The 228,278-nt window shown below is 33.3% G+C and overlaps 11 protein-coding genes, 1 long non-coding RNA gene and 2 pseudogenes across 17 annotated transcripts; 9 read left to right on the top strand and 5 right to left on the bottom strand.

The window, feature by feature from the left end:
• Positions 1-4,312: 4,312 nt before the first annotated feature.
• LOC126735005 (poly(A) polymerase type 3) lies at positions 4,313-33,887 on the top strand. 2 transcript variants are annotated; one of them, XM_050438875.1, is made up of 11 exons: positions 4,313-4,491; positions 4,626-5,015; positions 11,205-11,327; positions 11,384-11,639; positions 11,695-11,906; positions 18,188-18,485; positions 18,543-18,802; positions 23,765-23,941; positions 24,264-24,359; positions 33,270-33,329; positions 33,379-33,887. In XM_050438875.1, exons 2-10 carry the CDS (start codon positions 4,692-4,694, stop codon positions 33,306-33,308), a joined length of 1,785 nt encoding a protein of 594 aa, XP_050294832.1. In that variant the 5' UTR covers positions 4,313-4,491; positions 4,626-4,691; the 3' UTR covers positions 33,309-33,329; positions 33,379-33,887. The 2 variants fall into 2 exon arrangements, with proteins under 2 accessions (XP_050294832.1, XP_050294839.1); XM_050438882.1 differs by lacking the exon at positions 24,264-24,359.
• Positions 33,888-34,190: 303 nt separating this feature from the next.
• Positions 34,191-34,933, bottom strand: LOC126745292 (uncharacterized). Its single transcript, XM_050453067.1, has 3 exons — positions 34,598-34,933; positions 34,446-34,556; positions 34,191-34,398 (listed from the first exon to the last, which is right to left on the bottom strand). Exons 1-3 carry the CDS (start codon positions 34,682-34,684, stop codon positions 34,273-34,275), a joined length of 324 nt encoding a protein of 107 aa, XP_050309024.1. The 5' UTR covers positions 34,685-34,933; the 3' UTR covers positions 34,191-34,272.
• A 6,669-nt stretch (positions 34,934-41,602) lies between these two features.
• Positions 41,603-71,997, top strand: LOC126736183 (coatomer subunit delta). The gene is made up of 10 exons (XM_050440425.1): positions 41,603-41,759; positions 41,841-41,880; positions 51,373-51,596; positions 51,658-51,837; positions 57,204-57,418; positions 57,483-57,632; positions 58,880-59,090; positions 59,181-59,395; positions 71,463-71,667; positions 71,727-71,997. Exons 1-10 carry the CDS (start codon positions 41,757-41,759, stop codon positions 71,814-71,816), a joined length of 1,533 nt encoding a protein of 510 aa, XP_050296382.1. The 5' UTR covers positions 41,603-41,756; the 3' UTR covers positions 71,817-71,997.
• Positions 49,306-50,590, top strand: LOC126736190 (ATP synthase subunit b, mitochondrial-like). The gene has a single exon (XM_050440437.1). It carries the CDS (start codon positions 49,378-49,380, stop codon positions 50,497-50,499), a length of 1,122 nt encoding a protein of 373 aa, XP_050296394.1. The 5' UTR covers positions 49,306-49,377; the 3' UTR covers positions 50,500-50,590.
• A 3,009-nt stretch (positions 71,998-75,006) lies between the features above and the next one.
• LOC126737107 (nurim homolog) lies at positions 75,007-76,283 on the bottom strand. Its single transcript, XM_050441836.1, has 5 exons — positions 76,069-76,283; positions 75,841-76,013; positions 75,622-75,789; positions 75,433-75,566; positions 75,007-75,380 (listed from the first exon to the last, which is right to left on the bottom strand). The coding sequence occupies exons 1-5, from the start codon at positions 76,184-76,186 to the stop codon at positions 75,239-75,241; spliced, it is 735 nt and encodes a 244-aa protein (XP_050297793.1). The 5' UTR covers positions 76,187-76,283; the 3' UTR covers positions 75,007-75,238.
• Positions 76,284-85,921: 9,638 nt separating this feature from the next.
• Positions 85,922-86,915, top strand: LOC126737111 (transcription initiation factor TFIID subunit 11). The gene is made up of 3 exons (XM_050441847.1): positions 85,922-86,395; positions 86,452-86,636; positions 86,687-86,915. Exons 1-3 carry the CDS (start codon positions 86,034-86,036, stop codon positions 86,818-86,820), a joined length of 681 nt encoding a protein of 226 aa, XP_050297804.1. The 5' UTR covers positions 85,922-86,033; the 3' UTR covers positions 86,821-86,915.
• An 11,975-nt stretch (positions 86,916-98,890) lies between these two features.
• On the top strand, positions 98,891-137,799 carry LOC126744857 (flotillin-1). 3 transcript variants are annotated; one of them, XR_007663344.1, is made up of 11 exons: positions 98,891-99,089; positions 104,887-104,962; positions 105,027-105,117; positions 105,199-105,462; positions 105,577-105,621; positions 114,459-114,755; positions 124,437-124,623; positions 124,685-124,815; positions 124,886-125,050; positions 125,132-125,227; positions 137,298-137,799. XR_007663344.1 is itself a non-coding variant. In XM_050452418.1 (10 exons), the coding sequence occupies exons 1-10, from the start codon at positions 99,038-99,040 to the stop codon at positions 137,316-137,318; spliced, it is 1,329 nt and encodes a 442-aa protein (XP_050308375.1). In that variant the 5' UTR covers positions 98,893-99,037; the 3' UTR covers positions 137,319-137,799. The 3 variants fall into 3 exon arrangements, 1 of the variants encoding a protein (XP_050308375.1); XR_007663358.1 differs by lacking the exon at positions 105,577-105,621 and having other exon boundaries at positions 98,892-99,089; XM_050452418.1 differs by lacking the exon at positions 125,132-125,227 and having other exon boundaries at positions 98,893-99,089.
• On the top strand, positions 107,632-109,946 carry LOC126744863 (histone H2B-like; annotated as a pseudogene).
• Positions 137,800-141,895: 4,096 nt separating the features above from the next.
• LOC126744843 (sulfhydryl oxidase 2) lies at positions 141,896-162,994 on the bottom strand. Its single transcript, XM_050452406.1, has 5 exons — positions 162,496-162,994; positions 161,817-162,439; positions 156,453-156,700; positions 150,934-151,332; positions 141,896-142,390 (listed from the first exon to the last, which is right to left on the bottom strand). Exons 1-5 carry the CDS (start codon positions 162,865-162,867, stop codon positions 142,122-142,124), a joined length of 1,911 nt encoding a protein of 636 aa, XP_050308363.1. The 5' UTR covers positions 162,868-162,994; the 3' UTR covers positions 141,896-142,121.
• Positions 146,897-149,435, bottom strand: LOC126744853 (uncharacterized). The gene is made up of 2 exons (XR_007663327.1): positions 147,906-149,435; positions 146,897-147,849 (listed from the first exon to the last, which is right to left on the bottom strand). It is a non-coding gene; the product is annotated as an uncharacterized LOC126744853 (long non-coding RNA).
• A 1,254-nt stretch (positions 162,995-164,248) lies between the features above and the next one.
• LOC126747874 (uncharacterized) lies at positions 164,249-199,382 on the top strand. Of its 3 annotated transcripts, XM_050456833.1 has the most exons (8): positions 164,249-164,459; positions 179,869-180,123; positions 180,184-180,420; positions 180,750-180,948; positions 181,009-181,176; positions 181,253-181,431; positions 189,905-190,418; positions 197,998-199,382. In XM_050456833.1, exons 2-7 carry the CDS (start codon positions 179,925-179,927, stop codon positions 190,381-190,383), a joined length of 1,461 nt encoding a protein of 486 aa, XP_050312790.1. In that variant the 5' UTR covers positions 164,249-164,459; positions 179,869-179,924; the 3' UTR covers positions 190,384-190,418; positions 197,998-199,382. The 3 variants fall into 3 exon arrangements, with proteins under 3 accessions (XP_050312790.1, XP_050312905.1, XP_050312844.1); XM_050456948.1 differs by having other exon boundaries at positions 180,202-180,420; positions 189,905-199,382; XM_050456887.1 differs by lacking the exon at positions 164,249-164,459 and adding an exon at positions 179,311-179,758 and having other exon boundaries at positions 189,905-199,382.
• A 9,544-nt stretch (positions 199,383-208,926) lies between these two features.
• LOC126745326 (uncharacterized) lies at positions 208,927-210,565 on the bottom strand. Its single transcript, XM_050453112.1, has 4 exons — positions 210,185-210,565; positions 209,933-210,133; positions 209,352-209,552; positions 208,927-209,265 (listed from the first exon to the last, which is right to left on the bottom strand). The coding sequence occupies exons 1-4, from the start codon at positions 210,494-210,496 to the stop codon at positions 208,969-208,971; spliced, it is 1,011 nt and encodes a 336-aa protein (XP_050309069.1). The 5' UTR covers positions 210,497-210,565; the 3' UTR covers positions 208,927-208,968.
• Positions 210,566-210,801: 236 nt separating this feature from the next.
• LOC126745329 (uncharacterized) lies at positions 210,802-219,368 on the top strand. The gene is made up of 5 exons (XM_050453122.1): positions 210,802-210,969; positions 211,024-211,239; positions 211,291-211,458; positions 218,864-219,019; positions 219,073-219,368. The coding sequence occupies exons 1-5, from the start codon at positions 210,922-210,924 to the stop codon at positions 219,328-219,330; spliced, it is 846 nt and encodes a 281-aa protein (XP_050309079.1). The 5' UTR covers positions 210,802-210,921; the 3' UTR covers positions 219,331-219,368.
• Positions 219,369-223,245: 3,877 nt separating this feature from the next.
• LOC126745285 (uncharacterized) lies at positions 223,246-224,903 on the top strand (annotated as a pseudogene).
• The last annotated feature ends 3,375 nt before the right edge of the window (positions 224,904-228,278 follow it).

Below are 228,278 nucleotides of genomic sequence, written 5' to 3'. Positions count from 1 at the left end.
GGGAGCTAAAATATCTTATCACACAGAAAAAAATTGCCCAAAAATTATACAAAGAATCTGGTTCCCTGGATAATTAGACAAAAATTAGCTCATTAAGACTGGAAGCCAATATGCTATCTAGGGATTGTTATAGCAATTATGTTAGGGCTGAAAGTGATCTAAAGGAGAAAAGTAGGTCCTTCTAGAAGTTGATAACATCTCAGTCTAATAGTGGTTCTAACATGCTCCTGGGTGACACTAAAGCTGATTCTGGGTTTTCTATAGCTAAGCTCTTTGCACAGCATTTCTCTTCTGTGTATAATATTAAGAACCAATTCCAATAATACAATATCTGAGGCTGAGATAACTCCTGCTGATGTTGAAACTGCTCTTTGAAAAGTCTGGTCCCTGAAAATTGGAACCTATCCCATGTTTGTCTTTTTAAGCAGTGTATCGAGGCTATACTGAAGAGGGTTTTTCAAGAGATTTTGATTGATTAACAACACGGCGCTCAGTCGATCCAACCTTTTCATATTTACTTACTTCATTCCATATTTAAGGATTAAATCTGAATTTAAACTTTTAAAATAAAGTTAATACAAAAAATATAATTACATAAAGAGAAAAGGGGTGTAGATTTGATTTTTTTGTAGCATAAAAGATAAATACAGGGTGATTTTCAACCTATGCGCATAAACTTGGGAAATGGTAGATGAAGATCAATATTGAGAAAAAAATGTAGTAAAATATTTTTGAATTGAAAGAACTCGTCCATTATCTCAAAGAGACCTACGTAACTAGAGAAAAAAATTAAAACTCCAAGTCTCAGTCTCAAAATGTCTTTTTAATTATTCAGGTGACATGTTTCGCTAATAAAGCATCATCAGACCTTATAGCTAGATGACCTGCTAAGTACTCCAGTACTATGCCAGTACTTAGCAGGTCATCTAGCTATAAGGTCTGATGATGCTTCATTAGCGAAACATGTCACCTGAATAATTAAAAAGACATTTTGAGACTGAGACTTGGAGTTTTCATTTTTTTTTTCTCTAAAATATTTTTGGTTTCCGAAATAAAGTTAAACAAATGTCAACAGAACGTGTATCGACGAACTTATTTTGTTTATTAATAACTGATAGTAAACAAGTCATAATGTTTGCAATCTTCAGCAGTACTTAATTTGTTGGTGGCTGGCGTTTTCGATCGTTATTTTCACACGAACAAAATAAAAGCGTCAAAGGTAATGGCGCACATTTTTACAAACCAAGAACTTGTCTACATGGTTTTGGTTTACGGAGGAACGCATCAGAATGCAGTGGCAGCAGCTGATCTGTATGCCCAAAGAGTTCCCCGAAGATATCACCTGAAACGTGGGGCTTTCTTACGTGTTATTCAGCGGGGTAGAGAAACTGGCAATTTGCGGCTGCGGCCTGGACAAGATGGAGGAGCTTTTAGACCTAGGCACATTCTAAATCTGGAGGAGGATATTTTAAAAGTTATCGAAGAACAACCTGGAATTAGCACTAGGACAATTGCAGCGCGATTTGGAATATCGCAATCTACAAGTTGGCAAATTTTAAGGCACGAGTTGCTGTACCCGTTTCATGTGCAGAGGGTACAAGCCCTACTTCCAAGAGATTTTCCGCTTCGAGTACACTTTTGTGAGTGGTTGTTACATCACCAGCAAATAAGCCCAAACTTTACCATGAACATTTTAGTTACGGATGAAGCAAATTTTACGCGCAATGGAATTTTCAACTTTCATAACACTCATTACTGGGCTTTGGAAAATCCGCATATTACACGGAGAAAATACTTTCAACAACGTTTTTCTGTAAATGTATGGGCTGGAATTCTGAACGGGATGCTCATCGGATTTTATTCTGGAAAATCGTTTGACTGGTGCTCGGTATTTAGAATTTTTGCGCAACAATTTACCAGTGCTCTTTGAAAATGTGAATCTCAACGTTAGGCAGAACATGTGGTTTCTTCATGATGGTGTAAACGAAGTTGATACTGAGCAAGAGCTACGACATCGCATAAACGCTGCCAGTGACGCAATTCGCCTGGTTTGGCCCGTGCATGTACGTCTTCATGGATTCGACGAGCTCAAGTCTGTATCGAAAATAATGGAAACAACTTCGAACAGTTGCTTTAAATTAGTTTAAATTAAACACGTTAAAAAATACACGTTTTTTATTCTAAAAAATATGGATATCTCCAAAACTAAAAATATTTTACTACATTTTTTTTTTCATTATTACTCATCAGCTATCATTTCCCAAGTTTATGCGCATAGGTTGAAAATCTCCCTGTATTTGTAAAAGAATAAATTTAAAAAATCACAGTATTGTTAAAAATGTTGTTACACCTTAAATTTCGGTCTATAAATTAAAGATTATAAAATACACCATATATGTCAGAGACACACGTTTTTTCAGGGAATGAAGGGGTGCCTTATATATGCCCAAATATCTTAAAAAATCGTAGTAATTAGTTAAAATTTTGTTACAGCTTCAAACTTGGTGTATACATAAAATATAATAAAATACAGCATATATCTCACTTTCTGAAAAAACGTAAAAAAATCTTTTATTTAAACACCAAGTTTAAAGGTGTAGCAAAATTAAAAATGTGTGTCCTTGACATATATTATTGATTATAAATATTTAAATAAATAACACCTCTTTGTCAGTAGTTACTGAAGCGAAAAATTTGGGAATATTTTTTGATGACTAAGTATTAACTATGCAATTCTCTTGTTTTATCAATTTTCGACTATGAAGATATTATTTATCACAACTCTATTGCATTAGGTAACTCTAAATCTATTCAAAAATTACAAAATACATGCATGCGTTTTTCATTTGATATAGCTTTCAGAAATCACATTACCCTACATTTGAATAATTCGATTTAGTCAATGTTTAACAAACGCAAATTCCTTATTTTTTTGTTTATAAATCAAGTAATAAAAAATGGAGATCCACCATATCTAAGGGCACTTTTTAATGCTGTGTGACCATACTTAGTTTACTAGAAATAAAGATGATTTTAATATTCGATCACATAAATCAATTTCCATAAATCTTTTAGCTATTTTGCAATACAGATGTGGAATAGTCTTCCACATGATAACGTAACAAATGTTGTCTAACCTTTACAAGGACTTTATTAAATCGCGTCTTCTGGAGATGCAAAGGAGATAATTTAAATTTATTTATCTTAAGCATGTTGATATATATTTGTATTGCAAATGCTGTAGTGGTTAAAAAAAGCTCCTCATAATTTAAATTATTTTTTCCATTATTTATTTTTTGTTGTTGTTAATATTCGCCTGCCTTGTGCATATCTTGAGTTTCTACTAACAATTGAAATTTACATTTCATTACTTTGTTTTTGCTTGGTTCTCGGTGTTCTTTTCTTCCCTTTTGCACACTTTTTTCTGTATTTCTTGCTCCGCTTTGCGCCTCTTACCTTTAGGATATATAAGTTTTCTTTCCAACTTACACTTATATGCATGTCAGAATTATATTTAAGGTTATTTTATGTGTTAACCTAGTTCTAATATTTTATATTTGAACTACAAATTAATTGTAAATTAATATAGAGGTGTAGTTTAGTTTGTAAGTATAGCATAGATATAGTTTTGAATTTGAATTGAAATTTAAGATCCCTTCTCTTGGATTAGCACTTGGATTCTCTAGGATCACATTGTTTAATAATTCGTTGCCCAAGATCATTGAATGAACCTTGTTGCGTTTTAAACATAACAGTTTTTAAGGTACCCTAGAGAAAAAAATCAAGAGGAGTTAGATCTGGTGATCTTGGCGACTCTTCTACCTCTTCTCCCAGTCCACTGATCTGGAAGCGCATTATGTAAAAATTGCCTTACAAGAAGAACATAGCGGGATGGAGCTCCATCTTGTTGAAAATGTAATAAATCTCCGTTTAAATTTCTACTCCCATGAATATCCAATTTTTTTATGCTGTTTCTTCAACAATTTTATGGTTGTGTTCCTTTTACTTGTATAACGCTTGTATCAAATTGCGCTTTTCTAACTTTTTTACTTTCAGAGATATTACATTTTGAAAGTTTTTAAATTGACACCTTGCATATGCCTTTGTATTCTGTAATTGTTGATGAAAGTAAAGAAATAAATATACAAATATATTGCGTTTGATCTGCATCAGCTCTTGGCTTTTTATGGACACTCTTTAGGTTAAATTAATATATTATATAAGTATTTTTAATTTTGTCGCCGCCAATGCTTGACTTTACAGACATAAATCTTTGACATATGACACTAATGTCAAAACTTATAGATGACAGTTCCCGTAACGTCAAAACAGATAAAATGGCCGAACTCTAACGTCGTTCTTGTATCGTATTTTATTTACCAAAACGCTTATATATTTTGTTCTTTCTAGCTTAAGTTATTATGAGACCGCCTCAAAAGTTTATACTTAACATCCCGCTTATCCTGAAGAATTTGCTTTAACCGAAACTGGGTAAGTTCAGTAACGTTTTAACGGAACAAAGATATCGATCTTGAGGTTTATGTTTTGCACATGATTTTCCTGATGTATTTTTGTTTTTACCCTTATAAAAACCCTTAAAATCAGCCTTTTATTCTTCATTTTAGCTCCCTAAGCCATTACAACACACTTTCCATAACATACACACCATCTCACTTCAACAACCATTCAAAATGTGGTCCACTAACAACACCTTGTACAACAAGGAGAACAAGTCTGATGATAGTCTCATTACTTTGGGAATGACCTCCGCTATTTCTACTGCGGCCCCCAAGGAAATCGATTTAATTCGTACCAAGGAGTTGGAAAAAGCTCTTAATTCATTTGATATATTTGAAAGCGAGAAAGAACTGAACCACAGAATGCTCATATTGGGTAAATTGTATTCTCTTGTAAAACAGTGGATCAAGGAAGTCTCAATTAAGTGCAATATGCCAGAAAGTGTAGCTGAGAATGTTGGCGGTAAAGTTTGTACTTTTGGTAGTTATAGATTAGGGGTAAGTAGAAACTAACAGTTCAGTGTGATCAGTGATAAGAGACATTATAAAATAAAAGTTAATTAGTGCATCTGATTTTATTTAATTGCACTTAAAAATTCAACATTATCCTCAATAGAAATAGTATGTAGTCACAAATTAATTATGCCAGTCTTAAGTGGGAAACCACTGCTCTAAATTGAGTGAAATGTCATTATTTTACAAACAAGAATTTAAAAAAAAAGTGTTTTCATGAATTTAAATTTAGCACTTTTTAATAATGAAATAAATATATAGAATTAATAGTATAAGTATATATATGTACATTTATATGTACAAAATAGCATGTCTGGAAATTTACTGTACATTAATACTATGATTTGGCACTATCTAACATTATAAAATTAATTAATTTATAGGAAGTATTGTACATAGAACATGTTACAAAGTAATGTGTCGTGTCCTATACTATCATCAAATTAGAACAAGTGGGTACCTATCAATTATTATCAGTACAATATATCACAGGAATAACAAAGGTCAAATTAATTAAATATTTACAAGAAAAGAACCCATTTAGCAGACAATGTTTCATTTATCAAAAGAAATCATCATAACATTTTATTTCATTATAGGCAGACACATAAATAAATAAATAATGTCTTTATTATACCAAAATGTACAAAGGTGTAGTCTAGGGCTAATCAACTTAACCTCTAATTACATGAACAAAAATATATACCATGTTACATAGATAGCAGTTATCGAAAGAAGATAATAGAAAACCTGCGAAATCCATAAAATCTATCTTGAGTTGAAAAATAAGCAATGACATAACACTAAAAAAGAAGAAAAAAAAAATTACACATCTTCTCTTTAAATTATAAGGAGATCATGTGTAATGTGAGAAAATGCGACCTTGATTTTACTTTAAAACCAGCAATGGACATGCACTTCACAGTCAATTTGGAAGTTCATTATACACCGAAACAGCATTAAAAAGAAAACATCTGTGAAATAAGGCAGAATGAAAATGAGGAGCCGATAATTTACTTATACATCTTAGATTGATGTCTGATTTGTGATTGATTGTTGTCTTCAAAAACTGCATTTTTCACGAAAGTAAGCAGGGGGAAGATGTACCAAGCAATCGAGGCCACAAAAACGGCCAACTGATGAAGATAAAGATTCTCTACATGCAACCATCCAAGAGTACACATTTTTTCTGAAACTCTGTCATATTTTCTTTAGATTTTTCTAAGTCAAAAATAAATCTACAGCACTGATGTTGAAGCTTCTGCAAACAATACAGGGTGACTTTATCTAAACAAGGAACATAAACATATACAGTAGTTCATAATAGGAAGTACTAAGGACTCGCGTAATTTCTTGTGTACTTTGTAGTTAATGGTACTTCTATTAGCGTACAATGGTTTGAGCGCAAAATAGGATTTTTTGATTACTCGAAAATTACCAAGATTCTTAATGTTATCAACTATTTTTAACTGCGTTCTCCCCACAAATAGTTGTAGATTACCAAGACAATTTTTTTCTTATTTTTTGAAGAGAAACACATTACAGAACACTTTCTAGGATTTAATTTTAAATTATTGCTCGACGAGAAAGTTGAAATTAAAAGTTGAAGTTGAACATGACAAATCTTCATTTATTCTACTACAACCCCTCATCAGCTTTAAAAGAATAATAAATTTGTGTATCATCCGCAAAGCCCTGAATACTACATATTGCTTATATTCTTTAATGCTTATTTGAGTATATGACAGAAGAGAAATATAAAAAGTTTTAAACTAAGAATACCACTAAGAATCTGAGAGTTGCATATTATGAAATCCAACAGAGAGCTGTTAAAAATTACCCATAGTCCGTAAAAACTCTTGGACTAGTTATGTTAATATTATAAATCTTATAATTGTAATGAATTAGGTTTTTCTTTAAGTTAAAAGAGATATCATTACACTTGGCTGTGTCTAGGAGCAAGATATTCTTTTTGCACCATGTCTAGATCATTTTCAGAAGTAGAATGTCAATTTTATAATAGAGTTTTGTATTGTCCACATATAATACTTTTTTTTAAGACTTTTTATGATAAGCTTATCAGATATTTTATTGATAAATGAAATAAAGGAAAGAGAACCAAAAATCAAGCCTTGTGAAGTGGCAATGATCTTTGCAGAAATCTAACCACAACATTCTATGTGTTGAGGCTGTCCAATCCAAGACAGAGACCCACTTCCCATTAGGAATGAGGCTGATATTATTGGTAATCAATTAAAAGATTAAGCAGAGCTTATTACTGAAAAGCTTAATGTGACAGTCAATGCAATAATTCAAACCAATAAAGGGTTAGTCCAGTTTACAACTGCTTTTACAGTGTTAAAAAGGATAGTATTACCAATTCCTCAATCATTCCCTCAACCGCTCCAGAATGTAATGATTTATAATCACAGTCTAGATCAAAATCCATACAGGGTGTTGCAAAGGATAAACAAAAATCAGTAAGAACTATTCCCAAGATTTCTATGCTATTCTTTAATCTGTAGAGTACCTCGCACTTTGTAAAGGGCTCTAATAAAAACTCCAGATTTCTATTTGAAATCTGAATTTACACAATTACCATTAGGATCTCTGGTAAAAATGGCACTCAAGGGGAATATGACAACTGAGCTTTTCAATGATTTCTTTAGACATTTTGCCAGGTATATGTCAGCAGGATCTAATCTGCTGGTTTTTGATGGAGCTTCCAGTCATTTGGATTATAGTATTGCAGACACAGCTGACCCTCTGCAAATTACTACCTTTTGTCTACCATCAAATACGACAGACGAGCTACAGCTTGTGGATAAAGCCATTTTCTGGTATTTTGAAGCAAATTGGAACCAGGAGTTACTGAGATATTGGGATACTCACCCTGAAAGAATATTAAACAAAGCAAGGTTTAATATAATTTTTTCACGTGTTTGTCCAAAATGTATGAGGCCAGAAAATATTATGAATGGATTTCGGGCTACAGATATGTTTCCCCTAAACCCAGAAGCAATACCCGATTCAACTTTTGCTTTATCTTTACTACCAGAAAGAGAAATGCCACTGGTACATAATCAACTCCAACAAGAAGAGACAGGAGAAATTAATCCATCTTTGGAGTCATCTGATGATGAAAATATGCCATTGGCTACTCTTAGATCTAGAATCACATTTTTGTAACACTAATGTGTTTCTATTTTTATTTTTGTGGGGCCCTTTGTTTTTCGACAATCTATGACTTCTCAACGATATTAAAAGTTTTTGAAATCAGTTGCATGAGTTTCTTTGTGACCTTCCAAGACATGATCGAGAACATGTGTGCTACCAGCAGGACGGTGCAACATGTCAGTACAATGGAAGTAAGGCAATATCTTAAGAATATCTTTAATAGAAAGTTAATTCATAGATATTCCGATATTACTTGGCCAGCTAGGTTGCCAGATTTAAGCCCATTAGATTTTTTTATGGGGTTGTTTAAAAGAACAGGTATATTAAATTAACACAGGCCGTTCACAAACGTAGAACATTTGGAAATAATTATTACGGAAACAATTTAGGTATAACTCCGAATAGAATCAGAAATGTATTGAGGGAATTTTCTTCTAGAAGGGAAACCCGTATTGTAAGAGAAGGCGGATAATTGATGTCATAGTGAATTGACAATAAACTTACACGCTTGTTAGGTAATTAACACTTCCATCGAAAATCGGAGGAACTTTTTAGCCTCCAGAAATAGCTGCAAGCGAAATGAATGCAAAGAGAGTCACAACAACAGGATCAAAAACAAACTGCTAAACTGCCCAAATGGAACAAGATCTTTCTGGTCGGTATCGAAAGCCGTTAGTCAAGGATTTGCTAAGTCGGCCTTGCCACCCCTAACAGCAGATGATGGTTCTATCGCGGTAACAGCAAAGGAAAAAGCCAACTTACTAGGTAAACTCTTCGCGTCCAATTCTACTCTGCACTCGCAAGGCAAAACACCGCCATATTTGCCAAGGGTGAATTCATCGATGGGAGAAATTTCGTTTCCCCAACGAATTATAAATAAAATTCTTAAAAGCGTAGACACCAACAAAGCTTCTGGACCCGATGGAATTCCAGCCCTAATACTAAAACGTTGTGCAGACGAATTGACTCCTCCCTTATGTAGACTGTTCACGGCATCGTATAAGCAGGGCCAATTTCCAACAAGCTGGAAAACTGCTCGAGTGCAAGCTGTACCCAAAAAGGGTAAGAAGACGATGCCCTCCAATTACCGCCCGATTGCACTAGTTCCAGTAATATCGAAGATTATGGAGAAAGCAGTCAACCAACAACTGTTAAGATATCTGGACTAATCAGCGATCATCAATACGGCTTCCGAAAGCTTAGATCCACCGGCAATATTCTGGCTTACGTCACACACTTGTGGACAGAGGCCATGGAGAAGCACGGCGAGTCTCGCTCAGTCGCTCTTGACATTTCCAAGGCATTTGACAGAGTGTGGCATGAGGGACTACTAACCAAGCTCTCCTCAATCGGCATACAAAACTCATTATTGAATTGGATCAAAAGTTTTCTTGAACAACGAACAATCCAAGTAGCCGTCGATGGATACCTTTCCGACAAATTTAACATTAACGCTGGAGTCCCTCAAGGATGCATTCTATCCCCCACCCTTTTCTTGATATATATCAACGATTTGCTAGGAACCACTGTCAATCCAATCTACAGCTTTGCGGACGATAGCACATTTATTTCCACATTTAAGTCCGCCAAACCAACGACAGCCGCAAGTTCTCAGAATCTTAGGCAGCAACAAGTAGCTTCAACCAACAACGATATTAGAGCAATCTTGGAATGGGGCGGTAACAATCTGGTCAATTTTATCGCTAAAAAAACGCAGGCTGCAGTATTTACGACGAAGACTGACCTTGGTGGCCTGGAGCTGGTTATGGCAGGGAAAACATTGCCAATGAAATCATCTTTACATCTTCTAGGAGTCGAGGTCACCAACAGTGTGCCCTGGCATGACCACGTTGCCGAGGTCGCCAGGGCGGTTTCCAAAAAACTCGGAGTGCTTTTCAAAACGAAAAAACTGTATACACCAGAACAGCTGCTGACTCTTTATAAGGCTCAAATACGCCCTTCCCTCGAGTATTGCTCGCATGTCTGGAGCTCTGCACCCAAGCATAGTTTAAACCTGCTGGATTCTATACAGAAGAGAGCTATTCGTCTTATCGACAAACCAGAACTGACAAGGAGTCTGGAACACAGGAGAAAGGTGGCTGATCTCTGTTTATTCTACCGTTATTATCACGGTAAGTGCTCCTCTGAGCTGGCAGGCCTGATTCCAGTTAGAGCTGTTCCGGCAAGAAGGACGCGTCTAGCAGTTGCGGCTCATCAACATCGAGTCCACCTGCCTACCCCAAGGACGTCGCTGTATCGGGACTCGTTCATCTGGAGAACATCTTCTTTGTGGAACGGGCTTCCACCTCACATATTTCCCGACGCATACAACCTACAGCGATTCAAGATAAATGCCCACAAATATCTTCGCGCAAGCACCACTCCAAGAGTGACATAGGACTTTCCTCTTGTGCTTGTGTTTACCATAAAAAAAAAACATTTTTAGCACTGTATACAATGGACAGTCTACCAAGATCTTCAATATGTTATTTTATTAAAGTTGGAGCCGATATTTCCAAAACGGTTTAAGTAAAAGTAGTTAAACCATATATATTTGAAATCAGAAAATTCCGCTCCTCATTTAAAGTCAAACCTCAAAAGTTTTGTCCAATTTTTTGTTTACTTTTCACTTAAACCCGGTAGAGGGGTCAGGTCAATATCTGAGGAAAGCCCTTGTACTTTCTTGAGCAAAATTCATATTTTCTGATATACCTCGTATATGACTGGAAAAAATTAATATCTGATGGTTGCATTTTAGGTTTTGGGCCAAGCAGAACTTTTTATAAAGATTTTTTTTTTAGTTAATAATAAAAAAGGTTTCCATATGGTGCGAACTTCATTGGACACACTGTATATATTTACCACGGAAACTCTACTATTTCAGATAACTAATACTATTTGAGATAGGGATACCAAAAAATAAATACTTCAGTGGTTTCTCTCTTGGCTGGCCTAAATATGTTAATAATTTTGCCATAAGAGAATAATTTATTTTAGGTTCATAGTAAAGGTGCAGATATTGATGCGTTATGTGTGGCACCCAAACATGTCTCTAGAAATGAATTTTTTGGTTCATTTTATGAATTATTAAAGGAGCAACCTGAAGTAACAGAACTAAGGGTAAAACTAGCGATAAACAATTACAGTTTTAAATCTAAATTTGAAATGACTTCCAGGCAGTAGAAGAAGCTTTTGTACCCGTCATAAAAATGAATTTTGATGGCATAGAAATAGATATGCTATTCGCCCAGTTATTGCAAAAAGAGATCCCTGACTCGATGGACCTCCGAGATGATAATTTGTTAAAAAATCTCGATCCAAAATGTGTAAGAAGTCTTAATGGCTGCAGGGTCACCGATGAAATGTTAAGATTAGTGCCGAATGTGGATAGTTTTAGGTTGACCTTAAGAGCTATCAAGCTCTGGGCAAAAAGTAAAGTCTATTTTTCTCTTCCATTTAGCTCATAATAAATTTAATACCATTACAGAACATGGAATTTATAGTAATGTCCTCGGTTACTTGGGCGGAGTATCCTGGGCCATGTTGGTAGCTAGGACTTGTCAGTTGTATCCGAATGCAGCTCCCGCCACTTTAGTTCATAAATTTTTCCTGATATTTTCCAAATGGAAATGGCCGCAACCGGTATTGCTTAAACAGCCCGTTAATGTTAGTTTGGGATTTCCCACATGGGATCCCAGGGTAAGTTCATATTTTAATTTATTTGTGTATCAATAGTAAAAATATTAAGATAGTTATGCGATCTAAAATATATGTCATTTATTTAGTCAAAAACTGATACAATTTGCCAATTACTACATCAAACAGTTAAAAATAATATGTATATACAGTTAACAAGGAAAGAAAATAAACCTTTTTACTAAAATTACATCCAAAAAGGAAGAACAAAACCAATAACTAATATACAAAACAATCATTACATTATACAAAAACATGTAAAGTTCAACCATCAACGATTGTCAGAACAAATGGTATCGTGAGAACTACTTTAAAGGAATTAATATTTTGATTTTCTTCTTTAATTTGTGTTGGCAGCATATTATACTTGCTTAACCCATTAAAAAACAAAGAATTTTAAGCACGTTTTTGGATAACTTGTGAATAAAAATCTGTTCTATGGCATGTATTATAATTGTGAATATCGGCATTGTATGAGAACTTGCCCAGCAAGTACGGGAACATTCCAAGTATTACGTAAAACACAAAGGCAGAGCGGAGTGGTCAGGCTGAACGATGAGGGTGTATTACAGGGGGAAGGAGTCCTGGAATCGAGCCCTGCATTACGTTATTCTACATCTCCTACAGATCGCTGCACGTACATTTCTCCTGTTATTTAACATACTCTATTCCAAAATATGTTATTGAAGTTATATCAATCAATTCAAGAAAAAGAAGAAAATATTATTATATATTATATTTGTCAGTGTCCAACTTCATCACATTAAACGAAAATCACTTTACGGAACAGTATAAATCTGGATTAATAAAAAAAATTATGCATTACATAATGCACCAGAGGGGGATGAGCAGGTGTTTATTAACTGCGTTACAAGAGGGGTCAGAGCGGGGTCAAAATCCCTACAGTGTTACTTGAATGCTCCCTATTGTGGCGATTGGCCAATCTTAATTTTGTGGATAAAAGAGAGCGCATCAAGTAATAAATGCTCTTTAACTGGCAACCATTTTGAATTTTGTAGCATTTCTTTTATATGCGGCAATCTTGGTTTTCCTAGTATTACTTTATTACTACTGATTTTTTAAGCCTAGACAATTAATTTTGTTTTAAAAGAAATAAATTACTTGAATAATCAAAATGTGGTAATATAAGAGCATTATATTTTGTTTTTTTGGTCCAAGAGTTTTTGGATCAGTAAAGATGAACATACAGTGTGTGTCAGCCAAATGGAATAAATTAGCTAATAAATAGATGAGAGCCTGTTGGAAAAAACGCTCGAACACGTCGATTGGTTTTTATAGTTGCGCGTTTTTTTTCATAAAAACTTTATAGAGGGTGTATCAGATAACGGTGGTCAATACCAACTTGCTTAGTTTGAACATAACACCCTGTATGTTAATGAATTTTTAGATTCCTCAGATTATTTTAGACATATTTTGTATACAATGTCCTATACCTATCTTTGACTGTTTCGGAAATATTAAGAAAAATTAAAAAAATAACATTTAGGTGATAATTTTTTATTGTGTTGTATGTGTTAATTTTCCGACTTTTCTGCAGTTTAATATTGGTTTTAAGATTGTTATTTTAGATGTTATATATCAGCTTTTTTTGTACTAATATATCTAACTCATTTATTTTCAAAAATGGAACCTTCTTATATATGTTCTGTCTAAAAATGTAGTAGTTTTAAACATTTTTTAATTGCTGTACTTTGAAGTCTTTGAAGCCCTTTTAATTGCCCAGTACTTGGATCTTCCAGTTTGGCATTAGGTTCCCCAGCATGGCATTAGGTATCGCAGGTGTTGCTTTATGAAACCATTATATAGAACCTGTCTTGATGTCTCATTCAGTTGATGTGCACCTCTTTTTATACTAACTCCTAGCATAATTTTGTTTATAATCCCATCTAAATGTTTATCCCAGGATACTTCCCATTGATTTTGATTTGCGGATTCCATGATTTTTTTACCGTTATGCTTAATTACTATAAATACTGTTTTTTGCAAATTAGGAGACAATTTATTATTACACAACCACCCAAAGTAGAGTACCAAATTACTATTGACATACTATTTATTACATTTAATTTCACCATTAAATCTTTTCGATTCGCAGTGTCAACAGCCTTTCTAAGATCTAAAAAGATACCTTCAATAACTAGATTTTGATCAATATTTATGGACTGGAAAGTCCCCTAGTACGCCCTGCACAGCTATCTCACAGTTAAATTTTTCTCTGAAAACCGATTGAAAATCACTTGATTGAATAAACAATTTTTTCCAATATTTTGTCAATGGCACACAATACATTTATTCGTATTAGATTAAGAGCCATTGTTGAATTATTTGTTTCTGGAATGGGAATTGTTTGTGTCTATCAGAATTTTCTTTACACTCTTAGCAAAAACAAAATCTAGTTTATTAGGAAGATCATTCTCCATATTTACGAATGTTCCATTTATTTCCTGTTCATCTAGATTCAATACATGTTTATTTTTTGGTACAAATACTAGCAAGCTTTTCCATACTTCCTTTGGATCTTATTTATTTCCATATATGTTAGCTTTAGTATAAGGGTTCCCGCTCTCGATGATGATGTCATCCGTAAATCGCTGTCTCGGTAATTCATCGAAGCCAAGATTATGTTTAGGTTGCATTTAATTTTTGATTTGGTTAGAGTTTGCGATAAAAAAGCAATTTGAGGCCATTTTTTGTTGTGTTTTATTTAAAATAGAAGAATTAATTAACTTAAAATCTAAAATATATTTACGTTCAAAATACTTTTTCTTTTTCTTCCGTCCTACGTTGGCTGCAGCATTTCTATTTAATTTATATTCATTAAGATTTTATTCATACAGTTTTATTACTTTTACTTGTTTTGTAGCTGAAATTTCTTACACTGGTAGCTCTTTCAAAAGTATTGTTCAAGCACAACCTATATCTAGGAAAAATTTGATTGTTCTCAAGTGAACAACAATGTCCAAGGCATTCGGTACGATATAAATAATATAATTGTACTTATCATTAATACTAGCATGTACAGGGTGGCCAAATAAGAATGCGAGGTAATGTATCTGGGAAACTATTTATCGTAGAAGCTTGCGATAAAAAAATTTATTACTAAAATGGCCAAGGGAATGACCTGGAAAATATTTTCAAGTTTCTAAAATGACCGCTAGGGGGCGCAACTGCAATCTTGAATCTAGAAAACTGATGTTTCTGTAAATTTTGCTGAATTAACCTAACAAAAAAATAGCTTATTATTAAAGTAAAGACTAATCCGAACCTTTTTTATTTGAATAGTTTTGCTGTATCTCTAAAAATAAAGTGGTGGGGGGTGTTCAAAAGTTGGCTTAAAACACACCATGTATACTAAAAACGCCTTAGCCGATTTTATCAAACTTCGGCTAGTTGAAAAGAGCTATTATAAAGCTACGAATATTATTATATTTCATGTTTTTTTAGTTTTACATCTCGCCGCTAGAGGGCTTTTTTCGGCTTTCTGACACAAATGACTAATTTTCTCAAAAAACTTGAATGCAATGGTATAAATTTTTTTATACAAAAAAATAGCTTAATGACGCCTAAATATGCTTGCGAAAACCGCATCTTCATATCTTCATCCTAACCTAAAATTTAGGCCAAAGAAAATTTTATATGGAAATCCCTTAATATTTATAAAAACTACAAAATAATTTATTTCGAATTTTTTTTATAATGTAAGTTGTGGCCCTATAAAGGACCGATTTTAAAAAGAAAGGGTTTTAATGCCCCCGTAAATGCTCGAAATGCTGACCATCACGCTCTATGCATTGCTGAAGCCTCTCATGGGTAGATAGAACTGCAGCTTCAATTTCGGCTCTCGGTATGGTATGTATTGCATTACGAATGCGGTTTTTCATATCTTCTCTAGTCGTAGGCTGAGTCTGAAATACAATGTCCTTTAACCGCCCCCATAAATAGAAATCAAGAGAGGTTAAGTCTGGGGATCGCGGAGGCCATGGAAACAGGCTTTCTCTTCCAATCCACCGCTGTTGAAAAATGTTATTAATATGCTCTCGCACATTCCTAATAAAATGTGCTGGACAACCATCCAACTGCAAAAACAAATTTTGCCGGACTTCCAGTGGCACATCTTCCAGCAACAACGGTAATTGATTTACCAAAAAGTCGAAAAAACCATTGCCATTTAGAGATTGCTCAAAAAAATATGGTCCAATAATGTTGCCTCCAAGTATACCACACCACACATTTAAACTCCAGCGCCCTTGGTGCTGAACTTCACGCAACCAATGCGGTTTTTCTGCAGACCAATAATGCATGTTATGCAGGTTGACTCTACCGTCACTATTAAATGTGGCTTCATCGGTCCAAAGAATTTTAAATAAAAAATCTCTGTTCTCGCGTATCATGCCTAATATCCAATGGCAATAGTCCAACCTACGGTCAAAGTCTGCTTCTTCCAATGCCTGATGTAAATTAATATGATATGGGTGCATTCTATAAATATATTTAAAAAAAAACTGAACTTAAATAAATCCATATATGGCGATGGATATTAGAATTTACCTATTGTCCTTCAAAATATTTTAAATCGTTGTTCTTGATATGCCTAATTCAAGGGATAATGCTCTTGTGCTAACATGAGGATTTCCTTCAATATATCCCAGTACGCTGTTAATATTGTCCACATTTCTTCTAATTCTTGGCCGTTGAAACCTAGGCCGAAAACTAGCATTGGCTCGTAAGTTCGCCACTAATCGGGGAAAAAATCTAACATCGCAAGGACTTCGATTTGGATATCGAGCAGCATAAACTCTTTTTGCTACTGCAGCATTTTGAAGACATTCAAAATAAACCGCAAGCATATCAACAGCTTCATCGTTCGTAAAACGCATTTTGCAAAAACAAAAAATGCTCAAGTAACGAAAAACTTTTGACAACTTACTACTGACAATTTGAGGAATGTTTATAATTTGAGTAGACATTTGTTTTGTTGCATTCCATGGCCTGCTTTCTAATAATAATTTTTTTCGTATTATATCCATAGTGAATATATAACATAAAATAGGTCTGATTTTTGATGTAAGCATTATTAATACTTACCTTTTAGTGATATTAGGTAATATTTTCAAAAATGGTAAATTTTGTTTTAAAAAGTAGTGAATTTTAAAAAATTCCAAAATAATTAGTATAAAAAAAATAAAATTTAAGGGTATAAAATATTCTTTGGCCGATATTTTAGGTTAGGAACAAGATATCGAGTTGCGGTTTTTGCAAGATTATTTAGACATCATTTAGCTATTTTTCTATGAAAAAAAAATCATATCAACGCATTTAAGTTTTTTGAGAAAATTAGTCATTTGTGTCAGAAAGCCGAAAAAATCCCTCTAGTGGCGAGATGTAAAACTAAAAAAACATGAAATATAATAATATTCGTAGCTTAATAATAGCTTTTTTCAACTAGCCCAAGTTTGATAAAATCGGCTAAGGCGTTTTTAATATACAGGGTGTGTTTTAAGCCAACATTTGAACACCCCCCACCACTTTATTTTTAGAGATACAGCAAAACTATTCAAATAAAAAAGGTTCGGATTAATCTCTAATTTAATAATCAGCTATTTTTTTGTTAGGTTAATTCAGCAAAATTTACAGAAACATCAGTTTTCTAGATTCAAGATTGCAGTTGCGCCCCCTAGCGGCCATTTTAGAAACTTGAAAATATTTTTCAGATCATTCTCTTGGACATTTTAGTAATAATTTTTTTTATCGCAAGCTTCTACGATGAATAGTTTCCCAGATACAGTACCTCGCATTCTTATTTGGCCACCCTGTACATACCCAAAATATACTCCTGTAATACAATATTAAGGCCCGCAAGATCAATAGTTTCTCTCCCTTGAAGTGTTTTAGTGGTTCTTGAATTGCTAATATGCATTTTTTCTACTATGCAATGATCTGTTATTTGTTGTGTAACCAGGATCTTTCCTTTAAAACTATTCTTCTGGTTAGTTAATACAAGATCTATCCTTAACTAATCGAGTTATTACAAACAATATTAATCAGTCACATTAACCAAAATACTTCCTATATTTGCCTCATGGGTCTTTACTATACTTTTATACAAATTAAAATTCCTAATTTGTATAAAAGTATAATATAATGCAGAAATTCTTCTGCAGGAATTAAGTCAGTAAAATGTGAGTCAAAAAGGACTGAAGTATTTCTCTTAGCACATAAAACTTACAACTTAACCAACTGACTCGTAAAAATTCGTACTTCAGGTGAACATTCAAGATCGTTTTCATCACATGCCAATAATAACTCCGGCCTACCCGCAACAAAATTCAACGTTTAACGTCTCCCAGTCGACCAAAACCATCATGGTGGAAGAATTTAAAAGTGGCCTGCAAATAACTGACGAAATAATTTTGGGGAAGGCAACGTGGGACAAACTGTTTGAGCCTCCGCAATTTTTTATGAAATATCGTCATTTTATCGTGCTTATGGTAAGCGCGGCCAATTCCAAGGACCTTCTGGACTGGACCGGTCTTGTGGAGAGTAAAATTAGGTTTTTAATCGGTATATTTAAAAGCTAAATCTAAGAATTTCTCATATTGATGTCTCATACAATTCCAGGTACCCTGGAAAGGAACGAGTGCATAGTTCTCCCTCATATTAATCCGGAGGTGTACGCGATGCCCGACTCGCAAAAAGATGCGAAATCTAACAGTTTAATGTGGTTTATCGGCCTCGAGTTTAAGAAGATGGAGGGGCTGAATATCGATTTGACTTACGATATTCAACAGTTTACGGAACACGTGAACAAACACGCGGTTAATATACAGATATACAAGACTTCTATGAAGTTGGAAGCCAGATATGTGAAGAGAAAACAGGTAAGTTAACTTTGTCCTCGTAATCTTAATTTGACTACTAGCTCTTTAATAACTTTGCAACAATTTGGCCAATTTTCGAAAGTCAAAAAAACGCCTGAAAAAAAAACATTATTTCCAGACAATCGAAACACTATTAAGGAAATGAAATGGTAAGAAAAAATTGATGTTTTGTCCATTTTTTGACATGAAAATTTATCTCGGCCTCGAGTTTATTAAGTCAAATCATATTCAATCAAATATGCCTTATTGTCCAAAGTACAGTAATTTATTGACAAAACTGAAAAGAATTTTTTTGAGTACACAGTACATACCTTATCATAACTTACCTTATCCCTCAAGTCGCCAACCACAGATTTCAACTCAAAACCACTCTATTATATAAAGATATAATCGTCTTATTGACGAAGCATATAATAACAAGAAAATAAAACACTGTCAAAAAAAGTTACAAAACATGAATGAATAGTTATACCACTAAAGTGAAAAAGATAAATAAAATAAAACAGTAAAATCGAGTAGTGTCTTACATGTAGATATATAAGAAATAGATTTTATAATATTATTAACTGTGCTTATTTGTGCCTTTTCTGTGGATCAGAGAAACTGCTGATAAAAATTGAGGGTAAAGTCAATATATTATTGGCAAGAGAATGGTCTATAAAATTTCGGCCAAGTAACAAAATATTTTAGGAAACCCAAAAGATATACTGGTCACTTTGTAGTGGTAGACAACAACAAAATTTTGTTTTGAAACTTTAGCAGTAGTCAAAAATCAAAAAACCATTCCTAACTGTATCTTTAGTATACAGGGTGATTCATTAAGAATGGGCAATCTCTGAACTGGAGATACTAAACACCAAAATATGGGGATTGAGGTGAACATGTCTTATACAAATGTTGCAGGTTTACGAGATACAGAGTATTTTAAGTTGGAATTTTAATTTGAAATTTCTTAGAAATGTTGTGATTTTAAGCAGTATCGTCTTGAAAATTGGCGAGTTTATATGTTTTGGCATGAAAATTACGAATTTTGAGGTGAATTTAACATTATTTATACAGGGCGTTAGTTACACCCTGTTACTTAGGTAAATTACAACATATCTTTTTTGCCTAATCAGTTATGGCTAAAACGACTAGAAAATTTAAAAGGCAGTTCAATTTTGACTAAAAAAGGTACTCTTGTTTATTTCATGTAACTCTATCAATTTTAAAGATATTTCCATTTTAAACATTCATTGTAAAAAATCTTAAGCCACCGTTATTACATTGGCTTAATAGGAATTTATTCTTTTAAATTACTACTATGCTGGGTAACAACAGTAAAGACAACAAATAACAATCAGTAACAATATTAAAAGAAAACTTCAAAGTAAATGCTCAAAATGCCCGCCTTTCACTTTAATATACTTTGTAAGGCGTCTGCTTAAAGATCTTTGAATATTAAATAACATTTGTCGATTATTTTTGATAATATTAGCAGCTTCTTGAATTTTCTGTCGTAATTTTTCGATAGAATTAATTGTATCTTTGTAAACCATTTCCTACATGTGTGACCATATTGAGAAGTCTAGAGGGTTTAAGTCTGGACTAGGTGGCCAAACAAATTCACTGCCACGCCCAATCCACCGGTGAGAAAATGTTCATTCAGGTATCGCCGTACTGGCAGAGAAAAATGTGACAGCGCCCTGTCTTGGATATTGGTACATCTTCCAGTAGTGGGCTTAACTGTTGTTCAAGGAAGTTTAAGTAGAGGGGTCCGTTCAGATTAGGGGGAAGTTCAAAAGGACCAACAAACAAACCAGATATCAGACCACACCAAATATTTACCTTGAATTCATGCTGAAAATGACGTTCCTTTAGAGCATATGGATTTTCGGAGTTCTACAAATGATTGTTTTTCCAATTAAAAACATTTCGTCTAGTAAACGTCGCCTCATCGGTAAAAAAAGAAATTTCTGGTTTTCGGATTGTTTATCTAGCATAAATTGAGCAAACTGTAGGCGAACTGGTAAATCTTGAGATAGCAAATTTTGGACAGGAGTATAGTGATATGGACGGAGATTCTCTTTCTTTAAAATTTTGCAGATAGACGATTGGCTTATTCCTGTTGACGTACTCAACCGGCGAGTACTGAGATCTGGATTTACCGAAATACGAGCTAAAACCTCTTCATCATCGACGTTGATATTTTTTCGAGCACCATTTAAGGTTTTAGGATGAAAACACCCCGTTTCGCGGGTATAAATACGTCTGAACAGTTTGTGATTGGGTTGTCTTCGATTTGGGTATAATTCTAAATACCTTCTGGCTGCACCGAGTCCACTATAATTTGAACTGAGCAAAAACGCAAATCATATCACGCATTTCACAGTTGGAATATTCATTATGACGTGGCATTTTCTTATTTTAGAATTTTTACTACACTCTTACTTAATGACAGTAAAATTTTCATATAATTTCCTTACACGAAAAACTGATAAGTGCTGATACAAGCCTACTTGAAAAAAAATGTCATAACGGTGGCTTAGGATTCTTTACGCTGAATGTTTAAAATGCAAATAACTTAAAAACTGATAAGAGTTACATAAAATAAACAAGAGTACCTTTTTTATTCAAAATTGAACTGCCTTTTAGACTTTCTAGTCGTTTTAGCCATAACTGATTAGGCAAAAAAGGATATGTTGTAATTTACCTAAGTAACAGGGTGTAACTAACGCTCTGTATAAATAATGCTAAATTCACCACAAAATTTATAATTTTCATGTCAAAACACATAAAGCCGTCAATTTTCAAGACAATACTGCTTAAAATCACAAAATTATTAAGAATTTTCAAATTAAAATTCCAACTTTAAATACCCTGTATCTTGTAAACCTACTACAAGTAGAAAATTATGATAATTTGGCGGACCGCGCAACTCTTTAAACTTTTCAACATATTGAAAAAGCGCATATCTACACCAGTTGGAAGCTGTCAAATCTGGTAAGGGACTTTGGAAAGGTTTAGGTAACTTAAATATTAAAACAAAAACAGAATCGGAACTACCAATTGAGTGACCTAGCCCAATACAATTAATGACTATTTCATAAGCATTTTCAATAAGTCAAATGCTTGTCTTCAAAATTAACTATTACCAAAACCATAAGTTTTGCGCAGATCACACCTTTCATTTTGCCCTGGTGGACCAGATTACTGTTTCTAAGTTATTGATGATATTAAATCCAATGCAGCTGGAAATGATGGAATTTCTCTTCATATGTTGCATCTATGCTTGCCTCATCTTATTAATCATATTACTCATATTGTAAACACTTGCCTGGAAACTGGTTATTTTCCTAGACCATGGCGCGAATCTATAGTCTGCCCAGTATCCAAAGTTCCTAATCCCAAAAATGTTCAAGACCTACGGCCCATAAGTCTCTTGCCTCTTGTCTCTAAAATCTTGGAAAGAATAGTACATACTCAACTAATGGATCACCTTTGTGAGACTAATATTCTGCCAGCTCAACAATCCGGACTTAGAAAAGGTCATAGCACTACTAGTGCTCTTCTAAATATTACAGATAATATCATTACAGCCTTAGACAAAAAGTTGGCTGTGATTTTGGTGGCACTGGATTATTCAAAGGCATTTGACTTGATTGATCATGACTTGCTCGTTGCCAAGTTGTCTTATTTTGGTTGTGATGACTCCGTCTTATCGTTTTTTAAATCGTATTTATGGAGACGGTCGCAGCGAGTACGGGTACAAAATAAATATTCTGAATCAAAAATAATAGTTTCCGGGATACCGCAGGGATCTATATTGGGGCCACTTTTGTTCCTAATGTATACCTCTGATCTACCTAACGTAGCCTTAAACTCGGACGTCTACCTGTATGCGGACGATACTCAGGTTCTGCACCTATTTAATCCACATAATGTTCAGCTTGCAGCAGACTCCATTAATTTTAATTTGGAGCAGATAATGAATTTCTCCAGTGAACATAATTTGCAGATTAACCCTATTAAAACTAAAGTTCTATTGTTTGCGGGTCGCAATCAACGGCATAACATAGAAAATACATTTAATATTACGCTTAATAATACTACTCTCACTTTTTCAAATAACGTAAAAATTTTGGGTCTCATTGTTGACACATCTCTCAGATTTAGGGATCACTGCAATATGTTATTACAAAAATGTTATTTACGCTTGCGAATGCTTTATGCAAATAAAAGGATTTTAAATTACAAAACAAGAAAAAAGCTTTCTGAAACCTTGGTTATGTCTATCATTAATTATTGTATAATTGTGTATTACCCATGTCTAGATAGAATAACGCAAAATCGCTTGCAGCGTATTCAAAACACATGTTGTCGTTCTATTAATAATCTTAGGAAATACGAACATGTATCACAAGCTATACTACAACTTAAATGGCTAAAAATTGTGAATATATTTAAGCTGTATTTATTAGTATTTTTATATCGCCTATTTAAAACACGCACACCTGTGTTCTTTGTGTGAAAAGATGATTTACAGAACTGAGGTTCATAGTCGTAATATAAGGTATAATATACTTTCAATGCCACGTCATACTACATCAATGTTTGAACGTTCTTTCACCTATCAAGCTGTCATTCTATTTAATCGTTTCAGGCCAAATTTTCATTTTACCATTTATTTTTATCGAAGATTCTATAAAGATCTATTATTGGAACAGCAATGATTGGTTGTTCTCAGTTAATTTATTTAATTGTTACTTAGCTGATGGAACATATGTTTTACTTTAAAGTAGTATTAATTTTAGTTTATTTATTTTTTAAACTGGATAGGTTAAGAGATAAAGAGTAGCTTTTAACTAATCTTTGCCTGTTCAGGCAAATACTGTAATTTGCAGGGTTTGTTAAATAAAGACGATTTATTATTATTATTATTATTATTATTATTATTATATTGTATTGTAATCTTTTTTACAGTTACCACAATATTTACCACCGGGCGTTATAAAGAGAGAACGCAAATCAAGCTTAACAATTACGAACAAAAACGGTCTCTCGACCGATTCTAGAAAGCGCCAGTCCACCGACTGTACCGAGGGTGAACCCTCCGCAAAAAAAACAAGAATGTCCGGCAACGAATTAAGCTCCTCAAGTGTAAGTAACTCTATAAACAACTTATCAGACGCATATTGATTTCGGGAGTCGCATGCATCCTCACCTCTTCAGTCTGTTGTGTCGTCATTGCTATTTCTGTTTTAAGTGTTTCAAAGATTGCATTAACACAACCGATTGAAAATGTTGGGCGACAACGCCGTGAGGACGCGCCACTATCGATGCATCAATAGCGCGTAGGAATCATAATCGTATTAAAATAAAAGTTCCTTATAACATGATTAAATTGAATTAATGTTATAACGGCGGACTTTTGACGCTATAGTTTTGATTCGAACCATTTCCTCTTGCGGTTCCTTTTTAGTTCGACGAGAGTTCCAATAATTCGGTGACATCGACGAATGAGGATTCGTCCCACAGTTTCGTCGACACGAATACGAGTCCAGTGAAAATTCCTACGGTATTTTTATTTTATTTTTATTTATCGCTTTTTGTTCCTTATAAGAAAGTTGTAAGCACTTTTTTAAAGCAAAAAATAAGGGATTTTTAAATAGCCAAATCCTTTTGGGAATTATTCGAATCTTTTTACAAAATATTTTTTATATGAATATATTTTTGGCATTATTTAATATATAAAACGAGCGAGAGAAGACATGTTTCTTTGTTTGCTATATATTTTGGACTTTAGTCCTGAATGGTAGTTGAAATAATTTTCCATTTCTTGCAGACAGTTTTAGTAATTTCCTTCATTTTATTCTACAATGAAATCATATTAAATAATATGCTTTACTATTGTAAGATCAGATGGTTTCAGCAAAGCTAAAAAAAATAAACAAATAAGAAGAGATGTTAATTTCTTTGTTTTTCAAATATAAATATGTTAAATTTTAACTGTGTGTATGAAGTGCTCGGGGGAACAAGGTACATAAGCCACGTTTAGCTTTTATTGTGAAAAGTTAAAATGAAACTTTTGGTTAAATCCTGAAATCAAAGATATGTTTTCAAGCAAACGATTCTATGTGATCTTTATGGAAGATAGTTTATCGGTAGGTTATTATGGCTTGTGACCTTTATTTTATCAATAACATAATAATATGACATATTTTTGCAATAGAAATACATAGAACATCTTAACAGCAATCACATATTTTAAGTAGCCACAAATAACATCTAAATAAGATGTACGAGTTGTACACAAAAAAACGTGAACAAAAACTTTCTGATTCAAAAGATACAGAATCTTTTATTTCTAAAGGTCTTCGTCAAGATCTACATTAATGGGTTTTGCATCAACACGTCCCACGTTATTTTTTTCTGTACCTGAATCCACATTAGCAGAATTTGAAGCTCTTTTAAAAATATTCAGGTAGAAGTTTTGGTTCATGAGTTTCTTGAAATCTTCCACTTTCTTACTTTGGAGCTACAGGCTTATCATATTATTTAAGTTTTTTAAAGTTCCGTAGGATTCCGATTTCCGCGTTTTCCGATATTTACTGGTTTAAAATTACCATCGTGGCTTCCAACATACTATTGACAATAATTGCTGTCATACTCTCAAAAGCCTCGAACACCAATGTTCAAAGTTCTTCTTCGGTTTCAAGATTGTTTTTGTAAACGTAATTTTTAACATACCTCCAAAGAAAGAAATCTAAGGGAGTAGTGTCGGGGGAACGTGCTAGACATGGCGTTCTGGAATATGTGCTGATATGTCAGCTTGGAAATCTAGTTGATAGATATTCCCTAACTACTCGGGCATTATGAGCAGGTGCTCCATCTTGTTCTAACCAATGTTTTTGAATTTTTGCTAGAGGCATGATGGTAAATGCTGATGATGGTAAATGAAAGGGCCTAAAATTCTTCTTCTCACAATACCAGCCCACATATTGAATCCAAAACGCACCTGGTGTCGTACTTCTTTCCCAAACGAGGATTTTCTGTGGCCCAATAATGGTGATTTCTTCTATTGAAAATACCATTTTTCATTACCATGCTTGCTTGTTATACACTGGTTTCTTCCAGACTAGTATCATATGGCTCTTGCCGGTCTTTTGAAATGACGTACTGTCGAGATCTCTTTCATCATTACCTTTTCATCAATCTTTTTATCATTTTGGGTCGCATCTAGGTGCTTGGATTTTGACTACTCGGAACATAGGGATCGACTGAACGGGATAAGGTTTGGTTGCTTGTATTTATAAGGGCTTGGTGTGATGCTATTGGACAAGAGCCAACAGAGCAGGCGACGCCCCCTCAGCATGCAGAACTTTTGGTAGATGAGAAACGGTCGGACAAAGGTGTGAACGTAACTGGTCTTTTACGGTGTTTTAGGATTATTTGGCGTGGGATTTGTGTTTGGAGTATGTATTAAGAATTGGGACTGTGGGTTATGGGTTATTAGAAGATATTAAGAGAAAAAAAAAGGATCCTGCTAGGACTTATACCTTGACTCCCAGAAGAAACTTAATTGCCGGGTTTGAGTTTAGTTTTTCTAACTTTGCCATCAAGTTGTCTATTTTTTTTTCTAACATCCCATCAGGCAAGCTTAGCAGATTCAAGAGGGTTGTTTTCTTAATAGTCAACTCGGGACGTTTCAGATGAACTCCTGAAGTGCAGGCATAGGTTCCGCCCCCCTGGTGATAGAGCCCGTGCCGGTCATTTTTTTTAAGGTTTCTTATGTTTCGTGAGGATGGAATATATCCTGTTAGGGGACATGATCATGATCTGATGTTAGGTAGATTTAATCTGCAATCTCTGGCCATGAGGAGAACGGTTCATTTTGTAACATTCTTATGGAAGTTGGTCAATAATCAAATACATTCTCCTCCTCTCTTAAACGATATTCTATTTCATGTACCACGATTTGCTTCTAGAGCAAATATCACTTTTGCTTTAGATCGCGCCAGAACGAACATTAGGTTTCAGGATCCCGTATATCAAATATGCAGAATTTTTAATTCAGTATCAACCTGTGACATATTTGTATGCTCCATAAAGGATCTAGTTTTGTCTTTGACAAACCAACAGTTAACATAATTCCTTTTCTCTTCCTTTTTTCCCTTGTCCCATGAATCCCTTTCTTTGTTCATTCTAATGTTAATTTACTCTATCTCCTTTAATTTTGATATATATACATGATGTTACTATAGTAATTTAAGTTTTCCTTATTTTTCTTTCTTTTTGTTATTTAATTTATAGTAATTTAATACTTGTTTACACTTTCAAAACATTAATTGTAGATTTTCCTGTAACTGGGCTTTGCCTGTTGGAAATAAACTGCTAAATAAATAACTAAAATTTAAGATTTCACCATAGTAACAACTGCAGGCATTATCGAGTACTCTAACGGATAAAGGTTTGAGAATGGGATTAGAGGTGAATGAGTCAAAGATTAGAACGATGGTTTTCGATTGAAACACAATCAACGTCACCCTCCAAAATGATCACAGCTACATATAACTGGCAGGAAAAAAAAGAAAAGTAGAAATAGTCAGGGCAGGTTTTCTGAAAATGCGAAATATACTGTGTAATATCCCTAGAATGAATACTCACTCTTAGTTAACAGGATATAATGAAAATAAGAAAAACAGCGGGATAACTGGACCTAGATAACTATTAAAGTAGAATTTATTGTCACTATACAGTGTGTGTAATTAATTGTGAGTTTCAAAATAAATAACTTCAAATTATGAAAAATATGAAATGTTGTAGTGTTCGTATTTAAATAAACATACGGAAGGACGACAACCTGACAGAGCTATGTTTAGGCATCTGAAAGATAACCGTGTAGCTTACGGGAGTTTTGCTAAGGTAAAGGAAAACAAACTTCCAGACGAAAATAAAGAAAATTTGCTAATGCAAAGCGTGGTTGAGAGAGACACTCGCACGCTTTTACGTCAAATTGAATCCTATTTTAAAGCATTAAAATCCCCTATTGTGAACAGCCCTGCCGACTCCAGAATGGTGATGCCATTAAAAGAATGGCATTTTATCAGTGGTTTATTCCAAAAAATAACGAGAGACCACACTTTTCTTCAAAAGTTCTTTGATCAGATGAGAGGCAATTTACGAATTGTGGACTATTTAATAGTAAAAATACCATTTATTGGTCAGATAAAAATCCACGGGTTCAAGTTAAGCACCAAGTTATGTTCCGATTCAACGTCTGGTTAGGTATTATACTACTATTACTACTACTACTTGTCCTTTTTTTTAACGAGAACTTAAATTCCGAAAAATATTGGAATCTCTTAAAAACTATCGTAGTGAAAGCACTTCCACTAGCTACCCTGCAAAACTTGAATATCCAAGAAGATGGCGCTCCACTATATAATGGACAACATTTCTAAAGTGCGAATTTCCCAACAAGTCGATAATCAACCAGTAAGATGACCTGCGAGATTCCGTAGCATAACACCGCTTAATTTTTTGTACCTGGAGGTTTCCATAAAAATGTAGTATACTGTACTCTACGAAAAGGAGCAGACTAATCTTGGGCGAAGATCGATCCTGTCTTGACAGAAGATCGTAGAACTGCAATCTATGCATTAAGTCAACAGATTCCACAATAAAAATATGTGGTAATGTAAGAATTTTACCCTTGATATAGAATGGGCGACAGGATTGTCTGGGAGAGTATTGTAATTTTTGAATGGAGATTTGAATAAGGCTCTAGATTCTAGAACAAGACCCCCAAAAGATTAAAATATTTCATATCTGACATGTGATTCCCCAAGAGCGTAATACACATTTCTTGCCAGTGCTGTGCCAACCTCTCAAACTTTAATTAATAAAAAAACCCAAGAACTTACATTCGTTCAAGTAAGTTTCAGAATAATTATCCCATATTATTACACTTTTGACACTTCATTTAAAGTTAATATTAGTAATTAGTAATTAATTAGTAATTAGTAAGGAAATATTAGTAATCTGGGGGGTTGTGAAAGATATGGGAAGGGAACATTCCTTTTAACTCTAAATGGAAAATATCAGGAATGGGTTATTTTTTTAAAGAAAAACTAACTTACGTTGGCTATAATTTTTATTTAAAACTACCTGTCCTGCTATTAACAATTTTATTTTATTTTATTTTGAAAATTTTGTAGTACTATTGAGTGTGTTTAGGAATTTTGTTGTTTTTTTTTTACTTTTTAGATAATAGTTTCTGGATTGTTTTATTACTTTGAAGTAAAATTTAATTACTAAGCAATATTCGAATAGTTCTTTCCTTTTGATAGAAATTTTACAGTCTTAATTTTTATCTTTTAATAATAATAATAATTTTAATTTTTATGACTCATTTAATAATAATAATGTAATAAACAAAAAAAGAAGATATTAATTAAAACAAAATGATCTTTAGTTCAAGATTTTAATTTTTCTCAACCTGATTTGGCTTTTAGAATTAAGAAAATAGCTAAATAAAACATACATACACAGTTTCCCTCCCTTCAAATAAATATAATAACTAATAAGTTCGTATGCCCTACATTTTTTTGAACATAAATATGTTCATTCTCACTGGTTCAGAATTGGAGTGTATAAATGTTGTTACTCAAATAGGAGTTAAAATTGGCCTAGAAAAAACCATGGAAAATTGTTATACCTAATGTTTAGCTTCTAACAGGATCTTCACAAATAAGATGTTTATAGTGTTCTTCAAAAACTACGTTTATTTTCTTTGACTTTAATGCAAAGAAAAATTTATCACTAAGCCAAGAATTTAATTCAATTTTAACCATATACAGTGTGTTAGGGGTTCGATTGCCGATACTTTAACCACGTGTTGTGCGTCCAATTTTATCGACAAAAAACGTGTAGGGGAGAAGGGGGGTAAAATGATCCCTGCGGGTTGAAATGATCCCGCAATTTAAAAGTTCCCATTTTATGCAAAATAAAATTCTAGGCGAAGAGGTTATAAATAGACCACAATCGGAATTGCGATTCAGTTCGAATCCAACAATTGCTACGAGAACTTGTGTTTTTCACGTTTATAAGGTAAGGTATTTGTTTTGTTTTATTTATTTTTTTAACAATGTGACTGATCCAAAGTTCTTACGTTGTTTTGTTGAGGAAGGGATGCTGAGTTGATTTGTGGTTTTTGTTTTCAATTAATATATGTCAATTAATTTTCATTTAACAAATGGTACTGCATGTCACTTTGGGGTAAAACGATCCTCTAAGCGTGGGGCAAAATGATCCCGTTTTAAAAAGGGGATCATTTTACCCCCTAGTTCTTACCAAATTGTTGTAAATCCTAATTTTTATTTACAAACTCATTTTACGTCGTATTGTTACAGGATGCCACGAAGCAGAAGTTAAGCAAGGAATGCCTGTGAAAACCTCTGCCCGAATCTTTAACGTACCAAGAATGTCGCTTAAACGGCGTGTAATGGACAAAAATAAGGTAGCAAAGCTAGAGATAAAGTCACTTGGGAGCTGCCACCCTGTATTTTCGCCGGAACAAGAGCAAGAGTTAGTAACTCATATCCTAGATTTTGAAAGCAGGATGTATGGACTCACAACTCGTGATTTGCGACAACTAGCTTATCAACTTGGTGAAAAGAACAAAATTCCCCACAAGTTTTCTCATGTAGAAAAAGCTGCTGGTAAAGATTGGTTAAGCGGTTTTAGAAGAAGACATCCAGAGATTTCCTTGAGGTGTCCTGAAGCGACGTCAACTGCTAGGGCTAGAGCCTTTAATAAACCAGTTGTGACAAAGTTCTTCAATTTGTTGAAAGAGATTTACTCTAAAAATAATTATGCGCCTCACCGAATGTTTAACGTAGACGAGACTTCGATTTCTACTGTTCCTGGGCGAAGCTTAAGAATATTGGCACGAAAAGGTTCCAAACAAGTGGCAAGGGTAACATCAGCGGAGCGTGGGGTTTCAACAACAGCAGTGGTTTGTGTATCAGCTGCTGGAAGGTTGGTCCCACCGATGCTTATTTTTAGTAGAAAGCGAATAAAGGCCGAACTAACAAATGCAGCTCCTCCGGGTACCATTTTTGCGTGTAATGAAAGTGGTTGGATGCGTACCGGAGTTTTTAAGCAGTGGTTTACTCACTTCGTATCTTTCGTCAAGCCGAGTAAGGATGCGCCAGTGTTACTTATATTAGATGAACATTTATCACACACAAGAAATCTCGATGTTATTTTAAGTGCCAGAGAAAACTTTGTAACCATCTTGTGTTTACCTCCACACTGTACTCACAAGCTGCAGCCGTTGGACGTTGCTGTTATGGGTCCCCTTAGTGTTTATTTAGACCAAGCATTGGAAAAATGGTTAAACCATCATCCTGGTAAAACCGTGACGGTGTTTCAAATAATTCAAATATTTTGCGAAGGCTACTTAAAGGCTTGCATACCATCAAATGGGATAAACGGGTTTCGTAAAACTGGCATATTTCCATTTGACTCAGAGGTTTTTTCAGATATTGACTTTTTGGCCGCCGAAGTAACCGATCAAATACCTAGTGAGACTGATGAAACTGTAGAAGATGTGGCACCAGGTTCCAATCCATGTAACCCATTGACAGATATATCCAATATAGCTTCTGATAATGATGCTAGTGATTCAAACGATCCGTACTTGAATCCTGAGCCTGGGCCCAGCTCAAAACGAGATGAACAAATAAATTCATCTTTTTCAGTGACACCACAAGAATGTCAACCATTTCCAAAAATTCAAGGCAAGAGAAACACAAGAAAGAGAAAGTCTTGTGGAAGTGCAGTCTTGACCAGCACGCCATACAAAACTGCGCTTGAAGAAAGTATCAAGAAAAAGGAAGTAAAAGAAAACACAATTAAAACAAAAAAGAGAAATGACAAGAAGACACTAAAGCAGAAGACGCCGAAAAATGGAAATAAAATAAAAGAAAGCCTTTCCAACTCTTCGGATTCGGAAGACGAGACAAATCCAACTTGTCTTTACTGCTGTGAAGAATATTTTACACCAGTTGATGGTTGGATTCAATGCAAAAAGTGTTTAGAATGGGCTCACGAATTGTGTGCGGGTGTTGAAGAAGATGAGGATGAATTTATTTTCGAACATTGCTCCGATGTTCCTTTAGCACTAGCAAAAGTTCAGAGAAAGCTTAGGTTTTAAATACAGTTTATCTTGGTATTATACTGTCAGAGTATTTTTTTTTATTTTTTTGTAGAAGGGATCGTTTTACCTCCAATACGAGGGTAAAATGATCCCTTTGCGACTTTTATTATTTTGTAAAATTTTTAAAAAGTAAATATTTTTTTTTGTTAAAAGTGTGGTTTTATTAAGAGAAATTACTCTTTTATAGGCCTATTCTATCAAACTGAAGTTTAAAGAAAATATTTTCCCATTTTAAAGTATTTTTTTTCTTAGGGGGATCATTTTACCCCCTCTCCCCTAAATGAGGGTCGCAATCTTCATCCGTCGGAATGGAAGCCATATCAAAATGTTTCTATCACTTTTATGCCCTCCACATGCATAAACGTGGTAAAATCTTATTTAAAATGTGATTAAATTTACCAGCTTTTAAAATCAATTTTACTTAAAAATTCCACAAAATAATAGGTAAACGAAAAACTTGGATTTTGATGAAAAATGTGGTAAAATTGTTTGCGTTTTTTTCAGTTATTATGCTTTAGTTTAAAACCCAGGCCCTTAACATATCTTAATACTAATTATGTGCCATGCATTGGACCTAGTGGTACAGTCGCCTGGCGGCCTTGTTCTCCCGATTTAACTCCTCTGGATTTCTTTTTTTGGGAACTATGAAAAAGAAAGATTACCAGAAAGCTCCAGAAACCATGGAAAAGCTCCTTCAAGAGTATGCACGTAACCTTTCATTAGGTAATAAGGGAAAGGGGTATCTAGCCAGGCCATTTACATAAACTATTAGCGTACGTGGCGGTAACAATTTGATGTTTATTTGTTAGCATAGCTTATTGCATATAAACTAGAAGAAAAAAACGATATGTTAAGGGCCTTTAAGTTAAAACATAATAAATTAAAAAAGGCACACAATTTTTTCCACATTTCTCATCAGAATCAAAGTTTTCGTTCATTACTTTGAATAATTTTTTAGTAAAATTGGTTTTAAAATCTGGTAAATTTGACCTCCATGCCCTCCACGTGCATAAAATTTTGTTGGCTTCAATTCAGAAGACTATTCGGTGAAGAGTACGACCCCCATTTATATGGTTTTTTATAGGTAAAATAAGATGTACAAACACATTGGTAAAATGTCGGAAATCGAACCCCTAACACACTATACATATAATGTAAGCCAATGCCAACTTAAAATTTTTTAGAGAACCTCTGAGAATGAACATTATTATGTTCAAGATATGTTAAAAATAAGTAAGCTTAACATGTTTGAGTATTTTTTAGGCCCCACCTAGTGCCACACAAGAGGCAGTATGTACTTGAAAAGAAATGATAGGAAATAAGGTGGGATATCATAGCTAAAACTCAGACCTTCATAATTATAATTTTACAGGTTTGTATGTATGCTTCAAGGATCCAAAATTCAGGTAGAAAGGACATTTTACCGCACAACCACGTATGTATAAAACACATCCATTGAATAATTTTTTTTTTCTTAATGTAGAATATTATCGCAATACTTCTTCCTTGGACATACTGTTGTATATATTATCCTATTATATTCTGTACAAGTCAGAAAGATATACTTAATTTAATTTTTTTTATTGTTTATATAAATTAATTAATAGTTTTAACTTGATATATTGCGAATTGTGTTCAAATGAAGTCGGAAACTTTACCGTTAGTAGTTCTATTAACATTTCGTAAGTTGAAAATATTTAAAAAAAAAATGGAAAAAAAATCACTGCTTTTGTTGCGGTAGTATTTTACCCTACTGTACATAATTTGTCCCTTTATTTTATTCGTTAAGTCCACATTCAAAATGAATTTTAAGCAGTTCATTGGTGTTTTTTTTTCATGGATTATTTATCATTTAATTAAAAAATATATGTTTATTTTTGATACTTAGTTTTTTTTGTTGTATCTTTTACTTATATTTAAAGATGAGGTATAATTCATTTAAGATAGATATAAAAAAGATTCTTTTTACAAATAATTTCACAAAAGTGCAAAATTCTGTTATACTAAAAAATATGTGGGAATCTGTTTAAAGAATCCTGTTTAAAATCCTTTTTGAGAAATTAGATTAATTATCTCAGTTTTACCAGTTAAACTAAACTAAATTGATCACTGTATTGACATAAAACTTACCTTAAGGGTTTTTGGAATGATGTAAATTATGTAATTTATAAAGAAAAATAAAGATATTTTCCCCAAATATTGGACTTTTATTTAATTACCTTAAAACAGCTCTACATTTTTTTAAATAAACAAAATTAAGTTCCATTTACTCGTCAGGAATACTCTCTAATCCATTGTTGTTATAGGGGTCACCTGCTAGCCTGATACTTCTCATATATTGCAACCGGAGATCCTGATTTATTGTGCTTCTTCTGTACATGTTGCCTGTTACCTACGCAAACATATTAATGGAAACTATTAAACAATGTGCACACTTACTAGTATTATAAACTTTACAGGACTCTTTAGGAAAAAGGTTAGGATAGGTTGGGTTTCTTCTGTGGGTACTGAAATCACTTCGGTCAAGGATAAGGTGCTCCCGTCAGTCCACTTAAAGTTATAATTTTTGTTAGTTTTATTACATTCCTTACCAATTTGTTGATTACATAGGCGGAAGCATGTGGAACTGCCATAGCCACCATTATAATACTCAAACTTGGTAAAATTTCAAACCACATTATAACTTAATTTAAAAACAGCGAAATAGATTTTGGGGCTTATTTATGTAATACAAAAGTGACACCTAAGTGTCAACAATGACAAGTTTGAGGTTAAGTTTACTTTGGCATTCCAAATGCATCATTGCCAAATGACCATTTTTGGTTTATTTCTTATCCATGGATGTGGCAATCTATAAACGCACTAACTTTTTAAAGCCTTTCAGAAATAAAAAAAGCTTTTTCTTTGTAAGAGATAAAAGGAAGAAACAACTCCTTAAACAATGAATAACAAATTATAGGGATGTGCGATATTTGATGTTGCAGAAACCTCGATATTTTTTGGTCGATACTCGATGCTCGATATTTTGCCATCGATGGTAACATTTCAGAATATTGATGTTACCACCCAACATCGAAATAGTTTACAAAAATATCTTTTTTATTGTCAATTTGCCAACAACAAACCCATCAGTAACCCACCAATTATAAAGGAGACTAACCTCGCATCGCACCGTCATGTTATGTGATTACAGTATAATCCTAGGATCCCAGAACCAGTGTTGCTAGATGTCATAAAGAGAATAATCGTATAGCCTGTTTAAAATTATCGTACATTATCGTACTGAACGTCGATATTTATACCTTTGAAAGTTTAATTAATATTACTTTGAAGTCGAAAGTTTAAGGGAAAAAAAAATCTGAAAATATTCTTAAATGTCTTTATTTCCTAAATATTACAAAATTTGAATTAAAATATGGTTAACATTCATCAAAAATTATATCATCGTCTTCAGATTCTGCGTTAGTTTCTTTCTCTTTTGTCGCAGCTTTATTCTGATAAAGTGTGGCTGACGTCATACTTCTCAACATTTTTTCACTAGGATTAAATCTAAAACAGTTTTGTTCTAGATGAACTTTCTGGGAAGATAACATATGACCATTTAACGTATTCGTTATTATTCTATATCTTGCCTTAGTTTTTATTAAATTCACCTTTGAAAATTGCCTTTTTACAACTAGCACTTGAATGCGGTAGTGACAGCACATTTAGTGCAAACTTGGACAAATCGGGGAATATGAATTTTTTTGTAGTTGATATACTATCTACTACATAAAGTTACTATATATATACTATCTAAAGTTAAGATGGGCAACTTACTTAGCACAGGATCTTCGAAATTATACCGTTTTTTTATTTCTAGACAAGCAGTAATTAAAAAATTACGACAGCGTTGAAGAAAATCAATTTTAGCAGGTTCCTCTAAAGAATCTATATTCTGAAGAACCCCAATACCCAAATACATATTTGTTATTCGAAGGAAATGTGCATCATCAGTTGAGTCAATTTTACCAATTTCTGTTTTATTGATATAGTTTTGTTCCATAAAAGCTGATAAAAAATCTTTGTAACACATAACCATCTTACTGTGTAAATTTAAAATTACCACTTTTTCGCTCTGAAAATATTTGTTAAGGTCGACAAATTTAAGTAGAACCCATTCCAAAAAAATATAAAATATATTTATCTCGAATTTATTAAAAGCAATATTTATTTCCCCGCTGGATATAAGAAGATATTCCAGGTAATTTAAAGTGAAAAACAATTTTAAAGGTTCCCACTGTTCTTGGATCCGCTTAACCACCTACAATAATGATAACCAACGACTTTGGGCTGGTCTAAGTATCTTGTGTGGTTCAGTATTACAAAAGTCCTGAAATTCTCTAAACATTGCCTGTCGCTTAGGGCTGTTTTTAAAAAAACCGTAAATACTTCTGGCCAAGTCTTCACACATTCGGGTTAAATTTTTACACGCTTCACTTGCGCATAAGTGCAAAGAATGGCATACACATTTCTGAAGCATTAATCCCGGGATATCGTTAGCTAATTTGCTTGCCACGGAGTTTTTACTACCAAACATGGTATTACAGCTGTCCGATGCAAAACCAATCATATTTTTAATACGAATACCATTTTGCGATAGGAGTGTTATTATTTCCTCATATAGCCTCTGGCTAGTAGCACCTTGATCCGCTTTCTCAGGTTAATCCCCAGAGAAAATTTGCAAAAGTTTCCAGAAAAGAGTATCAACTTTACAGATTTTAGGATGGAAAAATCTTACGCATATACATAAAGTTTTAACTGATGAAATGTCAGTAGATTCATCAATAATCAGACTGAATTTGGAGCCCTTTAAATAAGAGATTATTTCTTGTTCGGCACAGACACCAATAACATTTTTAGAAACTTGAGTCGCTTTAAATCTTCATAGTGACATTCCCTGGGCAATTTTCGAGTCAGGAAAACAACTTTTAATTAGATTTGATAAATGATCAGCTGAATTAAATTAAAAGAGATATTGTGCTCTGTCAAAAATCCTGTTATTTTAATTTCGGCCACTTTGCTCTCAGTTTGCAAAGAACTCTCAGGTTTATTAAACAAAGAGGTTAGTTATTGTCCTCTTTGGAAAAGCTTTTACGTTCTGAACATGCTTTGATGATTTAGCATGATTTTTAATAACGGTTAGTTCTGCAGTAACCTCTAAATTACAAGGACGGCACCTAGCCTTTTCATCTGAAAGTGCAATTTAAATATATGAGATAAAGGGAAAAAACTTAATTATTGATAACAATTTACCATTACTTTTAATAAGCCAACCTTTAAACCTCAAGTCTTTTTCCCACTCCACTCGGTATTTTTGTTTTCGGTGCTTAAACTTTTGGGAACATTCGCCGCGTTTCAACTTTTTATATACAGGACTTGAACTCCTACTTTCACGTTCAGATTCGGAATCAGACATGGTTACTTCTTATTTTTTTTTAGTCTAGTTTTTACACTAGTTTTAGATAAAATCAACGACAAACACAAAATCAACACGCTCATAATTAACGCAGGTAAACTATAGGCTGTAAGTAATTTCTGACGAAAAATAAGAACGGGGACTCCCCGATACGCGATTCGATATACTCTTGTTGTGTACGGCGCCGCGCCGCCCATAGCCGTTTATATATTTCGTAATATGTGCCATCCATTAGATAGGCAACCACAAACACTTATTAATGCACAGAACACTTATAAATTCCTACTTAATGCTATAGTATGTTAGTGACTAAATAAAATATTATTGGTAACAAAATATTACTATTGTATGAAGTAGGGTTTAATTATTTTTTTGAATTAAAAAAAAAATAAAATTTAGTCAAAATTATCATACAAAGTGGCATTATCGCATAAGTACTATCGTACATCGTACAAGCGCTGGTTTTATCGTACGAAATCGATAATTATCGTACATCTAGCAACACAGCCCAGAAGAGAAGCTCGCGAATCATAAAGCAAATAAACCGGTTATTGGTCAAAAGCCGGGGAATCCCAGCCGACCCAATCTGATGTTTTACTTGTTTTAGTGAATATAAATAAATTTTTTAGTTTTTACACATTTTAGAGATTAGTTGAAGTAAAATAGGAATATTTATTCAGAATTTGGACTAAATCTGATGTGAAGTAATTGTTAAAGTGTGCCAAATACTTTTGTACCTAAGTATTTGATTGGTGCTAAATAGTTTTCGAAAAAGCGTTTAATTTCTAACATCACAGCAGCCGTGGCAATAATCTTCGAACATTGAATGCCTTGTGTACTTATAATATTCTAAGGTAATATTTGTTCTGGTGAAAAATTTTTTTTGTTATGTATTGGAAAATTGAATCCTGTTTCTAGAATTTCTAGAATTGAATCTGTTTCCTGTTTCTACACATTGCTTTATTAAAAGTGTGTGCAGATGTGACAGAAGCTATCGGACTAGCAGTAAGTTGAGTGGAGGTGGTATTCTGATATTTGTCACTGATAGTATACAATCACAGTGCATGTCTATTCAAGAGGACCGTATTGAGCAAATTCTGATTCTATGCCAGTGTAATGGGACTAAGTTTATTATTGGTGGTGTTTATATACCTCCACAATCACCTCGGGATACTTATATCTGGCATTGTCAAACCATGGAGTGTGTTACTACTCAATATGCCAACCTAAATGTATATCTGTTTGGAGATTACAACCTACCAAGGGCTGCATGGGGCAATGACGAGCATGGTCTCCTGGTTCAATGCCCAAGAGGTGACCCAGCTGTAGATGTTGCACAAAGATTTGGCTATTTAAAATTTTATCAATGTAACTTGATTCCTAATGATAGAAATGTATTTTTAGATCTGGTTTTTTCTAATGTTAAGGATTTAAATGTTCTTAAAGTTTCTGACCCTCTTTTTGTAGTTAATTTTCATCATATTGGATATGAGTGTCATTTGGATATTTCAACAGCAAATAACTCAATTTTTTCAAATCTAGCTTATGAAGAATTTTTGTATAATTTCCGAAACGGTAACTACAATGAGCTTAATATCTTTCGAGTGTTTATCTCATAGTGATCTTAACTTATCAATCAGCGTTTTTTATGAATATCTCTCTATGGGGATTGCATATTTTATTCCTTTAAAGAAATATAGAACTTCCTCATTTCCTAAGTGGTTCTCCCCTGAACTTAGAAAGTTAACTAGGAACAAAAGGAGTGCTCATTCATTATATATGAGAGATAATACAGACGAAAACTATATAAAATTTTCTCGCCTTAGGTCTGAATGCAAACGTATGTCTGATTTGTGCTTCCGACAATATATTGAAGGGATAGATTCCGGCTTACAGAATGACCCTAAATCATTTTGGAAATATATCAATGATAAGAGGTCCAATTATACCCTTCCCAATATCCTCTTTTATGGTGACAAGCAAGCGTCCAGTGGTTTGGATATTGCAAACATGTTTAAGGAATTTTTCCAAACTGTTTATTCTCCTGGCATTGATAATAATCAGCTGCAAAATGGTCCCGCTAATGGTTTAAATTTAAACATTACTAAGATTTTAACATATATATTTGAATTGAAGATATATTTGAAGGTATTAGCTCACTCCCTAACAAGATTACTGCAGGCCCAGATGGGATTCCAAATTTTCTCTTGAGGAAATGTGTATGTACTCTCGCCATTCCTTTATCTTTATTATTTAATGCTTCCTTACAAACATCCACATTTCCAATTGCCTGGAGGGAAAGTTTTATTGTGCCATTGTTTAAAGCTGGCCGTCGGGATGTCATAGATAATTATAGAAGTATTTGCATTCAATCTTCAATACCTAAACTTTTTGATAGCCTTATAGCTAATCAACTTTCTTGGTTATGCAAAGGCTTAATATCAGATTCACAGCATGGGTTTTGCAAGAATAAGTCTACTGCCACTAACTTGATCTGTTACCAATCTGATCTTATGAGTAAATTAGAGGATCATAAACAAATTGATTCTATATACACCGATTTTAGTAAGGCGTTTGATCGTATTGATCATCAAATTCTTCTGTCAAAACTGATCTCCGTAGGGTTTCATGTTGATTTTGTGAGTTGGATTAAAAATTCTTTAACTGGCCGTATTCAAAGGGTCAGGGTAGGTGGACATCTTTCTGATCCTATCAGCGTAACATCAGGTCTCCCTCAGGGAGGGCATACATCACCCTTATTATTTAATTTATTTATTAATGATATAGTTAACTGTTTCCTGTATAGTCAGTGTTTGATGTTTGCAGACGACTTAAAATTTTGGAGGGTGGTTGGTAGTATTGTGGATCAAGAATTACTACAAGCAGATATGGATCGCTTAAATAATTGGTGTGAACAAAACAATCTTTATTTAAATGTTAAGAAATGTTGTGTTATTAGTTTCACTCGCAGGATCAACCGGTTTCTATCCAATTACTTCATTAATAATGAGCCACTGAATTATGTTGCATCTATTAGGGATTTGGGAGTTATTTTTGATGAGAAACTCACATTTATTGATCATATTAATTCAATTTCTGTAAAAGCATCAAAATTGCTAGGGTTTGTTATGAGAAACTGTTCATATTTCTCAGTCTCTTCAACAAGAAGGGTTTATTGCTCCCTAGTAAGAACTATATTGGAGTACTGCTCTGTAGTTTGGTCTCCATACCACCAGATTCATATTGATGCTTTAGAAAGAGTTCAACATAAATTCCTGAGATATTGTGCTCATAGAACTTTAACTGTTATTGAGAACCATGACTATTCTTATATTGAAAGTCAATTATCTATTCCGACACTGTCATAACGCCGTAATATTTCTGGTGCTAGTTTTATATATAAGATCGTTAATAGGCTTATTGATTGCTCTGCTCTGTTGGGTCGCATACGATTTAATGTTCCTCATCACGGGTTGCGCCATAATGTAACCTTTAACATTCCATTCCACAGAACATCGTATGGAATTAATAATCCTATGGATAGGTATATGAATTTGTTAAACAATTCGAATATTGATGTGTTTAACATAAGTTCCTTAATGCATCTAAAGAGGTCACTTACTTCATAATTGTGCATAAAATTTTGTACTTACATTCTTGCATATAAATTATTAAGGTTGTTTCTAGTATATGTAGTATAGGTGTTTTTTACTTTAGTATTAATTTTTTAAGTAGGTTTAGATTATGACAGTTGTTTATGTAAATATTATTGCTTTGTAAAATTTACAGTTAATGGGGGTTTCCCGTATTATAAATAAATAAATAAAAGTGTCATTTAAAAGTCAGTTTTGGAACTGTTTTGGTATGAAAGTACCCATGCACAATGCTAACAGACCACCGAACATCGATATTTACAAACGTGGATGCTTTATTTCGATCTTATTGATGCACTCGATTGTAGGTGTCGATGTTAACACCGATATTCAATATCGATGTCGCGTTCCTAAAAAATTATGTTATAAGACTTGGCAACACAGTACTAAGATGACATAAAAAACTTCATTTGTCAACTGAATCGCCGGTTGTTCGCCGACTCTCTCTATCACATGCAAGCCTGGGCCGTCCCAGTTTCCAGAGTGACATTAACAAAGAAACGAACACAGCACCGAAATGAGGAGACGTCAAACAGCTTGAACAGCCAACGTCATCCAACTCACAAAATTTATTCATTATTAGGTGTAATGTTTTTATTAAAAAAATATTGTAAATAGGTTTTCCAGACGTGATTTAAGATGGTACGTAAAGAGGATTTTAAAGTGCACATTTTTTACAAATGTAGGAACAGTAATTTTTACTTAATGGGGCTCTGTTTTTAGGTTCTCATAGCTGCTGCTGTCTGCACCAAGGCAGGCAAAAGTAAGTAGTATTTTTTACATAATTTTCCAGTAATTAGTGGTAATAGATTAAAAGTTTCCGTAGATAATTTGTTGCCATTTCAAACTTTAACGAAAATATTTTTTTTTGGGGTACGTTTGAGGTGTTGACTTGCACTCCGCTTAGGGGTTAAACTTGTACACAGTGATACACTATGAGGTGTTACAACTCTAGTTATGAACATTTGAAAGGCTTTATAATTTTTACATAGACTGTCCAATACATTCTCAATAAAATCTGCTTAAGCAATTAGTTCTCTTTTTAACTGAATATATTAAAATGATATAATAGCAATAATGTTAAGTCAATATTTTTTATTAGATTAAAACAGGTTTGCAGGAAGTTGCTGGGGAGGTCTATACATGCTTCTTATTATCATTTTTGGGAGATAAGTACTTTGCTAATATTTCTTGAATTACCCTATAAGAAGTCTATAAAATAGAGGAAAATTTAAATAACCATAATAATACATTGTGAGGGTGGATTTATTTACATAATCTACCTGAAGGATTGCATAGTTCTTTGAGGTCATTTTACCAAACTAGTTTTTGTTTTCTCTTTTTTTCAATCCCTCCAGGATTCTAGCTGAGTTTGTTCTAGCAGGATAGAATTGCATAAATTCAGGTTTGTTAGTGTTAAGACTAACAGTCCATTTATTTGACACTATTTGGAACTATCAGTTGCACACCTAATCCATGTATAAGCTGTCACCCCTTACTCCATACCTACAGAATTTCTAAAGCAAGACTTGTAGATTGAGAAGGGAGTCGTTTTGGCTGATCCGCCGCTCAGCACTGCTACCTGTGAGATATTTTGTGCATAACTCTAATTGTCTTAGTTTGTCTCAAAAAGTCTTAGACTTCTGCCGTACAAAGCTATATTTTTGGGAGGTAGTTGTCCCACTTCTTGAGGTGTTGGTTGTACCCCTTCCAGGTACTTGAGCCTCTTGCAGAGTTGGGTCGGGCATTCACAGAGCAGGTGTTCTGCTGTTTCTGTGGCATTGCTGCAGAATCTACATTGGTCGTCCTCTGTTATACCTATTGCCTTTAGGTGATATTTCACTGGGCAATGACCGGTTAGGAGTCCGACTGCTGTTCCGATGTCTGATCTGTTCATGTCTAGGAGCTGTTCAGCTCTTTTTCTACAAGTGGTTATAAACTTTTTTGCCTGTCTTAGTCCTGGTGCTCTTCTCCAGTGCGACAGCAATTGTTCTTTTTCCCATCTGTTTAGGTCTTCGGTGATGTGGGTCTTCATTAAACCACAGTATGGCTCTGGACCATAGTATGGTGTTAAAGCAAGACTTATAAATGCCAATAGATTTTAGGTTAGAGTTACAGTTTTCCAGTGTTTTATGTTAAAAGCCAGAATAGCATCAATTGTAGATAGACCATCCCAAAAACCAAATTGTCTGAAAGTTCTTTAAGTAGAACAAACAATCATATACCAACGTAAGTTATATGTTATGCAAGTAAAATCCCTTTTAAAATATTACAAGTATTCTCAAGAATAATGAATGTTTGCTAACAGAATGTTTGCTATAAGAAAAAGCCTCAAGGAATTATTTCTTGCCACCTAAATTATGCTAAAAAATATCTGATAATGAAATTAAAACTTAAAATATACATTTAACATGATATATTGCATTGAAATGTAAATAAGTATTGTCTACCTGGTGGCATAAACAAGGCATTGACCATGTAATTATGGTAGATAACATGCAAAGTATGTTTTCAGTAAGAAAAGTATTGAATTTTTAAAGTTGTCTATCTTTTAAGGTTTTATTTAAGTAAATATTAATTTAAAGGAAATAGGAAGAGTTAAGTTAAACTTTAACAGGAAATTGCAGATTCCTAAATAACAGAATCCAACTAGAAAAAACATGAAATTCTAGGTTGTCTACTATATCAAATGTACTTCTGTGTTTTTAATACATAGTTTATACATTGGGTTAATTTGAAAACTTTCAATGCAAATATCTTTGGAAGTAAAAAAGTTAGTTTGGTAAGAATGTTATATACATAGGGGAAAGAAGAACTAGCATACGGTGATGGGGTGAGCAACCTATTGGGCTTGTGATACTTCAAATTAAAATTCTTTTTGAGTAGTATTCATTTGGGCAATTTTTTTAAAATTTGATACAGGTTCAAAAAAGTAAAATTTAAATTAAATGCTGTACATTAAATAAAAAAACATTGTTATTATTAAAAGTTATACTAAGATATTTGATGCTCAAATTGGAATTGTTTTTAGGTACAAAGAATATTTTTTGCTCCAAATACTTTAAGAATAGTGGATCAGGTTTTAGTTGTTTTAAATAAACATGACCTATTTCCGCTCGTTGGATTGTACTTCAAAAATGTTATAAATGGTTGGCCCTATGGTCAATTTAACATAATTTCAAATGAAGGTTTCAGGGAACATTTACATCACATTTATGTAGGGCAACTGATTTTAAAATTTGAAGAAACAGGCGGCAAACAAAAAAAGGGCTCAGCATAGAGAACTTGATAAGTGGCACAAATAGTAGGATTTATTGCTATAAATCCTACAATGTCTTTATTCCAAGGCTCAGCTTTAACAGGAATTTCTCATGGATCTGTTTGTAAGGTACTAAATTAAATAATTTTCATCCCTACATGTACACATACCTTTATACAATTAAGTGACAGGACAGTTGAGAATTATGTTTGAGTTGCTTAAAAGTATTTGTTTTATCAACAAATGTACTTTTTTTTAATTGGTTCTATTATTGAACATAATTGTATATACTAGTACTAGGAAAACCCGCATGTTTTTGCGGGTTTCCTACAAAAACATGCTGGAAAGGACACACACAATACCCAGAAAAATTTATGTATGGGCAGGAATATTGGGCCTTTATTTATTAGTGGGAATCTTAAAGGCGAAACTTCGAAATTTTTCACACTAATTATCTTCTTATAGTTGAATAAATAGAAAATCAATTAGATAATAATGGAAATAGGAACTTAAAAAAAAGATCTAATATATTTTCAACAAGATGGAGTGCCACCTCACTATGCTCTTCCTATGTGACATTGTTTAAATGATACATTTCCAGATCAGTGGATTGGAAGAAGAGGTAGAAGAGCCGCCAAGATCACCAGATCTAACGCCCCTTGATTTTTTTCTTGAAATTGATAGTACTTGAAAATTGTGGTGTTAAAAAAAAAGCAACCAAATTCCCTAGATGATGTTCAGCAACGAATTATAACAGAAACTAGTCCCCGAACAGTATTTGAAATTGTAGGAAATGAGTTTCAAAATACATTATATTATATGTAATGTATATATTATATGTTAACAATCTGACAAACCGTGTAGCTTTAATTGTTTCCAGCAAGGAGACTAGAGGTATGGAGACTGATCTGTATGCTAAACATGTGTACCCAAAAATGAACGAAAACAAGTTTCAGAAAGTTGGCGCTGTTGGTCAGAAGGGTACCACACTCTGATTTGCTGAACCCACCTTTTAATAGTTATTGTTTTCCAAAAATTAGATGTCTAAACGAAAAGAGTCAATAGAGGAAGTCATTTGCAATCAAAACAACCATATATATTGTTATCCAATTGTTGATGGTTTAAGTGGTTTTACCATCCTTGTGTTTTTTTTATAAAAGTATTGCAGCATGTCGGGGATTCTCATACAGTCAAATATTTATTATAGGAAAAATAAACATACTTTTTCAAATAATTTTTAAGATCGGGATACCGTTGCTTCCATCGTCCCATGGGTAGTTAGTTGCTTCGTGTTTTGTCAACAAGTCTTCTACAGTCTTCTTACAACTTCAGTCAACTTTTGTTCTATTGAACTTTCTAATGATCTGCAGAGTTTTGAAGCTCTACTCAAAACAAAATTTTGTGGAATCTTGGTTTTTTATCTTTTTTCACTCAAAAACTTAATTTTATTTATTTGTAATCTATGTCCCTCCTTGCACAACCGAGAGAGACTTTGAGACCTTGTGTGAAACAATTATGTCACTGGATCTGGTCCACACAAAACGCGTTATGATTGTTGGAGATTTTAATATTCCGTCTTATCAGACAACCGAAGCAGCAGCGTCGAGTCCAAGCTTTTGACCAACCTATGCGAGATCCTTGGTCTTAAGCAGTTTAACAATATTCCAAATGTTAATAATAGGCTTCTTGACTTGGTTTTTTCAAATTTCGACGTCAGTGTCATCAAAAGTATATCACCGCTTATTGACGAAGATTTGCATCATCCTGCTTTGACAATTTCTTTTAAATCGACTTCCCCTCATAAATATAATCCTTCTATAAGTTCAAATAATCTACAGCAGTTTAACTTTAGAAAAGCAGACTTTCCACTCATGTATAATTTGTTGCTTGATGCAGACTGGTTGTCCGTCTTGCAGTCTTCTGACGTTGACAGCGCTTGCAAGGAACTTTACAAAAGACTTGATTCAGCTTTTGCTGCTTCAGCACCTTTAAAACAACGATGACGACGGCGATTTCCAGTATGGTTTTCAAAACAAATTATTTCTAATATCTTTAAAAAGGAAAAAGCATATCGTGATTATAGATCCTCTCCAACTGAATTTAATCTTTCCAGATACAACAGGCTTCATCAGACAGTAAAATCACAAGCCCGTGAGGCCTATAACTCATTTGTGACGCAAGCCGAGGAGAACATTGTCACTGATCCCTCATCGTTTTGGCCTTTTGTTAGAGCTAAGAAAGGTCACTCTTCACTTCTGTCTATCATGTGCGATGCCAATGGTAATTCTTTTCAAGGAACAGAAAATATTGTGCCAGCTTTTGCCAAACTTTTTCAGAATACCTATAAAGATCCAATCAACCTCGGAGAAACCTATCCATTTTCTAATTCCTCAGACCTCATTGACATTCTTCCATCAATTACCACTGAGGAAATTATTGCTGCTAGTTGGAGGCTAAAAAACAAATTGACAGCCGGTCCAGATGGTGTTCCAAGTTTTGTGGCTAAAGACTGCATGTTTGTCCTTTGTCAGCCTTTATGTCATATTTTTAACCTTATTTTGAAAAGCAATTTTCCAGGCGTCTGGAAATGTGCTAAAGTAATACCAATTCACAAAAAAGACGATATAAACAGAATCGACAACTACCGACCTATCTCCATACTTTGCAATTTTTCCAAAACTTTTGAAACTATTGTTTATAACAGAATTCTTCCCCAAGTTCAATCACTACTCTCTATAGATCAGCACCGTTTTATTCCTAAAAGGTCGTGCATCACTAACCTCTGTAATGTGACTCATTTTATTTCTTCAGCCTTCGATAGAAAAAGTCAGGTTGATGTGGTGTATACTGATTTCAGTTACGCAGAAAGGCTTTCGATCAGATAAATCATAGCATTCTGCTGGAAAAATTGAACAAGCATTTCAACTTCTCAGAAAGGCTAATTTCGTTGCTTTCGTCATACCTTATTGACCGTCTACAGTTTGTTGAGGTGGAAGGTTGCAGATCTAATACCTTTGTTTCAACTTCTGGAGTCCCACAGGGATCCAATCTCGGCCCACTTCTTTTTATCTTTTATATTAATGATCTTATAGAATAGCTTATGCTGATGATCTGAAAATATTCTGGTGTATCAATAGTATCTTGGACTGCTTGTTCTTACAGAGTAACTTGTACCTAATTAGGGGGTGGTGCAGTCGAAATCAGTTATGTCTTAACATCTCGAAATGCCGTGTGATCTCCTTTCACCGAACCAAGGATCCTGTTTTGTTTTATTACAATATAGACAATCAAATCCTCTGTAGAAGTACTTCTATTAAAGATCTAGGGGTTGTATTCGACGATACACATTTGTGCCACATATTGAACAGACAGTGGCCTCCTCGTTGAAACTTCTGGGTTTTGTCATTCGAAATAGCCGACTCTTTAACAACTCAAACTCAATAAAACTATTGTACTTTTCATGTGTGGTGTCCTTTCTATGAATGCCATGTTGGCTACATCGTGTGTACTACGAGTGTTCAGAGAAGGGTTTTAAAGTTTCTTATGTTTCGTGAGGATGGAATATATCCTGTTAGGGGACATGATCATGATCTGTTGTTAGGTAGATTTAATCTGCAATCTCTGGCCATGAGGAAAACAATTCATTTTGTAACATTCTTATGGAAGTTGGTCAATAATCAACTAAATTCTCCTCCTCTCTTGAACGATATTCTATTTCATGTACCACGATTTGCTTCTAGAGCAAATATCGCTTTTGCTTTAGATCGCGCCAGAACCAACATTAGGTTTCAGGATCCCGTATATCAAATGTGCAGAATTTTTAATTCAGTATCATCAACCTGTGACATATTTGTATGCTCCATAAAGGATCTAGTTTTGTCTCTGACAAACCAACAGTTACCATAATTCCTTTTCTCTTCCTTTTTTCCCTTGTCCCATGAATCCCTTTCTTTGTTCATTCTAATGTTAATTTACATCTCCTTTAATTTTGATATATACATGATGTTACTTTAGTAATTTAAGTTTTCCTTATTTTTCTTTCTTTTTGTTATTTAATTTATAGTAATTTAATACTGTACACTTTCAAAACATTAATTGTAGATTTTCCTGTAACTGGGCTTTGCCTGTTGGAAATAAACTGCTAAATAAATAAATAAAAACTATGTTTCAGAACCCGATTCCTGTTCTATTTAACTTAGAGTGTTCATTCAAAAAGCGCCAGGTATCAAAACATTAATTTTAATGATCTACAAAATTTGAAAGCCATGGTCAAAAAAAACCCAAAATTTTGGGAATTTTGGTTTTTTTCACCCAAGAACTATATGTTTCAGGATGCAATTCCTATTCTATTCAACTAAAAGTATTCATTCAAAAAGCACCAGGTAGCAAAACATTAATTTTAATGATCTACCTTCGGTCTGGTAAGTATTTTTATCGATTACTTTACTGGACATCTTTTATGGGAAAGTGCAATTCGCATATATGAATACCTTTTTTAACGTAATCAAATACCTTTCGCTACTTTCGAAATTTATTGTCATTTTGCACAAAGGAAACATATAAATATGATGAATACAAAAAATTAATTCAAAGTTATATAATACTATGCTGGACCGGTGGAGTCCTAAACAGAGTCAAAACCCTTCTCTTCTCTTTTTCCAAAAAGAACGTGGGCCGATCGTGAAACCGCGAACGTTACAACGCTTTATCCCCATTGAAAATGAATTTAAATTTTAAAACGATTGTTAGAATTTTATCAAAAATTCTCTTTTTGAAAACGTCAAGTTGTCCGCGAGTAAAAATAAAAACAATTTTCCAACTGACCAATAAATCCAGTCTTCTTGGTTCACAGCAAAAATTTAAATTCCGTTACGGTTTACGTTAACGTTCGAACCTTACATTATCTCTATTGAGACATACATAACCTTAAACTTTTTGACATTATTGACGACGCTACTGTAAAAAAGAAAATTCGAAATTTCCCACCTTAGAACGTGAAAAATGTTTAATTTTAACAAAACTTTCCCACTAAATAAACGAATAATTCGCTTCTACTGTAAGAAAACCCCGACGAACCTAATAGAATTGAAAAAAGCCGCTTCGACGAAAGACGCGTCTACGGAATGCGCAAAATTTGAAGAGCGTTGTCTGAAACAGGTATCCCTGGAAAAGGAAGTGGACGCGAATCTTCAAAGCCGCTTGTCTAAAGAGTGTAGAATCTTATTTACCTCGCCGAGTAATAAATCGCCTTACACCAAATGCGGAGCCATCCATCTGGACAAAAGCGCTTTCCCCAAGAACTCGCAAGACTGGATCACTTATGATTTCGATCAAGCCAAAGTGTTGGATACAGGTGGCACTCTGGAGATGAAAAGCATGTCTTGCCTTCCGGAAGTTACCATTCCTGTGCCACCACAATCCGCGGTAAAAATATCTGATGTAAGCTCATCACAAGCAGCGGGAAGTGGAACTGGAAGCTACCCCAACAGACCCATACGCCAAGAACCAGGCAAAGTTCTGTTTGCTTTTATTCCCATAGAGTGGTGGCAAGCCTTCATCCCTAAAACCGGAGTAACCGGCTTCGGTATGTTCTTATTTACCTTAGGAACATTCCTGGTTAGCAAAGAAATCTATGTGTTGGAGCATTTTTTCTATCATGGCCTCAGCTCTGCTATCCTGTGGTTTCTGGGCATAAAATATATGGGGCCCCATGTCGCCCAATTCGTTGACAAAAAAATCGATGCATACGAAAAACAGTGGAACACGGGACGGGTTCAAGCAAAAGAAGTGCTTGAAGAAAACATAATGGATGAACTTCATGGGCAGTTCCAGATGGACGGACAACTGTTACTCATCGCTGCCAAGAGGGAGAATGTTCTGTTTCAGCTTGAAGAGGAGATGAGAAGCAGGCAGATGTATGCTTACAAGGAGGTGAAGAAGAGGTTAGATTATCAGGTGGCCGTGGAACTTGTGAGACAAAGAGTGCAACAGAGGAATCTTATCGAGTATGTTACCAGGGAGGTTACGAAAGCTGTTACACCAGAGATGCAAAATGAACTTATTTATTATTCAATCGATAGGATTATGCAGGATTTGGAGAAGGATAAGAAGGAAAACAAATAAATGTATATTTACAGGTTTATCATGAATTTGTGTTTCATACTTTTATTATTACTTTTAAGTTTTGTAATAAAAGTTTCATGATTTTTTATCATTTTTATTTTTCAATTCACTTGTTTGGGGATTCTTGGACTTTAGTTGCCTTTAGCTCAGAAAGATTTTGAGATATAAGAAATGCTAAGGCTTTACATAAGACTCTTCTGAAAAATCTTATTTAATAAAAATAGATCAATAAGAAAAATGAAGAATATTTGCTAAAAATAAAATTCTTGACCAAAACTACCCAAATTCTTAACCCAGAATTACATTTTTACCCCCAAATCCAACTTCCGGAATTTCTCCATAAAAGATTATGATTATGATTAAGCGGCCGAGCTATGTCCAACTATGTTCTGCTAATGAATAAAAAACTTAATGTTGTAATGTGTTTCACAGCTTCAAATTTGGTGTTTCTTGAACCTGGTTTGGCAAAATTGCCTCTTAATTGGAAAGTTTTGGAGGTACAAGAAACGTCCATATGTCAAATTATTTGGAAGAAAATCCTGTTTCCTTGACTAAAACCCTTTTAAGAATGTTCCAATGATTTGATTAAAATATTGTCAAAAATAGTAAAAATATGCTGAAACAGTTGGTAAAAAAATGTCCTAACCAAATTTGCCAACCTTTTTAACAGCCCAAATCCTTAAGGTAGAATCACGTTTTTGCCCTTAAATCCATCCTCTATACTATTGTATACCTAATAATTATAAAATATTTTGTGTGGTGTGTGGCTTCGAAGTTTTTTCTAAAAATGTATACTAAAGCATAAATGTTGCAATTGTTTTTGTTCCTCCACAAACTGGGCCCGAGTACTAAAAAAACTTTGTGTCTTTGCAGCAATCGTTTCGCGCCAATTTGTCGAAATGACTAAAGCACGAATCGAAGGCCTGTTAGCCGCTTTTCCGAAACTGATTCCAACAGGTACCCAACACACTTTCGTGGAAACCGAATCGGTTCGCTACGTTTACCAGCCGCTGGAACGTCTGTACATGCTCCTGATCACCACTAGAGCCAGTAATATTCTGGAGGACCTGGAGACTCTTCGATTGTTTGCCAGAGTGGTTAGTCTTGCATGCATTTTTGTCTTTTGAACAATGTTTAATTTATTGCGTACTGTCACAGATTCCAGAATACTGTAGGTCCTTGGAGGAGAACGAAATCGTCGATAATGCCTTCAATTTGATTTTCGCTTTCGACGAGATCGTGGCCCTAGGGTATAGGGAAAGCGTCAATTTGTCCCAGATTAGGACGTTCGTCGAAATGGACTCTCACGAAGAAAAAGTCTACCAGGCTGTCAGACAAGTAAGTATATTAAGTCATTTAATTGGATTTTACTCACTTTTATACAGTGACCGCCTAAAGTTCCGTATAAGTTCGATAAAAATTAGAGACATGATTTTTTGAGAAAACGCTCGGACCCGTCGATTTTTATTTTAAGTTGCGTCATTATTTCACATAAATTTTTGTATACAGGGTGGAACAAAAAATAAGTTATGACGGCATCGGTCATTTTTTTTAATGGAATGCTATATATTTTTTATTGAATTTATGAAATATAGGCGAAATTCCATGCAAGTTTCGTATAACACACCTTATCTCAAAACTCAACTGTTTCCGAAATATTTACATTTAAATAACAAGAAAACAAATAAGTACGTCTATTTACAAATTAAGGTAAAATCGAGGATAAAAATAATGTTATAAACACTGCCAGTTGTTTCTATTTCCATCGTTACGCTTGTAAAGAATCTCTATTTTCGAATGACATTGCACTTTTGAAAATTCTTCCAACTTTGTACCTACAAACTAAAAAAAGGCAGATTCACACTTTGTAGTAGGCGAATGTTAACTTTTAGCCTAGTCGCTATAAAATGATATAATCTCACTTTGAATTAGATATGTTTTAACTTTAACCTTTTTTATTGCAAAATGATACATTCGCACTATGGAATGGGTACATTTAAACCTAAGGCTTGCGCACTATAAAATAACAGAATCGCACTCTGGATTAGGCTGACTGGGTTACTTGCACATAATTTGTACCGTGACTTTCTCAGCCTCTCTCTACCGGTTTATTTAGTTAAAATTCTATGTAAGTCTAAGTAGATTGTTTCAAAGAGCCAATAACAATTATTTAAAAAAAAAAAAAAAATGTTTACTTGTATCTATATCGAATTTTAGCGCTTCCACATTGCCAAGAAAGTTACTTTACAAATTTTCTGCAAGCAAGTCAAGTTTCGATTGGAAATAATAATTAACAAAGTTTAATGGACGTGTATATAATATAATTTCTATATATTTTTATAAAAAAAAATAGAAGGGTACTGGCATTATTACATAACTATGTATATTATGTATGAATAAAAAAGTATCATAAAACAAATATGTGTGAAATAGGCTATAATACTACTGAATTATTAGAGCCTTTTTCGCTCTGGACGGCCTTCCTCTCTTTCTTTTTAGGCCAATTTTTCGCTTCGATTGGCACCTTTTTTCGCTTCAAAATGACTAACAAACCCAAAGAATGTTGGCATACATACTGTTTCAAAAAACTTGAGCAAGTACACCGAGATGTTACTTTGTCATTGTCAGAATAGACAGTTATTCTAACTATTTTCTGAAATTTACGAAAACTTTCAAAACATTCCCAATTCAAGTGGGTATTTTTCCACATTGTGATGTCTTCTTGGGTTAACACTTCTGCTCCATTCGTTGATTTTGTATAATAAAAAAAGTTCTTTCATCTTTTTTTTCTTCAAACATTTTCGGTTTTAATTTTACACACTGATAAACTTCTGTCCATATTTTTGTTGTTAATTTAATGGTTGCAGCAAATGGTTTGTGATTGGGGTTCGATGGGTTACGTTCATACGACCATTTTTCAACTAATGAAACTCTCAAAACTTCCAGAAACTGACCTACAGGAAGTCGTTCTCTTAGAGTCTGTTCTTTTTTTATGACGGAATTTGTTGATTCCAGTCCATTATTAGTGCTTGGAAATTGATCACTGGCACCTTCGTACCAAAATTGATTTTCTCCGAGCCACGTCTTTTCGAAATAATTTACGAAGTTCTTTATACTTGGGTTATCGTCACCCACACCATGCCATTTTTTTAGGAATAGAAGTACAGCAGCTGTAAAAGTCTCATCGTCTATACTGACTTGTAGGGCATGAATATCTCGAATAATTTCATTTTTTTCTTTTATATTTCGAATTTTTTACTCAATTTTTTTCAAAACATGAAAAAAACACTGAATTCTTCGATTTGGTATTCCGAATACTGCTTTAAATCCATTTGTGATTGCAACAGAAGCATCAGCAAGCAGCACATTTGGTTCCCAAATTGTTCCATGTAGACTTAAACACGATTTTTTTAGTGAATTAAATATAAAGGAGAAATCAGCTTCTGTTTCGCTATAACAAACTGCAACAGCAAGTGGGTGAAATACTCTGCAAACATCTGATGTTCCAACTATCGGAACAGGATAACCTTGCCAAATTAATTTGTATGTGGCATCAGTTTGGATTTTCTTGATATGCGTTAATATTTGTAGAAGTGTCTTGGTGGATAGAACAATTTTCAAATCCTGGTTTTGAGAGTCCGTGTCATCAACTTCAATTTTAAAATCTGAAGATAAAAGTATGTTAGTGTTTATATCAAAATTATATAAGAGACTTACCTAATACAAACGGTTGATCTTCATTATTTGGAATTGTGGAGTTAGTAATGCACCAGCTCTGTACTTCTCGTGCAGAAATAGTAGATGATCCAAGAGCTTTTGAGCGTAATGAAGTCAAAAATTTTTTCAACTGTGATTTTACAGGTGGTTGTTCATTCCGACTACGGAAGGCTGCAATTATGGCATTAGGTTTTTTGATGCCATCATTATAGAGCTGACGCACTAATAACTTTGCTGATAATGAAAGCCCTCTGCTGTTATCTTCGTGATTTGCATGCTCATCTTCTGTTTCAAAAAGACTCACTTTCATGCATTCAGAGTGATACAATAGATACTTTCCTGCAGGACATTCATCCTATATCTACCACCTGTACATCTGAAAGTAACCTTTAATCCTTCCATTGATTTATAAGAAGTCATTTTTTTCCACATATTTTCGCTTTAAATGAAGTTCTCAGCATCCTTTCTACTATAATAAAAGGGGAGTTACACATTAGAAATACTGTTGCCAATGGATGGAATCAGTACTTCCACTCCGTACTAGTTTTTTTGAGGGATACCTAAAGGGAGGATATCTAAAAAATTCTAAAAGACAAATTTCCCGAAAATTTTCCACTTTAATTGAAAATTATGACAGATCCTTACCCTTAAAACCCTAAAATATTAAAACGAGATATCACTGATCCCTCTTTTTACCACCTATACCAATCCCTACACCGAAACTTTGGTTTTAGGATTTATGTACATAAGTTTTGATGTAAAAATAACTAGTCTGTTGCAAAAGGGCATACAACTAGAAGAAAATTTGGAATAAGGCCAGTTTTTCACATTTACATTTTTTTTGACTCAAAAACAAATCTGTGATTCGTACGCACCAATGTAACAACATAAAAATGTTCTTGATTTCTGACTTTATCATAACACTTCCACTATCTACGGAGTGAACGTAACTCTATTTTAAACAAACAAACTATAAAATGGCACATTCGCACTTTGACTTACTTATTGAAGGTCATTTGTTGCCGCCACACTTTTTTTTTCGCTGGCTTCCGCTTTAGAGTTATTGCATTGTCGCTGTCAGATTCATCGGATTGCGGATCGACGATAAATTCTTTACACATATTATTCATTATTTTACGCACACACACTTGTTTGTTGTCGGAAACTAACCTATAAAAATGTCTAGTGTTTACACGCCCATGCAAAGGCCCGGACTGCGAGCATCTGCGATTTAGCATTTTTCGTTCACGTTCGGCCCTATTATTCAAAGTGCAATGTATCGTTTTTTCGTGTAAACCGTATTTAAAAAGTGCATTAAAAAATTTTAGAGTGAATTTATTTTTTTTAAAGTCGAAAATTATTACAATAAGTTGCTGCGATTATTTTCGTGTTGTATCAGATTTTATCTCGAGCTAATGTTATTTTCTCAAAGTGCGTTTTGTTTATGAAAAGTGGTATATATTAATTTTTGTGCATCAACTTTCATGAAAGTTTGAAATATTTTTTTGATGTGTATTCATTTCTTTTTAAAGTTATTTTACTCTTTTTGAAATTGCGCTTAATTCTAACCCATAAATTATGGCTAATTTAACGGAACCCCAACGAATTGAAATTTTGATGATGCTAGGGTACGGGGATCGAGTGCGCACGCAAAAAGATGTAAGTGAACTGTTTAATGCCAAATACCCAAACCATCCTATTTCTCAGTCAACAGTTAGTAGAATAGAGCACAAATTCATAACTTTAGGTCATGTTCGGGATTTGCCAAGATCAGGTCGTCCAAAAATTTCTAAAGAAACAAAATTAAACGTTCTGCTCTCCGTCGAAGAAAATCCAAACAATGCAACTTCACAAATTTCAGTTGATAATATTATAGCCGGAACGTCATTAAGACGCATCTTAAAAGCAAATGAATACCACCCTTATAAAATTAGACTAATACACGAATTAAATGAGGACGCTCCTGATCGAAGAAACTAATTTTGCGAGCAAATGATGAACATTTGCAATAATAACCGTCAGTTAGTGTTACGAGTTTTGTTTTCGGATGAAGCAACTTTTTGTTTAAACGGTGTCGTAAATCGGCAAAATTGTCGGTACTGGTCAGTGTCAAATCCACACTGGGCAACTGAGACTCATACACAGTACCGTAAATCTATTAATGTTCGGGCTGGTATCGTGGAAAATAAAGTAATAGGGCCATACTTTTTCGAAGAAAACTTAACAGGACAACGCTATTTGAATTTTCTTCAAGAAGATCTTATCCCTGCTTTGGCTGCCCTATACCCAGACGAAAAAGACACTGCTGTCCCCACAGAAAATTTGTGGTTTCAGCAAGACGGCGCACCGCCACATTTTTTTCGAAATGTCCGTAATTACTTGGATACAGTGTTCCCAGGAAGATGGATCGGACGAAGAGGGCCAATAGAGTCGCCGGCCAGATCACCAGAGCTAAATGCCTGCGACTATTTTCTATGAGGGTACCTGAAAAGTAAAGTTTATATTGAGAACCAAACAACGTAGAAGATTTGAAAAATAGAATTAGATATGAAATTAGACGTATATCACCCGAAATAATATATAGTGTTTTAGTTTGATCAGTTCGAACACTTGATACATTAATAAGAGTTTTCACAGTTTATAACATTTTATCCTCCATTTTATCTTAATTTGTAAATAGACGTACTTACTTGCTTTCTTGTTGGTTAAATGTAAATATTTCTGAAACAGTTGAGTTTTGAGATAAGGTGTGTTATACGAAACTTGGAATGGAATTTCGCCTATATTTCATAAATGCAATAAAAAATATAACATTCCATTTAAAAAAATGACCGATGACGTCATATCTTTTTTTTTTGTTCCACCCTGCATACAAAAATTTTCGTCAAATAATGCGCAACTTAAAATAAAAATCGACGTCACTGTATAAGGGGCACAATATATAAGAATATTTCAAATATCAAAGTTCATCGTCACCCTCATTTCAGACGCAAGAGAGAGAGGCCAAACTTAAAATGCGCGAAAAAGCAAAAGAATTACAAAGGCAAAAGATGGAACAGGCCAAAAGGGGCATCAAACCGAGCTTCGGTAGCAGCGGCGGCTTCGGCACCAATACCTCAAACAACACTTACACTCCTACAACGTCCGTCGATGTCGTTAGTGTACAAAATGACGTTAAACCACCGCAACATAACGTTTCTCAGTACGTATTTTGTAGGAAATTAATGTATTGTATTGTATCGTAATAAAATTTGGTTTTATTACAGAAAACGCGGTATGAAGTTGGGAAGTAAAGGGAAAGACGTCGAATCGTTTGTGGATCAACTGAAATCCGAGGGGGAGAAAGTTATAGCACCGACAATGAATAACGTGCAGCCAGGCACTAAGACACCCACGATTAAGTCGGATGTTGACGAGTAAGTATCTATGCACACTTAACATAAGTATGTTTAATGTTCATAACGCTTTGATTTTTGTTTCGAAAGTTTCTTTGGTATATCATTTAGCGCTCTTTAAAATTCACAATAATCCATGTGTTAGAAGCTTTTTTGTTCAAATTCATGTCCAAGAGGAAAAACAGCTTTAGGGAATTTGAGTTAACTTCACTTCTAGTCCTTATGTCGACTTGATTTTTGTTTTAAAAGTTTCTTTAGTCTTTTCTTACATGTCTTTTGCAGCTTGATTAAAAAAATCACAAAAATCCATGTATTAGAAGCTTTTTTATTTGAGTTTTTGAAGTTCAAGAGGATAAGCACTTGCTGGTAACTCTAGTTATAACTCCACTTCTAGCCCTCATAACCTAACAAAGTTTCAGGTAAATTGAGTCATAACTGCACTTCTAGCCCTCAGGCTGGCTTGATTTTAAAAGTTTCTTGACGGTGTTTTGCAGCTTTCATTAAAAAATCAAAAAAAGTTCACGAATTAAAATATTTTTATTTAAGTTTTTGACACTCATGTCTAAGAAGAAAAACAGTTTCTGGTATCTTAGGTCATAACTCCACATCTAACCCTCAGATTGGTTTTATTTTTATCTTAAAAGTTTCTTTAAGGTGTTTGGCAGCTTTCATTGAAAAAAACACAATAATCCATGCATTAGGAGCTTTTTTATTCAAGTTTTTCCAAATCATGTTCAAGAGGAAAAATAATTTGCGGTAACTAAAGTTATAACTCTACTTCTAGCCCTTAGAACTTAACAAAGTTTCAGGGAACTTGAGTCATAACTCCACTTCTAGCCCTCTAGGCCTGACTTTGAAGTTTCTTTAGAATGTTTTCCAGATTTTATTGAAAAAATCAAAAGAATCATCCATGCATTAGAAGCTTTTTTATTTAAGTTTTCGAAAATGTCGATTCAAGTCATAGCCCCACTTCTAGCGACGATATGAGGTCCTGGTTTTTATCTTAAAAGTTCTCGGGATATTCTTTAGCTTCCATTGAAAAAATGAAGCAAATCCATTGGTATACTTGGTTTTTTCATCTACATTTTAATAAGACTCAAACATAATTTACGTTTTAACCCCCGATATGCCTGGCAATTCAGATATATTTTTTAAAATCTGATGTTATAGTACAATTATACATGCCATAATTACTAATATTCTAATTTAAAATAGCTTCGATATCAGATTCGTCAAAAGCCACACGTCGTAAATTTTGTGAATTTTAGCGTCCATTTGAGGTTAGAAGAGAAGTTGATAGTGCGCATGGGCAGGGACGGAGGAGTGCAACAATTCGAAGTGCTGGGTCTGGTCACTTTGCATATTGGAAACGAAAAATGGGGCAGAATCAGGATCCAGTTAGAAAATAAAGATACTAGGGGCGTCCAGTTGCAAACCCATCCGCAAGTCGATAAGGAATTGTTTAAGTTGCGCTCGCAAGTAAGTCGTCCGTCAGTGTTTGCTTTAGGAAACTTACAATATGTTGAAACTTACAATAAGTTACGAAACTTACAACTCATGATTTTTCAGATCGGTTTAAAACAAGCGGGCAAACCTTTCCCGTTACACTCCGACGTGGGGGTGCTTAAGTGGCGTTTACAGAACACGGACGAGGCTTTCGTGCCTTTATTGATCAATTGTTGGCCATCAGAAGCGGGAGATGGCAGCTGTGACGTTAATATAGAATACGAACTGGCCCATACTAATCTCGAACTTGCCGATGTTAATATTTCAATTCCTTTGCCGTAAGTATTAGTGGTAATGGCCGTGAATTGATTCAGTATCATAAGCTTGAATCAAAAATTCAGTAAACTTATGTGGCTAAAAATGTAAATTTGTCTTTGTTGGGGGAAAATAAATTTTTATAATATAATATTTTTAAATATATTCATGGTATTCTCCAGGGAAAATGAGATTGTTTTCAAAATTGCAAAACTAAAATACTTAAATCTTGACTCTAAAATAATTTAAATGAGCCATTTTAATACATAGTTGAAAAAAGAATATAATACCAGTATAAAGGTTGTTATATAAACTGCTTGATATGTAAAATATTATTTAAAAAAAAAAACTCTATTGTACTTGGGAATATGTAACATAATGAATGTTGAAATTAGAGGCAAAATGTGTTTGTTTTAGGTCTAACCTTAGAGTTATAATGCGTTGTACAAAATTTAAAATTAATGATTACGACGCTTCTGTATAAATATATTATAAAAAAAAAACATGCTTTATTGTTATTAACCAAGAAAAATTGTTCTAAACAAAGCTACCTTAAGTTACTACCACTACACCCCATACACACTCGAGAGTTCTAAAACAAACATCAGAAAACAATACATAAGAACAGCAGAAAAAAAATACATAAAAAGTAAATTAAATTCCATAATTATCCCCTCAAGTATAAGAAAGCAAAGAATTCTAATCATACAAACAATTCAAATAAAATTCAAATACTGTAAACTTACACTTAGGGAAAATTAGAATGTGTCGGCGTAGTATTCATCTAGTGAATAGTAACATTTTTCGGTCAAAAGTATTTTCAATTTACGTTTAAAAGTGTCAATACATGTTGCCTCCCTGATTCCATCTGGTAAACGATTGAAAATTTTGATTCCCTCGTAGAAAATAGATTTTTTAGTTAATGTGGAGGAGGGGATTGGAAGATTTAGATCGTTCACTTGACGCGTTAAGTATCTTGGATTTGGGGTTATAAATTTAAAGCAATTTGCAAAAAGTGAGCAGGCCACTTCCTGAATGTAGAGGGAGAAGACAGTGTGTATGCCCAGCCTAACAAATAATGGGCGACAGGAATCTCTTGGTTTAGCCCCACAGATGTAACGTACAGCACGCTTCTGTAAAACAAGCAGCATTTGTAGAAGGTAGGCAGCTACATTACCCCAGAAGCAAATGGCATACCTAAGGTGGGATTCAATTAATGAAAAATATACAGATCTTCTAAACTCCATGCCAAGGTCCAGGGTAGCCACTCTGACTGCAAAACAACCTGCAGACACCTTTTTGCAAGTACCTAGGATATGCTCTTCAAATCTGAGTTCTCTGTCAATGAATATACCCAAAAATTTTGTATTATCAAACTGCTGAACTACTGAATTAGAAAAAGTCACGTGGTCTAGAGCACACTTAAAACACAATAATTTGGTTTTATGAGGATTTAGTGACAGCAAGTTTGATTTAAACCAGAGATTTACTGCCTGAAGATCAGTTGCTAATGTAGTTCGCAGAGTATCTGTGTCTGGGCTGTGCCAGAGAAGTGTGGTATCATCGGCAAATAGAGTAAATTTCCCCCGTACATTAAGATTGGTAAGATCATTTATGTATAGGAGAAAAAGTATAGGTCCCAAAACTGAACCCTGAGGAACTCCCAAGGTGATAGGATGGTAATCAGAGTACTTAGATCCTACAAGCACTCGTTGTTGCTGATCTTGCAGATAGGAAGCAAACCAAGAAGATGAAATTCCCCGAAATCCATAATGATGAAGCTTCCGCAGCAGAATCCTATGGCAGCCACAATCGAAAGCCTTCGACGAATCACAAAAAACTGCCGCCGAAACTCCACCATCATTTATCTGGGAGTAAAGCTCTTGAAAAAAATTAAACATGGCATCATTGGTACTGGTATTTTCACGGAAGCCAAATTGAAGTCTGGTGAGAATGTTTTTGGACTTTATTGAAAAAGGACATTATTCGATTTTTAACCACTTTTTCGATTAGCTTTGATAGCGTAGACAAGAGAGATGGGACGAAAGTTGGAAGGATTATCAAGAGCTCCACCCTTGTGAATTGGGATAACTTTAGCTGATTTTAGGCAAGATGGAAATATCCCCTTGCTCCAAGAAAGGTTAATTGAGTCAACCAGTGCCTTTAGCGCCGTTTCTGGAAGGTTGAGAAAAATCTTAGCTGAAAAGTTGTCTTCTCCAGTTGAATTGTTATTTTTTTCAGTATACGGAATATCCTTGAGTTCGTTTAGGTTTGTAGGTATAAAGAAGAAGGAATTTGGAACATGAATGGCTGGCATAAAGGAAAGAGGATCCACTGAAGGATTCAAATTTTGCTGAAGTTATAGAGCAATATTAGAAAAAACATTGTTAAAATCATTGGAAGAGACTTCAGGGCATTGTCTTGACTGCTTACCATAATTGTGACGAATATCATTAATAATTTTCCAACTCTCCTTATATTTGTTAGATGAACCACTTAAACGGTTGACGTAGTAAGGTTGCTTAGAGATTCTTATCAGACGACGATACAAGGCTCGGTAAGAATTGAAATAGTTATGAAAAACTGGAGAGTCAGTGAACTTTCTTATTGTGTGAAGAGATCTCAGATTTCTTGAAGATACTTTCAAACCCCTCGTGAACCAAGATTTTATAGGTTTGGATTTCGGTTTGATTTTAATCATTGGGAAGGAAGCATCAAAGAGCTTAACAAGTTTTGTGTGAAAGGAAGATAAATCGAAAATAGAATTCCAGGACTCAAGAGCTGAAAGTTGACGAAACTTATTAAAGTTATTAATACCAAAAATTCGACCATATCGCTGTGTAGATACACTACATTCCTTTTGTATATTTGCTATTTTACATAGTGTAAACTCATGGTCTGATAAAGCAGAATTTGCGACTGTACACTCCACGGAGTCATATGGAAAATTAGAACAAATATAATCAATAGTGGAGCTTGTTGACTGTGTTATACGAGTAGAGTCTTTTACATGCATATGTATATTAAATGGCCCCATTAGATGATCGAGGCGCAGAGTAAAGACAGAATTTTTATCATTAAAGTTGATTTTAAAGTCTCCTGTAAGAACTACGTAAGCCGCCGATGGATGGAAACAAAAGTGCCTCTAATTTTAAAAAGAATTCGCTGCAGTCACCTAGAGGAGATCTATAAATACAAATTACATATTATAAGTTTACGGATTTGGAATAAATTACAGTAAATTCAAAAGTCATTTTCTTTAGGAGATGTTTAAATTTATCTACCTGTTGAAAAGAGTTGTGTTCTAAAAAGTTTTTACATAATAATATCATACATCCACCATGAGAAGACAAAATCCGACAAAAACTAGACAAAACATAATTTGGTAGATCAATAAGCTCACCCGGTTTAGGCCAGTGCTCAGTAAGTAATAAAATACTAGGATAGTTTAGGTCATGCAAAAAAAGTGAAAGTTCACTAGTTTTATATCGCAGAGATTGAATATTTAACATTAGAGTTAGGTGGCTAGGTAAAACATTAGATTGAATGTGTTTTACATTTACATGATTGTTGCTAGCTTGTATGTCAACAGTAGAGAGTTTACTATTCCCAAATGTTACATTGGACTGAGATGTTGACAGTCTTGGTGAAAATTCAATTTAATATTATTTAATTGACAGAAATCAATGAGATAATGTACCATGCGCTCCTTATTTATGTAATCGCCAACAATGGGTACAAGCGTAGTTCCATTTAAGGATTCAATGCATTTTGAGATTTCGCGATGTTGTGACGTTATAAATGAATTAAGTATGGGCCTATTTTTAAACAGAGGTCCTATTAAATCTACGTTTGTATTATCCATGTTTCTAAGTCTTTTACGAATATCCCCAATGCTGCATCGTTTTCCGAACACTGATTCAAGTGAACCAAGAAACACAAAAACGAAGTTCGATTTAGTAAACCGTTCGGAGAATTGGAGAGTCTCTTGAAGCAGGTCTTCAGTCAGCAAATTAGATGTCTTTTGGCAGTTTAGATCATACTTGCTACCAATTGATTTTTTAAAGAGTGACAGATATCCTCTAACATCCGATCCAATGACCAAAATTTTGTTCTTCCTGGGATAGCGTCGTTCTGCTTTGGTATTGGTAAAGATATTGCTGGGTTTGGATACATTTTCTGCGGATGTAGGACAGGATTGAACTCGAGTAGCCTCATATTTTAGACTCTCAACTTCCTTACGCTGCGCCGCATTTTCCAGTTCCAGTGTACGGATCGTTGATATCATGTTCTTGCTAGTTCTTGTAAGATCCTGTAGGCGCTGATTTAGATCAGTTTCCAAGTCCTTATACCACCGTCTATAGATTACAACAAGTCAGACCACTTCCTATACCGCCCGTGTTAAATTTGACCTTGTTACCAAAATTGACCTTGAATCCCGCTGTTTGCTGCGTACCAGCGTTTACCAGGGTTTATCGTAAATATCGATAAAAGCAAATTCTGAGGCGCGCTGATTATTTTTATACGAGGAGTATTCATAAGAAGTATTTTAAGTCATAAAATAAGAACTTTTTTTATAGGACTGGAATAGAATGTGTTTATATGACATTGTTTCTTAATTATTAACGTTTTTACACATTTTTTATATTAGCTTCACTTCTTTGCCTTTATGTAGCAATGTAGCAAATTTTGTAGGTGCTTGGCTTTCGATAACAAGGACAGTTTTTAAAATGTTTTTGAGTTTCCCTTTTCTAAAATTGGTGTATCTAGAAGTTTTGATCAGTTGAATTTGAACTTTTAAATAAATTGGAAGCGTTTAATATGGCGGATTCAAAATGGCTGCCTTTTAAGTCAAATATAATATATAAAAAGTGAATTTGAAAAAAACCTTACTTGTTGAATTGTTTAAATTTGCTACATTTTTAGGAGTCAAAAAATACAAGTTTTTACTTAATATTTGTTGAAATTTTAGAGATGAATATTCAAAAAATAAATCTAAAGTTAAAATAAATAAACAATTAAAAAACACATTTAAACGCACTAAAAAATATAAAATAATTTTAATACGGTATGGGTTATTTTAATTTTTGAAATAGGTCGTTTTAAAAATACAAAAGCGCAAAAGAATAACAAACAATTATCATAATAAGCGCTAAATAAGTAGTTTTGTAAATTATATACTTATAATTGTATTTATTTGTGGATATAGTAAATATATATAAAATATGTTAAAATATCAAAATTTACCGGGTCTTAAACGCCGAAATTGGTGGCCGACAAAAAGAAGTGGAGTGTGTTTTTTTGGGATAATAGGTTGTAAAATCGGCAAAAACTATTTCAGTAACATTAGGGGAAGAAAATAAATAATAAACTATTTTTTAAGATTGTAATGCAAAAGCATTACAATGTTTTACATAAAAATGTAAAACACAAAATACAGAACAAAATATTTAACATAGGGATGAAATACATACTACTTTATTATTGGGTAATTATATTTATACAAGTAGTATGTAACCAAATTATTGTCTAAAACGCTACAAGCAAAAACTCTCTCGCGAAGCGGATGCACACAAGTTAACGTACTTGCGAAAACTAAACCTGGGTTCTACCCAGCCGATGCATGGCGAGGTGAGGAACGGGGGGTGGGGCAATCGATTTCAGGGCCGCTCGAGTGGTCTGACTTGTTGTAATCTATAGACGATGCTTATACTTTTTACAGCATCGTTGACTATAATTCTGTATAGTCAACGATGCTGTGAAATACAGGTGAAAATATGATTATACTTACTTAATCCCTATATAAATCTATAACAAAAATTTTGTATACTATATAGGCGTCTTTTATCTCGAAACCTCAAATAAAATGAGAGTAAATGTCAGCTCTATAAGTGAATAATGAGGGGACAAGAGAATCAACAAAGTATTCTCATTCTCCTAATATCAAGAGCATGGCAAGAGGAATATTGAGCAGCTTTAGGGGTAAATAACTAATATTGTAATGATATCTTCAGTTAATCTTGGCTTGTTAAATATCTTAAATATTCGTAAGGTTTTTACTCCTTATAGGAATATTTCCAAGCTGCTCTCTTGAACTTCTCTTTATATCAGTTTCTTTTATGGATTTATCTGGATCATTAAAAGCATGTTAAATCGAGCTCTTGTAGCTGAGTAATATTAATCGTTGCTCTGCTATCCGATGTCAGCACTGCACAAGTTTTCTTAATAATATATAGAGATGTAAGGGATTGCAGAGAGATTAAGAATAATTCTTCGATTTGAATTTTTTTACCAACCCTTTTTTTCGCTTCAGTAACTTAATTGCATACATTCCCAGAACAATTTTGGGTGCCAATAATCCTGGTGTTCGATATCATATTTTCATTTTCGGGCATATTAAATCATTTTCCAGGAATTAAGGGCTATTTTTTGTTTCTCAGGAATTTGAACTAATTGGTTATATTTTTCAGGCTTATGGAGCAATTTTTTGTACATTTCCGGCATTACTTTTTTTTTTTTGTTTTCCAGACTTATGGACTATGATCAAATAATGACTTGTTTTCTAAGCTATGAATTAACTTTTTACCTTCCATCGAATTGAAAACATCTTTTTTTTCTCAGGCTTATGAATTTTTGAAAAAAAAAACAAAAACACAAAGTCAAAGTACTGCTATCCGTCTTTCGCGCTCTCTGTAGAGCATCATCAGACCTTAACAAACCTGACATTTGTTTGGCCTTTGGAAGAAAATGAATGATATATTCTTAAAGGCTTATAAAGTAATTTTCTTAGTTTTCCAGGCTCATTTGTAATGTTTTCCAAACTTATGAACTTTTTACATCTCCCAGTTAATTGAAGAATTATTTATTTATTTTATTTATGAATTTAATGAGGTCCTAAACAATAACAAACAGGTTTATTATGGCAAGAAATTGTAATATTTGTTATTTTTTCTTTTTATGGTTACTATGCTGTTTGCATTGATGTTTGTTTTACGAGACTTAAATTAATTTAAGAATTTTATATTAACCAATATCTCTGACCTACTTGATTCCTTAGTTATTCATATTTGATTATCACTTTTTACACAACCTAAAAAATCCCTATAAGTATAATGTACACATAATTAAAATAATAAAATACACGCGCATGAACCTATTCTGCGCTCCTATGTGGGTAAAGAAAATGAGAATGTGAACTGGCCGAATGGCAATTTTGGCAGTGTAGCACATTAAACAGAAGCTACGTTTACAACGCGTCTACCAAATGTTTAATACTTGGATCAAATGACGTCACGAGGACTATTTTTTCGGTGTAAATTGCACCGCACCAAAATTTGGTACGCGAATTATATGATGCTTCCCAAAATATTAATTTTTTTTTTCGGTGTAAACACCTAGGACCTATTTTGAAGTACCAAAATGACAAGTTTGACATTTTATTAACTTACGAGATTTTTATTTTTGTACACAAGAATAAAAAAGAAAAGGAAGAGGACAAGCTTAAGCCTTAAAAAAATTATTAGTTTATTTTTAAACAACAATAACACTTTTAAAGATTTAGAGGTTATATCTTTTGTCCTGACAAACCCTCTCCTGCAAAAGTTTCTTCCTTTTGTTTCATATTTTGCCTTTATTTCTTTACACTTATTAAATGTGCGGAGGAGGCAAAGGTGATCAATCAGAATATAATTATATCCGGAACTGACTTCTCCTAGAATTAAATACTGTCCATTTTAAATTTCATTGAATAAAATTGGGATAAAACACACTATTACCTACCATTATGAAATGAGCTATTCCAGGCATTAAAAATCATCTTTCATAATTTTCATTTTATTCCGGGCATTTTTTTTAGTCCCCCAGGAATTTGAAATAATTGTCGATATTTTCCAGGCTTAGGGAGTCGTTTTTTTATACATTCCAGACACTAAATTTTTTTCATGTTTTCAAAACTTATGGATTGACTTTTTATATGTTCCAGTTAATTGAAATAAATTGGTTACCAAACAGTATGCAGAAGCTTTTTTACGTATTCCAGTCATTATGGACTAATTTTTTTGTCTTCCAGCGGATTGAAAACATTTTCCTATTTTCCATTATTCATTTTTGATTATCTTCCAAGTATTTTCAGATACTTTCCTTGTTTTCCAAACTTATTCTTCCAGTTAGTTGATTACCTGGATTCCATCATTCATTTTTTAAATTTATTTCAGCCATTTAAAAAATTTTATATTGGTTTCCAGTCTGCAGAAACTTTTTTCTATATTCATGGCATTATGGAGTAATTTTTGTCAAGTATTGTACGAACTTTTCTGTTAAGGTTTTAATAACCTGCAAATGGTCATTTGTTCCGTACTTGACCCGAAAACCTACCTGGTCTCTCCTACAAATTTGCATAAAAGATTTTTTCTCCATATTCCAGGCATTATGGAGTAATTTTGTATGCGTCACAGATGCAGGAACATTTTTTTTTACTTTTAATATTTAAACAAAAACATAAAGTAATTTACATCGAATTTTAACAAAATAGTAAGGCTATATAAATATTAGCACCTAGGTACGCAGTACCTGTATCTGCTTGAAAAATACAACAAATACTCTAAAAATTACAACAATTGCCTCATTTTCTAAACGCTCTAGTTACTTCTAACGCGCTTAATAAATTTATAATACACAAGATAAACTTAATTTTGATTTATGGTACATCGTTTTTAATTATTATTGAAAAATTTCTAAAAAATTTAAGATGTATTCTTTACATTTCTTCTTAAATGTACCCATGATTTATATAGTTCTTATATTGTGAGGTAACAAATTGTAAAGTTTCGGCCCTAAATAATTTACAAAATGTTGTTCCATAGTATTTTTACATAAGATAGAGTTATGTAGTTGGTTTGATTTACCTCTTGTAGGATAGTTGTGATATGATGTGATATGATGTTGCAACTAAATTTATTATTTAAATGGACATAATTACAAATTTCTATTACATATAATGTTCTTATATTAGATATTTCTTTTGAGTATAACTTGTAAGTAGGGTAGAGTTTTGGTTTTTTCAAAATGATTTTAATTATGTAATTTTGTATACCCTTAACTGTTCCATATTTATACTGTACATACCACCCCACACCAACATACCATACCTAAGCAACGGTTCAACAAGTGCCTTATACACTACAATTAAATTTTATTGTTTAAGAACTGTCTAAGCAAATAAAACTTGTAAATTAGACATCTGATTTTTTTAGTAATATATATAACATGTTGGTTCCATTTTAAATTGTTATCTAAAATAATTCCTAAGTATTTTATTTTGTTTTGCTCTTTTATTAAATTGTTATCATTTATTTTAATGTTGCTAAAATTTGGTCTATTTGCTGCTGTAAGTGAAAAGGCTACATAATATGTTTTAGAAATATTTAAACTTAGTTTGAATGTATCCAGAAAATTTTTAATTTTTTTTAAACCAACCTTAAGTTTTTCTCTCACCCCTTCCCAAGTTTTATCCGAAAAAATTATTACCGTGTCATCAGCATAAGCTATAACCTTCCCACCCACATTAAGATTACAAAGCATGTTTATGTAAAGAATAAATAAAATTGGTCCGAGAACGGTACCTTGACGCACGCCATGTTTAATTTTTTTGGGAGAGCTTAATATATTATTTATTTTGACAAATTGAGTACAATTTGTGAGATCATTCTCAAAGATGCTCAAAACCGGTCCCCGCGCACCATTTCTTTCAAGGACATTAATGAGGAGGGAATGGGATACGCTATCAAATGCTTTTTGCAAGTCCAGGAATAGAGCTATCGTTTTTTTGCCTACTTTTAAATTACCAGTAACATTTTTTACCAATTCATACATTGCATCAGTTGTCCGCTTACCTTCAAGAAATCCAAATTGATTTTCTGATATCAATGGTATTCAAAAAATCAACAAGTCGTGATTTAAGGCATTTCTCGTAAATTTTAGCAAAATTTGAAATAACGCTTATTGGCCTATAATTTCCTATATCGAGTTTATCTCCTGATTTATAAATTGATGTAACGATAGAAGCCTTAAAGTAAGATGGTACAATACTTGTTTTGAAAATTTGGTTTATTATATGTGTAATTGGATCCTTAAGTTTTAAATATAGAAGTTTTATTGTTTTAGAAGTAATTTGATCGATACCAGGGGAGCAATTATTTTTAAGGAAATTTATATGTTTTACTATTTCTGTTGAATTTGTAGGTCTTAAATACAATACATAGAGTTAGGAATTGATTCTTTTATAGGGGTTGGCGTTTCTGGGATATTAAGGGTACCAGAAATTTGAGCACCAATATTAACAAAATAATCATTAGCATAATCAGCAATTTCATTGTTTTTAGTCAGAATCATATTTTGCTTTCTAATTTGTAATATCTGTGGTTTTTTGTCATTTTGATTTGTGGTCTCATTAATTAATTTGTACAATTTTCTAATGTCATGTTCATGCTCAAAAACTTGATTTTTATAGTATTCATTTTTGGTGACCGTAATTAACCTTTTTAATTTATTTCAGTAATTAGTATATTCTAATTTATTTTCGTCAGTAGGATTTAATCTCAAATTTCTTTTCATTTTATCTCTTTTTTTAATAGAAACAATTAACCCAGTTGAAATCCATGGTTTTGCTCTTTTGTATTTTAGTTTTATTTTAGATTTTTTTATTATGTCAGTGAGGTTGTTTATTAAATATTTGCATGCTTCTTCTGGATCATTAATGGCTAAAATAGCATTCCAATCAACTAACTCAGCTTCATGTCTTAGTCGTGTGTAATCAGTTTTTGTTAGTGTATTTATGTCAGTGATGACTATATTTTCTTTGTCGTGACATGAGATATGTATCATAGGCAGGTGGTCAGTAATGTCGTGGTTAATAATAAATGTTGTGGCTTTTTTTTTACCTTGGCTTTCATTTTATTTCTCATAAATATATGGTCTATACAAGTATTACTAATTTCTCTTGTAGTTTTGTTACACATGGAAACAAATCCAATTGAATTCATTAAGGCTAGGTATTTTATAACTTTTCGATCACTACTTTTCAACAAATCTATATTTATGTCGCCCAAAAACAGATCTATGTTAGATTTTTGACAATTTTTAAAAAATAAATCAAGGTCATCCAAAAATGTAAGTACATTCGTTGACGGGGATCGGGAGGTAGAGAATATATTATAATCTAGATGATCTATGCGAATTTTCATAGTAGTGACAGTACTACTTTGCAATCAAGTAGTACTGTCACTACTATGAAAGTTTGTTATTTAAAAATGCAGGATTTAGATGATTTTTGTAGTAAATTACTACTCCATCAAATGAATTGTAATGTGCCTCATTATAATATATACTATATCCAGGAATATTGACAGCATCTGTGGTGCCTAAATTATGACATTCTGAGAGAACTATTATATCACAATAGGAAACGAGATTATATGAAGTAATAAATACTAATAAATTGTCTAAATTTGACTTTATCCCACAGATATTTAAATGCATTATATTTAACAGTTTTTTATCACAACTTATATGACCAGACAAATCACTCGGAGTCACCAGCATACATTCGGGTGTGTTTTCTTTAATATTGTCAATGTCAAAATTTCTAGGATCAAAGTTATCCATAATTTACTTTAGATTTTGCACGTGCCAAATTGTACTGGTAACTCGGACATTGTGGATCATTAGCCTCATGATTTATTTTATGTGTAGTTTTGTACGTGGTAGGTGGGAAAGTGATTTTGTGATTATTAAGTGTCCCCCTCGAAAATAAAATCGACGGGTCTGAGCGTTTTTTTAAAAAGTTAATGGACTGCCCGTAATTGGCTCTGTTTCGTTTTCGATGCGCCACCCGGTATAGTAAGTTTCATAATTCGGAGGGATTGCTAGTTTTAAATGCTCTAAGCTACAAAATGCTGCCTACAACATCCACTTTGGCATAAGTTTATGATAAATTTTTTCTGTGTAATAAAAAGCATATTTTAAAGACCTTTACTGAAGATTATAATTTGGTTAAACCCTTTTTACCAGGTAATTAAAGTTTGTTTCTTATAGTATTGGTTGTTCGCCTACCGTAGGCGAATGTGACGGCACATACACACATGAATCCAGAAAAAATCAACTAGTTTGGAGTTTACCGTTCATAGATGCCAGTAATAAGAGCGGATCATTAGAGTTTAACGCGTCCAGAGCTATACCCGGAGATTTCTTCCCTCTCACAGTGTCTTTTACTTCTAAGACCTCCTATGCTAGTATTAAGGTAATCCTTTATGATAATAATTAACGGGTTTTTAGTTTAAAATAATGCAATTTGTTTAGATAATCGATGTGCTCATGGTGGACGACGATTCTCCAGTGAAACACTCCGTGGAAGCCGTACTATATCCCGAGAAATATGAAATAGTATAAGATGAAGCCGTGTTAAAAATATAGCTATTATTATTGAAATACATTTATTAATAATTTATAGGCCACTTTGTATAAAGTTTTACTAAAAACAAGTTTTTCGTTATATATTTGAAATGTTACTTTTTGTATACAGAAATAGGTAACTTCAATTTATTTCCCTTATTAAAGTATTAAGAGATCATTCAGTGTTTTATTTTAAAAATAAAGAAATGGAGTCCTTGGTTGGAGTGCGGGATTATAGGTATGTATACAATTAAGCCTTATTTGTATTTTTTAATTTGGAGTATTTCAACCTTAGGGTCTTTAATATTTGCTAATGTATGTATTTAACGTTCTTATATGTTCTGTAGTATTTTACTTTAGCTTTTAAATATATGTATATGCAGCCTATCCGTAAAGGAGCGAATATATTCAATAAAAATGAAATGGACCGTTTCTGAAACAAATGCCCGAACCCGTCGATTTTAATATTTGGTTTAGGGTTTTTCTACGTGGAAAATAAATATACAGGGTGACTCAAAAAAAGATATGACGTCATTAATATGTTTCTTAAATGGAAATCACCATTTTTTAATGCAGAATCAGAAAGAACGCATTTTTTTACAAAGGATATGGTACATAAGCAATTTTGTCACGAAAAATTATGATTAAATGTAAAATTAAAGAAATACCTATCTAAATTAAATGTTGGATTTTTGTTTTTTAGTTGTTGTCAGTGTTCTTGTGCATGATTGGTTTCAGAGATATGTCGCGTACTCAAAAGGAGGTGGTTCAGTTGTCTAATGCAACTCATTCTGATCGGTCGCCTATTAGCCAAAACATGGGAAGCAGAGTTGAAGCAAAGTTTCGTGAATTCGGGCATGTTTGGGATACTCAAGAAGCTGGTCTGGGTTCAATAACTGAAGATAAGCTTAACGGTCCAAAATAATCCCAAAGCCATAATCACAGGCACGGCTTCTAATGTTAATTTAACGGGATCTACTGTGCATAAAGTATTGAAAAAAGCAAAGTTCCACCCTTATAAAATATTCTTACTTCAAGAGCTATCCGAAGTTGGTTTTGATCGCCGAAATGAATTTTGTGAGTAGATTCAGCAATTATGTAATGATAACAATAATTTTGTAATACAGATATTTTCTGACGAAGCAACCTTTATTCTAAAGTCTAAACGGCCATTTGAACAGACAGAATTGTCGATATTGGGCGACGACCCTCATTGGTTACAGACTACCATACACAACACCCTCAAAGTCAATTTCTGGTATAGTGGTGAGAGGTATTTGGAATGGAAAATGATCTTATCTCCGCTCTGATGATAATTTTGTATCCGGATTTGGAAGAACCCGACGTGCACCCACGTGATCTTTTTTTTCAGCAAGATGGAGCCTCGCCACACTATGCTTTAACCGTTCCATATTATTTAGATGAAGTTTTTCTAAATCGTTGGATAGGTAGGGTTTATTAAATGGCCACACAGATCTCCAGATTTAACTCCCCTCGATTACTTTTTATGGGGATACTTAAAAAGTAAAGTTTATGTCACTAAACCAACGAGTTTAGAAGATTTAAAAGAACAAATACGCCAGGAAATTAGAAATATTACTCCAGATGTCATTGACAACGTTCAAAACGAATTTTTAAATCGCCTTGGTTATTGTCAGGTTGTTAACGGTGCTCAATTCGAACATTTAATCTAGATAGGTATTTCTTTAATTTAACATTTTATCACCATTTTTCGTTCAAAATTGCTTATGTAACCACTATTGATTTGCACCATATCCTTTGTAAAAAAACGTTCTTTCTGATTCTGCATTCAAAAATGGTGGTTCCCATTAAAAAACTCTTTTTTTGAGTCACCCTGTATATTTAATTTTCACGTAGAAAAACCATAAACCAAATATTAAAATAGATGGGTTCAGGCATTTTTTTAGAAACCGTCTATTTAATTTTTATTGAATTTATCCTCTACTTTACGCATGCACTGTATATACTTCAGACATTCAAAACAATTTGAAGTTTCACTCCAAGTATTTGAAATCAATTTTTATAATTTAAAACAATTTTAATTTTTTCCAGACTTTTGAACTCATTTTAAATATTTCCAGGGCATTGGAAGCAATTTGCACTTCTCGAATCAATTCACTTATATTTAACCCTAAACTGACTAAAAGACATGTAGAGATGAACTGCCAACCTTATAAGAACTTCTTTGCGTATATAACAGCCATTGGTTCATTGTATCCCTAATTAATACTATGATAAGACACAAGTTACAAGTCTATTGGATTGGTAGTGGAAGTTTACAGGACCCACCAGTCTAGAGGATTAGAATGTTTAGTTTCATTTTATAGATTTTATATATTTTCTTAAGTCTATCAGAAATTTGAAATAATTTTTCAGTTGTTCCAATATTTTGAGGTTACTTTTTTGTGTCTCCCTATCCATCTTTTGGCAATTTAAGGTAATGTTTCAGATCTTGCAGACTTTTTGAATGATTTTTTTAATATCTCTCAAGCATTCAAAGCAATTTAGAGTTTTCTTTCAGAAATTTTATATATTCCTTTCTTCAAGGAATTTAAAAGCATTTTCATATTTTCCAGGCTTAGACTAATTTCTTATGTTGCCCAGGCAATTTTTAATTTCATTTCAGGCATTGGACCTCTATTTTTATAAAGTCCAGGGATTTCAATTAATTTTTCATGTTACAATAATTAATATAATTTTTTTATGTCTACCAGAAATTTATAATCAGGTATTGCTGTCCTTTGAGCTTATTTTCTATGCCTCTCTGTTTTTTTTTTTTTGGAAATTTTAAGTAATTTTTAAAACCTTCCAGACTCTTTGGCTGATTTTTTTATGTCTTCCTGGCATTCAAAGCTATTCTGGGCATTTCACATTTCCTTTTTGTTGTCCAGGAATTTAAAAGCATTTTTCGTGTCTCCCAGGCATCTGAAGAGCTCTTCCCTTTCTTCTAGGCATTTCCTATATTATTTCTATATCTGCACAAGCTTTTTCGCTGCATGAATTGGAAGAAATATTTCATACTATCCAGGCATTTTAAAATTCTTCCGACTGGTTTTAGTAACATTTTTATATAAATAATTTTTTGTGATACTCACTTACCTAATGGAGGAGCTGTCACTGGCTGAGTTTAATGATCCAAATTAAATTTATATAAACAAAAACAAAATTATTTCTTTCAAAATATCATCTGTTCTTTACAATTATTAAAGTTACACATAAAATTATATTAATCTTATCACAATAAAGTTATAATTGCACTGAACAACCAATAATAAGTAAGAAACTAACAAAAATATTATTAAATAATTTACTATTTGCAGGCAAAATAAACAGTCCTTGTTAAGTCAAAAATAATACTAGAAATTTGTCATTTGTACTTTAGGAGATTCATATTTATACTAGCGGGCCTTATCAAGCCTTAATAGCTCAAGATACTTCCTATCAAACATATACTTTTGATAGGTGTAATCCTCACCATCAGTATTCCATGCTATATACATATAGCAAGATAAAATGGTGGCTAGAAGCATCCGGTCCAGTCTACAAAATATTTAAATAAAACAATACAAATTCTTAAGACCATGCTACTTACGTCATAACAGGGAAGAACCAGAAAATCAACAAAAAACCTAAGAAACTTGGATGTCTCATGTGGGAAGTCAGTCTTTGCAACTGCAATGATTTTCTTTTCATTGGGTCTGGTTGATTTATTAAACTATAGTAAACCTTGAACCCCACATATGAATGAATAGAATAAAAACCATAATAAATTAGTTATTACCTGTTTTAAACCAACAAGTTCTGGAATATCTGTGCATATATTTGCAACATAAATGATCATCCAGGTGCCAGTGTGTATGGAGATATAGAGCAACCATAATGGCTTATAACTGAGGTCAAAGTTCCAAATGATCAGATTTAATGTTGGTTGCCAATTTTTTATTATAAGCTAAATATAAAAAAGCATTTAAAAAAATAATGTTTTTCCATGGTTACTTACCAAAAGGGTAGCTGCTGTAGCAGTAACATAGAAGCTTCTACTTATATCATCCACCACTCGACTCTTCACAAAGTTTTTGTACTTTTGTGAAGCCATTGCTGAATGTTGTAGGATAAATATGCTTAGCAGGACCATATTAACCAACATATTCTGTGATGTATCCACCCATGAGTCTGGAATTTAGTGTTTTAAATATTTATCTGGGGTGTAGAGTTAGTGCTGGCTTACCCGATTTTTTAATCAGCGTTTTAGGCACCGACAGAAAATAGGTTAGCTCCAAAATTGAATAGGCAGCAATAACGAAACTAGTAAGAGAAATTATGATTTTAAATAATTTAGTTAACATTTTTATTAAGTGTTTATTGGCTAATTTGAAATTATAAAAAAGGAAAATTTAATAAATTATAAAGTTTACGTCACTGTCAAAATTGGAATGTAAACAAAACAATTCTGGGTGATGTGTGTGAAGCTAGCGTCCGATCGATATCCAGCGATCAAATCGAGAACGCAGCATATGTCGGTTGCCAGCGACCCATTTATAGTCCGCGCTCCTTGTTATGTTAAATGTTAAATAATGCCCGTATCGCCTGAAATTCCCAAGGGATTTTAATAATTTTTGGTCCAGATATAAATATTGAAGACCTAAATCGACTTACGGTGGTCTTAAACCTACAAACCAAGGTTTCGTTATGAAAATTAATTAAAAAGACAAATGTTAACGAAATGAAAAAGGTTCTAACTCCCAAAATTCCCAAAGGATTCGAATGAAACTTTTTGATGTAATGGATAATAAATATTTAAACCGATTTCAGATGGTTGCAAACTGCTCTACAAATTTTCTCTACAAACGAAAGTTTTTTCGTAAAAAATTATTGAATTGTTAGATGTTAAAAAATATAAACAGCTATAACTTCGTCTTTTTCATTTCTTTAACATTTGACTTTTTAATTAAATTTCACAACGACACCTTAGTTTATACAGGTTTGAGACCACCGTAAGTCGATTTAGGTAAAACTCTCGACAAAAAATTATCAAAATCCCTGGGGAATTTTAGAACGGGCATTATTTTGATTACATAACAGGGAGCCCGGACTATAATTTGGTTGCTGGCAACCGACATTATGCTGCGTTCTCGACTTTGGTTGCTTGATATCGATCAGACGCTAGCTTCACACACATCTCTGGGTGCCCCCCCTTCATTTCAATTTGACATAACCCGTGTATTGCTACGTAGCAAAATCCATATATTAATTTTTACAAATTTTCTTATTAAAACTTATTATTTCAAATGAATGATTATTATTTTTGTATTTGGCGATATTTTTTAGTTTATGCAGCTGCACAGCACTTAAAGGCCGCTTTCAGACGGGTCGGTATGGCAGCGGTACAACAGCCGTGCGGTAGACGTTCGGTATGCAGAGCAAATGTCGCTTCTATATAACCAAATGTTTCTGATGAAATGACTTCACACGAGTCGACGCAACAAGATTTCGGCACGACATGCTTTCTACATGCTGCTTATCTGCAAGCACAGATGTAAATAGCTCCGCACTACGCTCCGCATAATAGTACACCGCATAATATACGCTCCGTATAATAGCTCCGCGTGCAGAGCTATTTACATCTGTGCTATGCTATATTTGTGTTCTGTGCATCTGTGCTGCAAGTTTTTAGGCGGTAAATGGTTTATACCGCATGTTTATACACATGTTTGATTGTTTACGTTTGTGTTTGGAAGTTGAAAATGTCGAACGAGATAAATTTAGTACAAGAAATAGAAAAATATGAGTGTCTCTATAACTACAAAATCGCAGAATATTCGCGGAAAGATATTACGGATAAAGCATGGGAAAGAGTGGCAAAAAAAACAAACCTTTTAGGTAATAAACATTTTTTATATTAGTCTTGTAAACAATAGTTATACTGCCATGGGATGCTACCATTTGGCTTGATAAAATAATTTGCTAAATAATTACGAACAATAGCTCCAGAAGATGCAGGGTTTATGCGAATATAATCTCTTCTAGCAAATTATAGTTTTGAACTGCGATATTCAGTCGATGTTTGGATGTTGGTGTCGAATACCACGTCCCGTCTTTAATTCGTATAAAATTATGTAAAACACAAACACATTTTATTATATTTATAATATTAGAGATTTTTGTACACCTTATGGGGGTTAGCAGCACTTGAAATTTTTGAGTTACCACGCCAAAACTACATTCTATGGTTTTTCGTCCCCTGCTCAACCTATAGTTATAATAATAATATCCTTTATTTGCCAACAAAATCGTATACAGGACGACAAAGCAACGTCATACAAAGGAGGATCTAGTTCCCATAGGGTACATGAATTTTTCTTATCTAGAATTCATAGAGGCAATATACTTATATAAACAAAATAACAAAATTTAAAATAAATATTCTAAATATCTAACACAAGTTAAAATTATTATCCAAAAGTAAAATTATAAAAACATTTAATCTGCAACTTAAACTGAAACGTGGTTAAAAGACGACATCTCAAGTTCTGAACTGTTTCCAACTTATTATGACGTCTATCGCGCCGACCGTAACTTCGAGTCTCATAGTGTCGCAAGGGGCGGGGGTGTACTCTTGGCCATCAAAGGGGAACTCAGGGCTGTGCCTATTGACTTTTCCCATATAAATCAACATTTTGCATTAATAGATATTGTAGGGTGTAGACTAAATATTAACTCTCATTTTCGTATTGGTGTAATTATAATTTATCTTATGCCGTCTTTATCCTATGATTATCTGGAAAATTTTATTGAGGCACTATGCCTGCATGATGCAGTTTTAAACCAGAAGTTGATTGTCTTGGGTGATTTCAACGTACCTCTCTTTGGTATTAGTGAACTTGATAATAAATGTGCACTTATTAATTATTTTCTAAATATTTTAGATCTAAAGCAATTAAACAATGTCAAAAATATTATTGACCGAACCCTGGATTTGGTAATTTCGAATGTTGACTGTACGGTCATAGAATCAGACATGCCGATTTCGAGGGTTGATCAATATCACCCCCCGCTACTCGTCTATGTTAATAACTTAAAAATCGAAAAATCACCATCATTTGAACTATGCAGAAATGCACCCAAGACGTTCAATTTTCGAAGGGCCAATTTTCCTTTGTTATACGATTCAATATTGCATGCAAATTGGGAACAATTGTTTAAGTGTTTGGGTGTCAACGAAGCCTGTGACCATTTATATAACTCTCTTAACGTTATGTTTCAGAACACTGTACCTTTGAGGAAGGATCGAAGGCGTCGGTATCCTCCCTGGTTTACCTCAGAGATCATACAGTTAATTAAAAGTAAAGAATCAGCCCACAAGAATTATAAAAGATATAATACAATCTACCATTATGATAAATTTAAAAACATACGAACTACTCTCAAAACAGTAAAAACAAACGCATATAATAACTATTTACGTAATTTAGAAACGAATATTTGCAGGGATAGTTCTGAGTTTTGGAGGTACATTCAAATGAGGAAGGGCGATTCTAGAATACCGGGTATTATAAGGGATGGTGCCGATGAGTTTTCGAATCCACAATCGATAGTTGATGCTTTCGCCAATTTTTTTCAGAGTGTTTACATTGAGTCTGACGCTAACAACTTTACTTCATCTACACTAAAACATTGTCAAAGTGATGTAACTTTAAATTATTTAAATGAGTCTGATATTATTGAAGCCTCCAAAAAACTTAAAAACAAGTCAACTTGCGGTACAGACTTTATTCCGAGCTTCATAGTGAAAGACTGTATTGCGGCATTGGCGAAACCATTGACTTACATTTTTAACCTCTGCATACGCACAGGTATATTTCCTTCTTGCTGGAAGATAGCGCGAGTCATACCAATCTTTAAAAAGGGCGATAAGTCGGAGCTTCGAAATTATAGACCTATATCTATTTTATGCAATTTTTCCAAGCTCTTTGAAATTTGTATTCATAAACAACTGTACAATCAAGTTAAATCTTTCATCTCTATCGATCAGCACGGGTTTGTGGAGCAGAGATCATGTGTCACAAACCTAAGCTGTCTTTCTGAATATGTGTGTCAGGCGCTTAATGCTAGAGGTCAGGTAGATGTCCTTTACATGGACTTTCAGAAGGCGTTTGATCAGGTAGATCTCAGAATTTTATTAAAAAAACTGGATTATCTGGGCTGTTCCACAGGTCTGTTAAGTTTTCTTTCCTCGTATCTCAATGGGCGTAGGCAGTTTGTCGAGATCGACGGCTTTCGTTCTTCTCAATATATAGTGAAATCTGGAGTTCCCCAGGGAGCAAATTTGGGTCCTTTGTTGTTTATATTGTTTATTAACGATCTCGCATCAATCATCTCTTGTTATAAATTGCTTTTTGCCGACGATCTAAAAATTTACACTAAAATTAACTGTTTAGCCGACTGCCAACATCTTCAAGAAGTATTAAATAGTATTAATAGCTGGTGTCAGAATAACAGACTTTTTCTTAATGTATCAAAATGTTTTCTTGTTTCCTATTGTAGAAATAAAAATTCTATACAATATGATTACCATATACAGAATCTTCCTTTAACAAGATGCCATGAAATCAAGGATTTGGGTGTAACGTTTGATGAAAATTTTGACTTTAAAAGCCACATTCAGAATATTGTACTATCATCATCCAGGTCTTTGGGGTTTATTATTAGAAATTGTCGTAATTTTAACGATACCAGTGTGGTACTATTATTATATCAATCTTTTGTACGCTCAAGACTCGAGTATGCGTCACTTATATGGCATCCAATATATGAAACTGAAATCAAAAACGTTGAATATATACAACGCAGGTTTATAAAGTATTTGCACTATAGGCAAGATGGCGTTTATCCAGCCAGAGGCACTTGCCAAAATGTCATGCTTGGACGGTTCAATATGAAAACCTTACTCGATCGTCGTGTGACAACGGCTATAACTTTCCTATATAAGCTAGTAAACAACAAAATAGACTGCATTTCACTCTTAAATCAGATTCGGTACATTGTCCCAAGGATAAACTCCAGAAATTCTCGCACTTTTTATTGCAACAGAGCATTAAATAATATTTTCAAGAGAGCTCCGATTTTTTACATATGTAATTTGTTTAATACGCTTTGTAACTACAACATAGATCTATTTGTTGATACGCTATCTTCTGTGCTGAGGCTACTCAATCAATAACCTAGTATTACAACCTGTAAGTACCTGTCTAATGCTGTTTGTTATTTAGAAGTGTGGCATAAAGGTTTGTTGAGTTCTTTTTTTTTAATTTTTCTTTTCTTTTTGTTTATTCTTTAAATTAGTTTTAACTGTTTTACTTTACTACTTTGTTTTTTTGCATTTAATTTTTATTCTGTTATTATTGTTTTGATTTATATTTTTTTTTCTGCATTTCCTGTAAGTGGGTGACCGTTGGAAATAAAGACTTATTTATTTATTTATTTATTTATTTATTTATCTGCAACCAGTGGTAAACAGCTTTTTTAAATTGGACTGTAGATTCAATGCTTCTAATATCAGCAGGTAGCATTCTATAAGCCCTGATGGCCATATAATGAGAACCTCTTTCATAGTAAGCTGAATTATGCAATGGAATGCGGAGATCGCTTCTATGTCGTGTAATCATAGTCACATCCTCAGCGTACATTGCCCTATTCTCAACAAACAAATGATTGTGTCTCTTCACAAAAAACACCAAGGAAGAAAAGTATAAGGAGGGAAGGGTGAGTATTTTTAGTTTGCAGAAGTAAGGTCTACAGGAAGTTCTGTAGGTCATGCCCAATAAACAACGAATGATACGCTTTTGCATTCTAAATATATCTAGAGCTCCTCTTGCAGATCCCCAGAAACAGATACCATATTGTAAGATCGATTGTACCTGTCCGAAATAAAATAGGCGAAGAGATACCTCAAACACTACATCCCTTAATCTTCTAATCAATCCGCACAAGCTAGCTAATCTGGAATAAAGGTTTTTAATATGTTTCTCCCAATTTAAATTGGGGTCAATGTGTATTCCTAAGAATTTAATACTATTGGCTACAGGGATTGACTGCCCACCAGACCACACAAGTAGAGATTCTGAGACAATATTGGCTTTCGAAAAATTAATCAACCCCGTTTTACCAGAGTTCAAAGACAGCTTACTGTCCAGACACCAGGTCCTCATGCGCTCCACTGCGGATGAGCAGCCCCGTGAAAGATCTGCCACTGTCTTTCTGGCAACTATAACTGATGTGTCGTCGGCGAATTGACAAATCATATCAGAAGGGAATAGCTCAGGCAAGCCATTGACATATAATAGGAAGAGCACAGGTCCCAGGATTGAGCCCTGAGGCACACCTCTTCCTATAATTTGGGGGCGGGAAAACGTTGGTGAGCCGGAATGTGTCACACAAACTATTTGTTCTCTTTGCTCTAGATATGAACTGAGTAATTTAGATGCTGCACCCCTGATGCCATACCGTTCCAGGATGTCCAGCAGTAAAGAATGGTTAACCGTGTCAAACGCCTTAGACAAATCGAAATACAGTCCAGCTACACTGGCCTTTCTCTCAAGATTCTCCATAATATATTGTATTGCACTATAAATGGCCATTTCCGTCGATCTTTTGGGAACGAATCCGTATTGGTGTTTATTTATTATTTGATGGTGAGTTAAATAATTGATAACTATTTTATAGATAACCCTTTCCAATACCTTCGATATGGATGGTAATACGGATACTGGCCGATAGTTGGCAATATTCGTTTTTCTCCCTTCTTAAAAACAGGCACTACTTTTGCCCGCTTAAGAGCAGAATGAAAAATTTGGGTAGAAAGACTCTCATTGATCACATTGGAAATGGGTCCGGCTAAGTGAATCCCAACAAACTTTAAGACGAATACCGGAATTTCATCCAAGCCAGAGGAAAATTTATTTGGAAGGTTCATCAATATCTTAAAGATATCCTGAGAATTAACGGGATTGAGAAATATGGTTGGATAATCATTATGCAAGTCATGTATATTGGAGTTACAGCTTTGTTGATGGTCAAGAGTAAAATGTTTAGCAAATAATTCGGTGATTAAAGCTGGGTTTTCAATGGACTGACCATCTTCCCTTAAAACAATATTGTTGTTAGTTTTATTTTTACCTGACTCAGATTTTATGATTGACCATGCTGATTTTATCTTGTTTTTTGAATTTTGGATTTTGTTATCATTTATAGACTTTTTATAAGAGGAGATGTAACGTCGATATTGTTTCCTTTCATCTTTGTATGTAACGTAGTGTTCCCTAGAATTAGTATATTTGTACCAAACATAGAGATCTTTTATGTAGTTTGAATATATTTTTATCTCTGGTGTAATCCAGGTTGGCTTCTTATTTTTCAACCTAGTCGTACATATTGGAAAAGCCAAATCAAAATAATAGAAAAGAATATGAAAGAAAGTATTATATTTTCCTTCAACTCCTTCAGCAGAATAGACCTCCTCCCATGCCTCCGACATCAGCATGTTGTAAAATCGATTCATGTTGTGTGTTGAGAATTTTCGTCGCTTCACAACCATACCACATTGGGGAACCTCCATCCGTCTCTTAAAAACAAAAATTTGAGGATAATGATCAAACAGATTAGAAACAAGGACTTCAGAAGATATGACAACACTTGAGTTCATATTTGTAAAGATGTTATCCAACTGAGAGGCACAGTGAGCAGTGATTCTAGTGTTGGAGTTAATGTAAGGTATTAGACCAAAGGTCTGCATTAGTCCAAGCAAGGCCATCACGCCATGGTCATCAGGGTTACTAAAGTTAAAGTTAAAGTCTCCTGAAATAATAAAAGAAAGTTTGTTATTATACATCTCATCAAGTAGGTTAGCAAGATTGTGGAGAAAAAATTGGCTGTTACCACTAGGTGATCTGTAGACACAAACAACTATTATGGAATTATTGCTATTAATAACAATTTTAGAAATGCAAAATTCAAAGTCTTTTTCTGTGCCAGTCTGTAGACTGTTTACTTCCTCTACTTTAACATGATCACTGAGATCATCTTTATAAAATATAGCAGTGCCACCTCCTTTTGAACAAGAGCGACCATAGTAACTTGAGAGGTTATACCCATGTATCTTTACAAGTGTTATGTCCTGGTTTTTTTGCCAATGTTCAGTAATTGTGAGAATGTCAGGAGATAGTGTAGCCAGCAGAACCTCGAGCTCCAGAACTTTATTGTTTAAGCTTTGCACATTGTTAAATATACGTTTCTTATTATCCAGTGTTTGTATAGGGAATGGTCTCATTAAATATCGTTTTAAGGGAAACGCGTTATTTCCTACGAAGAAATATGGTACTTTTTCCTGGCTCTCATCATGTGGCAAACAAGCACTAGCGGGTACATTTAGACCATTTCTTTCCAACCACTGACCTAAATTTGATGCACGAAAAATTTCTCCATCATTATTTCTGCCTGCATAGCCGGTTTCTATCATTGTGAATCACAAACCGCAAGTAAAACAATTGAATGGTAGTGTTTGTAGTTGTAATTTGTCGATCCAGAGTTGAGAATTTTTTGTATTCTAACGTGCTTGCCATCAATTGCTCCTAAGCAGTTAGGAAAGTTCCATAATTCGTAAACGCAATTTGCTATTTCCTTCCACTTTTCGTTAGAGGGAATTTTCATATAAACATTGTGAAGAGTGTTCAAATAGCTAATGTTGTTTCATTTACTATATACGATACTGTCGTAACTCCTCTTGCAAAATATAAGGCTAGAGCAGAATAAGTGCATCCCGTGGCAAGATACCTAGAATTAATAAGAAATAATCAAACATATAACTTTTGTATTTCTACAAATTGATTTGTTTTTATTTTATTTCAGTTCAAGAGTGTAAGAAAAAATGGCCCAACATCAGATCTTCATTTCTTCGAAGTATGAAGACCCCTCCAAGTAGTTCTAAACCAAAAAAACCAGATTACCTCAAGAATTATTTGCAATTTATACTGCCTTATGTAAAAGCAGTAAATAATTCCGAAAATAATGGCAATGTCCCAGAACCTATTCCTGATGAAGACCGTAGTTGTGAAAATCTAGCAACAGAAGACTCACCTTCAAATGAAAATTCTCTTTTAAAAAAAAACATTTATCAGCGACGCCAGCATCTTCCTCAATGAGTACCTACCATTCGATGTCGTAAACGTTACAATACAGAAGGTGAGCAAACATTTGTCAACTACTTAAAAGCAAAAACAAGAAAGGTTCAAGATGTGGAGAACTCTGAAAATAAAGAAAAATCAGTCACATGCATCACTTCTTACTAAGCATGCTACCTGACCTGGAAAGTATGACAAAAGAACAACAAAGGAAATTTAAAATCAAACTGATGATCCTTGTTGATGAAATAAAATCGCAAAATCTGTGTCTCCTGATTGACCGATTCACTCTCCAGAAGAAACTTATTACAATGAAATTCCGACAGCGCAATAAGGGTCAGCCGTAGCACCAAATGTTTACTCTGTTTTCTCGAATTGTTTCTCATATGTAGTGTGTTTTGTTTTATTCATAGTACTTACCGCAAAGCTATTAAAATCCTTTCTTCAGCACTTACACATTCTCTCATGTTCCTATTTTGTCTACGAATAATTGGACTAATAAGCTGTTCAAGTTCTTGGAATGAAGCTTTTCTCAATCTATACATTGACTGAAATTTTCCATCATTTAAAGTTAATTCTTGAGCGGCAACAAATAACCTACAGTTAATGTTTCTTTCAATGTATGGATGCACCCAATATTTTCTTTTTTTTTCTCTGTTGTAATCTCTTAAAATACATATATAACACAATGTCCTCTTCATCACTCCACGACGACATGTTCACTACACTGCTGTGGAATATGTTGCCTCATGTAAATAGATAATGCGGCAGAGCATCGTTACGGTAATTGCTGCGCCGCTGCTACACCGACCCGTGTGAAAGCGGCCTAAGATAACCATCTGTCTACTAGTTACTTCTTCTTCTCTTGATTATTGATGGCTTTGCTGCAAGGCAAGGCAATTGCCGGTACTCCTTATTTAACCCTACTTGTCTAAATTTCAACCTAACCCAACTTTTATGCTTATTTACAAATGTTATAAATAAATCACTTTAAATAATTTCCTATTTATCGAGAACAATGGACGATATTCTAGATAAAGAAATAGACCACAACAATATCCGCGCCTTGGACAACCTTAAATACAATAATTTTGAAAATACCCATTCTGATGATGAGGATGACTTTGAAGACGTCTCCTTCTCTAGGGACAACATAAGTATAAAGTCCGAAATTGATTTTGATATGCCCACTGGAAATTTAACTCACCTAAAGTCAGAAATTAAGGAGGAAGTTCTAGATTTGGGTGTAGATATCATAATGCCCGAAGCTCCCAATCCGAACTCTATAACTTCTAACATGTCACAACCCCCTGCTAAAAAACCTAAAAAAGATCAAAAATCTAAGAAAGAACTTGAGGAGGAGGAACGTGAAAAAATGCAGTAAGTAACATTTACAGAGCATCAACTAATTCATATCTTCATTTTCTCTTCATTAGAGTACTTGTGTCAAATTTCACAGAAGAACAACTGGACCGTTACGAAATGTACAGAAGATCAGCCTTCCCAAAGGCAGCCATTAAGAGACTTATGCAAACTATCACTGGGTGTTCAGTGTCACAAAACGTAGTTATTGCAATGGCTGGTATTGCCAAAGTGTTTGTTGGAGAAGTAGTGGAAGAAGGTAAATTAACATTATTTTAATTATCACTATGGTTATATTTGATTTGGTAGGTTTGGATGTCATGGAGGAATTTGGGGAGTCTGGTCCTCTACAGCCTAAACATTTAAGAGAGGCAGTGAGGAGGTTGAGAAGAGCTGGTGGTATACCAGGAGGCAGGGATTGTAGAGCACATTTTAAACTTTAAGGAGTGTGTTTTTGTATTTAGATATATAGTTTTAAATGTTAGGTATTATTTCTATTTTATAAAAACTTTCTTAATTAAAAAAAAATGTCATGGCATGTTACTGTTTTTTTTTTTATTTTCAATATAAATGATTACCTCTTCTACATAGCCGAAGCTAACTCATTAGTTTACATAATTTTATTTATAAAATATTCAAGTTTATTTGGTATTATTTCAATTCAAAACTTTTCCAGTAGTCCCCGTATTCTGTACCCCCACTACCAAAAAATCAATAATACATCTCATGAAGTGTCTAAGGCCACGCCTTTGCCAGTGGCGGGTACTGTAACCATTAATTATTTGAAATAGGTCAACTTGTCACCTGAAACCCTATAATATAAATTAAAATAGTTTTATTATTAATTCACACCGTTTCCTTTTGCCCTAAAATATTTATTCAATGCTATTCCACAGCTAGATGTTGTTTGATGCAAAATTAGTGTAGCCTCTAAGTTTATTTTTATATTTGCTATTTATGTACTCTCCAATTGAAGATTACAGGTTCTTGTTTGAGTATCTCTTTGCTCTTAACTGGATAGAAAACCACAAAGTTTTAATTCATAGGTGATTTTAAATAGCAATAGTCAGATTCTTAAATCCAACTATTATTACGAAAGTGGCATTACTGCATAACTTTTCGTCGTTTTCTGATCTGTGTCGATTTAATAATATTCGTAATGTACAAGGTAATATCCTTTGATCTGATGCTTGCCAATTTATCATAAATTGTTGATGGTGTTTCACTTGTCCCAGAGGATGCCTACTGTCTATTCTGCCCTGCTTAACGAAAACGCCGTATCTACGAAAATGGCGTTTCGAGAAAAACGACATTTTATGTTTTGCTTTTTGCCATTCACATTTATAAAACTTTTTAACTAATTCTTTTAAAAAAGTTTATTAAATAGAAAAAAATATGTTACTCTTTGAGTAAAATATATTTTTTCGTTTATCAAAATGTAAACATGTACTTACGGTATTTTAGTTTAAAAATTAAGTCACCTATATTAGCTTCATATGCCGTATATGCTGTTACGGCAGTTTCTTTTATAATATGTTATTTATTAAACAAAATTATAAATGCCGTATTATATTAAGAAAGTAAGCATAAAGAAAAAACTACCTTGAAGAAAACCTTTTATTAAATTAAATATAACGTATTATTAGAGTAGTAATACATGAACATTAAAATAACAATGAACTCACTCATCATCGGAATCACACATATCCACATTTTCGGAAACTGGTAGCTCTTTCCAAAACTGCAATCCGTTTGTGGGAATAATTGCAGAAAGCTTACTCAAAAGATTTTCCTTTCTCTCTTTGGAAATACCGCTCGGTGTTTGTATAGGTTTGGGAGGTGGGATTCCAGTTTTAGAAAATTTGGCTGTTAATACATTTAATGTAAGGAATTCAGAATCAAAAGTATTTTTATACTCCAGGGTGTATTTACCCCTTTCAAATCTGACATGAACTATTGACTGCAAATATGGACGAGGAGATGTTTTACTCATTTTGTACTGTGATGTATAATCACCCCATTGAAAAAAGTTTTGGGTATCCATAACACAGCGGTGACTAGAGACCTCTCCGATCTGGCCTTTTGAACACAATCCACAAAATCCTAGAAATCATACACCTTCCCTTTTTTCTTTAATGAATGCTCGACTTGGTGGTGGAATGAATCCGCGCTCATGAAAGTATGACCGGGTTCGAAGTATTTCACATCAATTTGTTGTGCTGAGATGTCATCAGAGTTTACCATATATATAAAAAAACAAAACAGTCCCCAATGTTTGTTTTGTGCGCTACAATTGTCTAGCCAAAACGTAATCTCTTTTGCGTCTCTATTGATGACAAGGAATCGATGATATGCACATGTAATGTCAGATTTCGATCTCCCAGCGGTTGCTTCATGCCAGAGGACAGCACAGGCTTAATTTTGTTTATTTTCACCGACGGGAACAAAACTCATTGAAGACGATGATCCTTTGGGTGAAGATTACTTCTTTAAACTTTTGAAGATCAGCAGATACTACCAAACTACTTGAATCGCCCTTTGAATCACCGTCTCTTTGGTAAGCTTCTCTTGAAAGTTTTACCTTTTGTTTATGGGAAGCCCATTTTTGACATACATCACATTCATCACTTATCCTTTCTTTATCATGTCCCACTTGCCTACAGTGTAGTTCAAAAACTTCACAGGACCAACATTCCTCATTTCCTAGTTTTACAAAGGACATTTTTGCCCTGCTACTACTTCACGGTAAATTTGATATGAGACAGGTATGTTAAGATATTTCTGTTTGAAATGTTTATGCATAGCCATAATATTAATATCTGACGGAAGGTAATGTCTATTTGGGGCATGTGCTCTCCGATAATGTGAGATAGTTGGCCCAAATGAATTTATGTGTTCTACAATAACCGTACGATCAATTTTTTGGTTTGGAGTTACGTTTGTTCGACGAGTAGGTTTGTAAATAGCAGTATCTGTATTTGCAACATTTGATCATCATGTGGGTAATACCCCAATGTACTTAAGAAAAAAACTTTGCAGATTCGTTGGAGATCACCTGATTCGTCTTTCAAAAAATAATGAAAACTCGTAGATTTTCTTAAAGGCTCTGCCGCAACAACAACTGTTCTTCTTTTTATAGGAACTCTTTTAACATGGCTAATTAAAAAATTTTGTTGGACATCTTTTGAGGATTCCCAATAATGCTGGTTAATCGACATTTTTCGTTCAGGACTAAATTTCGTATTGCACTGAAGCAAACAATGGTCGGAACAAGATGGTTTCACTGCATATTTTAATATCTTCTTTTGGCGTTTTGCAACTATGCGCTCAGATAGGGAAGTATCAAAGATTTTCCGTTTTCTTAACGTTCCGCTTTTGGTATATTTTTTTGAGGTTTCGGATATTACTAAATCTAATAGATTTTTTATTATTGGTAAAATAATATCACGAGCATTATCTTGTAATGAAAATATTATAATGAAAATATTATAATAAGCAGAAACTTAAACAAAACCTTACCTGCACTTAATGCCCTTCACTTCTCAATAATAATTAAATGTAAGTTTAAAATTTATTAATCACGTTACTGTTTTACCGGACTGTTTATTTTTTGCACCTGCGATCATTACAAAACACATGTTTTTAAAAACAAAAACCTAACCTCCAAATCAGATACGGCGTCGTCTTAGGCAGATCGCTGTCGAAGATGCTGAAAATGTTTGGGTTGATTTGCCGTATATGCACGCACACATGCAGATACGGCAATTTCTTTTAAAAATTGTGGTTTACGGCAAATTCATTAACGGAAACTAAAATTTGTGCATATACGGCAAATAAGATTACGATATTATTCTACTTTAATGTTCAGATACGGCTTTTTGGCCAACGCCAAAAGTTGCAGAAGGGATAGGAAAAATAGGAAAGGGAAGATAAATGTCGAAAGTGCCGTAAACGAAAAATCGAAAAAATGTTGGTTACGGCGTTTTCATTAAGCAAGGCAGTATTGTTATATTATATTTAGACCAGAAACCAAATTTACACAACAAGAAAGAAACACATCTAAAATCCCTAATATTTTGAAATACAATAGCAATTGTTTGACTATTCCGCGGCAAACTGAATGTTTCTGCAAATTTCTTAGTAGCTCCTTTTTATCTACCGATTTGAGTCATGTGAGATTTGCTTCTCAAAAAATTTATATGTAGGAATTAATTTATCATGTATTATCATTCTTCATAAGATAAGAGGGTACGCAATACAGGCACCGTCTGACAGGAAAACGTGAGAGGGAAGGAGAGAACTTATTACTATTAGAATCGTATAAAATTAGAGTTAGTAATGGACATAAGGTTTTTTTCAATTGGTAGATTTATTAGTTAGTTTGTATATTTTACAACTACACCATCAAACAAAAAATAAATCACCAAATAGATTGTTACTGCAACAACATTATTTTAATATGTTTCTACAATACGAATGCTCTTTGACAGATTCTTTATTTCACATTAGTGCATCAACAAAATTACACGAACAATATGTTGAAAAGTATTAAAGATCCTTCTTAAATAGGCCATAAATAAAGCAAAACATATGCTGAGAATACATTTAAGAAGGGAGTGATATAATTTTGTTAAATTCTATAGCTATAGAAAATATTTTTTAATGTTAAGGATTTCCTATAATATAATTTAGGTATAAGGGATGAAAAAAAAAACCCCAAACTTGACCGTAATAAAATGTGATCTAAAACAGATGCCTAAATGTAGCGTTATTTCTTTATCTTTCCTTACAGCTTTCGTTTTTTTTTGTATTTTGTCACGTTTAGGAAAAACCACAGATGTAAATAGCTCCGCACCACAGATGTAAATAGTGCGGAGCTATTTACATCTGTGAGAAAAACCTTTGCAGAACCATAAACATCTGGGGGTATAAGGGTTTTTTTAGCAAGGGACGCATCTGCGATACCTCCTTAAATTTAGTCGCTTTATAGCTTTTGTCATGAACAGTTTGAGCTTTATTTTGTAAACTCACAACTTGTTTTTTTTCTGGTTTATTAACAAATACATTTTTCGTTTTGGAAGTGCTCTGTGTTTTTTTTTTAATTTTGTTGAACATCAGCAATATAATCAATAGGTTATGAACCCAGCACGCTTCCACTGCGCAAGTGTATTTTTGTAACCAGTTAAAGTGCGTGTATTGTCCGAAAAGAAGTACCGTGCGTGCATACCGATTTTCATTCGTGCGAGTGTTAAGCAAATCCTTTATTATGGCTAGCATAGATAATAGGGATTTTAACTTCGTTAAGCTCAACGAAACCCATTACACTCTATGGAAATTTGGTGTAAACCTAGCTCTGGGATCAGCTGGTCTTTTGGGTTATGTCGAAGGTGCAGAAACAGAGCCGGACAAAGAGACAAAAGCAACCGACTGGAAGAAGTGGAGCACTAACTCATTAAAAGCAATGAGTATTCTGGTGGGCTCTGTTGAGATGCGTTTGCATACGTGTCTTATCAATTGCACGACTCCAGTAGAAGTTTGGCAAAAACTAAAGGAACGATTTGGAGAAGTCGGCGATGATGAGAAGCAAAGTGCGTGGCAAAAATTCTACGACTTTCGTATTGTCGATGGTGTCCAAATTGCGCAACAACTGGAAGTGTTTGAGTGCATTTGCAAGCAGCTTGCTGATTCATGGGAAAAACCATCTGAAACAGCAAAACAGTCAAAGCTTTTGTGTAGTTTGCCACCTAGATTTTCAACGTTTCGTATGGCATGGGAGTGCACGCCATCAGTGGATCGAAAAACGGATGTGCTAATAAGCCGGCTAATTCGTGAAGATAAGTGTCTTTGTGATACTGAGTCAAGTGTGGCATCTCTAGCCTTGCAGACACAGGCCCTAATTTTAAATAAAGGTAATCAGCAGCAAAGCAAACAAAAGTTTGACAACAAAAAGCGAATCGCAAATTTAAAAAAACGAACGAATTGCGCGATTTGCAAGCAGAAAGGCCACTGGGCACGAGAGTGTCCGAACAAAAAGTACCGAGGTGAAAACGCGCAGAAAGAAGATTCGTCATATAATGCCGAGGCATACATCAGCGATGTCAGCGTTTTTTATTCAAAAACTGTCTCGAGTGATGAAGATCTATGGTTAGCGGACTCTGGAGCTAGCATGCACATTACATACAAGAGGGAATTTTTTAAAGACCTTAGCGCAGTAAGTGATTTTGTGAAAATTGCTGATGATAAAGTCTTGCCTGCAAGCGGCAAAGGTACGGTTATGATTCGCGAGAAAGTAAACTGAAAAACTGTGTTACAAGAACTGTAAAACGTTTTGTTAGTGCCGGAACTTCGAAGAAATTTGTTTTCGAACGTGACTATCAACGATGAGAAGTTTTCGTTTCATGCGTATGAAACGCATTGAAGTGCGCGACAAAAATGGTAAGCTTACTTCTCGTGGCGAAAGACATCGTGGACTTTTTAAAATGAACTTGAAGTACCTATAGTAAAGTGCAATGTGGCCGAGTCAAAGCGTAATATGCTAAAGCTTTGGCATGAAAGGCTTGGTCATGTTAACATTCGTGCTGTGGTAAGAACAAGTAAGCTGTTCGAGTTTGGTAACGGAAAAGACGATTTCTTTTGTGAAACATGTGTAGGTAAGCAGACCCGTAAGCCACATCCCACAGCAAATAAATACCGGTGCATCTTTAATCCTGGAGAGAAAATTCACACAGGATGTGTGCGTTGGCAAGCCGTTAAACGTATTATTCGTTATTTGTTGGGGACTCGCGAGCACGGAATAATTTTGGGAACCAGTGGGAGTATAGATATTTGTGGCTACACTGACGCAGATTATGCCGGCTGTTTAGAGACGCGTCGGTCAAGAAGCGGATTTCTATTTCTGCTGTACGGCGGACCAATTTGTTGGTCTAGTCAGCGACAAAGCGTCGTTGCATTGTCAGAAGCTGAAGCTGAGTACATTGCATTAGCGCACGGTACCAAAGAAGCTATTTGTAATGAATTAGGGATTTTGGTTAAAATTATTCCGATTTTTTAGCAAGGGACGCATCTGCGATACCTCCTTGAATTTAGTCGCTTTATAGCTTTTGTCATGAGCAGTTTGAGCTTTATTTTGTAAACTCACAACTTGTTTTTTTTCTGGTTTATTAACAAATACATTTTTCGTTTTGGAAGTGCTCTGTGTTTTTTTTTTATTTTGTTGAACATCAACAATATAATCAATAAATTTGTATTAGGAAAAAATGCATACAAGAATTTTGTAGTCGTAAATGATGGCTCATCATTATAAATTATATATCTTCATAATCAAGTAAAGAAAAGATTCATGAATTGCATAAGTAATATTTTGGTTTTTCTGAAAGATGCATTTTAAATTTGTATAATTGCTTTAGTCGCAACTACTTATTTTTTTATTTATATGAGAAGCAAAGGTTAATTTATTGTCAAATATAAGGTCCAAATTTGTTGCTGGCATTTATATGTTGCAAATTTCAATACCATGATTTTTTAATATAAGATCAACAATGTTTTTATTTCTTCCAAGAGAACACATTAATGAAAGGTATTTAACTTATTAAGGTTTTCCTCTAATTTGTAAATATTAAGTCCTGAGTGAATTGATTTTAAGAAAGAAGGAAAGAGTTACCAAAAAAAGTTGCATACACCTGGGAATCATCCGCATATCTACTGTTGAAGTTTTGACTAAGGGATTATATTTTCTATGTCTGCAACCGCGAACATAAGATTCAATCCTTTATTGATAATTCATCTTTGCCTACTAATAGGGTTTATTAATTTAAATAACGCCTATAATAAGGTCATCTACTTACATTGCCCCAGGGAAGTAATCTTACTCCATTTTTGTTTTTCATTTTTATCAATGATATTTTCACGATTATTGGCAGTAAGTTTCTACTGTTTGCCAATGACATCAATATTTTTCGTCTTGTTAATAATCCTCATGATTCCATGTAACTGCAAGCAGATTTTGATAGAGTTTATAAATGATGCGTTAACACTCCCACTTAACCTTTAGAAATGTAAGAATAAATGTTACGTAATAAATGATACCACGCTTCCAAATTGTGACTGTATTCGTGAACTAGAGATCTGTGTCGATAAAAATCTTGCCTTTAACGCTCATATAGATACCATCATAAGATCTTGTTTAAATGCCCTATGCTTCATTGTAAGATTAATAGAGCTATTTTCTAATACTTAAAGCAGAACGATTTTGTTTAACTCCCTAGTAAAATCATGCTTCGTATATGGATCTTTATTATGGTTTCCTAAATATACAGTGCATATTAATAGACTCGAATTAGTTGAATGCGCCTATTCTCGACCAGTTAACGTAAATATCACCTTTCATAAATGATAAAAAAAGTTAATTTAAGAATGCTGACATTTAGTTTCTAAAAATATTTGATTTTTATTTATTAAAACTAGCTACAAAATATTAATTATATTTATCGTTTCAAGAAATATTATTGACAAGGCAAAATGTAAAAAAAACTACCTTTTTCCAATTTTCGACCAAAGGTGACATTTTGTCGACCACATTTAGTCCAGTTTTCGACCGGCGGTCGAGAGAACTGGATTTATGTGGTCTATTTATTGACCATAATATAAAAACCATTTAAAATAAATAAATTAATCAGGTTTGTTTCTAAATTTATTATAAGTATTTATAAAATAATGTAATAATAATACATAAATTTACAAAAAAAAATTGGTACTTCTTTGGCTATTAAAAAACTAAGTAAATGCATATGCATATATGAATAAAAGTGAGTAAAATATACTTGAGAAAAGAGTAAGAACAGTAAAATTGTAATTAGCGCAACAACTAAAATTTAAGCGTTATTATGTACAAAACAAACAAGTATATTCTCTATCAGAAATGTCATCATAAGATAGTCCAATGAAGTCTGTACATTTCATGTGGTACCACCTAGAACACTTATCACATCCAACATTTTTTTCATCTTCCTCTTCAGTATCACTTATTAAATCTTCATTGCAAGATGAACATTGCAGATGCCCTCGTTCAATTATTAAGTTATTATCATTTTCTTTTTCAAACTCTTCTGGTTGTTGAAGAGAGTTTTCATCTTTCTTTCCTGCCTTCTTTTTTACAATTTTGTTTTTATTTTTCATTTGCCTGTTCTCTCGCTTCCTTTTTATATATTCCTCTTTTTGTCGCTTCTCATCTTCTTGTTCTTTAGTCTCCAAGCTTGAGAAGAAATTGCACTGGGAAACTTATCCTTTATATTCCTATTCTTACCTCTATATTCTACTGGCTTGGGATATGACAAATGATTATCCAAGATGGATTTTAATCGCATTGCTTTGGGAGGATGCTGAATGTCAGACATTGTTACTGACGCGCTTACATCATTAATTACGCATTTATTAGATAATAATTGCTCATTATTGCCGTTAACTTCAATAACATTATTATTACCCGCTGTATTTTCTGTGTTTGTTTTATCTGTTAAGGCAGGGGAACTTCTCACCGGATAGTCATTCTCAATCGGTGATTCATTTTCTTCAGACACAAATTCTACGATAGGTGCACGATCATTATTTTTCGAGTTTTCGCCTATATCTTGAGCTTCAGGTTCAGTTATAGCAATGGCTTCTAAATTGTTTTCCAGTGTTGCAGCATCGAATGGAACTATTGCAAGGTCTTGCAAACTAACAATGTCTCCTACCTGAATTTGATTTTGTTCTGTTTGTAACCTATTTGCGTCTCCTTCAGCAGATTTAATTTCGTTCAATATCACTTCAACATTGATGCCATACTCTGTCAAGGAAGGAGCTAATTTTAAAATTACCTTTCTTGCTGCCATCAATTCTGCAGGTGTAACATCTTTTTCGATATTTACTATATCTAAATGCACGGTTTGTTCCTGTATATTTTTTACACATTTGGTATAATCAACATTATCTGGATTTAAAGGATACAACCCGCATTTCCGAAATCCGTTAATTATCTGCCCTTTCATGACGCTATTATTGAGAGTTTCTTGGAATAATTGACAGAAGTTTAATTTTGTAACACACATATTTGTGTTTTCCGGACGCGCTTGCCAGTTGCGAACAGTCTTTTTCCATTCGGTCTTCAATGGCTTAAAGACACTTACATCGGCAGACTGTACCATGTGTGTCGTATTGGGTGGCAAGGCATACATCACGATTTGATTTTGGTCGCAATATTTAGATAAAGCCAAAGTCATATGCGACTTGTGACCATCAATAAACAATCTGACTGGACGTTATATCTCTTTCTTGTCGAGCCACTTCGAAAAACCATTTGCTATATATTCGTAGAAAAGATCACTCTTCATCCAACCACTATCAAAGCGCCCAAACATCCAATCGGTTGGCATGCTTTGAATAACGGCCTTTGGAGGACGAATATATGGAAACACAACTAATGGTGGGCATATTGCTCCATCAGCCGAGAAAACAAATAAACTGTCAAATTTTCTGCTGGAGCTAAAACTTTTCCACTTTTTGGACAAATAGCAAATCCACTCTCGTCTCCATTAAATATACGGCTAGGATCATGCAAAACATCTGTGAAATTATTATCCTTCAAATATGTTGGCAGATCGTTAAACCAGGCCCTAACGTATTCTTCGGTAACAATAGCTCTGGTCTTGTTAATTCCTTCAGCTTCTCTTAAGGATAGCTCTGGGTGTCTTTTTAAAAAGGAGATCTACCTTTTTTAATGGAAATCCACATTTAGCTATTTTAATAACCCAGTCTGTAATCCTTTTCTCTACTTCTACAGTCAAAATGGGATCTGGTCCAGTTTTTCTTCGAGCTCCTAATACTCTTCCGTGCAATCTATCTATCAGCGTTGTTTTTGGAATAATATATTGTCTACTAGCCGCTCTAATTTTCAGATGCTTTGTTTTAATTGCGTTTAATGCAATCTCTATTTGCTCTGCAGAGTACTGAAACAGTTTTCTTTTTATTTTAGTTTTTTGAAGCTTAGCAGCGGAAAGTTGCCCTGTGTTAGATTTTTTAGGTGCCGACATCTGCAACAATAGGTATAGCATATTATTATATTATGTTACCTATAATATTGACATATTTGCTCAAATTCGACTCAAAATCAAAAAATTTATTTTGTTCATTCATGATTATTTTTTTTATTAAATAAAATAAAATTAAATCAATTTTATTAAATCAATAAAATATAAATTCAGGATTGGTGGTCGAAAAAACTAAATTTCGTATACCATTTCTCGACCACTGAAAAATGACGCGAAATATTTAAAAAAAGGATCGAACTATCAGGGTGGTCGAAATCTGGCCTAGACTTCCTTTATATATGTCAAACAATGTCATAAAAAGAAAAGGAACATAAGGAGAAAGCATAAGTTAAAAAAAGACGCTATATTTTAAACGAATTAATCCATTTCTCGACCACCCCGGTCGAGAATTGGAAATTCGTTAATCTGATGTTCCAGATGGATGACCACCTTGATTTTCACAAAAAATTCAAAAATAAAAATGCTTTTTTTATAAAAACTAAGTAAGAAGGGTCTTCTTTTACCTTACATCGAAAAACATATTAGTTAAAGATAAAGCATGATGATCTACCTACTATTTATTAATGAGTATACCACTAGAAAATCACTAAAATCTTAAGTACACGTGCAACTGGCAAATTTACAACGTCTGTAATGGCTGACTGTTTTAAGCAGAGATTGCGCGGGAAATTTAAAAATCTCTATTACGGATGGTCGAAAACGGGAATAAGGATTATGAAAGTAGATAACGAGTTCGGTTCTTGTTTTTTATTGTTTTATTCATAAATGGTCGAGAATAGGCACTGGTCGGCTAACTGGCGCATTCACCCTATGTTAGGTTTAGGAATTTAGGATGGATGGTGTATACGCTGAGAGGGGATTCAGTGAGCAGTTATTCAATCCAGTCATCAATCTGCTATTTGTGGGAGTTTGGTGTTTTCATTCAAATATGCAACAATCAAATTGATTACTGATCATTTTTGAATTTTGCTGATCCCTGCATCCATACACGAAAACACAATGTATTTTACATTGGCCCAGAAAGAGCTCATATATAGAGCATGCAACTGGTTCCATGATGTTCAGATAGGTTTGGTTTGATGTTAATCTATATGCAACAACTTTGAATAATTTAAAATTTGCTCTTTCAGATAAATTTAAATTGTTAGTTAGTTAAGCATTTAATGTGTAGTACTATATTAGTTTTGTATCACACTATTTAGTAACTTTGATCTTGTTATTTCTTACATTAATGAAATTAACTGTATTATCTGTCAATATTTTAATAATTTTATTATTAGGATTTGTTTCCTGTTAATAAAATAAAACTTTAAATTTGAATTCAATTTATTTATAATCACGAACATAATATATATAAATGAATGTTTACGTGATACGCCACTGGTGAAAGTACAATTAAGGGCACGATTCGCCGGCGCCATATTAATTATATTCTGACATCTATTTTTGTATTTGTAGTTGTTTACAGAATAAATTTTTATTTGGTTTACGCTGTCTGTGGGTTAGAGATGAGTACAACCGATTGTGTCTAAAAAATTGATCCCTGGTTAGTGGTTGCCTTTTGGGGGTGTGAAAGATGGTTTGGGGATTTGTAACCTGTGGACCAAATGAGGCTCTTGTTATTTCAGGTTAGTTTTTCCAGGCATAATTTTACTTCAATTTCGTTTATAAAGCGGTTTATTAGAGACCTTGACTATTTGATTAAAATTAATTTGGTTTTTGCGGTTCAGTCATGATTTAAACTTAGCCGGGAGTGGGCTTTGGCTGGGTCAATTATCTAATAAGGTTTTTTCCACAGCTCACATAGTGATTAATAGCTTTAAAATCTGATAAAATCTTAACTCTTCCAGGCAGTCATAACCTGTCAAATTCCTTTGTTTTTATAAATAATTAAGGAATTATCATTATTAAGAATGTGAGTAAAATATCACAGGGATGTTACAGCCAAATTCGTGGATATTGCCTGTTCGGTCAGCTTATATATTGCAGAAAGATCAATTTGTCAAATTCAAATTTTTTTCAAGTTAAAAATATCAAAAGCCTACCTATAGTTACAAACTAAAACATTTATATACAAGATCAAAACACAATTTAAAAGAGGCCCTAGGCGATCAATCATTTGAGAAAAAGATTGAATCAATCGATTGAGTCAATCATTGGAGGTCACTTCAATCATCCATGAATTTTTTGATCAAAGTGCATTCCCAAAAGAGGTTTCGTTTTAAACGGTACTGTTCCCGATGTTTTCCTATTTTTGTGAAATTTTTAGTGGTAAAATTTTAAATATGTGTGTTGAAATGATGGTCTCAAGTGCAGATTTAGGCTTCCTTGCTTTGACTGTAGCTGCCGTCAAGTAAAAAAACAAAAAAAGAAGAGGACGCGAAGGTGGTCAAAACAGTGGTATAAATTAAGAAATCTCTTCACTCATAAACATTTACTCAATGTTTTGTGCAAAACAGAACCTGAAGACTACAAAAACTCCCTCAGGATGGACCAAGAAAGTTTTGATTTTTTATTAGAATTAGTGAGGCCTAAAATAGAGAAAAAAGACACTAATATGCGTGAAGCGATTCCTGAAACTCAGAGACTTTCCATCACATTGAGGTACCTAGCTTCTGGTATGGATTTGGAAGACTTGAAGTTCATGTGCGCCATTGCACCTCAGATTCTGGAACTTATAATAATGGAAACTTGCTCAGCAATTATCGAGGCATTAAAAGATAATATTCAGGTAAGTTTTCAAAATCTTTTTATTACACATTAAACATATTTGCATATAGAAATAAAAAAGGAAACATAAAAATAAATTTAAGTGTCTAATTCACATTGACAAAAATGTTGAAAACAAGTCCCGCCGCACTTTCTTCTTGCACATTTTCTGCACTGGGTTGTGGTGAATGCATTACAGAAAGGGCAGAGCCTCGGGAAGAACTGTCATTGGCTTCAGGTGGAGGGTGTATTGATTGTTGTGACAGAGATGGAGAGCACATTTGTTGTTGTGTTAGAGATGGAGAGCACATTGGTTGTTGTGATGGAGATGGAAACTACATTGGTTGTTGTGACGGAGATGGATACCACATTGTTTGTTGTAACGGAGGAGCATAAAAACAAAAAAAAAACATGCTTTATTGTTATTAACAAAGAAAAATTGTTCTAAACAAAGCTACCTTAAATTACTACCACTAAACTTAACCACTACACCCCATACACACTCCAGTTCCAAAACAAACATAAGAACAGCAGAAAAAAAATACATAAAAAGTAAATTAAATTCTATAAGTATCCCCTCAAGTATAAGACAGCAAAGAATTCAAACCATACAAACAAATCAAATAAAATTCAAATACTGTAAACTACTGTACATATGATGCGGTGAGACAGCGCTGCCAACTATAACCTGACTGTGGTGACGCTGGAGGTTGAGAGGGTAACCAACGTGGGTGCGTTCCAAACAATCTATCCCTTGTTAAGCTACCCATTTCTGCTTCAAAAAGCACATCATTTATAATTTTTTCGGCGAACCGCTTTTGGTCTGGAAGTAACTTTTTTAGTTTTATAGCCCAACCCTTAGCTATAGTATGTCCTCTTCTAGCTCAGGTATTCTAAAATACTCTGAAGCCAGTTCCACTAGATGCTCAGTTGGATCTGGCTGACCTTTTTTTTTCTTTGAAAAAGGCTGTGGAGTTGGGGTAGGAGTGATGGAAGCTAGTGCAGTTTCATTAGTATGAATAGAAGCAGTACTTGAAGCAGGAAATGGCTGTGAGTCTTCAGGCAACAGTGACTGCAACAAAAAACAAATAAATTAGTTAAAACAAAACTATGGAATAATAGTAAAGATGTTATGTTGTCCTATGAGTATTTGATATATATATTTTTCTTTTTTTCAGATTCTAAAAACTAAAGAGGGATGGACGCAGGTTGCACAGGAATTGGAAGAAAAATTGAACTTTCATAACTGTGTAGGAAGTGTTGATGGTAAACACATATTAATCCAAAAACCCTCCAATTCGGGGTCTTAATATTATAACTATAAAGGTTCGTTTAGTATTGTGCTTATGGCGATTGTAAATGCAAATTATCATTCATGAACATCCATGTCGGAGCAAATGGCCGAGTGTCAGATGGAGTGTTGACGAATACATTATTTTGGCACAGGATGTCTGAGAATCGGCTGAATATGCCAGATTCTTGACAGGTACTAATAAAAAATTTCCGTATGTGTTCGTTGGTGATGAGGCTTTCCAACTGCTTCCTAATTTTATGAAGCCCTATAATAGAGCTGTTAACTAATGATAAAAGGATTTTCAATTACAGATTATCCCGAGCATGCAGGATAGTCGAAAATGTGTTTGGAATACTTATAAAGAGATTCAAGGTATTCCAAAATAACATTAAATTTCAACCACATAAAGCTAGAAAAATTGTTATGGCATGTTGCCATTTGCACAATTACTTGTGCTTAAGAAATAGAAGGAACTATTTGCAACCACATGACGTTGATAATGCAAATTCTTCTACCAGTAGTGTAGAACCTGCTTCATGGACACCAGGAACTTAACTATTGCTACAACTTCAAAGAACCAAAGGTAACTCAACAGTTGAAGCCAAGCAAATAAGGGATAACTTTTGCAAATTTTTCAATACCTCTGGGTCAATCCCATGGCAACAAAATTGTTTGAATAATTGAAATAATTTAATTAAACTTATCAACCTTTATATAATGACACCCTATATATAATTATAATGTATAATAATAGATATATATGTGATAAAAAAAACTCTTACCTCTGAAGTTTCTGTTGATGCAATTTCAATTTGATCTTTTATAAATAAAAGGTCGTTGTAATACCAGAGCGATGGTTCAGGAACATCATCCGCTGACGCCCCAGACACTTTTTTTGCTTCAATTGCCTTGTATTCCCTGTTAAAATTAGTTCTCAAAGTATTAATTTTTTTTTTTTCATTTTTGAACAGTGAAGTCCGGTTTTAACGCTTTTAAAACACACCACTCCTAAACGGTCAAGCGTCCTCTTCAATCATTTGCGTCAATCAAACTTTTCATCAATGACCAACAGTGATTGACTCAATCGACAAACGGGTTTCTAGACGATCAATCATGCTTAATTCAATCAATTGGCGCAATCGTTTGATCAAAATGATTGACCGTTTAGGGCCTACTTAAGACAACACTATTCATTAGAAAATGTTTAGATAAATTCTGTGGTGCCATAGAAAGCCCTCTCAAACAGAATTTTCTTTATTTCAAATTTAAATTTATTGGGCATGAGACCTTGATATTCTCAGGAAGCATTTTAAAAAACATTTATTCCAAGGCAGTCTGGGGCACTTTGACATCTTTTCTTATTTAGTAGATTATTCAGTGGAAAAGCCAAACCAAAAAATATAAAAACTAAAAAATAGCTCCCTGAAAGAATATGGAGAGCAAACAGGAAGCTCCTTAACTTTTTTGAAAGCTCATCAACATGACATATTTGTACACTTATGAATAGGATCAATATGTACACCTAGGAACTTGGTACTTTCCAGACCCACATTCACAATTTCCATATTCCTGATGAAAAAAATTATTTTCTTAATTCTCTTCAACATGCAGCAACAGCCTATTCTCATGGAACCAATAAATTCATAGTCTAATCCACCTTCAATTAACTACCCAATAGTAGGTATGTAATAAAATACATAGAACATGGAATTATTAAATTTAAAGTTCCCACACTACCTTCCAGATACCTATTAAAAAAGCAGAACAATCATGCAAGTGCTGATACTCAATGTTAGTGTGAATTATGACAACATTTTCAAATACAACCGTTAGGTAACTAAAAAATAAAAACCTAATTAATTAAGACATTTATTATACAATAATAAGATAAAGTACAAACCATTAGGACATAAAAGGTAAAAATTCACAGTGTTCTTCCCTATTTCCTAAGAGACAACAATACAAATCCACAAAAATAAAATTAAGGTGAGGACAGTGTCATTTGTTCTAGAATCCCTGAGTAAAGGTTTTTTAACAGAGACCAATTATAGTCAATAATCAGTAAATAATTGGTATTAAGAAAAATTAAGTATGAAAAACAGTCTTCAAATTCAACAGTCAAATAGGGTGAAGAGCCATTCCCAAGAATGAGATGCACAAACAAGGCTAAGTAAAGGTCAACGCGAAATTTATATTTTAGAATTTGATTAAGAATGTTCTTTTGAATATAAGGTTCCATTAGCTATATAGTGGTCACACTGATTACAAATAATCGGTCATGTCAGTTTTCTCTTTGGAGTCCAAACTTGAGTTAAGGTGTAATAATTTAGATTTTAATTTTTGTTTTATTTTTAAATGAATATCTGGCTGATTGCAATTATCTTTTAAATAGGCTGAATTTTCGGATGCAAAAATTGACCAGACTTAAAAAACTCTTCTATGTAGATTTGGATAGTAGTTCTTATGGATAGCATAATCTTATAACTAGAATGCAACGTCGTTTCGATAAGTATAGTCTTGACTTGTACGATTCTTTTAGCAGTTTTAGGAGTTCTCTGGAATTCATTAGTGACTTGTGACTTTAACATGTTTCTTTAAATTAATTTGACTCGATTACATAAATCAACTTAATTTCATAACATTGATTTATGTCTTTATGTGATCTCATTAAGTTATACTAATAGCAGTATCTTTTGTATATTATATTTCGTATTATAAGGAAAAAACTTTTCATCCAAAAAATTATTTAAACAAACACAAATATTGTCATCAGACTTGTAATTAACAGGTTATATTAAAGACATTCTATGTGTCCCTAAATCCTCCAGTATCACTATGTACTAAATTTCTATAGTTTAAAAACATATAAGCTATATAGGGCCAAAGTTATATAAAGGGCTACAAAAGTCACTGAAAAATTAAAAAATTAAGAATACTAAACCTTAAAAAATGTGGATATTTCTAAGTAACATTGAAATTTAATCATACATTTTTTAATCTATTAATAAATTGAAGAATATAAGTAACTTTAATAGTTGGTAATCAAGTTTATTTAATGTAGATCATAAGTTAAGAGATAATTTAAAATAATGAAACAAAAAATCGAAATATACACACAAATATTAAGATTCATTTGGTATAACTGGTACTGGAATAATATTGTTGATAAATGAAATGTAAGCTAAAATAAATAAATTAATAGATAATATAAACTATTAATAACTCTAGATACTCACCTGCATTATCCTTTATTTCAATGAAGGTGCCTGTGAGTGATATATTTAACTTAGACTTCCATAGACCACATATCAAAGCAATTAATTAATTAAACATTTAAAAAAAAATCAGGATACCCAGTAATTTCATAAATAATTAACCATTTATTCCACTTTAAAACATCATTGTTCTAATTAAAATTGCAGGATGCTGTTACAGCAAGCCCCACTTGGTTCCAGGAGGCAGAGCCTTTATTTGGCCAGGGATCCAAAGGATACAAAGGTTACCTTATCTTATTACTAACCTTTTTCGACACTCATCTCCTAATATTTCTTGCTCCTTACAGAATATCCTTGAATACTATGACTCTTATAGTTGACAGTCCCACAGTCTACACCAGTCAAGGAGTGCCCATCTCTGTCACCGGAATTGCACAAGTAAGAAAATCCTCTAATTTAATAACTATTTGTGTTCACATCCAAGTATTATTAATGAAACGACAATTGTTTCTTGTTTAGGTAAAAATTCAGGGTCAAAATGAAGAAATGCTCCTGGCTGCATGTGAGCAGTTCTTAGGGAAATCTGAGCATGAGATTGAGCACATTGCCTTGGTGACCCTTGAGGGTCACCAGAGGGCCATGATGGGCTCCATGACCGTAGAGGAGATATACAAGGATCGCAAAAAGTTCAGCAAACAAGTCTTTGAAGTCGCTTCCTCAGATCTGGTTAATATGGGCATCACTGTTGTCTCTTACACCATTAAGGACATTAGAGATGAAGAGGTTTGTAGCAGTTTTAATAGCAATTGTAAATATACTGAGCTTGAATAATATGAACGAAAAAAAGAGTATAAACTCCGGTTCGTTACCTTCTTAATTTATACATTTTAATTTTAGTTTATTAAAGCGCGATGTAACGGCTTCTCCCCATGTGGGAACCAGGTGATTTTTCCGTTTATTGGTGTCACAATTATTAACGCTTTTACTAATTAAAGTAGTTTTTGAAAGGCATTGTATATTGCATTCATACCAGGTGGCATTTTAATACAATTCTTGGCATAAGTAGGGACTTGATTTTCTGATCATAAAGAAATTTGTTATTTAGGTAATGTTTTTTATGAATGGAAATATCCATGAATAAAAAAAGGAGATGTGAACCTGGCACGTTTTGCATATAAATCAATTGTGCTAGGGACCCTGGCAATATATGACAATGAGTATACAGGGTGGTCCGTTGATCACGTTACACACAAACTTCTAGGGTAGATAGAAAACCTCAAAAGAAAAAATAAAAGTTCATATGAACATACGTCCGGAAACGCTTCCTCAGGGAGCTAGATCTCTTTGAAGATTACTTTTAAAAACTATAGTTTTCGTTTTATACCTTCGGAACTACTTTAACTACCGCACCCAATTTTGAGACATACATTATTATTAATACATTTATCCTTTTTAACCTATTAAACAAAAATTATTTATACAATAGTTATTTTATACAAGAGGAAAATTGGGTCGATTTAACCCCATTTCTCGAAGCATTCAATTTCTGCCCGTTTGAACAGATTATGATGTTCTTATGCATTTTCCATAAAAAAAGGTGCTCTCAGTAAAAATTGCTAAGTATCACCGTTGTGAAAATTGGGTAAAAAAAAGTAATAAGATACACAAATCAATTATACTTAAAAAATTAAATCTGTGCCGTAAATAAAAAAAATGGTTAAAAACGTCAAACGTCAAACGAGTTTCATAAACAACATTTTTCATATTCCCTTAAAGAAGAAAATCTGACGGTGTTAAATCTGGGGAACGCGCTGGCCGGGTGACAGGACCTCCGCAGCCAATCCAGCACTTTCCAACATTGTCATTTATAAACTCCCGAACAATAAGTGAGCGGGTGCTCCATAATGTTATAGCCATAAGTTTTGTCGTATATTTAAGGGCAGATCATCTTAACAGTTCTGGCAGTACATGTCTTAAAAAAATTAGATAATTGTTACTGGTTAGACGAGGAGGCAACATAATTGGACCAATTCATCGTTCTCCAACAATGCCGGCCCACATATTTAACAGAGAATCTATGTTGATATTCCCTTAAAGCGGTAAATACCATGTGGGTTTTCCTCAGCCCACAAATTATTATTTTTAGAATTAAAAATGCCTTCTTTCGTAAATATAGCTTCGTCAGGAAAGAACATATTTTGGAAATTAAGGTTCTTCTGTACAGGGTGTCCCATTAAGAATATTCCTCGGCTGTATCTCAGGCCCCAATAATCGTAGAGCGTTGAAAAAAAATTAGTATAAAAGTGGCCCAAAAAAAATAGCTGGAAAATATTTTGAAGTTCATTGGTCAACCGCTAGAGGGCGTTCTAGCTACTTAAAAACTTTAAAGTCTATTTTTTCCAAAAAACCTTTAATAACTTGCATCCCAAAATATTATCGAAATAATCTACAAAGTATTCCTGACAAAAATGTTTTGACAACCATTTCTGTCAAATGTCAAATAAAGTGGTGGGGAGAGTTTCTATCTTAAATGAGAAAAATGGTAAGAAGTAGGCTTTGGATGCACCGATTTCTTTAAAACAACTTTTATTTAAAAGCTCTTTTATTGCTTTATTTTTCTCCCAAAAAGATATTATTGGAAAAATTTCCTAAAACCCGCTAGGGGTCGTCTACTTCTAACTTACGCTATTCGACTGATTATTTTAAGAAACTCAAATGCAACCATGTGTGTTTTTTTACGGTATTAAGAGCGAAGAACAAAGCTTAATAATTTAGTAAAAACCGCATTTTGATATCACGTCTCTAACCAAAGTTACAAAAAAAATGTGTTCATTAGGAAGTGAAAAGATCAAATATGGTCGTTAAGTTCTATTTACCAGCCGGGTTAAAAAAACTGGTGTTTAAATGAATCTTTGTGTAGAGAAACAATCTTGGTATACCAGCTTTTTAGAAATTCCGGAAGGTGGCGTTTATTTATACACTTCTTTATACAGGAAGTTTCATTTATTTACGTCTGTGCAGTCGTTGCGTTTGTATCGTCGAGATGCCACCAAAAACTAGCGGAAAAGTTGCCAAGAAAGCCGGAAAGGCTCAGAAAAACATCTCTAAAACTGATAAGAAGAAGAAGCGCAGGAGGAAGGAAAGCTACGCAATCTACATTTACAAAGTATTGAAGCAAGTACATCCTGATACCGGTATTTCAGCAAAGCCATGTCGATTATGAATTCATTCGTTAACGATATTTTTGAGAGGATTGCTGCCGAAGCATCTCGTCTGGCTCACTACAACAAAAGATCTACCATCACAAGTAGGGAGATTCAAACTGCTGTGAGACTTTTGTTGCCTGGTGAATTAGCTAAGCACGCTCTATCCGAAGGTACCAAAGCTGTTACCAAGTGTACAAGCTCAAAGTAAATCGACTTTATTTGTTGTTTTACTTTTTATCATCTAAGTTTCAATGTTTATGGGAAAACTATGCATAGGAACGTTTTAAATATTTATCAACGTCGACGTCATTGTAACACGACAAAAATATTTTGATAGTTTTGGCACTTGGTACCGATTAAAGTGAAAAAAGATAAAAATCTTGCTTATTTTAAATGGAATAAAAAATAAGATTATTTTAATTCCTACACTAATCTAATACCTGCCGAGGTGTTCGAATTGTCGTCCGTCTTGTTCTATACAATTTTGAGCTCTTCGTCGGGTTGATTCCACGGCTGCCTCTATTTCTGCGGCTGGTAAACTCCGAATAGCGCCCCTTATTCGCTGTTTCATATTTTTTCTATTGGTAGGAATCAAAGAAAATACAATGGCTTTTATTCTACCCCATAAATAAAAGTCAAGGCAGGTTAAATCTGGCGATCTGCAAGTATATGCAATGTAATCTAATAATGTTTCTATAACGATAAAATTACCTTGCCGGCCAAGGGATAAAGCTACCTCTGCCAATCCACCGATCAGGGTACCGCTGATTAAGGAACGTTCGCACTTGTACCGCGAAATGAGCCGGGCATCCGTCATATTGTAAAAACATGTTGGCTCTTATAACCAGAGGCACCTCTTATAATAATGCTGGGAGCTCATTTCTTAAAAATCCAAGATATCGTTCTCCAGTTAGGCTCTCATCAAATAAAAATGGACCTATAACCTGAGATCCTATTACACCACACCAGACATGAACACTCCACCTTCCCTGATGCTGGATCTCGCGCATCCAACGAGGGTTAGTTTGAGACCAATAGTGCATATTATGTCTGTTAACTCCTCCGTCACTATTGAACGTTGCTTCGTCTGTCCATAAAATTTCGTTGAGAAAATTTGGATTTTCGAGCAACATATTCTCCATCCAATGACAATAATCTAGTCTTCTGTCATAGTCTTCTAGATTTAATGCCTGGTGGAGTACTATATGGAATGGATGAAATCTATAAGCAAAAAAAATTAAATTAAGTAAGTATCTAAGCACTTATTTTTGAAAAATTGTGTTATACCTGTGTTCCTGCAAAATTCTGTGAACTACAAAACGAGGTATGCCTAAATCGCCTCAAATAGTTCTGATGCTTAAGTGCGGATCAAATTCTACAAAGGCCAAACAATTTATTATGTTTTCCTCCGTTCTCCTGCGACCTTGTCTACGGTAGGTTGGATGAACTACACTACCTGTTGTCCGAAAACGACGGGCCAAACGAAGAAATATGCCTCTACTCAGACGCCGGTTTTGAGGAAAACGTTGAGCATACAGCCTTGCAGCTATAGTAGCATTTTAAAACATTCATAAAAAATTTTGATAACATTTACCGACTCTTGCAAAGACAGACGCATTTTAAATTAAAGTCAAAGAATAAACTCTGATCGAAATTAATAACTAAATTTAGGACCACCGAAAACTTTTAAGCAGCTGTCACAGAGTTGTCACCGGCCTTTTTTTGTTTTTTAAACAAATGTAAAGCCAATTTATTATTAAAATTGGCATAATTTAATTACCTATTTATTTATACTCGAATAAACTGCTATTTTTTAACCGATAGTCTTATATAAACTTTAATTTTTAGTTCCTTTATGAACACAACTAATACGTGTTTCTGTATTTCTTTCAATATTATTCTTTTAACTTATTTTAGCACATCATGTAGTATTATTTGTTGCTACGTTGTCCAAAAATTTAAAACGTTCCTATGCATAGTTTTCCCATACTGAATAGATTTATTCCCGCTGAAACTCCTTTATAAAGAAGTGTATAAATAAACGCCACCTTCCGGAATTTCTAAAAAGCTGGTATACCAAGATTGTTTCTCTACACAAGGAGTCATTTAGACACCAGTTCATTTAACCCGGCTGGTAAATAGAACTTGACGACCATATTTAATGTTTTCACTTCCTAATGAACACATTTTTTTTGTAACTTTAGTTAGAGACGTGATATCAAAATGCGGTTTTTACTAAATTATTAAGCTTTGTTCTCCGCTCTTAATACCGTAAAAAAACACACATGATTGCATTTGAGTTTCTTAAAATAATCAGTCGAATAGCGTAAGTTAGAAGTAGACGCCCCCTAGCGGGTTTTAGGAAAATTTTCCAATAATATCTTTGAGGTAGAAAAATAAAGCAATAAAAGAGCTTTTAAAAAAAACTTGTTTTAAAGAAATCGGTGCAGCCAAAGCCTACTTCTTACCATTTTTCTCATTTAAGATAGAAGCTCTCCCCACCACTTTATTTGACATTTGACAGAAATGGTTGTCAAAACATTTTTGTCGGGAATACTTTGTAGATTATTTCGATAATATTTTGGGATGCAAGTTATTAAAGGTTTTTTGGAAAAAATAGACTTTAAAGTTTTTAAGTAGCTAGAACGCCCTCTAGCGGTTGACCAATGAACTTCAAAATATTTTCCAGCTATTTTTTTTGGGCCACTTTTATACTAATTTTTTTTTCAACGCTGTACGATTATTGGGGCCTGAGATACAGCCGAGGAACATTCTTAATGGGACACCCTGTACACCGGTCAAAAACCACTGGCATAAGTTTACGCGGGGCACAAAATTATTTTGGTCCAATGGGCATGGTCTCACTACTTGTACTTTTTGCAGGTGGTAGGGCCGAACGAATTTGTTCATGAACAACTTCTTCTTTACTTACAGATGGGTTATCTGCAAATCGTTGAAGAAATTCTTCCTCGAAACCCGGGATCCAGATATTCCTTTGCACACCATTATCGAACCGTTTTAGTTTTACGGAGCCAATCTCCCTCAGCCATTGATTGACCCTTTCAAAAAGTGTGTGAGCTGGAATTTGCCTTTGGGGAAACCGCTCTTCATATAATCGAGACGCAGCTTTACCATTGCATCAAACATCCCCATAAATTTTGGAATATTCAGCAGAAGTATAATCTGTTGCTTAGTAACCGTGATAAAAAGGGAATTAATACCGTGTAGTATCCGTTATCAAAATCAAGTCAGATATGCTTTATTTTCACATAACATAAAAATGTTGTTGACAAAGCTGACTTAAATATAGAGCAAACAAACATACAATAAAAGAAACAAATATGAACACATAAAAAATAAATTGATCAATAAAATTAAAATATCAGAATTTATAAAACATTTAAATAATATCAAATAACAAAGCATAATAAAAAGCTTTAAAATAGTAGTAACTAAAATTGGTCAAAGAGTCGTGATTATTCATCATGCAATAAAAAAAATACCACCTTAAACCAACTTTCTTTTTTAACATTAAATTTGAACCTCCCATAGTAAGTCAATAAAGTCAAAGTCAAATAAACTTAAAAATGGTCGAAGAAGTATTCTTCTATAGTGTAGTAGGCTTTTTCAACTAACATCTTTCTCATCTCTCTCCTAAATAACTTATAAGAAACTGTCTTACGAAGAGGCCGTGGAAGATGGAAGGAAGGACTTTCGTAAAAAAATGATTTTTTGATTAAGGAAGTTGTACGGATTGGTAGATTTATATTATATGAGGTCCGAGTATTATTTACATTTTCCGATTGGATAACTAAAGAATATTTCTTATGCATCAAGCAAACAGTTTATTTATACTGGAAATAAAGATGGAAGAGAAGAAGATTTTCTAGATAATAAAGTGAGTTTTGCAAGACTCATGATAGTTAAGAAGACATAAATGTCTTAGGGCACGCTTTTGCAGCACAAACACGGAGTTATATAAATTTGCAAATGCGTGCCCCCAAAAACAAACCCCATAGCGTAAGTGAGATTTTACCAATGAAAAATAAGCCTCTTTAGCTACTAATATACCTAGATTATTTCTAATTGTTAATATAGCGAAATATCCAGATGCCAACTTAGAACAGAGCTGCTCAATGTGATCTTCGAACTTTAATCTACTGTCAATAAGTATACCTAAGAATTTATTAAAATTATTAATAGTAACGGGTTGTGACCAAAAAAACATATAAAATGCATTTAAAATATTAGTTATTGAAACATTAAATGATAATAAGTTGCTGTTACACTATCTTTTAATACCAGCTAGATCCTCGTTCACCATTCCTCGGAGGATAGTTGTATTTTTATTATGCCAAAGAGCAGTAGTATCATCAGCAAAATGTGCATTGTCCATGCTTCACTGCAGATGGTAAATCATTTACATAGATTAAAAATGGTAGGGGACCAAGAACAGAGCCCTGTGGGACACCTGCTGTAACACTTTTCTGATTCAGAATCAGCAAACGAATGAACACCTGTCAAATAAAAATGATTTTAACTACTTCCAAATCGGACCTTTAAAGCCAGACATTTCTAAATTTTGCAACAGTATTTTATGTGACACACAGTCGAAGGCCTTTGCAAGATCGCAGAACACTACTGCGGCTGCATCCGCCATCAACTTAAATAAAGCTTCTCCAACATATGAAAAACTACATCACTTGTATTTTTGGAACTCTGAAAATCAAATTGAGCTTTATTTAAGAGAGATTTTGTTCTAAGAATGCATTCATCCTATTTTAACACCTTTTCCACAATTTTAGAGAGTGAAGGAAGTAGAGATATAGGTCTGAAGTTAGTATCCTCTCCTTGCTTAAAAATAGGAATAACTATAGCTTGCTTTAATATAGCCGGAAAGTCACCATCCGAAAAAGAGTAATTAATGCATTTACCTAATAATAATAGTGCTGATGGAGGCAAATTTGCTACAACTTTTATTGAAATTCCGTCCCAAGCTGAAGAACATTTAGATTTAACCTCTTAAGGTTTCCATGATTTCTTCAGCGAATGTGATAGGGATAAAGTAAAAGACTAGCCAGACCCACCATTCACAAATGATAACGGATCAGTCGAAGTGGGCGGAATGCTCTGAGCGAGCTGAGAGGCAACTGAGCAATAAAATGAATTTAAAATAAATTTTATTGGCATCCAACTTAGAGTCATGCATTTTAGATTTCTTAACGCATCGTAGAGAATTAACAATTCGTCAGAGTACAGAGTATCCGTGTAACATTTAGTCTTGACCGGTTTAATGATTTTGCGTTATATTTACTTGTAGTTATTAAAATAATGCATAAAAAACCCTAATGCTAACCAAAAATTTACGTAGTGTGTGCAAAAATCTGACACTTTTAATCCTTTTGTAATCCAGGGTTTTTTATTTTTAGGTCTAATCTGCAACAGAGAAAATTTATTATTAAAGATTTCAATAAGTTTAAGTGTACTAACAATGACAAGTTACAACAATGAATATTATTCCACTTGCCGAAAAGCGATAGTAATAGAATGCGTCCTAAAATACAAATTCGTATTGTGGCTTGTTTCGATTCTAGAACTGTATTAAGAAAATTAAATTAAATCTACTTATGGATGATTTTATTAAATTTTAAACATGAACATTTATAGGGGTTGAATTAATTTTTGATATGGTAGATATAAATCTATGTAATTTTTAAAAATACCTGATTGCACTGTATTGTAAGACGTCCAGGAAAAAGTTAAAAACTTAGTCCTGATTAATTCTCAAACTTTCATGACATGCACTATCGCTTTTCGGCAAATGAACTTTAGCATTATTAATAAAATAATTAATTCTGGTGCTGTATCTTAATTTGCTTTTAGTCAATTTTTACAAATACGGTGATATTTAGCGATTTTTGCTGAGAGCACCTTTTTTATACAAAAGGCATAGGAGCATCATAATCTGATACCCAAATGGGCAGAAATTGAAGTCTTAGAGTAATGGCATTAAATTTACCAAATATCCCCCTGGTGAAATTATTTTTGTTTCGTAGGTTCAAAAGAATAAACGTACCAACATTAATTTATGTCCCAAAATTCGTTGCGGTAGCTAAAGTAGTTCAGAAGCTATGGAACATAAACTAGTTTTTAAAGGTTATTTTTAAAAATCCATGTTCATATGAACTTTTTTTTCTGACGTTTTCTATATCACCTAGAAGCTTATAACATGACCAACGGAACATCCTGCATTGCGGAAAAATAACAGTGTGTATAGTTTTTTCCCAAGAATTGTATTTTCAAGTCTCCTGGTACATAAAAACCTAAAAAAGCTATCCATACAGCAGTATTTTTAGTTTAAAAAATGTTCTTTTCTCTTTTGCAACCTTTAAGGGTGCTAAGGTATGTGTGGGTGTCAACTGGGTGTACAAAAAACTGCACGTTTTTCTGTGTGTGTCATTTGGCTTTTATCACCCCCTTTTTATTGCTTAAAAAACATTTCACGCATGCCTCATGCCCACCAGTTTCCCATATAGACCTATGGACTTAATTTCCCATCTTCCTGTACTTTAGGGCTACTTGAAAAGTCTCGGGATGGCCCGGACGGCGGAAGTAAAGAGGGACGCGCGTATCGGCGAAGCGGAAGCGAGAGCGGACGCGGCGATCAAGGAAGCGATCGCTGAGGAACAGCGCATGGCTTCCGTCTATTTGAACGACACGGAGATCGCAAAGGCGAAGAGGGATTTCGAGCTGAAGAAAGCCGCCTACGATATGGAAGTGCAGACGAAAAATGCCGAGGCTGAAATGGCTTATGAACTTCAGGCCGCCAAGACCAAGCAGAAGATTAAAGAAGAAGAAATGCAAATTATGGTAACGGGTTGAACTAGACAGAGCTTAATAAGCCATTAGATTGAATTATTCTAGAGATCTTTTAAATTGTAGGCGCCATTCAGTTTGGAGTGTTTATTTAAAGTGGAGTTGAAAGAACCTTTAACTGACAAATTGGTTCTCCCATAAAGAAAAGGATGTAAATAAATAATAACATATAGTAAAACACAAAATAAGCTTCAATGATTAACTGTATATTATAAAAATATACAATTTTTGGTCAATGTTCATTGTTTAAACTTTCACTTACATAAATGATTGTTGAAAAATTATAAGACTTGTTAAAAGCACAACCCCTGAAATATAACTTTCAGTACGGTTGCTTACATATAATACTACTGTATGAAAATCAAGATAGTGAAATTAAAAGGGATTAAGTAAAATATTTTTTCAGTGCAAATTGCCAAGAAAGAGCTTTAGGGACTAGACAATAATTCATAAATTAAGGAGCCATTAAATAGTATAATTAGCCAATATGACCCAAAATTGAAATAAGAAAAATAATAATCTGATTTCAGTAAATTGGTTAAAATTCAAAGCCAAGAACAGCTAACGTCATCTAGATGTTCTTATTTTTTTACAATGCCATTAGTCCACTTTACACTAGATGTCGCGTTTATAATGTAATATTAAATTATGACATTATAAAAGCAACCAAAAAAAAATAAAACGCTACAGTATACATGGACAAAAATTATAAACAATACATATAAAAGTAACTGACAAACGGCAGAAAATAGGTGAAGATTTTAATACCGGTTTATATGGTGTTTTCAGAACCAAATAGCGATTAAAATCGATTTCAAGACAACTTATACAGGGTGACAATTTGAAAACGAACAGTATTTAATATTGCCCCTACCAATGATAGTATAAATATTAGGCTAAACACCTCAATTTACATATCAAGAAGGACAATTTTTGAGGGAAATGCAATGTAATATCTAATTTTAAAACGAATTGCATTCATCGCACTTTGTTTAAAAATGCTTGTACCTACCAATACTATAAATTATTTTATTTATTTACATTTCGTGTTCGATATCGGCACTACGATACATAAATCAATTTAATTTTTTTGCCGTTTTCGACAAAACAAGATTCTCGTTTTGCTTATGCTTACTATCAAATCGCTTTTGCGCGTGCAAAACGAGACAACTCGAAAATAGCAGTTCTAGGAAATTAGTGATTTAAAAAGTTGCCAATATTATAATCTGAAGCATTGATGGGGGGAAAAAATAAATCGAGATTTTTTTTCTAAACATATGTTTATTTTTGGTATTGGACAGGCATGTAAAAAATTAAAACTTTATTTCTAAAAAAAATGAGAAAAAGTGACATGTCTCCGTCAACACAAAAAAAAAATGGGAATAAAATTTATTTATCTCATGATGCACTAAAGATCTTCAGGAAAATCTTCCTCAATATCAGGTAGCACATCTTTAATATTTTTTCCGTTGGTTGGCTTTTGTAAAAGTCATGGAAAACCTCATCAATAAAAGGAAGTACTTCCATTAAGTTTTTTTTCTTCTCCTCTGAGATAAAGTTTGGATGTTGACATTTAGGGATATCCTTAGGAGGGTTATTTTTACCTCGTCTTAAGAAACTTATTATTTTAAATGGCTCGTCTATATCATAGCTGTTTTTATAAAACATTTTTCCATAACTCTTATCATACCTTATCCACTTGACGTCCTGAAAAACCGTTCACCATTTTCATTTACTTTTTTTATTTGAAAAGATGTCTTAAGAAGACTAGCAAAATTTAAGAAGTCGTTTTTGTTCATTTCCACTACTTTAAATGGGTTTTTTTTCCGCAAAGTCTTACCAGTTGATAGCAATCTCTAGAATGGTCAATGCAATGCTCATACTTTTTTTTCTTTTTTTCGATTATAGAATGGTCTGTGTCACATTCCATCCTAGTAAGGCCAGAAACTGAAAATTTATGATCTATTGAAGAAAGAGTAGTGTTGCATTTAAATCATAAACATTACAACCATATGAGAATTCTTATTCTTCTCTCCACAGGTGTCGGAATATAGTGTTACATAATGAATATCTGACAAAGACAAAAGCTCTTTATAGATGCATGATTAGCACCTTTGCCAGAAATAACTTCATGCCACATGTAGCATATAGTTTGATTTTTGGAACACTCGTGCATGGTAAGGTTGTATGTCCAAAGCTGTCGCTTATAGAATGCAACTGACGTGCTTATATTGGGCGTAGGTAGACACTGTTGCAAATCGAATGTATACACTGCTTTGGACTTATCTACGCTAGCTTCTTCCTTGTCTATCTTCTTGTTGTCATAGGCTGATTGTGCTTCCTGTTGATGTCTTCTCTGTTCTTCTTTCAGACTATTTTTCTTGTCCTCATTTTTTTCGTGAGCTATCATTACGTCTAATTTGTCACAATGTTGGCAGGTGTCTTTCGAATAATGTTTTATTGAATTATTCATGGTATAAAAAATGGTTTTGTCTCTTTCTAATAATAATAATAATAATAATTCGTTTATTAGGACCAACAATATTAACCAAAAATACAGAAATTTCAATGCAATATGTCCTAAAAGCTCCTCAGACACCTTACAATATAAGTGTTGTAAGGCACTGCTTAAGCCCAAACACAAATAAATTAAAACTTTTACATTTTTAAATATTTAGAATCTAAGGTAATTATTACAAAATAAGGTAGAGTAACAAAATTGAAATAAACATAATTAAAAATAAATGCAAAATACAAAAATACATAATGGCCAAAGCAAACATATAATTTAAAATCATAGAACCATAAAATACTTAGAATAAGTTTAAAATGTAAAACAGAAATACAGAGATAAAAACAGAAACACAAAGCAAAAACACAAGAAATCAAAAAAAAAATAAAAAAAAAATACAATAACTCAACACGTAATTTAAAAACCGTTTTTCAAGAAATCACAGCTATTTAAGAGATCCAGTTAGACAAGCTTACCCCTATAATTCAGTTAGAGCCTATTTGTTCAAGAATCAGAATTTGTTTAAGTCGTTTTTTAAAGTTCAACAGCGAAGTGTTTGAAAATGACGGTGAAAATAGGTTTATAGTTTTAGCCGCACAATATGAAAATGATCTTTTAAATATTTCTTTTCGATGTCTAGGTATGGACACTTTATCATTAAAACGCAAAGGTCGATTACAAGCATCAACTCTAAATTCAAGTTTCTCAAAAAGATATCCTGGTTTTTTTGTTTTAAGAATTTTAAAGCAAAATGTATTCATGTGTAGTTTTCTACGACATGTTAAGCCATTTTGATTTACGTAAAAACGGTGAAATGTGTTCGTGTCTACGGACGCCATAAATTAAACGTAAACATGAATTTTGTACTTTTTGAATCCTTCTAGATTCAAAACTATCAAGACAAGGCCCATAAATAACATCACAGTGATTGAAATGGCTTAGCACTAACGAATCACATAGCAATAATTTAATATCTTTTTGTAAAAAATGACGACTAGAATAAATAAGACGGAAAGTTGAATAAGCTTTTTTCAATTTTGAGGTTATATGTTCCCGAAACCGCAAATCACTATCTATTTCCAATCCTAAACTCTTGGCATGTTTTACACAAGGTATATTCACATTGTCAATTTTAAGACTTAGGCGCTCCTGGGCAACTTTTTTTGACACTTCATTACCAAAAATAATAAAATTTGATTTGGCAGGATTAATTTTTAAATTATGATCAGCGGAGGTTTGACAAACTCTCTGAAGGTCAAGGTTTATATTCTCGTTAGCAATGTCGACTTCACGTATATTAAAAGAATAGTAGAGCTGAGTATCATCAGCGTAAAGATGGTAATTGCAAAACTGAAGACTGTCAATAAAATTACAAGTATAAATTGTATAAAGGAAAGGACCCAATATGCTTCCTTGTGGTACCCCAGCAATAACTTGAAGACAGTCAGAAAGCCTGTCCCAATACATAACCTGCTGTGATCTATTTGCAAGGTATGATCTAATAAGCTGTGCAGATGACATACTAAAACCAATGTAATGCAAAATTGCTATGAGAATATGATGATTTACTATATCAAAAGCCTTACTATAGTCCAATAGGATTAAAGTACTTGTTTTCCCGTCATCAACCGACTTAATCAGATCATCTGTAACAGCTGCCATTGCGGAGGAGCAGCCAAATCCTGGGCGAAAACCAGATTGCTTTGAAGGAATGATATCAAACTCACCAATAAATGCTCTCACTTGACCTTCAAGTACCTTTTCGAAGATCTTCGACAGGGCCGGAAGAATGCTTATAGAACGCAAATGATTAAATTCAGTTGGTTCATTAACTTTAGGTAAGGGAATTACATATGCATGCTTCCAACGCTGTGGAAAATAGCCAATTTCAATGCAGACATTAATAATATGCGTGATGTAAGGAATAATACGAGGGCAACAAAGTTGAATTAGGTGGGCATTTATTTGATCAGACCCAAAAGCTTTTCTTTTAATGTCATATATAATTTTAGTGACTTCTGCCTCTACTACCGGTTCAAAAGTTAATATATTTGTTATACCTTCCTTAATGTGAGTACTATAAAAGTGAATTAGATCATTATTTAACGGATGAGTAACCTGTGTTGGATTAGCAAAAAACGAATTTATATTGTTTAGGTTTTCAGTTAAATGTTTAGGAATTCTATTATTATTCTTTGATCCTGTTAAATTAAGTTTCTGCAGCTCTGCCCATTTTTCCTTCACAGTTGAAATCAAAAATTTATCCCTCAAATAAGCCCTCTTCTCAGCTCTTATAGCCCATGTTGTATAATTTCTCAATTCTTTGTAATAAGAAAAATGTGCTGGTAATTTTGATTTTTTATAACGTCTTAAGGCAGTGTTACGTAGGTTCTGTAGGAGTTTAATATTTTCAGTTATCCATGGCGCATAATTTTGTTTATTGCTAGTTTTAAAGGTTTTTATGGGAGCATGAATATCAAAAAGGTTTAAAATAAGAGAATTCAGATATTCTAACTTATCATCCACGTTTGGCATATATAAAATTTCATCACAAGGACATATAGACAAATCACGACTAAAATCATTTAAATTAATGTTCTTTAAAGGTCTATACTTAATAGTTCTCGACTCACATGCTTCTTTTGGAGTATTTATTTCTAAATAGGTGGCAAAATGATCAGCAATCTGAACTGTACTAACGCCAGAAGATTTAACAATTTTTGAATTACAAAATATAAGATCAATTAGAGATGCAGAGCGGTTAGTAATTCTAGTAGGTTCGTTTATAACTTGCGTTAGTTCAAACACTTCTGCAATATTTTCCAGCTTTTTTGTATTATTAGAAGCCTGAAGCAAATTAATATTAAAGTCTCCAACACATATAATATTTTCGTATTGAGAATAGAGGTTCGACATGCTGTTTTCAAAAAAGTCCAAGAAATCACCAATGTTACCATTTGGAGGTCTGTATATTATTCCAAGTAGATACACTATGTTAGAATACCTAACTTCAACCCACATAAATTCAACAAACACAAAATCGCCGGAATTCAGAATTTTATATTTTATGCGTTCTCCAACATAGAGAGCAACGCCACCACCCCTACGATTATCCGTTCGATCATGTGAGATAAAAGTAAACTTGTCAATACCTATGATGTTTTTATCAAAATTTTGTGCAAGCCACGTTTCAGTCAAACCAACTATATGAAATTCCGTGTTTTGAATAAAATCTTTAAAATCAGTAAAATTTGCCATTAGGGATCGAATATTTAAATGACAAATATTAAATTTTCTTTCTACTAATTGGATTTGCTGGCGCAATCCATAACTTGTATTCATCATACATTCTAGATAGAGTATAGAAAGAAGGCAAAAAACGTTTCTCACTTACTTTCTCTCGACAGTAATGGCTTTCATATGATGGTATGGAAAGGATATGTTGTCTAACCATATTCAGTCTATCCGGATAAATTTTATTTGCAGGCTCGTGCCGCCCCCTTTCATCTCCTTCGGTAATTCCAGAGAAATCTGTTTTTTTAATAACCCCTTCTATATATTTATTTGACAAATCATAGGTGTTTTTAAAACAACCTTTACAAATTTGTACCAACACACCATTTACACGTAAATGAAATTTATAATTACAGGATCTTTCCTTCTTTGAGTTTATTTTTACAGTTTTTTTTTGCTTCTCTTTGAATAAGTGAGGCAGTATAAGCAACACGCTTATCATAGTCACCTATACCCCAATATTTGGTAAAGAGATCTTTTCTCACTTCTTCACATTCTACTAGTACATCCTTTCCTGCACTCCGCAACTTATTTTAGCTTTCGACCACTAATTACTTTTCCTTTTAATGTAGAATACTCCTTGCCAGTATTCCTGCAAATTTTTCTTTGCTTCCTTGATTCTCTCGTATCACCTTTAACTACTTTTCTTCCTTTTTTATTACATGTGGTACTTTCATTTTCTTTTGGAAATAATTTTAACAGTTCTTTTTTTTCTATAAGTCGTTTCTTGAGGGTACTTCAACTTTCATTCTCCGAGGAGGTTACAGACTCTGAATCAGAATAATTTTGATACTCAGGATCGAGGTCGCTGTCGTCTATTTCACTTTCTAATGTATGATTTTCTACAGAACCCTCATGATTTTTTGGTTCAGTACTTGTAAAGCATACCTGATTTGTAGATAAAGCATTTTATTGGCATAAGTAGGAAGCAGGACTTTGAAAATTTTCATCTAAAAAACATTTTTTTTTTCACTTTATGTATTAAGGTGAACATTATTAATATACCTTTGCTGCATCCTTGAATGCTGTGGTCGTTGAAAGAAATTCAAGAAGTACCTTCTTGAATGGGCACGTAAGTCGGAGAGTTTTTCGGAGCATTAGCATCTGCAAACATATTTCAATTTACAATACAAATGCAACAAATTTATTTTTTCTTATGGCCATATTGGATTTTTGCATTCTTAAAAAGTCTTTTTGACACCTTTTTAATGATGTATCACACTTGCATATCAGACGTATATTTCATTTTGTCCTAATAAAGTTATCTATCTTTTTCTCTCAGTCTTATGGAGTTCCTATAAGAAGTACCCGAGTTACTTATCCGATATGCAAGTAGATACACCACTAAAAAGATATAAGTGATAATTTAAATATGTAAAAATCCAAGCCAAGCAAAAATCCGCCCATTAAAAAAAATAAAGTGGATGATGGCCAGCAGAAGACGAAACGTCGTATTAAATATCTAAAAACAGCATCATGTAGCACCGAAAAAGTGGCAGTGCAAATTATTTTGAAATCGAAACAAAAATAAGCCTAGGAAAAAATAAAAATAGTTTTTTAATATTTCGGGTTTTTTCCGATTATCTTCGGAACCATTCATATTTTTTTAATGGCATATTATTGAGCTTAAAAATGTGCAGCTTTGCCCTAACTTAATCATCTTCGTATCTCTTCTAGTTTCCGAGATACAAATAGTGAGCTACGAATTTGTAACACCCTGTATAGATTATAAAAACACCCTGTATAGATTACAAAAACATATTATAAAGAAACAAATTATAATATTTACCTTGACATGATGTAGCCCTGGCACGAAGATCAGCCAAAAACTGTGATCTTTTTGAAGTCATAACCTCACTTTTGTTTACATCAATTCCACAGATTATTCTCGTTAAAATTAAAAAATAAAACTGCTTGCAATTATCTAGTTTGCTATAGCTTACAAATCATAATAATATACAAAAGCCATTGGTCTCAAACTATAAGAAAAACAACTGCAAAACGCGTAACGATCTTTTCCGCACGGTAAACAAGTTTCGACTGTTGGGTACCACGTTGCCATGTATAATGTGTGCCGGTGGAGATAAGTAATGAAATCGATTTGTGCTGTGAGAAGCAACTCTACTTAACTCCAATCACGCAAACCTTATAATGTGAAAAATGAGTTATCTTGAGATACATCTATTTACACATTTATATATGACATATTACCTCTTAAGACACTATAGACCTTATAGTACTTTTGCGTGAAAGTAAAGTTGTCTCCTTTTGCACAACTTTTGGACAGTGAAAATGTGTAACATTTTTAAATTTATCTCACTTTACACGTTTTTGGACTTATCTCCTTTTGCACGCGCAGAAGCGAAATGATAAGCAGGTAGTTTTTTTTAGTTAGTAGGTTTTTTATTTTCCGACTCCTAGTGTTCATTATTTATTTCATGTACTCTTCTAGAATCAGTGAAAAAATCTGTGAAAGTTAATTTCATAAATAACTTCAATAGTTTTCAATTATTATTCTCGTTTATTAAAATGGTTTACACTTGTTGTAAACTTTGTTTACCCATTGCTGAACGCGTAGAAATATTTTTCATTTATGGAACTTAAAATCGTTGTGGAAGAAATCTTGGACGCAGGTACATCCGTGAGTTAGTAGCTAAATTTGAAGAAACAGGATCTGTTGACAATAGAAAAAGGAATGGGTCAAGACCGATGCCCCTCAGATTGAGGTTCTTGGTGAAGTTGCCGATCAAACTAGACTTTTGCGTGAGTTAGTCAGGAAAGTATTGAAGCTTCACAAATTTTATCCATACAAACTCCTAATTACTCAAGAATTAGGAGATGATGACCCAAACCGACGTATGAGTTTTTGTGAAATTATGTCGGACAAAATTATTACTCAGCCCACGTTTGCACTTTTTATTTAAATGGCGAAATAAACAAACCTGTCGTTATTGGAGCGACAATCATTACATTATTAGAGAGGGAAATAGGCAATACCCTCAAAAATTAAATGTTGGGGCGGATATTTTAGGCAAGGATATTAGGATATATTAGACCAATGATGCTAATCGGTCACCGTCTTCATTAATGAAACTCTAAATGGTGAAATGTATGCAGAAATGTTAGACACAACTATAGAACCTCTTATAGTTCATGAGGTGGAAAATCAAAGGGACGCCAATGAAAATCTTGCTCTAGATGAACATTTGCTAACGGAGCGCCTCCGCATTATGTACGCCTAGTAAGAGAGTGGTTGGATAATCGTTACCCAGAGCAGTGGATTGGTAGGAGATGGGTCCCCCATAGAATGGCCATCTAGGTCATCAGATCTGACACCGCTAGATTTTTTCTTATGGGGTCACTTGAAATCCGTTGTATTTAAAACTAAACCAGATTCAATTCAACAATTACAACAAAGAATTGTACAGGAGTGTCGAAGTATTTCACCTGAAACTCTTCAAAACGTCCGAGAACAGTTTGAATACCGGCTGTACTTGTGCTTGGTTTTCAGTATTTTATTATCATTATCATAATTTTTTAAGGAGTTGCATGATTTAAATGTACATAAAATACATTCACTCATTTGTGAGGTTAAGTCAGGATTTTGGAAAAAAAAAATTAAATGCAGTCTATGTAGAATTTTATAAGGAACACAAAAATGGTAAAAGAATAGGGGATTGCCATTCAAAATTTTAGGGGTAGATGCACTGGAGGTCAGTGAAAGTAACACGACAACAAATGCCTCAAAAGATGTACCCCTTGATATGTAAATTGGCGTGCTTCGCCTAATTTCCATACTATCATTGGTAGAGACAATATTAAATGCTGTTCGTTTTCAAATTATCACCCGGTATAATATACTATTTCAGGTCGTTGAAAGAACCCAACAAATTGCCGTACAAGAACAAGAAATGTCGAGACGCGAACGAGAATTGGAGGCGACCGTGCGCCGTCCCGCCGAAGCTGAAAAATACCGACTGGAAAAAATCGCGGAGGCGAACCGCCAAAAGGTTCTTGTCGAGGCAGAGGCCGAAGCTGAAGCTTTACGATTAAAAGGTGAAAAAGCCACAGAATTATTGAGAAAAACCATGAGTACATTTTTCGTTTCATTTCCTAGGTGAAGCTGAAGCTTTCGCTATAGAAGCAAAAGCCAAGGCCGAAGCTGAACAGATGGCAAAGAAAGCCGAGGCCTGGAAGGAATATAAGGAAGCAGCGATGATCGATATGTTCTTGGACGTTTTACCTAAGGTACCTAATCTTGATTTATTATTAAGAAATTTAAGTTTGACCACACTGCTTTCTTTGTTCGCGTTATTAGGTGGCGGCAGAAGTGGCCGCACCGCTTTCGCAAACCAAAAAGGTGACCATGGTGTCCACCGGAAACGGTGAAGTTGGTGCCGCCAAATTGACCGGAGAAGTGCTGGATATTGTAACCAGGGTACCGGCTTTGGTGAAAAATATGACCGGTGTTGATATTGCTAAAGTAAGTTAGGATTGCTTCAAAAGAAATACATAATGTATCTTAAAAATTGCTTTGAAACACACGATTTTAATTCGCTTGCAGGTAATAGAAAAATCACAAAAAGGTCTTATCGGAGACTATTGATGATTCTGAGCACCATTCACGATCATTTTCACTAATTTTTTTTTCCGTTTTAAGGTACTAACATTGTCATTCATTAATTTGTCTGTTTTGTTATTGGTGTTGGGTGTTGGAGGATCAACTTTAAGGTCGAAAAGATCTGAGAATATCAGTTGATTCCCCAATATTCAATGCTTCACCGCTTCCGCATTTTTTTTGTATATTTTGCACTGATTTTCATTTATTTCCAAAAAAAATCCGTATACAGGGTCGCCCCAATTCGAAGATAGAAGATACAGTATACAGGCTAGGAGGTCAGGCTAAAAGTTATAAGAATTACGGGAGTAGGGAGGATAACGCAAAAGAGTATGCATTTTTCTGCAGGTCGGAGTGCAATTTACGCAAAAACACAGTAATTACATTTTAATACAAAGTGTCACAAAATTCCGTGCAAATATTTTAGAAGAATATTGTTGGAGTCAAAATAAGACTTTTTCTCTATAAGCATCTATCCTAATATGCCCTCCCTCAAAGCTACAGCCCGTGTAAATTATTTGAAATCGTGACTACAGTTATGCGTGAAATCTTATAAAAAAATCTTTGTTTTTTTGAATTGTGCTTTTCATTTCCCGTCTCAAAAGTGGTGTAAGCCAATTTTAAGGAATGTTCATTTTTAGATTGTGTTCTACATGCTCAAATTTCTTAATTGGAAATATAAGATATGGGCCTTCATAAGGGTAAACTTCCCTACATTTTTCCCTAAAATTGTGTTTACATCATTTTTGAGACGGAAAATGTCAAGAGCATCCAAAAAATGGGAACTTCCAAGTTTTTAGAAGGTTGGGTGCATAAATGTTCCAATTAATCAATTTTCTTACAGAAATTTGTGCGGGCTGTAGCTCTGCGGGGATGCATTTTAGAACGTATGTTTATAGACAAAAAAGTCTTATTTTGACTCCAAAAATACGCTCTTAAAATATTTGCACTGGATTTGGTAACACCTTGTATAATTCGACAAAAAATTAATTTATAACGTGTTAATCGTTTTCTCTATTTTTTACTCTTTAGTAACGAAAACTTAAAGGAAATTCTTAGTAGAAATTCGACTTTTTTTAAGTCGCATATAAATTACCCAAACCGATAAAAAGTGAAATCGAAAGTTCAAAATAGGTTTTGTATGTCACTTGTGTATTCAATTAAATAAGCAACTAAAAATATATCGTCGGCGTACAGCGAAAATCCACTAAATCAAATTTGCTAAATTGGACTAAAAACATTATTAGACAATATCTAAATTTTTTTAACATGAAAAATCCATTAAGCCCAATTGCCGTATCCTTAGTTTTAATTTCTTTATTTCCGTAGTCGGGGGTCCTAATTATTTGAGTCTATTTAAAAAAAACTTACAAGGAAAATACACTAAACGCACTGAGTGTGTTTAGATGTCGAAACTAAACTGAATCAAAAAAAAAACTGATTCTAAATGAAATATCGAATTTCGTAGGGTGTCGTGTTACTAAAAAACATTGTTTTCTCCCGAAACCAATCACTAGTACACCAATTATTTTTCCTCTTGTTGACATTGTTTGTAAAGTGAGATGCAAATATTGTAACAAATTCGTTAAAACAAAATTTCAATTCCTTAATAACAACTTTTAGATTGACCTAGTTTAGTATTGACAAAATTCCATAACATTTTTTTATTTGTTGAAGAAGTAGTCCATACTTGCAGTGGAGTTAATATGTCAAAGGGTAACTAAAATAGTTTCGGTCATCCTCCACTAAATTTATTAGAAAAACCATCTATCCTACATGTTTCGGACATATAAGATGTCCATCATCGGGGATCTATAAAGAACCGAGGAAACTTATAAGCTAAAGATTAAAAGTGTTGAAATAAAAAGGTATTAAAAATAACTTACATACAATGAGGGTTTTCATCACAAAAAAGGTTAAAATTACTAACAATAAACAAAAAGGGCATCTACAATAATGATAAAAAGGCTTAATTAACTAACAAATAAATAATTGGATGTTGAAGACAAAAATACTTACATTAAGATGCATGAGAAAGTGCCCAAACAGGGTCTAAACAAACATTAAAATCACATAATTACCACACTAGAATAATTGTTATGTCAATAAGAATTAAGAACAAAAGAAACATACATTTTTTCAAAAGATAAGGGCGCGCCCTATTTAAAATATGGTACCTGCAATTTGTAAAATTAGACTTTATTAAGTTGGCTACAGATGGCGGTACTAGAAATGATACTGTAGGTTTTGTAGTCACCAGACGAGAGATCCTATACTCTTAAACACCAAAATAATACACTCGTTAACGGGTAACAATACTTTATTGTACCAATCGTACAATAAAGTATTGTTACCCAGCTATATAGCTTAGACAACAGCTATATAGCTTAGACACGTGGAAGTCAACGACTTTTACAACCAGTCTCTGCCACGACTCAGGTGCAACCTAATCCGCCATAATGGATCGAATACATCCTGACAATTGACAGCCTCCACTCCACTCTCGGAGTGAGTGAGAGGGCGATACAAGTCCCCACAATACTTATAAATAAAATGTTTTGACTCTAATATGAGAGAAAGAAAAGGCGTTATAAATTAGCATTAAAATTTAATGAATTAAAAAAATGTGTGGATGAATGATTTATTTGATCATTGACACATGTAGTATTATTATTTTGTATAGCTCTATTTATTTCTAAAATGTCAAGTAAATCCAGTTTATTACCTTTATGGCAGAAGTGTAAATATTTGGTGTCTAAAAGAGGATCGAAGTTATGGTTATTGAGATGTATGTGTCTAGCAAAATTGGATTTAATGTTTGAAGGGCAACGATTGCGTTTTCTAGCCTTTTCGATCTTTACAATGTTCAGTAACACGAGTGGAGAATTTTCTACCGGTTTGGCCGATATAAAAAACGCCACAGTTATCACTAGAGCAGTTTAATTGATAAACACCCGATTTTTGGTCGGGGGGTACTATGTCCTTTGGGTTAACTATGAAGGATTTCAGAGTGTGTACGGTTTTAAAGCTTGTATTAATAAGGTGAGAGCTAAAGATGTTTTTTAATTTATGTGATATCGGACCCCAAAATGGCAGTAAAAAATATACACCGTCTTCACAGATAAAGAAATACAACTATTAAACTCTGGAATTAAATACAATTTTCATATAAGTCCAAAAAAAACAAGATTTGGAACTGTTGGCGGGCGACTGTGAAAATATATTCTCTGTTTTAAATAATTTACCCTTAAAGGAAACTCTTAGGTCCCAGACGGCTTCTTGTTTAAGTAATTATTACAACAATTGAAACAATTTACTATCTAGATTTGATTCAAACCTTAAAAAGACTTAAAGAGTAAAATAAAGAGCGATGATCTGACTCTGACCAAAGCAGACAAAGGCAATTGTCTAGTAATTTTGAATAGGACTCAGTACGTTGATAAAGTAGATCTATTCTTGTCTTCTGACAATTTTTCGCATATTAGTTTTAACCCTTTAGAGAAATTTTTCATCAAGTTTAAAAATACACTGAAACAGGTATCAAACACTTTAGAATTTTTCGGGACTAATAAGTTTAAGCTAACGCCTATCAACCCTTCCACCCCCCGATTATATCGCCTTCTCAAAATCCATAAGCAAGACATTCCTATTCGTCCAGTGGTGTCCTACTGTTCTTCTCCTTGTGATAAACTCAGCTCTTGGCTGAATCACATTTTACTTTCAATTACCAACTTTAAGAGTTCCTTCTGTCTGTAATCTATTCCCAAGCATCCCCCCCAGTGATTGTGCGTTATTGGTGAGAGATCTGCTTAAGGACTGTTCCAGTTTTTCCCAAATTCATATTGATAATTTATGCCTTTTAGTTGAGTTAGTTCTACAACAACATTTTTTCCAGTTTAATGGATGTTTTTACCAGCAAAACACAGCAGTCGCTATGGGCTCAAGCTTATCTCCTCTGCTAGCAGAGATCTTCATAACTAATTTAGACCACAAAATTAAGAACAGTTCTCATTTTCACCACATCTTCTTCATCAAAAGATACGTGGATGATGTTTTTGTGATTTTTCAAGGGAATAAAGAAGAGTTAAACACTTTTGTAACTTTTCTAAATGCCTTACACCCTTCAATAACGTTCACTTGTAAAATAGAAGAAAATGAATCATTGCCTTTTCTGGATCTCAATCTACAACGCTTCAACAATAAAATTAAATTTTCGATATATCGTAAACTCACAGCACCATCCCCAATAGTTCCAACCATCCCCATAGCCATAAACTTACTTCGTTTCATTCGTATTTTTCTAGACTTTTTTCTATTCCCCTAGAAAGGACAGACTTCCTCTCGGAGTTGAAGATCATTAAACAAATTGCAAATAACAATAATTTTCCACCGAAACTTATAAATAAAATTTATTACAAACATTTAAATAAAAATCACTTAACAGAAATTTAGCAGTGGCGGCTCGTGGGTCAATCTTCAGGGGGGTCATTTTGGTTTGAAAACTTATAGTTTACTCTAATAAAAAAAAAATCAAACTATTGATTTTTTAAAGTATTTCAAAGATCTTTTAGCATATTTATAGCATAAGAATATTTATATAATAAATCGTTAATTTATTAAAATGAAACTTATCTTAAATATTTTAATATTTTAAGTCAATTCTCCTATCCTTTAGTTCTGCAAAATAGTCTGTGACCTTCTCATTGAATTTTGGAATGCTTTTGACAAGCGTTTTCTCGATGCTCAACATAGACAAGGCACTAAGTCTAGATTGACCCATCGTATTACGCAGGAATGTTTTTACTCTTTTTAAAGTAGAAAAACATCTCTCACTTTCCACGGTTGTCATAGGGAGTGTGCACAAAATAATTAATAATTTCACTGCTTCAGGAAATGTTTCAGACAAATTCATGTTAATAAAAGGCTGAAGTATGGCTACTGCACTGGCACTATTGCGAAAATCCTCACGACAATATATGACTGACTTCAAGTTCCGATTTTAGTTTGAAAATATTTACTTTGGGATAATGAGCCTTCACCATATTTAAAATATTTTGCGGAAAATTGATAGTGTATGCTTCAAATTTCTCTGTGTAGAATAACTGTGAAGTCATGAGATGATCATTGAAACCAAACCTGTGATTTATTTCAGATATAATAATATCACAAATTGCCAGTGCAGTTCGTCGCTTTGGATCCTCTGTAGCTGTAGTATTTTTTTTTTTTGCTGTTGATGTGCTTGGTTCTTCTGATTCCATTATTTGGATATTGTTATTAAAAGACAGTATATAATTTTTGACAGATATGACATCAATATCTCGTATTTGCAATGAGCTTGGAAACGACAATTCGATTATTTTTTAGCAAAAAAGAGCAGGCTCCAACTTAAATTTAGCAATTTATTTCAGTTCTCTAGCATTTATAGTTACTTCACAATTAATTTTCAAAGTTCGAATAAATACGCCATGTTTAATTTTTTCCTTGTACCAGCGCGGCCGGGATGATACGTCACAGGCGCCCAAGTGGACGCAACGACCGACGCTAGCATGTCGACCGCGCACGCTGCTTTGTGAAAATAACGCCTGGGCACTAGGCTGTGGCTGGCTGGCTAGCGAGCGCTCTATAATACACCGTCGCGTCGCGTCGGCGTCTATGACGTAGCGCGTAATTGGGACGGAATCTCGGGAGGTATAAAAAACCCCAGACTAGCAGCCTTATAACTTTGCAAATACTTACCCTAACAACTTGAAATAGACGTCCTTGTTCTTATAAACTCATGTTGTATTTATTTTTGGGAAAATATATATATTTTTTTTTAAATTTTCCAAGCCCATTGTTTAAACAATATATCAACATGGGGCATTATTTTATGGAAAAAATTTAACCAAAATAAAAAAAGCTCATCTTCCAAATGTCTTTTTAAACCAGTTGCTTGATTTATATTGTTACCATCTTGCTCCTCATCAATTATTTCCTCTAAGCAAGATTTTAAATCATCTTTATAAGTGCATACAATTTCAACACATTTTGTACTGAAAGCCCATCGAGTGGGTGCAGCTTTAGGTAGCCTTACTTTAACCACTCTATCCAGAACCATCGTACGTTTTGGAGATCGGCCGAAAATGCATGTAAATTTGCGAAAAATATTTTTATCGGTTTATGTTGACTCGCCGCTTTTTGTACTTCTCCCAGTTTACCGCTCATGACTGATGCACCATCGTAACTTTGGGCAATCAATTTTACAGGTGCTTCATTAATTTTTAATAATTGAAGCTCTTCCAATATTATATTAGTTAAATGTTGTGTTGTGGTACCTGGAGGGTTAACAAATTTCCAAAATCTTTCATGTACAATACCAGACAATCATCTGCGTTTTATTGGAGCTGTCTGTGGTCTCATCTACTTGAATTGCCACAAAATTTGTCTGGCCAATCTCCTTAATTATATGAGTATGTACAATGGCTAACATTGATTCTAAAATATCGTTTTGAATTGTTCTTGATGTTCCTTTAAATACTGTACTTTTTTCAATATGTTCTTTAAACATTAAACCCAGTTCAGAAACAAAATCGATAAGGCCCAGAAAAATTCCAGGATTATTGGAGCTACTTTCGTCATGACCGCGCAATGCAATTTCGAAACTCCGCAAAATTTTACACAGACGATTAGTTTGTTTAAAATACAGTAACTAACTAAAACAAAACATTCATCCAGTCGGGCCGTCGACTACTTTAGCGATATAGAACTGAAAGGTAACTCTCACTCCCGCTCACGAAATGCTAATCTGCCCTCTTTGTTCTATTTGAGTGTGATGAGCGCGAAGCGCGACGTTAGTAATATATTTATTATTTGTTTTGCCAATGCAGACTGCTTAGAGAATTTTATAATTCACAGTGAAGTTTTAGATAAAAGATATTTTTAATAAAATTGGTATTTTTATGAGATTATTTTAGGGGGGTCATTGACCAATTGACCCTAAGAAGGAGCCGCCATTGAAATTTAGTGTATAAAGAACCTAAAGAAACTAAATATTTTTCACTGCCATTTTGGGGTCCGATATCACATAAATTAAAAAAACATCTTTAGCTCTCACCTTATTAATACAAGCTTTAAAACCGTACACACTCTGAAATCATTCATAGTTAACCCAAAGGACATAGTACCCCCCCGACCAAAAATCGGGTGTTTATCAATTAAACTGCTCTAGTGATAAATGTGGCGTTTTTTATATCGGCCAAACCGGTAGAAAATTCTCCACTCGTGTTACTGAAATCTGTAAAGAGATCGAAAAGGCTAGAAAACGCAATCTTTGCCCCTCAAATATTGTGGCGTTAACTTTACAGTGTTACTATTTTGCCAAGAGTTTGCAAACGGTAGCTCAGAATTATTGGAGGCTTGGGATTGTTCGAAGGTTCACTTATGACTGGCTATTAAAAAATATAATCTTGATTATAACTATTAAATAAGAGGGCGCCACTTAGTTTTTTTTTTATGAATGAAAGAAAACTAAGAAAAAGAATTGGTATATAGGTTTCAATTAACACTTAAATGACCCTGGATAAAGTAGATTTAAAGAGGCAAAAAAAAATATCTTATACTCTATTTCAGAAGTGTGTAGAGCAATAAAACCTCATTAGGTATGCAAAAGTGGTACCTGGTGATCCACCAATATTTTATGCCACTACCTTAGTTGGGTATTAGTTTCAATGTAAAATTCTTTCTTTTCGTTGATTGCAGGTAGTGCCACCCGGTTTTGGGTCAATTTATGAGTTTTGCCCATTGTTACCCACTTCGGGTTCACATTGTTCGCCAAAGGCGTGCAACTGGGACTTGTTTTTTACCTTATAATTAATGTACTTAAATGCTATTTTACTTTAGAAAGTTACTTTTGTTTAAATGGAATAATATATTTTTTTCACAAATTTATTGAACATAATATGTAGAGTAAAACAGTTGAAAATGTCACTTTTGGATCTGGCACTTTTTGAACAGTGTATAACAATTTTAAATTATAATAGATTGTAGTCTTCTTCGTCATCTGACGAACTGTCATCACCTCTTGACATTATAATTAAAGGATCGACTGTCTGATCGATGAGGTTGTCAAGATCCCACATTTTGTCCTCTTGCTTAATTACATGCTGGACTGCTTTTCGCCAATTCTCTGGTGTCGCTTCCGTAATGGCTTGATCAAACAGTAGCTTAACATCTTTCATTTTAAAAGTCGTGTTTTGTCTTACGGTCTTTTGGCTACAAATCCTTTTACCTGCGCCCATATCAGTTCTATAGGATTTAGTTCGCAATGATATGGCGGTAAGCGCAGTACAGTTATATTATATTTTTCGGCTATATCTTCCACGGCGTATTTCATGAAACGAGTTTTGTGTAAGTTTGCTATTGGCAGCAGTTCTTTTTTTATCAAATTTGCTTCAAACGCAATACCTTTTGCAGTCAGCCAATCGATAATTTCTTGCTTTCTCCAACTTGAAGTTGGCGTCTTCTCTATTCGCCGTGAATGATAGCTTGCGTTATCCATAACCACCACCGAATTAGCCGGAAGAAATTTTCCGGCTCATTTCGCCAAAATAGTCCTCGAAAACGTCTGAGTTCATGTCTTCATGGTAATCTCCTGTGCGAGTCGACTCAAAGGTTAGCAGACCTTCTTTTAAAAATCCCTCTTCGCTTCCAATATGTGTGATTATAAGTCTTTTTCCTTTTCCCGAAGGTACTTTAATACCCGTAGACAGGCCTTCTATGAAAGCTTGGCGAGCACTGGTTATATTTTTGTCTTGCCACATTTTTTGGACTATATAACCTTCGTTAATCCACGTCTCATCAAGATAAAAAACTTTCTTTTGCTCCCTGCGGTACTGCTTGATACTTCTCAAGTATTGTCGTCTCCAACAAACAATTTCGTCGCTCTCCAGTAAAAGTGCTTTGCGGTTATGCTTTTCCCAGGCAAAATCCATATTTTTTAAAGTTTTCCATAAAAGTTTTCTACTTATCAACGGAATACTGTCATCTCGGCCAAGCTCCATTAAAATTTTGTCTAGGGTGGGTATTTCCTTTTTAAAATAAAAAGAGTGAACTTTTCTTCAAATTTTACATTTAGCATTTTCATCAAGGACTTTTGTAGGTCGTCCTGGCTTTTGCTTGGGAGATTCCACTTGACCTGCTACTTTTCTTTCCCGCAACAATTTGAAAATGGTGGACTTTCCAATTCCACTCATTCGAGAACATTTTTCAACAATTTCTTGCACAGTAAAACTAGGGTAATCGTGTTTTATGCAATCATGTACATTTAAAATAATAACTTTTTCACTCAGCGATAGTGGAGAATTTTTAGTATAATTAGATAGGTACCTATACAAAAGGATTAAAAGTATTTATTTAGTATTTAATCTCTTTCAAAATAAAGGCATTTAATCCGTGAAAATTAAATTCATAAATATTATAAGTACCTGCGCCTATGAACTACCACGAAATGTAGCCAAACAGAACGGAATTCCCCAGTTTATTGCTCTATACACTTCTGAAATAGAGTATAACAATACAACCAAATTATATTTACACCAAAGATATGTATACCTCATTTTCTAATCTGTTAAATGTTAATAATTTATTATGAATTGAAATATGAATAATGTTGACATGATTAAAATAAATTTGACAAAAGTAACATTTAAATTATGATTTCACTACTAGGTAGATTTCAGCACTTGGAAAATAAATTGCAATTATTAAAGTTTTTAGTAAATATTTGTTTTACGCAGGGGAAAGTTCATGAACCTTTTTACCTAAGGCATATCAGCCTTAACCCTTTTATATCTACTTAATTACCAAAAAGGGTACTGAAAAATACTGAACAAGAAATAACTAATATTATAGATAAGAAATTGACATATTAAATTATGACATTAATTAAATATTTGTAAGGTTAAATTGAAATAAAAGGTATATTAATAAAAATTTTAATAAATGAGACAAATCTATGGTTAGTAATATTTAAATAAATGGAATAAACTGGCCTGTATATTCCTCCAAGAAATGAACGGCTTGCCTTCAAAATCGAGGCTGTGAATGTATGCCATTTGTATCTTAGGGATCCGGACTGCGAATCTCTAATACTAGCTCTAACTCTGGCTCCAGCTCCACCGCTTTCAGCAATTTCCCGTGGAAATCAACAACCTGTAGCCATCAACGATTGAAGAAGAATAAAGAGGAAAACGGAAAAGTAAAACCCTAAAACAACGGTTGCCATTGTATTCACTGTCGATAAAAAAATGAATGGCGTTCAAAATGTGACACACTCACCTTGCTAAGTTTCATTATCCATCCATCAAAATCTCGGGCATCCTGCACCAGAATTATGAAATAAACAGTTCCCTAAAGGAACAAGATTAAGGACTATAAATTATAAACCATATTGGCCACTTCCTGCTTCACAAACTTCGGAAATAAAAAAACTGGCCTTTTACGTGTGCTTCTACCTGCAACACGGGAACAAGTCCTCGAAAAATGGATGCAGTACCGACTAAATAAGCAACGACCCCACCTCTCGCCTGAGCTGTCAATGTCAATCCAATCAGAGAAAACATCAATCAAGACCAACCAGAAGAGTGACGGACCGTCAACAGAAAGCATGAATAATTAAACCAGAAGAGTGATGCGTTACAGTAGTAATGTGTCATTGACAGTGTGAATTTAAAGAAATATCGATAAAAGCAGTTGACTGAAATTATTAATATAATTATTGAAATTAATGAAATATCAATGGAGCGTTAATGAAAATAAGAGTAGAAAAATAAAACGCTACAATATTAAATCCAATTTTGCTAGACACATACATCTCAATAACCATAACTTCGATCCTCTTTTAGACACCAAATATTTACATTTCTGCCATAAAGGTAATAAACTGGATTTACTTGAAATTTTAGAAATAAATAGAGCTATACAAAATAATAATACATGTGTCAATGATCAAATAAATCATTCATCCACACATTTTTTTAATTCATTAAATTTTAATGCTAATTTATAACGACTTTTCTTTCTCTCATATAGACTCAAAACATTTTATTTATAAATATCATTTCTAGTACCGCCATCTGTAGCCAACTTAACAAAGTCTAATTTTACAAATTACAGGTACCATATTTTAAATAGGGCGCGCCCTATCTTTTGAAAAAATGTATGTTTCTTTTGTTCTTAATTCTTGTTGACATAACAATTATCCTAGTGTGGTAATTATGTGATTTTAATGTTTGTTTAGACCCTGTTTAGGCACTTTCTCATGCATCTTAATGTAAGTATTTTTGTCTTCAACATCCAATTGCTTATTTGTTAGTTAATTAAGCCTTTTTATCATTATTGTAGATGCCATTTTTGTTTATTGTTAGTAATTTTAACCTTTGACCTTGCCAGAAGCACTGTGGCTTTTTATGTGTTGTGATGAAAACCCTCATTGTAACCCTCATGTCACCCTCGTATGTAAGTTATTTTTAATACCTTTTTATTTCAACACTTTTAATCGTTAGCTTATAAGTTTCCTCGGTTCTTTATAGATCCCTGATGATGAACATCTTATATGTCCGAAACATGTAGGATAGATGGTTTTTCTAATAAATTTAGTGGAGGATGACCGAAACTATTTTAGTTACCCTTTGCTTTTTTTATTTATTGCTTGAATTCTCCAATATTTGCTCAAAATGATTCTGCTTATCTTTTTCTATATTATTTTGTAGTTTAATGGATCAATAAACCTGGTAGTTTTACCATGTGGTAGTACTATCAAAGCTCAGCTCAACATCTGAAATTACAAAATGTTAAAAAAAATAGCTGAAAGTATCTCGGATATTGGTGGCCATCCTGTACCGTTTTAACTTGTTTTTTTTTGTTAAATATGTTGATATTTCGTTAACAACAATCACGCGATTAAATTAGAAGCTTTTGAAATGAGTTCATAAAAGCATAACGAGCTGCCTTTATATTACAATTCATTGTTGTCATTGAACCGAAATATCAAGTATTTATTAGTATTTATCCGAAAATATAATTTTTTTTTAAAAATAAAATTCTCACTTTTTAATGTTTTTTTTTTCTATTTTAGTCTGTCAAAGCAGCAGCATAGGTCCAAGGAGAATCAAAGAGAAATTCTATATGCTATTGTGTTTGATAAATATTCTATTGTAACTTAGAGCCAAGCCTAAAGTGGGGGATTTTACTTAAATGGGAAATTTTACTCATTAGAATTATGAATATTTATAAAGTAAAGCCACCTGCCAATTTGTTTCTCTTTTTAACTAATTTTATATATAGACGATATAAAAGTGGTTTTTCTACTTTATTTCTTCTAGATTTTCTAACCTATGATAATTGTTTTCGACTATTTGCACAAAGTATTTATTTTTTTTCGTTATGTTTTTTTTATATTTTTAGGGCGTTAGGCAAATGTACGTGAAAAATCGTTTTTGTTTGTAACCGAGTGCTTATGTTGTGACGTTTTTTTAACTTTTATCATAAATGCTTGATGTTGGGTGCCATATGTGGACGCACTGCAAAATTCTATTTTTAAATATTCTGCGTACAGTAAAAATATATTCTTATCAGGATTATCGGGTTTTAATTCCCCCTACAAAAAAAAACAAAAAAAATATATCCACATAAAATCTATATTAATAATTAATTACACTTTTAATCACAATAATTTGTCATATAATCACCACTTATATACATATATACCACCTTATTTTTTTGTAAAATATACAACCATAAAAAAATATAAAAAAACAATAACAAAAGATAAGGTAACAAATCTTAGGTTAAAATCTCAATGACATAAAAAGACCCTAAAAAGTAATTTTTCCACAGAAATAAATTAAAAACGAGTAAACAAATTTGTATTGAACCCATTTATCATAAAATCTTTTTACTAAACAGGGTGGTAATGCAAGAAAAATATGCTTTTCTACTCAAACAAAGGGTTTAAGGTAATTTTTTTGGATGGAAAAATATCCCCCAATTTCCCTACAATAAAACTTTATTGAGCCGTGTTCCACCCTGTCTAGTAAACTATAAACAAACTTTAATTATCACAAGTGCTTTCAAAGATTCATTCAATAAATCGTTTTGTAAAAATTCGGCACTTTTTCGGGGTTCGGAAGAATTCGGTTATAAATTTTCATCTATAAAACCTACGATATGCTTTAGTAAAACTCATTTTACGTTGCGATTAACAGAAGAGCAACTTGTTAGAAACAAAACTGTCAATCGTCGTGCGGCCGCAGTTAAATAATTACCTTGGCACTCTAAGCTGAAAAATAAACTTCTTAGTTAAAAAAAAAACCCAACCAAAACCTTCCCGGAAAAAAATTATATAATCATAGTATGTTCGGGTTAGTAGTCAGTCTTACATCTAGTGTTAACACGATGCCATGCTATTTTACCCAAAAAAAGGCTATTAATGTTAGTATTTTGTTAAAAAGGGTGTCTCAAAGTAACTTAGTGGATTTACAGGGAATTCTTACTTAATTTGGGAACTTTTTTTTAAATTTAAATACCATTGGCAGAGTATTTCTTACAAATATTATACCTAAATTTACCAGAATACTGGTTATTAACAAAAAGAAATAAATTTCAAAAATATTAACTTTTGGCACTTACACCTACAAGGTTAGTGTCAACAAGCGAAATAATTGTAGTTTATCCTCAATAAAAAAAAATAATCGAAATTTTCCTGGCTTAATTAATCTATTGCCTCAGCGAAGTCGGAAACTGAATTTACCTTAGGAGATCATAAACCATCATTAATCAAAAAGAATGCAAGAGATCCGGATATTGATGCTGCTGAAAACCACAGTAAGAAATTCAAGATTATCCAGAATTTTTCATTTTTTGGCTTGGCAACAGCATCATTCCTGGAGTTAAGTTCGTCCAGATGAGATTCTCGAGTGATGATGAGCTTCACAAACTCACATGTTCACGTAAAGAAGAAAAAAAAAAACCAGAAAGGAATTTAAAAAAAAGAGGAAAAAAAGACATGAGAGATTAAATGAATCAAAAAATTCTTAATTGCCATAATATTAAATTTAGGAGTATGAATGAATGAAAAGAAATAAACTACAGTGAAAATATCAGGAAATGATACTTTCTTGTCCGTGAAGCAACGTTTCAATCATTTATTTGATCTTTTTAAGGCTCAAATAAAGGAATGCTACATGTGTCAGTGTACATGTAACCTTGTCGTTCCTTTCTTACTCTAAGATTATTGGATTTTGAATATTCCTATGTAACGATTTTTTTTTCAAATATACACGGTATCATGTGAGGAATGGGACAAAATTTCACTACATGTTCTTTAGGCTAACTTCTTCATATGTCCCCACAAGTAATAGTTCAAAGGATTTAAATACGGTAAACAGCGAATAAGAAAGCATTTGCGGACGCATGGTCGTAGGACAATTTCTGAACTGGGATGTTACTACCTAAAGAACACGTGACATCTTTTCCCTTATCTCGGGACTGCATAAAAACATCTGCTCTGACATGATGTAACAATACCACATTTATTTCTTTATTTTAGATCTGAAGATCAAATCGTTGCTTAACAGATACGTTTTTTTTAATTTGCCCTCCCATTTCCCAATATTTTTGCTATTGTGTATAAATTAATAAAAAAGAAATAATGTTTAAAAAATGGATGAAAAGAGAAAGAAAAATAAAAACGCAACCAAAAGAGCTGACAAGGAAAAGAAATAGCGTTAAAAGGAAATAAAAAGCAGCACAGTGTATAAGGCAGAGAGACCTGCCTGCCAAAGTGGCCTTAACCCTTTCGAGATAGATTTTTTTTTAATATAATGAAGTTTTAAAATCTTATTGAAACATATGCCCCAGCACGACTTTTTTAGTGTCTGGGCACAAAGTATTACTCATATCGCCTTACACTATCTCATTAGGCTATAATATGTCGTCGTTAAAATTCTTATTAATATTTGATACATTTTGGAAAATTATAGACCCTATAGATATGAAGTAATAGGATAAATGGTGACTGGGGCATATTTATCACGACTACAAACTAGATGGAAGATCTTGTAAACAATTTATCTGAAAACCCATTTGCAGACAGTATATCCGACTATCAACTACAGTCAGAGGCCTCTAGCAGTGACCGATTATTCTGGAAAAGGAAAAAAAAATCAAGAACTTCTACCAAAAACAAGCAACAAAATGGGTCTTCAGTTTAAAGCTAAGTGCATCAAAGGAAGTTATTGTCACCAATTTCTTGAATGATTCAGAAGTGGAGCTCGAAGATTTGAGTGATGATGTAAGGTTTATAGATTGTCGAACTGATGGCAATAAAGGTTGTGTTTGGGTGAAAGCGACTAAAGCTTTTACACCACCTATGGCATTGCCTGAAAATAGACCTTGGACAATCCTTAAATCAGTAACACTTCTCAGTAAACCAATGAAGGCTTTTCATCATTTAATTGAAAACTTAAGAATAAGCCAGGACAAAATAAATTCATATGAAATAGTGATATTAATTGAAATTTCTATTTATTAAACATTCTCGTGAGAGTAACCAATTTCCTACTAATGGTCTCACAAAAAAGAGTCTGGGCAATGAAGCAATATAATTTGCAATGGCCAGGGACCGTTTCAAATTATTAATTAGCTAATATATTCTAGCCATAGGAAAAAAATGGTCGAAGCTGACAAGATTTATTACGTCGAAGACCTAGGTTGATATCTAAAGAGTACATTTTAAAAAACTAGATCAGAAAGCAGTAATAAATCGATTAACGAGAGCGTGGCAACTAAATCTAAATATGTTACTGAGAAACTGATAAACCAAGGAATAAACATTTGGGAAAGGTGTGATGCTCAAACAGGCTGTGTGCGGCTTAAATTTATTGTGGAAAAGATTAAGTTTCCACTGAAGTAACATAGGAAGAGGGAGTGTAGTAACAAGCACAGTAAAGGAAAAAGAGATGCCTTTTTGTTTTGATAGGTTTTTTACATCAGTTAATTTAATGAATACTCCATTTCATTACTCCCTACCATTTCCTGCTGTATGGACAAGTATTTCTAAGCCGCAAAAACATGACATCCTTGTTATGACTAACTGTTAGCAAAACAAAATCACCGATGTTGATCGTACAAGCAAAGATGACACAAAAGTAAATCTCAGCTGTCATGAATTTGTTAACTTTTATAACCCCCATATAAGCGGAATAGGTTCGTCAGATGAGTTGACTTTATGATATAGACAGAGAATTGTTGACGTGGTGGAAAAAGGTTTTACAAAATTCTTGTTACAGATGTAGTAAATGATCATTTATAGAGAAGTACACCACCTCCCCAACTTCTACTTTTGGTAGATTTTACGAAAAATGTTATTGTCTTGATAGGCAAGAGGCTAAAGTGGTTCGAAAAAGATCAATATCTACAGAACAAATATTGATTTTGGTTGACAAAATCTGTGAATTACCGTTAGAAAATAAAGCTAACATCTTTGACTCGTACATACAGGATCCACTTAAGAAGATTAGTGGCACTTTAGCATCGGGACATATATGTGACGCATTATGCTCGAATGCGTTAATGTGTTTATTAACTTAATATAATCAAAATGGACAAAGAAAAGTCCTTGACCCAGCCAATTTCACACACAACTAAGATTTTAATTAACCAATATTGAAAAGGTCGAATTTAATTATTTTTATTTCCTTGTATCCTTAACACTTTGGTACACCCTTTAGCATAAATCTACAAAAAAAGCCCAACCTCAAAACTCCTCATGTTACTACATCATAATCATGCACGGCCGGTTAACACAAGCAAACAAAAAATCACAAGGGCCACGTTTAACGTTAAAGCCTTATCTTTTGTCGCGCCCGTGGAGGCTAGAGCGGAACCTTTATATATCATCTCATCGGTCAAACCTTCCCAGTAGATCGTGCTTGTATTTGTACATCTTGCGTCGGTAGCCCCTCTTTAAAAACATATTAATTATTATGAAAATGAGAAGAAAAATGGCCAAGTACAACAATACGTAAATGCTAGCGTCTAAACCTAAAAACCCACCGTGGGGGGGGCTGGCGTTCTCACTGCCGTGGAGAGCCTGATAAAGCAGTTTGGTGTCGGCTCCCAGGTATTTCACGTTTATGCTGCTGTACATGTGTTTTAGATAATCAGCACCTAGAAAAAAAACATTAGTAATAAGTAAAATCTTCGCACTTGCCTTTGTTATTAAATGTGACACGGTATTTCGGTTGGTTCGCGTAGTCATATGCAACTTTTGGTTGCGTGAAATGCATTAGATCGCGCAGGGTCCTGACAGGAGAGATCTCCAGATGTTGGAAATTTCGACACTGGACTGGCTGAAGATTCCTTGATTTTGCGCGATGTACGCTGCTTCAAGAATATTCTTTTATTCCAGTATTGTTCCTTACATAGAATTTTTGCTTCTGCCCAATGTATGTTGTGGCCTTTGGACCAAGTGTGTTCTGCAATTTCTGATCTGGAAACTTCCCCTGTTCGGGTCCACTTTTGGTGCTCCTTTTTCCTAACTTTTTAAAGTCTTTTTGTCTTGCCAATGTATGTATTAACATAGTCCCAGTATTCATAAAGGTATCTGATATATACAGTTCTTGGAGTCTACTAGGCTTTTCTGATTTGATTTTCGACACTAAACCTCATATAGTTGTATTCGACATAATGCAGTTTTTCACGTTGAACTTCCTAGCGGTTTTCCTAATTTTCTCTGAAGGTGCCCCTGATGTACGGGATCGTGGAAAATCCGGAGGATTCTTCTGGCTCTTATGGTTTCTTTTATTTATGTTACCGCTGCTTCCTTGACTGTTGTTTGATCAACTTTAGTGGGTATCCATTTTGTTGAAGGTCCTTAATATTTTCTATCTCCATCTTAAGGTCGTCACTGTTTGCAAATTGTGGTTGCCCTTTTACATAGTGACTTATATATTCGTTGACCTCGGATGATTTGAATTATATGCGGTAGACTGAAGTCTTAAGGCGCTGTTATCGTTTCTCACAAGAACGCCTAAAAAGAGTAGGGGTTGACTCTTGAGTTCCAACCCCCTGGTAAACTTAATGCTAAAGTTGTCGAGATGCTCCAGAAAGTCTGTTAGCTCCGCGTCGCTTCTGTTCCAAATTATGAATGTGTCATCGATGTATCGAAGACACATACATATTGGGTTTAGAATGTGCTGTTCTTATAGTTCAACTCCATGTAAATGTGTGTACAACTGATGGAGTTAGTGGGAATCCCATTGCGAGTCCTTCATCTGGGCTTCGTCCTGGGCGTAAAACCTATCTTTGACTTGAAAGTAAGAATTACGAAGACAACTTCCAAAAGCCCCATCTTTCTCTGCAGTGGTAGTTCAGTGCGTTCAGCAAGGGTCGTGTCCTTCCTGAGCCTTTCCTTAATGATGTTCAAGGATTTCTCGATGGGCAAATTCTTATACAGACTTTCAGCATCACTAAGCTGTCACATACACATCTCGTGAGAGTCCTGAAGTAGTTCGACGAAGTGGGTTTATTTTGTGTTCCCTTGCAGTAGTCTAATGATGTTCAACAAAAACTTTTCAGATATGGACGAATCCCTGGAGCTGGTAATAGGTCGTAACGGCATCTGTTCCTTATGTATTTTGGGAAGTTCATAGAAGTGTGATGGGTTGCTGTGGTGTGGAGTGAGTTTGGTCCGAAGTGCATCCGAAATATGTATACAAAAAAAGAAGCACAAGGGACAGAGGAATCCTCAGAACTTTTAACGATCCCGTACATCAGGAGAATCGCTAGGACGTGAAAAACTGCCTTGTATGTCGAATACAACCATACGAGGTTTAGTGTTGAAAACCCTACCACAAAGCCTAGTTGACTCCAAGAAGTGTATATATCAAATACCATGTTAATGCGGCGACTTATACATTGGCAAGACAAAAAGACCATTGGAAGTTAGGAAAAAGGAAAATTAAAAATAAAGGGATTGCAAGTTCGAAGATTTACTTATTAGTACTGTACCAATGCATACCACCTTCAAAACTAGAAAAGGTTAGTTATTTATTAAAAAAAAATCTTCAAAGTCCGTTCATAACCTAAAATTTTACAGATATACGAGCCCTTTCTCAGTGAAATTAGCCCAACTGATCAAAACTAAGTTTTTTTATGAAATTTGTCATATTAGCGGAAACGCATTAAAAACTAAAATGTGTTTCTGATAACATTAGATATTGGTACACATCTCGTGAGAGTAAATACAGGTACAGAAAAAAATATCTTTTCATAAATATAAATTCAAAAAAACTACCGATTAATAAAAATTAACGAAACCAAATAGCAGCAAGTCACCACTGCGTTACATATCCTCTTCGACTGATTACTGCTTTGATTCGTCTTGACATAGTGTCAACTAATGTTTGACAGTCATCTGGTGTAAAACTGTTCCAAATTTCTTGGAGACGAGTTCACAATTCTGGAACGGTTCTTGCGGAATTCAATCTGATCTTTTCCTTCATGATATGCCACAAGGTTTCAATCGACGATGGATCTGAACTATTCGACGTCCATTTTAAAAATTTGTTTTCTAATATCCAATCTTTTACTAACTCTATGGCAAGCGGCACCACCTTGTTGGAAGGTATTAAGTTATTCTGAAGCACATTAATGTACTCCTCAGCATTCATAATACCGTCCACAAAGTGTAAGTTTCCTGCTCCACTGGCAGACATAGATTCCCAAATCATAACAGAAGCAGGCAACTTTACTTTTTTTTTTTAAACAGTCATTCTGAAACATTTCTTCTTTAGTTCTTATGACGCGTCTCCTACTATCACCAACGCATACTTTAAATCTGGCTTTATCACTCCAAATAATAAAGTTCCATTGGTTCGAAGACCATCATTTGCATCATTTGGTCCATGCTAGTCTGTTTTTCTTCTGAATCTTTGTCAGTAAGGGTTTCTCTTTTGCCTAAAAGTCCTGAATTAAAAACAAATAATAAAAAAAATTATTTAAGCCCACCTTGTAAGTTTTAAATACCAGTTTTAGGGCAGATATGTGACAAGTTGCTCTTGAAAACTCTTTTGTGGTTGCCTGATTCCACAACATTTTCAATTTATTATAATTAGCACATCGATTTCCGTTGATAATCTGTTTTAAGGCTTTAAGTTATTGTTGGAATAACGCGGTCGGCTTCCAATTCTGGGTGTTTGAGTAGATCCCGTTGTTTTGTACAATTTAATAATATTTCGAACTGTATCCCTCGATTTGTTATTACTGTCAGCGATTTTGAAAGCATTTTGACCTTTTAAATGCAAATGAATCATCACTTTTCTTATTGTGATAGAAAGATCCTTTTGTGTGGAAATTGTGAGATTTTCAAAGCATTCGATCTGAATTTGTACCAATAGCCACAGATGTGCCTCAATGCTCTTGCCCTCTGTTGTTTTCCTTATAAGTTGCAGATATGAGCAATTCCATTGAGAACTCGAAAATCCAACAATATGCTGATGATTCTTAAATATACACTTCATTTTCTTTAGATTATATAAATGAAAATATTGACAAATTTAACACAGACTGAAATAGTTTTAAAAAATTCTCTGCTGATCATAATTTAAAACTAAATTCCTCTAAATCCTGCACGCTATTTTTTATTGCTAAAAATCAGATTGAGAGAATTATGAAATTATTTGTTTTATAAATATATTTGCCTTTGGCATCAGTTTCAGAAAAATGTGGGTATACTTTTTGATGATTCGCTAACAAACAACAAACACATTCATAATAAATGAAAAATTGCTTATATAATATTGAAAAAACTTAATTATTTGAAAAAATGGTTACTATTCAAAATAAAGTATCAATTATGTGATAGTTTAATATTATCGCTATTCGACTACAGTAATGTGGTTTATGGTTCTGAATGCGTTTTTCTCACAATATTCCATTTAGAGAACATATTACACCTCATTTAAATAATAAAAATATCATTAATATGAGTTACCATAGAAAACTTAATTTTTACACTTTTTTACATAGAATCTTAAAAACTGGACAACCCTCATACCTTTACCTACTTTTTTTACCAGCGTTATTTAATCGATTTTTACACCAGCATCATACAAGATTTGTTAATAAATACAAAATACCTCAACATCGCATTTCAGCTTTTCAGAAATCACACATCTCGTGAGAGTAAATTAAAATGAAAAAATCATTTAAAATCAATTTTTTTTAAATGAAAATTTTTTTTTAAATTCATAAAGATAATTAAAAATAAGGTTAACTTTGTATAGGGTTATCTAGTCCAAAAATTGATAGTTTCCAAAATATTGGCAGTTTAAATTTGGCCTAATATTAAAAGCTGCATAGTAAGTAACACGGCTTAAGGATTGTTGATTGCACTCTCACGAGATGTGTATCTCTCTCTTTGCCATTTGCTATTCGATTAGAAACATTATTGACTTATTATGTATAATTTAGGTTACACAGGGGTACCGCGCACAAATACACATGATTTTGTTATCGGCCACTATGGTCGTGCTGTAGTCTTTTTTATTTTCCAGTTATATAGTATACAGTAGAGTCTCGATAACGTGAACTAATTAGGGATGACTGTGTTCATGTTTTCGAGAAGTTCATGTTACTGGATAAAGTTAATCGCATGATAAACTAACACGTATATGTACTTTGAATATATATTTTATTGGAAAATCAAACAAAAACATGTTATACAGTTAGTAATACATAGTTGAAAATGTATATGTATATGTTTATACATGGTATAAAGAAAAAAATATTTATTATATAGGTAAGTATATGTATGGAAGTAACTACAATGTACATTATTTATATTTAATCCGTTGTTTTTAGAAAAAAGTTATCTAACTTTGTTTGACGGATACGTTGTTTGTTTGAAAGAATAGTTGCACATTCACGTAATTTGTGTAAAGACTGAATATCCTCGAAGTCGGCATTGTTTTGCTCCGCCCTTTCTAGACCTCTGTTAAATATACGAACTGCCTCAACGTGAGTGACTTTATCCATAGCCTGAGAAACCTCTGGATCTTGATCCTGTTCGGTTTCTGAATCATTAGACACTGCAGTACAATTCTCATCATGTTCAACGAAGTCATCTTTATTCCATTCTTCGATATCTCCACGTTCGAAGTCTTGCCCTGGATCAATTTCTTCTAAGGTTAGTCTCTACAATGCTATTCAGGCTTAGCAATTCTTGACGAAGAGTTGCCAAGTGTTCACGATCATCATTGCTTTGGCTTTCGAAAATATTTTTCCAACACTTTTTAATGGTTGCTGGTTCTAATTTATTCCATGCTCGTGATAAGTTTAAAATAGCATCCCTGAGGTTGTATTGTTTGATAATGACATTCATGTTCTTAGATTTATTAGCTACAACCATTGCCAAAAACATGGAGCGAAAATGCAGTTTAGTCAACCTAATAACGTTTTGGTCCATAGGTTGAATTAAGGATGTCACATTGGGAGGCATATACATAACTTGAATTAGTCCCATTATCATCAGATAAAAGTTCCTCTACTGGGGGATGACTGAGGGCATTATCCAATAAAAGAAGTGCTTTCTCTGGAAGACCTTATTTCTTAAGAAACTTTCTCACCTAAAATTAAAACAAACTTTTAATTTTCAAATGTATAGCTATGGCAGGAAATTTACCTCAGGAACAAAAATTTCTTTGAACCATTCCTTAAAAATTCCGGCTGTCATCCATGCAGATTGTGAGTTTTTGTAGTGTACAGGAATGTAAGAGTTCTTAAAACTTTGTGGTTTTTTAGCTTTCCCTATTACCAAAGGAGTCAATTTATGTAGTCCAGTCGCATTTGTACATGCTAGAAACGTTATTCTTTCTTTGGCTGTTTTTCTTCCAGGGGCAGTTTTTTCTTCACTGGATACGTAAGTCTTTCCGGGTAAAAGCTTCCAGTACAAGCCGGTTTCATCGGCGTTGTACACTTGGTTATAGTCTAAGTTTAAGTCCTTGATTTTTTCTTCAAGTTTACGTAAGAATGGTGAAACCAGCTCGGGCTGAGAAGATAGTTTTTCACCAGTTATTGTTAGGAAGCGTATGCCAAATCTTTTCTTGAACTTTTGCAACCACCCCGAGCTCGCAGAAAAAGTGGAATTTTTGTCGTACAGTTTTTCGTGAAAATATTTGGCTTTCTCTTTTAAAATTAAATCACTTATTGGTGCATTCCCCTCTCGTTGTCGCAAAAACCACTTATACAAAGCCTTTTTCCATTAATGGATATTCAGAAGGTCTAAGAGATTTTCGTTTACCTGGTCCAGAAAAAGTCAAGGCAACTGTTGAAGTAATTTGGTCTTTTTTCTTCTTAATTGCACACACCGTGGATTTGGTTATTCCATACTTTTTTGCTAAAAAAGTAACTCCGCAACCTCTACTAACATCGGACAAGAGTTGGGCTTTTTTTTCCAGGGTTAAATAATTTACTTTCTTAGTAGACATCGTGCTTGTTTCGTATTGATCGGCGAACAAACACTGAATAAGACGCAAATTTCATATCTCTTCCAAACATGCAATATGCAAAAGCACTAAGTTAGTACTAAACTTGCCGACAAAGGGAACATAGGAAATGTCGCTTAATGCCTACGGGTAAAACGGTAAAACGATATAAATATTTTTTTGTTCACGTTATAGAGGCGAGATATTTTTGGCGTTCACGTTTTAGAATAGGCTAAATACCAATTAGGCTGTTCACGTTATCGAGACTCTACTGTATATCGTCCCCTTAATACTACAACTAGCTAACTCGAAATTTCACGATTTTGAGTTATCTACTTTTTCCTTTATAACCTTTTACACCTTTTTTAATGCTACAACTAGGTAAGTTCAACTCCAATCCAATTTACGGGAATCCAGTCACAAAAACTAGTTATGTGCACAGTTAAAAAAAATACCTGCTGCTTAAAGTAGCTACCTTGAATTATCTAATTGTGCACCTGCGATTATAAAAATTTGTAGGGCAACAAGTGTTTAATATAAGTTACCTAGTTGTGCGCCTGGCTAACTTGACTTATTCGCTAACCCTTAGAGATATTTTTCGAGAAACCTATGTTTGCAGTAAATGTCGAGTGTGACATTATTAAGTATGTTCCTCCAGTTTTTGTAATATTTTTCCAAACAAGGTGATTGCTTTATGTGGACAGAAGTTGAAGGCAAACGAGGTAGCTGTAAGATTGCGACCTGTTTATATAAATATTTTGAATCTTTGCCAGAAACTACAAATCAGGTTCAGTATTTTAGTGACAGATGTGGTGGACAAAATTTAAACAAATTTGTATCTGGCATGTGCTTAACAGCCGTTCAAAATATTGCACATTTAGAAACGATTGAACTCAACTTCTTAGTGTCGGGACATAGTGAAATGGAATGCGATTCTATACACTCTGCCATTTCAACAGAATTTAAAAGAGTAAGCAAAACTTATTTACCACAAGACTGGAAAACAATAGATGTTCCCGAAGAAAGGGTGATAAATCTTACATCGTTCATGATGTTACACACGAACAAATATTTAACTGGAAAAATCATGCAGATAAAGTTTTAATTTTCAGAACCAAGGACGAAAGTGGAAAGCAAGTTGCCTGGCAGAAAATGTGTTGTATGCGCTTATCTAAATCAGAACCTTTTAAATTGAAATTTAAAGAAAAATTCGATGATGAATTTAGGAGTTTAAACTGCAAAAGGAAAACAAAACCATCTCAAATTAATAGAAAAATGCCCAAGTCTTTGTATAAAAGCAGAATACCTATAACTAAGGAAAAATACATTGATCTTTTGTCATTATTTAACACTAAACCTCCCGCAATTCCCATTAAAAATAAACCTTTTTTTGAAAACCTTCCATTTAAGCAACAAAAGAAGTTGTACCTGAATCAGATTTAAGTGACAGTGAGTGACGAAGTATAGTATTTAAGTAATCATGAGTTAAGTATTTGGGTTTTTTTTACATTTGACAGAAATATAAGTATTAATAAAAGTATTTTTGATATTAAAACTTGTTCTTACTGCTCAGTCAACAACTAGATATTTGCTTTTTTCTTTTTGATTTTTTATTGTTAAAACTAGATATCTCATTTTTTAATACCATAAGAATTAGATAAGTAAGATAAGAATAAGAAAAAAAAGCTGACAATCTCTAAAAATATTAAGTATATATATTTATTCAATGTCCATGCGGTATAATTAAAAAGAAATTCAATTCGCTATTATACAACATTTTTAATTTTTAAAAACTTTAAACTGCTCCCCTGAAAATTTACAATTTTTGAGTTACCTAGTTGTAGTATTAAGGGGACAATATTGTTTGTGTATAATTTGTATATGTATATATTGGGCAAATAAAAAAAGAAGAAGCAGCGTTACCACGAGCCAGTTTTAATTATTATTAACGCCAATACCTTGAAAGTTGATTTAAACGTCAAAATCGGCTTCTTAGCAACGGAAAATATTACCATTTGTTTTACAAAGCCTATTAATTAAAGCCATTTAATTGGCTCCATCACGTACTTTGCAAAACACAAAAAATTTTGTAAAGAAGACAGTTTACAAATAAAAATGCTTTAAAAATAGCACATACATTTTAGAAATATCAGGTTTCGAGGCGTGGGGGCCAACTTCACTGAGACAGGACTCGTATTTCCTGCCCGTATAAATAAAATATATGACTCACTTCGTTTTTATCCCAATCCCCGTTCTCCTTATAACATTTAGGGCAATTCTCCTTGGCGGGAAATTGTCTCTTGGGAAACTCGGGGTCCTCAGTAACGTCTTTACTTAAACGGTTATTGACCTCGTTGTGCGCCTCCCACAGCCACAAAATCGCCTCGTCAAACGTCTGGGCTTTTTTGAAAATTTCCCTGCGCTTCGCCATCTCGCCAAAATGCTGAGTACAGTCCGCACATCCGAAGAAATTTTTAATGTACCCGTGCATCGTTTCCAAAACTAAGCGGGGGTTATCTCCCCGGGTGTTGTCGTCCGATTTTGCCACGTTTACCGTCAGATAGTGGAACAATGTCCATAGGGAGCAAGGGTACCCGCGGTATTGGGGCGAACTGCCTTTGCAACCTGTCGGAGTATTATAATTTTTTTATTCTTGTAAATTAGTGACCAAAAAATTGTATATCAGACAATGGTGTTTGTGGGTAAATTAATTAAAGATAACTATTTGTTCCTTGACAATTTTAGTATTGAAAATACTTCTGGGCGCACGTATATGGGACCCGTCTTTGAAAAAACGACATGCTACAAAACGAAATGTAACAGTCCGGGTTCAATGACCTGCCTCATCAACGCCATGTCGGCGTTGATCAGGGAATAGAGCAAGGTCGTTCGAAGGCCGCAATGAGGTTTGGGTTTTAAATCAAGTATGTAGGTGAGAGAAATATTATGTGATATCCGATTTATAAGCCATGAAGCGAATAGGGTGCGTGTTATATTCAGGATTCTTTTATTTTATTTGTTCCTTTCGACAAGACGTGTTACTAAAAAACTTATGTATTCGAAAATAAAAGTGTGTGTGTGTCAATTATTGATACGAGGATTACAAACAAGGGTGGTCTTTTATAAAATAATTGAAAATAAAATAGGTAAGTCCTTAGTGAAGTAGTTGAGCTTTCTATGTTGGTGTCATGGGGAATATAAAAATTGACCACTTGAAAAGTATAGGTAGATATAATAATGTATGTATGTATGTATGTATGTAAGTATGTATGTATGTATGTATGTATGTATGTAACTATGTATGTTTGGGTCAAATCTTGGAAATCAAATTTGACCAACTTCCAGATGTCCGATTTACGTGAAATTTGAAACACATTCATATTTCCGATGACAATGCAATTTAGTGCTGTCACAATTACAAAAAACAAAATGGCGGATCCAAAATGGCGAACTTTAAAACCAAAACTTGTCTGGGCGACTGTAAAAACATGATTTTCGTTTCTGAATCTCTAGCTAAGTTCCACCACATAAAAATTTGATGAGTAAACTTATTTTGGGCAAGACTGTACCTGTCGAATGCACACTTTTTATTTATGGAAATATAAAATAAAGGCACTTTAAAATTAAAGTTACCTGTCAAATTGTTTATTTTTCGACGATTTTGACTAAATGTTTTTAATGTAAATAAATTATAAACTATTTTACTTCCAGAATGTCCCTCCATTCACATCAATTGCCGTTAAAGAAACGGAAACTTAATATTGTAAAAAATGAAAACGAAAAAGTTTTACCATTCAAGCAGAGAAAAATAACTCTTATAGAAGATTAAAAGGAAGCTGTCGAGTTACAGTCAAATGCTGAATGTTGTGTGCAGTCAAATGCAAATACTGAGAAAAAACATATTAAAACTGTTTTACTTTCTTTGGATGCAGAAGACTGGGGGACTTACCAAAAACAAGTAATTAATACTAATATTTCATTACCAAGCACTAGCGGTGCTACCGCACTTAATAAAAGTCAACCTGATAATAAGAAGCAAGACAATGTCAAACATGCCTTGAACGCTAAACGTTGTCGGGAATATAGGCAACGAAAAAAGTTGAATAAAATAATTTCTTCGAATCCCAATACTACAGTTGATGGTGTTTCTGTTTTCTAAGATGTCTCTTCTGTTCAATGATCTGAGGAAAAGCAGAAAATCCAATCACGGGGAAAAGGTTCTACCAATAGTTTATCGGGTATCATCATAGAAAAGAAAGAAGCCAGGGAAGCACCAAATAAAACAGGTAATTGTGAGTCTTTTGATTCAGATATTTTGAACTTTTCAGGATATCTCAATAATTCAATAGTTACTTTAAATCCAACAAATACAAAAATTTTTGAAAAGAGAACATTATATTTAGAGCATTTTATGAACACTAAATTTTATAGTAATAAGTTAAACGAATTCTGTCGTATATGTGACCGAATTTGGTGGACTAATGATATTTGCTCCATAACCAAGGATATTCTTCCCCTTCTTTATGAAGCTGGCTACCCAAAAATGCATTCGAGTATCGAGGATGAATGCAAATTTTATAAGTGTTGTCGTAACTGTTATTCCACTTTATCCCGTAAAAAAACGATTCCTCAACTGGCCACTGTTAATGGATTTGTTTATCCTCCTATTCCGTCTGACTTACCCCCCTTAAATCCCATTGCTGAGCGTTTAATTTCACCCCGTTTACCCTTTCTGCAAATTCGTAAAATTCACTATTTTGCTGGTAGTCAAAAAATGGTGGGTCAAATAATAAATGTTCCTGTCAGTGTAAATAATATGGTAACTTCCCTGCCCAGAAATGTTGACGATGAATATACAGTGACAGTTTTAATAAAGCGTCATATTCTTCAAAAAGGGGCATATTTGTCTGGATGTGTCTCAAAAGATATTCTGCGTAGATGGTTATTATATTTACGAGATACGCCATTATACCGAAAATATGATATTAAAATTAATAACACATTCTTGGGTATACATGAAGGTTATGATTTTGCAGAAGAAAATCAAATATTTTACGACCAGCATTTCGAGATAAGGAATAGTCAAGAAGACATGATGGACGTAGTTTCGTCGCGTAAAGAAAAAAATTTAACAACTGAGCAATTATTAAACATGCAACAGCAAACAATTTTTTGGGGGGAAGATATGGTGTTACATTTAGCCCCAGGTCAGGAAAACAAACCGTTTGCATTATCTTTTGACGCTGATGCAGAGGAATTATCATTTCCTGCTATCTATTACGAACATAAAAGACAATTTAAAATTAATGTAACTCCTTATATGATGGCAACTAGTGAAATCCGTAGAAGAGATAGACGTGGTGTTACCCCTAATCACATTCTTTACATGGCAGCCAAAATCATGCGTTTGAGAATTATTCAAACATTTCAAGTATTGTTTCGCAATAATAACCATGAGGTAAAAAATATTACAAGAGAAGATTTATTAGATCCAGAATTTGTAAAAGAAAGCATGGAAAAGAATGAGTCGTTTTTAAAAAATATACCTAATTCGATACAATATTGGCAGTCAAAGAAAAAGGACTTATTTTGTATGATGCGTCAACTCGGAAAGCCAACTGTATTTGTAACACTTAGTGCATCAGAGGTACATTGGAAGCCACTCTTAAAATGCGCCTATAAATTTCAACAAAATTTAGACGATGAAGATAACATTGACGATAGTATCTTTGATATTATGTCTAATAGTGCTAAAGCGGAATTAGTGAACAATGATCCTGTTATTTGTTGCCTATATTTTAACAAATTAGTAGATACAATCATGATTGCTCTAAAAAAAAAGAGAGATGGCCCATTTGGAAAATATTATTTAAAAGATTACTTTCGTAGGGTGGAATTTCAGCATAGAGGTAGTCCACACTGTCATATGTTATTATGGCTTGAAAACGCTCCACCTTCCCACGAGGCACAGTTATTAAATAATGAACATTTACCGGAAACTATTGCATTAATTGATAGTATTGCCTCAGCCGAAGAATGTTTAGTTTCAAGCCCCAGGAATTTACAAACGCATGCTCATACTCATACATGCTACAAAAAAAATACAAAAAAATGCCGTTTTGGGGCACCATTTTGGCCAATGGATCAAACTAGGGTATTAATTCCGGTATTGCCAGTTAATAAAAATAACTCAAAAGTTTTGTTATGTGAAAAAATGCATGAAGCTTTAGAGGTGGGTTCTTTGACAAGTTTTGAGGAATTCCTTCAAAAATTTTATTTAGAGTCATTTGATGAGTATTTGGACATTCTTCGACCCTCGGTTTTTATGAAACGTGGGATTGAAGACATTTGGATCAGTCCATTTAATCCATGTATTTCGAAGGCTTTGCAGTCAAATATGGATGTTCAGTTTATATTAGATGAATATTCCTGTGCTGCTTACGTTGCCGAATATGTGAATAAAAATGAGCGTGGCTTTAGTTCCCTTCATCGAGAATTAATAAAAGTTCGTGATAAATATCCAGATATGTGTATGAAAGAATTGGGTAAACTTAAATAATTAAAAAGTTTCACTTTTCCTCCATATGAAATAATACAGGGTACATCAGCCAAGTGGAATAAATTCGATAATACTTAAATGGGGGCGTGTTCGCAAAATTGCTTGGATACGTAGATTGTTATTTTTGGTGGCGCATTTTAGAGCCATATGGAATGGCGCCTCGTTCAAGAGTTTTGGAAATAAAAATAAAAGCCGTATTTTATACCACCCGCATAGCTATGATGAGTTTTGCTCAATTTTTTCCAGAGTGGGTAGTAAAAAAGAGGCGGAAGGGGCGAAGGGCGGAATTTTCAGGGGGCACCCTAATTTCAAAAAATAAACCGTTAAAATTAATGGCAATTACAAAAATATAATAAATAACAAACTGAATGAATAATGATCATAAGAACCTGTCAGTTTGTACTGGAACTACATTATAGCTTCTGACATACTTTTTGGCGATTATTGTGCCTACATTAACGAGGAAAAATTTATACTTATTAAGTTTTAAAAGTTTTTAGTGTTGAAAATACTTATGGTTTCATACATAGGGGCCCGAAATAAACAAACGCGTATATGAACTCGATATGCTCATAAATAAGATAAGAGAACGAGAGAAGAAATAAATAAGCCATAAGGCGTTGAAAGATCAAAACACGTAACACGATCGGGGTCAACAGTTTTGTCGACTGCAAAGGTCGGTGACAGTTTTTGTTTATTTTTCGACGGATTTCGTCCAAATTTTAGTATGTTGGTGCCATAGGGAATATAAAAAAATGAGCACTTTAAAATTACAGGTGTGTGTCAAATTACAGGTATCTGACAGTTTTTATTTATTTTTGATGGATTTCAATCAAATTTTAGTATGTTGATGCCATAAAAATCCCTAGAAATCAATAAATGTCAATTTGCTTTTCAAACAAGGCTTAATTCTTTTATGTTTCGTTTATTGAGCACTTTCAAATGGCGTCACAAGATAATATAAAATATAAAAAATAACAGCCACCGTACTTGTATCTGGTGTTTTCAATACGCCTACGATGTTTGCGCATATTGCAAAATCTGTGAATTTTTTTCAATTAGGTTTCTCAGGGCTCTATAATAGATAAAAAATTCCGAAAGCCAGTAAATTTGTAACTAATACCCATAAATCAGTGTCTGATTATTATTATTATTAGTTATTTTTTTAAATGAATTTTTGCCATACCTAACCAGTGTTGTGGGGTAGAAAACACATTCTTTTCAGGTTTTTCGGCGTCTTTGACGAGTATCGCGATCTTCCATCCATCTATTACGTTACCAGAGTAGAGAACAGTTTGTATCTGTTGAAAAAGCTGCTTTCCACTGGCTCCTAGTGGGAAAAAGCTTGATAACAGTTCTATGTACTTTTTAAGTGCTTCTAGTTGTTCTCCGGTTATTTCTTTTCTTACTCCTATTTCACGTTTAAGAGAGTACCTAAAAAAGGAGGATTGCAAAAATGTATTTTTTTAATTAAATTATGATTTAAATTGAAAAAACCAGGCCAATGTGGCTTGAACTATATTGTAATTAATACAGCAGAAAAAGCAATGATGCATGGCCAAAGAAATCTTAAACACAAAGTTAACTATATAATTGTCTATAAGGGACCTTTATCCCTGTCTTTTATTTTAAGATACTTAAACCTGTTAATAAAAATATAAAATTAGATGCATACGAAAGATTAGTAATATTCCAAAAGCAAAAAAACATTCTTAACGGGGAAAAATGTCCAAACCCTTATAGTCACTTATATAGTTTAGTAAGACTTGATGTGAGTAGAAGGCTTCCGAAATAGGGGTCCGGGGTAAAGGTTGCACCTGCTGCATATCGAAGCAAATGCTAAGAGAATTTTCTGAGTTTTCTTTAGCCAATTGGTAAAAATCATTTGCTCTTTATTTATGAATACGGCGTTCAATCATAAGGTCGGACTTTTTCTTAGAGTCCTTTTCTTTTCTGATATTATGTTTAAGGCATACACAAAGGGAACAGACATCTGCAGCAGGCGATGAAAATCCGATGTTAAATTCTCTAGAGAAGATTCTAGCAAACATGGATAAACTTGATTGGTACACTTCGTCATGTTTTGAGTTGTATATCTTATGTAGTTTTGCAATACTTACAATTGGATGATAAATAAATCCTTTGGGATTTCTTTCTGTTGTAATGACTTTCGGTCCCCTTTAGGTTAGCGATAAATTCCCTTATTTTGGTTTTCTTCTCTTCTGATTTTTGCGACACTTTATCACCACCGCGTTTTTCCTTGGGTACTTCTCCCTGGTGTATAACTTTTGCGACAGTGTGAATTCGGTCTTTTGTAACACTTAGGCTCGATGTAAACATTTTTTGGCACACTCCGACTGCTTTTTGTTCTCTAGTTTTTAAATAATACGCAATACTAAGCAGACGATTTTTTGGTACATCTTTCTTAGGACGCTTTCTTGTTGCACAAGGAACAGCAAGCATATGACAAAGTTTAACGTCTTGCACCGATTTGTCCGGAATATCATAAAAATTTTTGCGAATTAATTTAATATCAATTAACTTAACACTGTTGCACTTAAAACTTGGCGTATTATGATTGCATGGCCTTTTAAACCTTAGTAATTCCGGATCTTTATCTATGTACTTCTGGCATTTCTGTAATCTTCTTTTTATCGGCGTTTTTGCAACCTTGATGAGGCTACCTATATTGCATAACAGAAAACAAAACATGTACATGCATGTGTTAAATAATATTTAAAAAAATTTTATACCTTCCTATACCTGTCAACGAATAGGAATAGGATCCATCTCCCTTTCCTCATCTCCCATATTTTTTTCAGGAAGCTGCTAAATTTAACTAGTAAACTACTAAAACTAATTACCGAACTTAACAACCACCCAAGTAAATACTTTATTAAACGCCCGCCCTATTAAACAAGCAACGAAGACTAAACTTATGCGACAATACTGATACCAAAATCAGTATAATATAAAACGTTCCTTGAAATACTGACGATGTGACGAACAAACCGATCTTAGGTAAAAAAAAGTTCTCCCCGCTAAACTAGTCTTCACAAGAAACCTAATGTAACCCGTGAATAATATTTATTATTCGAGCCAAGAATAGAAAACTACCTTTTAAAAATAAAAATATGCTGCACATGGATTTATCGTATTTTGCATGAAACAGGGTAAAATTTTTTTTTTTCATGGATTTAACGTGTTTTGCTTAATTTGGTTGCCTTTGGTGCCGATTTTAAATAGGATATATCGGGTTTTCGTTGAATCTGATATGGCCAGTCGATGTATCGGACCAAATGTAATAAGATTCAATGGTAAACTCGTTTTAGCCAAAAAATGGATTTATCGGTTTTTGTGTGATTGCTCCTCAAATGTCGTCCATATTTCTTTAAGTCCCGGGGGGGATTTAACTTTCAGCCAATAGTAAAGGGCATGAATGATGTGCGAATGCTTATTCTGCCCCCCACATCCGTCGCAGAATAATCTTAATACCTCAATATTCTCAAGGTTTAGAGTATCTAAACCTTGAGAATATCCTTCTGAACCTCGTCCAGCCTGATCTTCTGTCCAGATATAGAACGTAGGATCCTTAGAAGCCATTCCAACGCAGCCGAATAAATAGCTAACTAAAGTTAATGTTTAAGATTTGTTTGGCCATGCTTCATTGCCTTTTCCACTCTATTAGTTACATAATTAGTATAAAAGGAGATTTGTGAGTAGTTTTAGTTTAGTTTTAATCTCTCTCTTTGTTAGCGAAACACGTGTAAGGGTTTTGGTTAGTGGTAAAACTGTCTCGTAATTTGAGGGTCACACCAAAGATTCCAACCATAGCACTCATTTAAGCAAGTTTACATTTTTCCAATTTTAAGTACAATTTTAATATGTTTTTATCCAATAGTGAACTTAAATTTAATTTCTTAATATTTAATTTTAAATTTTAGAAGTAGGTAGACCACTAATATTTTACGATAGTCCGATAAGCAGTTTTATTACTAACAGTAAAAATATGCTTTATTTTTAGAACAGAAATTGCTTTTAATAAAGAAAAAATACATGATTCATTCATACAGTAAATAGAAAATCCATAAATAAAATTATTTACAGCACAGAACACAGAAAGTTACAATAAATAATATTTAGAAATACACATTACATATATTTAAGAATATATGGAAATTTCTGTAGAAATTTATATATATTCTTAAATGAGGCAAAATACACATCTTTTTCTTTCTTATATCTATTATATAAGCAAAATTTAAAAAATATATACATTAGAAAGAGTCACCGACTGCAAAACTCCGAAAGGCTGTAGTAAACTTGAGAGAAATAATCTCTTTAACTGAATGTTGTCTATGCCTGATCAAGGAATGTAGATCCTTAATGTGCATGAAAGCTTGTTGAAATCCTCACACCCTCAAAAAAAAAAACAGATTTCATGACCAATGATGATGTGTAGATAAAGATCGCTCTACTGACGATTATGACGCTGGAGATTTTCTATTATTAACTTGATACTGTAATTTTCAAGACAGGCCAAAATATTTTGCTGAATAAACAAAGGCCGGCATGAGTCTCGAGGGTTTGTCTTACAGATGTATCTTAAAGCACACTTCTGTATGAAAAACTGCAACTAAATGCGGTACTTGCTTCCATTGCCTCCAGAATAGATCCCACGTCGGAGATGTGATTCGATAAGAGCGATTTGGTTACATCAACCAATGATTCAGTTAATTCAAATTAACCAAATCAAACTCACAGCACTCCAACTAGAAGAAAATTTACAGGCAAGATTAGTTATGTGCACCTCCAACTTCACTTCACCATCTATAGTAATTCCTTTTGCTTGATTCTATCACCTTATGGACAACAGTATCAACCTTTATTACTTCTTTGAACTTTTGAAGTATAAACGTCTAGCAAATAAAGCCAGCAAATGAAATGACCTTTAAAATAAATAAAACTCATATATCAAGAGTGGGAGGATCATAGATGTAGAGGACAAAAAGTATTTGGCTCAAGACTGATCCTTGAGGTACTCTCCATGACACATTTAAATTTAGTATATAATAAATAGTATGTTGTTTAATTGACAATAGTGGTTGTGAAGAAAGTTGTGTATAGCATCAGTTGTATTCGAATTTATCTAAAATCCAAACTGGGTGCTGCTTAGAATGTATTTTAAAAAGGACAGACACAAGAATTAATAGGTTTCTCAATCAGTTTTACTGTTGACAGTAAGGAATTCGTTCTAAAGTTTGTAGGATCACTATGACTTCCACTTTTATAAATTGGAATCATTTTGGCAATTTTAAACAAAACAAAAATGTACCAGTTATCCAGGTTGAGTTGCCTGAACCAATATTTCTATTTTTAGCTTGATTTTTTGTTGTATATACTAACTTGAACAATTTTTTGTAGCACCTTTATTTTATTTTATTTTAGTTATTGTATTGTAACTGTATTTCCTAAGCTTTGTTAACAACAATGCATATTTTATTATGACATTAAAGTATATTTTGAAATTTGGAAGGCAACATCAGGCTTTTAAAAAGGTTTTTAAAAAAATCCTCAATCACAACCTATCCTTTCCTGATGAATTTTTGTTTTTTATTAGAGATAATGTGTTCTTTAGTTCAATCAGTCTATGGGAAACAAAAAGAATGAGCTCTCAACTAGGGTACTTGGCAAGAAACTAACAGGGCCAAGGGACATGGGGTGAAGGTGATTTTGAGGGTTCTGGGCTATACCACAGAAGAATGTGTTCAGTTTATCTGGTATGCCCTCAGAAGAAGTAGAAGATTGAAAGCTATTTTTTCTTCTGTTATTTCAGTGCCTTCTTGATTTATTAGAAAATAAAAATTGAAATTAGGGCACTCTGTAATTTTTTAATGAGGTAAAAAATATACAGATCTGGATCTGGTGGGGAATTAGGCAGGGTATGAGGTACTTTTCACTTCATCAGTTGACTCTGTTACTACTGAAATATTTTTTGTAGAGAAACCAAGCCCTATATATCCAGTCACATGGCTTCATCTAATAATGTCATGTCTTGTATTAAATGTTCAATCCTTACATAATAAAGTTAATGAATCAGTCATATTTTTAGAGCATAATAAATGGCCCTCACTTTTATGATTTACAGAACACTGGTTAAAGATCGATGAACCCCATAATATTTCTCAATATGTATTAGTTTCCTCATTCTGTAGAAGTCATTTGATCAGGGGAGGTAAAACTATAAAAAATATAAAACTATATGAGGCTTTTGCTTGACATTCTATGCTTAGTTTGTGTCTAATTGATTTTACTTATTTTATGGTTCTAAGTTCATCTAGTTAAGATAAATGTTTTAAAGGTGGTTCTGTATCTTCCTATAAAAACAAAAACCTCTTATTTCTCCACAAATTTACTTTTTTACTGTATTCCTTAGCAACATAATGCAATATATTATGAAAACAATAAGTAGTTACCTCATATACTTATCAGTAACAATAAAAATCATGCAAGATTAATATAAAAATTCAAACAATAAAAAAAAAATTACCTTAATGCACTTTCTAAATCCATTTGAAATACCACATCTCCCATTTGCTTTGCCCTCTTAGCCAAATCATTTAAGTCAGTTCCATTGCGAGACACATCTGCCTCAGATTTTTTTTCCTTGTCCAGCACCAAAGGAATATTCTTAACTTCTAAATACTGCCTTATAGCAGCCCTCATACCTTCCCTATCATTTGATTTTGTGGTTACAGTATCAATATGACCTTTTTCATCAATAGCAAAAATTATTGGAAACAAATTGCTTGGCAAAGCTGATATCAGTGCTGTATTATTTGAGAATGCATATCGAACATTAACTTTTTTACTCCTTTGAAAATCTAAGGCAAGTTCTGCACCGACATACTGTTCAGGGCTTTGCACTATTAAAATAACATACTGGGCCTCTGAAGGTTTCTCATGAAGTAGCCCATCTAATGTGCTACCATTAAAAGGTAGCAAGTTGGGAAACTGTTTACCTCTTCCAACTTTTTGCTCACTAATAGCTTTATTAACAAGGTCTTGTCTGTGGTCTTTGGCTGTAACACCACGATTTATATTGGCACCATAATTTTTGGCCTCTTCAGTGAAATTTTCATGGAAGTATTTTAAAGTGGGATAGGACATAACCTAAGAAAAAGTGAGTTAAAAGGCTTAAAATTTGGAAAACTACAAAACACACTTACCTCATAGTCTCTGCAAAGTGCAAAGTTCTGCTCATTATTGCAGTCCATGGCAGCAACAATAACACTGTCTTGCCATCCCTTGATGTCGGTAGCAAAGTCCTTCCAAGAAGGTGCAAACTTTTGACAAAAGCCACACCAACTATTGTAGAATTCTACCAGCCAGGCTTTGTTGCTGCCCATGATGGCACTTTTAAAGTTTTCCCCGGTAAGGATCTCCACATCATCTTTGTGGCTGTAGAGGCCTTGGTCTCCAGTGTATTTTTGGTAGACTTTTCTATTTTGGATGTCCACTGAAGCGTTTTTTGATAGTTGTATTAAAGGGACTGTGAAAAACAGCATGTAGATGACATAAGAGAGAGAGCACGGCTTCATGGTTGAATTAGTGTTGCACTTTTAACTTAATTTGGTTTACGATTCCTATTTAAACATATTGTATCCGGAAAAACCACATAATCAGTTGACGACCCACGCAACTTATCAGCTGATTTGTTGACGTCTTGGTATGGCATACAAAACCGATTCCAAGCGATCTATCGGTTTTAACCGCGGTTAAGCCCTTGGTTCACCTTGAACAGTCCCTTTATAACATAACCAATCGTGTCCGCTTGGACGTGTTTGGTTGAAGTAACTTCGTAATTTGTCAGCTGGCACTATCATCATTTTGTTTGTTTTTAAATAATACCCCAGACGCCAGTAATATTATATGTAATTAGTTCTTAAACATAAATATCAAAAAAGAAAACTTATTAGTCATAATAAATGTGTCATTTTTGAAAAGGAAATAATTTGTTGTTTGTTTTTATTTTTTCCCGCACTTATTTTAATATCTTTGACATTTGACGTTTAGAAAACAGCTCCGGACGTGGGTAATTACTGTTCCAAATTGATGACGTATAAAGGGCTAATTGGTGACGTCACGTATCTCAAGCGGTTATAACTATAACCGCTTGGACGTGTTTGGTTAATACCATTTAGGAACGGTAATTACCGATAGATCGCTTGGAATCGGTTCAATATAAAGTAGATTTTTGTATGTATTTTATGATGTGTGTGAAGCTAGCGTCCGATCGATACTCAGCAACGAAATCGAGAACGCAGCATATGTCGGCAACTTATTTATAGTCCGCGCTTGATGTTATTTAATCAATTTAATGTCCGTATCTCCTGAGATTCCCAAGGGATTTTAATAATTTTTTGTCCAGATATTAACAATAAATATTTCATCGAATTATGGTAGTCCCAAACCTCTACAAACTAAGGTTTCGTTGTGAACATTAATTAAAAAGTGAAATGTTAAAGATATGAAAAAGGGTCTAACTCCCAAAACTGCTAAAGGATAGAAAAAACTTTTTTGTGTAATAAATTATAAATATTTAAACCGATTGCAGATGGTTCCAAATCTCTACAAATGAAAGTTTGTTTGTAAAAAATATTGAATTGTTAGATGTTAACAAATATAAACGGCTATATAACCGACACACTATTTGAATAAAACTTTTTCTTTTTGATTAAAAATAGACCGATTTTAGATAGTTGCAAATCTTTACAAACGATTTGATTTAGGTATTCATTGTTAGTATCTGGACAAAAAATTATTAAAATTCCTTATTAATTCTATATTATATTGATTAAATTACAGCAAGCGCGGACTATAAATAGGTCGGTGGCAATCGACATATGCTGCGTTCTCGATTTTGGTTGCTGGATATCGATAGTTGGGCACATGCATAGTAAATACTGTCAAGCCGTCTTGTCTGTCAATGTCATTCCGTGTAAAATAAAAAAAATACTTTCTAAGGTATCTTTTTTGGAAAGTTTTCAGGTTTTTGTCGAAAAATCGCACTAAGTTCTCCCATTTCCTTTAAAGCATATTAAAACTAAGCTAAAGGTATCCAGCAAACCAACTGGGAATTTAGTTTGTGTTCGTTCAGAGTAACGTTAAGGGATGCCCAACCCACAGTAAGGTATGTCGTGACGTAATTTGTTTTGATGATCTTATTTATCAAAATAGAATTTTATTAATTTAGGCCCGTTTTACGAAATTCGGGATGATGATCCCAGTTTCGCGTGGGTTTATTTCTTTGTATTTTAGTGCATCAGTAGTATGTTATAGTCTTAATTAGATTTAGAAGAGGTTCATTGACTCTACCTATAAGCTAATGCCACCTTGCTTATTAGTATGTATGGTCAGAAAGTTATTTTAAACTATGCATTTCCGTGTTTCCTGTAATGTTTCACTAGAACTGTATCTATATAGTAATTTTTCATAAGTTTAGTTGTATTATTGCTAAAAATAAGATTCCTCAAAGAATTATGCCATGTAGATACTTTAATTTGTTTAAAACCACCTTGCCATTCATAATTTCATTAAGAATCACTTGATTATTCATGAATACATTGTTTAAATGTAAACAAAATATTGAAAAGTGAAACTGTTTCACTGTATAACATAATGTTCCTCTACAGCTTGTGAATGACTCAGATCTCTAAATACATAAACATCCATGTGCTTATCAATTTAACAGCCTGAAATACAGACAGGTCACAACTTGATTAAATTGATGTACATTATTTACTTATATAAAAGGTTCTATTACTTAATCAAAGCAAATGATGTTTGTGGTTTGCTTTTTTAATTCAATTTTGAGTCCCAGTTAGTGAAAACCGAGATGAGTAAGTAGATCTTAGAATTATTCAAATAAGATTATAAAAATAAATACTTTGAATTGTTTGCTTGAATCAGGTAACTTTAGTCCAAATTTTACATTCCTAGATGTGTAATAGTGGCAAAATAGATATATTTTCAGTTTGTGAAATGTAAACTTCTTGCTTGACTTTTATTATTTGTTTAACCAACTTACATTTGTTTGAATAGTCACTATTTGAACAATTTATAGAAACCACTTTTTTTCTTAGTAATACAGTATTAAGAAAGTTAAAGTAATGTATCTGTTGCAGGCTAATTGTAAAACCAGTCGTATTGTAATACACCTAGGCTTTTTCAATATGCCTAGGCATATTGTCATATAGTTCAAATAATTCAAAATATCACAATTTGACTAATAATTTTAGGCGTATTATAATATGACTGAATCTTAGTAGGCTTATTGTTAAATTCAATCTGTATGTGAGTATATTACAATATGACTACATGAGATCAGGCATATTATAATACTACAATCGAATTATTATATAAAAGTATTAAGTGTATAACCGCTTCATTGCGGTTAATTTGTTATTTCTATGTATAATATAGTTATTATAGAAATAGATGTAGAATGTATAGCTAAAAGTCTTGGCCTTGGACTTTTTTTAGCTTTCACAAAACTAGTAGTAGAGAGGAGAAAAAAGTTAAGCTATAAATATTTTAAATAAAAAAATTATTTGGAATAAAAGTAAAAATTACAGTTTTAGAGTAATTATTTACTGTTGGTGGATTTTAGTTGGAGTTATAGGTCTAAGCTAGAAGAACACTTTGAAAAAAAATTGTATTTTCCGACATTTTGATTTAAATTAGATCATCCTCAGGGCACTAAAAACAGGTAAAATTTATGTTAATATTATAAATACCTATGGACAATTAAATCAGAGTTAATAATTATCTGTATAAAATGGACATGAATTAAATATACAGACAATTATTAACTCTGATTTATTATATTATCGTCAATTTTGTCTGTTTTTAGTGCCCTGAGGATGATCTAATTTAAATTGAAACATCAGCAGATACAAGCATTTTTCTCCAAAGTGTTTTTTCTTTGACCTAAATCCATTAAAGAGATTTTAATGTTTTTGAAAATATACAAATATACCAATAGTTTAAGGTTGAGGTCACAAAAAAAAGATAAAATTATTATTTATTTCTTCATGGTCCGCTTTTATGACATTTGCTACTACATTTCATATGAGCTTTAAAACATAAACATTTATTGTTGCGACACTGTACCTTGCTTGGTTTACAAGAACACTTTTTAAAACCCTGTCCTTCAAACTTTGAAAACAATCTTAGAGCTTCCCTTAAGGAAATTGACTTTTCTTCTGGGATGTTAATTATGGTATTATTTTTGCAAAAAGAAATTTCATTCCTGGAAAACCATTGATTTAACATGCCATGTGTAGTACCAATTTGATAAACACCATTAGTTACATTTACTATAGCTCCTAATATATTCTTGGGATCAAGTGGTCCTCTATCTACCTTAGGAACCTCGATTGCAACAATTTAGCCTACATCCAGAGGCTTTAATTTTTTATTGCTGACTTCCAACATTTTTTTCTGCAGCGCGTTTTTGTCCCAGAGCAGATCCTTCTCTTTGTTGCTTGACTTTTTCTTCATTTCTGCATAGATCACAAGTCTGCTCTTGTTGATTTAAGGAAATTGATTTAGGCAAATTATTTTGGTCACACTTTATACATCTTAGGGTGGAAGCATCTGTAATAGTTTCTTTATTGTCAATATCAGGTTTTTGCTGAGAAATATTGTCATGATCTTTTTCCACAAATTCCTCTGTAGCATTATCATCAATATACAGTATTTCTACTTCATGGTTTGCTTCTAAATCGTCTATTGGTTCTTCTAACTCATAGGTAAGTACCATCCTGTGATCTGTATTATTCAAGTCGGTAACTACTGAAGTCTCGATTTCTTTATAAATGTCAGTAGAATATTTGTCGTCAGTGTGATTGCTAGTCGAGTCGACTTGTAAGTTATTTATTGTGGCATCGTGTACTCCATCAGATGTTTTGTAGAGATCAGCTAAAGTATCTTCTGGACAACCTTCAGTTGAACTATTATTTAAAGTTGTTTCTAAATCTTCTTCTTTGTTTATAGTATGAATAACTTCAGAAGGAAAATTAGTAGAAAACAAACCAACTTGAAAATCCACTCCAAATAAAGTTTTGTATGGGGAAAGTTTAATGATCCTGTGATAGGCAGAATTTTTTTGCCACTGAACAAAATAGCAGCCAAGGGACCAGTTTGTTGAATTATTATCCTTTAGCCAAGATTTAAGCATATTTTCCACATCCTGGTTTGATCTTTCAACACTTCCTTGACTTTGCGGGTGACGCGGGCGTCCATTAATGATCTTGCAAGAGGGCCATTTAGCAACCATTTCATAGATTATCTGGTTTACAAATTCTCTTCCATTATCACTTTGCAAGATAATAGGAGCTCCGAATTCTAAAAAAAATTTTAGAAGTTCTTCGCATACATCTTTGGCATTCTTAGATTTTAAAGGTGTGAGATGAATAAATTTGGTAAGATGGTCCTGGTAATTCATTAACCATTTGTATTCTCCATCAGGCGTTGACTGTAAATCGATAAGATCCACTTGTCCGCGATGATTAAAATCTTTGGATATAATGGGTTTCACTACCACACCTTTTTTAGAAAGTTGCTTTTTCCACACAGGTTGTACAATATTTAAGAAATATTTCTACTCCTGGTCTGGGAATTGCATACTTGGATTTCAATGCCATTAACATCTTATCGCGGCCTGCGTGACCCGTACCTATATGAATTTCAAATAATTTGTTATAAAACTCTTCATAGGCAATTATGAAAATGATGTGAACATCTTCCTTGGTTCTTTTTTTAATTACTTTTCTTGTTCCACCAATTTCCATAGTTTCATAAATACGTGAGTAATACAGCTGGTTATTATTCCTTCTAGTTCCTTTATTTTTTGCTTCCCGGGAACTAACTAAAATATCACTTACTTCTCTTATTTTTTCTAGGGTCCATGGTCTTTTACTGCTTTTTCCGTATTCTGAAATTAAAAGACGTATTTTTGTCAATTTTGTAAAATAATAATTACAAAATTCCCAATATGAAATGTATAGAATAATGTAACTTTTTTTAGCTAAATTAATAATATTTATTAGTTTATCTCCGTCATTAGCTAATGTAAAAACTTCATATTTCTTACAGTTATGGCTCTTCATGCTACTAATACTTGTGCAATAACCCTTCCCCCCATAAAAACGCCGAAACACGTGAAATTACATTGAATTTTGCGCCCCCTCCCATAAAAACACAGAGACACATGAAATTACATTGAATTTTGCATATTTTAGTGCTTAAGACCCCCTCCCCCCAAGCCCCTCCAAAAGTTACTGTCTAGTTGTGCCACTGGACTTTTGTATTAATTTCGTATCTTAAGCAGAAAGTGTCTAATACAAAAGAAATATAAAGTTGTCAACAAACAAAATTGTGCACGTGAATCCCGCCATTCCCGCCAATGCAACCGCGGTAAAATTAATATTTTGAGGTTATAGTTATGTTTATATAGTTTACTTACCATTGTAAAACTTCTCTAGTTCTATATAATAATTGTCTTTATTCACAAACATTAAATTAGCACTAATTTTAAATGGTATATAAATAGGTATATCGCACAACACTAACTAAAATTATGATTGCAATTAACCTGACAAACTGTTCAATCTAAATTAAATGATCGAATACAATTCGCCTGGATAGCCGTCAGTCGTATTATAATACACCTGATCTCATGTAGTCATATTGTAATATACTCACGTACAGATTGAATTTAACAATAAGCCTACTAAAATTCAGTCATATTATAATACGCCTAAAATTATTAGTCAAATTGTGATATTTTGAATTATTTGAACTATGTTACAATATGCCTAGGCGTATTACAATACCACTGATTTTACAGTATGCCTGCTAAATGTTAAGGATATGTTATAAATAGGATATGTTGTAATGTATTTAGTTATGATGGTCTTATTTGTCAAAATAGTATTTTACGATTTTAATATTTAATTTTATGGAATTGTGGATGTTCCCAGTTTTCTATGGGTTTATTTCTTTGTATTTTAGTGAGTCAGTAGTACATTTATTTATTTATAATGCATCAACAGCAAAAAGGCCAATTATAGATACAATTCTAATAACTAATATTACAATTCTAATAGTACTAAAAATTTAAGTAGAAATTAATATATTGAAAGCAAGTCATATACTTACACATCGAAAATGACCCAATCATCTAGCAAAAAAATATAAATAAATAATGCAAACTATACCTCCAAAGCCTACATCTGTGAATCAAAGAGTCATTGCTTACAAAAGTTGCACATTTTATAGATTGGTGAACCTTTAAAATGGAAAGTCCAAGTTCAAAGTCTTTCTTTGACTAGTGCTACCAGTATTGATAAAGAATGGAAGCATTGAAAGTATTTCTGGAGAATTAATTTTATTGGTTAAAATCCTGGACATATATACAAGACAAATCTTGGTGTGACAATTTTCCAAAGAAAGCCTATCAAACTCCTGCAATATTAATATGTAATTATAGTCTTGAATCAGATAATAACCATGCTTTTTGAAAAAAAGATATTTCAGGAATTTATGTTGCACATGTTCTATAGTTTTAGTCCATATTTGATATCATGGGAGACCATCCAATGCAACCATACTCCAGCATCAGCAACACCAGACTGTCAAACAATCTTAAATTACAGTAAATTCTAAAACCCTTAGTGGATCTGACAATAACTCCCATTTTTTACATGCCTTATTAACCACTTCAATAATGTTATTTGTAAATGCCAGTTTACAGTCTACTCTCATACCCAAGTCTTTCTCATGCTTATAGTCCTGTAATTGTGCACCAATAATACTGTAAGTATATTTGATTACATTTATTTGATTACAGTTTTATTAAGAGTTAAGAGACACACAGCAACACTTTTTTTCATTAAAACTAAAATGATTACACCAGTTTATAACTCTTTCTAAATTTCTTTGTAAACTAGGACAATCCTCCATTGAACTTATTTCCATGAACATTTTAAAGTCATCAGCAAAACATAAGGTCTTTGAATTACCTACAGAACTTATTAACACTTATGGCATTTATAGCAATTAAAAATAGCAGGGAACCCAAATTGGGGCCTTGGGGACCTCCAGTGGTGCTAGTATAAACATTAGGTTTAACACCCTTGACTTCAATATATTGCTTCCTATGATTTAAATAAGAGATAAGTAATTTAATTAAAATATTTGTCATATTGTTTTTATAGATAGAATTTACTAGAGATGATATACTATACTTTACTTTATCATATAATCAATCAAATAATATAATTTCAAAAACTTTATCACTGAGTTCAACTTCATTCCTGTGTCCGTCCTTTAATATTGGAATCACCTTACTAGCCAAGCCTTAGGATAAATTGAGGCTTGTAAGTCGGGGTTAAAATTGTGCAAAAGGGAATTTACTAAGAAATCACAGCAAACTTTAATAATACATCCTGAAAGCCCATCAGGACCATCAGCCAACAACCATCTGTTGCCTTTTAACCTTTTAATGGCATTTCTAATCTCCTTTTTGGTGTAAACTCTATAACAAAAAAAGGCTTGGAACATACCTCATCCTGACTCAGAGGTATGTCCGTTGAGAACACAGAACAAAAAAATCTGCAATATTTTTAGTGCTATTAACAGAAAGATTATTATAAGAAATTTGGGCTGGTATACTGCTGTCATTCTTTGAAGTCTAAGACCAGAAAAACTTGAGGTCTGAATACATACTTCATTCAGTTTTGTATTCTATGAATGCTTTTTTTTACATTTCATTTAATTTTTTGCCTAACTTTTTTATAATTGTCCCACCAAAATCCAATTTTCGTTTTTTTTTTATTTTACTTAAAAATCTTTCTTTGGCTTTAATCATTTTAATTATTTCACCATTATACCACACAGAAAATAGTTTCCCAACTTGGTTTGACGTGGAGTACATATTCTGAAAAAATATAAATTTTTTCCGGAATTGGTTTTTTTAAAATTAAATGTTACATTATTTATTATTTTACATTCCTGTAACTTTGTATTCATATTTATCTCAATTGATAATATGATGGATGAAATCGATCCACAGGCAACAATAGGTCATCATCAGATCTCACCAAAGAGCCCTGCAAATGGGGACTTATTACACCTAGGTCTAATAACGTTAAGACATTACATATTTCATTAATATGCAAAAAATTGGTAAATTCGAAAAAATGTTTAAAATCGCATATAGATGAATAACGAACATTTAGCACCAAGTTTCTAAATTTAAAATCTAAAAAAATTAAACATGCACTATCTAAAAGGTTGGTTTCAACACAATTATAAAGTCTGTGATAAACTACTCAATACTACATCCAGGTACAAAGTTCACCACCTTGCTTTTTACCTATAATTTTTTTATATTTGCCTTGTCTAAATATTATGCTGTTTACATTAAATTCCTGGTTATAGACACAAGAGTTTTTTTAAATTTATTTTATTTATTTATTTATTTTTTTTATTTATTTATTTCCAAATTACAATTTAACCTATATTACTTTCCTTAATTCTAAAGCGTGTAAAGAAATAAATAATAAGTAAACCCCACTGAAACCAGTGGTTTGTGCGTGGGTTTAGAGTTATAACTTAAATTTACCCAATACCTAATAATAGCATTAATATATACAACAATAAGCAAACTTTATATTAATAATAAATAAGTGCCCCATTATATTAGGGATTATTTTTCCTGTTTTAATCTATCCCATTTAATGAATGTTCATGTTAGCGTTAAGTCTATGTATATATCAAAATTTTATTGTAGTTTTTTTCTCTTTCCCTTTTCTCTCTTTTTCTTTTTTCTCTTCTCTCCTTACCCCAGTAATACAATGAACGAATTCTCACGCATTGATCCCAATATTCACTATTATCTAACTTCAAAATTGTCTTGATTATTTTTGTTAATTAGGTTTAGAATCTATATAAGTTTATATACTTTATGCAAGCTGTTCTACCTTGCTCCAGTAACCATTTTTTTAGGCCTGTTTTAAAAGATGGAAAATATAAAATATTTCGTAAGTTCTGTGGAATGAAGCGGTATACATGTGGTCCCAAGAATTGTAGAGATCTTTGCCCAATTCTTTTATATGTCCTGTCAGTTTTATTTATCTTATTATTTTTATGTCTAGTATTGTGATCGTGTGTAATGTTTTGTAGTTCGGTCCTCTTTTTGTGTTGCCTTGTTAGCATCTTAAAACAAAAGATTTGGTGAATATCTAATAAGCGGTTTTCTTTTTACAGTAAATCGCTTGGATATCGCCTTTTCTTGCCAAACATTTTTAGAAAAAGGTTTCTGCATTATCTCCAACTTCTTTAGATGTACATCATAGGCCCCACCCCAACCCAAAATTCCATACTGAATATGAGAATATACTAATGAGTAATATATTACCTTTATTTGAAACGTATCTAGTATTTGCTTAATTTGTTTAAATTTAAATATAATTACTCTAAGTTTTTTTATGACATTCTCGATATGTATATTCCATTTTAATAAATTATCAATATAGACACCCAGATATTTAATGGATTGAGCTGCCTCAATATTCAGTTGATGTTGATTTATATGTAAGCTTGAAAATCCGGGTCCATTTCTCTTAGAACAACTAAATGCCAGATATTTCGTTTTTTCAAAATTTATAGTTAAATACATTTCATCAAACCAATCCTTAATGTAGGACATATCACGCTCTGCTTTTGCCTTCACATCACCCCAGGAATTCCCTTCATAAAACACGACTGTATCATCCGCAAAGGAAGAGATTTGACCTTCTTCTCTCTCTCGTAATTACCCTGCAATAGTCCGTTAATATAGATAGAAAATAATATTGGTCCAAGAACTGTGCCCTGGTTGTTTTTAGTTTAACCATGTTAGTGCTGTTTATTTCAGTTAGCTCTGTTAGTGCAATTACTTCACTATCATGATTTAATAAATGCAATTTTGGTACTTCTAACTTTCTTTTTAAGCCCCTGCAATTCTGATAGTAAACTTTTTTCTGTTATGTCGTTTAGGCTCTGAAAATTTAGCGACTTATTTATTGTTCAATGTTTTTATTATTATCGGCAGATACATCATTAAAGATTAGAGTCTTAATTAGAAGAGGTTCAATGAATCTCTGTATAAGCTAATGCCACCTTGCTTATTAGTATGTAGAAGAGTCAGAAGTTATTTTTAACTAGGCATTGTTTCCTTTAATGTTTGATTAGATATACATGTATTAGTTTTTATTGTGGATTAGTAAGGTTTCTGGAAGAACTATATAATGTAGGTATTTCAATTTTTGGTAAAACAATTTTGCCATTTATAATACCATTAGGAAATACTTGACAAATACATTATTTAAATTTAAAAAAATCTTGAAAAGTAGAACTATGTTTCTCTGAGCTTTTGTACATAACATATTATTTATCTAGTCTTTGTGAATGACTTAAACCTCTAATTAATCAATCAATGTATTAATGCCAATATACAAAATAGTATTCACACAAGTCAAGAATTACAAAGTTAAAAAATATGGGGACTGTTTATAAAAATTGATAATAAATTTTTTCCTAAAACATTACATAAAACTCATTAAAACTAAAACACAATGATTGATATACATACTATGAATAATACACAATCACAATATGTCTTAAATAAAATGCAATATATAGGTAGGTACTCAATATCACAGATAGAATGTCAAGTTTAAAAACTCTTCAGTTGAATAGAAGGCATTAGAGACTAGAATTTATTTTATTTTATTCTTAAAACATTCCAAATCTAAATCCACATAGTCGGTAGGAAGTTTATTATATAACTTAACAGCTAGAAATCCGGGACCACTCTGACACCTTGTTAAGCGTTGGTAAATTGGAACTAGCCTATTTATGTTTCTAGTACCATAATTCTGTATATCACCATGTACTTTATACTGATCCCTATTCCTGTGTACCCATAAAAGATTTTCCAATATATCTACGGAAGGTAGGATAAGTATTCCCTTCATAGAGAAAACAGATCTACAATCTTCCCTGCAACCCAGCCTACCCAAAATTCTGATTGCCCTTATTTGTAGTGAAAACAACCTTTTCATTTGTGGGGCATGACCCCACCTTAGAATAGCATATGTGGCTATGGGATGGAAGGTGCCATAGGCTGTTCTTAAGCCAGATTCAGATAAACATCCAGCTAGGCGACGAAGGGCATATATAGATGTTTTTAGCAACAATATTAATGTGGGAATGCCAGTGAAGTAGAGGATCTAACAAAACTCCCACAAACTTATAGATAGAAAAATTCTTTGATATGTCAGCTGGTCTCAGAGTAAAAATAACTTTGTTGGTTTTGTCTGCGATGAGATGCAATCGGTTCATGTTAAATCATTCCTGAATTCCCCCCTGCAATACTCTCAATTTCCTCTCTACAGTCTCAAGAGTATCCTCGGCACATGCCACTGTTGTGTCATCAACAAAAATGGTGAATTTACCAGATGGTTCAGTTAATGGTAGGTCATTTATATAGATCAAAAAGAGGATAGGCCCCAAAACAGATCCTCGGGAAACTCCTATGTTTATCCCACTTTTTGCTGATGACTTCCCACCAACACTTACCATCTGATCCTCTATTGCCCAGATAGGAAGTGAGAAGTTTAACACTGTTGGGCTTCCATAGTGAGTTTAACACTGTTGGGAGTCCATATTTAGAAAGTTTTTGCAGCAATATGTTATGGGGAACACAGTCGAATGCCTTGCTCAGATCGCAGAACAAGACACTGCCATATTGCAAGTTATTAAAAGCATTTAACAAATAATCAACTAGGCCTAAAATGGCCATAGTGGTACTTTTACCCTTCCTGAAACCAAACTGGCTGGATGTGAAAAGATTGTTACCCTCAAAAAATTTCACAAGTTAAGCAGCAATATATTTTTTTAAGATTTTTGAGATTATGGGCAGCAAGGAGAAAGGACGGTAGTTCTCGGGCCTATCAGGATCACCCTTTTTAAAAATAGGTATTACCCTGGCTGATCCGAGCACACCTGGAAAAGTGTTCTCCCTGAAGCACTTGTTTATTAGTTTTGTTACTGGAGCTATGATAATGTTTTTAACAGACTTAATTAATTTGACATTTAGCCCATAGATATCTTGACTAGTCTTATTTTTTAAGCCATCAATAATCTCTCTTACTTCTATGAATGATACAGGAGGGAAAGAGAAACACATTCTCCAGCATACCCAGAAGAGAGATTTTGGATTGGGTCACCCTGCGACAGTGGAATGTCTCTAACAGTATCATGGGCAATACGTGAAAAGAAATTATTGAAATCGTCAGCCGTTAAAGTACTTTCATGAGATTTTTTCGTTTTTGACGTATCTACACTACTATTAACAACTTGCCATAAGGCCTTAGTTGGATTAGAAGCTGATGAGATGAATTTATCATTGGCTTTTATTTTTGCCTCCTGTATAGCAGCTCTATAAACTTTTTGAGTCCTTAAATTCCTCCAAACCCCTCAAAATTTATGTTTTTATACTGTCGAGACACTCCACTCAGCAGCTGTAGATGATCATAGTTATTGTCAAACCAAGTTATTGTATTTCTCTGATCGGTCCTCATGCTAGATGTTTTTAAGGGAAAAGATTCAGTATAGGCTTTTTCTAGAGAAGATGGAAATATTTTGAAACAGTAATTGACAGCTATACTCTCCTCTGTCACAAAATTCCAGTTATATGAGGAAACCAGTTCAAAGAAAGACACCATACCTCCTTGGGTCACAGGCCTACAAAGCTTATGGTGGTGCAGAGCCACCAATAATACTCTCAACGATCACTTCGAGCTCCTGTCCAAGATGATCTGATATCCCAATATCAAACACACTGGATTTAAAGGAATCAGTACTGAAATTTATAAAAATGTTGTTTTAGACAAGCTCCAGCCCTATGTATGGTCTGTTATAGTTTGTTTCAAACCATAGCTCCCCATGATGTCAGAAAGGTCAAGGAAATTCTGCTGATCTAAATACATAAAGCCTGAAATACAGGTCATAACTTGCTTAAATTGATGTAGCTCATTTATTTATCTAAATGGTTCTAATTACATAATTGAATCAAATGATGTTTGTGTTTTGCTTTTTTATTATAATTTTGATTACCAGTTAGTGAGAGCCAAAATGAATAAGAGGTTCTTAGATTTATTCAAGGGAAACTATAAAAACAGATTCTTTGAATAATAAGTGATTTACTTAAATCAAGTCATGTTATTTTTCGTTTATAGACAAATATGTAAATAGTGGCAAAATAGGTATATTTTCAGTTTGTTAGATATGAACATCCTGCTTGACTTTCCTTATTTGTTCAACCAACTGACAGTCAGTTGTTTCTGGATAACAAAATTTCTTAATAACAGAATTGACCAATTGCTTCTTAAATATAATGAAGATGGTTTGGGTAATGTTGAGAACTGGTGCAAATTAAATAGCTTCAGATTAAATATTAGTAACTGTGCTTGTCTGGTAATCAACTTCAAAATACCCCAGTAGAAAGATCTAAATCAAATATGGTTTATTGTTTGAAACATTTTTACAACTATCTCAGTAACTAATCAACAAGTCTGTCAGCAAAAAATTAAAAAAAACAAAAAAATACAAATAGGTACAACATATACAACATATACATAAAAATTTTAAAAATGCTTTATAATGCATAACTCTCAAAAAACATTTGACCGCACTCTTTCATTTTCTGGACACATTTTCTCCAGAGAAAATGCCCAAAAAATCTCTGGATTTATTACTAGAACCACCAAGGAGCACTTTTCAGGTCACCCCATTTCACTTCCTGCATATCAAAGATTGAAGAGGTTCTAAGGAATTTTTTGAAATGCTTGTATTTCAAAAAATTTGGTATATATCTCCAGAGAGTCTATGATAATGATCATTTATTATGAATTTTTGATACACTGTCTGAGTAAAAGAAGAATTAAAATATTTTTGTGCACTAAAAATATTAAAAAACAGGTTGTCTTGAAAACACATTTGAGATTTTTCAGATTTGTCAGTTAAATGAACATTCTCCATCCAAAAGTATATTATCTGGCTCATCCATGAAACAACCTTTATAAAAGTGCTCCGATATTGACATTGATTCAGCTAGTTTAAAAGTACATTGCATGGTATCTTAAGTTTGCGTCTTAAGCGTCTGTAAGTGGCTTCATAACCGTTCATGCTTCTAACAAATAAATAAAAGAAATTTTACTGACACACCAAACACTACAATGTTTCAAATATTTACGTGTTTACAGTAATAATCCATGGCAGAATTATATCCATATTTAATATGGTGAACCAGAATATGAAAAGACTGAAAAGCATCGCTTCTAATTTCCAGTTTATTCACTCGAACAAACTGTTCCAATCTATATAACCATTAATTACCTTCTATACAAACATGCCCAACATATTTCTGCATATATGTTAGTTATATAATGTATGTCCTAAAGTAATCAGATTCAAACCACCTTTAATGCCCATCATGATCGGCAATTGTGTACAATTAAGTGAAGCAAATGGGGGTACCGCCTAATATAAGGTTTGTTCTCACTGCAAATTTCTTACAAGTTTGAAACTGTTTCCAAACCATTCTTAATGCGCATGCGTTTCAACTTCTGATCGATTTGAAACCTGTGCGAACATCAAATACGGCTTGAAAAATAGAAAAAAGAAATAACAAGAAAAATAACCTCACTTTTTTTTGCCAGTGGGAAATGGGAAAATAAATAAAACATAAGCAGACAAAAATTTACACTACAACTGTACAGCCGTACCTGGTTTACTGGCGTTACCTGGCCTGACAATAGCTGTATATTATTAATAGAGTTTAAGAGTGTGTGATTATTTGCTACTTCACGGCTTATTCTAAAATGATGGTTTTTGGGACACAGTTTCATTAAAATAGTTTTGAATTTTTGGTCCTTATCCGTTTCAATTAAATCTTCTTTAAAAGTCTATGTCGGAATCAACATAACTCTGATCAGATTCTTCCGACGATTCAAAATCACTCATTTCCTTAATGTTTATTTTTAGACTAATCCGACAATTTAAAATACAATTTTTCAAAATGAATATGAAGGACTATATACAAAACGACAAAATACAAACAACAATTTAGAGAAAAATTTGAGGTCATGTTCATATTCCGAAGATCGGCGTTGACTGGCTACACGAATTCTCTGACACTTTCCTTGAAATAAATCCAAAAACAAGTCTTGACTCTCAGATGACAATTAGAAATTTGTGTAAGAACATGAAACTTTTGATTTGAAACCGATCAGAAGTTTGTGTGCGAACGCATTTTACTCTATTGCGCATGTTTATTTGTCGAAAACTTGTTTTTTACTGCTGTGTGAACAAACCTATAGTGACCAAACTATGGAGGCATAATCAATCTTAGAATGAATCAGCAAGCAATAAACACCCCTTGAAGCATTTAATGAAAAATTTGTACAATGCCTGAGAACATTTTCGTTTAGATCATCATTGAAAGATTTTGTTAAAAATTGAATGATAGAAGAATCTTTGTTTACGCAAAACAGCGCTTTTAAAGTCCTTTGAAAAATCTGTATTAATTGAGTAAATTTGTTTAAACTTCTACAAGGCATTGAACAAATTTATGAGCTAAATTTGGGCACAACCACGCCAATTGATCACTCACCAAGCTATCAAAGAGGTTGGGAATAGAGAAGTGATTGCCGACATTTCTGGCCTCCCTCATTTCCCCATTTTTAAAAACAGACAAAACTATTCTTCCATCTGTTTCAAACTACAGATTACATATTAAACAATATATGAAGAAGTTTAACCATTATCCAAATCCCTTCTTTAAGAAGCACATTTGGTATACTGTCAGGAAACTGAAGACGTCCTGCATACAAATAGCAATTTAACTTATTTTTAGTTATGCAGTTGTCAGTTTGCTGTAGGCACCATAATTAAAATTTTAATGAACTACTTTTATCTAATCACTTAATGATCAGTTCAAAGAAATTGTATAAACCGCATAAAAACAATAATTGCATTACGTTCATTAAAGTTTATTTACTGCACAATTATCCTTCTGCGAATCTTAATTGGGGCCATAAAACAACAAAACCTGTGTTATCAAAAAAAAAAATTAACCAATAAAAAAACCTATTGAAGTGGTGCTTAACTGTTATAAAACCAATTATAATAAAATGGTATTTTATCACACAGGATATTGGATAACCCCATATCAAAATAAACTTGTTAGCATTTCTCTCACTACTATTGAATTCATTCATAAGATCAACCGTCAAGTATTCTTTTATTTACTGTTTTGGGAATGCATTTTTGGCTTAAAACTGACTTGGTTTAATTAACCTGAAGATCAGAAGCATGGTAAGAGATGCAAAGCTTGTTTATTAAATGATAATGGATTTAAGTGGCTAAATAAAAATATTTTATAATTTTTAACAAAAACAACTCATTAATGTATTCTGACTTTCTAGATTTTGACATAGCATGCTTCTCAGTATTATCATTCCACACTTTGTTGCTACCAGCAATGGAGCCCTCACAACAAGCAAAATGTTGTTGTGAGAAACAAGACACTTCACAAGAGAGTGACAGCAGTAATTCAGAATCTCTCCAGAATCCCAAGGAAAAACCCAGCAGGATTAGTTTGTTTAATTTAAGGAGAACTAGAGCCTTCCATTTTAATTCGAAAAGGAGTAAAAAGACTCAGGGACCATCTTGTTCCAATGGTAAGTCTTTATCTGCATTAAAACATGAATTATTATGTCACGGTTTTGTTTGGTTATCAGGTCTTTCTTTTAATCCAGCAAAGAAATCCCCCAAATGGAGCATAAAGTTCAACTGCACTGGTAGAAAAGAGTCTAAAAGCAGTTCACCCATAAGGGAAACAGAGAGGTGCTGTAAATGTACATCTTTTAAAAGTCTTGAAGAAACTGCTGGCTCAATGAGTAAAAACGAGGAAAGGACCGATGATATGGTCCAGAGTACAAGCCAACATCCACCTTCTGAGGCACCAGTACTTGAAGGTAGGAAATCTCCCTCCACGTATAATATAATTAAATTCCTATGGTCCTCAGTTAAGTACCTAACATTGCTAATATGCAACTCTGTTAATACCAGTTTTAGTAATCGACCAATAATTACTAAAACTTATTATGTAAAGTCTGAAAAAAACATATTTCTATTGAAGGCTCTTTCCTCTTTCCAGGTGCACTTTCACATGTTCCCCTTGTATAATAACGCCACCAGTCTAAATATATAAGAACTAACCCTGTACTTCCTTTTAAATTTTCGGCAATTGTACGATGATACTATCTTGTAATTTTCATTTAAAAATAAAATTTTCCATTTCCAGAGGGTGACAGTTTAAATGCCTCCTCACTTGAAAACAGCCCAGAAACTCCTCAAGAACCTCCACAAAGACCCACTATAGAAATCCCTAGAGTTCAAATAGAGCAAGCAGAAGGTGTGAGGGGTATTTATAGTACCGCAATGGGTGGAAACGGTACTCCGTCAGGCGTTGTTATATCTGCCCCTTTTACTGACAGTCCTTGGTAAGACCAAATTAGGTTTTAAAAAATGTGTAAAGTATTAATTTTTGCTCGTTTTAATAGGATGCGAATGATCCGTGAGGATTGTGAGGAGGCGGAGTGGATAGCGCGTGCGAGAGAGATAGAGCAGGGGGTGGAGGCTCCCGCAAATTTCAGGTCGGTGCGTAGAGTGCAATTGCTCTGTGCGGAGTCGGATTCAGATAATAGTCTTAGTCAGGGCCCACCTAGGAGGTAAGAAATGTTTTTATTGGATTCTAGGAAGAAATAGATTAAAATTTATGGTTTTTTTAACGGTTTATTTTTTCAGGTTACAGCTGGTTTGCCCTCCCGATTTGAATGTGGAAACCCTAAGAGCTCTATTCCAGAATCACGTTCAATTGAGATCGTGTCCCCTTGACTCGATCGCGGGCTGTCATACTCAGGTGGATTTTATTCATTGTTTGGTACCTGACTTGATGGATATTACGAATTGTAGTTTTTACTGGGGTAAGTTTCTTTAATTGCGAGTAGGTCCAATTTACAACTTTCTTAAGGCATAAAGTATTACGTTAAAATTCTTGGAATATTGTTCCAAGGACCTGAAAAATTATGTTAAATTTGTTATTGTTAAAACAGCGTCAAGAGTTCAGTAGCGGTGTCTGGAGTTTTAATTTGGGGGGTGCAAGTAAATAAATGTCATGAAAAACTGAAGATGAGTCTAAAAAACTGAAAATTCCGTACCGAACTTCTGGATCAAAAGTCATTAAAAAGAAAACATTTTTGAAGCATTAAAACTCTTTAAAAAAAATACTCTTAAAAATTATCGCTTTCACCGAGTAACTTCATCTGTTTAAACTCTCCCATTATTAAGGCGGGTGAAACCCAAAAACAAAAACGAAAGTATTTAAAGAACAAAAACCACAGAACCAGATTGTTTATTTATATTTAAAATCTATACTTTTATTTTTAGGCACCAATCAATGATTTTATTATCATTATCTAAAATATTCTGTACAAGTTTTTTTCTATTGAAAGTATAGTAATAGAATTAAGTCTATTCTGAGCCATCGTACTTCTTAAAAAACATTTAATTATTTTTAGAGTTGAAAAATTAAAATGTCGCAGTATTCTTTTAGAATTAGTTGATTAGATTCGGGCAATTCAATACGGTGTCGTTTATGCATTTGTTCATTATTTTCATTGTTACCTTGTTGAAATAATAAATACATTTTATAATTTCGAATTTCCTGTACGTGTTTTTCTAAATGTATTATATAATTATAAACTATCTGCATTTTTTTTGACTGATCTTATTTAAGAAATATTTCGACTTGTGGACTTACAGTGGCTGACAAGAGTATGGAAATTTTTAATATTTTTGTTGTACACAACTTTATTAGCAATATATTTTTTTTACTAAAACTACATGTAATAAGGGATCATATTTTATTCAATAAATCAAAAAACTATGTACCAGTTCTCAAAAAACCAAAAATTAAAATAGAAAATTAATTGGACAAAAGTATTTAATTTTTAATTAATAATTTAATAAGAAATTTATAAAAAAATTATAAAAAAGGGGCAAAAATATATTTTTTTAAATATTTTATGGCATATCCCCTGGCAGTCAATATTGCTTGATTTCTTCTAGGTAAATAATCGATGAGATTCTCTCAAATTTCCACAGAGATCTTCTATTTTCTCTATACAGTTTCCCAAAGTTCATGCTTATTTGCTATATTTTATTCAGTTTAGTTTATTATATTTTTTTCGGATTTCCCTTTCTAAATGGTCCCAAAGGTTCTCAATCAGGTTGAGATCTAGAGACTGGGCTGGCCATTCCAAACATCCACACTATTTTCAGCAAAAACATTTTTTACTAATTTAGTGGAGTGTTTTGGGTCATTATCCTGTTGAAATGTCCAGCAAAAGGGCATTTCTTTCTCTGCAATGGATATCATTGCATTTTAAGGATATCCCTGTAGACAAAACGATCCATTTTTTAAATCTATTTTCACAATAGGACCAGTACCAGATCGGGAAAAGCATCCCCACACCATAATGTTCGATTCCGTTAGATCCGAAAAGGTTAAACTTGCTTTTGTCGCTAAAAAGCACAATGTTCTATTTTTCTGGTCTTCAACTAATATGCTGAAAACATCTTGTCGGACTTGCATTGTCTTATTTATTTAATGTAACACGACGTTTCGGTTGGTAAGTATTTCCAACCGTTATCAAGTGTAAACTGTATGCTGTATATTGTCTGTATATCTATAACTAATATGCTGTTGGGCAAATTTTATCCGGGGCTTTCCATTTTTTTTGGAAATGAGACACTACCCATAATGCCAGCTGCACACAGGCGCCTCCGTAGATGGTGTCCCAAATTCGAGCCTCACCATTGGGAACTTGTAAATTAGGAGAGATACGAGGTCGGTTAAATTGAGGCAAAGTTGCGCAATTTGGTGCTCATTAAAACGCCCTTTTGAAATTTCAAAAATTCCGAATCTTCCGAAGATATTTGGAAAAAACTGAATAATCGCGATTTAATTTTTTTTTTGAAATTCGATGCGACATAATAAATCCTTATCATGTCTCTTTTTTCTTCAGAAGAAAAAGATATATTAGGCATATTGGTTAAATACGCATTAAAGATTAGTGAACGAACAGTGAACTCTCAAAATATTTAATAGTTTAAAAGTAAACAAATAAGCAATGATTGTCAGCTTGCACGACGCACCGCCACTTTGATAAATAATTGCTAAAATTTCTATTTCTATTACATATTTATCTCAGGGCCTAAGATTTGAAGAATACTACTTTAATTATTGTATTATTTATTAATTTTTTTTTGTTACTGTAAAGAAAAGGTTTTTAATCCTATTAAAAATATATTTTTTATCTTTCTCTTTAACACGAGTCCTTATGGAAATATCCATTAATATAAACTTTTTGAATAAGTGCAGTGCATGGTTTAGGAACGGAAGGGGCTCTTAAAATCCGTAATAAAAAAATCCAGGGGCGTATTTAAAAAAACAAACTTGATGATGACAGCTAAAATACGAAACGTCGCATCGGTTTGAAAATCTAACGACACCATTTTCTAAAATAGAGAAAGTAGCAATGAGAATAAGTAATTTATGTTGTTATATCTATTCAAATAGAGTCGTAAAAAAGTTTTTTCTAAATATCATCGGAAGTATTAAGTATAATTTTTGAAATTTCAAAAGGCCGTTTTAATGAGCACCAAGTTGCGCAACTTTGCCTTAATTTAACCGACCTCGTATCTCTTCTAGTTTACACGATTCCAATGGTGAGGCTCGAATTTGGGACACCCTGTACAGTCCTATTACTCACATTACGCTGAACATTTGCCTTACTTCTTCGCTAATCTCACGTGCACATTTTCTTGGACTCCCAACAGACAACCTTCTTATTGTTCTGTCAATATTAGTATTATTGTTTTTGGGGCGAACTATTTTCGGGAGCATTTTCACATTGACTACTAACCATTTTTTCTTTAAAATTTTTGACACCGCACCGTCACTAATCCTTAAATTTCTTGAAAATATTTTTTGGTTGAGCCCACTATTTTTTAGCTCTAAAACTTTTTTCTCAGATCTTCCGAGAAATATTTGTTTTTTGCCATAATTTAGGAACTTTTGCCTGCTACTAGCTACAATGTGCATTAGCAACAAACAACAATAAACTAAATATACACACAGAAAATTTCAAACTAAAAAAATTTCCATTATTTTGTCCATTCGAAAGAAACAACAAACATGGTGATAAAAAAAAGAACGCACCCAACAACTATTTATCTGCAAAAACATATGCACCAACAAAAAGTATTCAATGTACCATAAAATATTTGTACCTTTATTGGCTGGTACTTTTTTAGACAAAAACAAAAAAATTCCATACTTTTGTCCGCCACTGTATACAATGAACGACTTATAAAATATACTATTTCATATTTGTTTCCAAACATTCAGCATACTACCATTGACTTTACTTGTAAATCGGACCTACCTTTTTAATTCCAACTTGTTCTTCAACGGACGATGACCTGTTTTCTAAAATATATTGAATAGTATTTATTATTAATATTATCTACATTTAACACAAAAAAATAAGTCCAACGACGACACGAGATCCGCAACGAAAATCATGATACTAATACTCGAGAAGATAAACCCACGCGCATGAGATGAGCCTATCTCTCTCGCACGCCTGACGTCAGTCGATGACAAATTTCCCCAGGAACAGCTTTTAATACATGAACAGAGATGGATTTAGGGTTAGGGCGTGGTTTATTTGTTTTGTGTATATTTTGTGTTTGTTTTTAGTGACAAATGTGGCAGAGTTTATTAAATTATAATAATTAAACATTTTTTATCATACTGTACTGTGCAGTGGTGGGTTGTTCAAGCAACAACAAAAAAAGTAAGGTAGTTTCGGATTGCCGATTCGTTAGATTTCCAAAGAACAAACAAGTTTGCCGACAATGGATTACAAAACCATTTTAATAACACGTCTACCCATAAGCAATTTAAAAAAATATAGATTATAGATATTTAATAAAGTGAAATTTATTGGTTGTATGTCATCAATGGCATCATGCATTTTCTTTTGGCATTTACTGGTAACACTATTATTACCAACAACCAATGGGAACTCATATGTATACTTAGCGCACACAATTTTATGAAAGTTAATTGTCACAATAGGCTGTATATCAATCCTCTATTTTTGTTTTATTTTTTTTACAACATAATAAAATATGTACATATTATATCACTGATATTTTTCTGCAGAGGCATTCGTTTAAAGTAAAAAAAAGTTAAATAAAAACCATAAATCCTTTTTTTTTTGGCTATAAAGTATTATTAATTTATTATTAATTAACAAGCCTTCAGATGTTTCATATTGTGTATATTTATTTTCAAATTAAAATACCTTAAAAAATAAAAATCGTTTTTAAAACCTTATCCAAAACCAAAATAGGCATTTATATTATATAAGGCTTTACTATCCTTGCACGGATCCACGAATCCTACATACTATTAAGGAAATATTTTACATACTATTATAATAATCATAGCATATTTCATATAATAATACTTAATAAGTAATGTTAAATAAAAAAGGCCTGTAAAATAAAAAATACTGCTTTTCCAACCGACAAACAGAATTTTTGTCATCGAGTGACGTCATGCGCAAAGTCACACGAAATTGCATCTCCAAGTGGGTTTATCTTTCCAGTAATAGTATCATAAACGAAAATAAACTATTTAGGGACTGCTGAACCTCGAAAGCTTGCAAACACTTTGAGACCGCAGAAAATGCATGACGCTGCCCGTTGACATGGCAACCACACATATCTACTCGCCGATCTATTGGGTGACGTGCTTTGCGTGACGTCACATCGGGTTGCATTCGTTTCGAGACCCCGTGAAAGTAAAGTTTAGCTACTACCAACGTCCACTCATTATTTTACTCTTGCGGAAACATTTTTTCGATGAATCTGCAGGCGGACCAGGCTGCCGGCTTAGGCTTGGGAGGTTAATTATGTAGGTGACGAGGGGAGTTCATTAGTTTTATCTTTTTATTTTTAGTGAATTTAATATTTTTATTAGAAAGGTAGGGGGTTTCGAGCCCCTGTGCGCCTGGGATGGATCGCCTGGAATATACAGGGTGATTTTCAACCTATGCGCATAAACTTGGGAAATAGTAGATGAAGATCAATAATGAGAAAAAATGTAGTAAAATATTTTTGGTTTCCGAAATAAAGTTAAACAAATGTCAACAGAACGTGTATCAGACGAACTTATTTCTTTTATTAATAACTGATAGTAAACAAGTCATAATGTTTGGAAATTGTTGTTTGGAATCTTTAGCAATACTTAGTTTGTTGGTGGCTGTGATCGTTTTCGATCGTTATTTTCACACAAACAAAATAAAAGCGTCAAATGTAATGGCGCACATTTTTACAAACGAAGAACTTGTCGACATGGTTTTGGTTTACGGAGAAACGCATCAGAATGCAGTGGCAGCAGCTGATCTGTATGCCCAAAGATTTCCCCGAAGATATCACCTGAAACGTGGGGCTTTCTTACGTGTTATTCAGCGGGGTAGAGAAACTGGCAATTTGCGGCCGCGGCCTGGACTAGATGGAGGAGCTATTAGACCTAGGCATATTCTAAATCTGGAGGAGGATATTTTAGAAGTTATCAAAGAACAACCTGGAATTAGCACTAGGACAATTGCAGCGCGATTAGGAATATCGCAATCTACAAATTGGCAAATTTTAAGGCACGAGTTGCTGTACCTGTTTCATGTGCAGAGGGTACAAGCCCTACTTCCAAGAGATGTGCCGCTTCGAGTACACTTTTGTGAGTGGTTGTTACATCACCAGCAGTTAAGCCCAAACTTTACCACGAACATTTTAGTTACGGATGAGGCAAATTTTACGCGCAATGGAATTTTCAACTTTCATAACACTCATTACTGGGCTTTGGAAAATCCGCATATTACACGGAGAACATACTTTTAACAGCGTTTTTCTGTAAATGTATGGGCTGGAATTCTGAACGGGATGCTCATCCCACCTTTTATTCTGGAAAATCGTTTGACTGGTGCTCGGTATTTAGAATTTTTGCGCAACATTTTACCAGTGCTCCTTGAAAATGTTAATCTCAACATTAGGCAGAACATGTGGTTTCTTCATGATGGTGCACCACCACATTTTTCACGACGAGTGCGACAACATTTAGATCGTGTGTTTCCCGGACGATGGATAGGCCGTGATGGTCCAGTTGGGTGCCCCCCCCTCGCTCGCCTGACAATCCATTAGACTTTTATTTGTGGGGTCATATGGAAACAATGGTGTATGTAAACGAAGTTGATACTGAGCAAGAGCTACGACATCGCATAAACGCTGCCAGTGACGCAATTCGCCTACAGCCTGGTTTGGCCCGTGCATATACGTCTTCATGGATTCGACGAGCTCAAGTCTGTATCGAAAATAATAGAAACAACTTCGAACAGTTGCTTTAAATTAGTTTAAATTAAACACGTTAAAAAATACACGTTTTTTATTTTAAAAAATATGGATATCTCCAAAACTAAAAATATTTTACTAAATTTTTTTTTCATTATTACTCATTAGCTATCATTTCCCAAGTTTATGCGCATAGGTTGAAAGTCACCCTGTATAGAAAATGACGATAAATTAATGCAATTTCGAGAAAAAAGTACATACAAAGAAAAGTTCAGGCGCTCAAGTGGCTTAACGTTTTCTTTACTGTAACTCCCTGTAAGACATACGAAATAAGTTCAAAAGTCAAAGTGAAAAGTATAAAAAATTATTTAAAATCAATGGAAAACATAATAAACAACAACAAGAGCATGGACAACATAAAAAAATTAAGTTAAATGCCTGGAAGATGACTCCAAGAGAAGCATAAAAAAGGAAAGTCAAAGTGCTTAAAAAGCATTAAGTAAGATTTGATATTAGTGAGGTATTTAACATGAATAAATTACAAATCATATATCATAGTGAAATTAAGGTTATGTGCAGACATTATAAGAAATGGAGAGCCAGTAATTTGTGTCCTCTGTATAGGATGCCACCTCCCATCCTGCTCTACAATAGTGTGAATACAAAATCAAAAAGGAAATTTAACTTATTTAAGAGTTTGCACTTGTTTTCCAAGCCAATGTTAAAGACACGAGTATGAGATACCAGATAAGTGACTTGCCAATGTATGAGCTCGCTCAATATTTATTGTTTGTGGATGGGGTCGTCTGGAGCACAACTGAAAGCAAAAGAATGGTTTAATGCCAATAAACTAATGCTTGATAAAGAAAAGACTCAACAAATTTTATTCTCTCTGCGGGATATTGCAGATTTTACAGATCCATTTCAAGTAAAATATTGTATTGTATTTTGTATTTTGATTCAAAGCTCACATGGGATGTTCATTCGGAGGAAGTATCGGAGAGGTTGAGAGGCCCTGGGTTCTTACTAAAAAACCTCTATAACTGTGTATCCCACAGGACATTAGTGAATGTTTATGCTGACCTTTTTCACTCATTCATGTCATATGGTATCCTAGCTTGGCAAGGTGCATCTTCGGCTGCAAGATTGTTTTCTCTACAGCCCAAGGCTATTAGGATCCTAGCAGGTATAGGTTTTAGTGTTACAGACCAGCTTTTAAAAAATTAAATATTTTGCCTGCCTGTTGCCGCCTAAGTGCCAGTGTCGCCCGCAGTTTATAGCAGATAAACTTCAACAAGTTATCAAAAGACATAAAAGGAAATTTTAAACAAAAAGAAAAAAATTTATTTTGTGCAGGGGTATTTAACAACACAGAAAGTTCCTTTAACAATAAATAGGTCATAGTGCTTTTTAATGTCCTACGTGTCTCGAGTGTCATAATGTGTATATTTTTTTAAATATGCTTTTAAAAATTTTATTTTTAATGCCTCTCTTTTTAAATGTAAATAGTTTCCTTTGTGCCGTTATCTTGTTTTATATACTTATCTATATCAATATATTAATATGTTTCTTTTAATCATGATAATATTATTGTAATTACTAACGTGATTTTATGAATTATATTTTAACTTTTATGTAATGACTAGGTTTAAATTATAACTCTTAGTTTACAGTTTTTTTTTTGACTTCTGCAAATGCTATTAAGTATTTTAGCATGAATAAATAAATTAAAATTGAAGTCAGCGGAAAAGAGAATTGACATAATGATTACGGATAAGTTGAAAACACAAAGTCGCTGCCTTGGGAAAGCCTGGAATAAAACATAAAATTAATCCAACTGTCCTAAACATGTAATACATAGAACCAATGTTTTTCCAAAGGCTTTTTAACACTAGAATTAAATTATCCCTCAAATTTTTAATCACTCACAAAGACACCTAAAATATACAAGAATACTCATATTCATTTATTTTTTAGGTAAAATGGACAGATACGAAGCAGAACGTCTCCTAGACGGCAAACCAGAAGGTACGTTTCTCCTCCGCGATTCCGCCCAAGAAGAATTCCTCTTCAGCGTTTCATTCCGCAAATATGGACGTTCCCTCCACGCCCGGATCGAACAATGGAACCACCGATTCAGCTTCGATTCTCACGATCCGGGCGTATTCACGTCCGAAACCGTTTGCGGCTTAATCGAACACTACAAAGACCCGAGCAGTTGCATGTTCTTCGAGCCGATGCTCACGTGGCCTTTACATCGAAACTTTACCTTTTCGTTACAACATTTGGCCCGTGCCGCTATCGTTAATAAATTAACGTACGATAACATCAATCACTTACAGTTACCGAAAACATTAAAGAATTACTTGAAAGAGTACCATTATAGGCAGAAGGTGAGGGTGGAGAGGTTCGATGATGACGTGCAATGGTTGGAAGTGAGGAACATACCGCCTTGAGTTGTTTTAGGCGGTCTGGGGTTTAGTTAGAAACGGTGAGGATTTTAGATTATCTGTATTTTAAGCGTTTGGTGGCTCTAGGGATATGTTTTTTTCAGTTTTAATTAATACAAACGATTTGGCGTTTGAAGTTTTAAAATATCCATGCAAGCTTTGATTTTTTCGCGAAATTTTATTTTCTGGTTTACAATCGTACAAAAAATGTATAGGATAAAAATGAAGATAATTAAATTCTCTATAATTTTTCTTCTGGAAGCGAAGCTGGGCAATCAACGAGGACAAAGTTACATACAAAATTACTGAGAAATAACTGAATTATTTTGGTAACTTTGGCACCCTTTAACTTTGTTCCCATTGATTATAAAGCTTCACTACGACTTATGGTTTATTCATTTTTTTAACGTAATCCCAGTTAAAATGAAGTTGATGGTAATCTTAACAAAATATTACTATAATTTGAATAAAAAGTCTGAAATTCGGTTTGTGTAATTGACGCCTTAAATAAACGGCAGGCAGTGTTAATTTGCCACAAAATGTATTTGTTTAAACAATTTAAAGTGGTTACTCAGAGAAACCATAATGCCCCAAGATTTCAATATAATTCCACAAAATTAACTCAATAAAAGGCAGAGAATCTATTATAGATAATGTGCAATTACAACTAATATTTATGATTAAACATAAATCATTAAGAATGATAAACCAAAAAGTAGTTTCTTGTAGATCAAATGCACAAACTCACTATGCATTGCGCATGTAACCATCTTGTGCGATGGGGCTCCTTTGCAGAACTACACGAATCACAGCTTCTTGAAGTGCCGTGGAGTGGCAAATCTTTGGATTGATCTTGTGTTACTTCTGTAGAAATGTTTGATTTAAATCTTATAACTGGTGGAGAAAATGAAGTTCTAGCTCAAGGAACTCCTCTACCTACAGAAGCTCCAATCATAGCCGTAATTACTTGGCATCTAACATTTTTCAGCGTTGTTTTGCTTTTGGTTTTGTTTCTGAATATAATGAAAGCATTGATCATGGTCGTATCTAAAAAAATCCAAAACAACCGATGTTAACATTTTCGTCCTTTACTGTCTCTTTGATAATCAACGTATCAGCCCATGAATTTCCGATAATCTGCAATAGTTTTATACAACAACTATACAGTTCTTTTCTCTTTCCATCTGATATAGAGAATTTCATTACTTTTTCGCCAACCAATCTCATTCATCCCGATTTAGTTGCGCTTTTGTGGTATTAAATTTCTTGGTAGCTTTTGCCTACTCGCCCTTAAGAGTTCCACCCGAATAAATTTGTGTCAATGATAAAGATTTATATCTAGAGTTGTAAAAAAATTATTGAAGTATACATGATATACTTTATTTTCTAGGCCTTAAGTTATATCAAGCACTACTCACTCTCTCACCCAAAGAAACATCACTATTTCTGGTTTGCCTGTATATATTTGAAAATCAAATATACCGTACTGGCAAATTAATATTACAGAGAGGAGGTTAATACATTAGAAAAGGAAATAACTAAGTAGACTGCTGAGGTATGACAAAGAAAAGACTGTATCCCCACCAGATATCATTCCGACGCCACATCTTTAGCGCGAGATAGGCCCCTTAAAAGCTATAGTTTGTGAAAGATAAATTGGTCTATTCATTACATTTTGAAAGGAATAAAAGCGTAGCTAATAAATGGCTAAATCTTTATTTAGCTTTAAACTTCTTTCTTAACCCGTTTCTCATGAATTTAAATTTTTTAAAAGAAAAATTTCATTTTTTGTAAATCAACTCTTTAATTTTTTTGGAAATTTTTAACGTAAACAGTTTTTTTATTTTTTTGTTTGTTTTTAGTTTTTTTTTTAGTAGTCAATGGTATAAAAGATAAATTAGAACAAAAAATACTTTGTATGATATATTGCAAAACAGTTGCTTTTTTTTGTAAGGCACAGGTGAACGTTACATTTTTGGCATAAAATTCTTGACCGTCCTTTACAGCCTGGTACTTTACACCTAGATCCAAAGTCTTTTTCATCAATGGATGGCAAATGATCTAGTCTGTTCAAACGAACTTCGGCCACTGGTCTAATTTCTGGTCTTACTTTTAACGGTTTCGGCGTTGAAGGACCCGGACTATCAGCCGCTGGTGGCCTCCTCTTCCTAGTAGATGTTTTTCCTGCCAAGATTAAAACCTCAGCAACATAGGCTCTAAAGTAAAGCAAATCTAGGACATCATTCTTAGCCACACCCAAGTTAGCAGCTTTTTCTTTATATTCCAACCAGCCGTTTACGCATGCCATATCTATGGCATGAGCAAACATTCTCAGAGTCCACTTTTTAGACCTAATAAATGTCCGATACAAGGTAATAAGGAAATCCATCTTGTCAACACCCCCCATGTTATAGTTGTAGTTATTTATTACTTGTGGTCTTGAAACCTAAATATAGTCCTTCCCTTTTTTATCCCATCGCCGGCACTGGTCTTTATCACCAACTCCCATATAATTTGATGCCATTACAACTGGCCGGTTGTCGTACCATTTTGTCATTATGACTTCGCCATCCCCGCTAATAATTTCTTCGGAACAACCTCGACCTTTTATTTTCATATCCTTATCGGACGAAAATGGCGGATTTTTAAATCTTTCAGCTCTTGCTGTGCACGTTGTATATATTTGCTTATTTCTAAGGTACTGAAGTAAGTTATAATTTGAAAAATAGTTGTCAAAATATAACTGTATCCTAGGGTGTGAGATTCGTTCAGATAATTTTAGTACCACTGCGGCACCCGAATCAAATACATCAAGTTGCTGTGGGCCAAGTTCAGTAGTAGATCCTTGATATATTATAAAATCATACAAGATGCCACTGCTGCCACATAGCGCAAAAATCTTAATTCCCCATGGTTTGGGTTTGTTTTTGACGTATTGCTTGATGTTCAAACTGCCTTTGAACGGCACCATTTGCTCGTCCACACACAATTTTGATTCCAATGGAAGGGAAAGGCATCCTCTCCTAATTGCATCATATAATGGACGCACCTTCCAAAATCTGTCACTGTTGTCCGGTTTTTCGTAAATATTCACGAAGTGAATATGTTGTCGCAATTTATAAAAGACAGTAATTAAGTAAGTTTAGTAATTAGTAATATAATTAACAGCCATATTATTGGAAATCAGTGGAATTTGTAATTTATGGTCCCAGTATAACTTAATTCTTGGGTAATGTAAATTACCCATGATGATATGTATTCCTACAAACGTTTTTAGTTCTTCAACCGTCGTAGGAACAAAGCGGGTTTGTTGCTGAACAGCGTAAAGATTTGTATATTCCATCATGGGTTGGAAAATATCTGCAAAATAATTACAGAAAAAAAAAGCTGGGCTTTCTAGCTGAACTACTGGTTCTTCTTCTCTAACGTGCCACTCTATTGGTGAAGTGATATACTGCACATTTTTTCGCCAGAATATATCCTTTTTCTTTGAAAGACCATTGTTTTCCAAATAGTCTTCTATATTGGATTTCTTTGACTTTTGTGGAGTTTTTGCCATTATGTTGGGAACTGGTTTAGGTTCTGCTTGTTCTAGCTGCTCAGTCTCTTCACATTGTTGAGTTACAGGTGTGCTGAGAACAGGTTCAGCCTCTTCCTCCTCATCACTCATTCCTTGTAATTCTACAAGATAAAAAGTATATATGCTACGCACATTATATAATATACTAGTTCCAAGTAATATACCTTCAGGATCAAAATCAAAGCCATCATCTTCATTGAATTCGCCGTCACTGAGTCCTTCAATGTCTGATAATCCGGCTTCTATTAAATCTAATAGTTCTTTATCTGTTAGCGGGCGATTTCGGCTCATTATAAACGAGGATTCTATAATATTTAACTATTTACTAATATAAAAAAGAAAAAAGTACGATTATATTTACCTTATAATTTTACTTCTCTGATTCACAGTGTACACAAATATGTACGTGCCTTCAAAGACAAAATACATGTACTTCCGCGAAAAAAACTGAATGGATCACTGTTAGCACTCACAATACCACCTTTTATTAATTTGTTTTTATTTATTTTTACTATTTTCACCACAAACAAAACACCACAATAATCTACTAGATAACCTTGCACGCGTTACTCAAATATTGCTCGCCAGCTGTTAAAATTACAGTAACAAACATTTATTGAAAGCCCCTAGAGGGCGGTATCTATACTACATGTAAGATCCTAATGTACACAAATGTTGACACTATGAGCAAACCAATAAATTCCTTTCTGAATTTATATAAGGATGATGATAAATTCATGTACACAAATGTGTACACAGTGAGCGAAAGGGTTAAAGAGATTTGTTTTTCAAATAAAATTAAATATAGAACTATTAATATTGCACAAACTATAACTTCTCAACAAAATATTGGTTTTGCAGATTTGTCCGCCTTACCTAACAAGTAACCTAGACAAAATAGCGCCCAAAAGGGTACACGGCTCGCAGTCTGACGCGGCAATCTGGCTAAAAATCGATGCTAAAATTGTGGAATAGTACGAGCGTCGGAAGTCTACAGCTTGTTCTTTCTTCGGGTCATAAAATAATTGATAATTGTGCGCCAATATAGGGCCAAATTTTATCAAATCCCACTTCCATTTCTTTGTAATTGTTTTATTCAACAATATTCTTATTCTTATAATTAAATTCAGATGCAAATTTGATAGCAAAAGCCCAAAAACACATTTTTGAGGAAATTGAGTTGTCTTTCATTTCTGGTCTTGAGGACCAAAAATCTCTGTAAGAAGCGGACTTCATTAGTACTTTAATGGGTAGGAAATTTTCATTTCAGTTATAGTAGTGGTGAAAAAAAGTTTTGCCGCTCTGGAGAGCAGACAAATTAGTCTGCTAAATATATGCTGCAGCAATTCATTATCAGATAAAAGATTGAAGAATTTAAAAGGCGCATGTGACGGGTAATTCTTTGCTAGGCCCACTGTCTTCTTCAGAAGACCTCACAATATTGGCAAGCAATCTTGCTCTTTCCATATAAAATGACTCAGGGGTAAATTATATTCTGAATCACTCCAGACTGCATACTCCGCGAGACATAAGGCGATTCTGTAATGTTAGCTTCTTCATCATCATCAGAGAGGATGGGCTGATCTGGAAAATGAGTCTTTCCAAATTCTTGATCTTTCTTCATTTTCCAAATTGCAGTGGTAAAAGACATATTTCTCAACTTGAAGTGGGTGGATATTCTGAAAATAACAAAAATAGAGGTAAAACAAAAAAAAATATCTTAGTCAGCTTTTGAGAAAAAAATTGAAGTAGTAACAATAGTTGGTACCACAGTGGTTTCATGATAAAACCTTAGAAAAAACACCTGGAAATGTGTTAGTAACTACCAAATTTAAGCACCTAAAGTATCAATTAATGCAAAAAAACTTACTTGAAACGGCCTTTTGAACTGTTTACACACAAATTTTTTGTTTTTGTTCCTCTGGTTTTCCTATGGTTTAGGTTAATTTGTAAACTGAAGGATTTGGCGCGAAGGGATCCTCTATCCTATTTATGACCTTATGGGATAATCATTTTCATGGCTACAAAGAAATACCACTGGACGATAAAGTTAGATTATTTTATTAATATGGTTTCAAGATGGAACCACTTCACTTCAAAGGGTTAAAAATAGGTTTAAAAAAAAATCTCCTGAGGGGCAAAGTAACAAACAACATATTCATGACTTTTGGCCGAAATTGACATTATTTTTAGATTTTACAAACTGTCACAAAAATTTACGATTACAATAAGAAAATTCTCTGCACTACTGATATAATAATAATTGTTGTGGTTTTTCTTTAGCGCTAAAAGTTAAGGCCTTGATTTCAATTGAAGAGTGGAAATTCAAAAGGGTCTAAGTGCCAAAAAAATGAAACTGAGATATTGATAAAAAAATATATATAACATTAAAAAAACCTAAATTTGTATTGAAATAGTTTTATTAGGCAAATTAAACAAGAATCAATAAACGTGTTATATTGTTATACACAAAACAAAAATTGAGAAAAACTAATCATAACACAAAATCCACTAGAAGGTCCTAAGTGCCAACTATAATACACTGTCAAAAGGGTCTATGTCCAAAGGAGCCTTTTAATTCGATTGTGTTTTTTCTATGATATTATAATAAAACTGAACATATTTAACAGGAATATAGTCCATCATATCTTTTAAGTTTTTCAGCTTCTCTGCTGAAATACGGTTTCTGCAGTCGAGGTCTGGAACCAATGCTACCGGAATTTCAGTCGACCTTTTTCCCTTCTTTAGAACATTACAAGTGGTCCATTCCTCGAGCTGAGAGAAGGTCTTTTTGGTTTTAACCAACGTTTTTTGCCCCTGTTCAATTTTAATCCAGGCTATTTGTGAAATTTGTAGTTTAGTCGTATTTAGATGTTCGCCTGCCATGCTCTGAAAATCTTTAAAATCGTTTTTTTCCATACGTAGTACATTAAAAGGTCTTTGGTGGCGTGCCTCTTATCATCTTTTCTATATTTTCGAGAGTGTAGTTTTTTACAACGCGTTTTCTCTTTTCTATTTGTGCAAAATCTCTATCACAAGTGAGATATGAATGGCCACTTATCAGAAATTTTTGCTCAACCTTTTCGTAGATACCCTTAGAAACTAGGTAAATCATCTACATTAAAATAATCTTGTTCTTGTTTTGTCCTATGCAATTGTCACTCCACATAGTAGTTTTAAGGTTAGAATTGCTTACCTCAAGTTCAGGTGGATTTTTTGGCGGCACAATAACACTTTTATAATTTGAATGTTGTAAACCACTAATTCTGCACCTTTTTCTTTCTTTTCTAATACTTTCAGTACCTTTTTGGCGTCTTTTTACATTATCGCTCTGTTGTACATTGCCACGTGCGTCCATTTTATATACTAATGAAGTTAAGTGCTTGGCACTTTGACCCGTTTCCGTTTAACCTAAAAAAGATACCTGCGCTTATACCGGCTGCAGGTTTTGACGTCAGAAAATAATACAAAGGTAATACGAAAGGCGCATAGACCCGTTTGTATGCTATTGGCGTTGGGACGTAGACTACTACACAAGTGTTACCTGAAATTTGCCGGCAGTGGCACTTAGACTCCTTTGAATTTCCACTCTTCAATTAACTTTTACAGATTATTTGCTTGAGACCTCTTTTTCGACCGTTTTCCACTTCGCATTTCTCAACATTACCAGCCTGTTGTAGATTTGTGCAGAGGAGATGAGAAAGGAAAAACCAATGATGTTAGACTTATAAAATTTTACTTTAAATTGTGAATTTTAGTCAAATACATAAAATAATAATTAATAGTAAAATACATTACAATAATAATTAAGCTCGAACAAGGGTAAGGGGGAAAATATATTTTTAAGCGTTCCTTAGACCACTTACACCACACCAAAGAATTAATAAATAGCAAAAATAAAGTCAGCATGGTTTTTAGAATTTCAATTGCCTGTACTTGTAAACTAAGTGCAAATAACCTGCTATTTGATGTAAAATATGATTATTGTTGATTAAAGAACGGTTTTTTTTATGATTATTGTTGTAACATTTATGTTTTAGGGTGAGGCAGGATGGTATACAACTCAAGAGATATGGATATACATCCAAGAAAAAATCGCTTTTAACCTCTAAATCGGCAATTAAGACGTTTTTATGAGCATATTTGGTCCTAATTTATGTAAATAATACTAATTTTATATGTAAACTTCCTATCCCTGGAATTGAATCCGTCCTTCCTGACTGTATTTTTCACCAGAACTGTCATTAAAAAGAGATCAGATCTTTCTTAAAATGACAGCTCTAATTCTCATGGCATTTGTTTAAAAATTAATGGTTCTCTTGCAGGTTCCTTTCTTAATTAAATATAGTAAATTTTATAGCTTTAATACTTGCTTATAGTTTAAATTATATAATGATTTTTTTGTGACGGAAGTAGTGCCAAAAACCGATTTCGGTTTTACATTATTGTTATCTGAACTTTGTAATACTCCTTTTTTTATAATTTAGTAGCATAAGTATTATCAGATTTGAAAAAAGTGGCATCCTATTTTAAGCTTATATGGTGACCATATTTGCAGTCAGCTTTTGATTCTCTACTACCATTAAAAAAAGTCTACTTATTAATTTTCCAATTTCAATAGAAATTAAGGTTTAAATGTTTAAATAAAATAAAGGTTTAAATGTTCACTATTCCTGAATATCTAGGTAGTATTGGCCAAAGTAAAGCTAAAAAAAACTCAAGTTTAAAATTAGAAAAATATTTTTAAGATTTTGCAAAAATAAATATTTACTTGGTGAATTTTGAACTAAGTGAAGTGAAGGGGTATATGGTAAAATACTCGGTTAATATACCAAAGTTTCTCGGGATATACCTGAGATGCTCACAATATTCCTGGAATGTCATTGCGAAACTGGTTTATATATTATGCTCGAAAGAAATATGGTCATCCTAATATAAGCTGAAAATGGTTTTTCTTGTTATATTTTTTAGGTAATATTAGCAAAAGTTAACAAATTTCGTCGGTTTGTGTACAGGGTGTCCCATGTGATTGTTAAAGTGTTTTATATCTAATAAACTGCCCAAAGCAATAGTTAAATAAAAAAAGGCCTTTTAGAAGTAATTACTATAAGTATTTGCAGCAAATTAATTTATCACAATTTTTCTAGGATAAATTGGTCACGTTTATGTTTACATGGGACTGTTTCTTTAAACTTTCTGTTGAGCTACATAGATAATTTAATAATGTTTAATTACGTATTTCGTATTTAATTATTAAAAGATCACACTGGGATACATTGATTTTCTTTAACATTTATTAGGGTTTATGATTTATCCGGGTGTCTTTAAGTACTAACAATATACTTATGGGAATTTGTAAATCTTTTGTGTCCAGTGCTTCAGATCTGTTATCCATTTTTGTAAATATATATTATATGACATTTAACGATTTGTTTACTTTTTCCCCGTTTCCATTGATTGATCTAAAATCAAATTAACAGTTCATCACGTCGTCACAGGTCCTTTTTTACCAAGTAAAGTAAATGGCAGATGTGACGTCAAAAACATGAATCTTCTTTTTAAAATACGTCAAGGCCTTTAAATGGTAGCGATCTGATAATTACTGTGCCCTTTACTTAAGCCGACTACATTGCTACATAGCAAAACTCATAATAAAGAGGTATGAAGCAAATAATTCTTTCATCACGTAGGTAATCGAATTTAGGAGGCCAAATGTTAAAAAAAATACTACGTCCTTTTTATTTAAAAAAGAATATATTTATGGCAGAGCAGTCTTTCAAGGCTCTTTTTCTAAGGCGGATTCAATCTTTTGTGGATCATATATGTAATTGTTGCACATCAGTGAACGAACACGTTTACATCGTAGCACTGTAAACACGAACTGAATACCTGGATTGCCAATCTATTGAAAAATAAATGACCACTACTAGGGTACTAGGTGGCCGTCATTTTAAGTGATTGTGTCCTTTCGATGTTGGTCACTCTGACAAATTTCAGTGGTGCCAATTGTAGGGCAACAAAACAAAAAAACTTTTGGGAGGTTAATGGTTATGTGTACCGAAATAAAATAAAAAGTTACATTTAGTTAAAAATGTAAGATAGCTGCGTTAATTTTGAGATTTTTTATCGTATTTGTTTTTTTTTTTTAATTTCGCTAAAATTTACGAAGTTTCAATTAATTTGGGATAGATGCATGCACTTTAAAATATGTGTTTTATTGTTCTTATAAACTTAGATCTTACGAATCCTAATACTATGTTATGGTTAATATAGGACATAAAATGATATAACAGAAAAGTATGTGCGTTATGGTTTAGATACCAAACCACAAATGTGCTAACCAGTATATTAATATATAAAATATGTTTTATTATTTATCGATCAAACGAACTTTAGGAAGTTCGATCGAAATTATATGAGGCGCTTTATTCGAATAGATCACTATACAATTATTCACTATGTAGTTGTTTTCAAGTCTTATTTATTTTGTTTGCCAGGGCCGAACGGAAATTGTTAAATGACCCATATTTAAAACCTCTTTGTTTAAAAAGCTGTATCACTTGAGTGTTGCCTTGAATACAGGAATATTCCTTTATTCAGAATATTTCCACCAGGATCGATAAGCTGTGTCATACTATTTCTGTGTTGTGGTAGAAAGGGATTCCACCATGCCATCTATGCATTCTTCTGGTACGTTCCTCAGTCGATAAACCTCCCTGATAATTCCCCTGCAACCAGGGTAAGGTTTGCTATGGGGAATGGTTCCCTAAAAGGAGATGTAATCAAATTACTGTCTGGACCAAGAATTATTGGTTCTATAGTAAGGAGCTTGATAAAAGTAGGATACCTCGCCTGACCTGGCCAGTCTGGTACAATTAGAATTCCTTCAGCCCTATCATTAATAATATTTTTGATGACTCGTAATATTAGTGAGAATGGAGGAAAGGAATAAATTCTCCCTTCCATGAAACTGTAAAAGGGTCTTCTGCACAAGAGGACGGATCCTTGTTTAATGATATATATCTTTTACATTTCTTAATAATGAATAAGGCAAAAAGGTCAATTGATTGTTTCCCAAACCTTTGAAAAACAATCAACTGAAAGGCAGCATTGGATATAGTTTCCATTCAGTGCCTGGACTTGTTATGCAGGAGCTTTTATCAGCCAAATTATGATCAGTCGAGATAAGGAAGCATAAATCCATATATCTCTTTGTTCACACCATTTCCAGATCTTTTGGGCTACTTTATTTAATAAATGGTTTCTTACACTACCCATATGATTTATGTAAAATATTGCTGTGACATTATATATTCTAAGCAAGTAACATTATAAGATCTTATTTAAAAGCAAAAGATTTTAGTCCATAGTATACTGCGAGGAGCTCAAAGAAATTATTATGGTTCTTTTTCTCTGCCTCGCCCTGAAAACCATGTGTCTCCACCCCTCCTGAGTAAGCACCACAGCCAGAGCTTGAAGAGTCTGTGTAAATTTCTAAGGAATAATTATCTTCTCGAATAGTTGGCCTAGCCTTTGGAATGTTATCAATCCACCAATTGAGGTCTTTAGCAATAATACTTGCATTAATTTTCATATAGGAATCATAGTTTTGATATTTTGAGAGCAAATAATATTTCTTTCTCTAATTTTTTAATATATAAACGGCCATATTTTAGGGTTGGGAGGGTAGAAACTAATAATCTAATTAAATGAGCACAAAAACTAATTTTACATAAGTCGAGTGTCTTAAATTTTTTAATTTTCCTAATAATTTTTAACCCTTTCTCAAGAGGTAATGCTATAGAAAATTGCCTAGAGTCAAAAACAAAAAGCGAAATTTTGTTTGTGGCTCTAAGGAGATCTTTTTATTATTATTCAGAAAGTGCTGTGGTTGGAACCTTTGGTGAGATGCTCCCAATATAGTGACAAAAAACTGAGTTTTAATCTTCCCCCTAAGATGCTAGCATCGTTAGCGAAACACGTGTCGAGAGTAAAAAAGAGTTTTGGTTAGTGGTGAAAACTGTCTCGTAATTTAATATATCAGAAAACCAACATATTATAACATTTCTTTCTAAACATCTAAGAGAATCCTGTCTATTTTACTCTTTTGGACAAAATTAAAAAATCATCAAGGTAAATAACACAACATTTGCCCCTTTTATGTAAATATGACTGGCTTCATAACCTTAGTAAATATACAGGGTGTTTCAGAGTTGTGGTGCCAAAACCTTAGGGGAGATTCCGCTCAGCAAAATAAGAAAAAAAGTTTATATGAACATGGGTCCGGAAATGTTTCGTTTCCGAGATACAGGGTGTCAACTTTTTTCCAAAAATTAAGTTTTTTATTAATAACTTAGAAATGCGTTAGTCGATTTCATTGAATTTATTACAGTTTATTTAAACCATTATCAGACATCTACTGAAGCAATTAAATTCGATCCGAAATTTCCAGGGGCGTACCAATAGAGCAAGTATTTTGTCTTTTTGTAGAAAAAAATATCACCCTGCAACTTTTTTGCGGTTTTTATTTACTTATTTTAAAAAACCCACTAAAATACAACTTTTTGGTCTCTTGACTTTTTTTAGTGTCTCGCTTCGTTTTTGAGAAAAAATTACAATACGGCACCACGGCACGTCTCTGAACTCCATAAGGAAAAATAAAAATGCTTAGGAATTATCCAAAAATGTATCTCAGTATGTTTATTTTTGAAAACTAAAAAAAAACATCAAATAAAATTTTCTCTAAAATAATACATTATTTCTCAATTTTCTTAGTAGGTACGAGAATACATTTTTGTTAAGTAATCACTGATAACAAAATTACAATAAATGTTCAAACTGACAACCTCCTGCTTCGATGCAAGCATTGCACCGTCTCACCATACTTTGTCGTACTCGTTCGAAAATACCTGCAGTGTTCTGAATAGTCCGACAAGAATCGAAAATTCTTTGCTGTAATTGTTCCACTGTTTCCACGGGGGTAGCAAAGAAAGAAAGAAAATGTGCTATATTACGTAAGAATAATCTTGTGTACAAGCATCCTACAAGCTAAAAAAACAAAACACAAATACAATTTCAAAAATTGACAAAACAATGAACAAAATTAAACACAAGAAGACAAAACTTTTTGAACATACTTAAATTAAAGATAACTAAATAAAACAATCAATTACTAAATAAAGGTAAGCTTGTTGACAAAACTAGAGAAGAAAAAAGGAAAAAAATAAAACTTTCCAACATGTCCAAGGTTAAAACCTATCATTAAAAAAGTCATCCAGGTTATAATATGCCTTAGCCAATAAAAGCGACTTTAATTCTCTTTTAAATTTCTTAACATCCGATATATGTCTAACACACAGAGGAACATGATTGTAAATTTTTTTACTTATGTAAATTAATGAGTTTTTGGTAAGGGAAGACGTAGGAATAGGTAGGGGAACATCATTTACACGACGAGTCAAATGGTCAGTGTCAGAGGGTAGTTTGGGAATTTTGTGAATAAGAGCAGCTGTTTCTAAGATAAAGAGTGAAAAAAGAGTTAGGATTTTTTCAGAAATGAAGAGGGGTTTGCAAGAATCTCTTAACTTAGCAGAACACAGGTATCTAACTGCTTTTTTTTGAATAACAAAGATAATGTTAAGTAGCCCCTTATTGGTTAAACCCCAAAAAGGCAAGCCATACCGAATATGAGATTCAATAAGTGAAAAGTACACTGAACGTGCAACCACCCCTCCCAGCTCTTGTTTTGCCATTCTTACTGCGAAACATCCAGAAGATAATTTCTCAGCTAAATGTAAAATATGATCTTCAAACCGAAGGCGACCATCAATGGTAATTCCTAGGAACTTGCAGCACTCTTTATTCTGCAAGAGGGAATTTTCGTCAAACATCAGACCCTGAACATCGCACTTAAACCCCATAATAGACGTCTTTCTTACATTAAACACGAGCCTGTTGGAAGCACACCACCCTGATAAAATCTGAAGGTCTTCAAGGATACAAGTCTTAATATAGTCAGAATTTTTATGGCTCCATAGTATGGTGGTATCATCAGCAAACTGAACCACCTTGCCCAGCAGTTTTAATGAACTCAAGTCATCCACATACAGTAAAAATAACAGTGGTCCCAACACTGAACCCTGGGGAACGCCGCATTTTAGGGATCTAGAAGCAGACAAACGCCCAGACACTGAAACCTTCTGAGTACGATACGCATAAACAAGGTTTTTTAGGTAACCCATAAATAAGCATCTGTATTACTAACGTCTAGTTTACGTTCACGCTCATTCAAAGGCGAATGGCAGACGATCCCTTTTGGTAGTTGGATTTGTTTATGAAATTAATAGTATTAAGAACCAACCAAAACCAATGCTTCTTTTGACTAGTTTACAATCAAGGTGCACGATACAAAATACAAAAGCGCCACTTTAGGCGCCCGGCGCATGTACCAAAATTTTACACGCCATTTGAAATTTAAAAGCGCCACTTTGGCGCAAATGCGCCACACCTGGCAACCCTGGTGAGAAGTTTAATTTTTAAAGGTGTCGCAAATGAGCGACATTGGATTTATCAGTTTGTTTCACCCCTGTCGTATACAGCCGACACTGGGCCTAGAGACAAGTTTCTTCCTGTCGGAGCTAGTGATGTTAACTTTCGTTACTTTTAGGTACTTGTAACGATTCGTTACTTTCGATACAAGTATTCGTTACTTTGTATTAGTGATTTCGTTACTTTCGTTATTTTTGATATTATGAGTATATTGATTAAAATTCGTTTAAATTTATTGCTGTTTTAGATACAAACTTATGTACGACGTATGTTCATGATATTGGACAATCAATCAGTTATAGAAATTTTTTTTGCACTTTTAAATCTCCTAATTTTTCCGAATATGCAGTGTTATATTATGATTGTTTAGGTATATTTTGTTTATAGTATAACGATTACGATTAAGCTGTTTTATAATCGCAAAATTATGTATTTAGACCGTACAAAAAATGATAAACATTTAGTTTATATTTTTTCCTATAAAGTAGGTCCTATTAGATCCTTATAAGTAGGTATATTTAAAAAAATAAATAAGTGAACGCATACATAAGACAAACTTATATTAATTTAGGCAAATTACTACAAATCTAAACAAAAAACAAAACAAAATGAATGTGTTGGTAAACTCACTTAAAATTAAAAATAAATTTAATACCATACATTAAATATATGTATAACAAATTGTAACTTAGGGTGCTACTCTTTCCAAACAACATTTTTTTAAAACAAAATTTAACCTAATAATTTAATATTATAACAAATACGATTTATTATCATTATAATATGACATTATTACAGTGCAAAAATATAAGTTTCTCTACGTTTTTTTATTTTAATCGGTTGCGCCATTCAGAAAGAATTTGTCCTGCTTTTGAGAAGAGTCTTTCACAGGGAACTGAAGTTCCAACAACAGAAAGATGTTTTTGAGCTAAAACTGATAACTGGGGATATGTTAAATGACGAGTTCGCCACCAATGTAAGGGATTTTCTTTTCTACCGATATTCGGTTCTGATAAAAAAGTTCTAACTTCTGTGATAGCTGCAGCTGTAGGACTTATACTACTTTCAGTAGACCTGATAGTTTCATTAAAGTCCCCCCAAATTAAATCTGCACTTAGAGTGTTTGGTTGAGTTTCTATTGCGGTTTCTTCAGATTCATTAATTACAGTAGGAACAGTTTCAGCCTGTTTTTTATTAATTTGTCTTACAACATCTTCTTGAATCTTTTCTTTTACTTTTTGTAGAGCTATATCAAAATTAAAAGCTTTCGCTTTAAATTTAGGATCAAGAAATGTAGATTTCGCTAAAGTAATATTAGTTTCTATAATTCTAAATCTAAATTCAATGGAAGTTGATAACTGATTGATTAATTGTTTTCTTGTATCTGTCATAATTGTGTTAGAATTCCATCTGGTTACAACATCGTTTATTAATTTTAAAGGGATAAATTTTGGATTTTGGTTCATTTGCTTTTGTGTAGATAATAGTTTTTGGTTTGCCTGAGAACTTCTATGAAAATATTGAACCGCTGTTTTGATTTTTTTTTTTGGATATTTTGAAGGCAACTATTTATACCTTCTTTTACTATTAAATTTATTGTGTGTGCGAAACAGGGAATATGTGCCCAGCCACCTAGTTTAACAGCACCAACCACATTAGCTGCGTTATCAGTGGTGACTGCATATACCTTATCTAATATTTTTCATTCAGCTGCTACACGTTTTAATTCAATGCACACATTTTCAGAAGTGTGCCTTTCATTATAGCTAAAACATGTTAAAATGCAAGATTATAATTCCCAGTTATCAGTTAGAAAATGCGCTGTTACTCCTAAAAAACCTTCTACATTAAGTGATGTCCACCCATCTGTAGTAAGAGTAACAAAATTTGTCCTTTTCAAAAAAAATTTTTTAAAATGATAACTTTTTCATCATACTTTGCAACCAAAAGAGATTTTGTAAATGTTGCCCTACTTGGTAAATTATACAATGGCTCTATTGCTTTTAGTAATTTTCTAAAACCCTTATCCTGAACTATAGAGGAAGGTTGCAAATCCTCAGTTATCATGTTTAAAATTAAGTCGTTGATTAATTTTGTACGCGGTAGTGAAATAGGTCGTGAAACAAATTTTGTTAAACTTGCCTGTTGAGGTGTTTTTTTCTTATCATTTGGTTTTTTAATTGACCATGACGACTCTTGGTTGATTGCATTAGATGTGGACGGGATTTCTGGATCAGGTTGAGTATGGCCTTCAGTTGAATTAGAGGATTCAATATTTGATGGCGTCAGCGGCTGAACTGATAATCTGGAATGATCTAATTTTTAAAAACAATAAATTATAATATATGCGAACTACAAATTAAAATGTTCAACACTTACGACTTTAGAAAAGTATAAAAATGGCCGACTGTTTCTTAAAATATACAAGAGAACAAAAAAAAAATCAGAAGCTTTGGGTTAAAAAATATGTTTTTTAAATGAAACACCCAGTTTTTATAAGTGTTTTTAACCTATAAACTTTGTAATATCTTACTAAAAAGCCTAAATGTTTGTGTGTATTAAACTTTTCCAGCCACCATGCCCTGCATATTTAAATATTTATTTCCAAAAAATCAACAATCAACTGTTTTCAAAATTATGTATAGATTGTGTCATATACAAAAAGTTACAAAATACCATTTTCAAACTCAACCTTACTTGTTTTTTTTGCTGGCGGCTCATCAATGTCATCATTCTCGTCACTCCTCTCATTTAACACTGTAAAGCGTTTTGTCTAGTGTTGGGTTGCTATTTAGCAGTCTGCTACTTTTTCAGTGCTATTTGGTTTAGTAGCAACTGCTATCTGCTATGAGTTTAAGAATCGCTGCTATTAAAATAGCAACTGAATTTTTTTACGCAGACACCTCGGCAGCTGATTGTCTGGTATCTCGTTGGTTGCAGCGGCACAGCGACAGCTTATAGTGCAGCGTTGGCGATAGCGTTATCGGAAAGAAGTCGGCTTTTAATATTTTAAAAATTAAGGAATAAAAATAAAAGCTTTTAGCGATTATTCTTTGTCCACTCGGTCTGTTTATAGTTTATAATAATTGTTCCTTTTGCAAATTCGCTCATGCCGCTCATGGCTTTTTACAGTATTTTATATTTTAAAATTTAACAGTTTAAAGTTTACACTGTTTACAGCTAGGACTAGCTATGTACGACATGTATGTATCGAATAAAACTCAAATAGCACCTGCTATTAAATAGCAGCTATTTTCGACTGCTATTTCTGATTCGCATTAGCAAAAGCATTTGCTATACGAAAATAGCAGGTTTGTCCCAACACTAGTTTTGTCTGCATATGTTTTTTTAGATTGGAGGTGTTGCCGCCTTTAAAAGAATATACTGTCGTGCACAAATTGCATTTGGCTTTTCCTTCGGAAATGACTGTGTAATGCAACCAAATAGCACTACGTTTTTGTATTTTCCTTTTTTTTTCATTTCGAAAGATACGCTATTACGTTTCACAGCAAAATAAACAACATGATATTCTTTCTCTTTAGAACGGGGAACGGGGAATCCCAGATACTATAGCCTCCGGCTAATCATAGCCCATATACGAAGTAGCTGAATCCCAGCCAACAGCAAAAAAAGAACCTTTGACATCACCGGCACCGGCAATCTGCATGGTATTATAATTATATTCTCTTTGGACTGGACCCCGCGTGGCAACCCGCAATGCGCAACGCAACCCGTTACATTACATAGATCCCCCGTTATCCCGACGTAGTTCATAAAATTTTTTAGACTCTCTCGCATCTCGCTGTTTGGTTCGCATAAATTTGGCTTTTCGTGAGTCATTATTTGTGGTTAAAGTAGAAAAAATCAGTCAGAAACGAAAGTAACGAAATAACGATTAAAAATTAGCTTTTGTATTCGTTACTATAAGTACATCTTAAGTAACGAATACTTTGTAATGAATACTTAAATTTTTGACATCACTAATACAGCCGACACTGGGCCTAGGGACAAGTTTCTTCCTGTCGGAGCTTGCCGTCAGCGGTACCGAAAGGGTTAAGATGTAGCAAGACTTTATTTAATGTTGCTTCATATTTAAGCCCACTATGTTGCTACGCAGCAAAAACCCACAATAAAAAAAGAAGTATAGATACAGATTAAATAAATAATGTTTCCATCACGTGATTGTAATAATTTTTATTACACGTCAGCTGTTTGGTCACGTTTACATCGTATGTGTATCAATCCTATCTAGAAAACAGAATGTATTTTTGAAATTCCCTCGAATGAATTTGAAGTTTAATAAACAAAATTAACTTGGGTTCCCTTAGTCTTCTAAGGATCATATTATTTTTATTGCTCGTCAGTGACCGCATTTATATCGTAACACTGAAAAATGCAGGTTGTAAAATAAATGACACATAAACAAATATAACTTTATTAGCGACAAATTTTTTTTTCAAATATTAGTGTGACGCTGTGCGATTATAACCAAATATAGTATAAGACAATGACTCTTGCAAGTCCAAAAATTCATATCGCAAATCGATAGAGAAATCCTTGCTGACGTATGCGGAAGTTAGACTTTCGCCCGTTACAATGAAAATTAGATCTGGATAAGATTCGATGAGAGTTTTTCTCACATTTTCCGGCACATCTTTGTAATCCACATCTTCAGATTCCAAGATTGCGTCGCTCAAGGCTTTTAAGGACAACTCTAATATGTCAAAGCTCACTTCGCCATTTATGCTGTGTATTACAGACTGAAAAAATGTTTTTGTTTAGCAAAAAAGTATTCAAGAAAAAGAAGCACCCTCTCAAAGCCACTACTGTTATAGATGTTGCTTACCATAATTTGTGGCACGACATTCGATTTTTCCTTCAAATATTTCCCATTTTGATCGTACATTAAGACGCTCGTAGGGAGGATCTCCGGTTGTAAGATGGGAAGATTGTTTTTGATGACTTTCTTATAGTCCTTGTTTACTTCGTCAAGAGAATCCATTACAATTGTTTCGTTTATGAAGGTGAAATCATAGGTTTTAAGCATCTGTAATTAAATCAGAATTAATAAAAATTATGAGAAAATTAGGCAAATTTTTACATTTCGACCTCAAGAAAACGATATAAATGCTGCCAGTGACCTGTCTCAAGAAATATAAGAACCACAGAAAGTAACTTATGAGCTAAAAATATTATTTAACCTATTTTTTATGTGGAATTTTGTAGCAACAGTAATTGTAGTATTTAACGGCCCTAAATAGAAGTTTCATTTATTTTTTTCTTCACATATTATGCCATTGAATATTTTTTTCTAATAAAAAGAGACATACCAAATGACGTGAATAACATAATAATTCAAATTAAGAAAAGCCATTTATATCGTTCTGCCATTGAATTTGACACCGAAATAAACTTCAATAAATTTACCATAAAGTTTTTACTAAAGACAATAACGTCTAAATCCTCCTCGGAATCATCCCTTTCGGCATAAATCAGATCCGTATCCATGCCCAGCATTGAAAGCGTTTGAAGAGTGTCCCTGGCCTCCCTCAGTTGATCCATATCGTCCGAATCAAAGCCACTGCTGGTATCCATGTCTTTTAAGTTCAAAGAGATCACGGAAGATTCCTAAAAAGAAACACCTATAACACTTGATATTTTTTAAAAACTTTCACTTACCGTAGTATTTGGTATGGAGAGTTCAATAGTTCGAATCTCCTTTAGAGTTCCATCGTCATTATAAACGTTTTGGGAAGCTATTAAGGTTACATTGGCCGTGTCTTTGTCTTCCTTGAAGGAACTTACTACTTCTTGTATGGTGCCTAGTTTATCCGAGACGTAAACTTCGCTTACTAACGCTTGAATCGCCATTAATAAATCTTTGTTGGCCTTAGAGTTTAATGTTTTTAAGTCATCCAGACTCACATCATCAGAGGAATTGTCGCAAGCCGTCAGCCAAAATAAGGCAAGAAACAACAAAAAACGCTTCATACTTTACAGATTTACTTGAAATCGACTTACGGAGAAGCCTGGAACTGGACTAATGAACACACTCGTATCATAATTTTATCTGTTTTTGGTTTGTATTGTGTAAACATGTTTGTAGATTATATAATTTTTAGCTTACTGGACCTCGATGACCCTAAAAAATATATGGATTTCTATGGGAAAGTTTACATGGAATTCCGAAATGAAAATAACACTAATAATAAAATGGTGAACCACAAACAATTTTCCATATTTTTTCCTCTAAAGGTTGAATAAGTTATTTAATAAATTGGTAAATTATTTGTGCCAAAACAAACTGGTGATAACCCATAGGTCAAGCAACGTTTTTTCGTATGCCATTAATGTTTATTAAAGATTATTTAATGTTAAAGCTACTCAGACTGTTGAATCCTGAAGGCTGAACCAAGATGATTTTAAAAGTTCTAATATGTGGACTCCTAATTGGGTCATTATTGGTAAGAAGTTTAATATATATAAAGTACATATGAAAAATATGACAAACCTTTCAGGAAATCCACGCAATTTCCGTAAACAAAATCAATTTGACAAAAGACAGCAGCGAAGAAAAAACCAGCAATAAGGAAATCCTCGAGTCCCTCAAACAGTTCGTTCAGTTGGTGGAAACCCTAAAGCTAAACGTCACAGTGGTGGGCTCTTATGCCAAAGAAAACAAGAATTATCTGGAGGAAACGTTGTCCCTCTCGATGCATTTGCCTCGCAATCAAGTAAGAACATTTGCCTCAAACAAATTAGGAGTGTTTCAATTTTTTTTCTAGGATGGGGTGACTCAACCAACGTTAGACGATGGCAAACAGGACAAGTTTTTGAAAAAAATCGAAATGTTAAGCGGGAAAGAACTGGTCGGGGCGAGGACCAGGGTGGTACGAGTCAATAGAAATGGTTCCGAAGAGGAGTTGGCTAGTGACATTGTTAATCCTCAATATGTAAGTTGATAACGGTTTCTTTTTCACGTATTTGTTGGAACGTTAATGTTTCTTATGTAAATAGTGACTCCTGAATATTGGTTATTGTGAAAGCATGTTTTTATTGTCTTAGTCTATTATACCTCTCTATTTTTTAAAACGTTATTGGTGTTACATAATTTAAATGGTGTTTTAACCAATCTATGACAAAACATTACTTATTTGGCTCTTTCTCTCTCTCTCTATTCCTTAGGCTGTCAAAAGCCTCCTACAAAAACATTAATAAAAACAAATTTTAATTTAAACGAATGTAATTTGGCTCAGATAATTAATTATTGTCTATTTTTTAGAACGTTAATAATTTACCACTAAAAATGTATAGGTATATTATACGTAGAAATTCTGCATGTAAAATACCCCCCATCGATGTTCTAGCAAACAGAATTTAATTTTAACAAATAATTAAAAAAAAAGTTATTTTCTTCATACGTTAGAACGTTAATTCCTGTAAAAAATACTTCCATTGACGTTCTAAAATAGAGAATTTTAATATATCTGAATTAATAATATATACAAAACAAAATTAATTGATCTTAACGTGGTCGTGAGAACGTTACTGAATTACTATAACAATCAAGAGATAATAATAATAATAAGTAGCATACTTGCAAGCTTATGAGTTAAATTTTAGCGATATAATTGTTTTGGGAGAATCTTTTGAAAGTTATGACAATCAATATAATATTGACGGCTATAAGATGTTTTATAATGGAGCAAAATATAATAGAAATGATGGTGTTGTCATTTTTGTAAAATCCGATATAACTTTTGATATTAATCACGTTTTACTTAAAAATTCAAATGTTACACTGAGTCAGATCAATCTAAAAAAAGATGCCACTACTATCAGCGTGATTTGCACTTACAGAACCCCTAATACAGATAAACGCCTTTTTTTGAATGACCTTGGAATTTATTTACAAGAATGTAAAAAAAGTGAATTTAATATTTTTTTGGGTGATATTAACATAAATATTTTAAACAAGGATGATGACTGCGTAAACTCATATCTTTCCCTTTTAAATCATTTCGGCTTTTTATCATGTGTAAACTCTCCGACAAGAATTACCCCAGAAACAAGTACATGTCTTGATCACATTTTCTTTAACAAAAAAAATAATAATACGATGCAGGTCAACTCATATTTACTACATGCTGATGTGACAGATCACTATCCCGTTATGTTAAACATATCTAAAAAAAATTTTAATTGCAATAAAAATAAACATATAATTAAAAAAATAAATAGACTAAATGAACAAATTTTCTATAATCTTTTACAAGAAGAAAACTGGAACACTGTCCTATCTGAAACGGATTCAGCCAGAGCAACAGATAGTTTTTATAAAATTTTAGTAACCTATCGCGACCAGGCCAGTTACACAAAGACGATTCACATAAAAGAATATGAAAAACGTAAACCTTGGATAACCAATGGTATAATAACCAGTATAAAGAAAAGAGACAAAATGAAAAAACTACTTTTGCAAACTTTTAATGAAAATGATAATCTGATTTACAAAAATTATAGAAATAACCTAAATAAACTAATAAATAAAACTAAACACACATATTATAAAACGGAAATTGAAAATGCTGGCAGTAATCTTAAAAGAGTTTACAAATTAATAACAGAAGCGACTAATGGTCAGTCAAAAATTAAAAAAAACATACTTCCCATTGTAAATAATAAAACTAACATCCCCTTTACGAATATCAAGAGTTTGGCCGATTATTGTAACAATTACTTTACTAACATTGGACTGGAAATGTATAATAAAATTAAAACTAGCCAGAATGAAATAGATGTAAATACAGCCTTGTTGAATTCATTTTATTTAAGTCCAGTTGATAATAATGATATAATTAAACAGATTAACAATCTTAAGAACAATAGCTCTCCAGGGATAGATAACTTTACCTCTTCTTTAATAAAAAAGACACATTTATTTTTAGTTCGCCCCCTCGCCCATATTATTAATTTAATATTCACTACGGGAAAAGTCCCTGAACAATTTAAAATATCAATTGTGTCACCTATTTTTAAATCCGGAGAAAAAAGTAATATAAATAATTATCGACCAATCAGTGTAATAAATAATTTTGCTAAAGTTTTTGAGAAGTGCCTGAAAGATAGGTTAATGACATTTTTGCAAAGTAAAAACTTAATATCGAAACGACAATACGGTTTTCTTAGTGGGTCAAGTACAACAGATGCCCTATATCAACTTACTAAACAAATAACAGATAAACTGGAAAAGAACAAGAAATGTATTACAGTATTCCTGGATTTGGCAAAGGCCTTTGATACTGTGCCCTATGATCTTCTCTTGGATGTTTTATCTTCAAATGGAGTTAGGGGCCCAGTATTGGAGGTTTTTCAAAGTTATTTAACTGGAAGGCAGCAATATTTAAAAATTGAGGATACATTAAGTGAACCATTAGAAATAAAAATAGGAATACCTCAGGGAACCGTGTTAGGACCTTTACTGTTCATTACATATATTAACTCACTAACAGAATTAAAAATTAAAGATGGTGCTGTTATATCATACGCAGATGATACGGCAATAATTTTCTCTGGAACAACATGGGAAAATGTGAAAGACAGTGCAATAATCGGAATACGTAAGATAAAAAACTGGCTAGACACTTTTAAATTATCACTTAACATATCAAAAACTCACTATATTGCATTTTCATTAACTGAAGCAAACCGCCCATCATTTAATTCTCTTGATATAGAAAACAATACACAACAGGATAATATTATTAAAGAAGTTTACTTCACTAAATATTTGGGTGTTACTATTGATAAGCATCTAAAATGGAATCACCACATTTTAAATCTAACCAAAAATATTCGAAAACTCTTACACAAATTTTACATTCTAAAACAAATCTTAAGCCGGAAATTGTTGGTTGCAGTTTATAGGGCATTGGTTGAGTCATTGATTGGATACGGTATTGTTGCATGGGGTGGACTGTACCAAACTTCTTTGAAACCCTTAAATGTGGTACAAAATTATATTTTAAAAATCATATTTGGGAAAAATAAACTATATTCAACCAATTTATTGTACTCATGTGATATTTTTGATGTCCGATCACTTTATGTTTTGGAAGTTTGTTGCTTTGTTCATAAAAATCCTGAACTGAATATTGCTGTAACACATACCTTTAATACTCGCAATAAGATGAATGAACACTTAAAAACTCCCAAAAGTAATACAAATTTAAATAAGCGTTTTATAAATTATTTTGCACCAAAAATATTTAATTTAGTTCCAAAAGATATAAGAAAAATAGCGAATAAAAAAAAATTTAAGAAATCTTGCAGACATTATATTTATACAAATAATAAAAAAGTTAAAGAACTATTTAACAGCAGTTAAAATTATAAATTGGAATTTATATAGGTTAGGTTTAAGTAACCGAATATGTAGTTTAGGTCAGATGGATTTATTGATATTTTGTAATATAAAAAATCTTGTTAACAGGCTCATTCAGGTTTTAAGTTACCTAGGTGCCTATGAGTATATTCCTACATTCCTACATTCATGTAATTTATATTATTATGTATTGATGTATGAATAAATAAATAAATAAATAATAAGCTCAGAAAATTAATTATTATCTATTTTTTTAGAACGTTAATAATTTACCACTGAAAATGTATTCGTAGAAATTCTAGAACTGTTTTCTCTATTGGAAGAAACCTTAATTACTATAAAAATCAAGAATCAAGAAAACGCATCCGTCGACGTTCTAAAATGGAGAAATGAACTTATTTAAATAAATAATATTTAAATAAGTTCAACTCAACCTCATCGGTGAACAAAATGTTATTAACCAAATAAGGCGTGCAATGAGCCAATTGTAGAATTGCATACGAGGGCCCAGCTGTAGAGTTTGCATTGGTTGCAGACGAAATAGGTACAAACCAAAATTATGCATTGTTATCCATAGATTCATGATAGATGTATTGTTCTTCATGGTTTTACCCAGATGACTGTCTTTCGGGTAAAACCAGTGTAACATGATCAAATAGTGTTCTGCGAACCCTATATATAAAAAAGTAGCCTAAAAAAGTAGCACGCCACTGGATTAAGTCGATTAAACGATCATTTCTAAATAGTGCATTTAATTGTAAACAAAAATGCCCTCTTGATATTTTTTCGTATCTGACTCCGTTTTCTCCTCAAATTGGGTTGTAAAAATCACTTAAGATTTGAAGATAAATTTATTTCAACCGTCTAATAACGTCGATGTGAATTATGTATTGCATTAAATGGTTCACATTTCGAACACCTTCTTTAAATTTGTTAATTGTTTGTTGTGTTCTTGTAATCTGTTGTTTGTTATAAATAAGTTATAAGTATTTGTGGTATTGTTCTATGTTGCGATTTATTAGACGGTTGAAATAAATTTATCTTCAAATCTTAAGTGATTTTTACAACCCAATTTGAGGAGAAAACGGAGTCAGATACGAAAAAATATCAAGAGGGCATTTTTGTTTACAATTAAATGCACTATTTAGAAATGATCGTTTAATCGACTTAATCCAGTGGCGTGCTACTTTTTTAGTCACATTAACATTATTAATTAGTCATATCTCCGCCACTGGCCAACGTAGAAACATGATATTATTTACAATTATGACCCTTCATCCTAGAATTGTTTATACCAATTTTGATTTCAATATCTTTGATAGTTCGGATATTAAAAAATAAAAACTTTTTTTTTTGGGAAACTTTGACGCCTTGTATCTCAGAAACAAAAAGTTTGACGATCAATATTTATATGAGAAAACTACCTTAAAATTAAATTTTCTAAATACTGTTAAAGTCCTGCTACAAAAAAGTGAAATACCCTGTATATATACAGAATGATTCATTAAGAATGGGCAATCTCTGAACTGGAGATACTACACACCAAAATATGGCGATTGAGATTAACATGTCTTATACAAATGTTGCAGAGTTACGAGATACAGGGTATTTAAAGTTGGAATTTTAATTTGAAATTTCTTTATAGTTTTGTGACTTTAAGCAGTATCGTCTTGAAAATTGGAGACTTTATGTGTTTTGACATGAAAATTAGGAATTTTGTAGTAAATTTAGCATTATTTATACAGGGCGTTAGTTACACCCTGTTACTTAGGTAAATTTCAACATATCTTTTTTGCCTAATCAGTTATGGCTAAAATGACTAGAACATCGAAAAGGCAGTTCAATTTTGAATAAAAAAGGTACTCTTGTTTATTTCATGTAACTCTATCAGTTTTTAAGTTATTTACATTTTAACATTCAGTGTAAAAAATCCTAAGCCATCGTTATTACATTGGCTTAATAGGAATGTATTCTTTTAAATTACTACTATGCTAGGTAACAACAGTAAAGACAACAAATAACAATTAGTTTTCACTTCAATACACTTTGTAAGGCGTCTCCTTAAAGAATAATATTATTTAATCTTTGAATATTAAATAATATTTGTCGATTATTTTTGATAATATTAGCAGCTTTTTGAATTTTCTGTCGTAATTCTTCGATAGAATCAATTGTATCTTTGTAAACCATGACCATATTGAGAAGTCTAGGGGGTTTAAGTCTGGACTTCTAGGTGGTCAAACAAATTCACTTCCACGCCCAATCCACCGGTGAGAAAAATGTCCAATTAGGTATCGCCGTACTGGCAGAGAAAAATGTGGCGGTGCCCCGTCTTGCATAAACCACATGTTCCGCCTTGCTAGTGGTACATCTTCTAGTAGTGGGTTCAACTGTTGTTCAAGGAAGTTTAAGTAGAGAGGCCCGGTTAAATTAGGAAAAAGTTCAATTAAAAAAATCATATATCACACCACACCAAATATTTACCTTCAATTCATGCTGAAAATGTCGTTCCTTTAGAGCTTTTGGATTATCGGGCTCCCACAAATGATTGTTTTCCAATTAAAAAGACCTCGTCTAGTAAACGTCGCCTCATCGGTGAAAAGAAGGTCATTAAGAAACTCCAGGTTTTCGGATTGTTTATCTAGCATAAATTGAGCAAACTGTAGGCGAACTGGTAAATCTTGAGGTAGAAAATTTTGGACAGAAGTATAGTGATATGGACGGAAATTCTCTTTCTTTAAAATTCTCCAGATAGACGATTGGCTTATTCCTATTGCCGTACTTAACCGACGAGTACTGAGATCTGGATTTTCCGAAATACGAGCTAAAACCTCGTCTTCATCATCGACGTTGATATTTTTTGGAGCACCATTAAGGTTTTAGGACGAAAACACCCTGTTTCGCCTAGGCGGGTATAAATACGTCTGCACAGTTTGTGATTGGGTTGTCTTCGATTTGGGTATAATTCTAAATCCCTTTTGGCTGCACTATAATTTGACTGAGCAAAAACGCAAATCATATCACACATTTCACTGTTGAAATATTCAACTTAAAAACTGATAGAGTTACATGGAATAAACAAGAATACCTTTTTTATTCAAAATTGAACTGCCTTTAGGCAAAAAAGATATGTTGAAATTTACCTAAGTAACAGGGTGTAACCAACGCCCTGTATAAATAATGCTAAATTCAATTCGTAATTTTCATGTCAAAACACATAAAGTCGCCAATTTTCAAGACGATACTGCTTAAAATCACAAAATTATTAAGAAATTTCAAATTAAAATTCCAAATTTAAGTACCCTGTATCTCGTAACCTGTAACATTTGTATAAGACATGTTAATCTCAATCCCCATATTTTGGTGCGTAGTATCTCCAGTTCAGAGATTGCCCATTCTTAATGAATCACCCTGTATAGTATATATAGTTATACTAGAACAGAAAGAAGTATGCATGCACTCGGTCTACTTGGTGTTGCTAGAACGTCATACTTGAGATAATTATTATTATAGCATTGTAGTTTTGGGCACAATAACACTAATAAATTTAACAGGACATTTTTGACTCGAATTTGCTTGAAGAACACGTAGTGAAAATTTGTCCTTTACCTGTTCATACCATGTCCTGTATATTCCGTTTTATTTGTATTAGAACGTTACTAAATTACTATAAACATTAAGAAAAATGGTCCTATTGACATTCTAACATAAAAAATTTATTTAAATTTAATAAGTAATATTATCAAAAACCAACTTATATATGGGAAAAGGATTTGATAAAAAGTTTTAAATTTTAATAAACCATTTGCCCGGCATCCTGTATAAAGGATTTAACATCATAGCTCACCATTAAGATCTTTAATGATTTACTGAGGTAAAATATAATAAAAAAGCTCCCATCGGTGTTCTAACGTAGTGAAATGATTTTTTACTCTGCCGTCCACAAAAACCTCTTTTCGATTCAATTTTTTCAGTACATCAATGCCATGGGCGTCGAAAAACTGACCCCCATCACCTTCGAATCCGCCCAATTAAAAAACGATGCGTTCGTTTATTTACGAAATTACGTAATCAATACACCTGGACCAGATAACATTCAGAACGTCCGAGTCATTTTGGGCAGCGTCAAGGTAAACTGTAAACTTTTGCTCCTTTGAACCGAATAATTCTGAATATTTTCCAGGTGACAACCAAGGAAATGACGCGGGACTTTCCTAAAGACATGCAAAAGGAAATCGAAACAATGCTGCCGCTTTTTTGGATGATGTTCAACGATTATATTGATATCGCCAAGGCGCTCGGTACGCATTTAGACAATTTTCAGGATAATGTTCAGGTGATGATTGGAACCGGAGAAGAATCAAATTTTGCTACTGGTGCTAAAACCTACGCTACCTTTAATGTGGGTGATAAATTTAACGTTCTAGTATTTATGTTCTGATTTCAATACATATAAATGAGATAAATTCGAGATATATATACAGGGTGTTTATATTTTTTCCCTCCCCTTTCTGTTTTTTTTATCAGGAGGAGTACATGTTTGAGTTTGGGATTGATTTAAACTGGTTTCAAAACTAAAAAAGCGTGTTGTTCATGAGGAATTGGATTCGTATTTTAACATGGATTCGCTTAGAACATTGAAAGACTAAAATTAGTAAACAATAACTTTGTTTGAGTTCAACATGTGCTCAGGGTCAAGGTAGGTATTTTGTTTACAAACATATTCACCGATTCTCTGTTGTCAAGTTTACACACATTTTTAAAAGAGGAATTTTTCAGCTATATATTAACACATATAATCATGTTAATTTAACTTATTAGTAATAAAAATAAAAAGTAAAAATAAATATATTTTATTTTAAGATATCATTCTTATTTCTAAAACCGCTTCTAAAAATTTTGGAATGGCAACACCGCAAACAAAAGCTGATGTCATCTTGCAAAAAGTAATCTGGTCAAATGGCTTTGTGTTTACATCCGGTATTTGTGAAATTCTGTCTTTTTTCTTTAGTTTTTGGTTGAAGTTCTCATTTGAGTGTTATTGTGAATTGTTACCATGGTAATAAATTGTGCCATTTGTGCTGCATCATGGGAAAAAGGAAATTTAAGCCGACCTTTTTACAAGTAAATACTACTGATACTGATATAGGGAATCCTAGAAATAAACCTAAATAAAAACTTATTAAAAAATCTATAATAATTATAAAATATTTTAATTTCTATAAAAATGCTTCTTATTGTATACATAGATACCTTTTACTCTAATGAAGTACGTTAAAAAACGCATAAAGAGTTCATAAACATAAAGAGTTATAAAGATCCCTTATTTCGGTGGAGACCTTCTTTTAAAAATCCCTCTTCGCTTCCAATATGTGTGATTATAAGTCTTTTTCCTTTTCCCGAAAGTACTTTAATACCCGTAGACAGGCCTTCTATGAAAGCTTGGCGAGCACTGGTTATATTTTTGTCTTGCCACATTTTTTGGACTATATAACCTTCGTTAATCCACGTCTCATCAAGATAAAAAACTTTCTTTTGCTCCCTGCGGTACTGCTTGATACTTCTCAAGTATTGTCGTCTCCAACAAACAATTTCGTCGCTCTCCAGTAAAAGTGCTTTGCGGTTATGCTTTTCCCAGGCAAAATCCATATTTTTTAAAGTTTTCCATAAAAGTTTTCTACTTATCAACGGAATACTGTCATCTCGGCCAAGCTCCATTAAAATTTTGTCTAGGGTGGGTATTTCCTTTTTAAAATAAAAAGAGTGAACTTTTCTTCGAATTATACATTTAGCATTTTCATCAAGGACTTTTGTAGGTCGTCCTGGCTTTTGCTTGGGAGATTCCACTTGACCTGCTACTTTTTTTTCCCGCAACAATTTGAAAATGGTGGACTTTCCAATTCCACTCATTCGAGAACATTTTTCAACAATTTCTTGCACAGTAAAACTAGGGTAATCGTGTTTTATGCAATCATGTACATTTAAAATAATAACTTTTTCACTCAGCGATAGTGGACAATTTTTAGTACATCTTTTCGTTGGACTGAATACCTCCATTTTTTAAATATTGGGATAATAATATTGTGATTACACTACAGCGTAGCAGTGACTACTAACGTTTAAAATATGATTTAAAAGTATTTATAGTCTGTATATATTACCTGACCCCATTTTTGCATGTTACAAAGCGTTAAAAGATAGGTACCTATACAAAAGGATTAAAAGTATTTATTTAGTATTTAATCTCTTTCAAAATAAAGGCATTTAATCCGTGAAAATTAAATTCATAAATATTATAAGTACCTGCGCCTATGAACTACCACGAAATGTAGCCAAACAGAACGGAATTCCCCAGTTTATTGCTCTATACACTTCTGAAATAGAGTATATAAAAAAAAAATTAATTGACAGTATGAACAGCAGCACTATATATAAAGAGTAATTCCTACATAGGTATATACCTAGATTACCTAGTCGAATTTGTTATGCTGCTAGCATAAGAAATGCTGCTAAAGACTACCAGAGATTTAAGTATTAAGTTCATTATTGAGTATTAATTATTAAGTATAAATTAAGTTATGGCCGATTGCAGGCTAAAGAAATACTTTAGGTACCTACATAGGTAGGTATATACAATGTATATACCTACAATATAATGTATATTATATAATGTAAAACTTTTATATATTATATAATATTTTGTATAATTTTTTTGGTAAAAATAAATTTTCTTTAAAAAATCATGTGTTGGGTCTCATTTATTGTAGAAAATCTATAATAATTATAAAATATTTTAATTTCTATAATAATGCTTCTTATTGTATACATAGATACCTTTTACTCTAATGAAGTACGTTAAAAAACGCATAAAAAGTTCATAAACATAAAGAGTTATAAAGATCCCTTGTGTCGGTGGAATCTCAATGTGATCGAGCGGCGTGACGATGTTGTTGCCTTTTTCGTATATAATATACGTTATCTACATTTATTTAACTTTTAATATTGTATCAATATCACTTCTTTACATAGTATCTCATCATATTTTATTTAGAGAAATGCTTCACATTTTATTTAAGAGGAACAGTAGTATTGTTTTGTGTCTGTCAAAATAAGTGACAAATTTTTATGATATTATAAAGTGTTTTTTTGGCATGCCTACATAGAACTACGCATAGTTCTACGCATTTCACATCATTGCTCGTTTCCCAGTTAGGACAGTTCCCTGCCAATCCTAATTCTAGCCTTTCAATGTTCTATACGATCGTGTTTTCGTTCGTTACTTATAGGAAACCCACGAACTTATAAATATATTTTTAAGTTCGTGTAGGAAACCGCATAGAGGCAAACTTTTGCAACGTCGCGCGTGTACGAGTGCTTGCGACAGAGCACCGCCCCGGCCGGCCCGAGGACGGGATTAGTCAGTGCTGCCAGATCTACCGATTTTTCGGTAGATCTACCGATATCAACACAAGTCTACCGATATACCGATTTAAGCCTTATTTCTACCGAAAAGTCGTAGTCGTATATTTTAAAACTTCATGTGTAATAAAAAATTAAATTTTAGCTAAAATTTAGAACCTTGATACTCATAAATTAAGCACATGATTTATTGAAATAAACTCACTAGATAATAACGTAGGTTAGAATTTACTAATCTACTCGATATATCATCCAACGTTAATTTTAAGTGACGTTTAGAATTTAGAGTTGATATTTTTAGGACGAATAATAAACGCTCGTTGCGGGGAAACCCAGAATGAAGATTTTTGGGATTTCCCGTAACGGGCGTTTGCTTGTAACAACCTTTGCGCTGCGGTTCATTTATTCTCATTGTTTGGTTGGTGATTCGTGTGTGTATTTTTCTCAATTTTCAATTAAACGTTAAAAATGAATAGTGACGCTGGATCAAGTGATAATAATACGGACGACGAGAGAAGAAACCCTGGTTCTTCTACAAAAGAAAGGAAAAAAGCAAAATATATGCAAAATTATAAGGAAAATTGGGAAGATTTACCACACTTTAAGGGATGGTTGAGTAAAAGTAAAAAAGGCAGAAATTATGCATATTGCAAACCCTGTAACAAGGATATTAATATTAGTTGTGGAAAAGATTCTTTAATTAAACATAGCCAAAGCAAGGGGCATGAACAAAATGCGAAAGCTATTCTAAAACAAAGAACCTTAACTTCGTTTGCATGTGCCGTTCCAGGGGCAAAAAAGCTAAAGGAAAACATAAAAGAAGGTAAACATAGCTTTATTAAAAATTAGTATAATTTGCTAAAAAAATTGATTTTTACTTTTAGGAGAAATAAGATTATGTGCGTTTATCGCTGAACATAATTTGCCGTTTGCAACAATGGACCATTTAGTGAAAATTGTGACAAAAATCTGCCCCGACTCGAAAGTGGCTCAAGGCTTGGCTTGCGGCAGGACCAAAACAACAGGTATTGTGAAAGATGTTTTGGGGCAGCATGCGTTCGAGGTTCTCTGTGAGCATCTTCAAAAAAATAAATTTTCATTGATAATCGACGAATCGACCGACCGAAGCTGCGAAAAGACTCTTTGTATGGTTGCCAGAAGTTATCGAAATAATACCATCAAGGATGATTTTCTGGGGTTGGTAAAGGTTTCTTCAGCGGACTCCAGTTCACTATATAATCATATTATTGAGTTTATGCAGAGCAATAATATTAATTATAAAAAAACATGATAGGGTTCGCGTCGGATGGGTCAACATAAATCAGTTATGGCATTGTTAAAAAAAGATGTTCCATCATTATACACTATGAGATGCATTTGTCACTCATTTCATTTGTGTGCCTCTTACGCCTGCCAAAAATTACCACGATTTGTTGAAGACTTAACACGTGATATTTATAATTATTTTAACTGCAATCCTAAAAGAGTATCTGAATTTTCAAGAATTTTGTGACACAAAAGTTCACAAAATCTTACATCCCGCACAAACCCGCTGGCTTTCCGTGCATTCTGCGATATCCCGAATCCTTGAGCAATATAATGCCCTAAAACTTTTTTTTACAGATGCAGTAAGTCAAAAAGATCTACTGGCTGCTGAAAATATTTTAACAAAACTCAGAGATCCTACCACTAAATTATTTTTACAATTTTTGGATTTTTTATTACCTTTTTTTAATAACTTTAATAACGAAATGCAATCTGAGTCACCAAAAGTCCATGTTATTTATAAAAATATTAGTAACATTTTAAGAACTATATTTGATTGTTTTTTAAAGCGAGATTATATAACAAATACACTTATTCAAAAAATTAACTTTAAAAATCCCGAGAATTTTTTGGCGATTGAAAATATATATTTGGGAGGAAATGTTGAACAGACGATTTTAGCGGAAAGTGTTTTAAATGAACAATTATTATTTTTTCGCCTAAGATGTCTAGATTTTTATATAGAAGGTTGTTCCCAAATACTCGAAAGATTTCCTTTAAAAGACAATATATTAGAAAAACTTAGGGTGACAGACCCAGAAGTAGTCAAATCAGGATCTGTTTCTTCGATTGTCAATATAGCTGTGGCATTTCCTAATTTAATTGAACTTACAAAATTTAGATAATCAGTGGCGTCTTCTGCGGAATACAGCAGAAATTCAAACATTTTCAAAGGAAGTGATAATATTTTGGCAACAGGTTGAGGACATTAAAATGGGTTATGAATGGTGGTGATAAAATGGGTGAAATGGTGTCATCAGCAAATGTTGAAAGAAAATTTTCTTAATTCAATTTAATTAAAACTAACCAGAGGATGTCTTTAAATGTGAATACTTCCGCCTCTCTTCTTTATACCAAAGAGTTTATAGGAGAAAAAAAATTAATTGACAGTATGAACAGGAGCACTATATATAAAGAGTAATACCTACATAGGTATATACCTAGATTACCTAGTCGAATTTGTTATGCTGCTAGCGCTAAAGGCTACCAGAGATTTAAGTATTAAGTTCATTATTGAGTATTAATTATTAAGTATAAATTAAGTTATGGCCGATTGCAGGCTAAAGAAATACTTTAGGTACCTTATACATTGTATATACCTACAATATAATGTATATTATATTATGTAAAACTTTTATATATTATATAATATTTTGTATAATTTTTTTGGTAAAAATAAATTTTCTTTAAAAAATCATGTGTTGGGTCTCATTTATTGTAGAAAACACAGATAATAAAATATGTATGACTTAAAAAAATTGTTTGCATCAAATTAAGACAATATTTGTTCTAACTTCAATTTTGCAGCATAGCTGGTTTGCTCTAGCAGCTTTAATGCGGCATTTTTTTTTTAAATGCGGAGAGAATTAGGCCAATGTTTTTTTTTTCAATTTTGATGGCATCTTGGTGTCGAGAGTAGGATTGAATGGGGAGGATTTTTTTTTTAAATTTTTTAGGATGGGGAGAGATTGATGGGTGTAGGGTGTTGATAGAGTTTGGACTAGACTCTATCCCCCAAGAGTGCGCGATGTGCTCTAATCAAGTATGTTTTTATAAGGACCAGTTTTCCTTATTTTTGATAACATAGTTTTAATTTTATTGTTTTCGATGTTTTCTAGTTTTTCTTTAAATTTAATGTGTTTTTTGTTTATGAAATCTTTGATTGTTTCAATTTTTAGATCTGTATGTAGGTCTTCCACTCTGATATATTTTTTAGCTCCAGTTATAAGTCTTAATATTTTATTTTGGAATTACGACAATATTAATTTCTACCGATTTTTTCTCCAATCTACCGAAAAAAGTCGGTTACATCTACCGAAAGTAAACATCTGACTTTCGTGGGAGTTGCGTCGTCTGGCGACAAAATGTCCCAAAATATTACGCGAAAATCCAGGCATTTTTAAAATATTTACTCTAATGCGGGTTTTACAGACAGGACAATGTGTAAAACCCGCATAGATTTGTAATCTTAAAATATTTATTATGCAGTGTTTTGCATAATGAAAATTAAAGCGTTATTCTTATAAAAAAAAAAAATATCAACTCTGATAAAAATATAATAAAAAATCAGAAATAAAACTCTAATAAACAAACTTAACAACATACCATTTTTTTAAATAAAAGGCTCAAATAAACCGTCTTCTTTCGCTAAACAAAAACTTAACCTATCGTAAAAGCTATTTCGCACCTCCAAAAGAGTTTCAGGTAAAATGGAATTGGCACCTTCGACAATTTTATTTCGCAACTCCTCTAAATTTGTTGGCCTACTAAATTCATGCTTGTAAATGGTCTGCTTAAGGTAACCCCACAGATAAAAGTCATTTGGAGACAAATCTGGAGATCTAGGAGGCCATTTAATATCGCCAGTCCCACTAATAAGGCGGTTAGGAAAAGTATTTGTTAAAAATTCTTTTACCCTAGCCGCGTTATGAGCAAGACAGCCATCTTGCTGAGAATAAACCGATCCCAGGTCTACATCAGGTAGGATTTAAATGGCAGGAAGAACTTGGTTTTGCAGCAACTCAAGGTACTTTTGGGCGTTTAAAGTGCCATCAATAAAAAATGGCCCTATAACATTGTCGCCCAAAATACCTGCCCAAACATTCAATTTCTGAAGATACTGGGTACGAAACTAAAAACTTCTGTGCTCGTTTTCCTGAGACCAATAACGAACAATGGAAGGATTGTGTTTGCCATGTAATGGAAAAGAAGATTCATCAGAAAACAAAATATTTTTAAAAAAATATTCGTTTTCATTTGCCTTTTCCATCATGGTTTCACAAAATTCCATTCTTCGCCACTGGTCTTCAGGAAATATTTCCTGAGTTTTTGAATACTTATTTTTATTTTTATTTTTTATTTATTTTACGGGATCAACCCCATTAGAACAGTAAATTAAATACAAAATCAATTGAACCTAACCATACTTAACAGTAAAATACTAACTATTAAGCAGTAATAAAGCCTACTTATAAATGTAAAATACCGAAAATAGTTTTATAACTTAAATCAATATAACAGAATTCTAAAAATACTAAAAACATACCCTACTAAAGTATAATATTCAGTATTGCACTAAAAAAAAAAAAAAAAAAAAAAAATGAAACAATTTCTCTTATTTGACTCTTAAATCTAGATAAGGAAATGCCCAAAATTTCAACCTCCCTAGTATTGACAATTCTTAAAGTTCTTTCAATAGGAGCATGTAATGCATAATTGGCGCTATGAAATGGTAATGAAAAGACACGATACCTCCTTAAATTCCTAGATGGAATATTAAATTGTATTGTCATCAGAAGTTCTGGACAAATTATCTGACCATTCAATAATTTATACAAAAAAATTAAATCTGCATATATCCGTCTTTGTCTCAATGTCTTCATATCAAGCATTTCTAAAACAATATCATAAACATGATCATCCGGAATTCTTATTCGAAGTTTATAGAGACAAAACCTAATAAATTTGTTCTGAACTCTTTCCAAGGACAAGCTATTATTCATGTAAAAAGGCGACCATATCACTGAGCCATATTCCCGCAATGAAACAACCAATGACATGTATAACCTCTTACAGGTCTCTATAGAAAATTCTTTACAGTTCCTTAGTACAAAACCCAGATTCTTAGAGGATTTGAGAACAATATTGTTTATGTGTGCATTAAAGTTTAAATGAACATCAAATGAGATACCAAGATCTTTAACTATGCTGCAATATTGAAGTGTACTTCCTTGAATGTTATATGAAGTGACAACCTTTTTAGTTCGCTTGAGAAAACTTATATAATTGCATTTGCTTACATTCAAAAACAAATTGTTGTTAACACACCACTCATTCAATCTATCCAAATCACTTTGCAACAAAATCTGATCAAGTATTGATAAAATCTCTCTAAAAAACTTTAAATCATCAGCAAATAAAAGGAAGTCACTGTTCTCAAAACAGGCACCAATATCATTCACAAAAATATTAAAGAGCAAAGGTGAACAGTGCCCACCTTGTGGAACACCTGAAGTGACATTAATATAGCTTGATCTTGCATTACCTATTCGTGCCTGCTGGGTCCTCCCTGACAGGGAATTTACAAACCAATTCACCATAAGATTAGAAAATCCAAAAATATCCAATTTTTTTGCCAAAATACTATGGTCAACTCTGTCGAACGCCTTGGAGAAGTCGGTGTAGATTACATCCATCTGACATCCCCTCTCCAAGGCATTCAACAGATTCTGCTGAAACACTAACAAATTAGTCACAGTAGACTTTCCAGAAATAAATCCATGTAGTTCGCTAAGTAACAACTCTTTACAATAAAAATATAATTGATCATAGATAAGACTGTCCAGGAGCTTCGGAATGGCTGATTGTATACAAACACTTCTGTAATTCTCGATTTTGCTATTGTCGCCAGATTTAAAAATTGGC

The sequence above is a fragment of the Anthonomus grandis genome, chromosome 1, assembly GCF_022605725.1.
Source record: "Anthonomus grandis grandis chromosome 1, icAntGran1.3, whole genome shotgun sequence".
Classification (NCBI taxonomy): domain Eukaryota; kingdom Metazoa; phylum Arthropoda; class Insecta; order Coleoptera; family Curculionidae; genus Anthonomus; species Anthonomus grandis.
The sequence above is the reverse complement of the archived record's forward strand: the minus strand, read 5'-3'. Positions and strand labels throughout refer to the sequence as shown.

Bases quoted from the DNA above. Each gene is read 5' to 3' on its own strand.
- LOC126735005 (XM_050438875.1), top strand. From the start codon at position 4,692: ATGTGGTCCACTAACAACACCTTGTACAACAAGGAGAACAAGTCTGAT. The intron at 18,486-18,542 runs GTATATTTAAAA...ATACAATTCCAG, and splicing joins TAAAATTAGGTTTTTAATCG to GTACCCTGGAAAGGAACGAG. The intron at 18,803-23,764 runs GTAAGTTAACTT...TCTTTTTTACAG, and splicing joins GATATGTGAAGAGAAAACAG to TTACCACAATATTTACCACC.
- LOC126745292 (XM_050453067.1), bottom strand. From the start codon at position 34,684: ATGTGGTTTGAAATTTTACCAAGTTTGAGTATTATAATGGTGGCTATG. The intron at 34,557-34,597 runs GTAAGGAATGTA...TATAACTTTAAG, and splicing joins CCTATGTAATCAACAAATTG to TGGACTGACGGGAGCACCTT. The intron at 34,399-34,445 runs GTAAGTGTGCAC...ATGTTTGCGTAG, and splicing joins CTGTAAAGTTTATAATACTA to GTAACAGGCAACATGTACAG.
- LOC126736183 (XM_050440425.1), top strand. The intron at 51,597-51,657 runs GTTAGTCTTGCA...GTACTGTCACAG, and splicing joins TTCGATTGTTTGCCAGAGTG to ATTCCAGAATACTGTAGGTC. The intron at 59,091-59,180 runs GTAAGTCGTCCG...ATGATTTTTCAG, and splicing joins TGTTTAAGTTGCGCTCGCAA to ATCGGTTTAAAACAAGCGGG.
- LOC126736190 (XM_050440437.1), top strand. From the start codon at position 49,378: ATGTTTAATTTTAACAAAACTTTCCCACTAAATAAACGAATAATTCGC.
- LOC126737107 (XM_050441836.1), bottom strand. From the start codon at position 76,186: ATGTTAACTAAATTATTTAAAATCATAATTTCTCTTACTAGTTTCGTT. The intron at 76,014-76,068 runs GTAAGCCAGCAC...ACTAAATTCCAG, and splicing joins AACGCTGATTAAAAAATCGG to ACTCATGGGTGGATACATCA. The intron at 75,567-75,621 runs GTAATAACTAAT...GTGGGGTTCAAG, and splicing joins AACTTGTTGGTTTAAAACAG to GTTTACTATAGTTTAATAAA.
- LOC126737111 (XM_050441847.1), top strand. From the start codon at position 86,034: ATGGACGATATTCTAGATAAAGAAATAGACCACAACAATATCCGCGCC. The intron at 86,396-86,451 runs GTAAGTAACATT...TCTCTTCATTAG, and splicing joins GAGGAACGTGAAAAAATGCA to AGTACTTGTGTCAAATTTCA. The intron at 86,637-86,686 runs GTAAATTAACAT...TTGATTTGGTAG, and splicing joins TGGAGAAGTAGTGGAAGAAG to GTTTGGATGTCATGGAGGAA.
- LOC126744857 (XM_050452418.1), top strand. From the start codon at position 99,038: ATGGTTTGGGGATTTGTAACCTGTGGACCAAATGAGGCTCTTGTTATT. The intron at 99,090-104,886 runs GTTAGTTTTTCC...TTAAAATTGCAG, and splicing joins TGAGGCTCTTGTTATTTCAG to GATGCTGTTACAGCAAGCCC. The intron at 105,622-114,458 runs GTGATTTTTCCG...CCTGTACTTTAG, and splicing joins TCTCCCCATGTGGGAACCAG to GGCTACTTGAAAAGTCTCGG.
- LOC126744843 (XM_050452406.1), bottom strand. From the start codon at position 162,867: ATGAAGCCGTGCTCTCTCTCTTATGTCATCTACATGCTGTTTTTCACA. The intron at 156,701-161,816 runs GTAATTTTTTTT...CTCCTTTTTTAG, and splicing joins GATTTAGAAAGTGCATTAAG to GTACTCTCTTAAACGTGAAA. The intron at 151,333-156,452 runs GTATGGCAAAAA...ATACTCCGACAG, and splicing joins TACCCCACAACACTGGTTAG to GTTGCAAAGGCAGTTCGCCC.
- LOC126747874 (XM_050456833.1), top strand. From the start codon at position 179,925: ATGGAGCCCTCACAACAAGCAAAATGTTGTTGTGAGAAACAAGACACT. The intron at 180,124-180,183 runs GTAAGTCTTTAT...TTTGGTTATCAG, and splicing joins GGGACCATCTTGTTCCAATG to GTCTTTCTTTTAATCCAGCA. The intron at 180,949-181,008 runs GTAAGACCAAAT...TCGTTTTAATAG, and splicing joins CCTTTTACTGACAGTCCTTG to GATGCGAATGATCCGTGAGG.
- LOC126745326 (XM_050453112.1), bottom strand. From the start codon at position 210,496: ATGAAGCGTTTTTTGTTGTTTCTTGCCTTATTTTGGCTGACGGCTTGC. The intron at 209,553-209,932 runs GTAAATTTATTG...ATTTAATTACAG, and splicing joins TCTTTAGTAAAAACTTTATG to ATGCTTAAAACCTATGATTT. The intron at 209,266-209,351 runs GTAAGCAACATC...ACATTTTTTCAG, and splicing joins ATGTCGTGCCACAAATTATG to TCTGTAATACACAGCATAAA.
- LOC126745329 (XM_050453122.1), top strand. From the start codon at position 210,922: ATGATTTTAAAAGTTCTAATATGTGGACTCCTAATTGGGTCATTATTG. The intron at 211,240-211,290 runs GTAAGAACATTT...TTTTTTTTCTAG, and splicing joins TGCATTTGCCTCGCAATCAA to GATGGGGTGACTCAACCAAC. The intron at 211,459-218,863 runs GTAAGTTGATAA...CAATTTTTTCAG, and splicing joins ACATTGTTAATCCTCAATAT to TACATCAATGCCATGGGCGT.